The 288,358-nt window shown below is 38.9% G+C and overlaps 5 protein-coding genes and 1 long non-coding RNA gene across 11 annotated transcripts in view; 4 read left to right on the top strand and 2 right to left on the bottom strand.

Annotated features, from left to right (window-relative positions):
- LOC119255831 (nebulin-like) overlaps positions 1-42,052 on the top strand; it is a 123,111-nt gene extending 81,059 nt beyond the window's left edge. Inside the window, exons 11-44 of the mRNA XM_054699452.1 lie at positions 282-386; positions 532-636; positions 1,258-1,362; positions 2,368-2,472; positions 4,440-4,544; positions 6,284-6,388; positions 6,759-6,866; positions 9,678-9,782; positions 10,760-10,864; positions 11,304-11,408; positions 12,067-12,171; positions 12,260-12,370; positions 12,989-13,099; positions 13,326-13,427; positions 13,533-13,637; positions 14,397-14,507; positions 15,072-15,176; positions 15,719-15,823; positions 17,480-17,584; positions 18,879-18,989; positions 19,394-19,504; positions 20,200-20,313; positions 21,074-21,178; positions 24,681-24,785; positions 25,571-25,675; positions 26,312-26,404; positions 27,407-27,499; positions 29,894-29,986; positions 39,015-39,122; positions 39,228-39,411; positions 39,732-39,824; positions 40,554-40,706; positions 40,906-41,012; positions 41,707-42,052. Coding sequence (XP_054555427.1) covers positions 282-386; positions 532-636; positions 1,258-1,362; positions 2,368-2,472; positions 4,440-4,544; positions 6,284-6,388; positions 6,759-6,866; positions 9,678-9,782; positions 10,760-10,864; positions 11,304-11,408; positions 12,067-12,171; positions 12,260-12,370; positions 12,989-13,099; positions 13,326-13,427; positions 13,533-13,637; positions 14,397-14,507; positions 15,072-15,176; positions 15,719-15,823; positions 17,480-17,584; positions 18,879-18,989; positions 19,394-19,504; positions 20,200-20,313; positions 21,074-21,178; positions 24,681-24,785; positions 25,571-25,675; positions 26,312-26,404; positions 27,407-27,499; positions 29,894-29,986; positions 39,015-39,122; positions 39,228-39,411; positions 39,732-39,824; positions 40,554-40,706; positions 40,906-41,012; positions 41,707-41,880 — 3,762 coding nt within the window. The 3' untranslated portion in view covers positions 41,881-42,052. The remainder of the gene's footprint in view (positions 1-281; positions 387-531; positions 637-1,257; positions 1,363-2,367; positions 2,473-4,439; positions 4,545-6,283; positions 6,389-6,758; positions 6,867-9,677; positions 9,783-10,759; positions 10,865-11,303; positions 11,409-12,066; positions 12,172-12,259; positions 12,371-12,988; positions 13,100-13,325; positions 13,428-13,532; positions 13,638-14,396; positions 14,508-15,071; positions 15,177-15,718; positions 15,824-17,479; positions 17,585-18,878; positions 18,990-19,393; positions 19,505-20,199; positions 20,314-21,073; positions 21,179-24,680; positions 24,786-25,570; positions 25,676-26,311; positions 26,405-27,406; positions 27,500-29,893; positions 29,987-39,014; positions 39,123-39,227; positions 39,412-39,731; positions 39,825-40,553; positions 40,707-40,905; positions 41,013-41,706) is intronic.
- Positions 42,053-91,233: 49,181 nt separating this feature from the next.
- Positions 91,234-144,724, bottom strand: RIF1 (replication timing regulatory factor 1). Of its 4 annotated transcripts, none has more exons than XM_037523321.2 (36): positions 144,604-144,724; positions 144,104-144,217; positions 143,311-143,389; positions 141,839-141,935; positions 140,827-140,954; positions 140,639-140,733; positions 139,661-139,850; positions 138,017-138,109; positions 134,645-134,783; positions 131,195-131,346; positions 128,652-128,769; positions 127,893-128,066; positions 127,552-127,662; positions 126,210-126,272; positions 125,861-125,961; positions 125,261-125,347; positions 124,595-124,668; positions 124,213-124,393; positions 122,566-122,673; positions 122,050-122,199; positions 117,868-117,967; positions 113,165-113,429; positions 111,744-111,786; positions 110,967-111,169; positions 110,014-110,113; positions 108,884-109,006; positions 108,183-108,334; positions 107,428-107,508; positions 107,293-107,347; positions 103,707-106,955; positions 101,882-102,028; positions 101,487-101,564; positions 101,281-101,396; positions 100,562-100,715; positions 98,290-98,398; positions 91,234-97,835 (listed from the first exon to the last, which is right to left on the bottom strand). In XM_037523321.2, the coding sequence occupies exons 2-36, from the start codon at positions 144,205-144,207 to the stop codon at positions 97,621-97,623; spliced, it is 7,434 nt and encodes a 2,477-aa protein (XP_037379218.1). In that variant the 5' UTR covers positions 144,208-144,217; positions 144,604-144,724; the 3' UTR covers positions 91,234-97,620. The 4 variants fall into 4 exon arrangements, with proteins under 4 accessions (XP_037379218.1, XP_054555697.1, XP_037379220.1 ...); XM_054699722.1 differs by having other exon boundaries at positions 125,285-125,347; XM_037523323.2 differs by lacking the exon at positions 144,604-144,724 and adding an exon at positions 144,348-144,416.
- A 10,692-nt stretch (positions 144,725-155,416) lies between these two features.
- On the top strand, positions 155,417-163,474 carry LOC129146634 (uncharacterized). 2 transcript variants are annotated; one of them, XR_008553563.1, is made up of 3 exons: positions 155,417-155,479; positions 159,245-159,632; positions 163,369-163,474. It is a non-coding gene; the product is annotated as an uncharacterized LOC129146634 (long non-coding RNA). The 2 variants fall into 2 exon arrangements; XR_008553562.1 differs by having other exon boundaries at positions 155,417-155,483.
- On the bottom strand, positions 157,749-180,161 carry TNFAIP6 (TNF alpha induced protein 6). Its single transcript, XM_037523320.2, has 6 exons — positions 179,932-180,161; positions 173,927-174,064; positions 172,394-172,555; positions 167,750-167,978; positions 164,868-164,908; positions 157,749-160,672 (listed from the first exon to the last, which is right to left on the bottom strand). Exons 1-6 carry the CDS (start codon positions 180,023-180,025, stop codon positions 160,503-160,505), a joined length of 834 nt encoding a protein of 277 aa, XP_037379217.1. The 5' UTR covers positions 180,026-180,161; the 3' UTR covers positions 157,749-160,502.
- Positions 180,162-209,526: 29,365 nt separating this feature from the next.
- NMI (N-myc and STAT interactor) lies at positions 209,527-233,430 on the top strand. Of its 2 annotated transcripts, none has more exons than XM_054699721.1 (9): positions 209,527-209,575; positions 217,931-218,050; positions 218,967-219,050; positions 220,075-220,170; positions 222,961-223,123; positions 227,191-227,297; positions 227,385-227,571; positions 231,339-231,445; positions 232,151-233,430. In XM_054699721.1, the coding sequence occupies exons 3-9, from the start codon at positions 218,973-218,975 to the stop codon at positions 232,331-232,333; spliced, it is 921 nt and encodes a 306-aa protein (XP_054555696.1). In that variant the 5' UTR covers positions 209,527-209,575; positions 217,931-218,050; positions 218,967-218,972; the 3' UTR covers positions 232,334-233,430. The 2 variants fall into 2 exon arrangements, with proteins under 2 accessions (XP_054555696.1, XP_054555695.1); XM_054699720.1 differs by lacking the exon at positions 209,527-209,575 and adding an exon at positions 211,750-212,285.
- A 9,257-nt stretch (positions 233,431-242,687) lies between these two features.
- RBM43 (RNA binding motif protein 43) lies at positions 242,688-254,285 on the top strand. The gene is made up of 4 exons (XM_037523319.2): positions 242,688-243,107; positions 248,917-249,127; positions 250,689-250,777; positions 251,405-254,285. The coding sequence occupies exons 1-4, from the start codon at positions 243,105-243,107 to the stop codon at positions 252,164-252,166; spliced, it is 1,065 nt and encodes a 354-aa protein (XP_037379216.1). The 5' UTR covers positions 242,688-243,104; the 3' UTR covers positions 252,167-254,285.
- The last annotated feature ends 34,073 nt before the right edge of the window (positions 254,286-288,358 follow it).

The raw sequence follows: 288,358 nt of genomic DNA, 5'->3' as shown, positions 1-288,358 counted from the left end.
CCTTGCATTGCAATTATACATCTGTCACAAGCAATGAACCATTACATTATTATTATAAACTGCATTATAAACTGCATGCTTTATTCATATTTCATAGACTTTCTCTTAATGACCTTTCTCACTTCCAGGATGTGAAATAATCTTTTTAATTTCTTCTAAAGAGCCCTTAGACTAAAGAGATTAAAACCTAACACAGATAGCTCAAGAGAGTTCAAGCTTAAAAGAGTGCAGTTATTTAACTTGATAGTTTTTCATAATCCATGTGCTTTTTCTCCTTCTAGCTCCGCTACAAAGAAACATTCCAAAAAAACAAAGGGAAATACCACACCGTGAAGGATGCCTTGGACATTGTCTACCATCGTAAAGTCACAGACGACATCAGTAAAGTCAGTTCCTATATTTAGTGTTAGGCTTAATAACCCAACAGCATTTTTTTTAATGTTCCTTTCCTAAAATTCTCTGTAGACAAGTAGAGTTTTATGTATAAACTTCGGTGTGACTTTATAGCTGTCTTTGTGGTTTTAACTACAGGTCAAATACAAGGAGAACTACATGAGTCAGTTGGGAATCTGGAGGTCCATTCCTGATCGCCCAGAACATTTCCACCATCGGGCAGTTACTGATGCAGTCAGTGATGTGAGTCTTAAAATCTTTTTTACATATAAATTCATGTTTTCCTATGACTTCTGATATAAAATATGGCATAAAAACAAATTAAATACTTGGTTAGAGTTTAAATCTCGTGTATGGATGTTTAAATCATAAAACTCATTGTCAGATGAATGAACTTCAACTTGGAAAGAGAGAAAAATATTAAATTTATAAATCTAATGTTTTCTCTAGATGTGTGATATCATATTACAGTCTGGAAGTGATATACTCTATCTAGGTAATAACCTATTTTTGATTAGTTGGAAAGACTACTTCATGAAGCAAATAAGACATATAACAATGCTCATTTAGACAGAATTTTTTCTTTATATGAAAATCTTGTCACCAAACTTATGATCTATTCTCTAGAAAAGTATACCTGTTTAATTTGAATTGCTTTAATTAGTGTTGAAATGAAAATTTCTGTATACCATTCAATACACTAAAAAGTGAACAGAAATCAGTATTACTGGAAACTTCTCTTAAATAATTGCTGTAATACTTTATCATTCCATACACTTCATCTGTCAGTGCTTCTATTTGTTCTACTTGTATTAGTCCTAACCTACTGCTATTTGGAAATCTCTGATGATGTTCTAATCCCAGGTGAAATATAAAGAAGATCTGACCTGGCTTAAAGGCATTGGTTGCTATGCCTATGATACTCCTGACTTCACTCTGGCTGAAAAGAACAAGACTCTCTACAGCAAGGTATATCTACTCAAGGAAAATGGGTATATCCATTCAACATATTCCAGTGCCCACAGAGATACTCAGCATTGAAAAAGTAACCTTTCATATTTTCATCCATAACATTTCTTCTAGATCCTATAGAATACATTGTTCACTATCCTTAGGAATTTTTTGGTACTGACCTTATTGATTATAGTCAATTGTTTGAATTTGATGAAAAGTCATCTCAATGCAACTCCTCATGCCTCTTCTAGAGTTCCCTCCATATTAATATGCCTCTGGATGATTTATGCTATTAAGAGTTATATGGTAGCAATTACTAAGTGGGATTATTGTAATTGACAAATTCGGTGTGTGACATGAGGCAAATAACTTTTTTCTATTGGCCCCATTCTCCTACTTACAAAATAAAGAATTTGGATTAAGTTTTTTTAAGTTTAAATAGGCAGCAAATTTTCTAAAAAGTGTTAGATAGTAATTATTTTAGACTTCATAGGCCATATTCATTCTGTAACATATTCTTTATTTGTTGCAATCCCTTCAAGTTATTAAAAGAATACATTCTTAGTTCATGAGCCATTTAAAAACAGGTGATAAGCTAGGTTGATCATAGTTAGCCAACCACAGCTCTAAAATATTATTATTTAATAGATACTGAAAAACTACATTCAAGTTACTGGACCAAAATAGGCCTTCAAGACCACATGGCAATACCTTCAAGATAAAGTGATGGTTATTATAATATAAAGAAAGAAAGAAGAAATTAATTTGGATTTTTGCCCATTATATAAAATATATCTATAGATATCTATTCAATGAAATTACTTGCTAGTATATATTTTTGGGGTAGTTTGGGGTAGTTTTCAAGGGTCTACCCTTCATTGCCTTGGGAGACAAAGCAAGGACCCAGCACATACTTGTTAGCTGAATGAATGAATGATTGCAATTGTATGATAAGGTAAGTGACATGTCTTTTAAGATAATCACACCTGCTATCAAGTAACTATGTTCTATTCTCTCTAGTATAAATATAAAGAGGTATTTGAAAGGACGAAGTCAGATTTCAAGTACGTTGCTGATTGTCCAATCAATCAGCATTTCAAGTATGCAACTCAGTTGATGAATGAGGTATGTATGATTTGATCCAACTATCAATATATTCAGTTCTCTTTACACATCCATAGTTATCTGATTAAACCCCAGTGCATAAAATGATAAGAAAGACATTCTAAGTATTAATTCAAAGGAAAGATTTATGAAGACTTTAATAATATCACCACAGTGGATTTTACCAAAAACATGAATAAGAACAAGTAAAGGAACAGTTCAGAGTGGTGTGCAGCCCCATGGCCATCATTGTCTGTGCTTGCACTGGCTTTGGCCACACTGTCCTTTGGGTAATGAGAACCAGGAGGGAAAGGATTTTGTTGACTATCAACTGAACTCCCTTATACTTGATATTGTGTAGAGCTAGGAGACCAGAATTCAAGATTAATTTAGTATCCTCTAGTAAGGGCCAGAAATAGCAGTGATTGGAATAGTCTTCATTTAGGGGATAATTGTGATTCATGCATTCAAATTTGTTATAAATGTTACTCATATACTGGTGCAGAGAAGTATCCACTTGAACCTGAAATGTTTCTTTGTTTTCTGCCCAGTCTTTCCTGGAGCTGTCTTTGCAATGATTTAAGTTAAAATTGTCTTAAAATAACTGAAATAAGTAAGCTATGAATTTACTTACATTTAGATAATCTTATATTTAATTTCCTAACTTTGGATTTTATACAGATTAATATTAATTCAAAAACAATGTGAAAATGAGTAAAATATATCTAAAATTGAAGATTATTCAAAGATGTATTTTTTGACTTCACAAATAAGTTGTTGGTTCAAAATTTGATTTAGTTCATTTTCAGTAAACTTCCAGATTGGATGACTCCAAAAAGTTACTTTCAGTAGCTTCCTAGGAAGCTACTGATTATAATCAGTAGCTTTTTTATAATCAAATAAATTAACTAGCATTGGAAGACTAGTGGATCATGCTTTTTGATCTCACAGCCATAGAGAGTAAACCTGCAATTCATCTGTATCTTATTTACAATATAAGATGCCATAAAATCTAACCTTGCTAATGGACTCATGTGAAGATGGAAACAGGTATTCCAATTTTGGGGTCATACATAGATTTTTCCCAAGCCCCACTTTTCTCCAGGTGATCTTCATTGCTTGACTCTCTGCCTCCCTGTTTCTATTACCCTGGATGTTTTGGGAGTCCACTTCTAGAAATGACATATTTCTGTCTCTGGAGTATTTATTTTGGGACATTTCTGTCTAGCTTTGAAGTTGTGTTATTGCTATAATTTGATATGATGTTTGAGCAGAAAAAATACAGAGCTGATTATGAGCAGCGGAAAGATAAATACCAGCTGGTAGTCGATGAGCCTAGACATCTGCTGGCTAAGACGGCAGGCGACCAGATCAGCCAGGTACTATGCTGGGGCCGGCTGGATGACCCAGCAGGATGTGTTCCCATTTCTCCTGAGATGTCGTCACGTCTGCTGCAAGGATGTCATAGGTTCTGCCTATGATATTGGGATGTTCTGTTTCAAAGTATCTGTCTAGCCACCCAAAGAGCCCATGAGCTATTTGAGTGTGCCAGTTCATGCTCTGTGTCCTCACATGTGCTGTGGTGAAGACGAAAGGGAAAACACCCTTTTTCCTTTGGGAGGGCCTGTTTGTAAGCTGCAAATTAAGTTGCAGAAGCAAAAACAGAGAAGAATTTAATAGACAGAATGAAGGCAGATCCCTTACCATATTCCTCTACTGCTGGGATGTTTTCTTTTCTATAAGGCAATTCTGGTAGAAACATAAGTGAGTAACTATTCCCCATTCACAAGAACTTTGGTCTGACCCAGGTATTACAGCCATTCTATTTGGCATTATAACATATTTGGTGTCTTCATCTACTTGTATGTGTGGGGACATAAAGTGTGTGTGCCTACATCTCTTCACTCAGAGGTGATGAGGATATAGAGCCATGTTCTTTTCTGTCTTCATAAGTCTCTTTTGTGCTTCACTGCTCTTTGCATGGACAGAGAAAATATAAATCTAGTGCCAAGATGCTTCTGAAACAAGGATGTAATGAAATTCTGCGTCCAGATATGTTGACTGCCCTCTACAACACATACATGTGGAGCCAGGTAATGTCTGCTGTACTGTGAAGAAGAGGTTTAGAAGCCCTGGAAGCATTCACCTTTATGCTTCCTATGCTTTCCTTGATTTTCTCCCCCTGCCCCTGCCCATGCTGGTTTCACATGATAAAGTTGGATTCATTCCTTCTGAAAGAACTCTGGATGTGGCCAAGTGTCATGATACAGTTGCCATCATCTGTATGTCATCTGGTACCTTTGGAATGCCTAGTGAGATGGCCTGAGACTTTTTCAAAACATATATATTTTAATACCTGCTCCGAAGAAATAAATTCCTTAGATTTCATAGCAACTGAGGATATTAAGTAGATTCAACATTTAAAAGGTCATTTAATATTTAAATTTAGTATGTCCCAGTTCAGTGATTACTACAATTGTGCCATTTCAGAGAGAGTAGGATTACAGTGTAGCTTCTGAATATTGTACATATTCTTGGCCCTTCTTGAGTTCGATGCTAAATTTGCTAGCACATTGGTCCTTACATATACATTTGCCAACAAGGTTACTGACAACATTGTCTTCCTACAAGTCCAGCTGAAACACCCACTCCCACCTTTCCATCACATGCTGAAAGGTAAAGTGGAAGCAAGGAAAAACAGTAATAATTGCTAGATGCAATGTTAATAAAATGTCATTGGCCCCACAAAAATTTTTAAATCAATCTTTTATACTAGCAACTTGCTTTATCACCTAACTTTAACATTAAATCAACACGTGAAATGAGGGGGGATAAAGTTTCCCTATGAACATCCAGTTCATAGGGAACTGGAGAAAAGTTTGCCTGAACTTTTTTCTTTCCTTGATATGATCATCAAATACTATGCATGAAATTGTGCTTCTATCTGTAGCTGTACTGCTTGACATAGCTTTTGTGGATGAAAAAAATAATTACTTGGAAACTGCAAGAATGAGTGCATGTTTGAATGATAAAATGATTGTGTTTTTTAAATGATATTTTGTATCATTTAAATGATCATTATCACACTTAATTTTTATTTTATCTTTATTTCATCTTTGATATGAAAACATACCTTAAGAGAACATGTATATTAAATGTATCATATTCTGAATAAATCATTACTTGTCAGTGTTCATAGAAAAAGTGTCTGGGGGCCTCCCTGGTGGCACAGGCAGTTGAGTGCAGTGCTGTGAAGCTGTCTGTAGCCTCTGCAGTGCTGGTTCGATCCCCCCCAGCCAATGAGACACCCACATGGCGAGTAGAGCTCTCCTGTCTCTCCCGCTGCTCCTCTCAGCAGTGTATTTTGGTCGGTCTGCTTATTCTGTTCCCCACTCTGTCTCTGGTGAATCCTCTCACCCTCCTGCACATCTGGCTTGTACCCCAGTTCTTGTATAAATAAATAAATCTTTAAAAAGAAAAAGTGTCTGGAGCTGGTCCCAGCTAAGATTCATTCTATATGTGGCCTGAGCTTAGTCTGTTAACCTCTCTGGGCTTCATTTTCCATGAATACAAAATACACTGGAAAATATAACTTTAATCAGTATTATTTGCATCATCATCATTATTATTTTTGCTCACTCCATTACACTGTTGCTACCAAACAGCAATCCAGTGAGGATTAGAAGATAACAAACACACCATCCCCCACCTCTGTAGTTTATGTGATAATTCCACCGTTTGCTGTGGGACTATCACAAGAGGAAAATTAGATTCTTTAAAATCCTTTATTCTACTTCCTTGAATTAACTTGTTCTTCTCTCCCACAACTTAGATCAGGTACAGGAAAAAATATGAAAAAACAAAGGACAAATTTACCTCAGTTGTGGATACTCCAGAACACCTTCGTACTACAAAAGTCAACAAGCAAATCAGCGATGTAAGCATGACAAAGTCTGAATGGATTCTCAAACTTGGGGGGGCTTTATAAAAGTGGAGGGGGCAATTTAACTGTCACAATGTCTGAAAGACTCTACTGCCATTTAATGGGAAGGAGGCAGGAATATGAAAAGTCCTCCTATGCTCTGGACTCCTCTTTTACAATAAAGAATTGCCCCTACCAAATTGGCAAATGCAGTATTTGGGAGAAATTGGGCCTTAATGGGAAGCATCTAAGCACCTGCTGAGTTTGTGGCATTCTCTTTCTTTTCTATAGATTAAAAAAAAAACTCTGTATTTTAATTTTCACATTGTAAATTGTGCATTGTAACACACAGCATTGTCTCTTTCTGCTTTTTCATCTCCTTTAGATACTTTATAAATTGGAATACAACAAGGCCAAACCCAGAGGCTACACCACAATTCATGACACTCCCATGTTGTTGCATGTCCGCAAAGTCAAAGATGAAGTCAGTGATGTAAGTATGGAATGCCTTTGGTGCTCTTTCTTCTTGGCTTCTTTCTAATGCGATGGTACAAACCCTGGTCTAGTTATATATTCCTGTGTAACAACCACCCTAAAACTTAGTGGCATACAACATAATCATCTTTTTTTTCCTTGTTATTCTGTGAGTTGACTGAGCACAGCAAAATGGAATTTTTACTCCATGTGCTCTCAGTGGGCAGCCAAGACCCAGGTGGGCTGGGATGTTTAGGATGGCTCAGTCACATAGCTGGTGGCAGCTGTGGACTGGGAACTCTGCTATTATATAGACTGGATATCCCTATGTGGCCTTTCTGCATGGTTTGAATATCTTCTAATATAGAGGTTGGGTTCTCAGAGGCAAGAATAGAAGTTTCCAGAACAGTTAATGGCTTCGAGAACTGACAGTTATTTAGCCACATTCTATTGGGCACAGCACACACCCATATTCTAGAGATAAAGAGATCAAAGTCATATCTGAATGGACAGATAGCAAGGTCACATTGCAGAAAATCCTGTGGGTGGGAGATATTGTTGAGGCCGTTTTGAAAAATGTGCTATAAATGCTAGCAATACTCTATAAACTTTATCTTGACTAAGAGGAGCACGGTATATTCTAAATCTCAGAATTGGACAAGATACTGTAATCATGAATTTTCACATATATAGCTGGTTCTGTGATAGAAAACTATCATTTTAGGTTGGATAAACAGTTTCATATTTTAAAGAACTCCAAGACTACATGTACAACAGAAATAATAATAAAAATAACTATGAAATGACTCATCCCCACCCCAAAGACTTGCCTTATGGCCTGGAATTTTTTGCCTATGCTCAGAAACTCTTTGGTCAATGAACATATATATTTATACCGTTGACCCTGAGTTACCATGAAAAATGTGAAATATATTCAATGCTCTATGAAGGCAGAAATGTGTGAACCTTTGTTCATATTTTTCATGTTCAAATAAATTATGATTCTTGGGCCTCCCCTGGTGGCGCAGGTGGTTGAGCGCTACGCTGTAAAGCTATCTGCAGCCTCTGCAGCGCCGGTTCAATCCTGGCCCGCCAGCGAGGGTCCCACATGGCGCGGCAGACCTCTCCGTCATGCCCACTGCTCCTCTCAACAGTGTATTTCATCAGTCTGCCTGTTCTGTTCCCCACTCTGTCTCTGGTGAATCCTCTCATCCTTCCGCGCATCTGGCCTGTACCCCAGTTCTTGTATAAATAAATAAATAAATCTTTAAAAAAATAATAAAAAAATAAATTATGATTCTTCAAACATGAACATTCTATATTCATAGACATCTTCTATGGAGAGTCCTCATGTGGAGAAGCCTGTTTCTTCTCAGAGTAGGAAAAAAAAGAATTTTAGCATCTATTTTCCCAAATATTCTGATTGTACCAAAAAATATTGATGAAAATATTGATAAAAAATAAAGATTTCTAGACCTTTCCCCTGGAAATACTGATTTATTTGATCTATGGTGAAATAGGAAATTATGATTCTTATGACCAAGCAAATTTATCAATACTAGTATGGCTTCTTTAGAATAGTTTTACTTAGAACTTAACTACATTTGGGAAGCAAATATTGTTTGAAAATGAACAATAATGTAAAAAAAATTAATATATAAAAAATAAAATTTTAAAAATTATGTTAATATGTTACCTAAATTGAAATTATTAATAAAAACATAGGCTAACACAATCTTTTTATAATTAACAAAAAGAACTTAATCACATTAAAACCTAGCATCGTTCAATAATGATTAGCAAGAAGGCCCAAATGGGGGCCTGGAATTAAATGTAGCAAAAGTGGGTGAAACTAGAAATCTCAGGCGAGGATTGGGAAAGTACCTGTCAGTCTGCAGTGGCTGGGCCTTTCCTGTCCCTCCCACCTGCACCCAAACCACATGTACCCAAATTTGCTCGATGTAGCACTAGCCAGGATGACAGTGCTAATTGCGTGTATCCTTTTGTTCTTTCACCAAATAATTATGGGTTCTATGTGCCTGTCTCTAGGAATTAGATGATGAATGATACACAGTTGTTGCCCACTAAGAGTTCAGTTTAATTAAAGAATATATAGATATGCAAATAATTACAACATGACATGATAATAGCTAGAATAGTGAAGGCTTACAAGGAAGGCAAGACTAGTTCCATCTGGGTGAACTTGTGCAATTGGGGAATGTTTTCAAGATGTTCTGAACTCAGGATCTTCTGATTTGGGGAAGAGAAAACACACCTGGATAGCTTTCCAGCTGACCCTTTCAGCACAAGTTCAGGTGACATAAATGCTAGGGGACAGTAGTAAACCTGCTCAATGTAACCTGGGGGAGCTGGTTTTAAGATCTAAGAACAAAAAGTACATGGTTGCCTCCTTTCTCCACAACAGATCTATTCTGTCTTAAGAAGCAGTGTAGGGCCTCCCTGGTGGTGCAAGGGATTAAGATACAACCTTTGAAGCTCTCTGCAGCCACTGCAGCACAAGTTCGATCCCCAGACAGGGAGCTACCCACATGGCACAGCAGACGTCTCCTGACTCATTCATTGCTCCCCTCAGTAGTGTATTTCAGTAGATCTGCCTGTTCTGCTCCCCACCCTGTCTCTGGTGAATCCTCTCACCCCCCACACCTCTGGCCTGTACCCCAGTTCTTTTATGCATAAATAAATAAATCTTTAAAAAAAAAAGTAGTGTATACTATACTCATGGTTTTATTTTTTGTTTTGTTTTGTTTTTTAAAATGCATAGTAGGCAGCTGTAAAAAAAATAACCTTATCACTATGTTCCCTCACACAGCTGAAATACAAAGAGGTTTACCAAAGAAATAAGTCCAACTGCACCATTGAGGCAGATGCTGTTCATATCAAAGCAGCCAAAGATGCCTACAAAGTCAATACCAATGTAAGTGCTGGAAACTTTCCTAAGCCTAGTTGGGAATTTTTAAGCTTCTTTGGGTACAAGAATTCTTTTTTTTTTTTTTCATCTCTTCTGTTGAGGTTCTTCCCAGTGACACACAATCTAAGTTATACATACTTCTCGCCTCAGATTTAGCACACGGCAGCCAGTCCTCTAGCGCAGATGTACATCTAGTAAGTGCAGAGGACCTATGAGGCCAGATTTGAATCCTTAAGATCTAAGAACAAAAAGTACATGGTTGCCTCCTTTCTCCACAACAGATCTATTCTGTCTTAAGAAGCAGTGTAGGGCCTCCCTGGTGGTGCAAGGGATTAAGATACAACCTTTGAAGCTCTCTGCAGCCACTGCAGCACAAGTTCGATCCCCAGACAGGGAGCTACCCACATGGCACAGCAGACGTCTCCTGACTCATTCATTGCTCCCCTCAGTAGTGGGTTTGAATCCTGGGTTTGAATCCCATCTCCACCGTTACTAGCTCTTTCATGTTGGGCAAGTTATTTAACACTTCTGGGCAGTTCCTCTGCCTTCCATTCATGCAGTTGTTAGGAAGATTAGATAAGTTAATATTTATAAAGCACTTAAAAATACCTGGCACTGTATAAATATAAGTGTTTGATAATTTAAAAAAAACATAAATCTGAATTAAGCTAGAAATTAAAAGTACTTGCCTATGGAAATCCTTAAGCTATTAAATATACTGGCAGAGTTTGAAGAATCATTTCACCTCCAGTCTTTAGAAATTATGGTCCCTGTAATGAGACCAAAAGGTTCTACTAGATGCCCACTTGAGTGGCTGCCTAACTGCATACATTGTACAGAAATTTTAATTGGTGTTCTCTCTTGTGTAAGAAGCCATGATTTGTTGAATGTTAGCATGTATGAGGTGTTTCTCTGTGCCACATGTGTGGTTTTGAATTCAGTCTATTGAATGAAGTGTTTTATTTTCTTCTTATTAAAAACAGCTGGACTACAAGAAGCAGTATGAAGCCAACAAAGCCTACTGGAGGTGGATCCCTGACCGGCCAGACTTCATCCAGGCTGCCAAGTCATCCCTGCAGCAAAGCGATGTGAGATAGAAAAGGCAGATGGAACTGCTTGACATATCTGAGATAGGGAAAAATCAATAATTATGCATAATAATCATAGTCACAGATTTTAACCCTAGCTTATTTGAGATCCAAGAAGGATGGGAGGGTTGTGAGGAGCAGAGGGCCACCTGGTCACAGAACCTGGTCTCTGAGGGCTGGACCCAGGCAGACAATTCAGAATCGTGAGCTAGGCTGGGAGGAAGAGGGAATGAGCAGTCTGGGAAGATCTGGTCCTGGTTAGGGGTGTGCAATGGAGGAGCCCAACACACAGTGAGGGTCTGGAAAGCCCCTTCCCCCATTCTGGTGACAAGTCCTCTTAGCGCTGTAAGAGGAGGATTCCTTAGAAGCTTAGTCAAGGACTGACCTTCTCCAGGGCCTGTCTCCCTTTTCATCTTTTTCTGCCTTTATTCTGTTACAGTTTGAATATAAGCTGGACAGAGAGTTCCTCAAGGGTTGCAAGCTTTCTGTCACTGATGATAAAGATATGGTGCTGGCTCTGAGGAATTCCTTAATAGAAAGTGATGTAAGTATCCAGTCCCTTCCTCAAGGTCCAGCCTCACCCAGGGCCATCTTCTGCAGCACTGTCCCCAGGAACCACCAGGAATGGACAGACGGGGGCTGCTACAGTAGAGGCTTGGGGTGGGTCCTGGAATATGACCCTGTTCCCCAGTGAACCCCAGTGATATGGTAGTGCAGGGTGGCAGCATTAGGAAACTATTACATCCAGATGACCATTCATGATTTATTCTGCACCACAAGATAATTTTCGCAATAAGAATTAGGAAGTCCTGGCTGGATTCTACAAAGGAACTTCATTTTTTTACCAGATCATTTTCTTCCTATGCTTCAGTTTCTTCATCTATGAAGGAGGAATATTAATATCTCCTGGGGTTTGGGAGAGGCTGAAACAGCATAGTTGAAAGTGCTTTGAACCAAGGTATATGTACAAAAAGTCATTGTGAGATCCATTTTAACTGTTATTGAAGGAAGACTCAACCTACAAGAGATAAAATCCCTTTTGTATATTTTCCAAGATTTCCAACATCAAATATTTTATTGAGCTTCATATTCCTACTGTGTCAATGATGCTCATCTCCCAGCTCTGTCTGGTGACTTGGGACTTGATAAAAATATACAGGAGACAAAGAGGAACTAAAGAAATACTCTTCTCACCTCTGCAGTTGAAATACAAAGAGAAACATGTCAAGGAAAGAGGAACCTGTCATGCTGTGCCTGACACCCCTCAAATCCTTCTGGCAAAGACCGTCAGTAATATGGTGTCTGAGGTAACCCTCCAGCAACCCATATGCTCTGCTTACATCTTGGACTCATGTCCCAGGCAGACATGCTAACTCTAACTATGAATTCCCTCAGAACAAGTACAAGGACTATGTCAAGAAGCACTTGGCCCAGGGCTCATACACAACACTACCGGAGACCCGGGACACTGTTCATGTCAAGAAAGTGACCAAGAACGTCAGTGATGTGAGTGATCAGCCCCAGGACTCTAAGTGGCAGTAATGCCACTACCCTGTAAACTACCCTTTGACTTACAAATGCTTTCCTTTACCTTCTATATATATATGTGAATTTTGAACTCTTTTTTGAAAGAGACTCAATATTTATTGACTGCCCAATAGGACAACTATGGCAAGTGTGGGTCTTGCCCCTGACATGTTATGCAATTACTAACCTGGTGTTACTAAGGGGAGGAAGCATTGCTGATTGAGAGTGGCCAGCCCTGTCATTAAACTGCTAAACAATCTTAGAGAAGTAAAATTGCCTCTTTATACCTCAGGAATCTCTGCCCACTTTACTCCAGTCAATATTGCTTTAATAAAGATGCCTTTATATTTTACAAAACCTATATGGGTCCATAGGTTTGTAAAAGGTAGAAATGGTGAATGAAATAGTTTAATTTTCTCACAGTTGACTCTGCAAAAATTACCCTGTAGTTTCAGTGTTGGACAGAGAGCTTTGTCCCATGCAGATGTTAAAGTGGGCAGGTGTGGTTTTTATCAGAGCTCTTCTCATAAACCTTCAAGCAAAACAATTCTGCTCCCAACCTCCTCTGTTCACATAAACAATTCTGGCTTTGTTTAGACAAATTACAAAAAGAAGTTTGTCAAAGAGAAAGGGAAATCCAACTATTCCATCATGCTGGAACCCCCAGATGTGAAACATGCTATGGAAGTGGCCAAGAAGCAGAGCAATGTAAGTGCCCCCTCTGGATACTTTCACAAGCCCACCTGAGCCAGTGGAGTTTGTTAGGTTGGTTCCAGTGAATGGACCCCCTAATTTCTATATGTAGTAGTTTAAAAAGAAAATATGGTGATGGAACTGGTTTGGTTTTAATAAAATGATTCCTTGTACCTAATAAGGACTTTTGGAAAGATAGCATCTCTCTCAAGTAAGAACATTTTTTTTTCTCCAAATAAAGGTTGCTTATAAAAAAGACGCCAAAGAAAACCTGCATTACACCACAGTGGCCGATCGACCAGACATCAAGAAGGCCACGCAGGCGGCCAAACAGGCCAGCGAGGTGAGGCTGTTGTGAAAATATATCAGGTCCCAAGCGGTCACTGCCAACAAGTTATACAAATCACTACCTATACTGTATCATCCATTTTGCTTCTCTTTGATTCAGGTGGAGTACAGAGCTAAGCACCGCAAGGAAGGCAGCCATGGGCTAAGCATGCTTGGTCGCCCAGACATTGAAATGGCCAAGAAAGCAGCCAAGCTGAGCAGCCAGGTAATGCAGATGGAAAAGCAGCAACTCTCATGTAAAACTGCTTGCAGCAATAGTGACTCCCAAAATGAATATGCAACTTGGATAGCCCTGCAGAACTTTGAAAAGTTGTATCATGAAATTTGTGCTGAGAATCTTCTTTATTATTTCCCTCTAACATCTCTAGGCCTTTCTCATTCTCCACTTTTCCATTTATGGATATATGACTAAGTTTTGGGGTGTTTAATTATCTTCATGTGACAAAAACATCAACTTGTCAGGTCCTACTGAAACCTTTCCCCAGGCAGTAAGAATTACACCTCAAGGGACTGATTCACACTTGAGTCACCTGTGGGAACTTGCTAACATACAGGTGTCAAGATTCTAACTTCTAGAACCTAAGCAGATGCAGTCACCTTTATTATTTTATTCCAATGTTGACCACCTGACATAGGAACTAGGAGTGAGCAGATGTCCTCAGGCTCTGTGTGTGTGTATGTGTTTGTATGCATATAAAACTGATACATTTTGCATGATTATCTTTCATACCTCTGAGTAATATAAAAATAAGCAAGGCAAATACTGTCTCTTGACCTTATTTTTGATTGCCTGTTGTCTAAAAATAATTGTTAACGATGTTCCCCTTTACTCTTAAAAGTGTTTTAGTTTAGGTAATATATGATCAGTTCCTGTATATTCCTTTGCATTTTTATTTGCTCCATTCTTCAGTCCTCAAATTAGTGGATGTTCAGGAATAATTTGCATTTTTGCTCTTACTCTTAGGTTCAATACAGACAAAATTTCAACAAAGAGAAGGGCAAAACACCAAAGTACAATCCTAAAGACAGCCAGCTCTACAAAGTCATGCAAGATGCTAATAATCTTGCCAGCGAGGTACTTTTTTTGTAAACTGTGGTAAAATACATGGCATGAAATTTTCTGTTTTAATTGCTTTTATGTGTGGACTCAGTGGTATAAAATACGCTCACAATATTTTCCAACTATTATCATCATTTCTAAAATAATTCATCACTGTGAACAAAAACTCTAATTGTTGAGCAGTATTTATCCATTTCCCCTTGGTCTCAGTCCCTGGTAATCTCTAACTTACTTCTTATCTCTATGAATTTGCCTATTAGAGAATGCATGTAATTGGGATCATACAATATTTGTCCATTTTTGGCTTGTTTCACTTAGCATAATGTTTTCAAGGCTCATCCTTACAGCTTACATATGTTCTCATGACTGAGTTATATTTCATTGTATGTATATACCACATTTTGTTTTCATTCATCTGTTGAAGGACATGTGCGTTGTTTTCACTTTGTGGCTACCATAAATGAGATTTGGTTGTTCATCACAATCGCTAACATTTTTTTCAGGATGGACTATTTTACTATGGTTTCTGTTGGTCCTTTTTCTATTTCCATGATTTCTTTTTCCCCCCTTAACTTGTAGGTTAAATATAAGGCTGACCTGAAGAAACTTCACAAACCTGTGACTGATATGAAAGAATCTCTGATAATGAATCATGTCCTGAGTACAAGCCAACTTGCCAGTTCTGTAAGCTCAAAGCATTTGCTGCAGGCAACAGCTTGTTTCACCCAATAGCAGCTAACTTCCTTCTCTCTGAGCTTACATGCATCTCCTCCTCTGTCATTGAGACACTAGATTGGTCAGAAAGCTCATATCTCGTTTGAGTTCAATTTTTCCAACTTACAAAAGTAATTCAAGCAGTTCTCCATTGACTATAGCACCAATCAGAATATTAAAATGCTTCTATTTTTTAATATTTAAACTACCCCTCCCCCAATTAGCCAATCCTTTTTCTCCCTCTAACAACACAGAAGTGTTGTTTGAAATAGTTTCTTTCAATTTTAAGTTTTCACTTTTAATATCTATTTTGAATAGTCATATTAAGTGTCACATCCTGACAATGCAGAACTTGAATCCTCATCCTTTCAAACTTTTCCTACCCCTTATTTAATGTTTGCTAATTTTGCTTTTCCCTTGATAATGCTGCTGTGTAAATAGCTAGTCTACAGAGGATAAAGAAGCTGAGAAGCTTTTTCATCAACATGTGCTTTTTACCTCCTTCCCCTCAGTACCAGTATAAGAAGAACTATGAGAAGAGTAAAGGCCACTACCACACAATACCAGATAACCTGGAGCAGCTTCACCTGAAAGAGGCCACAGAAATACAGAGCTTAGTAAGTTCATAAAGACTGACATTTTTCCTCATGCACATTCTCCCACCAGATCAAAAACTTTAATAGTTTCAAACTATCCATGCTACCCAGAATAGTTAGGATTTTAGTAACCATTAGTTAAGAAAATGCCCACAGATAAAAAAGGTTTGAATTCAGTACCACTTGAAGCAAATTTTTTTTGTTATAAATCATAGCTGCATTGACATGTATTGGGTAAATAGTGCATGTATGTGCAATACGTGTTATCTGGGGGACTGAAAGCATACGGATTATGCTACAAGTGGGTCAAGTCCCTTATAATAAACCTGATGTGCCCCCCCATGAGTCTGTACCCAGGTTAGGAAACACAATGGATGATAGGAGCCTTAGGAAGATTTTAAGAAAGAAATAATATGATCAGATCACCTTTTAAGTAGTCTCTGGGTATTTAAGAAGTGGCAAAATTTAAAAAATAATTAAGATTCTTAGCAGAAAAACCCAAAGAAGGAGTTTGCTATTGTATGACTTCCTGTATCACAAATTCAGCATTATTTAGATTATCCATTGGGCATTAAACAAGAGAACTAGAGGCCTCCCTTGTGGTGCAAGGGGTTAAGACTAACCTATGAAGCTGTCCGCAGCCACTGCAGCATGAGTTCGATCCCCAGCCAAGGAGCTACCCACATGGCTCAGCAGACCTCTCCTGACTCGACTGCTGCTCCCCTCAGCAGTGTATTTAAGTTGATCTGCCTGTTTTATTCCCCACTCTGTCTCTGATGAATCCTCTGGCCTGTACCCCAGTTCTTGTATGCATAAATAAATAAATCTTACTAAAAAAAAAATATTTAAAAAAATAAACCAGAGAACTAAATTACTAGAATGTCTTCGTGTCATCTGCAAAGTGGCAGGTGCCCCGCAGGTTGTCTACTCTGAAGTCGTGTTACCAGCAAGACAGCTGTGACTGAGCATTGCCTTTAGATGCTGAGAGAACAAAGGCCTCTGCCTCTCTTTCAATTTCTCATCTATAAAATATGAATCCCTAACAATTCCCCCCAATACTACCACATGTTATTATCCTAACAGATTGTATTTATACAGTAGCCTTGGGAGGGAGCTTTTGAGAACATCAGGTTTGTTAGTTGGGCTATTAACAGGTAAACTCATTTTCATTCTATGCCAGTTTACGCTGACTGCATTAAATGTGTAACCAGTTATAACCCATATAGATTAATTGACTTAAACATGTGTAAAGACCCCTGGTCTCTTGTAACAGTTCTTATGAAAGAAAAACTGGAGGGGTTTTTTGTTGTTTTATTGGAAACATTGACTTATGGTCTGGTTAAAATATTCACATCTACACAAACAAATCTCAGTGTGGATGATTTTCCCCATGCATTTTTTGTACAGTATTTCTCTCAACTGATTCTATGCAGTGAACCTATTGTCTCTTTGAATTAAACACAAATCCTGACTCTGCATTATGGGCACTAATGGTGGTTTCCCCCTAGGCAACAGCAAAATGGTACTGGATCTGAAATACAACAGGGAACTATTTTGAGCGATAAAGAAATGTCACCTAAATGTACATAATGTATAGATTTAAATAATCTACCCTAAAATTATCTCTGCTACAAATTGAGCAAAGTTGCGATAACTAACAAGGCTTTTCATCATTAGGTGAAATACAAAGAAAAATATGAAAAGGAACGAGGAAAACCCATGTTGGATTTTGAAACTCCAACATACCTTACTGCCAAAGAGTCTCAGCAGATGCAAAGTGGGGTAAGTTCTGCAAAAACACACCACACAATAAACATACCATCAAACTAATGAAAACAAACACTGCCCCAAAACATAGCCATCCTTCTGTTATCCAAAAGTGATAGATAATGGTGGATTCTTTAACGTGTGTTGGTCAAAATTGTTTCTATCTCAGAAATCCTGTGGTTCAGTTACAAAAAAAAGTTCAAAATAGGATTTACCATATGTTTCATCTTGCTTATCAGTTTCATAGAATTACAGTATAGCAAACTGTTCCTAGCACAAATCAAATTGTATAGAAAAGTGTTTAAATTTTTCTTTGATGAATTAAAAGTTCCTTCCACAAAGATGCATCATTGGCATTGGATTCCTCTTCTCTTAATAGGAAGCTCCAAGCCAAACAAAGGAGATTAGTGATGAGAATACTTATCAAAATTCAAGATACCATGTTTCCTATTTTAGTCATGCAAGCAAAGACATCTAAAATATTTATTTATTTTAACCAATAGTGGAGAAAAAATAAAATCTTGTTTTGCATCTTAGGAATTGGGCACGAGGCATTTTGGATTCATTTTATTCCCTCTCTATGGGACATAGATATATGGCATTTAATTAAAGTAGCAGTTGCTGGTCTATAGAATCCCGAATAACTAAAAGTTTAAAATAATTGTAATTTGGGGGTAAATTTTTAATTAAATTCTATAAAATTAAAATTTGCATAAAGAGTTTTGACACCTATACTTTGCCTCCCTCTGAAATATTTACTTCAGTGATTGAGAGGAGGTAGGGCTTGTTGTGGCCCTTTCCCTTAGAAGTGTATAAATAGTTAGGATTTCTCTGTGCCTCACTGACTACTATTCAGTGATTAAACATAATAGTTCCTCATTATGGAAAAGGCCAAATTTGTATTTGGTGCCCTCAGGCTTACCCTAATTAGGTTGTTTCTTTCTCTTGAGTCACTTTTATTCCAGAGGTAGAATCTTTAATTGCCTTAAAACAAAAGCCATTTGGAGAGAGGACAATGGATTTACAGTTTTGGTGGCACATCGTTTCTCCTGCCTGCTCCAGTCACAATACAAGGCAGATGATTAGGGATCCATTAAAGTTTCTCAATCTCCAAGTTTCCTCTGGGCCATTTGCTCTAAACAAATTATTTCCAGAACAAACAGACAAGTTCAACTCTGTGACCATGAGGCAGAACTATGATCAAGTTGAAAAGTCATGCATAGAAAATATTGGGATTATTTTTCCCTAGTATTGAGAAATAAAGTATAATAAAGATTATTTTTTAACTTGTCTATTCTTCTTACATTAGAAAGAATATAGGAAAGACTATGAAGAGTCCATTAAAGGCAGAAACCTGACTGGTCTGGAGGTTACACCAGCTCTGCTGCATGTCAAATATGCAACCAAAATAGCCAGCGAGGTAATGCCCTCTTAATCTCTTCTTTCCCTCTTGATCCAAATAACTGCACTAAATGACTTTCACCAGTGTATTCCTCTGCCATTTTCATCACCACCTAACCTAAAGGGTTTCAGGTTGGGTTCCCATGTGTTTGTTACCACTACCTAATCTGTCACCCATGTTAATTCTTCTAATTTTTAAAATTGAATACCTAATAAAATGTGCTATCCTAGCATTCTATTAACTTCTGCTTTTTAATTTGATATTTAATATTAACTGATGAAACTCGTACCCTGCCCTTATTCATATTTTTATATACTAAGCTGTAAGTGTTTAAAATTAGAAGGATTTTATTTTTGCCTTTTCACTAAGATTACAATCCAGACTGTCTTGTCAGTACTGTTGTTTTTTATTTTGTGACATAGAAAGAGTACAGGAAAGATTTAGAGGAAAGCATCCGTGGGAAGGGTCTCACTGAAATGGAAGATACACCTGACATGTTAAGAGCAAAGAATGCCACTCAAATCCTCAATGAGGTAGGTCCATAGCTGACAGCATGCACTTAATTAACATGCACTTAACTAATCTTCACTTTTTGGGCCAAATTATACATACAGAAAACAATCAGAGAAGTGATAAAAAGATTTTTCTAAATCTAAATTCCATATCTAATAGTCCATGATTATTAACCATTAAATAAACTATATCTCAATTTCTGATGGGTTACTATTATAAAAAGTCTATATTTGTAATGCTAATCATGGTCTGTTATTTGTTTAATATTATTTGATTTAAACTAGATACTTTAAGTGTGTTCATTTAAATAAAAACGTGCACTGGAGAGGTGTGCACCTTTGTACAATCCTAGTTATATGCCAAATGTGATTTAAATTTTGCTTCTTTAATTTTCTAAGCAGAGAATGTTAAAAGGAAGTCTTGTGTTGATTCATGTTGATGTGAGTGGAATAATTTTCTAAAGTGGACTTCTACATTTATCACTCCATCCTTTGACATGGAATGATAAAGGTGGACACTAGCAAGGGAGGTGGCATGCTCTGTGGATTTATATTCACTCTCTACATTTCTTAGCTAATAATGGTAGTAAGGGAACTTTTTTGTCTTTATTAAATTTATTTATCAATTCATTGTTCGTTTTTGTACAGTATTTGATTTTTCTCCTCAGGTTATAGTCCCTGTAGAGGTAACTTTTTTTTTTTAATTGCTACTACAGAAAGAATATAAGAGAGATCTGGAGCTGGAAGTCAAAGGAAAAGGCCTGAATACCATGGCCAATGAAACTCCTGACTTTCTGAGGGCCAGGAATGCTACTGATATTGCCAGTCAGGTCAGTGTTACTATTCCCCATCAATCTTAAAAAAAAAAAAAAAGTAGTTGTGATTATAAGAGTACAATGTTGTCGTTCTACTGTTACTGGTTGGTCAATGACAGTCAAATTTATATAGTGGTATTCTTAAACAGCTACCTCATGGAATTCATTTCTATGAAAAGAACCCTTCACCAGGTCTGCTTCCATCTTTTTTCTGAGTCTAAAGGTACAGGAGCCATTCAGAGCAAAGGGAAGAAAGTTGGGAGACTCACTAGCTCCTTGGAGCTGGGGCAGACTCTGGCATCCTGGCGTTGTTTCAAGGTCAACACACTCACTTGGCACCAAGAATTCCTTGCTTAAACTATTGTGGGAGTTCTTTCTTTCCATCCTTTCAAGGCATAAGTTAGAAACACTTTTTAGATATCCTACATTGCTAAAGACTGATTGGTACTTTTGCTTACTTGTACTTCTGTCAGCTCTTATGTAAATAATTGATGACTTATTATCTGTCATCTCTCTCTGCTTTTCCCTTTCTACCCTTCTCCTCATCCCTATGACCAGCTAGATAGGAAGTTTTTCAGCATCTAGGACTCAGCCTTTCTTTCTGAATATTCTTCCTTAATGTAAAAACTATACGCACAATAAGAAAATAAATGCCTGATGCATGTGAAATGAATGAATTATTTCAGAAAAGGAATATTATTTACCTCTTAATCAAACCAAGCCAACAAATGTGACACTGTAAATATTCACCCAACAATTTGGCGTACTTTTGCAGATTAAGTACAAGCAATCAGCAGAACTGGAAAAAGCCAATTTCACTTCTGTGGTTGATACTCCGGAAATAATTCATGCTCAACAAGTCAAGAACCTTTCAAGCCAGGTGAGGACATTCATCAAAATATCTCTCACAGACCCCAATCATGAAGAACAAAAATCTTTCCATTAATATCTAAGGATATTCTTTCAAATCATAATTTTACCAATAAAAGAAAAGGGATTCATCTATGATGCAAGTTTGATTTCAGAGTTGAAATTTAATTCTGTATCAGAATTAAAATAGATTACAAGAGAGAATTTTAAGTGTCTGAAGAACTCTTACATGGTCCCACCCATAATTGATGAACCATTATTTTAACATGTAAAGTATTTTATGATGTGTGAAATTTGTGTACATTTGGACTCTGAAAGAAACAAAGCAGATAGCTCACGTTTAGATTATCCCTTTCTTTAACAAGATTGAGATTATCTAATGAACATGAACAACCATACAATCTAACCCTAATTCTTCCAGTGAGGGATAATGCTCCATCCCCTACAAACAGAAAAATGAAGTAGGATTTTCTTCATATATGAGGGTGTATCTTTATTTGGTTTTAATCTTCAATGATAACCAAGTAGTCTGCAATTTATTTGAGTAACCCCAAATTATAGAGTTTTGCTTGTCTTCCAATCAGTGAGCTCTAAAGCACTAGTTATCTGGTCTGGCTATGTTTTATAAACACCCTGTGTAGTGGCAGCACAGGGACAGAGCAGGTTTCTATGATCTGAGCAGACTGATAAAGGAGGAGTCCTGGAGCCCTTGGTGGGTTTCTCAGGTTTTTATTAAGCTTTTACGTGTAGTGCAGCAACCAGGTACAAGGCAGGCAGGGGTGCAGTGGGCCAGGAGGCCGTTAGGCCTCCAAGCCCCAGGCAAGTCTCCACTCTGGGCTTCTCTGGCTTCTTTTTCCCCTTCTCTCTCCTTCCTCTGCTTCTCTCCTGCTTCTGCTTTTCTTGGGGAATATCTCAATACTCCTCCCATAACCCACAGAAGTAAACAACACAACAATGTAACAACTGCAAGTGCCCCATCAGGCAGGGCAATCCTAATGGTGGGAGGGCAGAAAAGCCTGAAAACTATTTACCCTATACCCGGTAATGTAGATTTCCTGGTTACTCTCTGGAATTCTGAAGCTAGTAAGTCTTAGGTAAACTCTGGAAATTTGTTTGTTTTCAATCTTCCCAGATGATGTCTTAATGACCACTCATGTTGGGAGGATCATATATTTAAACCCTTTATTAACAACATATAATTTTATATTATAAAGTTAGACATGAAAATAGTTATACTAGATAGTGGTTTAATTAAGAAATAGAAATATTCAAATAGGATAAATGAATCTTTTATTTTGAGGGTAGGAAGTGGGGAAGAATTATATTACCAAAATCATATAGTCCCCCAAATACCATATTGTGTTCATTAGGATAGCCAGGAAAGACAATATTCTTTGGGTTGTGAGAGCCTCCCCAACCATATAATCTGTCTTTCAACATTGCTAATCTTTAAGGAAAATTTCAGAGTGCAGGCCTGTTCTGGAGATATTAAGTGCTTCCTCTGCTCTTGTTTTTTTCCCCTGCTAGCTCTTCAAGGCCTGAAAAATGTCCAGACAGCTTCCCAATTTATATCAGTACATCTTCACCTTTGAGTGATGCTTTTCACAAAACCACTTCTCTACTTTCAATGGGTAGTAGGTATTTTATAACTTCTTAATCTCATACTTACAGGTAAAGGCAAACAATGTAAACTGATCCACAAATTCAGCATAATCTACTAAATACTTAGTGCCAGGAGGACCGGGACTCTTTCTTCTTAGAATATCCCCGAGTTCCAAGTGCAAACTGATCACCTATCTTGATAATTAACTTGAGTTCTGCAAACCCATTAAGGTAGCTTTTGCTTAATCGCAAAATAATTAAAGGAAAAAGAAAAGGAGATTGGCCCTACCCTTTTTCCAGGAATTGTTTGTCTTATATTTGCATTACTAAGAAGAGTCATTCAGGTGACTTTCTTTTTGGCATTCAGCACTAGATAGATAAATAGATAGATAGATAGATAGATAGATAGATAGATAGATAGATAGATAGATAATTAGATAGATAGATTTAATTATATATAAATTTAATTAAGAGAACATTGGTTTATAATACTTTGAAATACAATACTTCTGAATATATGATTCAGAGATAATCATATATTATTACCCCACACCACACCACTCCATACCACACCCACTACCAAGGCACCCAGAATCCTCCACCATAGTTCAGTGACTTTCTCCTGAACAAAAACATTTGTTCCTAGTCAACTGCCCTTCCTTTTGGAAGTCATTGCTTTTATTTTTTTTAAGATTTATTTTATTTATGCATACAAGAGCTGAGGTGCAGTGGGTGAGAGGATTCACCAGAAACAGAGTGGGGAGAAGAACAGGAGGATTAACTGAAATACACTGCTGAGGGGAGCAGTGGGAGAGACAGGAGAGGTCTCCACCATGTGGTCAGGCCAACTACCTGGCCGAGGATCTAACTCCTCACGCTGCTGCTGATAGCTTGATAGTTCTGAGACTTAACCCCTTGTGCCACCAGGGAGGCCTCAAAAATCTTTGCTTTAACTGGCTTCTTATTAGATGTAAGAAAGCTAAACTGAAATTTCTAACTTGTTCAAGCTACTTCTCTGTTGTCTTTGAATTAAATGTCTCAACACTTATAAATGTAATTCATAAATAATGGTATTTATATAGGAACAGATAAGTAGAAAGAATAGTTCTAGCTCTACAAAAGTGACTAGTTTCTGCTCAGCCCTAGTCCTACACCCCCAAACTTCCCTAAATAAGGCTAGAGAGAAAAGTGAAAGGATTTGTGACAAGTGATTTAAAACAAACCAACAAACTCAGGCTCTCGGGCAGAGTAAGTGCTCTGCTGGAGAGATTTAGTTTAGTCGTGGGGACTGGTAGGGAAGGTGTCTGGGATAAGAGTAGCCCCTGTGGGCACACCTCTCTGGTGAAAGACTGGCTGAGGGTCCAGGATGGTTCAGTAAAGTCACCAGTGCCATAGTTCTGAATTCTGCAGAAGCTGCACTGTGTTCTTGAAGTGCCTCCTGAGCCTAACCACCTGCTCAGTCCTGTAGCCAGGAGTCCCCACCACCCCATCTCATCGCTCAACAAAAATGTACTTGTTACCAGCTGAGGCCAGCCTTCAGGAGGTCTTGTTAATGGCTCTTAACCCCCCTGCTTTTTTCCATCTACTTGTTGAATAGTCTAGCCTTTTATTTCACCACAGGCATCCCCATCTCCCTGCCAGGAACCATGCTGTTGGCTGTCACCTGCCTTATGGGACCAGCCAACCAACTTTGCCATGACAGTGGGTCCTACTAAATGTCCAGGCTCAGTTCTCCTGGAAAGAAAAAGGATGGCACTCAATGACAGTGAGGGGTCGGCTTTATAATTCCTTAACATTCTTAAAGTCAAGAAGATACAAAGGACTTTCTTGAGCCAATAGTGCTATTTTAGTCCTGTTGATTCATATACCTTTGTTGTTTACCATCCTTATATCTTGGAATCTATTCACAGAAAAAGTACAAGGAAGATGCGGAGAAGTCCATGTCATATTATGAGACAGTTTTGGATACTCCAGAAATGCAGAGAGTCCGGGAGAACCAGAAGAACTTCAGCCTTGTGAGTTTTTACTGAATCTAAGGCACAGCCAACCAGTAGTGGGATGAGGTGGGAAAATGGGGACACCTGGGGGTACATGCTTGAGTATCCCACCTGCAGTGGGGATATGGGCACTCCTCCAAAGCTCAAATATAAGCTCCATTCTTCTCTGGGCTTATCTCTTATTTCAACCCTATTCAGAGCATGAAAGATTTTTCTGTCACTTTGTTGGTGAATTTCTATTGAATATGATCTCTGACTATCTTCCATTAGTGGTAACATACAGCTTCTTCAAAATTAATCCTAGGGAAGAAATACATTTAAGAAACATTTAATATGGTATATTATAAGTTTTAGGATTTTTAGAAATTAGTTTATTTTCAAAATTCTTATTTGGTTATGAGGCCAAGACTATTGTGGCATAGACATTTTTTTTCAATATGGAATTTTAACTTCCATTACACAATATTGGCCAATTAAAAATATATAAAACAGGGGCCTCCCTGGTGGCACAAGAGGTTAAGACACAACCAGTGAAGCTCTCTGCAGCCACTGCAGCACGAGTTTGATCCCCAGCCAGAGAGCTACCCACATGGCGCAGCAGACCTCCTGAATCACCCGCTGCTCCCCTTAGCAGTGTATTTCAATCTGCCTGTTCTGTTCCCTCTCTGTCTCTGGTGGGTCCTCTCACCCCCCACATCTCTGGCCTGTACCCCAGCTCTTATATGCATAAATAAATAAATCTTAAAAATATATATATATAACAATGTTAAAATCTTAACAGGATGTTTACTCTTTATTCACAGCTCCAATATCAGTGTGATCTTAAAAACAGTAAAGGAAAAATTACAGTTGTCCAAGACACGCCAGAAATACTGCGTGTTAAAGAAAATCAAAAGAATTTCAGCTCGGTATATTTATTGTTTATATCCCACTTAACCCTGACCTAATCATTCTATTCTCCTCTTTAAAAATATGCTCGCCCTCACCTTGATTCAGATAATTAACATCTAGCCTCCCCAGTTAACATGAGTGATTATTTCTTAAAATTCTGCATACTTTGCTCTAAAATACCACCTTTTGAAATAACAACTTAAATCTGCTAACAAAGCAACTTTTCTTTCTTTTTATTTTTTTTTAAATCCCAGAGCTATAATATGTATTGTCTTGCTCCAAGAAGATGGATTTCTTTTTGACACTGTTATTTCTTTCATTATTGTTCCTCAAAGTAACTGACTGACTGCATTTCTTTAATGGATTTCTGGGTTTGATATGGAAAGGTTTTTTTAAATTAACATTTTCTGTATTTCTCACCCTCTATTAGTACAGTATGATAATCTTAAAAGAAAACTCCAGATCTGGACAATGATCCATGTTGCTTACTTAGTTTGAGTGGCTGATGCTGAGGATATCAGATACTCTTGACTTGCTTAAGAACATTCCCTAGTGTCTTCTATTTACACAGAGCCATGTTTCCTAGTCTTTTTCCAGGAATTGTTGAGTTTTCCTTTCTTCTGAGTAACACTGTTCTGATTCTGAATGTTCAGGTTTTATATAAAGAGGATGTCTCGCCAGGAACAGCACTTGGAAAGACACCAGAGATGATGAGAGTGAAGCAAACACAGGATCACATCAGCTCGGTAAATATTTTAGTGTTTTCTGCTTCCCCTTGACCATTTACTCTGAGGTCTGAACTGTATCTTAACTTGCTAAAACACCTGGCCCTGGTTAAGAGGATCTCAAAGTCCTAGGCCATACTGGGGCAGTTCTCATGAGGTGAGGTTACAGATGGAACCTGGAGAGGCATGTGTCTATGCAAAGAAGAGCTAGAGAATAAAGTGGTAAAAAAGAAAAACCAACAGATTTTATTCAGGACTTTTGCAATGTTGAGGAAAGGAAATTTTGGCATACAAATGAGCTCAATTCCCAATACAAAAAGGAGGAGAACTCATGGGTGGGTGAGAAGTGGGGGTGCAGACAGAGAGAAAGTCAGTGGATGGAAAAGTATTCAGAGCAAACCTCAGGAGCAAGGAGGGTTCTGACTAGAGACTGGCTGAGGTGATCAGACCCCACCTGGGGGTTGATGAAGGTGAGAAATTTGGTAAGCTCTCAAGAGTGATGAGATATCAAGGGTGAGGGACTCTGGCTAAACTGACTCAGCAGGATTTTTACTAAAGTTAGGCAATGCAAAGACATGGGAATCCATAATAAAGGCCTAGTTGGAAAGTAGATTCAGAGGAGCCTAACCAAAGATTGGTCAATGAGAGATTCTCTGACACTTGTAAGAAAATAGCTATGTTAGTGTCAAAGACTCCATCTTTCCGGTTGTATGTGAATACATCTGTCCAAGCTAATGGACTATGGGTGTCACAATTTTGGCAAACACAAGAAAGAGAAAGGGACATAGTCTAAGAATGAATTCCTGCCTTTACCCCACCCCAGACTGACAGGAGAAAGACCAAGTGTCCTTGTCCTTGACATTGTTCCTCTCATACCAAATATCAAATGAAGCCCCATTGACACTAAGTGTAAAGCCTGTGCTATTTAAGTTGCAAAAATTGCAGTAATACACACACACATACACTCATGGTGGGAAGAATAAGTATTAGCATACCTTTCATTTCCTAATTTTATATCTGCAGGTGAAGTATAAGGAAGCTATTGGACAAGGAACCCCAATCCCTGACCTGCCTGAAGTGAAACGTGTCAAGGAGACACAGAAGCACATCAGCTCGGTAGTGGCCCATATGTTCAGCATGTGTTTGTGCAACAACCCCCTCCCAATTGCTATGCCAACTCTATCTCACCCTTCCTTCCTCCTGCCAAGAGGTTCCATGACTTGGGGGTGGTGTGAATCCTCCTTTGGTCCTAAGAGAGGCACTAGGGTTGCATAAAATAGATAAGAAACTTCCTTCTTCACATAATCAAGGAGAGGTGGGACTTGGCTTCTTGCTTAGTCATCACACCTGCAGTTTCTCAAATAAAATGCGGCAACAGTTAGTAATAAGGTTTTGCAATGACCTATAGTTAGTTGACCAAAAGCATAAACATATAGACATATAAGTAATATAAAATGAATGTTTATATATACATAAGTATACACATATGCATGTGTCCATATTTTGGGCATTCTCCATTGTCCAGGAAGACACTAGGTGAACTTGGGAAGTTCTATGCAGTCTTCTCCCCTTCCTTTCAAGGTTTCTTGCCCTATATTCACTGTGCTCCCCTCATAAATGCAGAGTATAATTAAGGTTTAATATATCCTCCAAGGTAAATACCAGATTAAACACACATTTCTTCTGATCTTCTGCCTAGTTAGCCTTGCTCCCTGCAGTACACCTGTGCATGTATGTGTATGTGTGTGCGTGTGTGTGTACACACACACACACTTCCAACTATAAATAAAGCTTAAGTAATTTCTCACTACTAGCAAGAGACTATGTGAAGTTTAGGGAAGAGTTTATGACCAATGAAAGATGAAGACCTTGGTCTTAGAGATTCTCTTGGTAACTGTAAAACTGACAGACTCTAATAATTTCTATTAGAAAACACTTGATATTTATCTTACAAGTCATTTGTATTATTTAAATCTCTTTCCCTTCTCACTCCCTGCTTACTCTGACTTCCTTATGGAACAAACTTCATTTAGAGTTTTGTGTCCACTAATTCAGGAAAAGTGGTCCATACCTCATATGTTGCTTTTGATTGCAACTTCTTACATTTTTGTGTGATTTTGTTATGTTCTTCTACCCATGATTGTGCTGCCTTACTGGATTAAGAAACACAATTTTGTTCTAAGAAGGTAGATTTTAAAAGACTCCTGAAAGTTTCCTTACAAAACAAAGATATTAACAGGAGTCTGTCAGTGATTTTAGGAATTAATATGTGACACAAACCCCTGGGTACTTTGTACCTCCCACCCCCTGTTCTAGTACACAGTAGAATCCATCTGTTTAAAAAGAATTCCTGCATTTCCTTTGTGCTGAAAATTGTTGACATTAAGAGGAAAGGAGGAAGGGAAGGAAGCTAGAGATTTCAGAAATTCCTCACTTCATTAAGATGTCCTTTGATACTACCGCTAACAATAGGACTTCCCTAAACTCAAGAAAAGCAACAAAAAACACAAGATGTAGTTCACATTTCAGCAATCATCAGTTTGAGTGAAAGATACTCTTCCTGAAAAAATAAACCCTTTAAATCTACTCAGATTGAGGGTCCTCATGTTATAGAGCAGCCCCGATATAAAACCGGTTGCCTGGCTGTGGGTCCTCACCCACGTGCTTAAAAGGGATTTATTAATACTCCACTACAGGCACTCACAAAAGGTTAATAAAAGGTTTATTTACAAGGGAAAGGGAAATGAGGAAATGTACAATTCAGGGAGAAAATAGGGAAATAAAGTCTTTAATGCGTCCTACCTGATCCGCCGACCTGGAAACTCAAAGGCACTCTGAGAGCTGGCCAAGCGCTGAGAGCTGGCCGAGAGCCCCAAAGCCCACGTGTCTGGTTTCATACCAACCCTGGCTGCTTAACCCCACCCTCAGGTTCCAGCCACCTTCCCTTCTGTGGTGATGGGATTTGTCTTTCCCAATGTCCTGATGGCTTTGGTCTGGAGTGGGGTGGAGTCCACAAAGCCTGTATGGAATTAGCTTTAGGACATCCTTTTCCCCCTAACACTCACAGACTCAGGCCGGCTAGGAATTTTGGTTAGAAAATACAAAACAAAATCATTCTCAGAATAGACTGTTCATGTGATTAGAAATTTTTAAATCAAGCAACTTATTAAATATTAATCCAGGGAACTGTATTCAAGAAACTAATACCAGATATTATGAAATGGTTTAATTATTCTCATTGTTGAATTTATTACAACTATTTGATGCCTGTTAAGAATGTACTAAGTGTTGGCCATAGAAAATAATTTAGTAACCCGTTTTCAAGGTAGTAAATTACTACTTTTGAAAAGAAAACATAAATATTTGTCAAATTTCTTTTCCTTATTTCTTGAATGTTACATGTGAAAGCTAGATTATTTTTGAGTTCCTACCAAATAGCCCACAAGTAGTTGTAATCCATAGGATTGGTGGTCATTTTACCTTTTTGTATATTCTAATTATCTCCTACAGGTTATGTACAAAGAAAACTTGGGAACAGGCACCCCAACCCCTCTCACTCCAGAGATTGAACGAGTCAAACGCAATCAAGAGAACTTTAGCTCGGTATTTACAAATATATTAAATAAGAAACTATTTCTCATTTTAAAAATTACCAGAATAACCTATCATCCTCTTTTTTTTAACAGTAACATCTTTTTTTTTTTTTTTAAATAGAGGCATGTTTTATTTATTTATTTATTTGTTTGTTTGTTTTATTTATACATACACTGGGTACAGTCAGAAGCGCGGGAGGGTGAGAGAATTCACCAGAGCTAGAGCAGGGAGCAGAGCAGGCAGAAGGACCGAAGTACACTGCTGAGGGGAGCAGCGGGCGGCAGGAGAGGTCTGCGCGCCATGTGGGACCCTCCTCTGGTGGCCGGGGAGCAGCCGGGGATCGAACCGGCGCCGCAGAGGCCGCGAGCAGCTTCGCAACCCAGTGCTCAACCGCTGCGCCACCGGGGAGGCCCTTAACAGTAACATCTTAACAGTAGTGGTGTGTGTGTGTGTGTGTGTGTATATGTGTGTGTGGGCATGTGTGATATATGTGTATGCGTGCGTGTGTGTATGTGTATGTGTGTGTGTGTTATTACCTGACCCAAATGATCTGGATTTCTATAAAGTGACTCATTTTTCTCCGGGTATGTTAACATTTTTAGTAACTGACAAGTGTGACTACTTAGATCTGAAATACTGCAAATAGAATTAACACAAGATTTCTCATTAGTAGGTTCTCCTACCCTCTAACAATGTTTTCCATTGTACTCTTTCAGAGCCAGCATTGTAGAGTTCATTAAAATTGTGAAGTTAAAAAGTAAAAGCATCATCCTACTAAATGTTATTCTTCTAAAAACCTCCCTCCTTCCATACACCCCTGCCTCAGTTGTCTCCCTTCCTTAATCTTTGTACTTGTTTTGAATGTCTCTGGGAACTTTTTTGTATCTCACAGGTTTTGTACAAAGAAAATTTGGGGAAAGGAACCCCAACACCTATCACTCCAGAGATGGAGAGAGTCAAACGCAATCAAGAGAACGTTAGCTCGGTATTTCCTACGGGGCAAAAAATAAAATCCTTTAACTCTTTAAAATTAATTCTTTAAAATCCTTTAATTCTTATTTAAAATACTATATTTAACACATTATAAACATGATTTTTCCTTCCTGTAAAATTACTAAATACATATAATGAAATAATGATACCAAATATTACCTCATTGTTCACCCAAATCTAATTTAATATTTATTTTAGTTATGGTGTGAAATTTTAACTGTTTTTCCTTAAAACATAGCTATTGATCACTTTCCTTAAAAGCCTGTAATGCTCAGTGTTTCCCTTCTCCAATCCTTCTTTAATAACAATCAATTTTCTAATAGTGTGTCCAAGTCAACAGTTAAGTCTAACACCCCTTCAAAAACACAATGTTCATTTTACTTGTATTTTGTATGTCTCTGTTTGATATATTTTTTGTGTTTGTAGCTTTTCCTAAAAGAATGTGATTTTTTTAAGATATTTTCACTCAAGAGAAAACATAGCAATTCATAGTAACTCAGACTTATTTGGCTCAGTTCAGTTTACTTGCTCAGCTATTTTTTTGTATATGATGGAAGATGTACATGAACTTTTAAATATTTTCAAAATCATTGAAAGTTAATATTTATCTTGCTTTTTGATATTTATATTTCTTTTGTTCCCCCAGATCTTCTCTTCTCTCTCTCTCTCTCTCTCTCTCTCTCTCTCTCTCTCTCCCTTTCCCCTCTCTCCCCCCCACCCCCTTGATTTAGTGTTACCAAGAACTCCTTATGGGCATTAATTTCAATTAACTTGAGCACTATTTGACAAGGCCTGGTATACTCTGCTAGAAGGTCATTGTCAGTGACTCCTGCCTATAGCCAGGCAGCTGCGTACATAGCAATACCACTCAGAGACAGACTTCAGACTGGGTGCCAATAAATGCCCAGAGGTGGTCTATTTCTGGAAGTTACTTTAGCATATTTTATAGTATTATGAAAATAAACAGAAATACTGCTAGAGACAATTTTACAGGCAGGTTAAGTTTACCTAAAAGATGGGCCGAGGCTGATCTGCTTGTTGGTTTTGTGTGCACACAGATTTTGTACAAAGAGAACTTGAGCAAGGGGACTCCCCTGCCTGTCACTCCTGAGATGGAGCGAGTCAAACGCAATCAAGAAAATTTAAGCTCGGTATTTGGAAGAAAGTTCCTTTAATGCCATAATAATAATAATAATAATAATAATAATAATGTCTACAAAACAAAACTCACTATCAGTCCCTTGAAAATAATTTAACACGTTCTTTTTTAAATCTCATCAACTGAATACGTCTGTTTTCCAGACCCTTTACTTACCATTTTAATTCTAACATTTTATACTTTGTGTAATGGTCACTGGAAACTTTTTATTGGTTCTTTTCCTCCTCTTTTCACCTTTCTTGTAACTGCTGGGACTTTTAGAAATAATTGATATCCCCCCCCCAAAAAAAAATAAAAACCCCAAACACTGATGCTCTTATTTCCTTGAAACCCCTTTTGCTCACTGTTTCTGAATTAATATTGCAAGAAAAGATACTGAACTTGAATCCACAGGTAGAAATAGTGGCTCTTGCTTGGACACAGTGGTGATCTTAATATAGATCCTGTCTGAATAGACAGCAGCACAGAGAAAGAAAAGTGCTCAGTGGCAAGACCCAAAGCAGTCTTTTGACACTGTCCTGGGCAAGCCATTCTGTGAATAGAAATCCAGACCTTCTGATTTTTTTGTTAATATAAAAATTTGGATAATGAGTTTATATTTAATGTTATTTTCTTTTATTGACATTGTTGCTGAAAATCTCTATAATACTTAAATATTAAGTATTACTTAAATGCACTTAATATGAGACTTTCATATATAAAGATCTTAGATTCCCTTATGCCTGAGACAGAGAATCAAATGTCATAGGAAAATTGGGTTGGAGGGAAGTTTGATCCAAAATGCTTTCTGTCAGTTAAAATATTTTCTGAAAGTTTCATTCTTTCACATAGTTAGATCAGTAACTTTCTTTGGTCCCACTGTCATTTTGTTTTTTATATTTTGTTTTTAATTACTATTTACTAACAACCTTTCGGTTTTATTAAATCTTTAATGTAAATTATTATGTCTTTTGGAATGTTGTTTTCCCTGTGGATTTGTTGTTGTTATTATTATTCCTTCTTGTCCAAAGATTTTCAAAATTATTTGTTAATTCTTTTCCTATCTTAGAGTGTATTGTTTTTCATAGTTTTGGGGACTAATGATCTTAGCAGTCCTGGACAGTTTTCTAAGTACCCATTTGTGTTAATTTTCACTCAGTTTGCATTTAGGCAAATTGTCCAGGTGTGCATAGAGCCTTTAAGGTACTATGAGAAATAAGAAATGCTCTGGATTAAAACACTGGCTTTTAGCCTTGACCACTTTTACAACTTAAATTTACTGAGTAAATATCGATTTTGTTATGTTGCATGGGCTTGGCCCATATCTTATATCTCTTATTCTATAAAACAGATGTTAGGTGCAGGAGAAATAAATATTTTCCAATCTAATTCAAAAATAATATTTTCCTGTACATTATGCATTTTGGTTGTCTTATTAAATTATTTCTATTATTTCCCTTAATTCCTGAAACAGAAAACAAGCATGTAATGTATGGTTTAGGATACAAGTTGAATATCAGTTATATTGGTCATACAGTTACATTGTTCTCATACAGATCTGTGCTAGGAAAGACAGGCTGACTTGGTGAATGTGTCCGTCCTGTTCAATGTCTTTAGTCTCATCCTGGACTCTCTGACGGAGAGACAAAGGGCTGTTTTGACTGCTCTTGTTTTTTTCTGGATGCTCTCTCGTGTCATACAGGTGTTGTATAAAGAAAGCCTCGGGAAAGGGATCTCGATTCCCATCACTCCAGAGATGGAGAGAGTCAAACAGAATCAAGAAAACTTTAGTTCGGTATTGAAAAGAAAAAAAATCCCTTTACCTTTAAAATGTTTAAAAAAGATTAATGGCTCTCCTTTAAGATCTAATCAACTTATGTCAATAAAACTTTGACATGTCTTGTTTGCAACGTAATGCTGCCATTCCTATGAATCAGTTCCCCCATTTTAGTTAAACATTAATATAATAATTTAACTTAAAAAAAGTAGTCAGTCATATATTCCAGCTTTAAAATCCTAACCGTCTAGTGTCTAAACTCCTACATTCATCCTGCTTTGGCAAATCTGATCTGAACATAAAGCTTACAAAACTGTTCTGCAGCACTCACACTTTGCCTCATTTCCTAATCTAATCTTTTCTGTGGCCACTGGTATTTGTACAGGAATTTTGAGGTTTCTTTTTTTTAGTATTTTATCATTGCTGTCCATTTTCCTCAAAATTAACTTTTCCCAATAGGTTTGCCCAAACTAAAAATTATATACTACCTTTAAAATAGTTCTTTTGAAAGTCAATGAAAGAGTTGTATGTACATATATATATATATATATATATATATAATATATATATATCATATGTGCAATTTTCTAAAACCCAAACATCTCTTTGTGGATTATTAACATTTTCAAATCGAAAATAACTTCCTTGGGTCTCCCTCTGTCTCTTGCCCTTATTTCCCCCTTCTCATAACAAGCGGGGGGGCGAATTGTTCCCTTTCCTGGTGCTCTCCGTTGCTCAGCACTGCAGTTCAAACAACAAAAATAACAAAACTTTCCTTTCCTATCTCTTAGTTTCTGCTACTCCCTCCTGCATTCCTTGCTTTGAAGGATGTCAGGCTCACACAGGTTGGATCTAGACGCTTGTAGCATTTTCCTTCCTCTAACTCATTCTCTCCCTCTTTGCCCTATTCCCCAATGCACCACCAGAGGGAAGGTAGTTGATGGTTTTTTCTTCTGGATGCTTTCTTATCACACAGGTGCTATACAAAGAAAATCTGGGGACAGGAATTCCAGTTGCCATCACTCCTGAGATGCTGAGAGTCAAACACAATCAAGAAAACCTTAGCTCGGTATTTTGCAAAGAAAGGGAAAAGAAAATGCCACTTAACCTTATAATTAAATCAATACTTAGTGTTTATTCTTTTTTGAAAATCCACTTCCCTTCCTTTGCTTCTAATATGCCTCACTTACCAAAAGCACATACTTTCACATTTCTGTGACAGTACTATGGATTCTATTTTTATCTCAGTTAATTATGACTTTTGCACCATCTGGTTTAAAAACAAAGTTTTCTTTACATGCTTGTCCTTTAGTTTGCCTGGATAACAACAAAAAACGAGTTCTAACAATCCCAAATCCCAGTGTGATTGTTTAGGAGGCCCAGGGTTCCTAGAAATGAAAACAATCCCAAGGGGAACCTCCAGTCTTTCCCAGCAGCTGAGTCCCGGCTGCCCTAGGGCAGTCCCCCTGAGAGTGGCTGCCTTAAAGTAGCTTCTGGTGTCTTGTCAGCATGTAACTCTTGGCTCCTCGGACTACTGTGTCATTATTTCATAACAAGGAAGTTTAACTCACCGTTAAAAATCTCACAAATATTGAAATGTTGCTTACATGTGTTTTTCTGGGTGCTTTCTCACCATACAGGTATTATACAAAGAAAACATGGGCAAGGGAACTCCTTTACCTGTCACTCCAGAGATGGAGAGAGTCAAACACAATCAAGAAAATATTAGCTCGGTACTTTGGCAAGAAAACAAAAACTACTTCTTTAATGATTTAAAATAATACATATTAATCCTGTTTTCTAAAGACAGCTTAAGTTTTTGTGAATTTATCACATTTATCCTTCTTTCCCATAGGGCTACTCCTACCTTTAACTCCATAATAACAAGATCGCTTTAATCCGTAATTTAAAGTTCTAATAACAGGAAGCAAAGGATTTTCCAATAAAGCACTGGATGTTTTGCTCATCTCTCCCCAAACTTACTCCCTCTCTACTGCCCGCACTAGGTCTCTTTGTTTGGCACTCTCCTGAAACCCGGGGCTGGCATAGTTGGCGTAATGAAGCTCCTTCAGGCACATTGGAGTTGGGATTTTATTGTGTTTTTGCGCCTGTGGTTTCAGGTTCTAACTTACCGAGTCAGATTTGGACAAAGAGAACTTGGGAAAAATAACTCTGATCTGTTCTTTTGAGGATAATGACAAAATTTAGATCCAGTAGTGGTTTTGGTAAATGATTATCAATTTACTTGACAAAACATCACTCAAACTTTTTTCAATATTAGTTCTTTTTTGTTCTTTTGTCTTTATCATGGACTTAAGCTGCTGAGTTTGGAGATAGTTTCCCTAAAGACTATGATATATATAAATTCCCAGAGGTCTGGAGTTGGGGGAAGATGTGAGTTCACATAATGAGGAACTTTGGCAGTCCACTTATACACAGGCTGCAGGCATCTCTAATACTTGAGTACAAGAGGGCTTCTGAATGCTAGTGTGCCTCAGAGAAATTGCAGGGCTTATTAAGCCTTACAGGGTCCTAACCCCCATGTTTCATGCTGTAGGTCTGGTGTGGTGTCAAAAAGTGTACATTCAACCTTTTCTCAGGTGATGCCAACCATGCCATCTAATGATCCCACTTTAGAACTGCTGCTTAAACAGAATTCTTCCTCACAAAAGCAACTTCCCAAATGCCCCACATCCCCAAAAATGACACTGAGGGAAGACATCAAGATTCAGGATTTATTATGATGTGTTACAATATGTCCTGTGGGTTTATCATAAGATAGTAACATTGCTGAAAAGTATGATTTTGATAACCTACTGAAAAGTATGATTTTACTGAAAAGTATGATTTTGTTAATCTAAAGCAAGAGACAGAGCAGATGGTAACAGGGAAAATAAGATGAGAAATCTTTTCCTTATTTTACTGATGTGCCTCTGTGAGCTTAAGTGTTGCAGAGAGGTCCAGAACCCCTAGTATCTAGGGAACCACCTCAGCCTTATCGCTGTTATTCAAGCTCAGGCCCTGACTTTCTGTTTAGATGAGCAGGCACGGGCTTGAAATTCATAGACTAGTGGTAGAATGAACGTGGTCTGTCAGTCTTTAGGGGCAGTTTTGTTTTGCAGTCTGCAAAGATTTGGGGACAGGGCCCTACCCTGGAAATGTGTCCTTGCTGTAACTCCTTGCTGTAACGCCATTCAACTGTGCCCTTGCTGTCAACTCTATTCTCCTTTGGAAACATCTTTCTTCCTCTCTAACCTTACTGCTCAATTGGTTTGGCCTCCTGTGCCTCATAACAAATGATCTGTTTCATCTCAATCTTTTGGTAACTGCAGTTCTTCTTTTCTTTTTGAATTTTTGGATCCATGGGACTCATGTAGGTTTTGTACAAAGAAAATATGGGGAAGGCCACCCCAACCCCCACCACTCCAGAGATGCAGAGAGTCAAACGCAATCAAGAGAACATTAGCTCGGTATTGTCTTGAAAAACAGAAATGCTTTTAATTGTGCAAAGTAATCCCTGCAGTTTGTCTTGCTCCTAACTCTATCCCAGGCAAAACATAAACAAAATGCCAGATATCTGGAAACTCCTCTAAATGTCATACTGCACTCACCACTGCTTTTGTTTTTTAAGTTTTCTTCTTGAGAGCTAGTTTCACTAATAGTAATAGATTAAACCTAGAGCTTTCTCCCCCAAATTGCATTTATATTTAATAGCCTGAAATGCTGCCTCCTCATGACTTTCCGGTCCAACTTTGTATCTCACAGGTTTTATACAAAGAGAACCTGGGGAAAGCAACCCCCACACCCTTTACTCCTGAGATGGAACGAGTCAAACGCAATCAAGAAAACTTTAGCTCGGTATTTCAAACAGCGAAAAGAAATCACTAAACTTTTAACAAGCCTGGTCATCATGTTTAAGCCACTAATTTGCCTCACAGTTTCCCCCAAACTTATGTTTATCTTTTAAAATTCTTTGAAAAACCCACTTCAAAACAACGAACCAACCCCACAAGCTCAATTTACTTCTTTGTTCATCTTTTGCTTCATACAATAACATGTCCATGGCTGTCTCTCCTGAGGTGTTTCTTATAGTGTGTGATGCAATTGAGCCATAACACCAGCTAGATGATGGCTTTTCCGAACTGGGTTTCTGTTCTCTGATATCTGGATGCTTTCTTGGCTCCTCTAGGTGTTGTACAAAGAGAATATGCGAAAAGCAACTCCGACACCTATCACTCCAGAGATGGAGAGAGCTAAGCGCAACCAAGAAAACATTAGCTCGGTATTTTCTAGGATGAAAAAGAATAGTGCAACAACTTAGAAAATAACATTTTAACCTTATAAAAACGTGCCTTTCTCATTCGACTGAAATACACACTAAAAATGAAAACAAATGCAACATCTTGGAAAAATAACATTTTAACATCAAAAAAAAATGTGCACTTTTTATTCAACTGGAAATTTACACTAAAATTAACACCACTGTGTTTTTAAATTCCAAATGATCATACTAAGGCATAACATGTTAATGGCCAATGTTTTCCCCCCCTTTTACTTGACTCAGAGGTAGTCTTACATAACCAACTGTAACAAATTGACTTTCTAACCTCCTCAGTCTTCTGCTTTTCTTTATTTTAAGGTACTCTATAAAACAGGTAATATTCTGAAAGGGATACCTTCTTTGGCTTTGATATTTTGGGGTTTTCCTGTTTGAAGGATTTTAATTTCTGTATTAGAATGTTGCTCTATAAATCTAGACACCTAAGAAAATAACTTGTTTTAAAGGGTAGTTCTTTTGAATATCAGCATTTAGTGCCAAATACCATTGAATATCATGCCGTTGGTGCTACAATTCTTAGCAAATTCAGCAAACCATTTCCTCCCCTTTCCTTTCTCTGCTTCGAAAATGAAAATTACATTTTCAAAGTCCAAATAAATTTATTCTCTCCCGATAATTTCCCAGCCCGGCCTCATGCCAACCTGTTCCATTGTTAATCACGGGTCTTGCTGAGTTCTTTCAGTGAGCTTAAGTTTCCCTCACCAATTCCTTCATCTCCATCTAGTGACAAGGTTTGAGGCCTCAGAATAAGGATGGCATCATGACTCATTCATGGTCTTTCCTCCATCAGGTTCTTTACTCTGATAGCTTCCGGAAACAAATACAAGGCAAAGCTGCCTATGTCTTAGACACCCCAGAAATGAGACGAGTAAGGGAGACCCAGCGCAACATCTCCGCAGTAAGTCAGGAATGCTTTAGGATTGGTTAACCACCCAATGGGACATTTTAAAAAGGAAGTGATCACAGCATTATCTTTTCACAAAATCAATTCATGAAATTACAGGTTAAGTATCATGAAGACTTTGAGAAACATAAGGGTTGCTTCACACCAGTGGTGACGGACCCTATCACTGAACGAGTAAAGAAGAACACACAGGACTTCAGTGACATTAACTACCGAGGCATTCAGAGAAAAGTGGTAGAAATTGGACAAAAACGGAATGACCAGGATCAGGAGACTGTTACAGGTAATTGAGTCTGGAGGTAGGGAGAAGTCATCAAATTTAAGTTAAGGGGAATAGAAGAATTAAAAGTGACATTATCTATACCCTACACTGAGGCAAAGGATAAAGGACTTCAGTCTGTGTTTTCATTAAGCATAAAAGAAAAACCATATTCATAGTTTTCAAAGTTGATGCCTCTTCCACCTCTAAGGGGAAGGCATGGCTAGAACCTAAGCTGAATCAGTGTGACTCCATTCTCCTGTGGTTGTTTAAGTTCATGCTTTTATTTCCAAATTACTGGAAGAATCAAGAACATCTATTCTGATCCTTACTCTCACTTCCAGGTCTACGAGTCTGGCGTACTAATCCTGGCTCCGTTTTTGACTATGATCCGGCAGAAGACAACATTCAATCCCGAAGCTTACACAAGATTAATGGTATTTTATGCCCCAAAAGGCTTATGGCATAAATGTTACCATTGAATGGGCTGCAGTCAATGACTTTTAGGCTCTGAATTTCCATCCCTCCAAAAGGTTTTCAATTTTCTGAGTTGCCCATTCGTCATAAAAGCACCTTGTTGTCTAATGGACCAAACTCATTTTATAGACAAACTCAAGTTAAGGAAAGATTGTTTCACCAAACAGGCCACACACCTTCATGCCCTTCTATTCAACTAAAATGTAGACTATTTTGCAGACAGTGCTCAAAAGATTTATCCTGTAGTCTGCTTACATGAGAGGTTAGTAGATCACCTTTTAAACCCAACCACATGCAGTTTTAAAGGCCTATGTAGAAACACAAAGAAAGGGCATCTGAATGAATTTGGAAGTTAGGGACAACGTTCTGGAAAAGTTGGCGGTGAATATAATATCTATTCACTTTGGTGAGCCAGGAGAAGGGGCAGAGTGGAGGGGAGAAATGGTGCAGGACGGACTCTGGGGTTTGTGCTACTTAGCTGTTAGGTGTCTTTTGGTGATTTACTTAAGCCCTCATCTGGAAAATTAGAATGACAGCCACACATTATAAGAGTTTTGAGGGTTTAATCCAAGGAAATCTACCTAAAGCTACGCTTGGCAGTGAAATGACGGCCACTGAGGTCCAGCTACTCTTGGGCACCACCAGGACAGGTGCTTCATCTCCGCTCCCTCTGCATCTCCTCTCTGCAGTCCAAGCCCAGCGACGCAGCCGAGAGCAGTCGCGGTCCGCCAGCGCGTTGAGCATCAGTGGTGGTGAGGAGAAGTCTGAGCACTCCGACGCCGCCGACCTCCACCTCTCCACCTACAGCGAAGGAGGCGTCTTCTTCTCCGCTACCTCAGCAGGTACAGGTGGCGGGTGCGGGCTTGACCAGCCTGGGTCTGCTAACCAACTAATGGTTATGTTAAGAGATGCTTTGAATAAAATAAAAAAGAAATCTGGATTCTTTCTCCTTATGAGAAAGTACTGGATTTGTGGGCTAAATGTAGATTAAATGAGTCTAGCCACATTTTCTTTTTCTGAACCATTTGCCCCTCCTTTCAGCTTACAAACATGCAAAGACCACAGAGCTCCCACAGCAACGATCGTCTTCAGTTGCCACCCAACAGACGACAGTATCCTCTATCCCATCTCATCCTTCTACTGCTGGAGTGAGTAAATAGTGAAGAACTAACTCAAATAATTCTGATTTTTTGATATCGAAAATTATATATCAAAAATGATCATAAGTAGTCGGGTCTTTTTTTTTTCAACCAAGCCTTCTAGTTTATGTAATACTCATGTATTATGTAACATCTGTGTTAATAGTAATATCAGAATACCTTGATTACTAAACAATGACAGAGCATATTCAATTATTTAAAACAAGCAAAGCAAATGATCAGTTTGGGCATATTGATCCCTCCAGTTTATGGAATTTCTAATTTCTCCACATCTTCCCCGTGTTGATTATCATCACAGTGTGTGTGAAGTGGTATTTCATTGTGGTTTTGATTTGCATTTCCTCCATGAGTAATAATATTTAGCATATTTTCATGTGCATATGGGATTTGTATATATTTGAATAATTCAGATCTTTTATTATTTCCCTCCCATTTTTTTCAGTATTGAGTTGTAGGAATTCTTTATATATATTGGATAGCAATCTCCTATCAGAGATATAATTTGCAAATGTTTACTTATTTTGTGGGTTGCCTTTTTACTTTCTCACTGATGGTTTCAGATTGTCTTTGATGCAATTTAAAGTTTGTGGAGTAAGTCATGAGAGACCTTAAAATTATGTCTTTGGGTTAATTGCTGCAAATCTAATATATGTTTTTTCCTTTTATCTGTTCTCATGAAAAGAAAATCTTCCGTGCCATGTATGACTACATGGCTGCTGATGCAGATGAGGTGTCCTTCAGAGATGGAGATGCTATTGTCAATGTTCAAGCTATTGATGAAGGTTGGATGTATGGCACTGTACAGAGGACTGGCAGGACCGGCATGCTCCCAGCCAACTATGTTGAAGCTATTTAAGCGGTTCTAAGTATCATGCCTGTTTGTAGGGTCTATGACTCCTGCAGTATTTCAGTATAGACTCTTAACTATTACCCAATTCTCAAACTGCCTAGTGGTCTTTCTGCATCAATATGCTCATATTTATAACATTCTGTAATTTGTTTCTATCTGAATCCCAACAATTCTCCAGGAAAACGAATGTTAGTATTGCTATTCTACCCAATTATCGAGTTGGATTTACTTTCTCGTTATTTTCTGGACTTGCACATAAAACTTAGGAGACATTAAACCTATGAAAGTTCATTATTTTAAAATTGTCATTAACAACTTTTCCTTTGAGTTTTAAAATCAGTGAAATTTCTGAAGATTTTTACTGAGAATATTTCTTTATTGTGAAAATATTTAACATTAATTCTCACCTAAAACAAGGATTCTGAACATGTGAAACACATTAAAAGAGAAATAGCAAGGATACTTGTTCATGTTTTCCTTGCTTTCTAACTGCTGATGCTTTTATTTCTAATTCAGTTCTGAAGTTATAAAGCTGATAGTCAATATAAACTGGTGATGTTAGTAGGTAATAAAACTATAAATCTGCAACAAACACCACTGATGGAATGATCATTATTTATCAATAGTTTTAAGATCTACAAATAAAACAAATTTCAATAAATCCCTTACACTAGGCTTCAGGATGTGGCAAAGATGTTAAGAGGAGGTACAAGCCAAAAAAATATGAGGTGCAAGACAAAAAGGCTTAATGCTTAAGTTTACAGCATATTCTTCCCAAAAAAGCACAAGATCTGCCCATGTTCATGTAGAACTATAATAACACTGCTGTCCTCAAACTTCTTAGACATGTGTCTCTCTCTCTGCGAATTGCTATGGACAGAGCATGCACACTTGCAAATGTGCAGAGACCACACCTGCATGTTAGGTGCCATGCTAGATGCTGGGGTTCAAGTAATGAACAAGGCAATTGATGTTCTTATGACATTCACCATCCCAAGAAAAAGGCAGACTGTACCTAAGCATGGTTTTTAAACTTCCTATTCTTTCTGAGGCTACATGTTGGGCAAATCACTTTCTTTATGATGACATTAATGACAATGAATGCTTGGATTAAATAAGAAAAGCTAACACCTTTAACAAGATGTCTATGATATTGGAACTAAGGTTCTTCATTTGACCATTTTGTCTTCCTTTGTATCCATGGAGTCATCTGCATGCAGCTAGGGATGGGGAAGGAGAAAACAGAATGAGGTATGGAAGATTTTATTAGCATACTTCTCTTCTGTCCCCATTCAGGTGGCTAGAATTCCATTATGCACCCAACTGCAATGCAGACCAGTTAATGTAATCTCATTGTGCGATGCAAAGTGAAAATGTGGAGAAGATTTGGTGATTCTGCTACAGTTTTATTCCTTTATTCTTCTATTTTACCTCCTAAAATTCAGGGGTGTTTTAATTTTTTCATTTATTAGTACTGCTGAGCTAATGCTGGTTACTTTTGAGGGTCTAAAGTAGTTAAATATTTCTTACACATGATAACACTTTTTGTGTACTTGGTTCTAATGCAAAGTTTACATCAAAACCTTTTGAAAGTTAGAGTGAAATGTTGGCAAAGGTAAGGTAAAATAAGTACTCTCATTCCCGAGAAAATAAATTTGTACCGTCCTTCAGTACTTGATATAGTCATACTATTTTTGGCAAATTACCTGAGGAAATGCTTCGAAATACAGATAAAATCTTTATGTGTGAAAAGTTTCACCAGCACTTTCTCTATAGTAACAAATATTGGAAACAATCTAAATGAAAACCCCAGGGAATGATTAAATAAATTTCACCATATACATAAATGAGATGTAGCAATTAGAGAGTCAGATGGTGAATGAAGGGCAGAGGAACGACTGAAAGGTCCCAGGGAGACCGGAAGGGCCCCTAGAATCCAAGCACGGAGCAACAGCAGAGCGCGCTGCCTGTTGGTGACGGTGACGCTGGCACAGCGGGCAATGATAATGACCGTGGGGGGAGAGGTAAGAACCCTGGATGGCAGCAAAGCAGGCAGGAGGGCAAAGCCATCTCCCAGACTCTCAGGCTGAGCTGTTTCCACCCTGTACTGTCGGGGCACCTGCCGCCTGAAGGTGTAGCTCCTTACCCTGCAGGCAGATAGAGAAGATTTAAGAATGGACTCACGGACTTTGCATCTCCCCAGGGCTTTGCCTTCCTCCAGCATCAGCATGTGTTTAGGTTGAGACTAGGTGGAATGGATCCCTCCTCCACCCATTCTATTATTATCAGGGAGGAGGGGCTGGGTTTGTTGAGTCATCTGTGGTTACTGCTAAATGAGCAAGATTTCAAATCCGGGTAGACTCTTTCTGCCGTGTTAGTGGCTTCCTGGAATTTTCATTGACACTATTTTCGGAGAAGATGTGGGATATATGCCTCCGTTTGAGTTTGAGTTTAAAAACTGTCGGGCTGTAGCTGGCCTAGCGGGTGGGCGTGGCACCGAGAGCACTTTCAGGTGTGCCCCGCCCGCGCTCCCAAACCTGCCGGCGCACCTGCGCAGCCCCTCCGACTGCGCGTGCGTGCGTGCCGAACTGCCTCCTCTCTGGAGCCCGCTGGCTTCCCTGCAACTTGGAGTGGAGTTGGTGCCCTGGGGCAACCTGGTCTCTTCTAGACCCATCAAGAAGGCACCATCTGTATTTCGCCCTGGGGACCTCCTTGGACCACGGGAGGAGGTGAGCCAAAGGTGAGGGGAAGGTGAGAACATCTCCTTGTGGGTGGCTGACTGCGGAGGGGTGCAGTGGGAGGACCCAGAGCTGGAAAGGCCGACTGTGGAAAACGGGGGGGAGGGGAGTTGGGTTCATTATGGGCTTGAAGGAACTTGGGGGCCTGGATTTATTCCTGAGCATGACCCCTCCAAGTCCAGCCTCCATTTCCTGAAGAGTGCGTCCTGTGCTTTCTGCTCCTGCCCCCTGCCTGGTCAATTGATGGCACCTGGTGTGGGGTTTCTGGACTCTGTTCTGTTCCATTGATCTGTGTGTCGTTATTACAATGGGTTTATAATACAGTTTGAGAACCATACTCTACAATTTTCTGGAGCTGACATCCTCTCTTCCCTGGCCCCAGGTCTAGCAGGCAGGAGGGCAAAGCCATCTCCCAGACTCTCAGGCTGAACTGTTTCCACCCTGTACTGTCCGGGGCACCTGCCACCTGAAGATGTAGCCCATTACCCTGCAGGCAGATAGAGAAGATTTAAGGATGGGCTCTCGGCCTTTGCATCTCCCCAGGGCTTTGCCTTCCTCCAGCATCAGCATGTGTTTATGTTGGGACTGGGTGCAATGGAATCCCTCCTCCAGAATAATTGCATTCTTAACAGCAATGACTCACTCTTCCTATCCATAGAAACGAAATTCAAACTCTCATCTCTAGGAATAGTTCTCACAGAGTAAGATCTATCAGGCTGTTTCCTGGGTTCAAATCCTCTTTTAGTTATTTAATTAACCCTACTCGAGACTTGTGTCCAGTTACCAGTTTGAAGTCAAAGTCAGGGAAGAAGATGTCTCCAGCTTCACTCAAGAGTGTTTTTGTTCTTCCTGGTCCTTTGTGCCCCACACACATTTCAGGATGGTTAGTAGTTTCTGTGAAAAATGCCATCGGAATTTTGATCAGGATTGCACTGAATCTGTACTGCACAAAATGTCTTTCCATTTATGTGTTTTCAGTTTCTTTCAACAGTATTTTATTTTTCCCCATATTTTTGTTTTTTCAACAGTATTTTATAGTTTTTCATTGTGCAGTTTTTCTTCTCCATTAAATGTATTCCCAGTATTCTTTTAGATGCAATTGTACATGGAGCTGTTTTCCTAATGACTCTGATGGGTTATTATTAGGATATAGTCATGCAACTGAGTTTTGTGTATTAATTTTGTATTCTGTAACTTATTCATCTTTTCTAATTTTTTTCTTTATTGGTGGAGTGGTATGGTATTTGGAATTTAGAAATTCCTACTATTTCTACAACATCCTGGGTCATCTGCAACACCCAAAACATATACTCTCTACTAATAGAATCTCCTCCAAGGACACTTCACTCCAGGACATTGGATGAATTGGATCTGGTCAGGGCTTGCACTCCATACTGATTTTCAATTTCTGTTTTCTGAAGAGTCACTTGAAAAGTTACTTACTTTCCAGTTATCTCAAATGCACAAAAAACTTTAATAGCAGAACAAATTCTGTTTATTTCTATACAGAGATTCCCAGCATCATTGCTTTATTGCATATTGGACTTAACATGAAACATTCCATTGTGTATTTAACCAAAAAATTCCAGGGAGCCACCGCATAACCCCAAAGATTAAATCATAGTAGTTTCCATGATAAAGTCCAACCCATGGGCCATTTCAGCTTTCATCACCTGTCTCACCTGTGTGAAAATGTTCTATTTCATTCAGACCCATTTTGCTTTTCCCAGAAGTGTTCCTGAATCTTTCCTCCCTGTCACAGCCTTGGGGGATTTAAAGCACACAGCTGACTCCGGTCTGGGTTATCTTCTGTGTGTGGCCTCTTTCACTTCGGAGGTTTTCATGATTATGTGTTTGGTTTTTGCTGCCTGTATATTCCGTTTGCTTAAAGGTCAGCTTAAAAGTAGATGTGTTTCCTCACACTTGGAGCTAATTTCTTTAACTGGCTTTAAATCACGGGAAAAATGAAATTATGTTTTGATTTTTGATGCTGCATATAATACAACCATGAGAAAAACAGGCCAGTATTTCTGTTTTATTTCTTAATTTTATTTCCATATCTTTTCCACTGGCCTTATTGATATTGTACTAGAAAGACTCTCAAACCTCAGAGCTTGCACTTGAGGTTCTCTCTGCTTGAAATGCCTGTTCTCTCACTTACCAAAAAAAGAGTCCTAGGGCAAGTAAGGGTTAATTAGGCACCTCAGGGACAGTGCAGGCAGGGAATTTGGGGAAGTTAAAAAAGCTTCTGAGTGGGCCTCCAGTGGCTCAAGGGGTTAAGGTGCAACTGATGAAGCTAACCGCAGCCAGTGCAGCATGAGTTCCATCCCCTGCCGGGGAGCTACCCACATGGCGCAGCAGACCTCACCTGCCTTGCCCGCTGCTCCCCTCAGCAGTGTATTTCAGTCAGTCTGCCTGTTCTGCTCCCCGCTCTGTTTCTGGTGGATCCTCTCACCCCTCTGCACCTCTGGCCTGTACCCCAGTTTTTGTATGCATATTTAAGTAAATTTTTAAAAAAGACTTCTGAGATAAGGACAGAGAAACCCAGGAGGGCTAATGAGGGCAGTAAATTTTAAGACTAATAAGGAAAGTAAGTTTTAAAAGAACTTGGACAGGGGCAGTGAAAGAAAGACTAAGATAGGAGCTGTAAAGCTGAACACAGCTGCCCACGGAGTACAGCCACTGAGAGCCAATCACAAAGAGGATACCGATATTACAGAATAGGGAAAAAATGTTTATCTGCTAGCCACCGGCCCACTTTGTGACTTTTATCCCTCCTGGCATCACAGCCTTGGAGTCTTTGCTTTGGTTCTTTTTCCTCTAAATAAATTTTACTTTCTTGAACAAAGTTTGCTTCTCTCTACTAACTTATCTAAAAGGTCTGTGAATTCCTTCCTTATGGCTTTGTGGGACAAGAACCTGTGGTGGTTCAAGGGTTACCGGGATGAACAACAGCAGCAGCAGCAGCAGCCGTAATCACCGTTAACAGCACACACCGGCTTCATAGGCAGCAGCTCCCACCTTCCCAGGGCTTTCTGTCTCACATGCACCAGCCTCTGTAACCTTCACCTCTTTTCTAGCCTTTTCTTCATAACACCTTTTACTACCTGACACCACTCATCCCTATACTGCCCTGCTCTTTTTCTTCTCTTTTCTTTTCTTCTTTTTTCATTTTAAAAGGACAGGCTTATTAGGAAAAGGAGAAGCAAGGAGGGAGGCCTCTGCATGGACACAGGCGGGCTGAGAGCAGCTGCTGCTGCTTTGCCAAGGGAAAGGGTTATTGAAAAGAGACCCCTGCAGAGTCTCAGGCTGGCAGGAGAGCTGCCAACACCTGCCTGCATTCCTGGAGGGGGCGAGGGGGAGGCTGCTGCAGCTGCCCCTGGTCTGTGGGGTCCCATGAGTGATCTCGGGTGCTTTACACTGTTTCTCTGAGAGAGCCTTGGGATGCGGCCAGCACTGCGCTGAATCTGCAGGTGCTTTGGGGGTGGTCTGGTTTTGTGTATAGAAATGCAGCTGAATTTTGTGAATTGATTTTGTGCTCTGTAACTTTGCTGAATTCATCTTTTCTAACAACCTTTGGTGGAGTGATGTGGAAAATTGCAAGTAGAAAAATCCTGCTGTTTCGGCCACTTCCTGGGTCATCTGCAACACCTGGGACGTGGTAGCCACTAATAGAACTTTCCCACGGTGCCTCTTAACAGCATGTGACTCCTACAGGCATGCTTACCCCACAACATCACACAGTGTATAGTCAGGGCTTGGCCTGCATAATAAATTTTGTTGTCTTCTCTGTTGTTTTTGGAGTGGCATTTGAGAAGTAGTTGACTCTCCAGTCACTACAAATGTCCAGATAACTAGTAGCAGTGGAAATACTCAATATTTCTATATTCTTGTTTCCCAGCATCTGCGCTTTACCCCATGTGCCACTTGACTTGAAATAGTCCAGTAAGCCTTACCCAAAACAGACACTCTCCCGGGGAGCTCAGCATAACCCCAGTGAGGAAACCACCACAGTTTCTGTGTTATAATCAATCCACAGGCCCAGCTCAACTTTCACCACCTGCCCCACCTCTGCCAAAATGTCTTATTCCATTCTGATCTACTTCTCTCTCGAAACTTCCTGAGACAGTTCTTCATTTCACAACCTTGATGGAGTTTGTGTGCGCACATGCCTGCAATCTGGGTGGTCTTCTCTGCTTGACCTCTGTCGGGTAGGTTTTCGTGTTCACACCTTGTTTTGCCACCTCCAAAACCCATTTACCTGCATGGCTGCCAACAGTTTGTTTCTCAGTCTGAGAGCTGACTTTTTGGGTGGTATTAAACCAAGGGAAAAGTAAAATTATCCTTTTTATGGTGGGTTGTAATATAACCATGGCAAAAACAGGCCCCCGTTTCAACTTTTTTATTTTCCACTGGACCTATGGACAGTGCTAAAAATAAGGAACATTTTCAGTGGCAGGGCTTTTGCACTTGGGGTTCTCTGTACTTGAAGTACCCACTGTACCCGAAGTACCCACTGTACCCCTTCATTCAGGTCGTTGTCAAATAACTCCCTCCACAGAGACCCCACTAGATCACTGTCCAATAGCAGCTCTGTAACCTCAATCTATTTTCCACCTTCTCTTCATAATACCTGTTATACCTGACATTTTCTCCTTTGGCCCTTTGTCTCTCCCGCCCCTCTTACCCTCAGAAACCTCACTTTTTTCAGAGTCCTGTGGCTTTTACGGGTATCTTGCTTTGTTTTCTCACCTGCTGTGTGATCATCCAACATCTGTCCTCATCATTCTGACTTGCTTTACGATGAAGGTGTCCCTCACATCCCTTCCACTTTGTTGTCAGTGGTAATATTCTGTCCCCCCATGTGGAGGAGAGGCTTCCATTGTGCGCCAGACCACACGTTCCTGACCCCGTCCACTTGGGCACGCAGGCCGCTGCCTTTGTCTAGGTGTGATTTGGCTATAAATAGGAGGAGGAGGCGAGCCGGGAATCTTCACTCTGCTGACATCTTTCCAGACTCATTTCTCATGTTCACGCGTGTGGTAACATGTCAGCACTTCATTTATCTCCTTGATTGTGATAAAAGTTACATAACTTTTACCTCTACAACCTTTAGTTACGTGAACATTGTTGTACAGCTGTCCCTACCCCTGTCTCCAGAGCCTTTCATTTCCCCCCTGAAACTCCATCCCTCACCCCGTGGCAGCCACATCCCTTGTTCTGTTTCTGAATTTGACTGCGCTGGATAAGCACAGAAGGTGAATTTCTCTACACTTTTCCTTTTGTGTCTGGGTAATTTTTGCCATCAGATAATGATTCTAATGTTCCTACAAGTTGTGGCATGTACCAGGATTTCCTTCCTTGTCTAAGACTGAATATTACGCTCACATATGTATATAAAGGGGCTATTTTTGGTCCAGCCAGAAGACGTCATATTAAAGACAGCTAATAGTCTTCTGACTGGCACTCTGAAATGCAACCTGTCAACTTCTGAAGGATGGTTTCTTCTCTGTCCATTGTTGCAAGCGCATCTGCTGTTCTTGTGAGAGAAGCGGAAGCGGGAAAGGCCCATCGTGACCATCCCCGTGTCCATAGTGTGCACGTAATTTCCTTTCGCCCTGTGCGCTTCTTTCTTAAAACACCTAATCTGACACTACATTTTGCTTTCTTCCCTATTAATTCATCATCTGTGTTTTTTTAAAAGATTTATTTATGCATACAAGAACTGGGGTACAGGCCAGAGGTGTGTGGGGGGGGTGAGAGGATTCACCAGAGACAGAGTGGGGAGCAGAATAAGCAGACTGACTGAAACGCACTGCTGAGGGGAGCGGCGGGTGAGACAGGAGAGGTCTGCTGTGCCTGTGGGTAGCTCCCTGGCTGGGGATTGAACTTGTGCTGCAGTGGCTTCATAGGTTGTGTCTTAACTCCTTGTGCCACCAGGGAGGACCCATCTTCTGCATTTTAAACAATAATCTTTGCACAATGAGACTCCTGGGCTTCTTATGCTTGGCTGAAACCATCTTTGGAGTAATTCCCTCCTCAGACCACATTGATATAATGACATATTTTATTGGTCTCAGTGGCAGCACTGGAAGAAACCCAGGATATTTCTACAAATTGAATGAGAAATTAAGTTCTTGCAGGTGTAGCAATCCAATTATGTTAATAACTGCCAGGTATATTTTATTTTTTTTTTTATTTTTTTTTTTTTAATTTTCTAGAGGCATGTCTTATTTATTTATTTATTATTTGTTTGTTTGTTTGGTTTATACATGCACTGGGTACAGTCAGAAGCGCGGGAGGGTGAGAGAATTCACCAGAGCCAGAGCGGGGAGCAGAGCAGGCAGAAGGACCGAAGTACACTGCTAAGGGGAGCAGCGGGCAGCAGGAGAGGTCTGCGCGCCATGTGGGACCCTCCTCTGGTGGCCGGGGAGCAGCCGGGGATCGAACCGGTGCCGCAGCGGCTGCGGGCAGCCTCGCAACCCAGGGCTCAACCGCTGCGCCACCGGGGAGGCCCACCAGGTATATTTTAGCCTAAAATATGCACACCTATTTCAAGGAAGCAAAAGGTCATCTTTTTTTGAAAGCTTTCAAAATCTTTTTGCCATAAGGTAAGTAGATCAAGAACACTTATGAGTGTATTGCCCACTTTCAGCCATAGATAAGGGATAGTATTTTTCTGATCACATACCTAGACACTAGGATGGATAGATTTACCCTGTTAGTTGTCTCTAGTAAACACACTGGCTGTAAGAATTAGCTCCCATTCCTGGAGAGAGTATCCAGGATACTGGTTTTGTTCCTGACACCATCCAGTGTAGACAACTAGGTAACTGTGACCTTGGGAGGTTTGGGGGGGGGGGCCATGGTGGAGGAGATGGTGCTGTATCTGAGGCTGCTGCTATCCAGATCTCATCAGCGTGAGGAACCTTGTCAACTGTAAGGAAAGCTTTTTAAAAATGCGTTTTTATTTCAGAGGTTAACGTCCATGTTTTCTAAATCCCATTTGCTCTAAAAGTACTCCCTACGCTGTCATGTTTATGACCATGTTATGCTACAGCAGAGTTGTAGCGGAGTGGTTTCTAGGTTGATTACACTAAATATGCCCAGGCCAGACCCAGGGGTACCCTGGGGCCTCCAGACTTCTACTCCATAAAGGGGTCAGGCCATCTGCAAACACAAAGACAAAGCAGACTCTTGATGTAAAAGCACTTAAATAGAATTAGCGTGCCTTGAGAGAGAAGAGAAGAAAGGATAGCAGTTTAAAAAAAAAAAAAAACCATCCGAAGTTCCACATCTTTGGGTACGATGCTGCCTGACAGAGTTGGCTCAAAGCACTGCAGGGCCACTGAGGCCCGAAAATTTGCCAAAAGTCTAATGCCCCTTATGATGTGGAGCCACAGGAAGGGGTTGGAGAGAATGGGCCAGGCAAGTCTTGGATAAAGGTCAAAAAATCGATAATGCTATTGTCACCCTCGCTTCCTGCCTCTAGCCTCATGTGCCTTTTGAATGTCTCTGCGTGTCTCTCCTCCATATTCCTCCTCCGAGTCCCACAAGCGCGAGGTCAAGTCCCAAGCGGAGCAGCAAGCACACTCCTGTTCTGCAGGTGTCTCTCGCCATCACTCTTCTTCCCCTTCAGAACTTCTGCCGGGTAGTGCCACTCATCCTGCTTCTATTTTTCCCGACCTTCCTCCTTAACCTGTGTTGTTTCTAACCTCTCTGACGCTACAACTGTATCCACAGGCCAGATACAACCGGCTTGACGCCGCCTCACGGCGACGTACCAGCCCTCCTCGCGCCGAGGGACGTTCATGCTCAGTGCAGGTTGGTGATGAGGACATGGAGAGGATCCTGATGGCGACACTTTGAAGAGCTAAGGCCCCATCGATTGTTCTTTTAAATAATGGTCTCTTAGCCAATTTTCCCCAGTTACTATGTTTACCCCATTTTCTAAGTGATTTCCCAAACCCTGCACCAAATGATGGAATCTGTGTGACCTCCATTCTATGCTAAATTTATCATGTCTTTGTACAAAAAGGCTTGTTGGACCGGAATGGTTCATTTGCTTTCAAGCCACCAGCTTTCTTTGCTTATTGGAGAGCACTGGCCGGTCTGCTGTCTCTGCTTTTCCTTCATTCCCAGCCCCGACCCACAGCTCCCCAGGCACCGCCCCTCTCCATCCTTCCCTCCGCAGTCAGTCGTCATGTCTGCTTTCTATTGGTAAAATGTATTTTTTATTTTACTGGCTCCCATAATATTAGCTTTTTTAAAAGGTTTTATATTTATTTATTTATGCCTACAACAACTGAGGTATAGGCCAGCATTGTAGGGAGTGAGAGGAGTCACCAGAGACAGAGTGGGGAACAGAACAGGCAGATTGACCAAAGTACACTGCTGAGGGGAGCAGTGGGCGAGACAGGAGAGGTCTGCTGCGCCATGAGGGTAGCTCCCTGGCTGGGGATTGAATTCATGCTGTAGTGTTGATTGAACTGATACTTAACCCCTACACCACCAGGGAGGCCCCAAATTCCCATATTTTCAAATGAAAAGAAACTCTGCATAGCTCCAAAAATAGCCAGTGTCCTCAGTGATGAGGCTACTTCCCCTTCCTTGTCAGACAGGGCCACCTCCTGAGTCCACATGACAACATCGCACCTCCTCTCTGGGGTGCTTCTGCCCTTGATCCTCTCGTCCCAGTTGTGTCAACCACTTTGTTTCTGTCCTCCCTTGTCTTCATGTGAAAAGCAAAGTAGCTCCTTAGAATACCTTTTCCTTGTGTCCCAGAGCTGTCACTCTGTTCTCTGATTCCAGAATTCCTACATGGAATGTAAAATTCTCACCATAAATCAATGATCTTCATTTACTGATAGACTATCTGCTGGGTGGCCTGGTGTTGCTGTCTGCGAATCCCATGGGATGAGGTGAGTGCTCTGTAAGGGTGAGGGAGGGGAAATGTAGCTTTCAGTTTTCCCAGAATGCAAGATCATTATGGTCACTGCAGGATGGCCCAGGGTGACTTAGAAGACTCTGAAAAAGAGAAATTAGGATAGAGATGCTAGGTAGATTGCTAATGACTTACTATTTAAATGTAGTATGACAGATTACAGTAAGAGATTACAGGACATGGGGAGTATGTTCATCAGAAGTTGTATAGTACCGATGCCTTTTCATGCTTAGGTCTGGATTAAGATTCATTCATTTTTGCCAAAGATACCACAGGGGTCACTGTCCGTCTGTGTTTACCAGGCACCCCATATCCAATTTGTTCCATTACATTGATGTTAGCTCTATTCACTTGGCTCAGGATTCCCTGCCAATTTCCTCCATTTTCATGTTAATAATTTTCTACTTAACATTAACAAAGGTGATGGAGATATTTATATAAACCATCATGTTTAATCTGAAAAAAATTTTTAAGATTTTATTTATTTATGCATACAAGAACTGGTATCTAGGCCAGAGGTGCGGGGGGGGTGAGAGGATTCACCAGAAATAAAGTGGGGAGCAGAACAAGCGGATCTATTGAAATACACTGCTGAGGGGAGCATTGGGCGAGTCAGGAGAGGTCTGCTGCACCTTGTGGGTTAGCTCCCTGACCAGGGGTCAAACTCATGTTGCAGTGGCTAGTGGCAGCTCAATTAAGCTGAGACTTTAACCCCTGAGCCACCAGGGTGGCCCTAGAGTGAAATATTTTAAGCCAAAAGAAAAAAATCCCCTTTTCATAAAGGGGGTTTGAATGTTGTTGGCATTCTAATGGTTCCTTTAAATGCCTCTGCCTATTCCCAGAGGGATTTTTTCTTTTTTTCTTTTTTTCTTTTTCTCCCCCTATTTATTTGAATCTTAGCATGCATTTAAGTTATGGTGCTCCTGATCTGTATGGTTTTCAAGCTTGCCCAGAAATATGACCACTGTGGAACACCCACAAAAGTGTAAATGAGTGTTTTAATGACACAGTCTTTCCTGTGCCAGTCAGTCTCTGTGAATTGAACCAGGATGAGATGAAGATGAAGGCCTGTTGTTTGCCAGGACACTGGATTTATCCTGATGTGTGACAAGTTGATTTGGAACACAGGAATTTCATCTAATCTGTTCTCTCTTTTTTTTTTCCTTTTGTTATGGCAATTAACTAGTCACAGAAAGGATCTTTGGTTTTACAATTTTTCTTTTTTCTTTAAAAAAAAAAATGCCATGATTTCATTCATGTCTTGTTCTCCCCATGGGTATATACAACTTATAGAACTCTTGTGTTTGGAAAGCTGAGAGGAGCCCAGACCTTGAAGTCATATATTCTTTTCACAGTTTTTTGTTTGCTTGAACTAAAATTATTCAAAGCTGTAGATTAAAGAGCATAAATTTCTAAATGAATCAAAAGGCAAAATATGTATATTTGGATTTGATAACTAGCAGGTACAGGCTAGAAATTCAAATCCCCTCAGTAAAAAAAAAGATGTGACCTTGATATTAACACTCCAAATGCTGCAGCTCTGCCCACACCTGTTGAATGGAAGCCCATATTTTCACTCTTACATGTTTTTCTGTAATCACAGTGGAATTCTGCAAACATTAAAAAAAGCTTACCAGTTACTTTTCACCTGCCAAGGAGTAGGGAGGTCAAATAAGCAATGATTTTTTCATTAATTTCAGTTGACTGGTTCTGATAATAAAAGGGAGTTGGGTATATTATAGAAATTTTTAAAAGTAGTAAATACGAATAATAACAATGTTTTTTTTTTCCATCACAGATACTTTGATGAGTTAGCTTACTTACCAGTATGTTCCAAAATTTAAATTAGGAAATATTACAATTGTGTGTAAGGGCAGGTAGTATTACAAAATGAACCCATTAGCCAGTTCAAGAAATAGAAAATCACATCATAACATTCTTCTTTCTCCATAAGTAAGCACCAATATGCCTTTCATCAAAATTATTTACCTTGCTCTTCTTTAAATATATCACCTAAGTATGTATCACTAAATGTATAATTAAACCATGATTTTGATATTCTGATTTTTTTTAATTATTTTTTTTATAGAGGCATGTTTTATTTATTTATTTGTTTGTTTTTGTTTATGCATGCACTGGGTACAGTCAGAAGCGCGGGAGGGTGAGAGAACTCGCCAGAGCGGGGAGCAGAACAGGCAGAAGGACTGAAGCACACTGCTGAGGGGAGCAGCGGGCGGCAGGAGAGGTCTGCGCGCCATGCGGGACCCTCCTCCGGTGGCCGGGGAGCAGCCGGGAATCAAACCGGCGCCGCAGAGGCCGCGGGCAGCTTCACAACCCAGTGCTCAACCGCTGCGCCACCAGGGAGGCCCTTAATATTCTGATTTTTAAACCTTAAATCATACTAAGTTTGTTTTATATTGTGACTCTTTCACTCACCAATATTGTAGGCAAGATTAACCCACATTATTAATCCACAAGATGCATCCAATAATTCAAAATAATTATAGCCTAATTATTTTCACTGCTGTATAATCCAGCTGATGGAAAATAGTTTTTGCATTCTACATAGACATAAGGATTATAGAGAGTGTATTTCATTAATATTTTTCTTCTTTCATGTAAAAATACATATATAATAGGGCCTCCCCTGGTGGCAAAGGCGGTTGAGCGCCGCGCTGTGAAGCTGTCAGCAGCCTCTGCAGCGCCAGTTCAATCCCAGCCGGCCTGCGAGGGTCCCACATGGCATGGCAGACCTCTCCTGTCTCGCCTACTGCTCCCCTCAGCAGCGTCTTCGGTCCGTCTGCCTGTTCTGCTCCCTGCTCTGGTGAATCCTCTCACCATCCTGAGCATCTGGCCTGTACCCTGGTTCTTGTATAAATAAATAAATCTTTAAAATATATATATCTAAAATAAAATATATAAATCAAAATATATATATTTTTTTCTTCTTTGGTGGAGTTACATTATCCCTGGGATTGTATATTCTACCTTGTCATTTAACTCTGTAACATAATTATTTTCCACAACATCAAAAACCATTCAAAATTATTGTATCTAACTGCAGTACTGTATGCATATGCTGTAATTTATTTAACCATTCCGTGGGATTGTCATTTAGATTGTTCCCAAGCATATTTTACTATGAAGAAAGTGCCGGTGAACATTTTCAGACTTTTAACTGAATTTTATAGCACTTCCTTAGGTCATTTCCCAAAAATGACTGTTTCAATTTAAAATATTTTAAATTCAAGGTTCTCTGCAGAAGGGTGGTATGATTTTACTTTCACGGGAATGAGTACATATTTCATCACATCACTGCCAACATTTCATTCTATTTCCTTCAAGGCTCTTGGCACAAACGACTCTAGCCGACCGTCACCGCTGCCTGCCCACTGGGCCCCGCCCGGTCTCTTCCGCCACATCCCGCCCGTCACGGCCCGGCGCACGCGCAGTCACCGCCGCGCAGCCAGCGCAGCCTCGACCCTTTCATTTCTCCGCGCTTTTGTTGTTGCTCTTACTTGCCACCAGGTGGCGCGCGCTTACCTTTTCTGCACTTCGGCCATCAGGGCGCTGTCCTTTCCCCGAGGCCCTCAGTCACTCTGCGTTTCATTGACAAGCGACCCTGTCCTGCATTGTTCTGCACTTCGCGCCTTTTCCTCGCCCCCCCCCCCCGCCCCCGTCCCGTTCCGGCCTTACTCTGCGCTGTGTGCCCCCCTCCCGGCTTTACCCGCCCGTCAACAGTCATTCTGGGATGTGCCCAACAGTACCCCTGCAGGCCACGAGACACCACACTCACTAACTGCAGCTTTTCTTTTGCCCCAGGACCCGCTCCTTCCACAGGGATTAGACAGAGTGCCTGGTGACACCATAAGATGTCCAGGGCAAACTGAAATGGGTGTGCAAGGAGAGGCGCCAGGGGCAAAAAAGAACGACAGTAGTGAGTGAGAGCGCCCTCTTGTGGATCGGAGCGGTATCGTGGGAAAACCACGTTCAGAAAAACACATACCCGGAAGTGGGGGGAAGAGGAAGGAGAGGTTCCGGGGCCAAAGGAGAATGACCAAAACGGAGCGCGCCCTCTTGTGGATCGGGGTGGTATCGTGGGAAAATCACGTTTAGAAAAACACAATAACCCGAAAGTGGGGGAAGAGGAAGGAGAGGCTCCGTGGGCAAATGGAGAGCGAGAAAACTGGAGTGCGCCCTCTTGTGGATCGGGGTGGTATCGTGGGAAAATCACGTTCAGAAAAACACAATAACCCGGAAGTTGGGGGGAAAAGGAAGGAGAGGCTCCGTGGGCAAATGGAGAGCGACAAAACCGGAGCGCGCCTTCTTGTGGATCGGGGTGGTACTGTGGGAAAATCACATTCAGAAAAACACACTAACCCGGAAGTGGGGGAAGAGGAAGGAGAGGCTCCGTGGGCAAATGGAAAGCGACAAAACTGGAGCGCGCCCTCTTGTGGATCGGGGTGGTATCGTGGGAAAATCACGTTCAGAAAAACACAGTAACCCGGAAGTTGGGGGAAAAGGAAGGAGAGGTTCCGTGGGCAAATGGAGAGTGACAAAACCGGAGCGCGCCCTCTTGTGGATCGGGGAGGTATCGTGGGAAAATCACGTTCAAAAAAACACAGTAACCCGGAAGTTGGGGGAAAAGGAAGGAGAGGTTCCGTGGGCAAATGGAGAGTGACAAAACCGGAGCGCGCCCTCTTGTGGATCGGGGAGGTATCGTGGGAAAATCACGTTCAGAAAAACACACTAACCCGGAAGTGGGGGAAGAGGAAGGAGAGGCTCCGTGGGCAAATGGAGAGCGAGAAAACTGGAGTGCGCCCTCTTGTGGATCGGGGTGGTATCGTGGGAAAATCACGTTCAGAAAAACACAATAACCCGGAAGTTGGGGGGAAAAGGAAGGAGAGGCTCCGTGGGCAAATGGAGAGCGACAAAACCGGAGCGCGCCTTCTTGTGGATCGGGGTGGTACTGTGGGAAAATCACATTCAGAAAAACACACTAACCCGGAAGTGGGGGAAGAGGAAGGAGAGGCTCCGTGGGCAAATGGAAAGCGACAAAACTGGAGCGCGCCCTCTTGTGGATCGGGGTGGTATCGTGGGAAAATCACGTTCAGAAAAACACAGTAACCCGGAAGTTGGGGGAAAAGGAAGGAGAGGTTCCGTGGGCAAATGGAGAGTGACAAAACCGGAGCGCGCCCTCTTGTGGATCGGGGAGGTATCGTGGGAAAATCACGTTCAAAAAAACACAGTAACCCGGAAGTTGGGGGAAAAGGAAGGAGAGGTTCCGTGGGCAAATGGAGAGTGACAAAACCGGAGCGCGCCCTCTTGTGGATCGGGGAGGTATCGTGGGAAAATCACGTTCAGAAAAACACACTAACCCGGAAGTGGGGGAAGAGGAAGGAGAGGCTCCGTGGGCAAATGGAGAGCGACAAAACCGGAGCGCGCCCTCTTGTGGATCGGGGTGGTATCGTGGGAAAATCACGTTCAGATAAACACAACAACCCGGAAGTGGGGTTTGAGGAAGTAGAGGCTCCGTTGGCAAATGAAGACTAACTAAAACGGGGCGCGCCCTCTGTGGATTGGGGTGGTATTGTGGGACAATTTCGTTCCGAAAAACACATTAACCCGAAAGTGAGGGAGGAAGGAGTGGCTCCGTGGGTAAATGGAGAGCAACCAAAACGGATATCGCCTTCTTGTGGATCGGGGTGCTATCGTGGGAAAATTATCCGGGTGGGGGTCCGGGGGAATATATGACCTCGGAAGTGGGGCGAGGAAGGAGAGGCTCCGGGGGGCAAATGGAGGTCGAGAAAAACGGAGAGCAACTTCTTGTGGATGGGGTTGGTATCGTGGGATAATTCCTGCTGGGAAGAGCATGTGGGCACGTAAGTGGCGGGAGGATGGAGAGGCTCTGGTGGCAAAGGGAGGACCGTTGACGTGCATAGCGCTGTCCCGGTCTGGGGTGGTGACTTGCAAAGACCGGAATGATGGCTGATGTGCTTGGCAAAGGGCAGGAATGTGAGCACAGAATAAGGCCCTAAATGGGATGAGGGAGGTAAGGAAAGGGTTGCAGTGCAGAACAATGAAGGAGAGTTGCTTGTGAATAAAACAGTTATGATGGAGGCTGCCACAGGGAGTGCGTAGCAGCAACATAGCCAAAGCACTAGAGAACGAAAGGGCTGAGAATGGTCCTAGCCCAGTGTTGATTGGGATAGCCAGGCTGGGACTGAGTGCACTACCTGGTACCAAGGAGTACTGTGGCAAAAACAGAGTAAAATAACAGTCCCAAGACAGAAGGGAGAGGGGCAGGGCCAAGCAGAGATGGAAGGACAGATGGGGGGTGTTAGTGCCCCAATAACTAGATAGAATGAAATATTGGCAAGGATGAGATGAAATATGTGCTCATTCCTTCCTGGGAAAATATATTCATACTACCCTCCTGCAGACAACCTTGAATTTAAAGTATTTTTATTTTATTTTAAATGCAAAGTCATTCTATTTTTGGGAAATGAATGATCTAAGGAAATGTGTTTAAATACATAAAAATCTTTATGGGCAGAAATAGTCACCAGCATTTTCTTTGTAGTAAGAAATGATTGGAAACAATCTAAATGAAAACCCCAGGGAATGGTTAAATAAATTACAGCATATACATAAAGTGTAGCAATTGACAATCATTTTGAATGGTCTTTGATGATGTGGAAAATAATTGTTACAGTGTTAAATGACAAAGTAGAATAGACAATCCCAGGGAAAATGTAACTCTACCAAAGAAGGAAAGTATTAATGAAATATAATCTCTTTAATCCATATGTCTACGTAGAATGGAAAATTTATTTTGCATCAGATAGATTACACAACAGTACAAATAATTAGGCTCTAGATGCATCCAATAATGTGGACTAATGTTGCTTACATATTGTTGAAAGATTCAAAATACAAAATAAACTTAGTATAAATTTTAAAAATCAGAGAAAATTAAAATCAAAATTTAATTATACTTTAGTGATACACAAGTGATAACATTATAATGAAGGGCTAGGAAAATAATTTTGAATGTCATACTGGTCCTCAGTTGTGGAAGAGGAAGAAGATTATGGTCTAATGTGATTTTACCTTGTTTGACCTAATTAATGGGGGTAATTTTGTAGTTATCAAACTCTACATCTTTTCTATCTGCCTCATATACAAGTTTAATCATTTACAGTTTAAAATATTGAAAAGTACTTGGAAAAAAGCCACCTCATAAAACAATCATTCATTATATTATCACTGTACAAAATTTCTATCATATACACAACTTCTATTATCAGAAACAGACAACTGAAATTAAGAAGAAATCATTGCTGATATTACCTCCCTACTCCATGACAAGTGAAAAGTAACTGGTAAAATTTTTTTTAGAATGTCTTCAGAATTCCATTGAGATCATAGAAAAACATTTAAAGATGAAAACATGGACTTTTTGACAGTCAAGCTGATGTGGACAGAGCCACAGCATCTGGAGTGTTAATGGCAAGGTCACCTCATTTTCTTTTACTGAGGGGGGTTTAGGTTTCTAGCCTTAACCTGCTAGTTTTTAAATCCAAATAAACTTATTCTGCCTTTCTGGCTCACTTTCAAATTTACAAATTTATCCCCATTAAGCCACAGCTTTGTATAACTCGTTTAAAAAAACAAAAACAGGGCCTCCCTGGTGGTGCAGGGAGTTGAGCACTGCACTGTGAAGCTGTCCGCAGCCTCTGCAGCATGGGTTTGATCCCTACCGGCCCAGTGAGAATCCCACATTGCAAAGCAGACCTCTCCTTGTCTCTCCCACTGCTCCCCTCAGCAGTGTATTTCATCAGTCTGTCTGTTCTGTTCCCCACTCTGTCTCCAGTGAATCCTTTCACCCTCCCATGCATCCAGCCTGTACCCTGGTTTTTGCATAAAAATAAATCTCTTTTTAAAATTTAAAAAAATTAAAAAAAAAAACAGGGACCTCCCTGGTGGCACAGGGGTTATGTCTCAGCACTATGAAGTGATCCACTGCCACTGCAGCATGAGTTCAGCACCCAGCCAGGTTGGTGACCCACATGGCGCAGCAGAACTCTCCTGACTCACCCGCTGCTCCCCTCAGCAGTGTATTTCAGTCAATCTGCCTGTTCTGTTCCCTCACTTTGTCTCGGTGAATATTCTCACCCCCTTGCACCTCTGGCCTGTACTCCAGCTCTTGTATGCACAAATATTTTTTAGAATAAATAAAAAATCTTAAAAAAAATAACTTCAAAGCCTGGGTTTCTTTCAGCTTTCCAAATACAAGAGTTTTGTAAGTTGTATATGCCTATGAGAGGAATAAGGCAAAATTATGAATGGAGCTGTGACATTTCATAAAACAAAATTTTATATAACTGAAAGATCCTTCCAGTGAGTAATTACCTTTACAAAAAGAATTTAAAAATAGAATAGAATCAGATTCCTATGTTCCAAATCAACTTGTCACGCATCAATATAAATCCAGTGTCCTGGCAAACATGAGGTAAAAATGTGCTGCTGTCCACCCACAGGAGCCTCACCCTGCAACACTGTGCTCAGCACACCCCCAGGCCTGCTGGGAAGGTGGCCTGCTGCCCCCTGACTGAGGCCTCACACAGTCATCTGAGACCACCTGCATCTTCACCCCTGACCTCAACTCCCACCTTGGAGAGGTGTGACAACCCTCAGGGCCCTGACGTTTGAAGAGGCTGGTAGGGCTGCTCTAGCACTTTCCCCTCCTGGAGGTAGAGTTCAGCCAGGTCTCTGCTTCTACTCTGCATTTGTAAGGAAAGGAGAGAGGGGAGCTGACAGGCAAGAACCCAAAGACTATTGTCTTGGCCAAAAGCAAAGGGTTTTAGGGCCAGACAGGCCCAGGTGGGGGCATGGCTCTTCCCTCCAATTTGCGTGTCTCAGTTTCCTTGTCCTACCAGGGAAAGCACTCCCTCTGCCTTAGAGGTACATACCACAGATTCATTTGCCACTAACCTACCAAGTGCCCACTGTGTGCTAGATGCTGAGGAAACAAGCTGAATGACAGCTCAGAGAGCCCTAGGGGGGGCAGTCAGGGGCACAGGCAACTTCGGCAGAAGGCCCCAAGGACTGTGACAGGAAGCTGAAGGTGCCACAGTCTTCCCTGTAAGGGATACCTGATGCACACCCAGTGGTGGGTGAGGGGTGTCAGGCAGAGCTACATAGAAAAGAGCTCATCTAAGGACTTATCCTTGAAAGAAAAGAATCAGTCAATGAAGTGGGGGAGAGAAAAGAGTGAGCATGTAAACGAGGCTGGAGGCCTAGGAAAGCAAGGGGCAGACAGAAGAGTCTCAAACTTCATTTAGAGGCTTGGACTTTACCCTACAGATGTTGGGAACTTTAAAGGGCTCTAAGGCGTTAAATAGTGACCCTGCACAATATGTTTGCCTTTTGTAAGGGGCAGTGAGGCAAGACTGAGAGGCTGCAGACAGCCCTCGGGGAACATTCGGTTCTTTCCTTCTCTCTCTCCAGGTAGGCAAAGATAGAGCAGTATTCTGAAGACATAAATTCAACCCACCCAAACAGTAATAATGTGCTTTCCTGTTAGCAAAGTCACAAGTCTGGTTTCAGAAAGAACTGCCCCCGGGAGAGTGAATGAAAACCATCCTGCAGTTTCAACAGCGGGTGACCAACAGTCCAGGCTCCTGTATTTTGCTGACACATGTTGCGGGGGGCCTTGCTGGCCCAGCCAGATAAGACGCTGGCAAGCAGTTAAGAAAAGGGCCTCACACCGTGGGGCTGAAGATTCATCTATAACCTATAAATCTCCCTTTGTTTTTTGTTCTTGGTCATATAAGAAAAAACTTCTCAGAAAGTACACTGGGCAATAAATTATATGTATAGAATACTGTAAGTAAATGGCACAAAGAAATACCTGCTTAAAAATTAAACACTGTAGGGCCTCCCCTGGTGGCGCAGTGGTTGAGCGCTGGGCTGCAAGGCTGCCTGCAGCCTCTGCAGCGCCAGTTCGATCCCCAGCCACCGGCGAGGGTCCCATAAAAATAAATAAATAAATAAATAAACACTGTAAATTTGGCCTGCCTGACAATGGGAAAGAATTTGTTATACATGAACATGCCTGACAAGCAACCCAGGACAACAATTATAGTAAGTCCTTCTTTTGCTTATTTTAGAAGTTTCTTAGGAAAGTTTTTAAATGAAGCTAATAGTGTTAAAAAGTTTCTAGGTAGAAAACCCTGTTAGCTGATAACCAGAAAGCAGCTGGTCTCTGGCTGAAGGCCACGTGAATAAGAAGAATCTTTTGATGCTCAGGCTTTAGCTGATAGGAGTGTACCAATGGCTATCAACTGTCTCAGGTAATTGTCTAGCTGAAATAATGAATTCTAGTGTAAGGCTTAGTTTTTTATCTATTAACCTTGAAGGTTGCCTTCTTGCTGAGAGCCCATATAAATAAAGACTTGCTGAGACCCTGGGAGAGAGAGATACTAACACAAGACATTGTGTGTGTCTGATTCATTCCTCAATTGCGCCGATGCCATCCCATCCTTCAGGAACCCCTGACAGATTGCTGAGGCTGGTCTTCAGCAACACATGACCAGAGAGAAGGGGCCGTGAGATGGGATTATACGTTTATCGCTGCTTCAAGTTTTCCAGGTTCATGTTTTGAATTTCATTACTTAAGTCCTATATTTGATTAATTTATAAACCATACCAACACTCTACTGGAATTTAAAAGCCACTTAAGGGGCCTCCCTGGTGGCACAAGGGATTAAGTCTCAGCACCATGAGATGTGAAGCATCACCAGCCACTGCAGCATGAGTTTGATCCCCAGCCAGTATATCCACCTGTTCTGCTCCCCACTGTCTCTGGTGAATCCGCTCACCACCACCCCACCCCCCTGCCCACACACACACCCCTCTGGCCTGCACCCCAGCTCTTATATGCATAAATAAATATTTTTTTAAAAAGCCACTTAAGGGCCTCCCTGGTGGCGCAAGGGGTTAAGACACAGCCTATGAAGCTGTCCGCAGCCACTGCAGCATGAGTTCAATCCCCAACCAGGGAGCTAACCACATGGTGCAGCAGACCTCTCCTGACTCACCCACTGCTCCCCTCAGCAGTGTATTTCAGTCAGTCTGCCTGTTCTGTTCCCCACTCTGTCTCTGGTGAATCCTCTCACTCCCCACTCCTCTGACCTATACCCCAGTTCTTATATGCAAAAATAAATCTTTTTTAAAAACCACTTAAGTGCAACATGTTATCTGTTTGGTCACAATAAAGCAGTTTATGAAGAACAATCTACTTAAAGAACATCCCAAGCAAGGTGGAAGAACTTCCCAATATTATAACTTGTCATCTATTTTAGAATAAAAACCATTTATTACTGAAAGAGACTTCATATTCTGCAAACAGACCTACTGTGTTTTTTAGTAAAAATAACAAATAAATTTTTTTAAAGTTGTTTTATGAACGTTCCATAATTGGAAAAAGTAGCCTGTGCAGAAGGAATTCACTATATCTGTGCAATTTATTTCATTTCAATGTTGGGATAAAATATTTTGTTGCCAGATCAAAATGAGAAAACTCTACTTTCATAGGTCTGATGAATTGATAATTGATGGAGGATAAGAGTAGAAGATGTGGAGAGAAAGCATCACAAAACCAGAAAATGGCTCACACAAGGCCAAAAGCTGGAAGTGGGGAATAAGTGATAAACTAGTGATAGAAAAGCTCTGGAGCAGACTCGGGGAAAGAGACATGGAGACTGAGGACCAGTACAGAATTTCAGGTCCTTGATTTACCTAGTTAATCAAGTTAAAAAGAGTTAACAGGGACCTCCCCGGTGGCGCAGCGGTTGAGCGCTGGGTTGCAAGCTGCCCGCAGCCTCTGCAGCGCCGGTTCAATCCCTGGCTGCTCCCCGACCACCGGAGGAAGGTCCCACATGGCGCGCAGACCTCTCCTGCCGCCCGCTGCTCCCCTCAGCAGTGTGCTTCGGTCCTTCTGCCTGCTCTGCTCCCCGCTCTGGCTCTGGTGAATTCTCTCACCCTCCCGCGCTTCTGACTGTATCCAGTGCTTGTATAAATAAATAAATCTTAAAAAAAAAAAAAAAAGAGTTAACAATTCCACAAAGGAATGAGCCCCTCCCACAGAGAAGACTGTGTCTGTGCAGACTCTGCCCTGGCAAGGGGCAGCTCTCCAGCCTGCCTGAGACTCTGCAGGTGCTTCTCCTCACCACCTTCTCCCTTGGCAAAGCAGCCAAGGCAGCTCTTGTCCCAAGACTGTGCACCTGGGTCCATGCAGCCCTCTCTTTTAGGAAACTCGTTCCTTTAGGGGCAGCTCTTTCTGCACTTTGTGTCTATGTGAGTGTTTTTTTCTCTTTTTAGAATAAACCTGCCCTTTTGGATATAACTGAATGTCTCTGCCTCATGGGAAACTTACCTGGGAAACTCACCAGTGCTGCTGAAAGGGAAGCTCTGTGACACTTTTCCCAGAGTTAACCCAAGAACCCTGCTCTCTGAACCCAACACCTCTCCTAGCTGACATCAGTAATGACCCATATACAAGATTTTTAGCTGCAATCACAACATCGATTATGGTTTTTTGTTACTATGGTATGTGTGTGTTTTTCATTTATATGTCATAATAAAAGCTAACACATATGAAATCTCATTCACTGAGACTCTCGTTCAACCTGAGCTTCATCCACTCCAGCATCAGGGTTTCTATTAGCCTAAAATATAAAATGTGTCAGCGTATTGAATTTCATAAGCATTTTCATGCAAAAGGAGAAATGGTTCCCCTAAAGTATGTAAAGCTTTCTCTCTTAGGAAGAATGTCTTTTATAAAGATCTTAGCAGTTCTATAAGATTTCACTTTATCTCACAGCACCGTGCAAATCCAATCTACTGTGCTGATCTGAAATTCAAATATAGTAAATAAAAAAAAATATACCAATGACTTGACCATTAAGGGTTAAGATCGGGTGTTCCAAAACACAACCAACTCAGGAGCACAAAGCCAGGATCCAGCAAGTATCATAAATGATTAAAAGAATTTCAAGTGAATTTACTAACCATATTCAGAAGAGCAGACTTTGATTCTCTAATCAAACTGTAATAGTCTCCACCCAAAACCTGAAGAAGCACAAGTATCCTCTGGTTATATCCTGACGTGTCCCCACTATATCATCTTCCAGGTTTGAGCTGTATTCTGCAAAGGAATTATTTCTATCTTTTTTTATAGCTTCAACTAGAAAAAAAAATTCTTCCACATTAATCAAATGGGAAAGACACAAAGAAGTATTTGACCCACACAAATGTTCTCTACTCTCCCTCAGAGTGTCCTGAAGAATAGCGGCAAATGTAGGGCTCCCTGGTGGCACAAGGGGTTAAGTCTCAGCATTATGAAGGTATTGGCAGTCACTGCAGCACACCTTCAATCCAGGGAGCTACCCACATGGTGCAGCAGACCTCTCCTGACTCACCCGCTGCTCCCCTCAGCAGTGTATTTCACTCAGTCTGCCTGTTCTGTTCCCCACTCTGCCTCTGGTGAATTCTTTCACCCTCCCCCCACATCTGGCCTGTACTCTGGTTCTTGTAGCATAAATCTTAAAAAAAAAAAAAAAGAAAGAAAGAAAGAAAGAAAGAAAGAAAGAGCAGGGAACAGAACAGGCAGATGTACTGAAATACACTGCTGAGGGGAGCAGTAGGTGAGACAGGAGAGGTCTGCTGCACCATGGGGGTTGCTCCCTGGCCAGCTGGGGATAGAACTCATGCTACAGAGGCTACGGATAACTTCATAGTTCTGTGCTTAACCCCTTGGCCACCTGGGAGACCCAAACTGGCAGCAGTTCTGAAGGGAAAGAAGACTGACAGATTTGACACAGACTACTAGGCTATGACCCAGGAGAGAAACAGACCCTGGTAGGTTAGAACACAAGGCAAGAACCTAGCAACGAGTCCACTTGTCCTGTTTACGAAATCAGAGAAGCACTGTGCTCTTACCCATCCTTCAGACACCTGTCCTGAATGTGTAGAGCTTCATTGCCTTGATTGTCATGAATATTTTGTTGCTAAAACAGCCCTGTGAGCCTGCTTCTTGATAATATAAAAAGTGTGTGGGGAGCAGTAAGAGGGATGAGGCAGGTGAGGGGAAGTGTGGGTAAGGGTGGCAAGAAAGGAGGCTTTTGAGAGGCTACTTCCCTTCTCCATGCACGTGTGAAGCTGACAGAGCAGAGCAGGTGAGCCCCTAGAGGCTGCATTGTTGTGATCTTTCTCAGCATCAGAAACCTCTGGGAAATCCTTTGAAAATGGTCAACAATGCAGCTACACCCACAGGGGAAAGACATATGCCACCCTGATTCCATCAGAGCATTTGTAAAGTAGAGATCTGTGTTCACTTGGGCAGCACATATACTTAAATTGCAAAGTAGAGATCTTCACTGAAAAGAAGGGGAATAAAATATTAAAGACAGGAAAACATTATTGAAGAGTGGAGCTGTGTGAAGGAGACAAGTGGTAAGTTAGAGACATTTAAAAGACTGAGGAACCAGAACTTTCTGACAGTGAGAACCTGTCTGTGTAACATATTGGCCAAGTATAAGAGAAGACTGGGCACCTGGGCACTGAAAGCAGACCTGAGAACATGCCCCAGCAAAGCCCCGCAGGGAAGACTCTACTGGTTGCAGGGAAGGGAGGGGATGAGCCCTCACCTTTAGTGCGAGCCTCCCTCAACTTCTCCCAGGTCCCAGCTCTGGAGGTGAAGGCAGAGGACCCCGGAGATGCAAGAGCAGGTGCTCCTGAATTACCAGATCCGAAGAAACCAATGCTTGTGTCCATGACCTAGCCTAGGGTCATCTTCTCTGCTGCATTGACATCTAACTACAATTTAAAAGCAATCGCTCAATCTCCTAATATTATCTTGGTAGGAAGGAGAAGAAAGCACTTCTGTGAGTGTGACAGATCCTTAATCTTGCGCAGTCAATCAGAGTGGTTAAATCTCACATAACAGGTTAATATAACAGTTAGGTGGTCACATAACTGACCTCAGACAGTGATGCTTGATTCAGCTGAGCCACCAACTCCACCTGTTAGGGGAGGGACAATGTTCCCATTCCTGGTCCCCACTTAGTGAGGGGTGGGGCTGAGCTGCCAGGGGAAGCTCTGTAACACAAAGGGAGGGAGGGCTCGAGAAAGCCACTTGCAAAAGAGTGTGCTTGCTTCTTGGCTTTGGACTTGTACAGACTTGGGTACTTGGAGGAGAGATGTGGAAGACAGGCATGTAGAGACATTTGAAAGACATGAGCATGAGAGACAGGTAGGGAGGGTGACAAGGGCAGCCATTTTCTTGATTTGTCTTTGATTTTGCTTCTTTCATCCCACATTTGCCTGGCCCTTTCTCCATATAAAAAGGTGCATTAGACTTGTGGCAAATTTTTGGGCCTCAGTGGCCATGCCCTGCTTTGAGCCAACTCTGTTAGGCTGGACATTACCCAAAAGATGTGTAAATTTGTGCAGTTTTTTGAAAACTGCTATCCTTTCTTCTCTCTCAAGGCACACTAATTCTAGTAAGGTACTTTTGCCCAAGAGTCTGCTTTGTCTTTGTGTTTGCAGATGGCCTGACCCCTGTATGGAGTGGAAGTTTGGAGGCCCAGGGTGCCCTGGGTCTGCCCGAACATATCTAGTGTAATCAACTTAGAAACCACTCTGCTACAAAAGCTGTCAGACTATCATAAACATGACAGCGTAGGGAGTACTTCTTGAGCAAATGGGATTTAGAAATGAAAAACATGGACGTTAACCTCTGAAATAAAAATGCATTTTTAAAAAGCTTTCCTTACAGTTAACAAGGTTCCTCACTCTGCTGAGATCTGGATAGCAGCAGCCTCAGATACAGCACCATCTTCTCCACCACAGCCCCCAAGCCTCCCAAGGTCACAGTTACCTAGTTGTCTACACTGGATGGTGTAAGGAACAAAACCAGTGAGAGTCCAAAGATAAGAGTGCAGCTGTTCTTCCAGTGTATGACAATAGGGCCATGACGGCAGGGCCCTGGGGGAGACATTCTTAAAGAAGACAAGACAGGAAGTGGTGGGAGCAGATGGGCAGGAATGAAGTGTGAAGTGAGGGACTTTAAAGAAGGAGGGGCCGGGAATGACTAAGCTGCCCATGAAGTACCGAGGTGTGTACTAAACCTACCACTCAGACTCTTGGTGATGATCTTTGTGCACATCCTTCTAAGGCACTGCAAGGGCTCACTTAGGAGTCTTTGGGGCCTCCAAAGCAGCTAAGTATTTCTCCAGTACCCTTTCTTCAGAAGTAGAAGATAAAAGGTGTGGCCACCGCCCTAAGGGGCTCCCCGTCTGTGCTGGGGGGAGACTAAAGGAGGCAAGGACTCTGCTGGCCAAACACAGCAGGCCAAAAGGGGCAGGGAGAAGCTCCCCAAAGACACTAATCCCTGAACAGCCAAGCAGGCAAAAGGTACCACCCTTGACAGGTGCTCACTTACTCTTGGTTCACTGAGTTTAGTTCATTTTGATTTGTGATGATTACCTGGATACTCTCTCCAGGAATAGGAGCTAATTCTTACAGCCAGTGTGTTTACTAGAGACAACTATCCATCCTAGTGTCTAGGTATGTGATCCAGAAAAATACTATCCCTTATCTATGGCTGAAAGTGGGCATAAGTGTTCTTGATCTACTTACCTCATGGCAAAAAGATTTTGAAAGCTTTCAAAAAAAGATGGCCTTTTGCTTCCTTGAAATAGGTGTGCATATTTTAGCCTAAAATATACCTGGCAGTTATTAACATAATTGGATTGCTACACCTGCAAGCACTTAATTTCTCATTCAATTTGTAGAAATAGAGTTTCTGGGTTTCTTCCAGTGCTGCCACTGAGACCAATAAAATACATCATCATATCAATGTGGTCCAAGGAGGGATTACTCCAAAGACAGTTTCAGCCAAGAATAAGGAAGACAAAGGAGGAAATTCTGATACATTCTACAACTTGTAGAAACCTTAGAATCATTATGCTGGGGGTGATGATTACCCAGACACAAAGGGAAAAATGTAGAGAAATTCACCTTCTGTGCATATCCAGTGCAATCAAATTCAGAAACAGAACACGGGATGTGGCTGCCACAGGGTGAGAGATGGAGTTTCAGGGGGGAAATGAAAGGCTCTGGAGACAGGGGTAGGGACAGCTGTACAACAATGTTCACGTAACTAAAGGTTGTAGAGGTAAAAGTTATGTAACTTTTATCACAATCAAGGAGATAAATGAAGTGCTGACATGTTACCACACGCGTGAACATGAGAAATGAGTCTGGAAAGATGTCAGCAGAGTGAAGATTCCCGGCTCGCCTCCTCCTCCTATTTATAGCCAAATCACACCTAGACAAAGGCAGCGGCCTGCGTGCCCAAGTGGACGGGGTCAGGAACGTGTGGTCTGGCGCACAATGGAAGCCTCTCCTCCACATGGGGGGACAGAATATTACCATTGACAACAAAGCGGAACTTTGCTGCTTTTCCTTCGTCGTAAAGCAAGTCAGAATGATGAGGACAGATGTTGGATGATCACACAGCAGGTGAGAAAACAAAGCAAGATACTCGTAAGAGCCACAGGACTCTATGAAAAAAGTGAGGTTTCTGAGGGTAAGAGGGGCGGGAGAGACAAAGGGCCAAAGGAGAAAATGTCAGGTGTAACAGGTATTATGAAGAGAAGGTGGAAAACAGATTGAGGTTACAGAGCTGCTATTGGACAGTGATCTAGTGGGGTCTCTGTGGAGGGAGTTATTTGACAACGACCTGAATGAAGGGGTACAGTGGGTACTTCAAGTACAGAGAACCCCAAGTGCAAAAGCCCTGCCACTGAAAATGTTCCTTATTTTTAGCACTGTCCATAGGTCCAGTGGAAAAAAAAGAAATTAAAGCTGAAATGTGGGCCACTTTTTATGGTTATATTACAACCCACCATAAAAAGGATAATTTTACTTTTCCCTTGGTTTAATACCACCCAAAAAGTCAGCTCTCAGACTGAGAAACAAACTGTTGGCAGCCATGCAGGTAAATGGGTTTTGGAGGTGGCAAAACAAGGTGTGAACACGAAAACCTACCCGACAGAGGTCAAGCAGAAAAGACCACTCAGATTGCAGGCATGTGCGCACACAAACTCCATCAAGGTTGTGAAATGAAGAACTGTCTCAGGAAGTTTCGAGAGAGAAGTAGATGTTTTGGCGGAGGTGGGGCAGGTGGTGAAAGTTGAGATGGGCCTGTGGATTGATTATAACACAGAAACTGTGGTGGTTTCCTCACTGGGGTTATGCTGGGCTCCCCGGGAAAGTGTCTGTTTTGGGTAAGGCTTACTGGACTATTTCATGTAAGTGGCACATGGTTTAGGTAAAGCACAGATGCTGGGAAATAAGAATATAGAAATATTGAGTATTTCCACTGCTACTAGTTATCTGGACATTTGTAGTGAAGGGAGATTCAACTACTTCTCAAATGCCACCTGAAAAACAACAGAGAAGACAACAAAATTTATTACGCAGGCCAAGCCCTGACTATACACTGTGCAATGTTGTGGGGTAAGCGTGCCTGTAGGAGTCACATGCTGTTAAGAGGCACCGTGGGAAAGTTCTATTAGTGGCCACCAGGTTCCAGGTGTTGCAGATGACCCAGGAAGTGGCAGAAACAGCCAGGGTTTTTCTATTTGCAATTTTCCACATCACTCCACCAAAGGCTCTTAGATGAATTCAGTAAAGTTATAGAGCACAAAATCAATTACAAAATTCAGAGGCATTTCTATACCAAAACCATCCACCAGAAAGGGAAAATAAGAGAACAATCCGTTTATAATTGCATCAGAAAGACTACCTAAGAAAGAAATTTATCTATGGAGGTGAAACATCTGCAAAGTGTAAAACACTCTGAAAAGAACTAAAGACAACACAAGCAAATGGAAAGATATTCCTTACTCACAATTCTAAGAATGTTGTTAAACATCAGACCCCCTAAAGCACCTATTGATTCAGTGCAGTGTCGGCTACATCTCAAAGGCACATCTCAGAAACAGCAGAAACGCTGAGATAGGGCCTCCCTGGTGGCACAAGTTCGCAACCTATGAAGCTATCAGCAGTCTCTGCAGCACAAGTCGATCCCCAGCCAGGGAGCAACCCACATGGCACAGTCGATCTGCCTGTTCTGTTCCCCACTCTTTCTCTGGTGAATCCTCTCAGAGCCTCACCCTCCAACCCCCCGCCGCCACACCTCTGGCCTACACCCCAGTTCTTGCATGCATAAATAAATAAATGTTTAAAAAAGAAAGTTACAGTGCCACATAGGGATGAGTAGTGTCTGCTAGTAAAAGGTGTTATGAAGCATAGGATAGAAAAGTGCAAGATAACAGAGGGTGGTGCATGTTAGCTATAGAATGACCTGGGAAGGTCTCTTAGTCAGTACTCATTTGATAAGGAAGTGATGTTACGGAGCAGCCCTGATATAAAACGGGTTGGCTGGCTGTGGGTCCTCACCCGTGCGCTTAAAAGGGACTTATTAATACTCCACTACAGGCACACACAAAAGGTTAATAGAAGGTTTATTTACAAGGGAAAGGGAATTAAGGAAATGTACAACTCAGGGAGAAAATAGGGAAATAAAGTCTTTAATGCGTCCTACCCGATCCGTAGACCTGGAAACCCAAAGGCACTCTCAGAGCTGGCCAGACGCTGCGAGCTGGCCGAACGCTGCGAGCTGGCAGGGAGCCAAAATGGGGGGTCTTCTACAAAGCCCATGTGTCCGGTTTTACCAACCCTGGCTGCTTAACCCCACCCTCAGGTCCCAGCCACCTTCCCTTTGGTGGTGATGGGATTTGGAGTTCCCAGTGTCTTTGTCTTTGGCCTGGGGTGGGGGTGGAGTCCACAAAGCCTGTATGGAATTAGCTTTAGGACATCCTTTTCCCCTTAACAGTGAGAGAATAGGCATTTCAAACAGAGAGAATCTCAAGTGCAAAAGCTCTGAGGTTTGAGAGTCTTTCTAATACAATAAGGCCAGTAGAAAAATATGGAAATAAAATTAAGAAATAAAACATATACTGGCCTGTTTTTCTTATGGTTATAGTATATGCAACATCAAAAATCATAATTTCATTTTTCCCTTGTTTTAAAGCCACTGAAGATGACAGCTCCAAGTGTGAGGAAACACATCTACTTTTACGCTGACCTTCAAGCAAACAGAATATGGAGGTGGTAAAAAAACACATAATCATGAAAACCTCCAAAGTGAAAGAGGCCACACACAGATCACCCAGATAGGAGACAGCTGTTGCTATTTAAATCCATCAATGCTGTGAAAGGGAGGAAAAGATTCAGGAACACTTCCAGGGATTTAAAGTGGGTCTGAACAAAATAAAACATTTCCACACAGGTGGGACAGGTGATGAAAGTGAAATAACCTGTGGACTGGAATGTATCATGGAAACTATGATGATTTACTCATTGGGGGTTATGCGGTGGCTCCCTGGAATATTTTGATTTAATATACACAGTGGAACATGTGATGGAAACACAACGGAAGTTTTCATGTTAAGTCAAATATGCAATAAAGCTGGGATCCTTTTTATATACATAAACAGAATTTGTACTGCTCTTCAAGATTTCTATACATTTGAGGTACTTAGAAAGTAATGCCTTCATTGCCTTACAAATGCTTCTGCAGAAGAACAGAGAAGATACTGAAAACCATTATGAAGTACAAGCCCTGCCCAGATCCAATCCACCCAATGCCCTAAAGCTAAGTGTCCTCATAGGAGACTTGACCAGTAGACAGTATGTCTTGGGTGTTGCAGATGATCCTGGATGTTGTGGAAAGAGTAGGAATTTTTAAATTCCAAATTCTACACCACTCCACCAAAAAAAGAAATTTAAAAAGATACATTCAGTAAAGTTTGAGAACACAAAATCAATACACAAAACTCAGTTGTGTGTCTATCCCCTAATAATAACCCTATAAAGGGCCTCCCTAGTGGTGCAAGGGATAAAGTCTCAGCACTATGAAGCTATGCACAACCACTGAAGCATCAGTTCGATCCCTACCCCACCAGGGGGCTACCCACAAGGCACCGCTGTTCACCCACTGCTTCCCTCAGCAGTGTATTGCAGTAGATCTGCTTATTCTGCTCCCCACTCTGTCTCTGGTGAATCCTCTCACACCCCATACCTCTGACCTGCACCTCAGCTCTTTATGCATAAATAAATAAATCTTAAAAAAAAAAAAGCCACCAGAAAGTCATTAAGAAAATAGTTGCATGTATAATTGCATCAAAAAAACCCCACAAGATACTGGGAATACATTTAACCAAGAAGAAACAATGTAGAATGAGAAAGTATAAAATACTGTTAAATAAATAAGGGGGGAGAAAAAGAAAATATTGTTCAAAGAAATTGAAAACACAAATATTCTGTGCTCAAATTGGAATAATATTTTACTAAGTTTTATGCATATAAGAACTGGGGTGTAGGCCAGAGATGTGGGGGGTGGTGAGAGGATTCACCAGAGACAGAGTGGGAAGCAGAACAGGAGGATCTACTGAAATACACTGCTGAGGGGAGCAGCAGGCTAGACAGGAGAGGTCTGCTGTGCCATGTGGGTTAGCTCCCTGGTAGGGTATCCGGGATCTATTGAACTTATGCCACAGTGGCTGGTGACAGCTTAATATCACTGAGTCTTTAGCCCCTGCACCACCATGGAGGCCCCGGGAATAAATATTACTGAAAGGAGCAGACTTCCCAAAACAAAGTACAAATTCAATGCAATCCTGATCAAAATTCTGATGGCATTTTTCACAGCAACTACTATCCATCCTGAAATGTGTGTGGGGCACAAGGGACCTGGAAGAGCAAAAACACTGTTGAGAGTGAAGCTGGAGATATCTTGATCCCTGACTCCAAACCAGTAACTAGACAAAAATTCTCGAGTAAAAGTAGTTTATTAGATAACTAAAGGAGGATTTGAACCCAGGAAACAGCCTGATAGATCTTACTCTGTGAGAACTATTCCTAGAAATGAGAGCTTGAACTTCGTTTCTATGGATAGGAAGAGTGAGTCATTGCTGTTAAGAATGCAATTATTCTAGAGGAGGGATCCATTCCACCTAGTCTCAACCTAAACACATGCTGATGCTGGAGGAAGACAAAGCCGGTTTAATACCTTCCTTTCTAAAGAATGCCCTGGGGAGATGCAAAGGCTGAATACCCCTTGTTAAACCTTAAACTGCCTCCACGGTGAACAGTGGGAGGTGAAGAGACAGGCTTCCCTTCAGGGACAGGTGCCCTGACGGTAGGGTGGGGGTGGGGGGTGGGGGGTGGGGGGGGGGGGGCGGGGGGCGGGGGTGGGGAGAACTGCTCAGACCACAAGTCTAGGAGTTGCCTTTTCCTTCCAGCCAGTTAGCCCTGGGTGGATTTGAAGGGCATGTGAGCCCCAGAAAATATTTCAATATGTTCCCCAAACTCTATGATAAACCCACTATAGTAAAAACACACAGATCAAAGGAAGGGAACAGGACCCAAAAAACCCCACACCAAGTGCCATCAATTTAGCATCAAGGCGGCAGGACTAAAGAGCGCAGGAGGACGCCCTCTTCAGTTAATGGAGGCAGAACGCAGAGGGGGTCACGCTCAAGAATGAACCCAGACCCCCATGTTCTGAAACGTGAAGTTGTTGCAGACTGCAGCTTGCCCACAGTAACAGCCACGGCTGTCTCGAGCCGCCTGCGCAACCAAACAGTAAGGAAAGTCCCTGATGAGTTCAGGGTGGTGGGAAGCTTCCGTATACAGGTGTATCATGCTTCTGCATACAAATTGTTTTAAACCCTGCTTTTTTGAAGCTCCCTTTTGAGAACTATCTCACCAAGCCCGCTGGTGTGATAAATAAATCTCGCCCTCTCCACCTCTCTGAGTGGCGCCTGATTTCTCTGGAAAATTGCCCTAACAGTTCCTTCAGGCCCAGTAGTGAACCCAAAAAAGCCCCCCAGTTTCCGGCACGCAGCCCTTCCCGCTTGGGTCCTCCCACTGCACCCCCTCGCAGTCAGCCTCCCACAGGAAGATGTTCTCACCTTCCCCTCACCTTCGGCTCACCTCCACTCGCATCCCCCAGGAAGTCCCTGGATCAAACAGAAGGGTCTAGCTGAGACTGGATGCCCAGAGTCACCAGCTTCACTCGAAGTCCCGGGATGCGATGGCGGGAGAAGGCGGCAGGGCTGCGGGGGCAAGCGCGGTGAGAGGGGCAGGGCAGGTGAAGCCCACAAGAAGGTGCGCGGGGAGCCACACCTGAAAACCTTCACGGTGGCCACGCCCTGGTACCAGGCCCTCTTGCTACAGCGTGAGTCTGGAAATTCAAACTGAATTGGAGGCAAATATCTTCTCCAAAAATAGTGTCACGGAAAATTTCAGGAAGCCATTAAATGGCAAAAGACTTCTATTTCGATTTCAGAGCTTGCTCAGGATTATTTAGCTGTGGCCACAGATGACTACACGCCAGCCCCTCCCCTGATAACGATAGACTGGGCTTGCTGATTTCTCCTTCCTGTGCGCTTTGCCCGCCTCCACCACCAGCCCCGCCCCCCAACACACAGCACCCTCCCCCCTCTGCTTTTGCCACATTACCGGTATTCACCACCAGGCATCAGGCAAGCTTTTCCCTGCACTTTGCGTATCATGGCCCTTTCTGTGCCCCCTGAATTTTCATTCTTTAGTCCTTCATGCACCATTGTAGGGGTAATGGAGGTTATCAGGTTTTTCTGCCCTCCTGCCACTGGCATCTATGATCCACACCTGTGATCTTATAGGCGTGCCTGATGGCGTACGCGAGGAGGATGGTGTGGGCGTGCCTAGGCGGGCACACCTGAGCTGAGAGACTAAGCATATAGGTGTGGCAGAGGACCATGGGGCGGCGGAGGGCAGTAGAGAGCCGCAGACTGATCACGAGAGGAAAGAGCTCACAGAAATTCGCCGAGTAGGGGCCTAAGTTGCTTCTCTCTGCTGGCTTGTTACTCCCCAACTCGTGGAGATGATGCCAAGGGCTCCAAAGCTGCCTGAACCTACGATGAACTTACCCGGCCTGTAATTGTTACATTTCATTTTATGTATACACTGTAATTTAGTTAACCATTCCCCTGAGGTTTTAATTTAGATTGTTTCCAATTATTTGTTACTATAAAGAAAGTGCTCGTGTACATTTTTACACAGAAAGAATTTTATCTGTATTTGAAAGAATTTCCTTAGGTCATACCCCCAAGACAGAATGGCTATATCAAGCAGTATAAATATTCTAACTTCACAGTTCTCTACGGAAGGATAGCACAAGTTTATTCTTTTCTTAGGAATGAGGGTACATATTTCACCCCACCATTGCCAACATTTCGCTCTATCAAGGGTTTTGATGCAACCTGTGCACTATAACCAAGTACACAAAATGTTTTATTATTTATAAGAAATATTTAACTACTTTAGACCCTCAAAACTAAGCAGCATTAGTTCAGTAGTACTAATAAGTGAAAAAATTAAACACCTCTGAATTTTAGGATGTAAAATAGAAGAATAAAGGAATAAAACTAAAGTAGGATAACCAGATGTTCTCCAAACACATGTTCTCTTGGGATCACACAATGAGATTACATGAACTGGCCCACATTGCAACTGGGTGCATGATGAAATTCTAGCTACCTAAATAGAGAAGGAAGAGAAATATGCTAATAAAAGCTTCCCCACCTCATGCTGTTTTCTCCTTCCCCATCCTTTGGCTTTATGCAGATGACTCCATTGACACAGAAGACAAAATCACCACATGAGGAGCCTTACTTCCTAAATGATCACATGGATTGCCACCCAGGCAGAAAGACACTGAAATGAGAGAGGAATGGATTTTACAGGAGGAAGCATGAAATTCCAGATTTCATATGTTATAGCAGCTGGATTCATTTACTGCAAGCTTTATAAATAATTTCTTCGATATTTACTACATCCCAGACACTTTGTTAAATATCTTATCTTATTTCTTTTTTTTTTAAAGATTTATTTTATTTACACAAGAACTGGGGTACAGGCCAGATGTGCAGAAGGGTGAGAGGATTCACCAGAGACAGAGCAGGGAACAGAACAGGCAGACTGACCGAAATATACTGCTGAGCGGGCGAGACAGGAGACATCTGTTCGCCATGTGGGTTGCTCCGAAGCCAGCGGGGATTGAACCAGCACTGCAGAGGCTGCGGACAGCTTCATAGCGCTGTGCTCAACCACCTGCACCACCAGGGAGGCCCTTATCTTTACTTATTTCATCTGTATACCCATCCTATGCCATTCTTTTTTAAAAAAATAATTTATGTATGCATACAAGAGCTGGGGTGTGGCCAAAGGTGCAGGGGATGAGAAGATTTACCAGAGACAGAGAAGGGAGCAGAACAGGCGCACTGACTGAAATACATTGCTGAAGGGAGCAGCAGGTGAGACAGGAGAGGTCTGCTATTCCATGTGTGTTAGCTTCCTGGTTGGGGATCAAACTTATGCTTAAGTAGCTGCAGATTGCTTCATAGTGCTGATGCTTAAGCCCTTGCGCCACCAGGGAGGTCCCTCCTATGCCATTCTTTTTTTCATTTTAAGTTTTATTTATTTATGCATACAAGAACTGGGGTATGGGTCAGAGTTGTGAGGGGTGAGAGGATTCACCAGAGACAGAGTGGGGAACAGAACAGGCAAATTGACTGAAATACACTGCTGAGGGGAGGAGCAGGCAAGTCAGGAGAGGTCTGCTATGCCATGTGGGTAGCTCCCTGACTGGGGATCAAACTTGTGCTGAAGTGGCTGCCAATAGCTTCGTAGGTTGCATCTTAACCCCTTGTGCCACCAGGGAGGCCCAAAAATTTACTATTTTTTAAATTTTAAATATTTTATCTGTCTACAATATTTAAAGGATCATGGATTTTTTATCTCTCCAATAAACTACTATAGAAGAAGAGAACATAGTGAAAGATTTTCCAGAGGTTACACATTGCATTTTTTTTTTAAGATTTATTTATTTATGCATACAAGAACTGGAGTACAGGCCAGAGTTGTGGGGGTTGAGAGGATTCACCAGAGACAAAGTAGGGAACAGAACAGGAAGATCAACTGAAATACACTGCCGAGGGGAGCAGCGGGAGAGTCAGGAGAGGTCTGCTGCACCATGTGGGTTGCTCCCTGGCCGGGGATCAAACTTGTGCTGCAGTGGCTGCAGTGAGCTTCATAGGTTGCGTCTTAACCCCTTGCACCACCAGGGAGGCCCCATTTTTGGAGATTTTACTTTATTCCAGATACAGTGCTAGTTTCTAAGAATACTAGCTTGTTTAATACCTGGTCCTCATGGCTCAGAACTCATTGAACAAGACTATGCAGAAAGGCAGACAGGTGAAGGGTAGTCAAAACAAACCATCAAGCATGCACAGCATATAGGGGAGAAAATAAGGACCTCTCCCAGCACAAGGGTATCAGGGAAAGACTTTCTGAGGGAGACAGGGCTGTGGCCATCTTCAGAGTGGTGTAAGTCAGTGATGTAGAGGAAAGAGCTTGCCTTAACTGGGACAGTGAAGCCTCACAGCACAGCACAACACAGAGCAGACCAATGCCCCAGAGGGGCTGGGTTGACCTGAAACATTTCTGCCATGCTAGAACGCTTGAGATGTTCTCGATACATTGACCTGGTTGAGGCGGGGGTGCGGGGTGTGGTGGGAAGCAAAATACTGTTGCTTTGATTTCTGTTGGTGTTTTATTTTTACAGACTGGGTTATCATAGATGCAGCTGTCATTTATCCCACTTTGGAAGTGTTCAACCACTCATATTGTGCCTGTGGTGTTCTAGCAACCATCGACTTCCTCAAGAGATTTGGGTGGGTGGACAGTTTCCCAGAACCATGCCCATTATGAAACAAAGATTGCACTTAATTCTCTCAATAACTTAGGATTACAAGATGAGGCTTGATACACTTATTTTTCTTTCTTTTTTTTTAAAGATTTATTTATTTATTCATACAAGCACTGGGCACAGTCAGAAGCGCGAGAGGGCGAGAGAATTCACCAGAGCCAGAGCGGAGAGCAGAACAGGCAGACTGACAAAATACACTGCTGAGGGGAGCAGTGGGTGGCAGGAGAGGTCTGCGCGCCATGTGAGACCCTCGCCCTGCGGCGGGGGATCAAACCAGCGCTACAGAGGCTGCAGGCAGCCTTGCAACCCAGCGCTCAACCGCTGGGCCACCAGGGAGGCCCCTACACTCATTTTTCCTTTGCATCAAGGAGGCCATTCTCAAATTCCCCCACCTACCAGCCACTCGTCCAGCACTCCCACCACCCTACCTCAAGCCCCTCCCCAAAGGAGCAATAATACCATTTCAAATATACAGAACAATTTCAAGTGATGCCAAGTGTTCACATGCCCATTTTTCTCTTCCATTTCAGCCTCCCAAATAAGCCCATCAGGAGATCAGGGAGATTATCAGTGCCCTCATCTTCTAGAGGAGCTGCAGTGTTGGCTGGCCCAGTGTTGAGAGTGAGAGGAGACTGCAGCTCTTCAGACATCCTGTACAGCACAGAATCCGGGGGTTTTCCCTCTGCATGGGTATGTGCCCTAGTGGCAGAAGCCTGGGTGCCAACCTGCCTGGGTCCCTATTCTGCCACCACTCACTAGGTTTGAAGGAGAATCTTTCATACCTAGACAACAAATGTGCACTACTGAGATAAGAATTTTTTTTTCTTTTTTGAGGAGATTGAAAGAAAGAGAAGGGAGTAAAGATAAGGATTTTCTCACTGAGGTTTCTTCCCCAGCAGCTGCATGTCCAATTCCAGCTGGCAATTGGAAGCCAATTTAAGGGAGGCAGGGGAGACCTTCCCTTGAATTTCCCCGTAGCAGGATAGAGAATGCACAGGACCAAAGCTTGGGTTCATGTTCTAGCATGTCACACTTCCCAGAAGTTCTTGGAAAATCAGAGACTATCTGTCTCTGTGTCTCAACATGGGGAAGAAGGTCCTGGTACCACCCACTTACACCAGGGGCTTGTCGTAAGATTCCTCTGGGACACTGTGGAAAAGGTTTCCTCAGCTATGCAATACCACCCAAATTGAAGGGGACATGGCTGTTCAACATCAATAATGATGATAATGATGCTGTCATTTTCATCAACAGTCACACTTAGCCACCAGTCCTGGATTTGGAGCTCTGGAGCCTGGGAGACCACAGCCTGTCCTGGCCAACAGAATAGGCCCCTTCAGAACAGAGCTTTGTTGCCACCTTCTGGCTGTGGAAAGACACACTTTTCACTACACAAATGAGCGACAGACTTGACACTCCTGAAGTCTTGAATTAAGACATTCAGAGTCAGCGGCCTCCCTGGTGGTGCGGGGGTTAAAGACAGCACTATCAAGCTATCCCCAGCTCACTGCAGCAACCCACATGGCAATCCACATGGCACAGCAGACCTCTGCTGCCTCACCTGCTGCTCCCTCACAGTGTATTTCAGTAGATCCTCCTGTTCTGCTCCCCACCCTTTCTGGTGAATCCTCTCACCTGCCTCCCCCTTCCGCACCTCTGGCTTACACCCCAGTTCTTGTATGCATAAATTTTTTTTTAAAAAAAGACAATCAGAGTCAGAATGTTTGGGAAAGAGGCTTCACAACGCCAGAAACTGGAGGTGGAGGTAGAAATTATTAACATCATCATTAAACAAACTATCTAGAAAAGTAAAGTATCCCGAGGTACAGACCAAAGTTCAGACCAGAGGTGGGGATATGGAGATTGGGAGGCATTGTAAAAAAAAAAAAAAAAACCACTGGTCCTTTCAAATCTACCCATTCAGACTAAATACAGAGGGCCTCCCTGGTGGCACAAGGGGTTAAGACGCAGCCTATTAAGCTGTCTGCAGCCTCTGCAGCACGAGTGAGTTCAATCCCTGGCCAGCCAGGGAGCTACCCATATGGCACAGCAGACCTCTCCTGACTCACCCACTGCTCCCCTCAGCAGTGTATTTCACTCAGTCTGTCTGTTCTGTTTCCCACTCTGTCTCTGGTGAATCCTCTCACCCCCCACACCTCTGGCCTGTACCCCAGCTCTTGTATACATAAATAATAATAAAAACTAAATACAGAAAAAAATCTGTAGGCACCAACCCTAGAAAAAATTAATTTAACTCAGTTAGCAATCCCATAAAGAAAGAACTCCTCCCACAGAGAAGACTGTAACTGTGCAATCTCTTCCCTGGCAAGGGGCAGCTCTCCTACGCCACTGAGATTATGCAGGTCTTCTCATCACCTCCTTTTCCCTTGGCAAAGCAGCAAAGGCAACTCTTCTCCCATGACTGCCCACTTGGGACCATACAGACTTCTCTATTAACAAAACTGGTACTTTTGGGGGCAGCTCTTTCTGCCCATTTGAGTCAGTGCAAGCATCGTTTATTTCACTTGACTTTTTTGAAAATAAACCTGACCTTTTGGATATAACTAAACATCTCTGCCTGGTGGGGAAATGCACCAGGGGATACTCACCACATGCCGCTGAAAGGAGAGCTCTGATGGAACTTTTCTCATGCCCGCCCATAGGGTCACTATGTGGACAGACTGTATCATGGCTGTGAGCCCCCTGGCACATTCACCTATCTAGGAATGTCCTTGGCATTTCTCTTTCTTCCTTACTTATCCTCACTTAGCCTCACTTATTGTGAGAAAGACAGCGCTGTTAATATGAGAGTCTAAGATACAGGATCTGTCTCTCTTTTCAGTCACCCAACTTAAAACCCTCATTCTTCAACACTCCTGCAGAGTGTGGAACAAGACAGGATGAGGAAGAGACCATTGCTCAGAGGTGCTGCCTGGCAGCCAGAAGCTTCCTGTCCAGAAGGAGAGGTTTGGGTGGTGTCAGACAAAACACCTTGGCCCAAATCAGAACATGGCAGAGAACCAAACCTAGCTCGCCGCCATAACTTTCAGGAGTTGCTGCTTCTTTAGAGCCAGCTGACAACTCATCCAATCAGCATGGAATTGACTGAGGGCTCCCTGGGAGCTGTTCTGAGCACTGAAAACACAGTCAGGAAATAATTAACAAGCTGGAAGTGTATCTCTCACACACTCCAAATTTACCTCAAATGTCAACCACACCACTAGTACTTCCTGATTCTCACCTGCCTCACCTGCTATTTCCCACCCTCAGTGAATACATATTTGCTATCCAAGCCCTTGGATTACTGTAACCATTCATATCCAAGCTTTTTCTTTATCACAGAACTGCCAAGCCCAGCAAGATCTGGCAAACTCTTTATCATTAATCTCCTCCAGCATAAGCATGCCAACCCGAGAGGTTGCTCAAAAGAAGGAATGTTCACAACAGCATTTTTATGACAAAATAAATGCTACTAACCAAAAATGCTTACTAATAAAGGACTGCCTGAACAACTTGCATAATAAGTATAACAGAGCTAATGTTAATTGAGCTGACAATCGAGAACCTTATGTAATAACTAGAACAGAGCTGACATTAATTGAGCTACAATAGATTTCTACATGAGCACCATGAGTAATAACTACAACATAGCTGACAATAATTGAGATTACAGAGTTCTACATGAACATCATGTGCAATAACTAACAGATGACAATAATTGATTACAATACAGTTCTACATAAGAACCATCCGTAATAATTATAACAGAGATGATGATAATTGAGAGCATTTTGCTCTACATGAGCACAATGCATAATAACCATAACAGCTGATTCTCACCTGCCTCACCTGCTGTTTCCCACCCCTCAGTGAACACACACTTGCTATCCAAGCCCTTGGATTATTGTAACCATTCATATCCAAGGTTCAAAATTCAGTTATACATGAGCACAATGAAAAATAACTACAACAGAGCTCATGTTAATTGAAATTATTGGGTTCTACATGAGTACATGTGTAATAACTATAAGAGGTTATGCTGATTGAGCTCACGATTGAGTTTAACATGAACACCATGAGTAGTAACTAGGATAGTACTAACATAATTGAGATCATGGAGCTCTACATGACCAGAACTAACCTTAATTGTGCTACAATAGAGTTCTACATGAACACCTTGTGTAATAACTAGGAGAGAACTATCATTAAGGTACAATAGAGACCTATATGAACACTTTGTTTAATAACTCTAACAGGTGTCATTAATAAAGCTCACAACTGTGTTCAACATAAGTACCAAGAGTAATAACTACATGATGTAAGAAAATAAATATTTTAAAAAGAGCAATAACTATAAAAACTGACATTAATTGAGCTACAATAGAGTTCTCAAGAGCAACACGTAATAACTATACGAGTACTAAATATAAAACAGCTGAAGGTACTTGAGTTCAGAATTGAGTTTTATATAACCATAACAAAGCTGACCTTAATTGAGATCATTGAGTTCTGCATGAGCACCATGTGTAATAACTATAATAGAACTGACTGTAATTGAGCTTCAGTACAATTATATGTGAGCACTTTTTGTAATAATTATAACAGAGCTGACTGTACATGACTCAGAACAGAGTTCTACATGAGAATCAGAGTAATAACTATAACAGCACTAAAGTATTTGAGCTACAATAGAGTTCTACATGAGCACGATGAGTAAGAACTGTAACAGAGCTGAGCTAATTGAGATGAAATGCTGGGGCCTCCCTGGTGGCACAAGGGGTTGTGTCAGTACACTATGAAGCTATCCACAGCTACTGCAGCAAGAGTTCGATCCCCTGGCCAGGGAGGTGACCCACACGGTACAGCTGACCTCTCCTGTTTCACCCACCGCTCCCCTCAGCAGTGTATTTCAGTCAATATGCCTGTTCTGCTCCCCATTCTGTCTCTGGTGAATCCTCTCAACCCCTGCACCTCGGGCCTGTACCCCAGTTCTTGTATGCATAAGTAAATAAATCTTTAAAAACAAAAACAAAAAAAGGAATGTGTAACCTCTGGAAAATCTTTCACTATGTCCTCTTCTTCTATAGTAGCTTATTGGAAAGATAAAATCCATGATCCTTTAAATATTGTAGACAGATAAAATGTTTAAAATTTAAAAAACAGTAAATTTTTTGGGCCTCCCTGGTGGTACAAGGGGTTAAGATGCAACCTATGAAGCTAGCAGTAGCCACTGCAGCACAAGTTTGATCCCCAGTCAGGGAGCTACCCACATGGCATAGCAGATCTCTCCTTAATCGCCCGCTACTCCTCTCGGCAGTGTATTTCAGTCAATCTGCCTGTTCTGTTCCCCACTCTATCTCTGGTGAATCCTCTCACCCCCCACAACTCTGACCTGTACCCCAGTTCTTGTATGCATACATAAATAAATCTTTTTTAAAAATAGTGAATTTTGGGCCTCCCCGGTGGTGCAGTGGTTAAGCGCTGGGCTGCAAAGCTACCCGCAGCCTTTGCAGCGCCAGTTTGATCCCCGGCCGCCGGCAAGGGTCCCACATGGCATGCAGACTTCTCTTGCTGTGCCCGCTGCTCCCCTCAGTAGTGTACTTCGGTCCTTCTGCCTTTTCTGCTCCCTGCTCTGGCTCTGGTGAATTCTCTCACCCTCCCATGCTTGTATAAATAAATAAATCAATCTTTAAAAAAAAAGTAAATTTTTAAATCAGTTTAATCAAGTTATCATTTTAACACTTGCTTTATTTTAAATATTATTAACTATTTAAATATGTGAGCATGCCCCTCAGCGGTGTATTTCAGTCAGTCTGCCTGTTCTGTTCCCCACTCTCTCTCTGGTGAATCCTCTCACCCCCCCACACCTCTGGCCTGTACCCCAGTTCTTGTATGCATAAATAATCTTTTAAAAATAAATAAATAAATAATAAATATGTGAGCATGGTAACAAAAGTGAAGTAACAGCCAAATAGTTTTATCTTTGAAGGTAAATAAATGCATGATACTTGCCTTTAAAAAGTAAAATGAAAAAAAGATAAATTTATACTGTCTTTTTAATGAATAAAGCATATGATCCAGTTTAAGTTTCTGTGAATTGTTTTTTTTTTAAATCTCATTGAGAAAAAGAACAGGAATAAATATTGGAAAAATGAGAGCAATGAAACAATCTGAACACTAACTGGTATTAATGTGGTAGAAGTTGAGTAACAGAAGATGAGCATTTAGAACAGGATCTCCCAGGGCCAAACCATAATTTATTTATGTAAGAATTTAATAAGCAAAAGCAATGCATTATATATCATAAGGAAGGCATGGATTATTCATTGTGTAAGCTTAGTGCTTTTAGTTCAGAGCCTGCAGGGGGAAAAAAATGGATTTTTGCTCACATACCTTAATTTCTTCTGGGTAGATTTTTTTTTAACTTAATTACTTTACAAAGATACATTTTTAAAAATCCAGAAAAATGGGCCTCTCTGGTCGCTTAAAGGGTTGAGCACCGCACTATGAAGCAGTCCGCAGCCTTTGCTGCACGAGTTCGATCCCCAGCCAGCCAGGGAGCAACCTACATGGTGCAGCAGATCTCTCCTGACTCACCCGCTGTTCCCCTCAGCATTGTTCTTTGGTCAATCTGCCTGTTCTATTACCTACTCTGTCTCTGTGAATCCTTTCACCCCCCGCATCTCTGGTCTGTACCCCAGCTCTTGTATGCATAAATAAATCTTCCAAAAAAAAAAAAATAAGAGCAAAGTGCTCTAGCATATAAAAATCCAGAAAAAGTTAAAATACTGTCCAGCTTCCAAACCATTAAAAATAAATTAAGGCCTCCCTGATGGCACAGGGGTTAAGTCTCAACACTATCAAGCTATTACCAGCCACTGCAGCACAAGTTCAATTCCTGGCTAGGGAGTTAACCCAAATGGCACAGTAGACCTCTCCCGTCTCACCCACTGCTCACCTCAGCAGTATATTTCATTAGATCTACCTTTTCTGCTCCTCACTCTGGTGAATCCTCTTGAACCCTGCATCTCTGGCCTACACTCCATTTCTTGTATGCATAAATAAATAAAAATGAATATTTAAAAAAAAATAACATCTTCCTCCCACTGAGGGCTTGGAGCACATGGCAGCCAGAGACAACAGGCTGGGATCCAACTCAGCATGACAGCAGAAGACTCTCTTCAGATCCTCCGAGATGCACCCAAAGAAACAGCACAGTATCAGACAAGCAACAATTGAAAGAGCAGCAGCAGCAGGCCAACTACATGACAAATGGCATACATCCACACACTCAGCTCTAGGCCCTCACCTTCCCCTCTGGACTGTAACAGCAGCAAAGCTGGGAACAATTTGAGTCACGCTGCTACCTGCAAAGCTTCTCAGCTTTCCTCTTCCAAGGTCAGCTGCTGGAAGCCTTCCCAAGTCTTTTAGATGCCAGTGACAGAAATCTTCAACAGTCTGAGCCACTCCAAGTCCTCCAGAAGTCCACAACAGCAGTCTGGAAGATCAGTGTGGTGGGGCTGGAAAGGCTGACCCTAAAGGCTTTTACTATCCCTTATATTTCCTAACAGTGTGCTTAACAATTCTTCTTTACCCATGCGTATTCTCACCTATGCCCTCACTGCCCCCCTCCACTGGTACAGGGGGCACCTCCTGTAACAGCATTTGGCCCCAGCCTTGCCTTTTAGGCCCCAGTTACAATGCCACCTTTGATTTGAGTGGTACTGCATAGTTGTGGAAAACTTTTCCACAGTATTACAGAGCAATCTTTCAACAAGCCCGTGGTGTAAGTGAGGGGTGCCATAACTTTCAACCCCATGTTGAGGCTCAAAGACACATTCTCTGATTTGACATCACACTTTCTAGAAATTGTGATTTGCCAAGACAGGAATCCAAGCTTTCATCCTGCACACTCTACTCTATCCTGCTATAGGGGAGACAGGAAGGAAGGCCCCCCCTGCTTCCCTCTATTTTGCAAGAGAATTAGAATGGCCAGGTTACCCAACCCAAAAGGCTGGGCGCCTGAAATTGACTTCTAGCTGCCACCTGGAATTGGACATGCAGCTGTTGGGGAAGAAACCTCAGTGAGAAAATCTCATCTTTACTACCTTCTTTTTCTTCCAGTCTCCTCAGAAAAGAAAAAATAAATTTCTTGTTTTACTCTCATTAGTGCATACTTATGAAAGATTCTCATTCATCCATTCATCCCTTCTTTCAATAATTAGAGTTCTGATGTAGACTAAGACACTGTTATACACTATGACGGTGATAAGAATGTTTTCTTTTCTAATTTGGTAATCTGAAGACTCAGCACAGGGACTTGGGGGAACAGGCAAAGTAAGATACTTGAGGGTGACTTCTTCCTCAAGAGCTCCTAGTGAACTGGGGAGTGTTTGAGTAGGTGGAATTCAAATTTGCTTTTGCTGGGATACCAGGGAGTATGATATGGAATAGTTTTTCTATATTTTCTATCCCTGACGTCTCAAACCAGAACAAGCATTTAGACACAGCCAAAGCCCCAGACTGTCATTTAGATGCACACCTACATACACTATACCTTTAGCCTGAGGCCATGTTTTATCCCTACCTGTCATACAGGTCATCAACGTACAGCCTGTGGGCCAGGCTGTAGGGCAAGGACACTTTTTGCATATACTTAATTACTTCTCAAACCCTCCCCACCCCCTTCATGTACTTTATTCTAAGCCATTGCTATGTGAGGAAGCTGAGGCTTAAAAGTCAAGAGGCATCTTGCCCCAAGTCAAAGCTAGTTAAGTGGTGGCAGAATAGGGACCCAGGCAGGTTGGTGAACAGGCTTCTGCCACTAGGACACATACCCACGCAGAGGGAAAAACCCCGGATTCTGTGCTGTACAGGAAGGCTGAAGAGCTGCAGTCTCCTCTCACTCTCAACACTGGGCCAGCCAATGCCTGTCTGCAGCTCCTCTAGAAGATGAGGGCACTGATATCTCCCTGATCTCCTGATGGGCTTATTTGGGAGGCTGAAATGGAAGAGAAAAATGGGCATGTGAACACTTGGTATCACTCAAATTTGTTTTGTATATTTGAAATGGTATTATTGCTCCCTTGGGGAGAGGCATGAGTTGGGGTGGCCTGGGGTGCTAGACAAGCAGCTGGTAGATGGGAATTGGAGAATAGCCTCAGTTTCCTTGTCTATAAAATTGAGATTGAAAAGAACATTTTTACTGGATCCTTCTACCCAGACTGCAGTAATAGACATAGAAGATTCAGGGATCCAATGAATTAGGAGAATTTATTTTTCATAACATCTTCCCCCCCATTCTCATGGCAACCAGGTCAGGAGAGCCTCATTCTTCTATCTCCTATGGGAGGAAAAAAACCACCACCAACCGTACATAGGAAATGAATCAGAGTAAAGGCAAGGCAGAGCTTGAAGTGGAGCAGATGAAAAGGCTAAACTTCACAAAAATATTAAGGCATGGTATTCTCCTTGCCTATCATTTAAAAAAACCACCACCAGTTGAGCCCTGGAGATGTACCTGGATCAGGGGCTTCTTGGGGAGTGTCTTTCACAAGGATGGGCAAAGATACAAGGTCTCCCCTTTTGCCTCACTGTTCCTCACCATGGGGGTCTGGCTGGGGAAGTGGCATCCAAGTGTACCACCAGCATCAGGAAGAGGCACCAATATCACCCTTTGAGTCCTGCCTGGGTGCTCTAATGTCGTAAGTTATACCCCACACCAGAATTCAAACCATGTTCTTTAGATGACCAACATTCACAGTGCCACCTGATGCTACATTCTTGGGAAATAGGGTATGTGGTTTTTATGTCCCACCCTCATTGATATTTAAGTACTAACCCCCATACCTTACAAAGTGACCCTGTCAATAGGATTGTTACAGAAACCGTTGAGGTCTTTAAAAGTAGGCCCAACGCCAACAGAACTGGTATCCTAATAAAAAAGGAAAACTTGGACACACACACATGCAGAGACTTCCATATGAAGATGAAAGCAGAGAGCAGAGATTGGAGTGATACTTTTTTTTTTTTTTTTAAGATTTATTTATTTATTTATACAAGCACTGGGTACAGTCAGAAGCGCGGGAGGGTGAGAGAATTCACCAGAGCGAGTGGGGAGCAGAAAAGGCAGAAGGACTGAAGTACACTGCTGAGGGGAGCAGTGGGCACAACAGGAGAGGACTGCATGCCATGTGGGACCCTCCCCAGCAGCTGGGTATCAAACCAACCGGCACTGCAGATGCTGCTGGCAGCTTTGCAGCCCAGCGCTCAACCGCTGCGCCACCGGGGAGGCCCTGGAGTGATACTCTTGCAGGCCAGGAAAGCCAGCTTGCCAGGAAACCTCCAGAAGCTAATGAAGAGAAAACCTTATAGCGCATCAACCCTACCCAACACCTTATCTCAGATTTCTAGCCTCCAGAACTGAGACAGGATCTGTTGTTAAAGCTACTCAAATTTATGGTCATTGTGGCAGTCACAATAAAACCAATATATCATCCTTCAGTATCATGCTTGTATTATTTTTTCTTCTTTACATGTATGGAATTAAAAGAGTGGAATCCATAAAGGCAATGAATAAAACCAAACCCCTATGGTTAAAAGCAGACCACAAGAGGTTAAGAATATGAATGTTTCACGTGTTTGTGGAAGGCTACAATGTTCACCTTATTTTAGTATTTGGATTATGCTATTCTTATTCAGTTCAGGTTTCACTAAAAATCAAAATCAAACAAAAGTACCAGAATTGTTTTATACCTTTATTTCAGATTAAAGTGCATTTCTTGAAAAATGTTCAATATTCAACTTTAATTGGCAAGTGGTTAACAGTTCTTTCAATAGATCACAGAAAGTCTCACATATGGATCATATTCTCCTTCCCTCAACCCTGTCATAAAGAACCTGAAAATACACTTTTGGTATAGGTCTACTTGCTTCAAACATTGTAAAAGCATTACACAAATCCAACTGGCTACACCTTATTTTCCAATGACTGGTACAGTCAATTCAGGATGAAAAGATAATTCCATGAAACTTCAACTATGAAAACATTTGATTTGTTATAAACACTTCCTGAATTGTAGTACTAAATGCTTTATGAGTTCATTCAGTGATGGGAATAAAAATATAAGGCTAATAAAGCACCGATTTGCTTCGCTCAGTCTTTTTCTAAGTGCATATTAGTTAAGTCTATCCACAGGAGGTAGTGTCTCGACTGAAAGCAGTTGATTACTCACCAACACAGAAAGCACACTCCCCAATTTATTTTCTAAGTGTGATTTAACCAATTAGTGACAGATGCCTTCTCCTCACAGGGCAAGACCTTTAATATCCATGGCAAGCACATTAACAGTATTTGAGTCTTTAAGAAGAAAATATTTTATCTGAAACATATGCATACTTGAACAGTAGTAAGATATACCATCAGGGCAACGTGTATTATTAGGAAGATCTAGACAACAGTAAAAGAAACTAAGGAATTGAGAGCCTCATTCTACCAGTTAGAAGCAAGTAAGCCAAGTAAATATATGCCATATATGAACTGTTCTTTATAACAGGGATACACAACAAACTTTCTGTAAAAGATCAGATAGTAAATACAGTTGGTATCACAAGCCAGTCTGAAACTATCCAACTCTGCTGCTGTATCAAGAAAGCAAATACCTAAATACATATAACAATGTCCCAGTAAAACCTGGTTTATAGACACTGAGATTGTAATTTCATGTATTTTTGCATTACAAAATACCCTCTTCATTTTTTTCAACCTTGTAGAAAGTATATAAACCATTCTTAGCTCTGGGATATATAAAGAACAGGTGGCATGTTTTGGTGGCTTGTTTACCCTTGCTCTATATAAAACTTAGTGAGACTGTCACCCTTCAGTGTCTATATACAACTCATTCCATTTTTCTCTTAGAAAATCCCCATTCTATAAAAATAATTTAGACACCTTATTCAGTCAACTATTAACTACCAAAATAGCAGTTACACATTTGATTTTACATTAACACTATTGTGAAAGTATTTCTACTTAAAATAATTTTTTGTTATAAATTTCTTAATTTAGCACTTCTGGAGGAACAGCATTAAATATGCATTTTAAATAATTATTCTAGGTGTTTATGAACATCAATTGTGTTAGTTTTATATAGAAACCTCAAGAACCACTGTCAACTATCTTCAAAGTATATGACTGATACTAAATAGCCTCACTTATGAGCAAAACAATATTAGCATGTAAGCTTGCTGTCTAGTTTTATCCAGTCATATACTGGTACCCTGTGGCCTGTATACAGATGTTTCCTCTGCTACAGGTATACAACAAAATTTTATCTTCCATGTGATAATGAAAAACAATGCCTTCAATTTTATACTCTTGGAAAAAGGGAGAGTAACTATTATTCTAATGGCATTTTTGGGGGTAGTGTTGATAGCTTGGCCCTTCATGTTTGTTCTTCATTGTTCTTTGGTGAAAGGACTGGTATATAAAGGAAAAAATGGTTAAAATCACAATGTAGAATTTAACATTCTATTGCAAGAACTAAGTAAAATCTTGCAATTTTCTTAGGCTATTAAATAGCTATAAAATAGCTATGAACAGCTCTATTATAAGTAGCTATAAATCTGTAAATCTAATTATAACACCTTCTAAGGGCAATATACAAGGTCTCGCATAAAATAGATAAATCATGAATTAGGTCACAGGAAAAGACAAAGCCCAGATTTGTTGTACAGCTGATTCAATCAATACATTTTGATGTCAATTAGAACAAAACCAACTTCAGCTTATATTTTTCTTAAGTGCTTTGGATGAGGCCAATTCTTACCAAAAAAAGGAAAAAAAAAAATTGAGTAAGGGAAATTACATTCCAAAAGAATGCCAAAAAAACTCAATTGCAGAGAACTGTTATTCAACTGTCTTTCAAACTCCAACTGACAGTGAAATAGGGAATTTCAAGTCAAAGACATCTTCCATAAAATGACAAGGCATGGGTCAGGAAAGACTTAATGGCATTGCTGGCTTTACTGGTGAATTAATTTTATTAGGGGTAATTGGTTTTCAGTATTTATTAATACTGAAGTCCCATAACTTAAAACATCAGATTTAGACTTAATGTTTCTCCAGTGGGAAAAAATATAAAAAAAATAATCAGAGCATAAGCCATACTTAGAAGACTGTCTAATCTGCTTAATAATTACTTTAAATATTTTTTAAAAGATTTATTTATTTATTTATACAAGCACTGGGTACAGTCAGAAGCATGGGAGGGTGAGAGAATTCACCAGAGCCAGAGTGGGGAACAGAACAGGCAGACAGACGAAATACACTGCTGAGGGGAGCAACAGACGCAGCAGGAGAGGTCTGCGCGCTATGTGGGACCCTCGCCCGCTGCCTGGGATCGAACCGGTGCTGCAGAGGCTGTGGGCAGCTTCGTAGCCCAGCGCTCAAACCGCTGTGCCACCAGGGGAGGCCCAATAATTACTTTAACTATAAGATATATTTCTGCCTGTTTCCATACTTTTTAAAAAGCCTCTAAATGGCAATATTTTACCTTTAACAACTTCTTTCAAAAAATTAAACTAATTTGAAGTCTTCAAAATCAATGTGTACTCCCAATTCAATTTGAACTTACTAAAAAAACCAACAAAAGGGCCTCGGTGGTGGCGCAGGCAGTTGAGCACAGCACTGTGAAGCTGTCCGCAGCCTCTGCAGCGCTGGTTCGATCCCCGCAGGCCTCGGAGCAACCCACATGGCAAACTGACCTCTCCTGTCTTGCCCACTGCTCACCTCAGCAGTGTATTTCATCAGTCTGCCTGTTCTGTTCCCCACTGTCTTTGGTGAATCCTCTCACTCTCCCGCGCATCTGGCCTGTACCCCGGCTCTTGTATAAATGAAATAAATCTTAAAAAAAAAAACCCAAAAAAGTAGCTTCTGTCTTTTGTGGCAGTATAATATCAAAGGCTTAAATATTAAAACCTAATTCACAGCTTGTAGCCTCTTCAGTTGAGTCCAGAGACAGTATGTGCACAGATCATGTAGTTTTAAGAAATGAACTATCAGGCCCTGTATCACAGACCTACTGATTAGAATCTGCATTTTTACATGTACATGTTAGTTTGCAAGGCACTATCTTAAAAGTGAAAAGTTCATCCTGTTTGGATAGAAAACACAAAATAACTGTAGTGGATTAGACATAAACTAGATAGGGGTTGTGCCAAAGAGCAAACAGCTCCCTATCCCTACTAAATCTATTGCTATTTTATGATTTCCTAACTTAGCTGACAAGTTCTAGCTCAGGAAATCAACTCTGAACAATGTGAGATGGGCCTTTTTTAGTGAACTATAAAGTATTAGAAGAAATGGCATTAAGGAAAAATGTGTCTGTGTTTGACTATTTTCTATTAGATTTCAATTGAGTCAGCTTCTAAAATATCACTTACTTTCATTACTTTTATTTTTAAAAACCTGCTTGCATATTCTACATACCCTTCCCATTTTTTCCCTTGTTTCTTGCTGTCATTTTTAAAAGCTATGTTTGACATTTTTATGACTTTCAAATATATAACAGAGTACTTTTAAGCAACACAGAATAACAGAATTCATAAGTAATGCCAGGAGCTGCTATGCTTTTAATGTTGAAATTTAAATGTTTGACCATATTATCTGACAGCATTTGTATTTAATAATGCCTCATTCTAAACTACATGAAATTTCAGCCAAAGTGCCATGCCTTTTGATCCTGGCTTCCAAACTTGTTCAAAATAAGCACATTTTTAATAATGGGCTCACAGAAATACTGAAAATCTAAATTCATTATCAAACTCTTTTTGGAATGTGAACAATTACAGTATGCTTCTGCATGCAAGTAGTTTTATAAATGCATACATTAATCAATTTGTTGTGTTAACATTTGCCATTTGTTTTATTAGCCATTAGGAATTATATGAAAAAAACTGATTTCACTTTAATAGTGAAACAATACTGGTACTGATGATCAAGAAAATTAATGCTTTATGTTATTCAGCAATCATTCAGAAAACACTAGAAAATATTAAGGCAAGAATACTGACAGTAAGGTTAATAAACTTACAACTTTAGCAATTAAGATTGAGAAAACTGCTTTTCACCTCCATACATTTAAAATTACATCGTTGCTGAAAAACTATTTTTGAATGCCTGTGTTTATACCAAATTTAGTGATTCAAAACATGTAATCATTTGTCACATTTTCTGCTATACTGTTAATATTCCCCAGAACCTCCTTCCACTGGCAGATACATTTAGTTCACACAAACCTTTAAATATGTAGTCATGAAATGAACAAATTTTGACTCTTCTAAACACAAACACACTCCTTACACTAGTTCACTAAAAACTTTTGTCTCTTAACTGTCAAATATAATTTGGAAAACAGAAATCACAATTCTATTTTTAAAATTCCTTTTTTTTATCAGTTATTTAAGCTACAATCCTGGGTTCAGTCCCAATTTTTAAAACCATCCTCAGTATATGAATATCATACTTAGCACTCAAAAGTATTTGTAATAATGAAGGATTGTGATTAAGAAAAAGACACAAACTTTTATTGTGGATGGCTGGTGGTCCCGTGTAGCAGCTAAATTAACACAGGAATTAAAATTTCATGACTAGCAAAAGAATGTGTGCCTTGCCTTTTCAAGGGGTTAGTATGAATAAAGTGTGACTCTAAGAAGGTTCTTTAACTTACTCTCTTCAGAGAACAAATGGGAAATGTTCTCCGTTAAAAAAGAGGAAGTAAATATATAAAGTCAGGCATTAACACTAATTGGTAATAAGATTTATGAATGTTTTAATTACATACACCCTATTTTTTCAAATTAGGCAAAACACACATCAAAAGAACAGTTTCAGATTTCTTCCAAATTTGCTTTAGGTGTGGGTAAAAAAAAAGATCAGATAAACTCTAGATTTCTCATATTCCAACTTGTAGAGAAAATATTCAAACTAGCTCCCCATTAAAAGGAAAGGTGATGAGGCACACTTTATTGTGGCTGATGCCCTCTTCCAAACCAATAGGGGGTTGGGGGGAAGGTAACAAAGTTGTCATTTAACACTTTCTCATTCTCTATAATTTTACTCATTCTGGTTACTTCAGAAAATAAACTCATGTTTTAACTAAGATTATTAACTAAGTACAAAACTATTGTTTTATTTGTACATACAGAATCCTACAAACATCTGCAACAAGTCCACAAAGCACTTCTACCGTCCATACTGATTATCTCAGTACTCAATATATACAAAATATGTTTCTATTAGACAAAACAAAGGTATTCACAAGAAGCTGCAAAAATAATTCAATTAACAAAGGCTGAAATTTATAAATTAAAAATGTAAATCTATACACAATGTACAAATAGTGTGCATTTTAAAATGAATACTAAATCTCATACGAGTAAATTTTTACAAGCAAATGCTGCTGCACAGATATTTGCTAATGCAAATGAATGGAGTCTTAGTAAATTCAGCTTCAATATTTTAACCCCCCAAAGTTGAAACTATTAATATTTCTCCTTGAAAGACGGGCAAAGGTGATATTAGCAAAAAAAAAAAAAAAAAAAGTGCCAATTCTTTTGCATCTCATTTAAGGTGTTTCACAAAGAACAAATTTCTTAAACCTCAGGCACAACAAATATAATTAAAAAAAAAAAAAATTACAAAACCTTTAATCCCTTCAGGAAAAATTCAAAAAAACCCCTCAATTTTACTTAAAGATATTTTACGTAACATGTTTCATCATAAAATGCATGAGTTTTAACAGTGTGAATATTTATGCTTTTGTTTCTGTGTTTTTACTGTTACAATTCAGCGAAGCATTTAAATTTTTGGAAAACCCATGCATAGCAGTCAAGAAAGTATGTTATATGGGGGGAAAAAAAAGATCTTACATAATGAACTTACAAAACTGAACTTATAAAATGGTCAACTGCCCTACAGAGTTTGAAATGTTATCAACTTTGAAAACATTCAGTCCCTGAAATTGTGCTATATTTCAGAACTTATTATGAAATCAACAAATCCAGTGATGTTAAAAAATAAATAAATAAGACTTCAATTTTCTCTTAAAATACTAAATAGAATTTTCATGGGCTGTTGACCTCCAGCGTGACTGCAGATTTTTAATTATAGAGTTTGCCATGCTACCAAGTTTCTCATGCATTTCAAACAGCTGGCTTCCTGAGTAATTATGGAGATCTTCTGAATCCAGTTGAAGCGAAAGTGCACTAATTTGTGCCACAAGATTTTTAGATAATGGAGTTTCTAAAGCAACAGGATCAACTAAATCTAAAAGAGAAAAAAAGGCATAATTAAATTTATTCCAGATAAAATTTAAATTATATTTATCCCCTAAGTTAATGAAATGTTTAAATGCCTAGGTTTCAAGATTAAGAGTGCAGGCTGACATATCTTGCCTCAAGAGAACAAGGGAACAGGAAAAAAAAAAACAAAAACATTGTTTATTCTGTTCCATAAAGAAATAGCCATTGTACTTCATTTATATTAACAGACTAATGGGAACAATGTTTAGTTTATATTCTAGTTTGAAGCCGTCATAGAAGTTGACAATTAAAGAAAAACAACTAGAAAAGTTGTTTTTTCATGCACTTGGCACCAAATACACAAGAAACACTTGTTAAACTGACAGGGCATGGTCAAATTAAAAACAAAAGCATTGTAACAGTACTTCTTCAAGAAAATGAGCCATTTAAGCAAAATGAGTTATTCTGCTTAAATATACCTGAGGCAAGTCTTTCTTCTTCAGGAGAGAGAGATTTATTTTCTATTCCATTTACTGATTTTTCAGAAATATCAAAAACTGGAATCTCTTCAAGTCCACGAGACTTCATCTTTATTATACATTCAGGTCATTAAAAACAAAAATCAAAAAATTGAAAGTTGCTTTTTATAGTAATAACAGTATCAACACTGAAAATAATCTGACATTATACATATTCCACAGCCTATGACATGATTACTAACTTAGCTAATAATGCTTAACCACGAACAAATTTATGTTCTAAGAATACAAAAAATAGCATATTTTCCAAAAAAAAAATTTCAAGAAATACAGCCACAGTAGCTAAGAAAAATTACATTAATTTTTTCCAAGTTTAGGCACATGCGGAAAAAAAAAAGCTAAGGTAGAGATTTCCAAGTTTAATTAATATATGGGCTTCATCTTAAAAGATTAAAATTCTCATGAGCATCCCCAGGGCTTAATGATTGACTATATTAAAAACTTATGTGTATGCTTTGTGAGGGTGAATTTTATAGTATGTGAAAATATTTTTTTAAAAAGATTTATTTATGTATACAAGAACTGGGGTACAGGCCAGAGGTGTGGGGTAAGAGGATTCACCAGAGACAGAGTGGGGAACAGGACAGGCGGAATGACTGAAATACACTGCTGAGGCGAGTAATGCAGAGACAGGAGAGGTCTGCTTCACCATGTGGGTAGCTCCCTGGCCAGGGATTGAACTTGTGCTTCAGTGGCTGCAAATAGCAGTATAGTGCTGATATGTAAGCCCTTGCGCGACCAGGGAGGACCAGTGTGTGAAAATAGCTTAATAAAAGAAATATATAATTTTCACAGATAATCCCCAGGAGTGGGACCTCCTTGTGGTAAAAGGGCTGAAGTCTCAGAACTATGAAGCCATCAGCAGCCACTGCAGCACAAGTTTGATCCCCAGCCATGTTAGCTAACCCACCTGGCATAGCAGACCTCTCCTGTCTCTCCTGCTGCTCCCCTTAGCAGTGTATTTCAATAGATCTACTTGTTCTGCTCCCCATTCTTTCTCCGGTCAATCCTCTCATCCCCTCACCCCACACCTCTGGCCTATACCCCAGCTCTTACGTAAATGCATAAATACAATGAATCTTTTTAAAAAAGTAAATAAAAAACATAATCCCCAGGGTCAGTGAAAATATTTCAGATTCTAAACTCTTGATTTATGAGACTTAACATTACTAATTTAGTTTCTAAGTTGTTTTTAACTTGTTAAATGTTTTTAAAGATTACAACTTAGGCAATACTAAATCAAGGAATTTCAGGAATACCCAAGTTGTCAGTAATTATCAAACTCCAATCTCAGAAATTCTAATACAGAGCACTGACTTTCATCCTTTTTTTTTTTTTTTTTTTTCTAATAGAGGCATGTTTATTTGTTTGTTTGTTTTTTGTTTATACATGCACTGGGTACAGTCAGAAGCATGGGAGGGTGAGAGAATTCACCAGAGCCAGAGCGGGGAGCAGAGCAGGCAGAAGGACCGAAGTACACTGCTGAGAGGAGCAGCGGGCGGCAGGAGAGGTCTGCGCGCCATGTGGGACCCTCCTCCGATGGCCGGGGAGCAGCCGGGGATCGAACCAGCGCCGCAGAGGCCGCGGGCAGCTTTGCAACCCAGCGCTCAACCGCTGCACCACCGGGGAGGCCCGACTTTCATCCTTAATGTTGCCTATTTTATTTAAGCACAACTTCAATTTTTGTCGATGGATACGTAACAGGCCCATGAAGGGGTTTTAGGAGTCAGCAAATCTTTCTGAAATCATAACAAGTTTCCATTATTTTTCTGGTGAAAGAAAAGCTGCTACTGGGCTTTTATCAGTATCTTGAAAAATGTCCATGACCAAAAATGTTCACAGGTAAGAAAAATGAGTTATAAATATGTTGAATACTAAAGTAGTCTACAAATTTGCAAGACTTTTTATATATCTAAGTTTTAGGAATAGCAGACGAGGAACCATTCAACCCTTTGATGGAAATGATAGGGATAGAAGAACAGAATTCAAATAAAAAGGTATTACACAAACAGTACAAAAATTAATGAGCAAACTTTTCTGTGGAAGTTATAAAACCTTCTTGTAAGTTACTCTTGACGATAGGAGAAGGGAAGAAAAGGTACAATATATTTGAATTTTAAGCAAAGATAGATAGTTTAAATTTAAACTTCTGTAACTATATTGCTAGATTATTTATTTATACATGATTTGTAACTAACATCTAAGTCTTTACCTGCTGTTCATGATAAATTCTGAGAGCCTTTTTTACATTGGACACTTTCGGAGAACGGATAGGAAGAGTTTTTATTTCAGATGCAGTAAGAGTACTCAAATCACCAATTGTTTTTATATTCTTGGCTCTAATGAGTTGTCCCAGTCCTCTTGCCCTTAACAGACAATGAGAAAAGCAGAAAAATGTCAATATATAGTTACATATTCATTCCATTTGCAAGGGCCTAGACAGCTGAATTTCTTGATTTCAGCTCAATCATAATTTATATATACACCCATCTACCCTACTCTGAAGGCAGGCATATGTAGGTCTAAATAAAATCTGAATCTGGGGGAGCTTAAAAAATAAGCCTGATGAGTGTCCCATGGTTGACTTACATTATGACTTATTAGCTATGTGACTTTGGAGGGCTAATCTTTTTAAACGTCATCTCATAAAATGGAAATATTCATTTATATTCCTTATAGGGTTTCATTAAATAATATAATGTAGATAAAGAGTTCAGAGCAGTACTTGGCAAATATTAAGCATTTATCTTACAAATTATAATAAAAGCTCTTACTGTCCTGTTTGTCTCATCTTCCAATCTGAATTTTTATTTCTAAAATGTGAGAGAACATGTAGATCAATTCTAAATATTGAGAACTCTCATTTAAAAACATTTTTTAAAATTCTGTGGCATCATCAGGTCTAAGTCAGAAATCCAAGTAAGCACTTACCACATGTTTGATGTAATCTGAGGTAAAATGATGTCAACGGGTGCCACACAGTTCACTAAGGCTGGGTAAACACTTTCCGCTGGGCATGACATGGATTCTTTAGTCATTTCTGTAATCTTAGAATAAATTTTTAAAGTCATTAAATAGAGGGCCACCTGCCTGAACATGAAAATATAAAGTTACATGAAAACTAAAGCACTTCTTACTAAACACTTCTTTGAGCTCTTAAATTTAGGGCTACGTGATCCTGGGGACAGAAATCCTTTGGCTGAAGTGGTATTATGCTAGACAGAAGGAGAGAAAAAAAAAAAAACAAAAAACTCAGAACCCTAGATAACTGTAATTTTACAAGTTTATCTTCACAACTTAAACTGCAATGATTTCTAAAAATCTTCAGAAAATGTAAAATGTAATAATTACTAATAACTTGCTGAATCATCACTGCCTCTTACCACCTCTTTTCTTCCTGTCTGCTTACTAGCAGGCAAAGACTACATCCAATCCCAAGTTTTCTTTCCTAAACAGTTAATTTTGAGACAAATAATGCAATGCAATTTTGTGTGTGCACACATAAATGTGTATTTTCAAGCCTACAGCTTACCTTATATTGCGCGGTAGGTGAAGTTTTAATACTTCTTACTATGGGAGAATTATTTAAAGAACAGGATTTAACAAGAGGGCATCGCCTATCAATGTCATCTGCCAATCCAGCTTGGTATATTGGATCTGCGAAGGAGACACGGCGAACCTAAAAACATAGGTCATGTTTTTATTTAACAAAATGCAACTTTTTAAAAATAAACACCATAAGTTCTTATTATAAGGTTACCCAAATTAGAATGTGGGTTTGGAAGCTTTATTTATTTCACTAGAAGCCACGAGTGAATAGCCACTAGTAGAACCTTACATTCTTACTTTCACAGATACTACTCAATGCCAGAGGTCATTTTAATAATCTAAGTTCTAAACTGACTCTGCATAATATAGCACCAAAGAAAGTGAAGCAGAATACCAACAGAAACTTAATGAAATACCATGTGGCAGTTGTATACTCAAATTCTATTACCTTTTTGGGCTTACTACACTGACTGTAAAGAACAAGGTAAAGAGGTCATAATGGTGCTAACTGGCCTCTGGCAAATGTTACTGATCTTTGTTCTAAAGATGAGGGTACCACAATCACAGCCATTGGGAAGCAATTTTCATCTTTATAAGCCCCAGCTTTAAGTAATTTTGGCTTCTTCTGAACTTGTCTGTGTTACATTTGCTTGTTCAGCTATTTGATGTAAATATACAGCAAAGTATTTATACCACTAAATATGTATATAAATGTATTATGGTCTTGATCCCTGAGAGTGGGCAGACTCCACAAACCTGTTGCAGAAAACTATAGTATGTTGTTCTGGTGCCTAGTATTACATATGTACTACTATCTAATAAAAGCGGCTAATTAAGCTGTATTAACAATATAATATGTACATACTGAAGACACCAATCCTAATATATTATTAAACTTTTCAAAAAATCCTATGACCTATGAAATGTAAGATACTTTAAAAAATACTAAGCACCTCAGGAAAAAAAGCAAAGAAAACCAAAAAACACATGTGGTATTATTAAATTTTCCCAAGTACCAATCTCTGAATTCTCATTTTAAGATCTCTAGTATACCACAGGGGAAATCTTCATAATGTTTGCACTAAAGATAAAGTTAAGTATCTTACCTGTCTGTGTGTGAAATTTGTTCAATTTCAAAATAAAGGAACACCCACATCATACCTTTCTAGAATAGCTGCTTTGATACACAGAAGTCAAGTTGAGCTATATAAGCACATTTCCTTTTAAAAAATTTGGTTCAATAATTACAAAAGTTACAGGGTTAAGACTGAAAGCAGATACAAAGAAAATCCATGTTCACAAACTAAAGGAGCTACAGTTTAGTGAAGAAGAGTTCATATAATCAGTGTGGATGAAATTCAAACTCAGCACTTGATGAAGGCACAGCTTAAGGGTGTTTTTTTTTCCTTTTTTAATTAGACAAGATCTGAAAATAAGAATTCATATAAATGTGAAACTGACAGCATGTCATAGTACACAGTAAGAGTTACCTAAAGCAGCTTTCAGTTTGTAAATGTTTCCTTGTGTATTATGGTATAAGGACAGAACAAAAATTGTAAGATTTCTCACCAATTTTGCCAAAAGTGAACAATGTGCATGGTTGCACAGAGATTGTTAGTGTCCTGAAGAAATGTTTAAAGGGCTTCACTTTCCTTTTTTCAACACCATCCCTTTTTCCTAGCCACCACGGTAAATACTTAAGTGGTGATTTTTTTTCTAACATTCTGTCATTCACTAGTTATTACCACAGGGCCAAAATACTCCAATAAATAAGGAGACGCATTAATACTAAGCCTCAATTTCCCTACCTTGTTAACAGGTGATGAGATCTCATCTTCTTGGGATCTTTTTAGTCCTCTCTTTAAAATGCTGGTAGAAGGAGAAGCCAAAGGAGACCAGACACAGCGTGCCTCCATGCCACTAGGACTGTCACATGCTGACACAAGTAAAGGATCAAGTTCCCTTAATTTCTGAGGAGACGCACTATTGTCTTCTGTTATCAGTTCAGAGACAGCCATTTCAGATGTCAAAGACTGTGATATTTCTTCCACTTTCTCTGAAGCATGGTGAACTTCCTGTAAAATTTCATTATCACTTGCCACTACCACTTGATTGCCATCAAATTTTGTTTCTTCAGGTTGATTAAGTTCAGTGTTTGTTTCAGTTAAATTGGAGTCAATTTTTTCTTCTCTAGTACATATCTCAAGTGTTTCAGGAACAAAGATCTCAGTTCCCACATTCAATGTTTTTGTTTCAGCTTCTTCGGGCTTAGAGGCTTTAGTAGTCAAGTCCCCACTCTCTGTTTCACTGACATGGCCCATTTTAGCATTCTTCTCACCGATTACTATTTCTTTACTATTTTCCACTTCAACATTTATTTCTTTAGGTGAGCTGGGATCAGATTCATCACTTTTTCCATCTTGTCCCCCAGTTGCCATTTGTTCAGAAATTTCTATCTGAGTACTCATTTTTATAGGTGTATTATTTTGAGAATGACTTCTACTTGAATTAAATTTCTCAGCTGCTGCTTCTTCAGCATTCAGTTCTTTAACGACATCTGCTTTAGATTCACTGCTTATGTCACTATTTTCATTTATTGCCTCTTCAGTTAAATCAGTTTTGGCATTCCTTTGTTGAGAGAAATTAGGTTCAGAGTTATCATTTTCTATACCCAATTCCATGGCTTCTACTTCTTCTGGATTGACTCCAGTTTTAATTTCACATGTATCTGTTTCACCATTAATAGTCTCTGTGTTTATTTCTTTTTCCAAGATAGCTTCTGTCTTTTCTTCATTGGTCTCCAAAGCAGAACATCCTAGTGAAATATCTTTGGAATTATCTAAATATAAGCCAACAGTTTTACATATTTTATTGGATGGCTCTTGGATTTCAGAAGGTATCACTTCCTCAGATTTCTTATCAAAAGATTCTTCTTTACAATTTACTGAAGGAAGAGAGTCTTCAATAGTTCTTTCTTTCAACTCAGCTTCAGATAAAATTAACGAATCATTTATAGTATCATTCTCCTCCTTGAGGCCCAAATGAAAATTCACATTATGAGGCTCATCTGTAAGATTTACCTCAGAGTACAGATCAACTTTAAAAGTTTCTGATACAGTTACAGGTGTTTGCACATCTGTCTTTTTTGTTTCATTGCTTGTTACATCATAATTTTCAGTGTTCTTTAATCCAATGAATGACTTTTCCTGAGGTTGTGACTTTTCTCCACAGCAATCACAACCTTTGGATCTCCTCACCCTCTTACTTCTCTTGTGGTGGCACTCAAGTCCTTGGAGGGTTTTTTCAGAAAGTAAAGAAACGTCTGCTGATCCTATTTTGGAAGATTCTCCTATACTGTTACTTTCTACAGAATCTCGCTTATGTAACCTCTTATTGGCATTTCTAGTTCTTAGATTTGATTCAGATACAGTAGGATTTGAAGGAGAATTTTCTGTACATTTGTTAGGTTTATTTTTTCCCTCATGTGTATTTGATATATTATCAGAAACTTGCAATAAATCTGCAGGTACTGTTATATCATTAAGAGTTACAGTACTACTTTCTTTTTCTTCACAAACTGGAGAACTTATGTCTGTGTCTAATTCAGAATATGACTTATAATCATTTATCTGATTTTCCACTTTTACACATTCCTGTTTTACCATTTTCTCTTGATCTTCAATGTCAACACTGTCACTGCTTTTGTTTTTCCATTTTCCAGATCTCTTCTTTCTAGAACCTTCTTCTTTTGCCTCAGAACTATCAGATTCTGAGTTTTCAATGCTGGAAAGTAAGCCCTGGGAAGCTCTTCTTGTTTGATACCGTGTTCTTCCCCTTACTGGCTTCTCAGAGGATTTATCTGCAATGTCCTGGACACCATCTCCTTCAGATTTAATATTCTCATGGTCTGGATTTCTTCCATTTTCTTCAGTTTCAAAATTAGTGCTGGATTCCCCCAAAGTCTTCTCATGTAAATTATTTCCTTTCTCAATTAAATTTTCCTGTACCATTTGCTCAGAAACCAGTTTTTGTTTAGGTAACACATCATCTTTTATGTGCAATGGACTCTTCTGAATTGTCTTTTCATCTTCCTTACGTCTTTCCTTTTTTTGATGATTTTCTTTATCTTGACTATCAGTGGTAGGTTCTGCTATTTCTGAACGTCGCCTTAAAGATCGTCTAAGGGTTTTCTGATTTGGAGTTATTTGAATATGACTGTCCTCATTTACTATTTGATCTGCTGGTTGTATAGTCGGTGGTGTATTTTCTTTGGATTCCAAATTAATTCCTAAGCTTTTCTCTTCTACACTATTGTTCTGTAATAATACAGCACTTTCCATTGTTGGTTTAAGCATTGTATCATCATATTCCACTGTAGATTCAGAGAAATAAGCCTGATTATCTAACACACATTCTGCTTGATTAATTAAGTCAGGTGGGTTATTTTCTAAGGCCACCACACCATCAACAGATTCCTGAGTATTTTGCTCCTCATCAGATCTCATTAAGGACTTAGACCTTTTATTCCAGATTTGTTCAGTTTTACTTGCTCTCCTACCTGACCTCTTAATTCCATGCACTACTCTATCAGAATCAGATTTTGAAAGAGCCACTTCTCTTTTCTTGGCTTTTGGTGGAATATCTGATTTAGCTGTGACTTCCTGGTTATTTTTCACTGCAATAGCTGATGACATATTATTTAAGGGGGATGGACTAAAAGGTCTATTTTCTGAACCATCAAACTTCTCCAAAGTAATAAAGGTTTGCCTTCGACTTGTAGGCTGTGGGGGATGATTTCCCGAGATGGTGGCATTAGAAACTGAGCTACTGCTGACACAAGAAGTGTTTTCTGCACTAGATGTACATTCAGTTGATGCTTTCTTTGATGGAATTAAAGCTTTTTTTCTGGTATTATTATCGCTCGTGATTTCTGGATTGGTTTCCTCAATAGAACCATACTCATTATTTGAAAGGGAAGCCTTTTCAAGATGTTCATCCATACCGCAGTTTTCTGTGACATCTTGAGGAATGACATTGTCACTCTCCATTTGTTCATCCTGCACAGAAATGTACACATACATACAGATTAACCAGCAAATAAGTCTGACTTCCTAGGGAAATTTTAGTGAACGATTATAGATTTCAAAGCACAACCCACTAATTTCCAATATTTTATAAGCATTCCAAAGGCGGCGACAGATTATTTTTGTTCCTGATCGTAAATAGCCAGTAATGTCAAAAACATTTTAAACTTTCAAACACAGATACAATAATTCTACTAAAGCATTTTAGTGAGAGTGAAGAGATTATGCTATAAATCTCATAATTAATACAAGAGTTTCCATAGTAGAAGGGTAATCCAAAGAACCCCAAGATATAAAATACCAAATATACCTTAAAGATCATCTTGGAATCTTCCTTTGATTTTTCAGTTGAAGAAGGACTTTCCCTGAAATAATTACGTAAATTTTAATATTGCTTCTGGTTAAAAATTAAAAGGCCAGTTATTTCAACAGCTTCCATACTTACACTGACTCTTCCTGAGTATACTGAGAAAATAAAGTATCTTGAGAAACATCCAGATTATTATACATGGCAGGAATATCACACCTGAAAAAGATACGTAATTCTACATTTAGTTATGTATGTTTTAGGGCCTCCCCGGTGGCGCAGCGGTTGAGCGCTGGGTTGCGAAGCTGCCCGTGGCCTCTGCGGCGCCGGTTCGATCCCCGGCTGCTCCCCGGCCACCGGAGGAGGATCCCACATGGTGCGCAGACCTCTCCTGCCACCCGCTGCTCCCCTCAGCAGTGTACTTCAGCCCTTCTGCCTGCTCTGCTCCCCGCTCTGGCTCTGGTGAATTCTCTCACCCTCCCGCGCTTCTGACTGTACCCAGTGCATGTATAAACAAAACAAACAAATATAATAAATAAATAAATAAATAAAAACATGCCTCTATTTAAAAAAAAAAAAAAAAAAAAAACTAAACTAGTTATGTATGTTTTAGGAACATAATATAAAATCAACGTTTAGATGTCGATTTTCCATGAAACCATCTTCCCTAGTGTCTCCTGTATTATGGCTCAATAAAAGAATTCAGTTTAGGAACAGTTGTAACATTACTAGGTAGCCCTATATATTATGAACTGTAGTTAGGTTTGGCTTTTTTTGGGGCATTAAAATTCAGCACACACAATGTCTTAATTCTAAATACAAAGTTACAGTCTGTTGCATGAAAGCAAAGTGTGAATTCAGAATAGTCAACGCAAAATTAAAGGACTGCTGACCTTTTTGTCTTGAGTACTTCTTTCTGATGGTCAGTTAGTATTCTCTCCTTTGCATCTTTTTCTTCTGGTGGTATAAACACAAAGTCTGTAGACTTTTCTTCTTCCAGAGGCATTTCATTCTTTGTTATTGGAGATGCAGATTCCAGTTTCAACTGCAAATTAAAATGTACACTTTAGCTCCCAAATTCTTTTCTAATATTCTGATCAATCACTCTTCTAGCACTCTGATGTTTTGAATAATGACAGAAAGCTTTAAGTTCAATCCTTATGATACTCATTGATAAAAACAATTAGTACAACATCCACAACTTCTGTTCTGCCTCTGATACTCAGAAATAAAACTTACATTTCTTTAAAAAGGTGGCAAGTAAATGCTTACCACCAAAGCATAGGCAAGTATCTTTTTAAACTGACATAAAAATCAAGTAGTTTGGCATGGGGAGTAGCTCTCAAATGCAGCAAAATTAGTCAAAGTAAAAATTGCCAAAACAATATGCCTTGCATACCAATATATTAGCATTTGTAAGTTTTTTCTGTGATTTTCTTACTGACTTTGTCTAAGTTATTCTTTAAAAACATTATTCCTTCAGTTCATCAATGTTATGCTCTCAAGATCCTAAAATATTCTTTTTGTAGAATCACCCTAGACTAAAATCAGTGTTAAATGTTCTAGTAAATAAACTTGGAAAAAAAAAAAGTACCTTGGCTGATGATAGTTTCTTGCTTTCTTTTATATCCTTTGTTTGTGCCAAAAGAGACTCTCTTTTTCCACTTGATTTTCTTTCCATGCCACTTATCTTGATATTTAACTGTGAATTTTCTGTCTGTTGTATATAAAAATAAAACAAAATCAATAATTTTAATTGTTCTCCTATGTGCTCTTTTCACATTTTGTAAATTTCAGTGTAAAGTATACCCATTTCAAATTTGATTATTTAAACCTATTAAAATCATGTCAAGAAAAGAAAGCAATTGTCTTATAACAGATTAGTTTGTCCTCAATTTTACACAGTAGCTATTTGATTTTATAAATTCTGAAAATACTACAAAATGAATCAAATGACTAGATTCAAATAACTCTCTTCTATTTCTAAACAAATCAAAGCCAATAAACCTTAAATAAATGTGCATAATAGAAAATATCATCATGTCTCTTTCAACAGACTATATGGCTGTTTGGCTAAATGACATTCAACAAGTCTGAAAAAGCTAAGGTAATTATTTGATGTTTTTATTTTTGACAAAACACAACCTAAATAGAGGACATAGGTGGCTTTAAGTTTTCTTTTGGTCTTTTTGTAATACAAAACAAAAAATATGTATTAAAGATAAAAAGCCAGATGGACTCCAATTGTTTTTTAACAGAAAAAAGTTGTCTTTAGGATGTGCCAACACAGGTGTAGAGTGACCACATCTTTTACTCGGACTCCCATCTACAGAGTAATAATAAAGACTTATTAGCCAAAACAACTTATGTCCAAATAGGTGATGTGTTTTTTCTGAAAGAATGAGATTTGATGGAAAAAAAAAAAATACATAGACAGACACTTAACTATTATTACTAATTTATCTAAAGCAACACTTAGCCATATATTTTACTAATTATAACCTTTGTGAAACAACTGAGGTGTGATAGTTCAAAACAGATCACAAATGAACAGGAAAATCAGATATTTACATGAGAATCTGGTGAAATTTATCACCTTTAATGCTTCAGTATATTTTAGGCCAGACAACTTATTATATAGAAAAGTATTTGTACATTTTAAAATTACAGTGAAACATGGCAAAATACTCAAATATTATTGAAGAGTAAAAAAGCCAAGCTTACTGCATCTGAATAGGGTCCACTGGATTCTTCCATAATTTCAACATTTTCCAAACCAGGTAGCAAAAGGACAAATTTTTGTTTGACTTGTCTTAGTATTGGTCTTTAAAAAAAGTACAAATATATATACTTTGAGTCAAGTAACATTGGTGAGTACTGACGATCTGTTAGTAAGAATACTTTAACTGTAATTTTAAAGTGGCAAAATAGTGCAGCTTAAAGATGGCTTGTTAGTCTACATACAAAAAATTGAGATACAAGTAAGACTTGCAAATTTTTCTAAACTTATGCTTTCACATTTCCTTAAAAACTTCAAATTTTCCATATTTTTATCATGGGACATTTCAAACAAATGTAGACCATTTACAGTAAGTAGACCATTTACTGTAAATGGTCTACATATCCATCATATACATAAACAAATGTAGACCATTTACTGTAAATGGTCTACATATCCATCATCAAGATTTAAAATAACTTAATTTCCTGCCCTTTGTGATTCTTTTATTAAGGATAATTTTAAATTGCTCTTTGTTTCTAAAATCAGATTACTTTAAGGATAAAAGCAAAATGTCATATTATGGCTACTAATCACCATGTACTATAAATAGCATCTATTTTTTTATTTTTTTATTTTTAATTTTTGGTGTAGAACTGGTATATAGGTCAGAAGTATGGGGGGTAAGAGGATTCACCACAGAGTGGGGAGCAGAACTGACAGATCTGCTTAACTACACTGCTAAGGGGAGCAGCGGGTAGGACAGGAGAGGTCTGTTGTGCCATATGTGGGTTAGTTCCCTGCAGGGGGATTGAACTCAGGCCGTCACCAGAGAGGTCCCAAATAATATTTCAACTAAGGGAATCCTCTGCAACATAAATTTTATGTTAAAATCAAAATATCAATTAACATGATCATAACAGGATAGTTGCGTAAAATAGTTTTCTTGTTAGCATACTTTAACTCTTCAGGATAAATCAACATCGTCTCTTTAGCAAACGTGGCATTCCAGAATTGAGCACTTTGTTTTCGAATCTGCTTATTCTTGTGCAAAAATACTATGCATAATAATGGGGAGATATGTTCAAGAAGTTCACTGTCATAAGTTCCTGTATAGCTGAAGTGTAGACAAGCAATAATTTCTCCCAGTAGCTTTTCTAACTAGGAAAAAAAGAAAAGTTTGTTAGTCTAACATTTGCATATGTTAAGTTTTAAAATAGGAAAACATTAAAGCACAAACATACTAAATTATAGAATTTATAGACTATATTACTCTTGACTTCTAAAAATTCTATTTTTTAAAAGCTCCCAGCTGTCAACTAAATATATATCCTTTTTTTATAAGCTGACAAATTTACCAGGTGAATGTAGCTTGCTTACAGTTATTATAGCTTGATTACAAGCTTATTTTCCACTGTTTTTGTTTATAATTATAAAATGTTAAAAGTTCCCTGCTCACGTTTTAACTATAAAATGGAACCAATTACTTTTTATATAGGAAATAGAAATTGATGTGTCATATATGAATTTAAAGCCAAAATTATTAAACCCTTTAAAATAAACTATCTTTTGAATATGTCCTTGCCATGCTAATGAAAGTCCATTAAGAAGGAAGCACAACAGTTCTTTTAAAAATCAGTAGTTAGGTTTAAGGAAGACAACTATCAAAACTCCAAATTTTAAAATTAGACAACATTTTTCCCATCAAGTTTTATGGACAATTGTCTTGTTTTACCTTGTTGTTCATACAACTATACACTTTAGGAACTTCTTCAAGCCTAGGAAGAAAAACACATAGGGTGCCATTTATATTTTAGAAGGTTAACACTACAGTGTATCAAATTAATTTTAAGGCTACTGCAATGTAGTTAATACAAATGAGACATGTATGGCAATATAAAATTAGGTGCCTCAAGTCTTCATCAAAAATATGTCCAATTTCCAAACATTAAGCAAGAAATAAACCTTATAAAAATAAATCAGAGAAAAAAGCCATATGGAATAGACCTATAAGTATTAATAGCTGCTTTTTTCCTGTACATTTTTTAAAGCATGAACATTAAGAACTGGGGTATAGGCCAGAGGTGTGGGGGTTGAGAGGATTCACCAGAGACAGAGTGGGGAACAGAACAGGCAGACTAACTGAAATACACTGCTGAGGGGGCGCAGCGGAAGAGTCAGGAGAGGTCTGCTGTGCCATGTGGTAGGTTCCTGGCAGGGGATCGATCTCTTGCTGCAGTGACTGTGGATAGCTTCATAGGTTGCATCTTAACCCCTTGCACCACCAGGGAGGCCCAGCAAGAACATTATTTTTGACAAACTACACACCATGATTAATTTGCTAAGTTAATTGATTTGAGGGCCTATTTTGTATTTATAAAGTCTGTTCCTAAAACCTTTCCCTGTCAATTCAGTTGGCAAAACTTAGGTTATGTGAATAATCACAGAAGTTTGCTGTTAGGAACACTGAGGAATTTTTTAAAATGTTTGTTTGGGATTTTTCAGGTTTTGTAAAAGGCACCATTTGCTTCAATTCAAATGTAAAGGGTAACATAAATTAATACTTTTGGAGGTTAAGTTGGGAATTTAATTGTGTATTCTTTGAACCAACTATTTCATGTCAAGGACCTGTCCTGCAAAAACAGCGACAAATGTGCATAAAGATTTGTATGTAATTATATTCAACTATAATATTGTCTATTAAAAGGGACAACTCAAGTAAACTAACATACATCTACCAAGAGGAAAGTGGGTAAACATTCATGGAACCCTATGAAAACATTATAAATAGTAAGATTCTTAGATGTATGGTGTAAAGGATATATTAATGCTTAATTGCAAAGAGCATGTCAAACATGATTTCATGCACATCATACATTTAATGGGTATATCTGTAGAAACAAATCTGAAAAAATGCACTACATTGGAAAAAAAAGGGAGGTGGACTAGCAGCAAAATAAAAGGACTTCCAATTTCCACCTCTGTTAGCGTGTTATTTGAGCAATCTTTTAACAATAGCAAAATTTAACATATTACCCTCTCCAGCAAACTAAAAGATTACTATCCACCATGACAAAAATGATGGGAAAACAAGTTTGCCGTCTACATCTAAATTATAGACATTTAATTCAGAACTATTAAGCCCAAAATACTTACTTTAAGTTTTCATAAAATAATGCCAGAGGTCTTGTTAGAGTTGCAAATATCTTTCGGATCATAGAAGGCAAAGAAATACGTCCAAGTACAATGGAAAGAATGCTGGTGATCGATTGGCCAATAGTGACGAGAGTATCAGAATGTATTTCCTTCAGGCTCAGAGTGTGGAAAGAAGAGACCACTCTCACAATAAGTTTAAATAATGAAGTCAATTTCCCCAGGGGCTCCTTCTTCTTTTTGGACCAGTCTGAAGGTCTCTGAGGTGCTAAGATAAAATTGAATTTATTAAAAACTCATGTATTTTGAAGAGTGTCATTGTCCAGCTTACCATTTATATATCACATTAAATGTCAGATTTGTCTAGTACATGCTTCTAAAAAATAATATCCACAAATCTTAAAATAACATACCATTAATGGTTATATGTTTGTCATTAATGTCACTATAACAGTATCTTTAAAATGTAATCAAAGACACAGGGAAATCAAATGATTTAAGAAAAATTCCAGAAAAATGAAGTCCATTTTCTCTAAGGAATTATAAAAATGCATTTCAAATTTCTCATATTCAAAAATTTCAAAGTACTAAATCACATAATTAGATAAGTTCCAAAATTAAATTTTTTCTTTTTAAAAATTATTTTATTTTTTGCATAGAAGAACTGGGGAATAGACCAGAGGTGTGGGGGTGAGAGGATTCACCAGAGACAGAGTAGGGAGCAGAATGGGTGGATTTACTGAAAAAAAATTGCTACGGGGAGTAGTGGGCAAGATAGGAGAAGTCTGCTGTGCCATATGTGGGTTATGTCTCTGGCCAGAGATTGAACTCAGGTTGTGTATGTGGAGTGTTGAGACTTAACCCCTAAGGCACCAGAGAGGCCCTAAGTTTTATTTCTTTTTCCAAATTACATTTATAGAGATTAGTAATTTACATATTCGTACTTGTTCTGGGGGTTACAGGTTCAAACCTCTACAAATGTACTTTAATACCCTGCACACCATCAAGGCCCCAACAATCCTCCCCAGTGCACCATTTGGGCCTCCTCCCTCCTGTATTCTCAACGTACCACTCTGCCCTTTCCTTCTGTTTGCCTCAGTTTTGTAGTCAGATATTAACAGTTCATTATTAGTTTTGTTCTGACTGATCCTTTTGTTGTTTCTCTATATTCCATATAAGTGAGACTATTCTGTATCTTTCTCTTTCTGACTTATTTTGCTTAGCATTATCCTCTCCAGTTCCACCCATGTTGCAAATTAAAAAATAAAACTTTGTGTAAATTAAATTTTAAATGTCCATTTGTAAAGTAAGAAAAATTTCCTTCAGAAATTATTGCTTCCTGGTTCTTCTCTAATACAATGGAATCTACAAATAACAATGAACAAGTCAGAGATGCAAATCATCACAAAGAACACAAGAAAAAATATCCAGATTTAAAGATGTGACTTATAAGTACTGTATGATTTTCGTTTGTGCCCTTGACAATACCATTCCTCCAGATACCTACCTACAGAGATAACCCCACTTGTCAAGAGAATTGTGTCCATTCCAAAACTACCTTTATTCTCCCCAAAGAATTAATTCATTTAAGATATTCATATTTAAGAGAAAACTCTTATTCCATATTTGTTAACTAAAAATATGGTGAAATTAAAAGTTGCTAACTGCAAGAAATTCCAACTTCCTCTCTATAATCAGTTTTCCAGACATGAATATAGTCAATTGAAAATGCCACCAGGAAATTCTTGGCCATAATAGAGACAAGAAGACAGTCTGTGTTTTTAGATTATGGGTATGGCTGATTCTAGATTGGGGCAGGGCCAGTAGAAGATGAACCTGAGTATGCTGTGCTAAAGTTTCCCAAGAAAGCCAACACATGAAAAGGTCATAATGACATTTAGTGACATGAGTATTAAACATGAAATAGTAATGAACTGTAATCAACTGAAATACACAAATCTATATTGATAAGAATAAGACAAAGGAATAAGGGAGATTCCTTTATACATAAGGAGATTATATTAAGAAGTCACTTGCATGGAGAATTGACTGATGCCTTGTAGTGCTTAATAAATGACTAGAGAATGGGACTATCAAAAAATAGATACAAGCTAATGTAAGCAAGTGAATCAGTATGAATTATTGCTTTGCAGTATGTACTGTAGTGTCTGAGGCAAAAAGCAGTAACAGATGACAGATGAGTCAGTTTTCTATGAAAAGGTTATTTCCACAGTGTCAGAATATCTGCACAAAACATGAATTTATTTATTATAAGAACTTGCTAATTTACAGTGCAAAACTTAGTAGATACCATCTTAGTAACCAAGCAATGTTAGCATCATCAGTTATCAGATAAACTGATCTGTATGTTTGTTGGTATAGCACTGAAAAAGACACCACGGCTTTACAGCAGGTCCTCAAACAATATAAAATTCATTGTCATTTTGTTATATATAATGCTGATGGGGCGGGGATATCTATTACCAGTGTGGCTACTGTCTGTGTAGACTTTTTACTTTCTCCAGAAGTCTGCATGGGGCATCTTCAAGCATTAAGGTTTCCATTCAGATCTCAAAGATGTACATGTTAAGTGAATATGCTAGCATGTCTAAACTGTTCCAGTGTAAGTGAGCATATATGTTCCAGTGTAAGTGGGCATACATGTAGAAACTGTTCTAGTGTAAGTGGGCATACATGTTTGTGTGCCCAGCAATGGAAAAGCATTCTGTCCAGGGTTGGTTCCTGACTTGCATTCTTATGCATTCATTCCAAGATCCTGGAATGAAATTAGCAGGCTGGAAAATGGATGAATGAATACAAATTACTGTTTACTATTACAGGTGTCTGGAATCTTTGTTTAGAAATCTGGTGAAGCTTCTGTGGCCAGAAATACACAGTAGAAATTTTAACTTGTTCCTATCAATTAGCTTCTAGGAAAACTGATCTCATCACATGTGGTTCCATTACACATCTGTACGATAAAAAAAATGGATGAAACTTAAATCTAATCTTGAGGAAATATTAAAAAGCTCTCATTGAGAAACTCTTAAAATTAACTTTGTGCTGTTCATATGTCATAAAAGATAACACAGGAAATATTTTGGGTTAAAGACTTGTGGCATTTTACCATAAAATGACTAAAGGAAAAAAAATGGGGGAGGGGATAAAAATAATAAGGCAAATGAAAACAACTACTGACTGAGGAGTCTGAGTAAAAGATAAGGTATCCGTGTATAATTGTTATGTTTCTCTAAATCTAAAAATTACAAAATAATGTTATCAAAAAAAGTCCCAGAGATCCTGATGGAATCGAGATAAGTGATGAAAAATATGTAAGATATTTGTAATTATGGGTTTACAGATCATGGATAGATGGACACTGGTTCAATTTTTCAAACTAAGGAGTAAATGTCAACATGGAGTTCATCATCTTGAGCCTATCAAACTTTCTGTCTTACAAAGTAATTTCCGATATCCTTTGGTACATAATCATTTTAGGTTATGCTGAGGTCAACACAGAAGCTGAAATAAAAATTCAAGCACAGGGCCTCCCCTGGTGGCGCTGGGATGTGAAGCTGCCCACCGCCTCTGCAGCGCCAGTTTGATCCCCGGCTGCAGGGGAGGGAGGGCCCCACATGGCGCAACAGACCTTTCCTGCCGCGCCCACTGCTCCCCTCAACGGTGTATTTCGTCAGTCTGCCAGTTCTGTTCCCCGCTATGTCTCTAGTGAATTCTCTCACCCTCCTGCTCTTCTGACTGTACCCAGTGCTTGTATAAATAAATAAATAAATAAATAAATAAATAAATCTTTTAAAAAAAAAGTTCAAGCACATCTGTAAGCAATTTCTGTGGCAATGAAATTGGGATGTTCTGACCTTTTAATATACTTTAGGTACTTAACATGTTTCTGTATATTATTATTTAGTAAAAATGCAAACACAAAAAATTCTAGAAATATTTTACATTCTAGAAAGCTTTGCATTAATTCATTAACGACAGATCTTAGAAAAGGAAAACTGAGTATATTCCTAATCTTTAACAAGAAAAATAGCTTCAAATGTTAACATTTTCAGTAGGAGGTTATTTCCTATATATTATGAATATATGTAGATGAAAGTATATATGTAGATAAAAGTAGTTCGGCATTTATTACAATGTAAATTGGAATTAGTTAAGTTTGCAGTTTCAAAAATCAGAAAACCTGTTATGATTTTAATTGTCCAATTTTAAATAAATTGGTAAAACTGAGCCAAAATGTTTGGAATTTAAAATTTCCTGTAGTACTATATAAAACCATACTCAATTTACCATTCTATGATTTCTATTCAATTAAATGTCAACTTAATTTATTATTTCAAATCAATCACCACATAAAAACATTTTAACAAACTTCAAAATTTCTTGCCCAACTAATCCTTTGTACCAAGAGGATAGCGTAACATTTATCTTTGTGTATATAGAAAGGAATAAAATGATTACGTCTGTAGAGGGGAAAGGTGACTGTGTGGCCCAGGAGCAAGTGAGGGAGAAAGGGTACTTGGCATATGAGCTCTTAGCATAGTTAACGGATATGGTTGTACAAAATCACAGATAAAAAGAGATGGGAAAAGCAATTAGTATTAGTTCTTATCAGCCTTGACAATGGTTCAGAAAGTTATGTTTATACAACACTGAGTGAACAAATAAAGTTTCAAAAAAATACTTACATTTAACTTTGGGCTGATATTTAACATTATATGGGGAGAAGTCGATGCAATCAACCATTATAGTAATAATATGAATGATCCTCTCCAAGAACAACAAGTTCTAGAAAAAAAAATAGAAATTTTCTACTGGAGTAGTTTTCAAAAATAGCAAGCATCAACAAAAATACAAGATTTTACCTCACACATTAACACATACCACAGTTTATAACACATAAAGTACATCAAGTATATAGTTATATAAAAATAAACCCATATACTCATTAGGTCTTCTGGGAATTATCTTTTAAAGATAAGATGAGGGGGAGACGGAAAACAAAGGAAGTCCCATCACCAAGAGTCAAACAACACCTTATAAAACGAACTTTCCTAGCAGCAGTTCTCAGTAACAGAAGACACAATGAGGGTTCTCATAAAAAGATCTAGGAGATATTAAAAAAATCAAATAGCTAATTTAAGACTTCCAAAATTAGAGACTATAAAAACAGTTGCACACTCTCCATTTATTTTCCACGTCTTCTTCATTGGACTAATTAACCTATCTGTTCCCAAAGATAGCCTCCCACCAATGAGTGCGTTAAGGGTCACTTGGAGGAAGGAAGTGTGCCAGTTATTCAATGAAAACCAAACTGAAGATCAATCCAGAAAAACAATTTACTCAGACAAAAGATGTTAAAGTTTCAGGTACTTTCTTCTTGCCTACAATTTACAAGGCAAGGATGCCTATAACTACAATTTGCTATCAAAGTCAGAAAAACAGGGGTTCTCTTCTGGGTTAGGAAACATTCCAGCTAACAATATTGCTAAATAATCACCTTTATTAACAAATGCACATAATCATAAGGAAAACCAGTACCATGAATAAAGTGTACTAAATATCAGCTGAACCAATCCATGAGGAAAGAGCTAATGAGAAATGGAGCTAAGAGTAAATCATATTCACATATAACATTAAATGTAAAAACAAAACCATTTGTAAAAACAAAACACAAAGGAATGCACACAGAAATATCAGGTTCTCAGAAAGCAGTACCATAACCAAACACAAATACATACGAGATAAAGAAAAGTAAGGAACGTAAGACGATAAACCCAAAAGGCCTAAAAACCACCTGAAATGGCTCAGGAACACTGAGCATCTCTAAAACAAGGCAACTTTCCTTAGATGAAGGCAATAGGCCGTTAGAGTGAAATGATCTGTTAAGTACTTAAAAAATAACTTAAAAAGATCCTCCAGGATATACCTTGTGTCTAAATTCCAAAGGGAAAAATCCTAAAACTTTATAGAAAAAATTAATATAAAAAGGCTCATATCAAAACTACACATTTGTAAGAGCACAAGCTATTACAACAAATGAACAATCTGTACTTTAAAACCTTTTGATGCAAAAATCATAACCAATGAACTTATTACAAAAGTATCAGTTCTATATCAACACATGTAAGTTTGCTGGCAAAGAATACACTGAATCAAAACAAGATCAAAACAAGGAGAAAAAATAGATATAAGAAACAAATTTCAGCAACAACATATTATAAAAAAACCCTAAGTCCACAGACTGGAATAATATATCATGAAAGCAAATGAACTCAACAAAACATAAAATGGAAAATACTGACTACAAAAGACACACCATATAATTTTATTAATATAAAATTCAAAAAGAGGAAATGCTAAACAAATGCATATAGTGTATGTGTGTGGGGTAAAAAACATTTTAAAAAAAGTCCAACAACACAGAAATGATTATTGAACTAAGTCAGGATAGTAATTCACACTTTCTGGAGAGATTACTGGTGAGTCAAAATGCACAGGGTGACACTTCTGAGATGTTGTTGATGATGCTCTCGAAACTGACTTTGGTAAAGTTACATAAGTATTTCATCATAATGTGTTAACTACGTGAACTGCACTGTTATATACAATTTTTTATATTGTTCTGCATGCAAGTTGTTTCTTTTAAAAGACATTTTTTAAAAGGGTACAAATACTATGTTCAAGTTTGTAAAATTCAAGAAAAAGGCAATAAAAAGTAACATTTTATTGTGAACATGTAATCATGGCACTTTAGACACAGCACACAAATGTCAACATAGCATCAAAATAATGAATATTTAAATACATCAAATTCATAATCAGAGACACTATCTAATCTCACAGAAATGGGCAACAATTGTAATACCACCACAAAGAGCTGTAATGTAGAAGATTCCTAAATTAGAAGTTATATAAGACAATCCGCTCTGATTACAACCAAAAATTAATAGCAAAATAGCCACACACTTCTGTAAACTATTCTCTTAGGTGAAAAAGCATCATTTCAAATAACCCTATACTAAAGACATGAAAATTACTGTTTTATGATTATTGACAGCAGTTAATAGTATTGGACGTTACTGAAAAAGATGCAATCAAAAACATAGAACAAAAACTATCTTAAGTAATGGCATATAAAATTAAGAATTAAAAATTACCTTTTCCAGGATTTTAGTTTCCCTTTTATAAATATTGCTGTAATTCTGACTATTGTATTCTAACAAAATACCAATGTCAGAGGGCTTAATTTAGTGATTAATAAACTAAACATTGATTTTTTTTTAAGATTTAAAATAGGAAAATCTTTTATCATCAAGACCAACCAAAAAAATAAAAATAAGACTAAAGGGACAATGTAACTATGGCTACAGCAGTCTTCTTACACTGAAATTGGCGAACACAGTATAACTTTATAAATTATTCAAAACTTTACTTTCTTCATAGTAAGTTGGACAATGAAGAGCTTCAACCTAATCTCACAATAAAGATACTTCCAAAAATTATAAAACACTAACCTGCAATGTTTAAAAGAATTTCACTGTGACCAATACGGCTGTCTCAAAGACACATGACTGGGTAAATGTAAGGAAGTGCAGTTTAGCACCACTTTTTATGTAGACCACCATCTAAGAATGATTTGTGTGTGGGGATGAGTGATGGTGAAAGGAACCATTTAAAATAACTGAAAAATAGGTTTATAACTAACAAAAATTAAGCAAGTTAGTTTGGTTAAGTGACATTAGAGAGAGGAACTAAACAGACAACGCAAGTATTTCTGGATGGGAAGATTCATGAATTCATTAATTTATGAATTCAATATAATAAACCTATTGCAAGCAAAATCTCAACAGGGTATTTTATAAAACTTGACAAATTCTGAAATTTCTCTGAAAGAGAACAAATATGTATACCGAACCAAGACAATTTTAAGAGGTAATAAATGTAAGCAGGCTTTCTCCCCATTTGTTAAATAAATTCAGTGTCTAAGTGCTACATAAATGCCATGGTTATACATCAACAAGACAGAAAGTCCCAGGGAGTGAGTGTAAAGTAAAACAATCAAGTACACTGATGATTTTGAGCTAAGTGCCAAAAAAGGAAATAACAAAGTACTATGACTGAAATTAACAAGTCTACTTAAACAAGATTCCTGGCAGAAAGAAGGAATTGCAAGCAGTTCAGATTGTATTTCAAATGCAACCTAAAGTTACATAAAAGTGTTTTTAAAAAGTGACCAAATTTTTTAAAGACACTGACAAATCCTATCGCATCAAAATGCAATAATCAGAATTGTGCCAGTATTTTAAAATAAATATATGCCATAAAATGCATTAAAAACTTGAACTTAAAATTATAGCTTGTCATAGATTACTTTTTCTCTCCAGTTGTAATCACTATCAAGAGCTAAATAGCCATCTTCTCACATGAAAAACAAGAGTAATAAACATAGAATTCAATTGGTAAGAAAACCACATTTTTATACATAATGTATCAATATGTAAAGTATGCATAAACAAATACAAAGAAAGGTTTTTTTCCTAGAATGACATACACCAAGCTGTTAGTCTATTGAGAAAGGAGTAAAAAGGAACCTATGCTTTGAAGTCTACTAACTTTCCAAAGGACTCACTTTAAATCGAGAATGGCACAGGCACAAACAAGTATACAACAGAGTAGTAAGCGTGTATCATTGATGGTGGTCCCGGAAACATGGGCCTTAAAGTCCAGAGTCACAACTGTTTTAAAAAGCTATTTAATGTAATAACTATGTCACCTATAAATTAAAAGCATTAATAAATGACAGTTCACAATGTTACCTTCATTTACTTGAAAAGAACAAACATAAAGATCAGTATGGATAAACTCACTACAAGGTCTTCAGCTTCCAAACTGGACAATATCTTGGAAGAAAGCTCCTCACAACATAAATTCTCTTCTGCTGTTGCCACCAAAGCTGCACATCGGGCAAATGCTCTATACAATTCTGACCAACTTCTAAGTAATGTCTTCATGGTGGCCTAATAACAATAATAAAGAAACTTCTGAAATGTTTATCTACCTTATCAAACACCCAATAGTATATCTTTAACACTTTTGTTTAAGGTATCAAAGAAATGATGATGTAGGGTAGTAAGTTTGCAGTCCCTGTCTCTCATTAAAGTTCTAATTGAAGAATTTTAATAATGCTATGCTGCATTAATACACCAGCGATGATTAAAGGTCAAACTTCTCTTCCCTTAGACTACTCTGCTTTCCCCTAATCTAATAAAGTAAAAAATGTCTTATTTTAGAAAAAAATACTGTAGGAGTTTATTAGTAAAGGATAAAAATAACATATTCAGGAAAATGCAAATTCCTCAAGCAAAAACTTGATATTGTCTTACCACTGGAAATTTCTGTACTGAAAAAATATGATTTATTGGTAAAGTCAATGCACCGTAGATGGCACTAAAATTATGTTCTAAGGCATCACCTTGATTCACTTCATTGGTCTGAAACAAGAAAAATAACAAAGGTAAGCAAATTACCATCCAATTCCAGTTCTAATTAGTAATATCTTACTATGGGTAGAGTAGAATTGTGTCCCCTGATGTTGAGATGTCCAAGAGATGGTGAACTCCTAACTCCTGATAATGGTAAATGACAGTATTTGAAAACAGGGTCTTTTCAGATGTAATCAAATAATAACGAAGTTATAATGGATCAGGAAACTAACATCCTCATAAGAAAAGGGGAATTTGCATAGACAGAGACACAAGGATGAATACCATGTGAAGATGGAAGCTGAGATTGGAGTGATCCATCTACAAGCCAGGGAACACCAAAATAAATGACAGGTATGAAAGGTTCCCCCCCCCCCAAAAGAAACCAACCCTGACAACATACTGATTTTGGATTTCTGGCCTCAGAGTTATGAGGGAACTCCTGGTGCTTTAAGCCACCAGTTTGTGGTAATTTGTTACAATAAGTCTGGAAAACTAATGCAGTGTGTTTATATCTTAAAAAAATCGCAAAGGTCGGGCCTCCCTGGTGGCGCAGCGGTTGAGCGCTGGGTTGCGAAGCTGCCCGCAGCCTCCGCAGCACCAGTTCGATCCCTGGCTGCCGGGTGAGGGCCCTACATGGTGCGCAGACCTCTCCTGCCACCCGCTGCTGCCCTAAGCACTGTTCTTTGGTCCTTCTGCCTGTTCTGCTCCCTGCTCTGGCACTGGTGAATTCTCTCACCCTCCCGCACTTCTGACTGTACCCAGTGCTTGTATAATTAAATAAATAAAACAAACACACACACACACACACACACACACACACACACACACACATTACTGGCTTTGGGACTAGAATGTGGCTTTGGGGTAATCACAAACATGGTTTGACCATGAGAATCCTAGATTATATAGCCCAGTCAAGATGGCCATTACCATTTCCTTTTCACTGAAAAAAAAAAAAAAAAAAAAAACAAAACAAAAAAAAAACGGATATATAAATACGAGAATTTAGATGTGTCATGTGTTATAATCACTACTGCAGGAAATGGAATTAATTAGTTCCCAATACATCATGTATTCTTGAATGAGGTTGAAATGAAATGGAAAAACAATCAACTAACCTAATGAGTAGAAAATTACCCAAGCCACAAGAAAAAAACATCTAATCAATCTCCTGTTCAAGTGAAAACTTCTATTAATTTCTTGATTCTAAGCAAAAATAAAAAGGGAAAATATTCCATAAATTTTGGGAGGGCCTCCCTGGTGGCGCAAGGGGTTAAGACACAACCTATGAAGCTATCCACATCCACTGCAGCATGAGTTTGATCCCCAGCCAGGGAGTGACTCACGTGCTGCAGCAGGCCTCTCCTGTCTCACCCCCTGCTCCCCTCAGCAGTGCATTTCAGTAGATCGGCCTGTTCTGTTCTCCACTCTGTCTCTGGTGAATCCTCTCACTCCCTACACCCCAGGCTTGTACCCAGTTTTTGCATGCATAAATATTTAAAAAAAAAAAAGGGGGGGGAGAAATATGTACAATAAATGTCATACCTGATTAATTAATTCAGTTAATGGGGTGACTATAATACTCCACATTCTCCAGAGATGCTCCTTGTTTTCCAACTGTTTTGCATTTTGATTAATAACATTTAAAACAGAGTCACTGAAAGCTAGTGGTGAAGTTGGGCCAGAAAGAACACAGCCTACAAGTACTTCAAGATTGAAAAAAAATCTGAAAAAAAATTTTGAACCATGCTTTAAAATCTAAAGTTTTTGCCAAATTAAATAACATGTAACAAAATTCTAAACCTAGCTGCCAAGGAAATGATAAACTCCAGATCTCTAATTTCTTAAAAACTTTTATAATACATATTATTTAAAAGAATGTCATTCATAACTCTTTTCAAGATAAAAAGGCTTAAGTTTAAATTACCTTTGATCTTCTATACCACATTCCAAGAGATTATTGTTGAAAATTAATTGAATTAAGAACAATGCAGGAGTTCCCTAAAGAAAGATGGAAGACTGTAGTCAATCTTCTTGTTACAAAAAAAAAAAAAATCCTGTTACACTTGTTTTCTACATCAATTATGTGACATATGGTCCTTTATAAGTATCAGAAATTTAACTTTTGACTACTTAGATGATAAAAGTGATAGCAAATGCATTTCCATAAAGCATACAGAAATATCATTGGATGTTTCATCCACATGAGCAACTGGTAAAGGGTAAAAGATTGCAGATATGAAAAAAAAATTAACTTGAAACTTATATCGTAAGTTAAAAATTAAGTTAAACCATGTGTCTATATCCTAATTATTATATACATTTCACATAATTAAGCCAATGTATTAACTGTCCAAAATTTATTAACAGTATCCAGCAATATTATTGTGTATAAGCAAATCAAAAACCTTTCAGAATCCTGCTGAATACAGAAAGAATTCCATTAACCCATTACTCTTATCAGTGTCTTCCTTATCAGCATATCCAAATCCAACAGTCAAATTTTACAATCTTTTACTATTTTAAGAAAGTGAACTATCACGGATTTTTTAAAAATTATTTTTAATCAAATCACTACATTTAAGATACTTGCATTAAGAATATCCATATTAGCAACCTGATATGCTGGTGAACCTAAAACTTTCTCAGGAAGTCCTTTAATTGTAATTTCCATAAGAACCTAAAAAAGATAGAAGGTTTTACTGTATATTAACCATGAAACAGCAATCTACTTAGGACAAATCGAGTAATATGAACTGTTCTTTAATTTATAAATAAAATTCATTAATGTAAATACATTCTCAGTTAAAATCTCAAATATAGTAATATTTACATATTTGTGAATATATTTGCATTAGTCTAGAAAGTTAAAAGCAGAAAAACAATTAAAATGAACAAGTTGGGTCTCCCTGGTGGCACAAAGGGTTAAGACGCAACCTAGGAAGCTATCCAAGCCACTGCAGCACGAGTTCGATCCCTGGCCAGGGAGCTACCCACATGGCGCAGCAGACCTCTCCTGACTTGCCCCCTGCTCCCCTCAGCAGTATATGTCAGTCAATCTGCCTGTTCAGTTTCCCATTCTGTCTCTGGAGAATACTCTCACCCCCAGAACCTCTGGCCTGTACCAAAGCTCTTGTATACATAAACAAATATATCTTTTTAAAAAAGTCTAGTGTGTAGGTACAATACTTACCAGTGTTTTCAATAAAGGAAATACTTCTGATTTGACTATACTTTCCAAAGATTTTAATAATAGGGTCAAAACTTCAGATCCTGGTCTCTCTTTTTTGTTACCTACCGAAAAGTAAAAGAAGAGTGTATTTCTAAACATTTGTAGGGGTGAAAATACAGTATACTTTTAGAGGTAAAATACACTCCTTATCTATGAAATTAATTTTTATTAAATCAAAATAATTGGTTTGAGTAAATTAAAAATCTGAAAGCTCTAAAACTTCAAAGATGATTTTAAAATAATTTTCTATATAAGGGCCAAATAATTTACCCCATGCTATAATCATTTGATCATTGTTACAGTAACTTACCTGATTCAATAACTGACTTCACCAAGCTAATTAGCTTCTTCCAAATAGCACTGACAACTACATCTGTCAAACAATATAAAGCATATTTACTTTACAATAAAGTAGACTATAAAGGCTCCTCATTTTATCCTTAATCTAAAGAAATAAACTGAGCAATACTTAATAACTTAGAATATAATTCTCTCATACCACCCTGAATGCGCCCAATCTCATCTGGTCTCAGAATCTAAGCAGGATTGGGCCTGGTTAGTACAGGGCCTCCCTGGTGACACAAGGGGTTAAGATGCAACCTATAAAGATATCGCAGCATGAGTTCGATCCCTGGCTGGCCAGGGAGCAACCCACATGGCACAGCAGACCTTTCCTGACTCACCAGCTGCTCCCCTCAGCAATGTATTTTTGGTCAGTGTGCCTGTTCTATTCCTCACTCTGTCTCTCGTGAATCCTCTCACCCCCTCACACCTCTGGCCTGTACCCTGGTTCTTATATACATAAATAAATAAATCTTTAAACATAACATTCAAACTTGTAATTTGTTTACAAACACTATCACCATTTTTATTTAAAAACTAAATGTATTTTTTCAAAAGGACTATAACATAATACGACCAGGTCATGAAACTAAGGGCAATTTCCTTCCATCATCTATAAATTCTTTATTAAATACCTATCACTTCTGAGATGAAGAATTAGATTCGGAAGGATACCTGAAAACCACATGAAAAAAATTTCCTAGCAAATTAAAAAGCAAAGTAATTTTTAAAATTTCTTCTTACTTGATAGGTATAACACAGTATTTGGGTGGAGATGCTAGAGCCAACATAGACTGGGTTTAAATCACAGCCCCAACACCATGTAAATTTGCATGAGTTATTACTTTTTTACAACCCAACTTCCTCATCAGCAAAATTGAATAAAATGGTTACTGTGAAGATTAAATGATTTACAGTAGTCCCCTGCCATCCACAGGAGACACATTCCAAGACTCCCAGTAGTTGCCTGAGATTAATTAGTACTGAACCCTGTGCATACACTATGTTTTTTCTCTATATATATATATGTATATACCTAAGATAAAGCTAAAATGATAAAATTTGGCATAACAAAGGATTAACAACAATTACAATTATAATAATGGTCTCTCAAAATATTTTACTGAATGTAATCTATTTTGAACCACAGTGAACTGCAGAGAATTAAAACCAAGGAACAAGAAACTGGATAAGGGACACTATATATACAAAACGATTGTAGCATAATCTGACCAATAGGTGGCACTATGAAATATTTACTATTTTCTTGTTAAATGCAAAAAATAAACAACTTTCTCTTAAATATTTACCAGAAGCATCTTTTCCAACTGCAACAAAGCTATCGTGAACAGCAGAGATAAGTGTACTTGCATGTTTAGAAAAAAAAGATGAGCTGCTGATTAATGGATGTTCAAGTGGCTCTAAAAGAGGGAAAAAACACAATCATACAAAACATGTTTTATGACATAAATTTCTCAATACAAAATTGCAGGTAGTCTGACATGGGTTTGCTATTGAAAAGATTTACATTTATTGATACATAACCACAGGTTATTTTGTCGTGGGAAAATAATATCTTTTCTCACTCTAATGCAATATAGTCTGTCTGAACTATATTAATAACTGAAACAATTTAAAAACAAGTAAATACCTAAGCTCAGTACGAGTTTGTTTTGCTTAGCAAAGCTCAAGACTTCTGGACCCAATAAAAAATGAAGTAACATTTCAAGTCCCAAAAGTTGAATAGAGGGAATTGTGGCCATTCCACCAAAATTTGAACTCGGGTTCATCCGGGGAGTTCCTGGTGATCCATATGGGGAAGCACCTGAAAAACAAAATTATGGAAGTTTACACTATCAAAATGATCATATTTTACTTACTTTATTTCACTAAAATGTACCTCAGAAGTAAAAAGTTCTTCAAATCAAAGCTGAGTTTTTTTTAGAGCGCATCACAGTTCTTAAGTAATCTTACTAGATTAGCAACACAAAACATTTAATGAAGATAATTCTAAGGTGTTAATCAATACCTTGAAATATTACCATGCAGATATTTCTGAAACATAATTATATTTGACTCAAAATAGCTAACAATTTATAGCAAATAATCTTTTCTTTCAAATGTATTCATACTAAGTCACATTTCTTAAGATCTTTCTATTTGATAGATCTGAGTCTCAAAAAATTATTTGTAATAGACCTCACAAAATGAAGCTGAAAAAAAAACCAGTAATTTGCAATTACAATAATGCAATTACAATAGTAAACATTACCACATAAGGAAAACAAACAGGTATAATGGAGTTTATATTGAGAGAGCCCAAATTATGAAGTGTTGCATTGCAACCACCACTGAGCAAATCCTTCAGTCTTTTTTTTTTTAAAAAGAAAAAAGTATGTAAGCCTCTTACCTTTGTGTACAGGAGTAACAGGATTCAAACCTGGAGAAGTAGCTACACGAGGTGAAGTGCTCTGAAGTGAAGTATTAGAATCAATGCTTATTGTGCTCTGAATCAGAGGCACACAAACCTACAGAGGGGTAAAAACAAAAGGAAAACTGAAATCTGCATAACTCACATTTTTTTCACAAGTCTTACATAATACAGTTAAATTACTTTAAACAGTCTAAATTATTTTGATATGTTGAACTTTAATGACTGCTTTGATACACAGGCTAAAAACTCAAATTTGGAAAAGGAAAAATTTTTATTGCAACTGTTTGCCCTACGTGCATCTCATCTAAAAATTTTAGTTCTAAATTCCAGATGGAAAATTATACATAGTAACTTCTGCAAATAACTTCTAAGTTTTAAAATTATTAGTAGACATTCATTTTAAGCTTTGGAAAAAAATGCACTGTAAGAAACATGAGTACTTTCCCTGGTGGCCTAGGGGTTAAGTATCAGGGCTATTACTGTGAAGGTGTGAGTTTGATCAATGTGACTTTGTTCGGTCCCCAGGCCAGGGAGCTAACCCAACATGGCACAGCAGATCTCTCCTGTTTTACTGGCTGTTTTCCTTAGTGCATTTCTGTAAATCTGCCTGTTCTACTCCCTACTGTCTCTGGTGAATCCTCTTACCTCCCACACCTCTGGCTTACACCCCAGTCCTTCTATGCAAAAAGAAAAAAAAAAAGAAAACGTGAGCAAGATTCAAACCAAGCCTGGCAAAATTACAATACTGGTTAAATCTGGATGGTGAGGTATCAAGTTTATTGTATTTCCTGTATGTTAATAGAAGGATAAAACCTAAAAAAATACTATTACTATAATAAAAAGTAAAACACAAATTGGTATACACAATGAGTTCAATTACGTTTGTAAGGTAAATGAGAAACTACCTCAATATATGGAGTAGTATTTTTTTTTTCAAATTTTGTAATAAACCTATGTTTCTTTTGTGTGTGTGTGTGGGGGGAACTGTTATCTTAAGCATTAAAAAAAAAGACAACTTCAAGTTCATGTCTGAGATCATTCCATTACTTGTCAAATCTACTCAATTATGCCAATGATTGCATGAAACAACTAGATATTAGCATACTAGAACCCAATAATGGAACAATGATCCCAATTACTTATTGCTATCAACGCCCAAGAACAACCAGTTCATGTTCTCACAATTTTAAACATATCAATATACTAAACAATTAAGCTTATTAAAAATTCAAGCATACTTAAGTCCTCCTTTCTAAAAATATACTCACGGCTATTCTATTATAAAGCCTAGATGTCAAGGACTATGGAACCAAAATAAAATATAGTCCAACATCCAAAGTAAGAAATAAATGAAGGGGACGCCTTGGTGGCACAAGGGGTTAAGATGCAGCACCGTGAAGCTATCCGCAGCACGAGTTCGATCCCCGGCCAGGGAGGTGACCCACATGGCACAGCAGACCTCTCCTGACTTGCCCACTGCTCCCCTGAACAGTGTATTTCAGTCAATCTGCCTGTTCTGTTCCCCACTCTGTCTCTGGAGAATGCTCTCACCGCCCCCACCTCTGGCCTGTACCCCAGTTCTTGTATGCATAAATAAATAAATCCTAAAAAAAGAAAAAAAAAAAAAGATGAGATGAAATGATTACTGCTATTTAGCCTAGAAAAAGATAAACAAAAGAAAAAACAAACATAAAAACCCCACTGGAAGGACATCTGATTAAGGACAACTATAACCATAACTTACAGTGCTTTGATGAAACCTTAGATGAATGGCCTTCCGGCCAAGCATCTGATTTCAGGCAGTCAGAATATTCATTGTATCCCTGTGGGTTGAAGCTTTCTGTAAGTTTACTGTAGCTGAACCAAGAAAGATGACACATGTAGATTTCTACAGAAATGAGGATTCCATGAAAGATTTTAAAGAGGTGAAAAAAGACTGGTATCTTTCAGAGTGCAAACTAATTTGGTAAAGTACTTTTTGAATCGACTTTCATGAAAGTCTGCCAGTGATCTGTGTTTCCCAAACTATGAAACATGAATATCTGAGTCCAAGGAATAGATTCTTTTGATAAACTACTAAAATAATAACAACTGGTCCAATTTTCTATGTACCCACTATAATATCTGATTTTAATTTAAGCAATGGTACTTTTTTTTTTAAAGATTTATTTATTTATTTATACATAAGCAATGGTACTTTTACTCTCAATTTTATTCTTAACTGCATTAGAATCCTTTTGAAAAATCTCTCACATTGCTTCTAAAGTAAGAATAGATAACTACATGCTTACTGACTGAGAAGGTATTAGGAGGCTCCATTTTAGAAAAGTTAAGAGAAAAAAAAATTAGGAGGCTCCATATTAGAAATAAATTCCTTTGAAGAATTAAACTCAAGCTTTGTGTCAGATCATATATATTATGATCTTGCTTACACACAGCAAAAACTACAAAATTAAATTGGTAAGAATTTAAGAATACATTAATAAAATAAAAAGTATGACAGTCAACACTTATATTACCTGTTCAAAATTAGCAGGAAGGTGAGGTCCAAGTCTCATCAATAAATACCACCAGACTTCTAATTTTGTTAGTGCTAGAGCTTCTGTTCTCACATGAATGGAACTCAAAGGCTGCATTAACAACTTCAGTCTTTTTGCACTACACAGTATTTCTTAAATAAAATAAGCACAGGTAATGACATTTAAGAAGTAAACATTAGATTTTAAGAATGACTATGCAACACTTTATTTTTACCATAGCAAGACAGTAAGTTAAAATATTTAAAGCCAGGCCTCCTGGTGGCGCAAGGGGTCAAGAAGCAACCTATGAAGCTGTTCGCAGCCTCTGTTGCACGAGTTCGATCCCCAGCTGGCCAGGGAGCAACCCACATAGTGCAGCAGACCTCTCCTGACTTGCCCACTGCTCCCCTCAGCACTGTATTTCAATCTGCCTGTTCTGCTCCCACTCTGTCTCTGGTGAATCCTCACCTCCCCACACCTCTGGCCTGTACCCTAGCTCTTGTATTCATAAATAAATACATCTTTTAAAAAAAAATTAAAGCCACTAGGTATTCCTGTTTCAACTAAAATTTTCATTTTGATTGACTCTGATACAGCTAGACCACAACACTTAGAAGTCAACAACTTAAAAAAGGGGAGGGGGGAGTATTATTTATGGATACTGTGTGGCCAGGGACGACTTTCCCACCCAGAGACAATTGGAAATTTTAACTAATATCCTTGGTTATTACAACTGAGAGGCAACAGAGTATACTAATATTATCTAGCAGGTTGCAACTAGAGATGATGCTATAACTTCCCACAACACACAGGACAGTTCTCAACAAAATGACCAGTCTCATATGCCAAAGTGTTGAGAAATGCTAAGCTATTTTAGTTTATTATCCCCATTTTCTAGATTAAAAAAATCAAAGCATATTTTACAGTTATAAAAAGCTGTTAATAAATTTTTACCAGTAAGTTATTTTATAAAACGTTATTATACTGTTAGTGCCATTAAGTGGACTTCAGAAATTTAAATTGATTCATTTTAGTTCAGGTCTACTACCCATGAACAATAATCACTTTGTTAAAATTCAGCATAAAAATTAAATCCAATTGCTTAAACAAAATTTTTTTAAAAAGATTTATTTATTTATTTATACAACAACCGGGGTACAGGCCAGATGCATGGGAGGGTGAGAGGATTCAGCAGAGACGGAGCAGGGAACAGAACAGGCAAACGGATGAAATGCACTCCCTGAGGGGAGCAGCGGGCGCAACAGGAAGAGGTCTGCCGCGCCATTTGGGACCCTCACTGGCCAGCTGGGATGGAACCGGTGTTGCACAGGCCGCTGACAGCTTCACAACGCTGCGCTCAACCGCCTGCGCCACCAGGGGAGGCCCAACAAAATATTTATACCTAAGATGTGTACCATGTAGCATGACGAGATATATAAAATAAGAGGGCCTCCTTGGTGGCGCAAGGGGTTAAGTACCACATTATGAAGTAATTTTCAGCCTCTGCAACACAAGTTTGATCCCCATCTGGCCAGGGAGCAACCCATATGGCGCAGCAGACCTCTCCTGACTCGCCCGCTGATCCCCTCAGCAGTGTACTTCAGTCAATCTGCGTGTTCTGTTCCACTCTGTCTCTGGTGAATTCTCTCGCCCCCCACATCTCTGGCCTGTACTCCAGCTCGTGTAAGCAAAAATATAAAAAATAAACAAAATAAGACTGTTAAGAATTTTCAATTATTTTTCCATTCAGTTTTCAATGAACATTTCTTCAAGAAAATGAAGTCAGACTGTTGTAGGAAAAATTAATTTATTCTGAATTGCTACTTTATCTATAACGGAGATTGCCAATTTCATTCTCCTTCAGTTAAAAGTCCTGTTTTACATTTAGGATGGACCATGATAGATAGCCAATTTTTAACTTCTTTATCTAGTCTCCCATTGAGGCTCTCTGCCTAACGAGATTTAAGATAAAATATATGTGGAATTTCTAGAAGGCTCCTCAAAGATAACTGATTTAGCTGGGAAAATAGTTCCTATCTGCTCGTCTGGCTTCCTGCCTAGTCTCCAACTAAGTCATATTGAAGAAGACAACAGAAAGGCATCTGATTCCTTAATCACTTCTGAATTGATAATACCTATTTCAGGCTTATTTCAAATAAGATAGCATTTTACTTATCTTATTTAATCCCCTCCCATTTTATGCTTTAGCACCCAACCATATGGGATTTCATCATTTAGCCCCAAATATTATCTCAACCTACCAGTTCACAAACAATAAAAAGGTGATTTTTCCAATTAAAACTTGTGCTTTGCAGGCCTCGCTGGTGGAGCAGGGATTCAAGTCTCAGTGTTATCAAGCTATGGCTAACCAGCCACTGCGACATGAGTCCGAACCCCAGCTTCGCCTGCTGCTCTCCTCAGCAGTGTATTTCAGTAGATCCGCCTGTTTTGCTCTCCACTTTAGTCTCTGGTAAATCATCTCACCCCCCTCCACACCTCTGGTCTACACTTGATTCTTATATGCATGAATAAATAAAATCTTTAAAATAAATAATAAAAATAAAACTTGTGTTTTGCAATGTAGTTTTACCAACATTAATAAAAAAATTAATCATTTATAAAATACATTAAAAAGGGAAGAAAAGGGATTACTAATGGGAAAGATATACAATGAAATCAACACTAAAGCAGATCTTGTAAACACGCAGCATCAATTAAACTAAGATTAACTATTCAATAAAGTAAGTACTCATAATGACATTAAAAATTTTTTTTTTTTGGTGGGACCCTCGCCAGTGGCCGGGGCTTGAACCGGTGCTGCAGAGGCTGCGGGCAGCTTCACAACCCAGCGCTCAACAGCTGGGGCACCAGGGGAGGCCCACATAATGACTCATTTTTTTTGGCTAAATATTTTCTCCTATACACACACACATCAAACATCTCCATTAGACAACAGAAGGACATGGTCAAAATAAATTAAAGGGAATCATTTCTATATATTAATGTGAACCTACTATTAGGTTCTGTTTTAAAGATTCTGAAAGAAAAAAGGTCAGATACTTCATAGCAATCACAATTATCATTTATTAACTATGTGACCTCTGATAACTGACATCACCTCTCCATTAACAGCAGTAGTGCTTGACATCTGAGGTCTACTGTTGTGATTAACGACAGGTACATAAAGAGCGCAACAAAGTGCTCTAATATACTAAAAGAACAGCAAATGGTATTCGTTACTCTCTTTAGTTTTTGCAGTGGCTTAACAGAAATTGTATATCTGATTTTCAATAATGTCTACTTTCCCTCTGGATTCTGTTTTTAGCTAAAATTTATTCCCTTAACACAAAAAAACTGGACAATAGGTTAAGTTTCACAAATCCAGGAAAGCTGTTATTTTCATCTTAAGTAAAATCCACAGAAAATTAAAAATTGAAAATATTTATTTACCTGGATTTAATGCAAAATTATCTATCAAACTCTTCCAAGCAATAAAAGCGATTTTTTTGATCATGGGTGCTCCACTACGAAATCCCAGTTCTTCCAGCTGTAACAGAGAATTAATGAAACTCCCACTTCGATGCAAAGTCTGAAAAAGGAATAATCACTGTTATTTTCCTGTATGAAATAATACATAGACATTACCATCACTCATCTAATTCAGTGTTAATTATGTACAGTGTCAGAAGTTTAAGCTTTAGAAAGTATTTAATTTGGTTTGGACATTCACAAAGCATAAAGCTCGATGGAGCAGATAATACATAAACATAAACATTTCTAAAACACTAGAGAAAATTAGCAAGATAAACCTTAATTTTCACCAAAAATAACATCAGCATTAAAAAAAATGAACAGTTAAAGGCAAATTACTTTTTGAGAAGAGTTAACTTTGAGCATGGAAAAGAAATGTATGGCAATATCTGCTGTTAACACAAATGAGATAATCAGGAAAATAAATAACTTTGAAATTACTTTCAAATATTATAGATGATTCAAATGGGAAGGGCAAAAATGGATAAATGACAATAAATCCAAAGAAAAAATACTTAAAAAGACGTCAACACGTCTAAGAAGCTAAAACCAGATGTAATCTGAACACCACAAAAATAACTGGCTTTAAAAATCACAAAGAGGGGCCTCCCCGGTGGCGCAGCGGGTTGAGCAAAGCGCTGTGAAGCTGTCCTCGACCTCTGCAGCGCCAGTTAGATTCCCAGCCGGACAGGGAGATTCCCACATGGCGTGGCAGACCTCTCCTGACTCGCCCACTGCTTCCCTCTGCGATGCCTTCGGTCTGTCTGCCTGTTCTGCTCCCCACGGTCTCTGGTGAATCCTCTCACCCTCCTGAGCTTCTGGCCTACCCCAGCTATTGTATAAAAAATAAATCTAAAAAAAAAAAAAAAAAAAACCCACAAAGATTCCACAAGAAAGCTACTAGAGTAAATAAATTAATTCTACATTGTTGCAGACTATAAGATCATTATATGAAAAAATCATTTGTACACACCAGCAACCAATAATCTCAACCATTTACAACGCCACTAAAGGAATTAAATACTTAGGAATAAGGTAACCTACTGTTACTCATTAAGCCAAGGAAATAAAAGATTTATACATAAAAAACTACAAAACACTGCTGAAGGAAATTTTAAAAGACCTAAATAAATGGAAAACCAACTGTGTTCATGGACAGGATGAATTAATGCTAAACTGTCAATACTACGCAAAGCAATCTACAGATTCTATATAAAAATTCCAATAGGCTTTTTCACAGAAATACAACATCGGACCCCAATACTCATTATGGAATTGGAAGACCCAAGGTAACTGGAAAAACAATAAAGTTGGAAACTCACTTTTTGACTTCCAAATACAAGACCTCAGTAATAAAAAATGTATTTTAATAGCACAGGCAAACATATAGACCAACAGCATAACGCCCCAAAAATAAATTCCCATATATGGCCAACTGATTAACAGTATCAAGCCCAGTGAGTAAGAACAGTTTTAGTACAAAAGAACAAAGTTGGAATCTTGCCTTATACCGATAAAAAAAAAACTCAAAATGGTTAAATAACAAAACTATAAACTATACAACTCTTAAAAAAAACAGGAGTATGTATCAAATGATACTATCAAGAAAGTGGACAACCTACAGAATAGGAAAAAATTATTTGCAAATCTATTAATTGATAAGGGACTAATATCTAGAGTATTAAAAAAAAAAAAAAAACTCCTATAACTCAAAAACAAACCAAAAACCCAGTTCAAAAATGGGCTAAGGTTTTCCTATTGTGGTTTAGGTATCAGTCTGTGGGTCTCAAAGACCTCAAAATTTAGAGCTTCTTTGCACCCACGAGGTTGGGTGTTTGGCACCATGCAACAAGACAAATTCATAAAGCTACAGATATATCTTGGACAATCACAAGTTAAAGAAAGAAGTGAAGAGACTCATGAAACAGACAATTTTGGTCTGAAGGGTCAGCGCTACAACTCCATGTGAGACAATACAAATGAAAAAGAATACTATCAATATACATGAAGAGAGAAAACAAACAGAAGAATGGTGAGAGAAAGCAAACAGAAGAATGGTGAAATACTCCACAGGGAACAGTAGTTCTTGCCTATCTGCTGAAAAGAGGGATGGTCCCAAAATAAAGTACCTTCAAATACAAAGCAAAAGAAGAGGAAAAAAAAGGGATGATGCTCTGCTCAAGATTCATGCCCAGGGAGACACAGGTAATAACTAAAAGTCATTCAAATAGGACAAAGAAAAGAGATGACAGACTGAAGTCTGCTCTACTGAAAATGGTTTTACACAAAAACCTAAATACTGAAGATTCACTAGGCCAATGGACCTAAGTTTCAGGAAAGGCCACGTACTGCACCTTGAACTGAAAGTTAACTTTTAACTGTCAATACATGATATAATATTAATCCCTATGCCCACTATATACAACTTTGGTCATGACTACCAAAAGTATTATTACTAGGTTAATGTGAGCAAACTGAGCCTTTGATACAATAAGGCAAGATTATTTGAAGTAAGCCTAGATTAGCAACAATCCTGAAAATTAGATACATAAATGCAATCTTACTGGCTTGTCAGCAGTTGCATATAACTAACCCTTGTACTTATTACATTACACACCAATCGGGAAAATCACCAATATTACTGTGATGTTTCTGAATACTACCCAACATCCCTATGTATTTGCAAAAATCAAAGGAACTATTGTAAAAAAACATCAAGTTTTACATAAAAAATTACAGTATGATCCAGCAAGACAACTATCAACAAATGAGCTACATTTTCCACCAATCAAAACACAACCTTGTTTTACAAGTAAATAAACCTTTTTAATGACACCTTACTTAAATGTTTTGCTGACTCACTAATATTGAACTAATGGCCAACAGCACAACTCATGACAGAAAAAGCTTATCTAACACACCTATTTTCTCCCCCTACGAGACATCAGTCTTTCTTATCATATATGGTTCTTCACATATACTTGGGAATCATTTAAAACTAAAATCCAGGGCCTCCCTGGTGGTACAAGGATTAAAGTCTCAGTGCTATCAAGCTATCACCAGTTGACCCACAAGGCACAGCAGACCTCTTCGGTCTCAGCTGCTGTTCCTCTCAGTGGATCTGCCTGTTCTGCTCCCCACTCTCTCTGGTGACCCTTTCACCCCCTGAACTTCTGGCTTATACCCAGTTCTTGTATGCATAAATAAATAAATATTATTTTTTTTTAAAGTTAAGAAATGAAAGGGTCTACAGCAAATGAAAGCTGAAGAGTTTATTAATGGTGAACATACCTTCCCAAGAAGTTTGACAAATAAAGGCCATAGCTTCAACACGTAAGTCTCATTTTTACTCATAAATAGCTTTTGGAGTTCTGAAAGCAATTTCTGTAAGCAAAGCAAAAATATTTAACAATGACTCCTGGACAGGGAAAAAAATATGTTGTATCAAAGTGACTATCTCAGCCAAATAACTTCCCCTAATGTTCTATTAGGAAAACCTGTTTGCCTGTAGCAAAACTGAAAAAGTTTTACACAAATGCACAAATGTAAATACCACTAACAATTTACTAAGCTTATCTTATCACATATCTGGTTATTTTTTCTTTCAACTCAGCTTTTTTTCTACCAATATACTTTCCCTATAAACTTCAGCATGCATTATCATTGGAGTTCAAATATAATGTCTTAACCTACACTCTAATAACTTAAAAATACATTAATAACTTTATGGATAAGACATCTAAGAAAATTTTAGTAAGAATTTATGAACAACTTTATATATGCTCTTCAAAAATGAATTAACTCATTAAAATAAAAAAAACTTAAGAGATACTGGAGTTACATTATTAGATAGTAGTCCCGAACTTTTAAAATAAACAAATCCCCAGGTTTCAGAAACTGGGAAGACTTCTTCACTGCCTGGATTACTACAGTATCTCCTAATTAGTTTCCCTGCTCCTACTCTACTTATTCCCTTTTAGAGTCTGTCTTTGACATAGGCAGAGCAATTCCTTAAAACCTAAATGGGTACATCTATCACTCCTAGACCCAAAACCTTCAAATATGGTTCTCAATATAACCCATAGCGAAAGCCTAATCCTTACAATGACCACCAAGGTCCTATGTGATTTGGCCACTAAGTGTTCCTTTGACTATCTCCTACTCTTCTCACCCTCCTCCCCTCCCCTCCCCAGTCCCTCCCACTATCCTACTGCTCAGTGTTCACTGAACACAAACCAACTACACAACAGCTCTCATGATTCCTCCTGCCTGGACTGAGTTTCTTTCATATTATCCCAATAGTTAACTTCATTATCATCTTAAAATTTCTGTTCAGATACCCGAATCCTTTTTCTCCCCTGACCACCTCATTTTTCCTTTAATGGTATTCTGTTTAGTCCCTACTGTCCTCCACAACACTTTTCACTTAATACATTCTTTATACTTTATTATACCCTCACTAGAAAATACGCTCCACAGGTTCCTTTCGTTCACTGCTGTATTTACAGTGCCTGAAACAATGCTGAGCATATAACAGGTGCTCAAATATTTGCTACAATAAAGGCTGAAAATCCTAAAACACAGGGCAAGTAATAACTTTTAAGAAGCTATACAACTAGATACACTTAAATGTGGTAAATTGATACTTACTGGGTTTATGCAGTAACAACTAAAATTAGTGCTGAATCAGTCAATGTTTTTCAAGAACTGCAATTCCTTTCAATTTACCATTCACTGGGGACAGGCTAAAAGGTCTGAATCACAGCAACACCTGAATACACCCTCTTCCCTACTGAATGTAAAAGCAGTATGCCTACATTAAGTCAAGCAATTCTTTGTTTTAATTTCTCTTAGATTCCAGTACAATTATACCATTGTGGGCCCTCTAAGTTTGGCGCAGAACATTATGCACTATCCAAAAAATGTAAGACTCACAGTAGTCATAAGCTGCTCTGTGATAGATGCTACTTCTTGTTGTTTCTGAAGCAACAATGGCATTCCCATCTCCAGAGCAGTTGCTCCTCGCAAGTGTACCTTTTGGGCTGAATGAACCACTAAAGGTATGACCAGTTTTGCCCACCTAATGGCTTCTTCTCCCATTTGAACTGGGGCTTGTTCAATTAGCCTAAAATATAGAGATATCAATGAATAAATTCACTTGATGTCATTTTTAAGTCAAAACTACCAGGAAAATAAGCAGCACTCACAAATATGCCTATTGTGGTTTATCTGGTTTAACATACAGACATAAATGTTGAAACACAATATAAGATTAGCTTTTACTTGTTAACTTATAGATTTCTGAGTTTTATAAATTTTTTCAAAAACATGATTTTGTCTTGAAGACTGAGAATTATTTAATACTAATTATTTTTATCTTCATGTTCTTATGAGGACAAGGGAACATAGATAAAATGCAAACATCAACCAGGGCAGAACATTTAAATAGTTTAAGCAAATAGCTCAACAACTGAGGAAAACATTAGAATAACAAAAAATAGGTAAGACAAACCCTACCAAAAGAGTTTCTGATGTTAGTTAGCTTGTTAGTTAAGAAGCAGGGAAGGGTAGGGAGAAGATAGGAGATTTCCCTTTCTCTTATTTACTGCTAGGTACTTCCTAGGTACAGCCTGTAGCTCTCCTAGGAGTCTATTATTTCTTAAAATGTCTTGAAAAAGCTTTAACAAAGATAATTTTCATAAAGTCATTATTACATAGTAGCAACAGCATGACCAAGACTTTAAGGCTCCATCAGTAAAAATAAACAGACACCTAGTAACTTACGCACACCTACTTACTTCCTGTTATCTTTCTGATGTCTAACACTCGTTTCCAAAGTCCATTCCCAGAATGAAGTAAATTTTAAGTTTACTGAAAATATTCTTCCAATTTGCACAGCATTAAAACACATACCTTATGATGACATTCAATGCTTCATAATCAACAACAGCAGAATGCATTTCTCCTCTACTAAGTATTACTTCTAGTGAATCAATTATGCTAGAAACCTAAAAGACAGGGCCAAATAAATACAAATCAAACAAACCTGAAGTTTTTGGCTGGCATGTAGTTGAAAAGATATATAAAAAAACTGTACTCACTATTTTGCCAACTGCTTCAGTGGGAAATGTCTGCTTGGATATCACCCAAAGCGCCCTAGTACGTACATTTTTGTCAGAACTCTTAACAACATTGTTCAATTTTGAAAGCAGTTCTTCAATATTTGTCTCTGTAAAACAAATAGCTTTAGTTACATTAAAGAATTTTATATCCTTTAAAATATATAAACAGAAAATTAACACATTCTTCATTTATCAAAAATTTAAAGGCATATCCAGAGAGACTAATCAGAGAACCAATATGGCCATCAAACTTCTTCCCAAAACACAAAATTGAAGTTAGCTAGGAAGGTCTAATTCAGAGAAAAGAGGTCACAGACCCCCAAGTAAGATATTTTCATAGGTATCATTAGTAGGCTTATAGACAGTTTTTGCCAACATACTATGTAGCCTACACCTTTGCTCCAAAATGAACAACTTCCACTTTAGATTGCTAGGATTACTACATAAGAAAATGCAGATACTTCTGCCTCAGAAAGAGTAACAACTTCCGATATCCTTATTCCCTAGTCCTCATATACATCCTTTAAAGATCACTTCCTAGGTTTCTTTACAATTATAAGGCAACAATTAAGGGTATTTGAAAACATCAGGTCCTGTGCTTTCATTACACTTTAATTTAAATCATTCCGTTTTTATTATGTTAAAGAACCTTTCAGTTCAGCATTTTCCTCAGCGCATTGGCCTGTATAAATTAAATGACCATCTAAACAAATAACTTCCAAGGCAGATGTGTTTTATAAAGGCAAAGGTTGAGTTTTCACAACATTTTCAAACAGGCTTATTTTTCTTTAGCCAAACTTTATGCTATCTAATGTAGAATTACATCTTGGAAAAAAGAAATCTTCCAACAAAGATAATCTAAACTTTATTTCTTAAAAGCAAATCTTACAGTACAAGTTATGAAACTAAAGAGAACAATACTCTTAATGGTTTATACTTATAATTATTCATATAAACTTTACGGAACACCGTTATAATAAAATTTAACTACCTGATAATGCTGAGGTTATTTTGGGGTTATATAAGCAAAACCCCAAAGCCTGTAGAGCAGCACTACTGAGTTCTGAGTCTTGACTAGAAATGTGAGTCTAGAAAAACAAAAAACACATTACAAAAAAAATGTGATCATAAATCAATTTCAGAGAGCTAAAGCTGATTAAAAAGCTATTTTTTAATCCAGTCAATCAACAAAACTTTGAGAGTAGATAAAAAGGGAATACAGATTGGCAAATAAAGTTCAAGTAAATAAAAGAACATTTTTCTTAAAAGATCAAGAATATCTCCACACATCTTAAAGCAAAGAAACCCCAAACTGTCAAAGGCAATCTTGTTACATCCCCCAACCCTACATTTATTGTAACCACTTATCTTTCCTGATACCATTCCTATTTTCTAAGTGATTTATCGTTATTTTTTATACAAACTGTCTTTTTTAAAGATTTATTTATTTTACATACAAGATCTGGGGTGCAGGCCAGAGGTGTTTGTGTATGGGGGAGGGGGGGTTGAGAGTATTCACCAGACAGAGTGGAAAGCAGAACAGGTGGATTTACTGAAATACATGGCTAAAGGGAGCAGCAGGTGAGACAGGAGAGGTGTGCTGTAGCATATGTGGGTTAGTTTCCTGGCCAGAGATTGAACTCAGGCCAACTCAGGCCATAGGGGTGATAGCCCTGAGGCTAAACCCCTAGGCTACCAGGGAGGCTGGTGATTTAAATCCCTTTTCCCTTAGTTAAGTATCCAAGGATCTTTGGCAATCAGTTCAGACAATCACAAAGAGACAAAGTCTTAAACATTAAGACTTGTAGAGCTACTATTCAATATTCAGCTCCCGGTTAACAGCTGTTTAAAAGCACAAAAGATCATAAAAATAGAACTTAAAGGGACCTTGGAGATTTAATTCAGCCTCTTCATCTAAATACAGGAAAATTAAATTCGGTGTTAAAAAGACACAAATGCCTCTATGTACTCAAGTGAGGACAAAAACACAGGTTCTTAAAAACACAGGTTCTTAATAAAAGCTTTTTAACCAGGCAAGAGTGGGAAAAACTGAATGTAAGTCAAGATAATAGCTGGCACCTAGAGTGGACTAAAGACAAAATCATACAATCATTTACTTAGAAGCACAATCCAACAGAGAGAGAAAATATTAAAAAAAATCTCTGATGATTGTTTTCAAGATAAGAATTCAAGTGACCATTGGCACCTTTAGGCCAAGTTAAACCAAATTCATCCCCGAAGTGAGGATCAAAGAGTAATCTCACCAAGGCATGAAGCAGTGAGACAAAAGCATGGGAATATGTGATACAGTGTAAATACTCCATAACCCAAAAATAAAAAAACACATTATGATAATCCAGTTGCTATTACTGCTGTTGTATTATTTTAATCCAAAGTTTTTATCATTTAAATGATAATACTCCCCCCCCACACACAAAAATCCCTAATAAGCAATAGAGATACCGATATAACTTTGTAAAGTCGAGGAAGTTTTTTCTCAATTTCTGTAATAACTTCTTTTCCATCTTCTCCAGTCATACGACTTAAAAACAGAAAGAACACAAGTTATGCAAACAGCCAACACAAAAAAGAACTATAATCACTTCCTAAAAGAGTTGCATAATCTTCTTACAGTTTGTTACAACTCTGGCAAATGATTAAGATACTTAAGATATACAGTGTAGAATGCAATATACATCTGCTATAAAGACAAAACCCCTCAAAGTAACTTGCATCCACCATATACACATATCAGTTTCTATGTGAGAAAGTAACAGAGAACCCCATCCTTATTTACAAAATTACTAAGTCTTTATCTTTTTATACCAGTTGTTAACTCTTTCATAGCAATTTCCAAATACGAGATAACTCAGACAAATCGAAGTTGCAGGAGGAAAAAATGTGAAATATTTGCAATTAAAATAAATCCAGGATATTGCTCTTTAAAAACAATTGTGAGCTGCCACATTGTCCCAATACATGGGAGGCTTACATTGAAAACCACCCCTGCAGGATGTTCACTTCCACGTTTTTCAAAATCCTTGGCCTGTAAGACACACGTGCAGGCTTCCTCATTCTAAACACACCTAGCGTGCTGCAGTAGCAGCACCCCAGACGTCACTTACCACGAGTACCGCCCCCCCAAACCCCCGCAATTCGCCTGCGACCAAGGGCTTCACGGCTGCCAGACTTCTAGAATACACAACTATTCTCATCCCAAGACGCACCGGAACTCCGCACCCCTACTCGGCCTCACCTGGTTAAAGTCAGGTAAGCGTCGGTCTGCTCCCCGTGGGAAGCGGAAGGGTCTTCTAAAGTCTCCAACAACGGTGCGAGGGGGCTCTGACCCGGGGCCGTCATGTCGGCCACCCTGAGGCCGGAAAAGAAGAAAATCCAGTGACCGAAGGAAACAGCCCTGCGGCGGCCCAGCAGGAGTCTGGGCCCCAGACCCGCGCGCCCGCGCCAGCCCCCGTCTTCCCAGCTCCACAGCGGCCACACACCTGCCCGAGGCGCACAAACCCAAGATCTCGACCTCCTCGGGGGCCCTGCAACACGCCTCCGGGCCCACACCGCGCTCCAGCCCAGGCCCGCTCCCGCCACCACTTTCCCGGGCAGCTTTCAACAGGGGGAGGAGACCGGCGGGGGAGGGGGCGGGAGAAGCCCGGGGAGCCGGGCATCTCGCCGCGAGGGGGCGGAGGTTGCGCCAGACTCAGCGTTCCCCGCGACCTAGCCCTGTGACCCCGATAGTCACCCTACCTGCGAAGACCCCGACCGCGTCCTCTCCACCTCTGCCCCGCAACACCGTACACGGCCAGAAGCGACTTCCCGGATCCGGCTGTTTACTCACGCGCGCGGCCCGCGCCCTCCTGGACCAAGATGGCGGCGGGGGCGGGGCGCAGGAGCGCGCGGGAGAGGAGCAGGCCTGGCGGGAGAGGCTTGAGCCAATCCAACAGGCAGCGGCGCGCCGAAGTCATCGATCGCCACTCCAGTCCGCTGCCCCCGGGCCCCGCGGCCCCGCTCCGGTCACCTCGCTGGTGCGGGTGTTTTGGGCTCAATTAAACTCACCAGGGACTTGAAGTACAAAAGGGGAGTGAATCACCAAAGTTCACCAAGCTAAATTCAGACTCAGTTTCCAAACTCCAAGTCCTGTGCGTGATGAAGTATAAGCAGCAAATCATTTAGCACCAGGAGATAGCTAGCATAATACGGCTAAACCTAAGATCTACTGCAGCTAGATTGGTCTAGAGTTCAACTTCAGTTCTCTGTGGTCCTAGCTAATCAACCTTTCTACACCTCAGTTCCTCAGCTGTAAAATAGGCATAATAATGGTACCTAATTCGGGTGAAAGTGAAGTGAGAAAAGTTGAAGAGGCCAAAGGTTCTCAAGCTTTGGTTGTACATGACAATGGCCTGGGGATTTCATGATTAAACTGCAGATTTCTGGACCCCACCCTTAGACATTGTGATTCAGTAGATTTAGGATCTGCATTCTTCTATTAGCCTCCATGTAGGGAAGGGTGGGACCCTGCTAGAACTTCACACTTGAAGAAGCTACAGTAAAGCCTTAATGAAAATCAGTACTTACTATTAATAGGCTTCTCCCCTTTTCACAGGCATTTGAGCACTCTACAGCGCACACAGAATTTTATCAACTTTAAAATAGGCATCTAGGGACCCAGCAGCAACTGGTCCTTCCACTTTGGACTGGCACCCTTTTTCCATCTAGGCTTTCTCTTGAGCCTCTGCTTACCATATATGAGACAACTGTCAGCTTCAGAGCTCAGAGCGGCTTTTTGCTCTTTCCTGTGTCATCCGCACCTAGCTAAGTGTCCACCAAATGAAGCACTCAGTACATAACATGGTTCTTAAATGAAAAAAAAAAAAAAATGAATGGAGAGAGGAAAGGAGATATACAAGATTTTGTGTGCCAAACTACAGAAATTAAAGGATTTTAAAAAGTGTGAAGAGGGCCTCTCTGGTGGCTCAAAGGGTTAAGCACCGCACTATGAAGCTGTCCAGAGCCTCTGCAGCACTAGTTCAATCCCTGGCCCTCCAGGGAGCAACCCACATGGTGCAGACCTCTCCTGGCTTGCCCTCTGTTCCCCTCAGCAGTGTATTTCAGTCATTCCTCCTGTTCTGTTCCCCACTCTGTCTCTGGTGAATCCTCTCACCACCCCCCCACCCCGCACCTCTGGCCTGTACCCCAGTTCTTTTATGCATAGATAAATATTTTTTAAAAAAATGTGAAGAGTTGTAAATCTAGAGAAGCTGTAGAAGTATTGTTAGGGGGAAATGATGTCCTGAGATAATCCCATACAGGCTTTGTGGACCCCACCCCCACTCCAGACTAAAGCCATCAAGACTCTGGGAAAGACAAATCCCATCACCACCAAGGGAGGGTGGCTGGGACCTGAGGGTGGAGTTGGGCAGCCAGGTTGGATATAAAAAACCAAACATGTGGGCCTTGGGCTCTCTCTCTGGCTCTCAATCGCTCGCCTCCTGGCTTCACCGCTCCTGGCTGGCGGTGAACTCTGAGAGCGCCATTTTGGGATTCCTGATCGGCGGATTGGGTAGGACTCATTTAAAACTTTGTCTCCCACTTTTCTCCCAGAGCTGTACATTTCCTCATTTCCCCTTCCCTTGTAAATAAACCTTTTATTAACCTTTCACGTGTGCCTGCAGTAGAGCATTGATAAGTCCCTTTAAGCGCGCGGGTGAGGACCCACAGTCAGGCACCCCGTTTTGTATCGGGGTTGCTCTACAACAGTATTGGCAAGAGAACTGTTTTCAATGCAGCTTAATAACAAATTCTTTTAAGTTTCAAGGGAGAATTTGCTCCTCCTTTTCTGGGCTTTGACAAGATAACACAGATATTGGAGGAAGATAAAGAAGTTATTAGATAATGAGTGAAATACATGAACAAATTTGAAACATTTAGATTTCAGTATAGTGGAGCTGTTACACTGGAAAGTGAGAGAGGATCATGAAGCCCTATTATTTTTATGGTGTTTATGAGATTAGTGGAAAAGAACATTGAGTTTATCCTATTTGCTTCATCTATCATTCCTCGCTATCTCATATCACATATCTATATTTTCATTTTCTGCCTCTCCCTCTAGAATGTAAATTCCTTGAATATATGTAGTTTGTTTTGTTTATTTTTCCTAATTTCTCACTTATATAGAAGAGGTTGGGGTGGTCATGCTGATGGAGGAAAGGAGGTACAAGGTCAAGGACCTAACTCACACAAGGAGGTAGGGGTAGAGGAAACCTGCACTGGGCCATCCTGCCCCTACAATTGGCATAAGTTGGCAAGATGGATTCGAAGCAGATGAGTATGGAGCCCTCTGAAGACTACAGGAGGTGGACAAGGTCCAGAAGCTACAGGATGAGATCTCAAGTGGAGGAGGAGGAGATGGCCGGAGAGGACCAGCCCACATGACCCCTGAGGCAGCAGAATCATCAGGGAAGAAAGAACCACGATTTGGAGCTCAGCCAGTGCTAACACAAGGAACAAAGGATGGATTTAGACTGACAATCCCGCCAGAAGGCGGGGGAACTTTGGCAGGGTAATGTTATGTTTTGGGGCCCCTGAGGGAAGGATGGTATGGTTTGTACAGCCCAGGAGATGGGAATCTGGGGGTGGCTAGTGGGCCTCAGTGGCCAAAAGCAGCCTGTGTACTGCCCAGCAGCTAGTCAGAGGAAAAGCCAACTTAGAAAGGCAAAAGCTGGTGCTGAAATTGGGAAGCCCCAAGTGGCTGTTAAGCAGCCTAAGTATGCTAAGGAAGGCCAGTAAATCTCTTAAAATCACCTGTGGGTGATGCCCAGCTCACTGTTGAGTAAGGGTGAGGAGCTGAGGAACCGTCCTTGGGGGACAGGTGGGGAACGTAGCTTATAGTGAAGCCCACAACCAAAGAGGGGACCCAAGAGAGGCCGCATGTGGAGCTTGTATCCACGGATCACCGACCCATGTGCTTGTGCAATGGGTTGGCCTGAGTGCAGGGGTCTGCGTGTTGCATTGGTGGCTATGAAAGCTGAGTGTTGGAGTGACCCGGACAGAAACCCTGAGGACTGGGCGATTAACCCCAAAGTACAGAATCGTCAATCCAAGAGTGAATGCATCCTGGGGGTGGATGCTGTGTGAGGCTTGTAGCCAAGACCACAGCCAGAGAAGGCCAGGAAGCCTGACAGCTCCTGGTGTGTGATGGCGAATGCCTGAGTGGTTCCCCACCTCACATGAGCAGTGCCTTCGGCAGCAGAAGTGGTGGGTCATCTGTTGGTGCCAATAATTGTCTTTTGCCACTAGGTTGGTGCCCTGCCTGGACTTACTTGTGTTTTGTTGTATTATTCAGTTGTATTTTCTTTTGTGGGCCATGACTGCAGTGTTTGTTTGTTAAGGGAAAATGGTATATAAGGTATATGTGTAGACTGCATAGCAGAAAACCCTGAGGTGGTGGATTGTAGGGTAAATGATTTTCAGGCTTTTCTGCCCTCCTGCCATTAGGATTGCCCTGCATGATGAGGCACCTGCGTTCATTACATTGTTGTAAGTTATGCTGTTTACTTCTCTGGGCCATAGCTCAGTATTGAGATAGTCACCCAGAGAAGCAGAAGAGGCAGGAGAGAGAGAAAGGGAGAAAGAAGCCCAGAGTGAAGACTTGCCAGGGGCTTGGAGGCCTATCGGCATTCTGGCCCCCTGGCATCCCTGTCTGCTGTGTACCTGGTTGCTGCACTACATGTAAATGCTCAGTAAAAGCCTGAGAAAGCCTCTGAGAGCTCCAGGACTCTCCTTTACCTGGTCTGCATGAATCATAGAACCATCTCTCTGCCCTTCCTGACACTACATAGAGAAAGCCATTAACCCAGTTATAGAACCAAGACCTTTAGGCATCAATGCCCAGATGAGAGGCATACCACCCAAAAACTATCAGACTGCTATAGGGAGTGTCAGGAGCACAAACCATCCACCCACAAAGATGAGCCCCTCCCTGAGGATTATAAAAACTTAACTCTGCCCCCATGACGGGGCAGTCTTTCTGCCCACATGTGACCATGCAGGTGCTTCCTTTCACCCACTCTCTCCCTCCGCAGGGCAGCAGCCTCCTGCCTGCCCGTGACCTGTACCATGTTGGGACTTCTTTTCACTGACCTCCCTCAGCAGAAGCCGCTGTCCTCAAGGCCGCGTGCCTGCAACCATGCAGGCCTCTCTCAGCAAACCTGTCCCTTTTGGGGCAGCTCTTCCTGCCTGCTTGTATCTATGCAAGTGTGCTTTGCTTTTCTGCCCCTCTCCTGGTAAACATGCTCTTTAAATATAACTACCGTCTCTATCTCATGGAGAAACTCGCCTGGGAAACTCGCCACGTGTAGCCGAAACAGGCGCTCTGGTGACACCTTTCCCAGAGTGAACCCCAGGACCCCACAACCCATAAACTCCAAAAACGGCATCAGTGCTGCTTGTACATCTACTAAATACATTCTTATGATATTCCTAAAGTGTTATATAATTTTTTCGTTGTCACCCCCATGCCTGAAATGCTCAGTGTTTTCCATCAATCTCAGATGAATTTCAAAACATACAAGCCTATCATGATTAGTTTACTACTTACCCTTCATCTCCAGCGTTACTCCCATTTTATTCAGCTTTTGAACTGGATCTGTCAAATCCTAATTTTTCTATGATTTGAAGTCCTGTTGTTTTTTGTGTTTAGAAAATTAATTTCCTTGTCAAATATGATAAACTATTACGTTTATGATGGTTAGAGTCAACTAAACTTTTACCATATAAAATCTTTTCCTCGGGCCTCCCTGGTGGTGCAAGGGTTTAAGCATTGCACTACGAGAGCAATTCACAGCCTCTGCAGCATAAGTTTGATCCCCAGCTGGCCAGGGAGCAACCCAGATGGCGAGGCAGGCCTCTCCTGTCTCGCCTGCTGTCTAGCCCGCTGCTCCCCTCAGCAGTGTATTTCAGTCAGTCTGCCTGTTCTGTACCCCACTCTGTCTCTGGTAAATCCTCATACCCCCTGCATCTCTGGCCTGTACCCCAGTTCTTGTATGCATAAATAAATAAATCTTAAAAAAAATAAAATAAAATCTTTTCCTCATCTATTCTCCCACCTTGGAATTTAAATGCTGACATAACTCTTTGAACAGTGATAAAATGAGTATCTCATTAATTTATAATTGTTTGGTCTATATGTCTGCAGTGGCAGAATTAAGGGTTAGCCTGAGGAGAATAGCTCTAACCACAATCTCTGTCAGTGTCCTTCCTCATTCTTTGGTATTTTCTTAATCTTATCTAAAGTGTTAAGAGAATACAAAAGCAAACAAATCCCCTTCACACCCAGACTTCTCTCTATACACCCTTCCCACCAACTTGCTACCTAAAACTTACAAGCAATTCTGAAAGTACTCCCATGGATCTGCTGCCACTAGGTGATAAACTCATAGTACTTGGCACTAAAATACAAAACACATTTTGAATAATTTGCTCATATGTTAATTCATCCATCCTTTCACTGATTAACTCAACTAATTAATAATTTTGGCTTTTTTCCAAACTCTCTCTTTCTCTTCAGAACATCTCCTTCAGGATGAAAATCCTTGTACTCCTAGTCAAATGTTCCTTTCTAATTTCCCCATTCTTTTCTTTAACCACATATTACTCAGCAAATATCAAACCTATAATATAAATATGGACAATTCTCCTATTTGTGTCCAGTGGGTCTACTAATTCATCCTGCCTAATAATTCTTAGATCTCTCTACCTAATATGTACCTGGAACCTCAATTTATGGCCTAAACTTATCATTTCAGGATATTAACAGTCCTTTTTATGTTTTAACTACTTTTTATTTATAGATGCTTTACATTCATTATCTTATTTATTCCACACAATTATTCTAAAATGAAGAAGTACTTTCCCTGAATTTACATGTAAGCAATATGAAGCTTAATTATTAAAATAAAGAACTTTGATGTAGTCACATGTAACTCCAAACCTAATATATTTAAGCTACATTCATTCATCTACATTTGATGTTCATAAATGCACAGTGGTGCATAAAGCACTGGGGTGGTATGTTTTCCCTGGTAGATTTATTCTTGAACCTTGTAAGAAAAATTCAATATAAAGAGAATGAGGAAAGCTTACTATTTGAAGGACTCCTATAGTAATTCATTCAGTAAAATAAAGTGTCCATCTAGAATCCAAATTACTAGAGTTAATGCAATGAACCCAGCTGTGGAGTCAAACAGATGAGGATTCAAATACTCCTCCTGCATGTGCAACTAGAGATCTTTTAGAAAAATACTTACCTTCACCATGATTTCATCAATAAAATGAGGAGAAAAATATCAACATCAAAGTTTAGTAAATGACAATTTTATTTCCCAGTGCTAAGCACAAACTCTGGTAATTATAGATATTTAATGTGTTTGCTACATTAATAAATTATATAATTTTTTACTATTCACATGTTAGTACTAATATATGAATTAGTTCATTTTTGTCATTGAAAAAATTGTAGACTATTAAGTGTTTGGAGAGATATTTATTTTAAAGATTTATTTTTATTCATGCATACAAGAACTGGGGTGTAGGCCAGAGGTGCAGGGGGTGAGCAAATTCATCAGAGACAGAGTGGAAAGCAGAACAGGCAGATCTACTGAAATACATTGCTCGGGGGGGAGCAGAGGACTAGACAGGAGAGGTCTGCTGTGCCATGTGAGTTATCTCCCTGCCCGGGGATTGAACTCATGCCACAGTGGCTGGCGATAGTTTGATAGCACTGAGATTTTAACCCCTGCACCATCAGGAAGGCCCTGTCTGACTATTTCTGACGCTTTCCTATGGGTCCCCATCAGAAGGTGCTTTAGACTTGTGAGAGGCTTTGGGGCCTTGCTTTGGGCCAACCCTGTTAGGCTAGATTTTACCCACGAAGGGATGGATAACTTTGGTTGCTTGATTTGGAAACTATATTCTTTGTCTTTTCTGCATTACACTCTAATTGTATTAAAGTTCCTTTCCACTAAAGGTGTATATGTTTTGTCTTGATGCAGTGGATGGCAAAACCTATTTAGAGCAGTCAGGTTTGGAGGCTCTGGAGTGCCCCTCTCTCTGCCCTGTAACAACCATTCCCCTAATGATGACATTAAATCATGTATGCCTCTGAAATTCTGCCATTCTCCAAAATCTTGTTAAACAACAACAACAACAATAAAAAAACCTTTTTCTATAATAAAGTATTCATCATTACTTTTATGTCAGTATTGAGTGTTGGTCTTGTCATCACTTGACAAATATTACCCTGTTCTTAAAGGATACAATAAAATATTTAGAGTAAAACAAATTAGTTTTGCAATTGAACCTCAGATGGTTTAGAAATGATCACTTAGAGAGAGAGATAAAGCAAAGGTGGCAAAAGATATTAACAATATTTTACTGGTATCTCTAGGTGAAAGTTCACTATTATACTCCGTAACTTTTCTGTAGGTTTAAACTATTTTTGAAAGTTAAAACAATAAAACCAAGAGAAGTGCCTCTGCAAATTGGCAGAGTAGGAACATTCAGGCCTTTGTCCCCCCAGGAAGACAACAATATAGGTGTCAAATTGTTTTTGTGAGAAATCTAGGAACCAATTAAGAGGCACAGCACCAGAGGCAAATGCAAAGCCTAGAAAAGATGCTTGGAAGCAGGTAGGAAAAATCTTTGCATTTGCGGGTTCTACCCTCTCTTCCTCCCTAGCATAAACACGTGTTATCTAAAAAATAAAACAAAACAAAAACTATCAACTTTCCGTTCCTTCCTGGGGAACGGAAAGTTGACTGTGCATCCAATATTCTGACTCTCCTAGGAGGCCCAAGAGTCTGGTTTCTTTCTATTCTGCATGATTCAGAGTGTGCAGATGGGAACAGAGGTATACTTCGGGCGCTAGGTTGGGGAGACTGCAGCACCGCAGACAGACACTAGGGGGAAATGGAGATTATGTGCTCTTGAGAAGAAGCAGGGTGTCCTGGCAGTCTATAGCATAGGTGACTGGTTTTTCAAATGCCCAAATCTCAGTAAGTACAAGGCATAGGAAGGAAAAGACATAAAGAAACGGAAACTTGACCAAATACAAGGAACAAGAGCCACAAAATAAAAATGAGAGAATAGCCAAAACAATCTCAAAAATAGGCAGAGATTTGGAGGGATTTACAAGCTGATTTCAGAATTTATTATGTAGCCACAGCAATCAATATGATGTGATTATAGATATAGTTATAACTATGTACACACACAGAATAGAGTCTCGAAGTGGATTCACATGTGAATGGTCAGTGCACTGTCACAAAGATGCTTATGCAATCCATTTTAAAAAATAATGCTAGAAAAAAATAAAAATAATGCTAGAACTGTATGACCATATGTAAAAGAAAAAAAGTGAGAAAAAAACTTGACAATTATCTTATACTGTATACAAAATTAGTGTACATTATTTGACCTAAATGTCAAAATAAAACCTATGAAATTTCTGAAAGTATAGGAGTTACTTTGGAGTACACAAATATTTCTTATATAGAACTTAAAAATACAACTATAAAAAAGATTAATTAGACCATCAATATTTAAAACTTCTCTTCAAAAGACAGTTAAGACACGCCTTAGGCTGATAGAAATTTTTGCAAAACATTTATCTACCAAAGGATTTGTATCCAGAATAAAGAACTCTTACCACTCTTTATTAAAATATTAAAACTGAGAAGTTTATATCAACCTCAATTTCTTTTCTAAGTATGAAGCATTTAAAAGGCAAGATGTGGATATTCAAAAAGAAGCTAAGAAAGAAAATCTTACGTTACAGTGGAAACCTGTGTGCCTGAAGAGGAATGAAGGATACAAGAAGAAGCTCAGCAAAGCGACCAAATGAAGAAGCATGAAAGAGAACAAAGCTAACTGAATACCAAAGACAGCACAAGACAATGACAGAGGAAAAGTTTGAAAGAAGATGCCCATTCTTCCATTGCCCTTGAAAATGTCTCTGGTCAACCTGCTCCACTGGGAGTACACATTTTGTGTGCCTAGTACCATGAATTAAAACTGAGCACCAAAGACCACAAATGAGAAGTTTAAAGGAGAACCTACAAATAAGACATCTGAGTCAGAAGGACATTCCTGACACAGCAAAGGAGGCCAGAATCCTGAAGCAGTCACAGAGAAAAGCAATGATATACAAAGGGAAAATAGCTCTGGAAATTTCTGAGGGAGTGAATCCTCCTGCAGTGACTGCTTCTCCTGTGGAGAGAGCACCTGCACCTGTCCTTGAAGAGTCTACTGCTCTTGGAGGAATGAATACAGTGACTTTGACAACTTGTGTCCCATGCTGTGTTTGTCTCCTGAAACAGAATTGCAGCTGTGGAAAGTTGGAGGAAATAGGTGAACAGTTGCCAGAGGAGTTAAATGATATCAAGTAGTGTGTGGTTCATGGGAGAAGACTCCCTGCAGAGAGGGTTGGGTTGACTGCTGTTCGTGTGGGACAAGCCTCAGTACCTGAGAAACAAGGGCAAGTAGGTGCTCTCTTCATGCTCACTGCCTGCAGTTTTTCACCCCCATACCTGGAGGACATCATGCTGTGTTTCAAATGTGTGCAAAGAAATAAAATATTGAGGAATGAGATTACAACGCCAGGAAAAAGGTCCCAGCTATGATTAATTAATGATGAACAAAGGATGACAATCAACTCCACATTACCACTGATAGCTTAACATCCATGCATCCATTTATGCATACAAGAACTGGGGTATAGTCCAGAGGAGTAGGGGTGAGGAAGAGTGAGGGATTCACCAGAGACAGGGTGGGGAGCAGAACAGACAGAGCTACTGAAATACACTGGTGAGGGGAGCAGCAGGCGAGACAGGAGAGGTCTGATGTGCCATATGTGGATTAGCTCCTTGGCTGGGATCAACTCATGCCACAGTGGCTGGTAATAGCTTGATAGCGCTTAGACTTTAACTCCTGTGCCACCAGGGAGGCCCTGTACTTTATTTTAAAGAAAAGGCTAATACTAACTGGTTCTTTCATTTCATTGAGGACCTTCTATTGGCCAGTCTCTGTTGCAGGGCCTGTGGATATATTAGCAAAGAAAAAACAAATCACTGTGTTCTGTAAAAATAAAGTAGGAAAGGAGATATAAAATTTTGGGGAGGAGATAGTTGAAATAAAGAGCCCTGGAAGACTTTATTGAGACCACGACCTCTAAGTAAAGATCTGAAAGCAGTGAGAGAATGAGCAATTTGACCATCTGGTGAAGAGTATTCCAGGCAAAAGGAATTCCAGAAAGTATTCCAGATAAAAGCCCTAAGGCAGGAACGTGCTAATATGTCACAGTACAGCAAGGACACTAATGTGCCTGGTGTAGAGATAGCTGTGGTAGAGGTCATAATGTAACAGGTGGTCCCCAGGAAAGGGGGAGGTTCCAGATTCCCTGCCCCACCCAAATGGAGGGTGGAGCTGAGCAGGGAGAGAAGAAGCTGCAGAGGAGACTGAGGAAGGAAGCAGGATGGAACCAGAAGGAGATCTGGAGGAGGTGCATGGAGCCTAGAGATACATGAAGAAACTGCGCTTGTCTTTTGGTCGTGGACTGGGTGACACAGATGTGGGTGAGACCAGTGGGGAGGTGACAATGGCAGCTTTTATCTTGATTTTGATTTTGCTCTTTTCCTTCTGGGCTTGTCTGGTTGTTTCTGACCCTTTTCCTTGGGTCCCCACTGGAAGATGCTTTAGACTTGTGGCAGGCTTTGGGGCCTTGCTCCGGGCCAATCCCATTTGGATGGAGTTTTACCCACGAGGGGACGGGTAACATTGGGTGCTTGATTTAAAAACTATATTCTTTGCCTTTTCTGTATTGTTTCCTAATTGTATTGAAGTTCCTTCCCATTAAAGTCTCATATGCTTTGTGTTGATGCGGCAGATGGAAGAACCCATTTAGAATAGGCAGGTTTGCGGGGTTTGGGCTGCCCCTCTCCCTGCCCTGTAATAATAAGAAGCAAAATAAAAGATGAGATTGGAAGGTCGGGAGAAAGGTAGTAGTCAGATCAGGATGTGACTTTCAGGTGTGTCTCATAGGAATCACTTTGCCTTTTTTTCTGAGTGAGATTGGAGACTATTGCCATTGTCATCATCAACATACTGTTATTTTAAGTGTTGTTTATGCTTGAAAATATCAATTACTAAAATACAAGGAATTTTAAAATAAAAAAAGAACCCTTTTAAGATTGTTTTGAAAGTGATCCCCATTTATTGTAGCAAAATGAAAATTAGTATTTTTAAATACATTTAAAAATTTTTTAAAGATTTATTTATTTATGCATACAAGAGCTGGGGTGCAGACCAGAAGTGTTGGGGGTAAGAGGATTCACCAGAGACAGAGTGGGGAACAGAACAGGCAGATTGACTGAAATACACTGCTGAGGGGAGCAGTGGGCGAGTCAGGAGAGGTCTGCTGCGCCATGTGGGTTCCTGCCTGGCCAGGGATCAAACTCATGCTGCAGTGGCTGCGGATAACTTCATAGGTTGCATCTTAACCCTTTACACCACCAGGGAGGCCCAAAAATTAGTTTTTATACTGAGTTGTACATGTAATTTTATTTGAAGTGAATATCTTGATTCAATTAAATCTAGTTCCATGTAGCTTTTCCTTTGGCATCATGAGAATCACTGTGAGGTTATAATACTTAGGCAAGTAATTGTGCTGTTTGTAGTTGTTTCACAGTCAAATAAATGCTCATAAACTATTCTTTGTATGTTACAAGTATTTTTAAGGATGTGGCTCTTCCAGGGGATACCCAAGTGCCTGTGTTTTTAGAGAACTGACTTCTATAGATTTAGGTTTTGTGAAATGTAATTTCTTTTAGTGGTTTTCTTTGCTGTGAATTTATTCAAAAGGAAATATTACTGACTTATTTGCTTTCTCCAGAAAAAGTTATTTTAAAGCTAATTATGACCTGAAACTTTATGATAAGCTATATCTTTTTGTGAGCAGAACTGAAACGTTTGCTTTTCTCTCCTTGACACACTCAGAATATGAAAACTTTTAGTAAGTACTGTTTCTCATGGAAATGTGCTTGCATAAATCCAAGATTTTTTTTTCCTTCCCGAAACAGATGGTTGGAAACATGGTTGTATTACTGAAGTTTTAATTGAAATGTCATATTTGAGTGTAGACCACTTTCAGCATCCAGATTGATCTCACAAAGCTGACATGAGAAAGCAGTCTGATACCTTCCTTATATGGATCCAGGTCTGTCAGAAAGGATAAAGACAGCCACCTCTTGGCAAAACCCAGAAAGCCTAAGACATTTTGGGGACATTAAAGAGAAGAACTTACCCAAAGACATAGGTATCATAGGCCAAGTCTGATCATGAAATCTTACTTTGACATGACTCCCAACCCCTGAAAGAGTGGCTGCTATGAGCCAGTATTTTATTATTTTTAAAGATTTATTTATTTATGCATATAAGAGCTGGGGTACAGGCCATAGGTGTGGGAGGTGAGAGGATTCACCAGAGATAGAGTGGGGAACAGAACAGGCACATTGAAATATACACTGCTGAGGGGAGCAGAACACGAGTCAGGAGAGGTCTGCTATGCCATGTGGGCAGCTCCCTGATATGGGAACGAACCTGAACATGTGTTGCAGAGGCTGTGGACAGCTTCACAGTGCTGCATCTTCACCCCTGCACTACCAGGGAGGTCCTGAGCCAGTATTTTAATAAAGTCAAGGATGGCGTGCAAGGGTAAAAAGCAACCTAAAAATCCTGATCAAAAGTTCCGAGAAAGCACATCAAAATAATTAATAAACTTATTTTTGTTCTTACTGTGTTTATGCAAAAAACCAAACCAAACCAAACAAAAAACTGACCAAGTTTATTGGAACTAGACTTAAATTACAAATGAATTAATTTTACAAATTTTTTGGGTAGAACTGGGGTGAAGATGGAGAGAACAATATGTTTAGTAACATATTTTTATAGGCATCAGATTCTAGTCCATTTAATCATTTTTGAGATTTTTGCTTTCTGTGTATAAACTTGACTAAATCCTGAATTTTTCTAACATTTCCAAACTGAATTTTCCTAACTAACTTACCAAATTATCACTGCCAGTTTTTTTCTCCCAATCCTTTTGATTTCTATTGGTTAAAATCCTGACTTTTTCTGAAACCACAGAAGTTAGAAATGGAGAACATGGTATCAACTTTAGAAATATCACCACAATGGCTATGCATGGACAATCCTAAATAATACTGCTATTTTCCTAAATACCTAATAACATCATCTGCAAATGGAGAAGCCATCACCTGCCTTTATCCCATTTGAAGATGCCTCAAACCTCACATCTAGAAAGGTTCTCAACTGGCTTCTCTCAGGACTCACAACTGGACTTGTGGTTTGCTCTTATTTTTAACTTTTGTTTTTCTTTTATTTCCATAGAAATGCCTCTTATTGCTTGCACAATATAGGTTGAACTATTGTATTACCTCCAGAATTTGGTCACAACTATTTAATTGGATTAATCTTTTCCTAGAACTAAGAAGCTGGTTCTTTTCAATAATTGAAGAGCTCAAGGTAGGACAGTAGAAGAACCAATATCTGCCACCTCAAAATATGTGTATGGCGAAAGGTTGATTTAATGGCAGGAACTTTGAAATGTGGGTGAAGGCTACGTTAAAAAAAAGACATTTATATGTAATCTGCTTTCTGTAAGCGTTCTCCCTCATGGTACTGGAAAAACTTAGTCTTCTTTTAAAGGAAAAGGCAGAACTGTACCTTCCCTTATTCTCCCTTATCCCCCAAACTCCCTTGTCTTAATTAAGCTATTTAAGATGGAATCTGAAGTTATGAGGCAAGTTACTCAGTTTTGCTGGGTCTCTCCCATGTATAATGGAGGTATACATGCTATTATTAAATTTCTTTTTGACTTTTTCTCTTATCAATATGTCTGCTGCTTGTTTGACTATTTGCCAGTCCGGAAGAACTATGACTGGTATGAGATACTTTCCCTTGTGCCCCAACACCTGTAATGGGAATATTCATTCTAAATGTAGAGATAAGAGACTGCAGCAAAATCAGTAAGTCTGATAGCAAATAAGATTGAAACTTCAGAACATTAAAAAACATTATAAAAAGTTGAACTTCAAAATCAAATTGCAACAAATATGACAGACATGAAATTATATACGATGAATTCTTATAAATCAATAAAAGATCATTTAAGTAAAAAATTAACTGAAAATGGTGGAAAAATAATTCACAAAAGAAACAAAACTCACCAAAAATGCATGTAAGCCAATCACTGCAGATTCAAACTACAACATGTCATTTTTGCTGTGATCTAATAATTATGCTTCTACTGTTACAGATATACCTTTGTGAAAGGGGAAGGAGCAAAGAACAGGCTCTATTCCCCCCACTCTCACTTACTGAAGGCACCTTGGCTTAAAAGTCCCAGTATGCCATGAACCAGATTTCCTGAATGAGGACAGCTGGGAAGGAGTGAGGTGAATATATAGAGGCGGAACACACATGAGGAGACTCTTGGAGGAGACACATGGAGAAGAGACAGGTAGAGACACTTGGAAAAGAAATTTGGAAGACACATGTGGATGAGAAACATGTCGGAAGGCTGCTCCTGTTCTTTGACAGTGACAATGGCAGGCATTATCTTGACTTCATGTTGGATTATATAGTACATCTTGAATTTTGAGTCTCACCTTTTGTCCCAGCTCTCGGTGATCACTAACCAGAAGGTATCTTAGACTTGTGGCAAGCTTTCAGGTCTCAGTTTCCCCACTTCAGTCTGGGCATGTTTGGCTGGGCATTAGCCCACTAGGGAATGGGGAATTTTGGGGTTTTATTGGAAAACTATTATTTAAAATCTCTCTCTCTCTCTCTCTCTCTCTCTCTCTCTCTCTCTCTCTCCACACTAATTCTATTACAAATCTTTCACACTACCAGTCTGCTTCCTTTGCCTTTATGCAAAGTCTATGGATGGCAAAATTCACTTCTAGAGCATGTACCCTTTAACAGTTTGGGATCCCCTGGTATTCCTCATCATGCACTAACACTATGACCCTATTCCAAATAATCAGAAAGACAAACAAATAGATACGTTCAAGGATGAGCTCGGTAGCAATATTTATGAAAACAATCTAAAATACTCATAATAGAGATAGGCTTAAATAAAATATGGAACAATCATATCATGGAATATTTTACAGTTTTCCAAAAGCAAGTACTTGAATAATACTCAATATGGGAAAATGCTAAAATCATGAAGTTTAAAGTTAAAAAAATATATATAAAGCTGAACACAGATTAGGATTCCAAAAATTCCAATACAATTATTTTTAGAGACATATATGCATGTATCACAAATCAAAAACTGACTAAGAAAAATATGTTAACACTTGTTATTTTTATGTAATGGGATTATGAGAGATTTTATTTTCTCATTCAAAGTTTTCTATATTCTCCAATTTTCCCAACATTATCAGGTATTGCTTTCACATTTAGAAAAATAATAAATAAATGTTAATAAAAATATAAAAGATAAAAAGGTGTCCCAAAAGATACAAACATAAGCCCAGAACGTCCTGTTTTTTGTTTTTGTTTTTGTTTTATAAATGACTAAATCTTCCTGCTATGAAGTTTTTATTTCCAGTAGAAGTAGAATTTGTACTTTTTCCTTGACTGGATTTGCCAAGAGGATCCACTGCAACATATTTGATTAGGAAACCTCCTGCTGTCACTGAAGCATCGCTCAGAAACTTCAAGGTCATGACATTTCCTGGGGAGGGGAAGGGTGTAAAAGAACAAAGATGTTACTTTCCTTCAATTTGGCTGACAACTCAAAACCTCATCATCCTCATAGGAAAATATAAGATTTCAGTGAAAAAAATGCTCCCGAAATCCAGAACTGAATTCTCAAGCTGCATAGACTGTGGTTTCATTGCCAGTGGATCAGGGTGAGAGACTTAGATTTTTGACTCTGGCTCTCCAGTATGTCCTACAGGAAATTTTGTTCTGTTTCCATAGAACAATTTTGTTCTGTTTCTATTCTTTATATAGAAGGCACGGCCATAGAATTTCTGGAAAATGGCAGGCAGTTCAACTGAGTGAAGTATGGATGGGTAATTTATTAAATGATGGAAGTATATATATATATATATATATATATTATTATTATTTATTTATTTATTTTTTGGTGGGACCCTCGCTGGCGGCTGGGGAACGAACTGGCACTGCAGAGGCTGCCGCAGCCTCACAGCCCAGCGCTCAATCGCTGCGCCACCAGGGGAGGCCCTAAATGATGGAAGTATAACAAGTTTTGTATTTGTAAGAAACAAAGCCAACAACTAGATCCCCACTTTACACATTGTATCTAATTATATTTCATCTGCATTAAAGATGCTAAAAATAAAAAGGAAAAATGTTAATACATATAATAAAATATGAAGATATTTTATTCTTTTTCAGAAAGGGAAGACCTCAATGTAGATTCCAAGTCCAGAATTCATTTAAAAAAAAGCACCCATACATATTGAATGCCAATGTTTACCAAGCACATCTTTAAGTGCATTTCTTCTATTAACTCATTATTTCCTCACAGCAACACTATGAGATGGATACTATTAGAACATTCATTTTACAGATGAAACTGTGCCACAGAGAGCCAAATTAACTTGCTGAAGCCCACATTGCTAAAATGGCAGGTGAGGTTTGACCTGCACAATTTGACCCCAGAGTTCGTACTTTGACCCACTGTACTTTTCTCAGCACTGAAAGAGGTGCTGAAATTAAAAAAAAATTTTTTTTGCATGATAGGAGAAATCAAAGTTGAAGAGCAAGAGACAGACCAAAAGAAAAGAGTAATATCTCTAACATACAAAAAGCTGGTAGAAATAAAAAAGAAAGAGACAACAACTCTAAAGAAGAATGTGCAAGTGGGCCTCCCCGGTGGCGCAGCGGTTGAGCGCTGGGTTGCAAAGCTGCCCACAGCCTCTGCAGCACTGGTTCGATCCCCGGCTGCTCCCCGGCCACCGGAGGAGGGGCCCACATGGCGCACAGACCTCTCCTGCCGCCTGCTGCTCCCCTCAGCAGTGTACTTCGGTCCTTCTGCCTGCTCTGCTCCCCACTCTGGCTCTGGTGAATCCTCTCACCCTCCTGGGCTTCTGACTGTACCCAGTGCTTGTATAAATAAATAAATAAATAAATAAATCTTTAAAAAAAAAAGAAGAATGTGCAAGTAATAAAAATAGGTAATTCACAGGTAATTCACAATGAATGTATAGAATGCAAACTGGTGCTGGAAGACTAGCAGTAATTTGTCAGTATCTTCTGACATTTAAAATGCACCTCACCTATGACCCCAAAATTTCACTTTTAGGAATCAACTCTAATAAAGAAAAAATAGTTTTATTACATAAAGGTAGGTAGTTTAAAAATGTCTGATGAAACACTGCATAGCAAAAGAAAAAAATCAGCAACAACCATCTTCAGGATGTTAAATATTTGTTCATGACATTATGGTATGTCTATACAATCACCTACTAGGAAGTCATTAAAAAGAATTGAAATTATCCAAATACTCTGCCTTAGAAATATGGCCATGTATCCTTGTAATACATATAATGTTTGCATGCGATAGGAAAAGCGCCTGGAAGTAAGTTCACTACACAGTTGTCCAGTGCCTTTCTGGGTTGGTGGGGGGAGATGAGGAGAATGGGCATGTTCTTGCTTTTAATTTCATGAAAATGGAGAATTATAGGTAGTTTTAAATTTATTTGTTTTGTTCTTGCTTTTTAGTATAAATATCCTGGGGTGAGTAAGCACATATTTAAGAAAATGAGGTCAAAGTGTTAATAGTATCATGCCTGCTGTTAAGATTATGTACAAACAGTATTTTATATCTTCTTTTTCTATTCCTTTGTAGCAACTTCCTCTTCTTGCTGTTTTGCCAAATCATGGGTTGTTTTCTTTTTGTTGTTGTTGTTTAACTATGTTCTTTTCCTTTTTTTTTTTTAAGATTTATTTATGCATATAAGAATGGGTACAGGCCATGGGTGTGGGAGGTGAGAGGACTCAACAGAGACAGAGTGAGGAGCAGAACAGGCAGACTGACTTAAATGCACTGCTGAGGGGAGCAGCAGGTTGGGCAGGAGAGGTCTGCTGTACCATCTTGGTAGCTCCCTAGCCTGCTAGGGATCAAACTCATGCAACAGAGGCTGCGGCTAGCTTCAGAGTGCCGAGCTTAACTCCTTGTGCCACCAGGGAGGCTCTGTGTTCTTTTCCTATGTTTATTTATTTCTCTTTAAATAATAAACTGTGTGGTTTCTCTTAGTTTCTTGTAGTTGTAAGAAAAACATTGATTTGACTATGCTTGTGGTAAGTCTTGTCTGTTTTAGACAATAGAAGAAAAATACTAAGTTTCAGGCTACCTTTTTGACTTTTCCTCTGTTTTTTGTTTTTTTTTTTCCCTATCAGGTTCTCATCCCTCAACTGCAATCCTATAGCTCACAAAAGTTCTTTCATCTTTCTGACAACTTGAAATAAGTTTTCAAGAAAGGAATAAAAGATAAAATCTCTCTCTTCCTAGGAAGATTGCAACAGAGTAATGAGTTATTACATCTCAAGCATTAATCACTCAAGGATTGAACAAGAAGTCCCACCTATCTCTTGGAATTATGATGCATAAATGAAATGTGAGTGCACTACAAGGCTAGAGTGTAGGAGTAATCAGTTTAGGATTGCTTAGACATTGCAACTCATTGCCTTATTTTTAGTTGTAGAAGCATCTACAATTTTATGACTTGAAGGGAAAATAAAGCAAGTAAGAATGTCAAATATTAGTGTTGGTGTTGGAAATAAAAAGAAGAAATGATGACATCTAAGAAAGTGAAGGTTCTTAGCCAGAAAGTAGCAGTGGGGGCAATAACAGGGGTATTGCTTGTTAAGATAAATTTATGTTACTTATAAGGACATTTCTTGAGGCACTTCATGGAACAGTCACAAAAAAGTAATGTGTGTGTGTGTGAGAGATTTGGAAAAAGTTTCCTATTGTAGCTATTCTTTTGAGCTCTACTACGTATAATTAGCATACTAAAAGCTCTCTAATATCTTTCAATAAAGAAACCTATTTAACATCTTTAACCCAATTTTCCCAAATTTATTTGACCTTAAAGCCCTTTTTTCATCTAACACCTTTAAAAAACATCTCACAGAGCTAGGTTCTTCACATTTCTTTCTGGGGAGTGCTGCACTAAGATTAAAAATGCAATGAGGGGCCTCCCCGGTGGCGCAGCGGTAGAGCGCTGGGTTGCGAAGCTGCCCGCGGCCTCTGCAGCGCCGGTTCGATCCCCGGCTGCTCCCCGGCCACCAGAGGAGGGTCCCACATGGCGCGCAGACCTCTCCTGCTGCCCGCTGCTCCCCTCAGCAGTGTACTTCGGTCCCTCTGCCTGCTCTGCTCCCCGCTCTGGCTCTGGTGAATTCTCTCACCCTCCCGCACTTCTGACTGTACCCAGTGCATGTATAAACAAAACAAACAAACAAGCAAACAAACAAATAAAGAAAAAAACATGCCTCTATAAAAAAAAAAAATGCAATGAGTATGATGAAAACATTTTTTTCAGGGACAGCCTTATTTTTAACACTTTTATAATTTACTTCATTAACAACAAAATTCTGGCCTTTCAATACCACATGTTATGGAAGTCAGAGTTTACAGTAATATTCACGGATTTTCAGATTCAAGACAATTGCAGGCTTGATACCTGAATTAATGAGTCTCTGCGTATTTAGCACAAAGATTTGGAGCAAGTCTTAAGTATATATAAATACTACGTATTTTACCAGGTAACGAGCTACATCTGTCCTCATTTCTCTCCACTTTCAAGGAGTAAATAGTAATAACTGTTGGTCCTTCACTTTCACTGACACAATGAGAAAACAAATCATTATTTTGTTCCTTAATTTAGGGCCATTACCTGTACTAATGATGTCTTCTGGAAGTTCATCTCCACAGTACCTGAAAAACAGAATTTTTTTAAAATGAGAGGTCACATGAAAGAATATTATACACCCACTGCAAGTAGTTCTCATTGACAAGTAAGGAGCTTTGCTCCCCTAATGACTCATTTTTCTATTATTTTAAAACTTATTCTTTTTTAAAACTTGAGTTTGTAATGGAGAAGAAATGTTAAAACTAAGTTTGTCAATATATTAATGAGATTTTAGAGAAAGGATATGTGACTTACAAAATTTATTTTGGTCATAGGTACTTTGAAATTGGAAAATTAAAGATTTCTTTCTGAGAAACCTCATAAAATTTTCTTCACTGCTGAAGAATGAGTGTGTGGTTGGTATTAGTATTTTGAATTCTAGAGTAGAGTGATTTATTTTTTATTTTTTAAAGATTTATTTATTTATGCATACAAGAGCTGGGGTACAGGCCAGAGATGTAGGGGGTGAGAGGATCCACCAGAGACAGAGCTGGGAACAGAACAGGCAGACTGAACTGAAATACACTGCTGAGGGGAGCAGTGGGAGATACAGGAGAGGTCTGCCTCGCCATGTGGGTTTCTCCCTGGACCGTCAGGGATTGAACTCGTGCTGTAGAGGCTGTGGATTGCTTCATAGTGAGGTGCTTAACCCCTTGTGCCACCAGGGAGGCCCTAGAGTAGATTGATTTAGACATGAAAAAGCATGTTTGATTTTTATGTGAATTGTGACTTTTTGTCAGTTTTGGAAAATATGATTTATTCAAGAGGAGGGAAAGACTTTACAAAGTAAATCACTAAATATTTACCCAATAAATAGCAAACTAGCCTGTTGAAATAGTGTATGATTTTATATAGGGTTCTACTTGATTTCTAGAACTAGGCTTAGAATAAAAATGTCCATCACAAGTCTCAAAATAGGAGATTTATTTTTCAAAATATACTTTTTAAAAAAAATTTCAACCACATTTCATGTCATCCTCAAACTTTTTTTAAAAATATAATTATTTCTATAGCAGTAGGCTGTTAGGCAAAGTACACAACAAAAAAACATTTTCCCACCAAAATTTGTTTATTTTTATGAGAAGTGCCTTTGGTTTTCTTTGTGTTTGAATCATACATTTCAAAATCAACAAAAAGTTATTGAGTCTATAATTAATAATTTTCACCACCATTTTCTTTCATTAAAGTATTGTTATAGATAATAGAGAAATAACAACTGATAGTTCATTGATAATGGGTAGTCTAAAATATGCATTATTGGGCCTCCCTTGTGGCGTAAGGGGTTCACAGCACTATGAAGTAATCCACAGCCTCTGCAGCACAAGTTTGTTCCCCAGGGGGCTAGGGAGCTACCCACAAGGTGCAGCAGACCTCTCCTGTCTCGCCAAATGTTCCCCTCAGCAATGTATTTCAGTCAGTCTACCTGTTCTGTTCCCCACTTTGTCTCTGGTAAATCCTCTCACACACACACCCACCCCGCACCTCTGGCCTGTACCCCAGCTCTTGTATGCATAAATAGATAAATCTTTAAAAATATGCATTATTAAGTGGGGACTTGAATATATAAAATGCTTAATTTTTTTTTAAAGATTTATTTTTATACAAGAACAGGGTACAGGCCAGATGCGCGAGGGGGTGAGAGGATTTATGCACACAAGAACTGGGGTACAGGCCAGAGGTGTGGGGGAGTGAGAGGATTCACCAGAGACAGAGTGGAGAGCAGAACAGGCAGACTGACTGAGATACACTGCTGAGGGGAGCAGCGGGCAAGTCAGAAGAGTTCTGCTGTGCCATGTGGGTCTCCTCACTGGCTGGGGATCGAACTTGTGCAGCAGTGGCTGCGGATAGCTTTATAGGCTGCGTTTTAACCCCTCACTCTACCAGGGATGCTCTGACTTTTTAATTCTTTTAAGATTTATTTTTTATTTATACAATAGCTGGGGTACAGGCGAGAGGCGGGGAGGGTGAGAGGATTCACCAGAGACAGAGTGGGGAGCAGAACAGGTGACAGGAGAGGTCTGCAGCGCCAGGTGGGACCCGCGCAATGTGGGACCCTCACCGGCCGGCTGGGATTGAACCGACGCTGCAGAGGCTGCTGATAGCTTCACAGCGCTGTGCTCAACCCACTGTGCCACTGCAGAAGCCCTGACTTTTTAGTTCTTACAATAAAAAATAGCTGAAGGTGTTCAGATAGACCTCCTCAGGATGATCAGAAAAGCTTTTTTTTTTTCAATAAAAGTCACCTTCCCTGTGGAACTAAGGTCAACTGAAGTCCCACTGGCTTCAAGAGAAACTGTTATCATTATATAAACTACCTAAAAGAACTAAGCAGATTTAGGGTCATTGCCAGTATATAAATTTTCCAGAAAAACCTATCTTATGGCATGGCAAACTTGTAGAGCATCTGGTTTTGTCACATGAATCACCCTCTCCTTATCTAGTGAGACCCCTCCTCTCTCTCTTTGTCACCACAAGTCCCTTTCCCATTTATTAGCTTGAGAATAAAAGCCTTGGTTCATCCTGTTTACTCTAGAATTTACCTATTTTAATTCGTCATACATATGTAATTAAATTGTTCTTTTTTCTCCTGGTAACCTGATGTTAATATGTTTGCTTGACTACCCCAAGAAGAACCTAGAAGGGGAAATTAATGTTATTCCCCTTTATAACTATGACTATTTTAATGATAAGAACATGTGGCAATTGATTATGGCTTAGAATCCTAAGAAAAATCTTTGTTAAAAAAGGATGTGGTGTTGCAGAAGAGTAGAAATACCACAAAAACAATATTTTTGTTTGAGAAAAATTAAACATCAAACAAAATAATAGATGTTCATTTAACTCATTTATAAAGAAATGACACATACCTTCCCACAAAGCCATGGACGTCATCATAACTGTCATATATTTCAACATAGTCAGCCAAACAAGCTGGGTCATCTTCAAGATCAAAGTTCAGAAAACTCAGATGAATGCGCTGACCATACTTGAGTCTAATATGCCAGTAGCAGACTTGGTTATCATCATACTCCTTCGGAAAGCCTGGAGATTTAAACAATCGCTTTGGCTCAGTGAACACACCCCCACACTCCTTTGCTGAAATGGAAAACAAAAAAAGATAAGAAAACATTAGAAAAAAAATATTTGTGCCTTAAAATGATAGTCACTCCTTAGCGTCCATATATTTAATATTTTTAAAAATGAAATAGAGAAATGCCTTAATCTATGACATTCATAGTTTATTATGTATACTTGTAGCTAAAGAATAAATGTACTTTGTCATCAAAAGTTGCTAACTTCTCTAAAATGAACATAAATTATTTGGGATTTTTTTTTTTTTTAAAAAAGGAAAATAGCAAGAACAAATCACTATACCCCTGTTTCACATTTTTTGGCTTCTTTTAAAAATAGAATATACAAACTTTTATGGGTATATCAGTAAGTGTTTGACAAATACATATACTTATTTTATCAGCAGCTTAATCAGGAATTGAGTTAGAATTCTGTCCTGTGGTGTCATCACTATGTCTGCAGTGACTCAAACACTTACAATAATGAGTCCAATAAATTGCATTTGGAAAATATAGAATTTCAGGATTGTAAGGATCTTAAAGGTCACTCTAGTCCAGTTAAAAGGATAATTTATAGTCATTTTGCACTCCTTTTACTGGCTTTATTTTTATTTATTTATTTTTTTATGCATACAAGAGCTGGGGCAACAGGCCTAAGGTGTGGGGGGGTGAGAGGATTCACCGGAGACAGAAAGGAGAGCAGAACAGGCAAACTGACTGAAATACACTGCTGAGGGGAGCAGTGGGCGAGACAGGAGAGGTCTGCTGCACCATGTGGGTTGCTCGCTGGCCGCCAGGGATGGAGCTTGTGCTGCAGAGGCTGTGGATTGCTTCATAGCGCAGTGCTTAACCCCTTGTGCCACCAGGGAGGCCCCTTTTACAGGTTTTAAATTAACACCTTAATCTTAATATTATAGGATTTGGTGGAGATTTCATGCTTGTTTTTTTCAAATCATCTGTCACTTTACAGATTTTATATATAACCTGTTATAAGAATAAAAAAACACCCTCTGCTAGAAGCAGTGATGTTATAGTATGATCTAGAATGAAAGCTATGGAGAGACTCTAGTTAATTTTAATTCATTACCAAATAAATGTCTAGTGTCTTGGAAAAAGGGGCAACTTGGAAATTCATATGCAATCTGAATGATGGTAGTAATGATGAGTCTGAGTAGCATTCAAACATAGTTTTCATTATATCAATTAGAAGGTTTTACGAGAATATTCTCCTTTAAAATAACCATTTTTAAAAAATTATGTTAGAATCCTTAATGCCACAGCAATTAAGAAAGTTTTTCTCTCTGGTGTAGATCAGGAACTTAGGAAGGTTGGAAAGTAACAGAAGGTCAGGTATCTAGTCACAGCTTTATGATCACACTCTGTCTCAGATTTTTCATTGTTAAAATAAATATAATCATGCTTCGCTTACTATCTACTTCATGTGATTACTCTGAGGGATAAAATATAGAAGATAAGGGTGTTAAAAAAATGGAAACTGCTCCTCTACAATTAAATATTATCTAACAGACAATTTATATATGTACATAAGCAGTACAGTGTTTATGTAGAAAGTTATACAATGCCTTTTAAAAAAATATTTATTTATGCATACAAGAGCTGGGGTGCAGGCCAGAGATGAGGGGTTGAGAGGATTCATTAGAGACAGAGTGGGGGGCAGAACAGGCAAATGTACTGAAATATACTGCTGAGGGGAGCAACGGGTGAAACAGGAGAGGTATGTTGCGCCATGTGGGTAAGCTCCCTGGCGGGGAATTGAACTCGTGCTGCAGTGGGTACAGATAGCTTCACAGTGCTGCATCATAACCCCTTGTGCCGCCAGGGAGGTCCCTACAGTGCCATTTTTTGAAGTGACTTGCTATGTCCCATAAAGCCTATCTTTGTTGTATATATCATCAGATTAGAGAAAAAAATTTAAATATTAATTTAGTTATATATTTAGCTATATCTATTCAGCTATTTTATATTATATATAGCTATCAACTCATCTCTTTCTTATTTAGGAAATGACAGATTCAGAGTTGATTGAGTCCTTGAAGACTGTTACTTAGTTAAAAAGTTATTAATATAAAATCAGTTAACATCATGTCATCCACTCAGAGCTTGAATCAGCAAGTTTTCTTTAAACACTTCTTTTTTTTTTTTTTGAAAGATTTATTTATTTATTTATTTATGCATACAAGAGCTGGGGTGTAAGCCAAAGATGCAGAGAGGTGAGAGGATTCACCAGAGACAGAGTGGGGAGCAGAACAGGCAGAAAGACTGAAATATACTGCTGAGGAGAGCAGGGAGTAAGACAGGAGAGGTCTGCTGTGCCATGTGGGTTAGCTACCTGGGTGGGAATTGAACTCCCGCTGCAGTGGCTGCAGATAGCTTCATGGTGCTGAGACTGAACCTCTTGGGCCACCAGGGAGACCCTAAACACTTTTTATGACCCTATTCTTTACTTCAATCAGACCTAACTTGTGATATTGCTTAATTAATAGTGATTGCTCTATTTTCTAATGCTGTTAAGATTTTTTCATTCCAATTGCTTTCAATGAACTTACCTTAATGCTAGTTTAGACCCCTTCACGTTAACTACATTCTAAATAATCAGCATATCACTAAATCTGAAAGAAAGCTAAATATACTGAGAAATGAGCAAAAGCAAGTCTAGGATTCTGTACACATATACCCAGAGTTAAAATTTCAGCCTCTATGAGAGACAAAACAGCTTATAATTATGAATAAGTTAAAGCAGAATTTGTATAAAAGGACAATGAAATACTGTTAGAACCTTTCCATTAGCACTTCATCTTCCCTAGACTTTGACCTATGAAAATGATCAAATAGGAGCTCAGATATCCTAAAGTTTAGTGAGCAAAAGAAGAATCAGAGGATAGGATAATCTTTAATCCCTGGTGGCACAGGGGTGGAAGACTCAGTGCTATCAAACTATTGCCGCCACTGCAACATGAGTTCTATCTCCGCCAGGGAAATAACACACATGGCACAGCAGACCTCTCCTGTCTTGCCCTCTGCTTGCCTCAGCAGTGTACTTCAGTAGATCTGCTTGTTCTGCTCCCCACTCTGTCTCTGGTGAATCCTCTCACCCCTCACACCTCTAGCCTGCACTGCAGCTCTTGTATGCATAAATAAATAAATAAATAAATCTTTTTTTAAAAAAAAAGAATCATAGGATATACTTGGAGATAAAAAATTACTTTTGAGAGTAAGAAAATCTGTCTGTATAATGAAGAAAAAGGAAGAGAGGATGAGAGGGAAAGAGGAAAAGAAGATATGTGAATTATTAACAATGACTGTAGTATAGGCTAAATAAGCTTAAAGTACATCAAAGTGATCTGAAAGTTAGGATCTCATATAAGTGCACTGTAAATATTTATTTCTATTTTGCCTTAAGTAGGACCAGCTGAGAGCTTTAGGCAAAATTCTTTTCTACTTGGAATACACGTTATTTTGAAATATAGGTAGTTACAAATATGAAAAATTTCTCCAATGATTAATGCATTGAATAATAAATAAATAAATAAAATGCTAAAACTTCACTCTAATCTACTGTATTATAGGCTTTCTTACAAGCTATATCCAAATGAACCACCACTTCAGGATGTTTATAATTATAAACGTGGGGGGGGTAAAATTTGGTAACACATTGTAACACTTCAGGACATTGGCCTGGGGTGGTGGTGGTGAGTCTATTTTTTCTCTAAGAATATGAACAAAGAATAACTTTATATTAATTACAATGAGTTAATTTTAATTTTTCTCTTTAAGTGTTTTTCTTGCAGTAGTCAACCATGGAAAAAGAATAGGAATAAAAATATACTCTATAATAATAACAACTGGTATATCTGGTATATAATTGTTAAAATAAACCATAGCATGAGTGTTGCTTAGTTTGGAAGTTTAACAATTTATGAACAAAAATAAATTATAGAAAGAGTTATTTAATTTTGCCTCATTTTCCCCCATTCTTTTGAAGGGGGTAATAGTTAACATTTGGTGGTATCTTTTTATTGTTTTAACTAATTAGCTGTGCCAAGTTTATAACCTCATTGTTTCCCTTTGTGGACAAGAAGTTATTTGGCACACTAAAATTGAGGATTATTTGAGAACTTGTGATGTCATCTGCCTACTATTTATTGACCGTCCGATCTTGGGTGAGTTACTTAAGCTCTTAAAGTTTCAGTTTCCTGATTTGTAAAATGGGTATAATAATACCCATTTGTAGAGCTGTGAATATTGACAGTTTAGATGATTATAACTCAGTGTTTGGCACAGCACAATTACTCTATGAACAGATTTATTGTTAATTATCATTATAAACTTGTCTTATCTCTAGAAGAAGCCATTTCTTTTTAACAACCTCTTAGTAACATGCAACTGTTTTTACAAAGCATAAAATTATTTCTAACAAACCATGTGGGTTGTAGCAATAGGCATCCCATCTTTCACTCCTATTGAGACGGACTCCATAATCAATAACACCAGTTTTTCCATATCCACAGTTGGGCCCTGGCTTTACAATGGGGTATCCAACTCTGCCCTTGGCCATCCACCCAGCAGCACAGACATGAAATCCTGAAAGAGAATGAAAGGGTTATAGGCTTGTGTGGTCATCTCCCTCATGTGGCAAAGGTCATCTTAACAAAAATGGCCCCTTCCAAACTGAGCAAATGCAGTTCACGTAAAAGGGGAAATAAGTTTTCTTAAAAAATAGATAAAATTTGAACACATATAAAATATGATGTCCTACTTGAAGAAAAAAAATGCAGATGAGCTAGAAATCAAACTGCTATGGATATGCAAGCACTCCCAGTTTAATGCTCACTTCTTTTCCCAAAATGGCCTATCTGGTGCCACGGTTTGATTTCTGAAATTGCCATCAATACTGAAAAAAGTTCTTCATATGACAGTTTAGCTAATTTCTATGTTAGAATCATTTAAAACATTGCTAATATTTTAAAAGATTTGAATAAGGCAAAAAGTACTTATAAATTTCAAATAGTTTCAACACTGTTTTCCTTGCTTGACTTCAGAGACTGATGTATTTGTGAATGTCAACGCCTTACAGATGGTTTTACTATAGCTAGAAAAGGCTCTGACTTATGTCTCCATCATTCCATCTACTGTGTCACACACAGTCCTACGGGTGTAAACTGAGCTGTCATCTGGGGAGACCTTGGAGCATTATAGAGAACACTGTTATTTTTGTCTTGGGTATTGTATTATAATAGTGTAAACTTTGCCAAGCATATTTCTATCAGCAAAGAGATTTCCTCAATAAAGAAGAGAATTCTAAATGGGAGTGGCTTTTCGGATTGTTCTGAAAGTCCAAGAGAGTTGATAGCACCCTACTTAGAAAAAGCAAATAGCACTAGTCAATTACTGTTTTTTTTCACCAGGTCTCCTGACATCATCTTCCCAATTATTTTTCTCCTGCTATCTTGCAAAAGGCATATCCTTCTATCTTCACAGTTTTTGATACTGAGATATAAATACATTATCTGACTTAATTCAAAAATAGGAAAAAATGGAAAAAAATGCCACTAAATGCATTATTTCCTTTACCAAGTAAATTTCCTTTTTTAAGACTCAATATAGTAACTTCAGGAAATTCATTCTCAGATGTCAACAAGAGATGTTATTAAAATTTAATAATAATAGTAAATTTAATACTAAAAAGGAATAGTAATGACGTTAAGATTAATGAGGAATTTAAATGATGTTGAGATAATGATGTGTTCAATTTCTTTTGCCTTTCGTCTTGTTAGTAATAGGAACTTACTTCCATTAGCGCTGAGGAGAGAACACTGGAGAAGTCCATGGGAGATGTTATGGGATGCTATGTATTAAACTACTAGAGAGAAAAGTCTTATGAAAAGGTTACAGGAAAGGCTGAATTTTTCTCCCAGGGTGAAAAAGAGAAAAAGTCATTGTCACATCAGTTACCTATTTTTCTGGCTGCCTCTAGCTGCTTATAGGTGGCGAGCCGACCTCCTTCATATTGACACACCGCCTTTGCTTCTGCGTAGGTGAGTTTGTATTTGCCAGACCGTGCTTCTCTGTGGTAAACGCCCGCTGCTTGTTCTGTGAATTAACAAATTATGGTAAATGCATTATTATCTAGTGTTGTGGAACAAGGGAAATTTTATGGCCTCAACTGGAAAATTACATCAACCGTTGTTCCTGCCAGAGGGTTTCCTGGATCTGCTTCCGTGGGTGGCTAAGTTTTCATTGTTAGAAAGCTTTTGAAAAAAAAAATATGAGGGGAATTTTAGGGGAAGTTGGGAACATAGTCTGAAAGGAGGCTAAAGTAGGTTTCTGAACTGACAACCTGAAAGAAAGTTTTAATAAAACATTGCATTTCTGTATTACCACAAGGTGACTTTTTTTTTTTTATACAGCAGCTCTCAAACTTCCCTTTTCAATGGACTACCAAAATAAGTTTTTTAAGGAGGCTTGTTTTAAGTCATAAAAAAGCTTGAAAAGATAAGCAGTAGGATAAAAAAAGGAAACGAAGTAAAAAAACAAACAAGCAAACAAAATTGACTGTTACCTAGGCTCAAAGTAATGGAGGAAAATAAACTAAAATATCCATTTGAAGGGAATGACTAATGTAATACAGTTGAGGACTTAGTAAACAAAGCAAAAACTGAAGGGAAGTTTGAAGGACTCCAAAGCAAAAAAATGCTATATCAAGAAAAAGAAAAATAAATTCAAACATAACCAAGAAAAAACTGGGCAAAACTACTAGTCCCAATATTCTTAATCTGATCTGTCTTTTTGATTTTACTGGTTGGCCCAACATATTTTAGGTAGTATGAAATCATATATGAGTTGTTTTCTGGTAGATAATTGTTTAAATTGGTTGCTTTGAGTTGGGTGTACATTTTGCTGTAGAAACAATGAGAAAAGATTGCCAGGACAATAATTATAGTGTTACTTCAACAGCTCAATGTAGACTATTAGATTAAGTCTTTGTACCCTGACCTATGCAACCAGTCACCATTAAGAGCTTTTCCAATGAGAACACTTAATTCCTTGCAGCAAGCAAAGTATAAATCCAGCAGCATTAGAAATCCATTCCTTGCTCTCCAAACCAAGCTGAAATTAACATTGCCACAATTTAATAAGAGATGCTGAGCCTCCCTGGTGGCTCAAGAGGTTAAGTGTCAGCACTATAAAGCTATCCCCAGCTACTGAGCATGACTTCGATCCCCGGCCAGGGAGCTGACCCACATGGTGCAGCAGACCATGCTGTCTTGCCTGCTGCTCCCCTCAGCAATGTATTTCAGTAGATCTGCCTGTTCTGTTCTCCACTTTGTCTCTGGTGAATGCTCTCACGCCCACACCTCTGGCCTACACCCCAGCTCTTGTATGCAAAAATAATTAAAATAAAACTTTTTTTTAAAAAAGAGATAGGCCTCCCCTGGTGGCGCAGGCAGTTAAGTGCCACACTGTGAAGCTGTCCGCAGCCTCTGTAGCGCTGGTTCGATCCCGGACGGCCGGCGAGGATCCCTCATGGTGCAGCAGACCTCTCCTGTCTCGCCCGCTGCTCCACTCAGCAGTGTATTTCATCAGTCTGCCTGTTCTGTTCCCCACTCTCTCTCTGGTGACTCCTCCCACCCTCCTGCACATCTGGCCTGTACCCCTGTTCTTGTATAAATAAATAAATCCTTAAAAAAATAAAAAATAAAAAAAGAGATGCTGCTTGGCACTTTTTCCTGTTTTTCTGGATTCTGAGAAATCCTGCTTTTATATATCTTATAGTTTAAGGTCACAAAGGACCCTGACCATGCTGATATTAATATCAGAAAACACAAGACCCATCAAAGTTATTTCCCCCTTTGAAAGTCACCTATCAGCCAAGTGTTCTTCATATGGTAAAGCCTCATAAACTAAGCTTTCACTAGTTTCCAATTTGGTTATTTTGAGACTATATAATGAGGTACTTTGTTAGGTGCTGTGGATCAGGTTCTGTTCTCAAGTTTAGACACAGGTGTGCAATAGAAATATCTTTATGTTAAAGTCCACGAGTACCAAGGTTTTTAGTAGAGAAGGAGACATGTTTAACATACTTCTATACTGTAATAGAGATTGTTAATTATTAAAAATGTTAAAATTATGTAGACTAAGATCTTTTAAAAAAGATTTATTTATTTATGCATACAAGAGCTGGGGTGCAGCCCAGAGGTGCAGGGGTGTGAGAGGATTCACTGGAGACAGAGTGGGGAACAGAACAGGCAGATCTGAAGTACACTGCTGAAGGGAGCAGGGGGCGAGACTAGGGAGGTCTGCTTGGCCATGTGGGTCACCTCCCTGGCCAGTGATCAAATCTGCTGCAGTGGCCAGAGATAGCTTCATAGTGTTGTGACTTTAACCCCTTGTGCCACCAGGGAGGCCCACCCTAAGAGATCTTTATTTGAAAAAGATTTTGTAGGAATAGTTTTCTTCCCAAGATTTCTCAAACTAAGATTTCTTTAGTATTTTACTCCAAAAATCAAAATATGGTGTTTGCAGGAAAAAAAATTAACAAAAAGACTAAAAACTAATTTTAAGTTTTCTTTTCAATAATTTTTCTTAAACTTATTGTACCTGTCAAACTTGTCTAGTAATAAAGTAACTTACATAGCAAAACTATATATGCATAAATTTTGACTTATTCAGTAAGGGTTATATTCCACATTGTTCTTGAAAGAGCACCAAATTTTTTAATATCTTGCCTTATGAATGAGTTGAGACTTTGGTATTTGACAAATTTTGATAGTCATTTATTTTAAATTATTCCCCAATTCAGAACTTGAAATTACTAAAATAGCCCTTTGTATTTTGAATCTAATTTTAAAAGTTTTATCTTTCAGATAAAATATAATTTGTTAATTTTTCTAGTCAATATTCATTTATTAAAACTGAGTACTTTTCATAGAAGGAAATATAGGCGAAACACTACGGGATTTGCACATCAAAGACATCTTTACAGACACATCACCCAAAGCAGTGATAGTGAAGACAAAGATAAACAGCTGGGACTACATCAAATTAAAGAGCTTCTGCACAGCAAAAGAGACAATAATAAAAACAAAGAGAAACCCCACCAACTGGGAGAACATTTTTGCACCCAACACTAATGATAAAGGACTGATCACAAAAATCTGCAAAGAGCTGATGAGACTCAGCAACAACAAAGAAAATAATCCAGTCAAAAAATGGGCAGAAGAGCTAAAAAGAAACTTCTCTGAAGAGGAAATGCAAATGGCCAACAGACATATGAAAAAATGTTCAACATCACTTGTCATCAGGGAAATGCAAATCAAAACTACCATGAAATACCATCTCACACCAGTGAGAATGGCACATATTAAAAAAACTAGCAACAACAAATGTTGGCGAGGGTGTGGAGAAAAAGGAACTCTTCTGCACTGTTGGTGGGAGTGCAAACTGGTCCAACCACTATGGAGAGCTGTGTGGAGATTTCTGGACCTACTAAACATAGAGCTTCCATATGATCCAGCAATTCCACTCCTAGGTATTTACCCAAAGGACACAGAAACATCAATTCCAAAGAGCACCTGCACCCCTATGTTTATAGCAGCACTGTTTACAATAGCTAAGCTTTGGAAACAACCCAAATGCCCAAAAATAGATGACTGGATCAAGAAGATGTGGTACATATATACCATGGAATATTACTCAGCATTCAAAAAAGATAAACACATGCAATTTGCAGCAACATGGATGGCACTGGAAGGGATCATGCTCAGCGAAATAAGCCAAAAAGAAAAAGAAAAATACCGGATGGTCTCACTCATAGCAGGAATCTAGAAAACTTAAATAAGGGACGAGGAAAATGAAAATAAGAAAGTGAAAATCAAAATCAACAAAAAAACTATGAACCAGAGACACTTTTTGGGGGTGGGGGGTGGGAGGGGAAGGATTGGGGTCAGAATGGGGCGTTTGCAATTGTATGGGGGAATATAAAAATAAAATTTAATATTAAAAAAAAATAAAATAAAATGCCATCATCAAAAAAAAAAACCTGAGTACTTTTTAAACCAAGAACTCTTTTTCTTTTAGCAAGTAGTAACTGTTGCTTTTGTCATAGACAAGTTGTAGATCTTGTATAAATCACTCCCTAAACCTCTGTTTACACATCTGTTAAGTGGGAATGATGATATTTATTTTTAGGAATAAATCATTAAATCCATAATCATAGCTTTCACATCCTAGCAGGAGCTCTTGATAAGATTCTCTTTCTCCCTTTTTTGGCTCCAATAATGTTTGAAAAGAATTTTTTATGAATTTTTTATTTTCATAATCCATATAAACTATAAATAGTTGAAGCCTCTTTTCCTTAACTGTCTTTGGTTAAAAAAAAAATTACTACTTAAGGAATTAGAGAATATCAGAGTTAAAAATAGACTTTAGGGGTCACCCATTTCAACTGTCTCATTTTACCAGAATGAAATAAGACCAAGAGTTTAAAGTACTTTGTTCTTGATACTTGCTGGAAGATTCCTGCCTTCTAAATCAACTCTCTCCTCCCTAGTTTCTAATACTATATTGACTGAACAAATTGTGAACAATTTTGCTAGGCTGACTGTTCAACAATTTGTCCCAGATTGAAGCAATTTGCATTAATCTCAAGCCTAAGATTTGCAGCATACTATTAACAAACATTTGGATTTGCTCCTACCTCGAGGACAGAACTTCTATTGTCCAGGTTTATGTTTCTGTGATATATAACTTCATTTAAAAAACAACTCTAACCATTAGAGGGTTTGGCGGCAATTCAAAGTTTATCCATATGGGTTTAATTCTTTTTTCATTTTTGACAAATATCTGTATATTTCCTAAATTCGATGGTGTGCAATAAAAATAAACAAAGAGACATTTTCATTCCTCTGGTGAATCCCAGAACCCATCTTGTGTTCACTAGCTCAAGAAAAAAAAAAAAAAACAGTAAGGCTGTGCATTGCAAGTTGAGGTTTTAATGAAATCCGCATGGCTGCAGTTATTACCAGAGAGAAACTCACTGAAAGGGGAAATATTCTGCAATTGTACGCTGCTTAGGAAGCATAAAACCAAGATCTATGTTAAATTTTGCTTTCTCTTTATTTTATACAAGAATCCAACAGTTTTTTTTCTTGAGCAATTACAATTTATTTCCACTATCAAATATGATAATGAACATAAAACAATAATAATTTATTATATATCATGAGAATTAAAGCATTGTTTAGAGAGCTATGCAGGGTGTTTGGCTTTTCTGTATTTGCCCTTTCTTGGCCTATTGTTTATATTCACAGTTAGCCTGCCTTACAATTAACAAAACAAAACAAGCAAAGAAACTTTCCTTGTCAAACAAAAAGGTTAGAAAATGACTTATATAGGACATCACAAACAAAGAAGTCAAAATGGTAAGAATGCATTCAGAAATACAACTCTTTTTCATTTTTCTCCTGTATTGCAAGCTGGTTTTGTCAAAACAGTTAACAAATGTTTCAGAAAGCAAGATTTACAGTACAGGTCAGGATACATAGAGCAATGATTATAAAAATATTGTATACTCTAATTTTACTTCTCAGAATTCTGAAATCTTATTGCAAATGCATTGAAATAAAAATAAAATAATATACTGTTGTTTTTATTTTATTAAAGAAATAGTCCTCACAACACCACAGGTATGCTTTGAAAATTTTTTAAAGTATAAATTGATATTGAATATAAGTATTAATTTCTATTTTCTACTAAACAGCTCACTTTATCAAAAGCTATTTTTAAGTTTTAGAAGGCACACTTTTGAAAAATAGTTGCAAGCATTCCAATGCCTATCTATCCTAAGCATTTTTCTTGGAAAACATCAACCTTGAACAGAACAAAAAAACTGATTCACTTCTCCATGAATGCAAAGAAGTGAAATTTTCAACATGAAATTCATGAGAGAAGTTTCTTACCAAGCCATATGGAGTTATGAAAAATTCCATCCTTGATTCCCCATCCGTGAGCCTCTTTCCACAGCAAGACAAATAAGGAAATTAAGATGATCATTTCTCAATTGTAAAGGAGTACCAGGCTGTTAGAAGCTGCTCAGTATAAATTCTCAGAGCAGAGCCGAAATGTGACTGAAACATCTGGTTTTCACATCTTTTAAATGGTTTTTTCAACTATGAGGTCAGCAAGTACTCTCCAATGGCATTCTCTGCTGTAGAGTTACACAATTAACTCAGTGTCTGAGAAAATCCTCTGACTCATTTGCATTGGCAACCAAAATTAAGGATATAGATGATCTACATTTTAAAAATTACTTGAAAAGGATTTCATTTGTTCTGTCAGTCACAGCCAACTTTCTATTAAGAAGTTTCTCTAACTTGGTAGATTCAGCAGTGTTTAAAAAAAAAAACTTTCAGTAGAATTTTAAGAAAAACCTTGAATGACTTATTTACAGTAAGTTAATTGTGAAGTATGGGGTTTGGGATTAAGTGGTAATCTTGAGCATGGCTTTGTTAATGTTACATTTATTTTCCTGAAACATGGCTAAGCTCACAGAGAAAATTTAAAACAAAAAATGTGCATAGTTTGGTAAATGTTAAGCCTTTTCCAGTGATTGTAGGGCTGCTTTACACTCTCACTGGATATGTCTTAGAATAGGGTTCTAAGAGTTCTTGGTTTGTTGCAGTCAGCAGGTAAATACCTCAGTTTCTACAAGAGTAGCTTAGTTACAGAGTCTTTGGAGTAGATTGCAGTAGCCTGGAGTATCTTATCACACAAATTTCTTTAGGTCACATATTCTTGAAGTTTTGGGAGAAATGTGGGTGAGTAGACAGTCGTAAAGTTAATAGAATGTGGCTTAAGCTTTCCCAAACCATCCTAACTTTGAAAAAGATGACCAAAATAGGTAAGAATTACCATAGTAAAGTCTCCATGCCTTAGATATCCCAAATCTTCATCTCCTTTTGCATAGGGTTATTGGGTAACATGCCTAGTAATATTCTCGCCAATGCAAGTGGCATTTCCTGTTGGCTCACAGCCATATGGGGACAGCTTTTGCTTCTCTTTTATAACTGGCTATTAATTGCTACTTAGCAACTCTTCTCTTGCTGCCAAATGGCTTCCCATTTGCTACCATTACATTCATTGCTTTCATCCTTTCTAGTTTCTCCAGTGATATTGGAATTGGAATCCTTTGAAAAAGTTAACTTTCTGGACATGTTCAAGTCATCCTTGAATCCCATGGGCATCTTTATATTTAACTTTGCCAGTTTGCCCTGGTCTCTCTTAAGAAAATAGTTTGTTGAACTATTCTTAGAGAATGTAGGTTGTAGGTACAGAATTTATTGGATACTCACTGATGTATGCAGAGGGTTCAGATCTCTATTTTGAACCCACAGCAAATGAAAAATGAGGAAATTGTATCCCTGCTCACCAATAGGGCTAGAGTTTAAGTTTTGTGCAAAAGAGGATATAGTTTAGATCAACTAGGTGTGACTATGGAGAAGGCAGGCATAGTCAGTGAGAACAGGATGAAGAATAAATAGTTGAGGGGAGCAAATCATATTGTTCTGGAGAATGAAATTATGTGAGTATTTTAAGTTTGTGGCTTAGGAAGTAAATATAACCTTATTTGCTTAAGGCTACAGCAAAACCAACACAGCCTTCCTGGTTCTTTTCTTGCTCACATTCTCTGGCCATGCCCTTTCTGCATGACTCTAAACTACCAAATTTCCCTGCAGTTCTCAGTTATAAAATATTACATTAAAAATTTACTCTCAAGAAAGAATTGGAAATTAATCTTTACTTAGGTCAAATACTTAACAACAGACACTCTTCTGTATTAATTTGCATTATTATGAAGCTCCAAGTACAGGAGGGTGTGAATGTTCAACTTGTTTGAAAATGAAAATTTAATGTGTTGTTTTGATGGATTAGCCCTACTTAGGGTAGAGGATTTTGTGTCACCCCCCACCCCTGCAAACTGCATTCAGAGTTCAAATATTTTTCCTCAACTTTGACAATGTTTGGAAACCCTATTCTCCCCACCATCAAGGAAACATAAAACAGTGCCAAAGGATGTGGGATCTGGTTTTGAGGGGGCGTTCAATTCTTGTGGAAGAAAAGAGAATTGAGGTTCTCATATGAAAAAGATGCAGTGGGCGTGGGTGGGAATCCAGGGGAAGACAAGAGGAAGAAGAGAGGGGAAAAAGGGAGGGCTGCCTATAAGCTCACCTTGAAAGTGGCTTAAGAGAAGTAGGTAGGGGGCTTCCCTGGTGGTGCAGGGGTTAAAGACAGCGCAGTCGAGCTATCACCAGTCACTGCAGCATGAGTTCAATCACCAGCCGGCCACAACCCACATGGCACAGGGAGCAACCCACATGGCACAGCAGGCCTCTCCTGCCTTGCCCGCTGCTCCCCTCAGCAGTGTATTTCAGTAGATCTGCCTGTTCTGCTCCCACTCTCTCTGGTGAATCCTCTCACCCCTCTTACCTCTGGCTTACACCCCAGTTCTTATATGCATAAATAAATCTTAAAAAAAAAGAGAGAGAGAGAAGCAGGCAGCCCCTGTCCAGCCCACAGTACATACTGCCCAGGATGTGTCTCTGAGGAGCTGAGAGAAGATACACTGAACAAAGCTCCTTTCAAGGTTTGCAGACTTCACCAGTCAAATGCCCTGCCTTCATGCATAAATAACCCCCCCTCTTTCCCTCAATCTCTTGATCTTTGGGTAAAGATGTACAGTGGTTCTGTTATAGGACAGGGAGAGGGGCAGCCCAAACCCCGCAAACCTGCCTATTCTAAATGGGTTCTGCCATCCGCCGCATCAACACAAAACATATGACACTTTAATGGGAAGGATCTTTAATAAAAACTAGGAAACAATACAGGTGAGGCAGAGTCTAGTTTCTAGATGAAGCACCCAAAGTTACCCATCCCCTCGTGGGTAAAACTCCATCCATATGGGGTCGGCCCAGAGCAAGGCCCCAAAGCCTGCCACAAGTCTAAAGCATCTTCCAGTGGGGACCCACAGAAAAGGGTCACAAACAACCGGACAAGCCCGGAAGGAAAAGAGCAAAATCAACATCCAGATAAAAGCTGCCATTGTCACCTCCCCACGGGTCTCACCCACATCTGTGTCACCCAGTCCACGACCAAAAGACAAGCGCAGTTTCTTCACGTGTCTCTAGGCTCCATGTGCCTCCTCCAGGTCTCCTTCTGGCTCCATCCTGCTTCCTTCCTTCCCCAGTCTCTTCTGCCGCTTCTCCTCTTCCTGCTCAGCTCCACCCTCCCTTTGGTGGGGCAGGGAACCTCCCCCTTTCCTGGGGACCACCCTGTTGCAGTTCCTTTTCAGTCGTTGACTGAACACCCAGCAAGTCTGTTTTTTTGTGAAGGCAGCTCCCTTTTAATTTTGCTTCCATGTGTCCAAAGGAGATACAGTGCAGCATCTTTTTTGAGGACTTGTGAGAACCATAGGAGTTGTTGACAATAAAAGCCCTTAGCATCATGTCTGGCTTTTGGTAGTCGTCAATATATATAGTTCTGGTTGCATTTAAAGTCAGTTCACCAGTCCTCCTTGGACTGTTTGATGATATCATTGGACTGGTCTTATCTTCATTTTGCTATTTTGTTTTGTCATGTTGCACTCCAGTGATCCAGAAGTTAAACTATCTTGCCTTAGCAAGGTAATAGCAGAATGTAGACTAAGAACTAATTCTGTTAATTCCTGTTCACACATCATTAATAAAGCCAAAGTGCTATCTCCCAAAAAGGGGAAGACGGGTGATTCCTGAAAGCCTTATTCCTGCTTAATACATTGCAGTAGCACAACCAAGCCTCAGAGAGATTGATGGCCTGTGGATCAAGAGGAAAGCAGCACATAAAATGAAGCCACAGCATCCTTGAAAAGGAAGATATTATAGCATGGTACAAAGCATGGCAGCTAATTTTGATAAACTCACTACCAGTTGAATTCTTTAAACAGAGAATTATCTTTGAACAACATTGGTATTTGGATGAGATAATCTTGCCAAGGCCAAAATGTTCCAAGCACAGGGGAAATATACATATGGCGCTTTAGAAACCAAACAGCCGAGTCCTTTGGAAAACCTTAAGTTCTTCAGTGTAGCTGGGGGTAAGGGACAGTGTAGGAGATAGGGAAGTGGTGGCAGATGAGCCAGAGGGAGGCCAAGGCTTCTTGCATAACTGAGGAATTTGAATTTTATCCTTGAAGCTGGAGTACATTGTAGAGACATTGCCTACTATGAATTGGCCCCCTCTAACCATTCCTCCCAGCCTTCCTCTCAGGTAATCATCATTTTATTCCTCCTCCTTCCTCTCAGGTAACCATCATTTTATTTACAGAGTTTTAGAGTATAGTTTTATTGTTAGTGTTTTGTGAACTTTTGTTCATTCATTTGCTTTTTTCTTTATATTCCACACACGAGTGAAGCCATTCTGTACTTGTCTTTCTTTTCCTGACTTACTTTGCTTAGCATAATCACCTCAAGTTGCATACCTGTTGTTGCAAAAGGCAAGATTTCATCTTTCCAGATAACTCAGTAGTATTCCACTGAGTATATACCACATCTTTATCTAGTCATCCGTTGATGGGCATTTAGGTTGTTTCTGTTTCCTGGTTATTGTGAATAATGTTGCAATGAGCATGGGATGCATATGTCTCCTGCAATTAGTGTTTTCATATTCCTCAGATAAATACCTGGAGGTGGAGTTGCTGGATCATATGGCAGTTATATATATATATATATATTTTTAATAGAGGCATGTTTTTATTTATTTGTTTGTTTGTTTGTTTGTTTGTTTCATTTATACATGCACTGGGTACAGTCAGAAGCGTGGTTGGGTGAGAGGATTCACCAGAGCCAGAGCGGGGAGCAGAGCAGGCAGAAGGACCGAAGTACACTGCTGAGGGGAGCAGCAGGTGGCAGGAGAGGTCTGCGTGCCATGTGGGACCCTCCTCCAGAGGCCAGGGAGCAGCCGGGGATCGAACTGGTGCCGCAGAGGCCACAGGCAGCTTCGCAACCCAGCGCTCAACCGCTGCGCCACCGGGGAGGCCCGGCAGTTATATTTTTAATTTTTTTGAAGTATCTCCATACTTTTTCCATAGAGGCCTCACCAATTTATATTCCTATTTACAGTGTACAAGAGTTCCTTTTTCTTTACACCTCTCCCAACATTTGTTGTTTCTACTCTTTTTAATATAGGCCATTCTCACTGGTGTGAGGTCATACCTCATTGTGATTTTGATTTGCATTTCCCTAATAATGAGTGATGTTGAGCATGTTTTCATGCTCACATGCTGGCCATCTGTATGTCTTCTTTGAAGAAGTGTCTATTCAAATCTCCTGCCCATTTTTTGGATGGGGTTATTTGTTTTTTGTTGTTGAATTGTATGAGTTCTTTATAAATTTGGATATTAGCCCTTTGTCTGACATATGATATGCAAATATGGTCTCCTATTTACTAACTTCCTTTTTCTTTTCTTTTTTTTAAGATTTATTATTTTATGCATACAAGAATTGGGGTACAGGCCGGAGATGCAGGGGGTGAGAGGACACACTAGAGACAGAGTGGGGAGCAGAACAGGCAGATTGACTGAAATACACTGCTGAGGGGAGCAGTGGGCAATACACTGCTGCACCATGTGCGTAACTCCCTGGCCGGGGATCAAACTCATGCTGCAAAGGCTGTGGATTGCTTCATATTGTGGTGCTTAACCCCTTGCGCCACCAGGGAGGCCCAGCGTTTTCATTTTTGTGGTTGTTTCTTTTGCTGTACGGCAGTTCCCCTTCTGCTTTTGTTTCCTTTGCTATTAGAGTGGAGTCTCCAAAGCATGCTTCCTATGTTTCTGCTTTGTATTTTATGGCTTCAGGTCTTACTTGCAAGTCTTTGATCTGTTTAAAATTATTTTTTATGTATGGTGTTAGATAGTGATCTAGTTTCATTATTTTGACTGAACAGTTTTCCCACCACCATTTATTGAAGATACTTGCCTTTATTCATCATATGCCCTTGGATCCTTTACAATGTAATAACTTTCCATATATGCGTGGTTTTTTTTTCAGGAATCTCAAATCTACTTGTCTGTTTTTTTCCAATCTGTTTGTCTGTTTTTATTCCAATTCCATACTATTTTGATAACTACCCCTTTGTAGTACAGTTTGAAATTGGAAGGTACGATGCTTCCATTGTCTTCTTTTCTTTCTCAGGATTGTTTTGGCTATTTAAGGTCATTTGTAGTACCAAAAAATTAGGTATTATTTGTTCTATTTTGTGGAAGAGATATTCTTTTTTTTTAAAAGATTTATTTTATTTATGCATACAAGAACTGGGGTGAAGGTCAGAGGTTTTAGGGGTGAGAGAATTCACCAGAGACAGAGTTGGGAGCAGAACAGGCAGGTTGACTGAAATACACTGCTGACGGGAGCAGTAGGCAAGACAGGAGAGGTCTGCTGCGCCAGGTGGGTTAGCTCCCTGGCTGGGGATAGAACTCGTGTTGCAGTGGCTGTAGATAGCTTCATAGTACTGAGACTCAACCCCTTGCACCAACAGGGAGGGCTACAAGATGTATTTTTAATCCAGTTGCAAAATATGTGTTACAATGATTTGTTGTGCCTTGCCTTGAGAAAATAAATAAATAACAAGTATATACAAAAATGTTATACATATTTAAAAACTATTTATTTATGATTTAATAGCATCCTATTAATAGTCTACTCTTAGATCTTAAAGTCTCTCCTTTGAAACAGATCCTTAGATTTCTATATATGGTCTATATAAAAATTCCATTCCTGCCACAAAATAATAATTCAAAAAGAATATATTCATAGAAGGATAAAATAATCAGGAAAAATGTCATCATCAAACAGAAATGTTGAAATGTTAAAAAATTCTAAAGAGAAATAGGTGTGGCTAGTTAAGTAGAAGGAAAGCAGCAAAGTATTTCCACTAAAAGTAGGATTATTGCTCTGATTATATAGCATGGTATTAGGAATTGAGAGGACCCTTTCAGCAATAGTCTAATTGAGTATGTATCCAGATTGGTTAACAGGAAAAGCCTGTCTTAGCAAGAAGAAGAGAATAGAACTCTCAGAACTGAAGCAGTGAGGCTTGGCACACTATCCAGAGGCAGGGCAGTATCCTGGGTGGCTTTTTATCCTTGGAAGGGAAGGGGAACTGGCATTTCCAGAAGACAAGCCTACTGTAGCATCCTGGTAAGGATCCGATTCTATCTTTCTCAACAATAATTAGTGCAGGCTCTGTTGAAAAGAAGCAAGATTCTCTAATCTGGCAAACAGGGGATCTCAAGGACAGAGATGAACTAAAAGACAAACATTACCAGCCATTAATGGAAAAATTACAACCATGAAAGAGATGCAACAAACCTTAATATCTACCATTTGTGAAAACCGAATTTATAGAACAAAAGATAGGAATGGACTGTAATCATGAAACAAAAATAGAATAACATGAAAGAAACCTAATGAGTGATTATGACAGTGAAAAATATAATCACTGTATATAAAAATTCATTAGGTGAACTAAATTGCAGAACGCACACAACAAAAGACTGAATAACAATCTAGGGGAGGAGAGTCTGAAAAGGGGAATTTTCCTAGTGCCAAATATAAAAAGAAATCTAAAAAGTATGCAAAATGTTAGAAATGATTTATATTCCCATATTTCTCACATGCATTTATATGTCCTAAAACCATGAGGATGAACATATTCTCAGATGTTTATTGGTCATTTGTATTTCTAACTCTGGACCTTCATTTTTAAGCTAGGTTGAATCACTAAAACTGGCCCAGTTTTGGGCCTCCCTGGTGGCGCAGTGGTTGAGTGCTGGGTTGCAACGCTGCCCACAGCCTCTGCAGAGCCGGTTCAATCCCCGGCCTCCCGGCAAGAGTCCCACATGGTATGCAGACCTCTCCTGCCGTCCGCTGCTCCCCTCAGCAGTGTACTTCGTCATTCTGCCCTCTCTACTCCTTGCTCTGGCTCTGGTGAATTCTCTCACCCTCCCGCGCTTCTGACTGTACCCAGTGCTTGTATAAATCAATCAATCAATCAATCAATCAATCAATCAATCTTAAAAAAAAACCCAAAAACCAAAAAACAAAATAGCTCCATTTAAAAAAAAAAAAAACAAACAAAAACTCGCCCAGTTTTAAGGATTGATAAGAATGACAACTCAGACTTTACCGAAGTTTCTTTACAAAAGGTCTTGGACACAATATTGTGGACACAATGCCCTTTCTTTTCCTACACAAGCATGTGATGTGTTTTCTGGTGCACTTCATAGTTGTGGAAACAGGTCTAAGGTTTGATAATCTCTCCTTCCTCTAAGAATGTGGATTCCCGCAGGTCTGGAGATGACAGAACTGCAGGTCTTTTACTCCATTTTGGCTTGGATAGAAGGAAATGAAAGTCACTCATAAATCTACCTTATGATCGTGAAAGGGATTTCAAGTATCACAAGGACATATCTCCTTGTTTCATTTTTTGCTGTGCCATTGGATCCATCCAGTTTCAGTGCTGCAGGCCTGTACACTGCTTTTCACAAAACCTCTGTCATTTTTCATTGGGTGTTACTATTTGCTATTTCTAAACATACCACTTAATCTTTGTTTTCTCTCCCTCCATGAGAAAGAAAAATGTTATTCAAAATTTGGCTCCCTTCTCCTCATGAAACCTTCCTTTATCTTCCCCAGGTGGAATGAATTTTTTTCAAACTTTCTTAAGGGAAAGTATTTCTTAAGAAGTATTCATTCTTACAGCAATATTTTCTGAATCAAAAATGAATTCAGAACGTAACATGGACACATAGTAAGGTTTTTTGAGTGAATGAACAAACATACTCTATGAAAACAACCTTGTTTTGGCAAAAACCCAGCCACCAGCACAGCAATTACTCCATTGAATTCATGGGTGTGGCTTGAAAAAGAGCACCTCCAGTTTGAGAGGCATACTCATCACTAAAACAATAATTTCTAAGAGAGAGAAAGTGTGGTACTGGGAAGAAAACAAAGGTTGATCCAATTCTATTTTATTGTGATGTGCTCCACCCACCCCAATCTCTTGCCCCATCCTATTTATCACCCCTGGGGATTATGATATTTATTTTGCAAAACACAGCACTATAGTAATCTGATTAAATTATTTCATGGCAAGATACTATTAAGGCTGTAACATTTTCCTGGAAAATGGTGGAGTTGAATCAGCTTTTCATAGTTATCTCGCCCAGTCTCACTACTTCTGAATTACACATCACTACCAGTAAGTCCAATAAAAATTTATTCCAAATGACGTGTCACTAATAAATCTGGAGAGAATTTGAAAAGTCCCTGAGAGTCAGTGGAAAATTGCTCTCTGCACTCATAAAATCTTACAATACATTATGTGTGTGTGTGTGTGTGTGTGTGTGTGTGTGTGTGTGTGTGTGTGAAAGAATCTTAACAGGGAAGTGGATTGGGTTTTATAAAATAATTTTAAAGTTTGTCAAGTTTGATTTCATGTGAATGTTAGTTGTTCCCCATTAATCACAATAATAATGTTGAATCTAACATCAACCAAACTGATAGCTATGATATATCAAGGGTTTAAAAGATGAGGGAATTACTTTAAAGGTTTTACACATTTTAACAAATTTAGTCTATACGACTTACTCTATCCTCTCCACCCTACTCAATCCCCCAGGATGATGAGGTTCATAGACAGTATTTTGGGGATCAATTGCCATCTGACCTTTAGGAGTATTGGGCCTATGGAGCTTGGAAAGGAAACTGGAGAGAGGCATGAGGGTGAGTTTGGGGAATATATTTCTTGTTCTCATTCCTGCAAGATTGAGTTGTTGTCCCCTGTATTAAAGGATGTGGCCCTTGTCTGTGTCTCTCTGTGTGCAACCAACTGCTGTGTGTTCCTCACTAGCTCCTCCCTTCCTGCCTAGGTTGGTGATGGTGGTGTGCCCAAACCTTCATAGCCAGCCTCTCTTAAACTTTCTCCATTTCCCTCCCAGAGTGCACCATTTCTTTCCTGCCAAGATCCTGGCTGATATACTCTATTGATAATTTTATAGACTTCTCACTTAGACACACTCTTCCTCATAATTCTAGTGACTTTGCTTCTTTTGCTACATTATAACTTCTAGTGCTGTTGTTGAGAAATCTGATGATATTTTGATTCTGGAGTTTCCCTCTCCAACTCCAGAATTTTGTTCAATTTACAGAATTTTGTTTAAGTTACTCGTTGTTCTTGATGTTCTGAAATCTCACAGCATTGTTTCTTTTTGGAGACTTCCCATCTTTGGTTTGGAGAGCATGTTCTTTAGAATCTGGACATCTATGCCCTTGAGGATCGATAATTTCTCTTGATTGCTTTGCTGCTGATTTCTTCCTCTTTGTTTCCCAAATGCTCTCTTGCATTCACATTACTGTTTATTAGATGTTGGAACTTTTTGTCTTACTCTCTGTTCTCCAGGCTTTTACAATTCTTTATCTTTTTTTAGTTTGCTTTCTGAGAGTTTTTTTTTTTTTTTTAAAGATTTATTTATTTATTTATTTATACAAGCACTGGGTATAGTCAGAAGCGCGGGAGGGTGAGAGAATTCACCAGAGCCAGAGGGGGGAGCAGAGCAGGCAGAAGGACCGAAGTACACCTGCTGAGGGGAGCAGTGGGCGGCAGGAGAGGTCTGCATGCCATGTGGGACCCTCCTCTTGTGGCCGGGGAGCAGCCGGGGATCGAACCGGCGCTGCAGAGGCTGCGGGCAGCTTCTCAACCCAGTGCTCAACTGCTGCACCACCAGGGAGGCCCTATAATTAGCTTTAAGTAGATTTAGATAGTGTATTGAAAAATGTATTAACGTTCTTTCCCTCCTGAAATCCTGCTAAAAAGATACTAATTAGATAAATTTGTAAAGATCTTTAATATGAAAATTTCAGAAACTAAGAAGCAAGTGTGAGGGTGGCAATATTAGCAGAACAAGAAAGCTAAATCTTATCCGTGTATTAAGGAAATCTGAGAAATAAGCATTACATGATAAAGAAAAAAGACAAGGATCTCAGGAATGAACAGCGCCATATACTTGCAGAAAAGGTCAAAATATGAATATCGGTTGAAAGTGTCTTGAGTAGGGCCTCCCTGGTAGTGCAGGGATTAAAGACAGCCCCATCAACCTATCACCAGCCACTGCAACACAAGTTGCACCCCAGGTCAGGGAGCTAACCCACATATAGCACAGTAGACCTCTCCTTTCTTGCCCTCTGCTCCCCTCAGCAGTGTATTTCAGTAGATCCACCTGTTCTGCTCCCCGCTCTGTCCCTGGTGAATCCTCTCACCCCCCCCCCACCCCCGCACCTCTGGCTCAAACCCCAGTTCTTGTATGCATAAATAAATAAATCTTTTTTAAAAAAAGAAAATGTCTTGAGGAATTACCACAACTCCCAGTCCATGCTGCAACTTTGGTCAGCTTGATTACTGCTCTTCTCCCTTCCCTATGGAAGGGTCTAGGATTTTTTTTTTTCCTTGAAGGGCACATAATAGAGGATATCTGGACAGGTCAATAAGTTACAATAGAGAGTGAGGTTGCTGTACTGAAAAGAGGTGATTAAGTGGATATTTGCATAATCAGTGATGAGGTACTTACCTTTCCCCACACAATTTCCAGAATCTGGCAGCCAGGCTTCCAAGCAAATTGTTACAAGATTCTTATAGGAGAATAAGACCAATTTAAGAGTTTAGACCTAAAGACATTGATATTAAGGGTTTCCCAATGACATGGCCCAGCCAGATCACCCTAGAATGAAGATCATGGTTAACAAAACTCACCCTATACACATGAACATACACAATGCTGTAAAATAATGTTACCTCAATAAAAAGGAAAAATTTCAAAATGATTTACTCATGGTAAAGAAAAGTGATGTTGGAAATTTTTCATAATAATGGCAGAAATGAAAAACTCACTAGAAGCATTAGAAAGTAAAGTTAAGTAAATCTCTCAGAAAGGGCCTCCCCGGTGGTGCAGCGGTTGAGCCTGGATTGCGAAGCTGCCCACAGCCTCTGTAGCGCCGGTTCGATCCCCGGCTGCTCCCCGGCCACCAGAGGAGCGTCCCGCATGGCGCGCAGACCTCTCCTGCCGCCCACTGCTCCCCTCAGCAGTGTACTTCGCTCTGCTCCCCGCTCTGGCTCTGGTGAATTCTCTCACCCTCCCGCGCTTCTGACTGTACCCAGTGCATGTATAAACAAACAAACAAATAAATAAATAAAACATGCCTCTATAAAAAAAAAATAAATAAAGCTAATTATAACTTCCTATGTCTGCTAAAAAAGAGATCTATGATAGCTTGTTCCTTATATTCGATATACAATCAAGTACTCTTTTCAACATCTGGCTATTTATTGATTGCTAATGAAACAAAATCACTTAATTTTTTTAGTCTGGTGAGATTTATTAATTCTTATATGGAAATGAGTGGTCTTGTGAAAAAGCAAGGGTAACTCAAGAATTGTGCTCTGATGTCAGTGTTAGAATATAGCTAGAGCATAGCTTAACAAATTAGTAGTAAGTCCATAATATGGCCAGATAATTTTGCCCTTGGCCATGGCCACCATGTACACTGGGGCATTTTGTTTGAGTACTCTCATCTAACTTTTGAGATGCCTCCCAAATATATGTATTTTTACTGGGAGATGGTAGCTACCTTGGTGTTGGCAGATTCCAAGGAAATTTAACTAGGATCCTCCTATAGGACACTCTGTCCTGACTTTGTCATCCAAAGTTGTGGGAACAATGGGAGGCCAGACTTATCACTGAGGCGGAGGCCTTGTTCTCTTGTTGGGTGACTCTTGCTGGGGGTTTCTGTTGCTCAACCTGACCAGACAGTCCCTCCCTGAGTTTACTCCCTTTTCTTAAGCCTGACCATCTGGCTTCTGATCAATTTCATCAGCCCTAATGATCACTGTGGCTTGGGATAGCCAGTGATGTTTCAGTTACTAGCAAACAAAAGAGAGTCCTGACTGGTAAAAATAGCAACCATAGGAAGGCAATTTGCAAGGACCACAGGAGACTGGGAGGATGGACAGATAGACACAAATTAACAAAAATTAACAAATGTTTGCGAAAGAAATTTAAAGTGCTACCCTGTTAGGAATGGATTGTTTTATACTGTACCTGTGAACACTATGGTGAACTTTTTATAATTTCTCCTGCTTGTAGTCTTAGAGTAGGTCAGTGTTCATTTCTGTACATCTGAAATCCATTTTTTTTTAAAAATCTGAGCCAAAGGGAATGACTCAATAATGAGCACCAGATTTGCTTTTGCCTCAAGTGCCAAGGGAGTTGTTCAGTAATATTTGGGAGCAACCCCTGGAAAACAGTACAGATCTAAGAATGCAATAAATTAGTTGGGAAATTAAAGTGATTTGGGGACTGCCAATATTTTATCACTTCTATACAGTCAGTTAATTCAAATGGGTTAGACTTGACTAACAGGAAGAGTTATTTGGTGTTGGCAGCAATCTGATCCAACACACCACATAGACACACACACACACACACACACACACACACACACACACACACACACACCCACACCAGATCTTAAAATAGTATAAATGCTAAAGACTCTTTAGGAGGCAACATATTGTAAAAATAATTCCAAACAACACAGAAATAGATAAAACAAAACCTGAGAGGCCTCTCTTCTAGTTCCCCCACCCTGTACAATCCACCCAAAATTCCATTCATCCACCATACATAACTTTTGTTAACAGATATATGTATTTTTCTAGACCCATAGTGACTTTTTCTTGTTACATAGCTATTTGTCTACATTTTTGCATATGTATAAACTTAATTATACATGTTATTCTCTGACATATTTTTCTCATTTATCCAATATATCTTAGAGGTTCTTTCATGTTAATACTATTGCTCTCCTTCATCTTTTTTTAAGACTACATAGTATTATATAATATTAAAAAAATATAGTTAAACTGGTGAGTCCCATATGTATGAATATAGGTTGTTTGAGTTAGTACATCAGGCTAACTCAGAGATCCTGTGTTTTATATTCCTAAGTGCACTTAAGTATTTCTCTATGGTAAATTATTTCCCAAAATAGCATTGTTGGTTAAGGCCATACATGTTTAATATTTGGAAAGATTCTGTACCCTGTCCCAAATGGTCATACATGACTTTACATCTGCATTTCTGTGTCTATGCAAGCATTTGAACATCACTTTCCATGTCTTTGTTGTAGAAGTGCTTGTTTGTACTATTTGTCCACTTTTCTATTCGTGCGGTTATCTCTCTCTTACTCATTTGATTGAGTGACATATTCACCTTTATGCTATGCAGTAGAAGTATATAAATAAATAGCAATTTCACCTCTTTACTCCCATTTGCCTTAAAGAAATATGAAAGCCTAATGACTTAATCAGTTTTTAAAAATTGCAATGTTGGGGAGTCTATAATGCCAGCCAAATGTATTAATCTAACTTGTACTATTTATCTCAAAATCATTTAAAAAGACAATTTACTGACATAGTCTCTAGACTGCTCTTTTAAATTAGATGTGTTTAATTAATTTAAGACTGGGTATTTTATGGAACTAAACAAGTTTATTTTAAAATATATATAGAGGGCCTCCCTGGTGGTGCAGGGGTTAAGACGCTACCTATGAAGCAATCTGCAGCCACTGCAGCATGAGTTTGATTCCTGGCCCGCCAGGGAGAAACACACATGGTGGGATAGAATTCTCCTCTCTCGCCCGCTGCTCCCCTCAGCAGTGTACTTTGGTCCATCTGCCTGTTCTGTTCCCTGATCTGTCTCTGGTGAATCCTCTCACCCCCCCGCACCTCTGGCTTGTACCCCAATTCTTGTATAAAAATAAATAAATCTTAAAAAAAAATAAAATATATATAGAGAAAGGCATAGATCTTAGAATAGCTAAAATGGCTTTGAGAAAGATGGCTAAAGTGGGAGAAATCACTCTACCTGATTGATAGTAAGGCCTGCTATGTAGTCCTGATGATCGAGACAATGTGGTACTGGCAAAAAGACAGACACATAGGCTAATACAAGTGATAATGAAGCAAGAAATAGACCCACACAAATTGATCCAACTGTTTTTGACAAATGTGAAACAGTAATTCAATTGAAGAAGAGTAAGTGTAGACTTTCACCAAATAGTGCTAGAATAACTGGACATCCATAGACTTTAAAGAAAGAATAAACCATGATTTAAACCTTACATCTTATTCAAAAATTAACTCAATATGGACCATGAACTCAAAGATAAAATGCAAAACTAAAAATTTTAGAAAAAAGAATATCTTGGGCCTCCCCGGTGGCGCAGCGGTTGAGCACTGGGTTGCGAAGCTGCCCGCGGCCACTGCGGTGCCGGTTCGATCCCCGGCTGCTCCCCGGCCACCAGAGGAGGGTCCCACATGGCGCGCAGACCTCTCCTGCCGCCCGCTGCTCCCCTCAGCAGTGTACTTCGGTCCTTCTGCCTGCTCTGCTCCCCGCTCTGGCTCTGGTGAATTCTCTCACCCTCCCGCGCTTCTGACTGTACCCAGTGCATGTATAAACCAAACAAACAAACAAACAAATAAATAAATAAATAAGACATGCCTCTAGAAAATTTAAAAAAAAAAAAAAAGAAAGAAAAAAGAATATCTTCAGGACATAGGACTAGGCAAACATCTGAATCAAAGGTCTATTTCTGGTCTTGTACAAAGCCCCAAAACACTGTAACACAAAAGGGGAAATGAATAAATCGGACCTCATCAAAAAAAATGAAAACATCTGTTCTGTGAAAGACTGCGCTAATAGGGTGAAAAGACAAATTATAAAATGAGAGAATACTTTGAAATTCACTTATCTGACAAAAGATAAATAAATTTGATCTTTATTCATGATCATAGTATCTCTAGCTTCCCAAGAGCAAATAGTCTAGATATGTGTCACATATCTTATTTGTTCCATATGTAGACACAGTATGGTGTCCAGCTGGATGTAAGGTACCATGTAATATCTTCTGCACTCATAGATTGGAAAATATAGTTCTAAATGAGATTGGCAGCTGGGTTCCCTCTTTTCTCAAAGTGTTTCTTCTGTATTTTAATGCAAAACCTGAGCCAACAAAGCTAGCAGGAAGTGCAAAGAAAGAAATGCCGAGTTGCACAAAGCCTGCAGAAAGCAATTTTCCCACTCAAGTTAGAGGAGTATTGTCTCCAGGGCCAGTCATTGCCAATGTAATTAGATTATTGGTTTATTATAAAAAGATGTGGCCTTCTATAACAGCCAGATTAAGAGATGTATTGGACAAAGTATGTGAGAAGGGACACAGAGCTTCCATGCCCTCTCCAAGCTTGTTACTTTCGTTGCATCAACATGTGTTCACCAATCTGGAAGTTCTTAGAAAATTCTGAACTGCAATCTCTTCACATACTTACTTTGCTTCATTCTTTCTCTTTCCTTATGGGGATCCAACTGATCCAATTCCATATGTTAGAACTTTTGTTACTGCCAACAGCTCTTGGAAACACCATTCCATTTCCTCCCCACTCTTTACTTTTTGTGTTTCCATCTGTTCTTCCTCAAGTTGATCCTTCCTCTGCTATGTCCAGTCAGTTATTGAACTTATCCATTTGATACTTCATATTTATATTGCAAGCATTTCTTTTTCCTTTTTTTATAGTTTCCATCTCTGAAGAGATTCTCCATTTGTTCATGTATATTGTCCAATTAACCACTAAATCATTGAATGTAATTAACATAGTTACATTAAATTCCCTTTCTTGGGTCTATAATTTCATCTTTAAACTTGTTCTCTTAACTGTATCATCTCTTGATCTTGGGTCATATATTTTTCTTTTTAATGTGTCTCGTAATTTTTAATGGTATGCCAAACATTTTGTGCAAAAAATATTAGAGACAGAAGTAGACAATATTGCTTTTGTCAGACTATTTTTTTTAAAGATTTATTTATTTTTATATAAGAGTTGAGGTACAGACCAGAGGCACAGGAGGGTGAGAGGATTCACCAGAGACAGAGTGGGGAGCAGAACAGGCAGACGACCAAAATACACTGCTGAGGGGAGCAGCGGGTGCAACAGGATTCAATCTGCACTGCAGAGGCTGCAGACAACTTCTTAGCGCTGAGCTCAACCCGCTGAGCCACCGGGGAGGCCCTTTGTCGGATTATTAATCCAGTCAGCTGAGCCAGTCTAATCTGTGGATTTCTCCTCCTCCCTCTGCTCTGCCAGTAATCAAAATAGTTGTGTGTCTCATCTCTTTTTTAGTATGGACTTAACACTTTCTGGAATTTAGTTAAATAGGGTTTTTCTTTTTTTGAGGGGGTGTTCTTATTTCTCTGATATGCTTTTTAAACTATGGTTTTGTGTGTGATAGCGCTTCTCTTCACCAGTAGAGTAGGAGAGAGTGTCTCTTAAGACTTTCTAAATTTAAAAAAAAAAAAAGACTTTCTAAATTTTAATTTGAAATGGAATTGTTTTTCCTTAATATATTTAATTGTGCAAATGACAGGTGAATGTGGACTTAGGTAACTCAAAAGTCAGTTTTTCTTTCCCTTTAAAAGGTCAGAAGAGGTATGAAAGATTTTGAAGAGGGCAAAAGTTTATGGGTGGCATTTTCAGGGGAATATCAGGTATTGTCCAGTATACCTGCTATATCTGATTTTATAGCTATCTTTGTCTTTTATTGTCTTTGAGCTATTTCACAACATTGTAAATTAAATAAAACCGGCGGTAATGCAAATTCTTCTTCTTCATAGAAGTGCAAATTAAATTTGTCCAATGGGGTTGCAATTGATTATAGTCCTGTGGGTATTAGTCAGTTTTGTGTGTGTTAGTTCATTTCAGCATTCCTGATCACATCTTCTCTTTAGCCAACTATATCCTTTATAAAAATTATTTTTTTTTTACCATGGGTCACTTTCTCTAGTATGTTGTTCATGTAGAATCTTGCATCCCTTCTGCGGTTGCAAGTTGTGTGTGTACTACAACTCATTATGCTGCTAATTTCTGTTTCTTGGGTATATACCCTCAAGAGTATATTATTTCCTCTACTTGAGCATCTGGAAAGTGTACAATAAGTCCCATTTCCACTTATTGGTGGTTTTATATTTATTTTTTTAAGTTTCTCTCTCTCTTTTTTTTTTTTTGGTGGGACCCTCTCCCACAGCAGGAGAATGAACCGGTGCTGCAGAGGCTGCGGGCAGCCTCGCAGTCCAGCGCTCAACCGCTGCACCACCAGGGGAGGCCCTGGTGGTTTTTTTTTTTTTGAGGGGGGGTGTGAGAACACCTAAGGCTGGGGATTCAGAGGAACCAACAGAGGATTAGAACTTCAACAGAGGATTAGAACTTTCAGTCCCACCCTCTCTCCTCTCAGGGATGGGAAGAGGAGCTTCCAAAGGGAATGAATTCATCAGTCATGCCTATGTAATGCCTCAGAGGAGGGGCCTTCAAGTGCTTCTGAGTTGGTGGTTCCATGGAAGTCCAGGGAGAATGGCATAGCTGGAAACTTCATAGAAGTCTTGTGTCTTTTACCCATATCTTGCTTCATACACTTCTACTCTCAGGTTGTTTCTGAGTAATATTCTTTGCAAAACATTGTTGATTTAGTGAGTAAAGTGATCCTGAACTCTTCAAGTTGTTCTAGCGAATTATTCAAACCTGAGGAGGATGTTTGGAAACCTCTGACTGATAGCTGGTTCATCAGAAGCATGAGTACCTGCCTGAGCTTGTGACTGGCACCTAAAGTAGAGGGCAGTTGTGGCAACTTAACCCTTTCCCTTTGGAATCTGAGGCTATCTCCAGGTAGAAAGTGTCAGAATTAAATTGAATTGAATTGATTTCTTGGACATACTGCTGATTACTAAGAATTCCTTGTTGGTGTAGGGAGGCCTTTGCATACTCATTGGATATTGGTTTGGAAACAACAGCAACAGGAGTCCATTCAAAATAACTTGTGTTGGGTTAATAGGTGGAATGGGGAGACAGGGAATGGAGCTACTGCAGTTGCTCAGGAAGACAAATATAAGGTGGCAGAGATAGTGGTAGTGGCAATGGAGAAGGGGGAAAAAGTACTGATTTGGGAATATTTTGGAAGTTTGCTCTTGAATATGATGAGCAGAATTAGGAAATCAATTTTAATAATAACTTGCAGAGTCCAAGTTCTTTATTCACTTTTGTTACCTGGAATTTTGTGTTAAATATTCATCAAGAGAAAAAGGCTATAGAAGGAGGTGCAAAGAACTTGTTTACAGCTTTGAATAAAATGTAAAAGTGGAGGAGAGCTTGCCCTTGATTGGAAACTGTCCGTAGAAATATTGAGTGCTTCCATGAGTAAGGGAATGTCCTGGCTACCAATACTTAATACATTCAGGGCAAAGATACTCCAACAGACTAGCAGGAGGTACGCAGGCTCTGTCTATGCCAGCAATATCAGAAGTTGAAAATTAAAACACAAAAAGAACTCCTGTGTCTTCCTTTTAGATATATCAATGACTGAGATGTGGCCAAACTATGGAACATGGATAACTAAGGTCTTTTTGAAAATGCCTTCTATGTGAAGCTGTTGCAAAATGCATCTCAGTGAAAGGGGGAGAAGAATTTCTGCAAATGGTCACCATTTTCTCCATGCCCACTAACATAATTGTCAGTTTCAGCATGCCTTGAACTGGACTTCCTGAATGGGGGTTATGGGGGGGGGCAATTGAAAAGGAACAAGGTGGATATATGAATATATAAGTAGAGGTGGAATAAAGAAGGAGAGACACTTGGAAAAGGAGACATGTCGAGAGTTACTTAGAGGACAGACATGCTGGTGAGAGATTCTTGGGGAGAAACTCTTGCAGGAAAGAGGTAGATGAGAAACACATGGTAAGACTGCTCCTGGGACTTTATAGAGTTTTGGCAGGGATAATAGAAGCTGCTTTCTTAGCCTTGTGGTGGATTTTGAATTTCAGGTCTCTCCTTCTGTCCCAGCTCTCTGGGGCCTCCCTAACCTTTTCTTGTGGTCCACCACTTAGAGATGCCTTGGTGTTTGCATCTCAGCCATGCTCTCCCGCCTTGGGCTGGGTCAGTTTGACTGGGCATTTTCCCACAAGGGGATGGGTAATTTTGGGGGCTTGCTATTAAGAGTCTCCTCTCCCCTCCCCTCCCTTCCCCTCCCCTCCCCCTCCCTTCTTTTCTCCTCTTCTCCCCTCCCCTCCCCTCCTTTCTCCTCTCCTCTCTTCCTTTCCTCTCCTCTTTTTCTCTCTCCCCTCCCCAATTCTAGCCAGTTAAAGATCTTTCATGCTAAAGCTATGCTTTCTTTGCTTTGTGTATGTGGATGGCCAAGCCCTTAGAATGTGCACGCTTTCATTTTTTTGGGGTCCCTTAGTGCCCCTCGGTTGTGAATTTATAAAGTGTCAGGTTGCTAACTGGAGCATTTTTGTGTTAAATATGAAAAGTATGAGTGCTTTGAGGGCAAAGATAGTCTTAGTTATCTTTAAATTTCTACCCAAGGATTGATTAATACCGTGCTTGATGTACGATAAACCTAAGTTAAACAGGCCTTGAATGAATAAGAGCTGGGTGGAGTCTCAAAGAGAAAAATGACAGTTGCTGGGATATTATCCCCACCCTTTGTATCTTCAACACCAAATTTATATATTACAGCTTTGGCTCTGACTACTTTAGGATTAACAGCTCTTTCTTTGAAAACCTGAAGTCATCATCAATTCCATTATTCCATTTGTTTGATTAAACCCAGCTTTTGCAATTACATTTCAAAGTAACTCAAGTTTTTGTTGTTACAAATTTTACATTATTTGAGAACTACCTTATTACTATTTACATATGTGAATAAACATACTTAAAAATTGTCTCATTACTTCTGAAGAAGTAATGAAATTATTATTTCTTTAACTGAATGAAAAGTAGGAAGTACAAATAAGCAAGGTTAGAAAATAAAGACCATCCATGGCTTTACTTTAAAGACACTGTATATATTTACGTGGGGGCTTTTTCTCCTATATACACACACACTGGGGAGGAGATAAAAAATGAAATCATTCTAGACATTGCTTGCAATTGGATTTAAATGTTGTTTTAAGATACAATATTTTTTAAAAGCTGCTTAAAAATTTTTAATTTTTTTATGCATACAAGAACTGGGGTGTAGGTCAGAGGTGCAGGGTGATGACAGGATTCACCAGAGATAGTGTGGGGAGCAGAATAGGTGGATCTACTGAAATACACTGCTGAGGGAAGCAGCAGGCGAGACAGGAGAGGTCTGCTGTGCCAGGTGGGTCAGCTCCCTGGCGGGGAATGGAACTCAAGCCGTGGTGGCTGGTGATAGTTTGATAGCACTGAGACTTTAACCCCTGTGCCACCAGGGAGACTCTGAAGATATAATTTTTATGTAAGGAGAACTTTTTTTTTTAAAGATTTATTTTTATTTATTTATACAAGCACTGGGTACAGTCAGAAGCGCGGGAGAGTGAGAGAATTCACCAGAGCCAGAGGGGGGGAGCAGAGCAGGCAGAATGACCAAAGTACACTGCTGAGGGGAGCAGCGGGCGGCAGGAGAGGTCTGCACGCCATGTGGGACCCTCCTCCGGTGGCCGGGGAGCAGCCGGGATCGAACCGGCACTGCAGAGGCTGCGGGCAGCTTCGCAACCCAGCGCTCAACCGCTGCGCCACCTGGGAGGCCCTGTAAGGAGAACTTTTAGATTAGCATGTGCTCATTTCTTTTCTCTTTTCCCTGACAGTAGTATTTTGTAAAATTATTCTTATGGGCTCAAGTGGAAAAAATAAGTGAAAGTTCAACTACATACGGTGTCAGACCAACTTAAGGAACATCTAGTAGAGAAGATTTGAGTAACCGGCCAACTGATGGACTACATGATCTGGGAATTCTATTCTGAGATTCTGATGACGGCAGGAAATTAGAATGTGTAAGGCTAATTGGACTGAAATCACTAAGGTAATTAATGTAAAGTTTTGGGAAATTGGGTTCAAAAGTCAGATTTATTTTACTCTGGTTGGATTTTTATCTTAAATCCAAAGTTGGGTTTATAAGGTTTATAAGTGTGTGTTGGAGGAAAATTGTGGATATGAATTTGTAAAAACATTGCCAAACTCAGGAATGTTTTTCTTCCTCTTTCATGTTCTTCTCTGTTTTTCTTTTTCAGTTACTTTTACATGGAATAATCAAGTTCTCACTAAAACATTTTGACTGATACTCCTGTAATCCACAGTTATGTTAAAGTCTTATCCTTTCTGGACCTGGAAAAATTGCCGCTGTTCTACTTAGTAGTTTTTCAAATATTTCCAGATTTCATGTCATAGCCTATAATTCTTTAAGTTTTTTTTTTTTTTTTTAATTTTCAGACATAGTTGCTATTCTTCCAGGGAGGAGGACATCTTAGGGCCAGGACTGTGTATAAATAGGAAAAGAGTGAGGTCAAGGGCATAAATTATTTCATGCTACCTTATTCAACAAATAGTCACAGTTACTCTGTGTAAGATGCACCACCTGAGTAACTGTGGTAGCCACTCTTCCCACAATGACCACAAGTCTGGTGGAGAGAGTGGACATAAGTGCTAAAACAGTGGGCTTGACTCTACATAGACTCGGTGCCCAATAACCAAGAAGATTGTTGGAGAAAAGTTGTGTTTTTCATTCAAACACAAAGGATTGCCACATGTCAAGAGATAGCAAAAGATGGCCAATCATTTATCCCCTCATGCCTTCCTCTTCCTCCTCTTCTTAACTTGCTGCTTTTGGTAGTTTGGTCCTGAAAGCATGTTGTACATTATCTGCAGAAGAGGACCAGGGAAATTGGTTCTTCTAACACCCTTTCCCTGCATCCCTTAATTTCACACTGCCTTCATGGTGTTTTTGGTATAGACCTATTCACATGTTGGGCAGGGCACTGCATTACATTGAATGACATATGGAGAATTAATTTTCAGACACTTTTTTATACCATCACATTTATCAAAGTAGATGAAAAATAGGGCTGTTGTTGTGTTGCAGCCTCCTCAACTACAGCCCCTTTCTTCTACATTTGTTCAGAGAAGTGATGCAATTTCTTCAAAAATTTCTTGGAAAACAGTAACTTTTTTATTTCTCCCAGGGATATTACTTTGGTTTATAGCCAGAAAAACATAGATTGGCTCTTGTTTTAATTAGCATTTATTGAACAATTTTTTCCATATTATTTTCTTCTGGGGTTCTTTTCACCATACATGTCTAATATCTAATGTTTTTGTAGTAGTAGCATGCTGCAAGAAGGTTCAGACAAGTGGCAACCCAGAGATTAATAAAAGGTAAAAGATTTTCTACTTTTTTCCAAGAAATTTTTATGAAATTTGAGAAAGTGTGATTTTTCCATAATTTCTTATCTGTACCATAGCAGGAATTTCCCTTGTGAATAAGATCTCTTCTTTCTTCCAGAAAATAAGTTTGTTGCAAGGAGGCTATTTAACTACGTCAGGGAGCTGACGGAACTCCCATTTCTTTGAGTCATGTCGCGTAACTCAGTGGGAGTCAATTCCACAGAATTTTAGTGACAATGATCTCACTATTTTATGCTTCATGTCTACATTTTGATTTATGTACCAAGGTTGCTTTCCCTGATGAACAAAGTTGTCTAAGAAACATGTTCTTGCATTCTGCAATGTCCCTTTTTCTTGTCACTTAGACATGAATCATACTTTTCATACTTGGCATGTGGTACTTACTAATTAGTTCAACCAGTCAAAGAAGGTCCTACTCCATATTTTTACTGGCACTTATTTGACATCTGTCTGCAGCTATTAACTGGTAATGTGTGCACTTTAACTGAAACCCTCAGTCAATAGCAATACAACATTCCTGGAGGAGACTGGACCATCACAGCAAGCATGAGGGTCCTGCCGCTCTTCTGTTTCTCAGTTAGAGACAAGGAGATAGGCACTTAGATAATATTGTCCCAAGAATGAAAAAAATGAAAGTTCTCCTAAAGTATTTACCTCATTGGATGACCAAGGAAGGATCAAATTTGTGTCTTTAGTAATTGACTGTGGGGCTTTGGTGTGGTCTAAGCCATTTGTCTTGTGCCAAGATAACTCAAAGCCTTATTTAAAATGTTTGGACCACCGGGCCTCCCGTGGTGGCAAAGGTGGTTGAGCACAGCGCTGTGAAGCTATCTGCAGCCTCTGCAGCGTGGGTTCAATCCTGGCCGGTCGGCAAGAATCCCACATGGCATGGCAGACCACTCCTGCCTCGCCCACTGTTCCCCTCAGCAGTGTTTTTCAGTCAGTCTGCCTGTTCTGTTCTCTGCTCTGTCTCTGGTGAATTCTTCACCCTCCTGCGTGTCTGACCTGTAGCCCGGTTCTTGTATGTATGAATAAATAAATCTTTAAAAATAAATGTTTGGATCACCTATAAAGCCCTTCCATACTTAAGTTTACCAGGACATTTGGGTAGGAATGGAGTTGATGGACTCTATTGTTTATAAAATCAAGAGTACTGATAAAAGAAATGAAGTTTTAAAAGCTTCTTCTTCTATTTTGGTGCTGAATTTCATGTGTGTGTGTGTGTGTGTATATATATATATATATAGATATATATATATATAGTTGATTTATAGTAAGACACACCTGAAACCTGTATAATGTTACACTACACTATTACTTCAACAAAAAATTTTAAGAGAGAGATTCTAGTCCTGACATGGCTCACGGTGATCATAAACCAAATTCACTCGAGTGTACATCGGATGGAATGTCAATCTGGCTATTAGTTTATGCAGACCATGTTAGATGGGGGACATTGCCGTACACTTGTTTACTTCATGGCATGAAAAAATTATACCTCTAACATGCAAAACAAACAAATAGAGGCTCATTATTTAGCTTGATTTTTTAACTTCATAAAGTTCCATTTAAGTTATCCTTAACCCAGGATCCATGAATTCTCAGGAATCTATAGATGACTTAGAAGATAAGTGAGATCCTTGATATCTTATACCTAATTTTCTGATGTTATCAATATTTCTGGGATGAGGGCCCTTAGTTCTTATCAGTCTCAAAAATATCTGTCACTCTCTCAGTCTCTAAGTGATTTGAAATGACAATATTATGATATATGAAGTTCCCAATTATTCAATCAACTAACTTTCATTAATACATATAGGATAATTGCCTACATATGACAATATATTTGACACTTAGGGAGAGACAAAATGCAATACAACTCTTGTTTCAGAAAAGATTATCATCTTCTGTGACAAATTGCACAATAGTTCCCCAAAAGAAAATTAACATTGCAAAGTTGGAAATGTGGCTAGTAAGTGATACGGGTAAAACATGCTAAGCTAATTTAGTGGGTGGTATCGCTGCCCTTGGGGGTTGTTGACAAGGAGTTTAAGTTGAGCCTGGAGATACATCAGCAAAGCCTGAGATTAAAATTTTGTCATATGCTCAATTTAGTCCATATCAGACATATGTTAATTATTGAAACTGTTTTTGTGCCAATTGATTAGTTTTCGGTAATCAGTTACAAAGCAGTGCTTCTATGGCTTTGGCTGTATCTGTCACTCTAACAGGAATACCCAGCCTTTCCCTCTAACTTTCTAGGATCCAGCAACTGAAGGATTAATAGCTGACCCCAAAAGAATTTGGTAGGGCATCACTCCAGCACTCTCCTTGGGCACTCTGGTGGTTATCAGTGTTCATGCTGATTAGTTTTTAGTCTTGTGAATATTACCACTGCATTTAAAGTGTGATATGTGTTTGTTGAAAATTCACTTGTACAATTGTGTGACTGAAATAATATTAAGGAGAGGGGGAATACATCAAGAGAAGGAGATGGTGAAAAAGAGGAGGAGCACTTTATTGATAAGACTATTCTGGAGTTGGGCAGTTCCCGTTACATACAGAGAAGGGATGTAATGGATGATAAAGCTAAAAGGCAAGCTGTACCTAGCCTGTTGTGGAAACAGCTGGTGTTGGAAATTGTTGGAAATACAGGAAGAAAGGTATGTCTTATACTCTGGAGTTTGGACTGTATGCATTAGATGCCGTCTACAAGACTTGTTCTTACTTGTCTTGTCCAATTCCAGACAAACAACAAAACAAGTTTGGCAGCCCAGAATACATAATGTGCATAGTTCCAAGGAATAGCAGGAGGTGTTATACAGTGCATGTTCACTATATGCAATTGCCTTGTCCCCATGGATACTAAATTTTATTTATTTATTTTAAAAGGTTATTTATTTATTTATTTATTTATTTATGTGTAGAAGAACTGGGGTGTAGGCGAGAAGTACAGAGTTAGAGATTCACCAGAGACAGAGTGGGGAGCAGAACAGGCAGATCTACTGAAATACACTGCTGACGGGGGTAGCAGGTGAGACAGGAAAGGTCTGCTCTGCCATGTGAGTTAGCTCCCTGGCTAGGGGTGGAACTCAAGCCATTGTGGTGGTAGTCCTCATGAGGACTTAAGCCCTAGGCCACCAGGGAAGCCCACCTAAATTTTATTTAAATAATTTTAAAATTTCAAATCATCTAGTTAATTTTTCCTATTCTACCATCACCTCTGAAAATCAACTCTTAATATTTGAAGCTTAAAACCAGATGACAATGTTAATATTAGGAGTATTACTTTATTTTTATTTACTCTTTATAAATCATTTTTATGTTTGTTAGTTCATTTAATCCTCATGAAATACCCTATTTTTGTAGCAAACATTATTATCTTTATTTTACATTTGAGGAACCTGGAAACTGAGCATCAGAAAGTTTAAGGGAAATAATATGAGAACTCACATTTTTGAGCACTGAGTATGTGCTAGACAAATTCCACATGCCCAAGTTCACAGAGCTAGTAAGGGTCAGAGCAGAGATTCAGTCAGGTTCTCCTGGCAATTTTAAAGTGGTTCAATTTCCATGACAAGTCAACCAACCAGCTGTTTTCATACGTGAGAGAACTTCACTTTGGAGTGTTGACATCAAAATTAGACTTTTTCCTCAAAGTGTTGAAAAACAGTTGAGGTCAACCTCCCAAAAGGCAATAATATTTCCACTCCAATTCATAAAGTTACCAAGCAATAAGATCTGAAGGACATTTTTTTTTGTTTTATTTTTCTTGGGGGATGAAGCTTGTTTTTATTTATAATTTTTCTGGAGGAGTTTAAGTCCTTAGAGGGATGTCTCTGGCTCTATTAATCCAACATAATCAAACTACCCCATGCAGATATTATGCTATTAAAATGAGAGTTGCATGTGAGATCATTCTATCTTGTTATATTATGCACTAGGACAAACCATTTAGAATAAATTGAATAATTAATGAAAGAGAAAAGAATATTCCTTTCAAGGTTTCCAGATACACTAATCTTATTCTTTTACTCTGGCTTTTCCTTACTTCCTTCCCACTTTTTTAGGGGGCATCATTTTGACCTGTTTCACCCTAATGGTTTATTCCTTCCTTTCCATTTCAGAAGAGTGGTAATGGCAGCTTAGCTGAAGACAAAGATCTATTGCTCTCTGAAGGAGGTGGCATGGAAGACAGGAACAGCTGTTCTTTCTACCAAGGGCACCTAGAAATGTCTTGCCTTCCATCTGTGTACCACTAATCAGAATGGCAAATAGGAAGAGGGGTTTGTGTTCCCTGACTGAGCCAGAATGGGGACCACAGACCACTAGAAGACTGTTTCTGCTCACTCTTTGATCTTTATGTGAACTGGTTAATATAATAACTTGCTACTCAAAAAGTAATCCAAGAATTAGCACTATTGGGCCTCCCCTGGTGGCGCAGGTGTTTGACCACAGTGCTGTGAAGCTGTCTGCAGCCTCTATAGTGTGGATTTGATCCTGGCTGGACAGCGAGAAACCCACATAGCATGGCAGACCTCTCCTGTCTTGCCTGCTGCTCCCTTCAGCAGTGTATTTCAGTCAGTCTGCCTGTTCTGTTCCCCACTCTGTCTCTGGTGACGCCTCTCACCCTCCTGTGCATCTGGCCTGTACCCTCGTTCTTGTATGTGTGAATAAGTAAATCTTAAAAAAAAAAAAAAAGAATTAGCACTATTAGCATCATCTAGCAATGCTGGGAATGCAGATGCTCCATCTCAATCCTATGTGATCAGGTTCTGCATTTTAAGGAAATAGCCAGCTGATTTGGACGGGCATTACAGTCTGAGAAGCACTGGTCTACAGGAGATCCTTTTGCTCAATTTTTCTTTCTTGTAACTGTGAGACACATTTCAAAGGCAATCACTCATAGGCATATACTATACTGAGATAACTTAGCAGAAATTGTGTCCCTCCAAACAACAAGGTTCACTTAGACAAACCAGAAAACAAATTTAACTTAGGAGTAATTGAGTTTTTTTGCCTGGTATGTTTTTAATACCTTGAATAGATTAGTGAACTTCCTTGTTGCAATGACTTGATCTCTCTTGCAGAATACCATTCAAACCAGGGAAATAATCAGAAACAATTTACTCAAGCACCAACCCAAATCTTGTTTCTTGGTATTTCTGAATTACTTATACAGCCCCTGAGACAAAAACAAACCACAATTTTCCAATTCAAAAAATGAAATTGTCAAACAAAATAAATTTCTTCTGTTTTGTTAGCTGTTTCACTATGTCAGTGTATGTTCTTTTAAAAGCTGAAATCCTTGAATAGTCACATTAATTTATCTGGATGTTTTGCTCTACACTTCCACTGGGGTATTTGTTATAACGTAATCAGAGTTTAATATTTCAATGTTTCCAACATTCCAAGGCCACGTTCTGTTTAAAGTGTCTCTGAGAATCTTAAGATTCTTTGAAATGTTTCTCCCCTGTGATTTTATGTTCAAGTCAAATGATTGGGTTTACCATACCATCAGTTCATCCTGAGAGAATTCTATCAGAAGCAGTATTCAGTTTGCAATTAAACAAGTAAAACCAAAAAAGCAATATTCTTATTTATCCTTAAAATAGTTTTCTTACTGTAATATTGAGGTTTACTGCTTAATATCTTACAGACTTGGATATTCAATATAAATGCTTATTTTTAAGCCTCTATTTTATGAGAAAAACACTTAATTGTTCCCCTTTCTAGCACTGTTAAAGACAGTAGTTTCATTCTGTAAATACTTTAACAAAACAAAAAAATTTCAGACAGATTATGTTTATATGATAAATCAGTGGCACAGGCAAGATTTAAGAAAATAATATTCTTCATTCTCTAATTCTATTATTTTTATTTTACTTGAATTTTAATTTCTAAAACTTTGATCTGTCTCTAATATTTTATCTATACAGACATAGTCACACACATTGATATGAAAGCCTAGTCAGAGAGATGATAACACTGGGTCCTACTCTTGGGTTTAGGCACTAGTTAGAAATAAGTATGTAGTAGCACTTGGTGTAGTCACTATGTGATAACTGTAAGTGACACAAAGAGATTTTTTTTAAAAATGGTTAATCTTGAAAGTATTTACCTAGGTAGGAAGATAAAGGAGAAGAAATGTTCAAGAAAAAAATTAAAAAAAATTTCACCAATGGATAAAGTGGTAATGGCTGCTATTTATCATAGGTAAGACACTGTTCTTAGTCTTTGACATGAAACAATATCTCATTCACAATAACTCCATTTCACAGATGAGAAAACTAGACTGAGAAACTTCAGTAACTTGAAATTGCTATTCAAACCAACATTTGATATCAAAAAACATGCTCTTGAATATTTAATATTGGGGTCTTTATTTTAAGGGATGGGGTCTTTATTTTCCTTTACTTTAAAAAAAATCCGTTCTCTGTCCCCCCCAACACACACACTTATTGACATATAATTAACACAACATTGTATGAGTTTAAGGAGTACAGCATGATATAATACACTTACATATTGCAAAATGTGTTTGTGTGTTTGAATCTATAATTTACAGGGTAGTTTAGGAATTCATTGCCATCTGGTGGGGGAGATAAATGTGTGACACAATATACATGTCATAACAGTGTGGTGTAGACTTACATGAGATACCCAGGGTATCTAATGTGGGACATAATATTGATTATGTGAGAGACAGTCAAGTAAATAATAACTTTTATATTAGCAGATAGCATAATTTAGTGTAGGAGAGGAAACAATTTCCCTTGACCCTCAACTGACTCTGACTGAGTCTGAAAATTAAATGGACAAATCAGTTTAATAGCAAAAAGTTTTCAAACTTATTTTATGTTTTATATAACAAAGGAGACTTACTAACAGAATAAAGATGTAAAGAAATAATTAGATCTGAGTATTTTTGTGCTGGGTTTGATCAAGAGTGGGCAGTTGTAGAGGAAAATGATAGGTGAAGGAGTACAAGGTAAGTGTAATAAATGTGTGTGGGGGGTTGAATTTTAGCAACTCATGTTATGGTTATTGTTGGTGTTGCTCTGGTCCTTTATTTTCTGAGATTAGAATACTCCTTTCCTCTAGGTGTAGGGAGGGCACCTCTCACAGAAGTGCTTTATGACCTGTTCCAGAGGAAGGAATGGAAATAGGGACAGGGCTACCTTCCTGCTACTTCTGTTTTCTCAGTCAACTTCTCAATCAACTGCTTAAAATAAACAATATGCCAAGGTGCCATATATTAGGATATTGTGTCCTGAACCACATCTTTAGTCAAGCATTACAAATTGGCCCATTGGAAATGTCAAGATTTTAATAGCTGCTCCATGAAGAAAAAAAAAGGGACTTAATGATTAAATTAGTTTGATAAATTCAAGATTATACAAACTTTTAAATGGGTGCTTAAACTTCCCCCTGCAATACTTCTTAAACCTCATAATGTGCTGATGTGCACTGTGAGTCTCCAAAGGTAAATTCATGTAGAGCATTTGCTAATCACTTGTGGCCATGGATTCCTTCACTGCGCACAACAGAACAGTGTGAAGACATGGATTTCACAGTCAAGAGTTGAGTACGGCCTCAGCGTCATCACACAGGAGCTGCTTGATTTGGGCTCACCTTTTTAAGTTTTAAATTCCTTATCTGCAAAGCAAGCATAATACCTTATTTGGCAAAATAAACAGGTTTATAAAGTGCCCAGGAATTCTCACAAGATGTTATCAATTACAGTTATTAATAAGAATATGTTCAGGAGTGGAATTCATCTTTAGAACCCCTGCACTTTGTAGAGTATAGGAGCTGAAGCTGAGTTGAATCCAGACTTTTACATATGGCTCAACTTTAGCATGTGGGTAGCTAGAAAGGCTTCTCTACTACATTCTTTGCCGTTTCACAGTAGCTGAATCAAGATGAGGTCAGTCCTGTTCTGGGAATGACCCTGTTGCTTAGTGTCTTCTTATAAAAAACAAAAATGAAGCAAAAGAAAAAATGAAGTTAAACTAAATGACATGTAGAGTTCATGCTCTCTAAAGTTCTAAGATTAAACAGAAGTAATTCTTAAGTCACAGCAGATGAAAATTTGTGCCAACTGAAAAGATGAAGCACAAGGAAGTCCTTATTATACACTCTTTAATTCAGGAAGGCCAATTTAAACTGATTCCCATGAATGTTCTTCATAGAACGAATGTGACCTCTGTTAATCTGTTGTTTTTAAATACTGTATCAGTTGTTATGAATAACTGCTTAGCTCTCTAAGCTAGAATTTATGACTGGAAATCATTTTTATACATCCCTGCCTTGACCCCTAGAGAAGACCAGGTTTGTGTAGGCTTAAGAAACACACAATTCTTTAAATAAGTCAGGTGCTTTTATTTTCAAAGGAAAAGATCACAATAAGTGAATTTATTTGCATGTTTCACAGCAAAATAAAAGATTACAAGAAAACTTTTCGAGAGCCATGGGCAACAGAAACCAATTGAATACCACAGTTTTCCCAACTTCATGACTCAGATGACATTGCAAAAGACACAAAGAAAAGTTGATCTTGTGCTGGTTGTAAAAATTTATAGATTACGGTTATAAAGACCAATAAATTCCAATGAGAGTTACAATTTGGAAGACAGTCTACTTTGATTTTATTTGATTTTAATCCACTTTTCAACAATAGGTCTAGTTATGCACACAAAGAGGGTGGTTTATAGAGTAGGTACTAAAAAATTAGTGTTTATGGAAACGTCAGGCATATTTTTGGCATAGATAACCTTTAAACCAAAAACAAAACAATCACTTTATAAAAATCGAAAGTGAAAATAGTCAGGCTAGTGCAGCTCCCAGCCCCGGCGCAGCAGCACGACGTTTCCGGGCAAGGTGGGCGCCCTGGGCCCTGGAACCCCGCGCTCGCAGGGCTAAGGTAAGTGAGTGGGGCTCTCAGTTCGCCAGGTGCCATCCCTGCTCCTCGTAGTCCCGGGCTAGAGCGGCCCGGCTGGGGAGGGAGGCTGGTTCCGCGGGGCCGGGACCGCGCGGTGTCAGCGCCAAGGGGGCAGCGGTTCTGAGCCCCACACCTGTCCTGCAGCTGGGTAGTGACAGCGGCATCGCTGGGGGCGGGGGGGGGGCGGGGGGGGCGCGCCTGTCTCCCTGCCCGCGATCCCTTTTTTGTGCTGTCCAGGCCTCTGACCCTTTTCTTCTAAGTTTTCTTCTTTAGGGAAATTGAAACTAAAATTGGTTTGTGCTTCCCTACGGTTCTTGTAGCGTGTCTGGAGATAGTTGTAAGGAAAACGGATTCCTTAAGGAGCCTTACGCTGCTTGGCAGGCTCAGAGTTTGTTCTTGGCAGAGGTGCAGTTTGGCTGTAGAGCCTCATTTTTCAGAAAATGTAGGGAAACTAGGAGGTTTCCCAGTCAGTGTAACATGCTTACGTTCATAAAACAAAAACAAAACAACAAAATACCACCAATCCAATCCTAACTGTGTTTCACCATCTTTCTAATCACCTCCTCCTTACCCTCATTTACTTTCTTTTAGCTGCCAGGCATGCATATTGGAAGATTTTACTCAATTGGGCATCACAGTGATATAAGAATATTAGGAAAGTAAGTGGTAGATAAGAGATTTTTTCATAAACTGCCATAACAAATTACGAAGTGGATTTAAAAAACCCCACAAATTTATTATTTTAAATATATCTTAAAAGTCTGACCCACTAGACTAAAATCAAGGTGTCTACAGGGTTAACTTCTTTTCTAGAAGATATTGGGATGAATCTGCTTTCTTGCCTTTTCCAGATTCTTCAGGCTGCTGACCTTCCTTGGCTCAGTGGTGCCATTGTAGGTCTTGAAACCCAGTAACTGCACGTTTCTGACCAATCTTCTGGGATCACATCTTATTTTGACTACTCTTCTGCCTTCCTCTTTCCCTTTAAAGAGCCCTGATGATTACATTGGGTCCCAGGGATAATCCAGAATGAACTCCTTATTTTAAAATCATCTGATTAGCAACCTTAATTCAATCCACAAAATTAATTCTCCTTTGCAGTGTAATCTAACATTCACAGATTGAGGGGATAGGACATGGGGATCATTCAGGGGGTTATTACTCTGCCTACTACCTGTTTCTATTTTTTTTCCTTTTTTTTTTAACTTATTTGTTTTTCTGTTTGCATTTATATCCCATGTGAAGACACAAGTATCTGGATATCAAAGAAATTCTGTAGTAAACCATTTACATGAGTTAAATGTAATGAGAGCTTTTATTTTAAGCTCTAAAGAATATTGACTTTAAAAAAGCAATTCAATGAGAGCTTCCCTGGTGTTGCAAGGGGTTAAGCACTGCACTATGAAGCAATCCACAGCCTTTGCAGCACAGTTCTATCCCCGGCCAGGGAGAAACCCACATGGCAAGGCAGACCACTCCTGTCTCGCCCACTGCTCCCCTCAGCAGTGTATTTCAGTCAGTGTGCCTATTCTGTTCCCCACTCTGTCTCTGGTGAATCCTCTCACCCCCTGCATCTCTGGCCTGTACCCCAGTTCTTATATGCATAAATAAATAAATCTTTAAAAAAAAAAAGCAATTCAGTGACATGGGAATTCCTAATTTTATGGAAACATAGTAAGAGAGCTTCATATACATGGAAGTCCTGAGCAGAACAAATACCTGGGTCAAGACACCCCATGATCCTATACACATTGAATGTTTTCAGTGTGTAAGCTGGCATTGTGCTCTGAACAGATGAAAGAAGTGTATGTGTCCTTGGCCTCAAGATCATGACCACCTAATCATGGAAAATTGCATAGATACACAAATAGTTAAAACTCCTCACAAGAGAAAGAATTGATGTCCTTTGGAGGAAACAGAATAGGCATTAGAAATTTGGGGAGGAATTTGAAGAAGAATAGAATTTCATTTGGTGGAGACTAAGGTTGGGAGGGGAGTAAGGAGAGAGACCCTTTGAGTGTCCAGTGTAGTTGGGGGACTTAGTCCAGTAGTTGTCTAAGTAAGGCCAGAAAGTAAGTCGGAGTTAGCATTGTATAAGCCTTGGATGAATGTTGAATACCATTTAAGAATTCTGTTGTTGGTGCAGTAGGGAGCTACTTATATTATGAAACTTTATTTTTTTATTCTGAAACCAAGTAGAATTAAACTTTTCTTTTTCCCAAATTATTTAAGAATAAGCTTCCAACTTCATGACATTACCTTGAAATTCTTTAGGAAATATATGCAAAAGGTGTTTTTAAAAGATGTTCTCAACATAACCAAAGTAGAATAATCAGGATATAATATTGCCAGCTGATTCTTGGATCTAATTTAAATTTTGCCAATTGTCCTCATAATATCCTGTGTAAGAATCATGTTCAGAATCATGAATTGCATTTAGTTTTGATATCTCTTTGGTTTCCTTCTGTCTGGAATAATCTCTTAGTTTTTCCTTAACTTTTATGAACTTGATATTTTGAAGAGAATTGGCCAGCTTGTCTAACGTTTCCTCATGCTTGGATTCAGATTATGCATCTTTGGCAGGAACATCACAGAAGTCTTGCTGTGTTAGTGCACCTTCTCAAATGGCAGATGATTTTGAGTTATCTCATTATTTACTTTGATTATTTCATCATGGTGGCATCTGTCTGACTTTTTCACTGTCGAGTGACTCTTTTTCCCTTTAGAAATAAATGAGTGTTCTGTGGGGAAAGTATTTTGAAACTAACTAAATGGTCCTTTCCACATAACAATTTTAATTTATTTATGCCAGTTTGGACTCATAGTTTTTATTTTACTCAGTGCATTTAACCATACTGTCATTATTTTTATACTTAACTTATTCACAGATTTGGCCAGTGAGAACCTCTTTCACTTGAAGTCTGTTGTCCTTTTTACTTGTCCTCACCATTCTTTGACCACTTCCTTGCTTTCTGGCATGATAAGTCACAGTATTTCTATAGTTTTCCTATCCTGGAATCAGCCATATCTCATAAAAAACCTTGATTTCATGTAGTAGAAAATGGTAATAGAAACCAAATTCTTGATGCTAGGTGTGCACTGCTATTGTTTTTATTTTCAGATTGGCTCATCATACAAGCTAGGGAGTAGATACATAGATAGAGGCTATATATGTGCACATGCATGAATACACATATTATATCTATATACCTCTTTATCTTTCTAATACTCTATCTTTTGGAAATCATGAGGATTAAACCGATATCTCCTGTTTCAGTTCACAATATTCATTCTAGTTTTCTGCCTAGAGTTTTGGTTCAAGATGAAGGTCTAGGATGAACCTAAATTCACCTCCTTCCACAGACCCAACAAGCATGCAGCTATATATGGGATAATTTACTCCATATTTGGATTTCAAAGCCCAAATCAAATAGAATAAAGCAAATAATTAAAACAACAAAAGATAAAAGGACAGCACACAGAAAGGTAGGCCAAATTGAGATAGATTTTCACCAAGGGAGAAACTCCCCACTCCCAGGCAGTGGGAATCTGGGTTGGGAAGAATCTTGAAGGTACAAAACTTATCCCTGGTGAGTGAGGGGTGGCAGGTAGGCTCTGCCCTGGGTACCCTAACCCTTTGATTCTGCACAGTGAAGACAAGACCTAGTGTTAAGGATTAGTAGAAAAGCCAAAGAACTATATGTAGGAAATAGAGAACCTGCCCTTCAAGGACCCACATAGAGACTCACTTGCCCTGGGACTCAATACAACAGGCCTCTCTTATTTTGCCCACTGCTCTCCTCAGCAGTGTGTTTCAGTACATCTGCCTGTTCTGCTCCCCACTCTGTCTTATGTGAATCCTCTCACTCCCCCGCACATCTCTGGCCTGGACCCCAGCTCTTGTATGCATAAATAAATCAACAAATCTTTAAAAAATAGAGACACTTCTTGAGAGCCTAGCTCAGGTGACCAAGGGATTTTGCTGCCAGAATGCATGGGATATCACCTGCACAAGGCCAATCCCTCCAGACTAAGAGAGATAGTAGAGCTGCCTAATACATAACACCAACACTGAGAATCAGGCAAAATGAGGAAACATAAGAACATGTCCCAAATGAAAGAGTAAGAATAAAATTCTAGAAAAAGACCTTAAAGAAATGAAAATAACTGAGGGAGAGTTCAAAATAACAGTTATAAATATACTCACTGAAATCAGGAGAAAAAAATGATTGGACTAGAAAATTTAAGAAAAATCCTAACAGAACTTACAGAACTGAGAAATACAAGGATAGAATTGAAAAATACAGTAGACATGCCCAACAGCAGACAAAAGGAAATAGGAGCTGATAAAGAGGTGCAAGACAGAGCAATAAAATTCACCCAGAGTAACTAAATGAAAAAAGTGAAGATACCTTAAGGAACTTCTGGGACAACTTCATAGGGAATAGTATACATAGAGGATTTCCAGAAGAAGAGAGAGAAAGGGCCAGAAAAATTATTTGAAAAAATGATGATTGAATGCTTTGCTAATCAGGGGAAAAAAAGGGACAGGTACCAGAAGCCCAGAGAATTCCAAATGAGAGGAACCCCTAAAGAATAGTTTATTCCCTGCCCTTATTAATAATTACCCCCTCTTGGAGTAAAAAACCTGGCTTCTATTATCCTTCACATATTTACCAAGGAACCCTGATTCATTTTGTTAGCTTGTGACCAAGGGGTTCCCTGGAGCTCCCAAACTTGCACACTATATAAGGATACTGCCATCCATGCTACAAAGGCAAAGCAGACTCTTAGTGTGAAAGATCTTTAAGAGAATTAGTGGATTAGAGGATTTCCTGATAAAATATTCCCATAAAACACCCCCAATTATCCATCCCTTTGTGGGCAAATACCCAGCCAAATAGTGTTGGCTTGAAGTGGGGCTGCTGATGCTTGAAAGCATGCTACCATCTATGGCATTTTCTGGAGGAGAAACACAAAAAATTGGTGAAAGGGGCCAGGCAAGTGCTCAAAATGAACAAAATAGAAGAACAAATTAAAATAACAGCTGCCATTGTCTCTGCCAAGGACAACCTTCTGTGTGTCTCTCACCCACGTGTTTCTTGTGAATCCTCTGCCTCCCTTCCCCCTGCCCCATCTCTGGTCTGGACCCCAGCTCAGAGAATTCCAAATGAGAGGAACCCATGTATCTATAAGTATCTCCTCCAGGAATCTCCTTCCATATCTCTTGATTCCCTAGGTACAAGTCAAAACCAGAGAAGCCAGAGCACTTTTTACATGCCTACCTCCCTGTGTTATATGCCTTACCTGGCCCCTCAACTCTGCCCCCTAGTTCCCAGTAGCTAGTCCCAGGTGGCTACATGTAAGCAGTGGTGGGGAAAATGGTAGCTCCCTAACAGTTGTATTGCTTGATTTGAAATAAATTAGAAATAAATAAATAAATTAGAAATAAATTGATTAGAAATAAACAATTGTATTGATTAGATTAGAAATAAAGATCTGGGTGCTATTTGATCCCCTCTTTTTTTGTCACTGCTTGTGTTCACAGTGGGTAAAATTAAGATGTGACTTTTAGCTAGTTTTCTATTTTTTAAAAAAAAACTAAATCTTTCCTATTTCTCTTACAGGAATAGACAGCTGGAATTTAGAAGATTACATTATAGACAGGTTATTAGAATACTTTTGAGAACATAAAAACTGTGGTCATATTCCTTGCTTCATTTTTGATCTGGCACTTCTTCCTCTCAGTAAGTTCATATGCAGGCAAGCATTCTTAATTTTTTTTGTGTCTTGGATTCCTCACCAATCTGATAAAAATCTATAGCCTTTTCTGAAAGGAAAATAAGCTTTTGAAAAGTATAAGACAAAATACATAGAATTACAATGGATACGTATTATTTTCAAATATCAGTAAAAACAAATATTTGAATAGTAATGTATATTAATATCCTACAACATATCACAAGACCTAGTCGTGAGCTTATAACTACCATAATTTTGAAGCAAGGTTAAACATCAACAATACTTCAAGATATATGCAACGGTTATAATATTTATGAAGATATCTGTGTTATCTTAGTGGTTTTGTCACAGATGCTGCAAATCCTATGTGACTTGTTGTCTATTTTCATACTTGAAGAGATTGCTACGTTTCAGTTAGAGGTTATTAGAAATAAAGATGTAATTTTTGTTTCCTATCCATGGGCTTGGACTCCAGAGGAGCGTGAAATGCCAGAGATCTCCTACAACTGTGGAAGAAGCATGTTTTGGAGTCTTTTTTACTTGTATTCACATTCTGAGAGTACAGTAGTGAGAACTAAATTAAATGAAAACCTTTGAAAAAGACTAGAAACCAAAACAGTAATCCTTTAAAATGTAGCATCATATTATGATTGAGGTGTGAACTACAAAAGAATGTTAATGCCCACTATTTTCTATTGTGCTATAAAAAGCAAAAGATTTTTAGAACCATTTTATATATGTATAGGTGTAAAAGTTATTTGAAATATAGAATTCCTTTGGATATTAGCTACATGATAGCAAAGACTTCGATGATAGGACAGAGATATAGCAAAGAAAACATGTTTCTTTTGTAAAAGAGTAAAAGTTGTTACTTCTTGAATTTGTGTGTATGTACTATTTTTTAAATATTTATTTTTATAGCAACTGATGGCAGTTGGGTATAACACACACTTTCTTAACATGAATTGCCTAGAAGATGGATTAATGGAAGATGAAGAAAAACAGGTAAAAAGGAAAATTACTGGGAATTATTATAATTAACTTATATCTATTAATTTTATAATGAAGCACGTTTTATTTGTCTTTTTCCACCATTACCTTGAATTGGGAGTATATTAGGGTTTTCAAACTTTATTACTTCCATTATTCAAACCTTAAAAGAGATATCTTTCTACTTTTTCTTTCACAAGACTTTGAATATTAACTGCTTTTTTCACTCCTTTGATTTGCAGCTGGAAGTTAAGAGCTCAAACCCTGGAGAGAAGGGAGGCTCAGGTAGTTAATTCACTTATCCACAGCCATATGCCTTTCTTGACAAGGCAGCTATGCTGTGGGAATCAGAAATTTTGTTTTATTGCCCTAGAGTAACATGTCCACAATTACAGTGCAATTAAAAGTCATATTTTTGTCACAAAAAGGAAAAGAGTTGGTAGAGCACTGAATTAAAATTGAGAAGATCTAGGTCTCAATCCTGTTGTACTGTAAAAATTTCTATGACTTTGGTCTCATGTAAAAGATGAGACCTTGTTGGTGTTGGCTGTGGTTGGAAAATAGAAAAGTGATGATGTAAAGCATTCAACAAATGTATTATTTATGTGATCACATTTTATTCTTATACTGTCTAATGCCTTTCTTTGCCTTGCTCAGGATGAGGGAGATTTTGTTTTATTCATTCATTTGAAAAAATGAATTCAGCGTCTCCCTAGTGGCCCAGGGGTTAAGTCTCAACACTATCATGCTGTCACCACTGTGGCATGAGTTTAATCCACAGCCAGAGAGCTAACCCACATATGGTGCAGCAGACCTCTCCTATCTTGCCTGATGCTCCCCTTAGCAGTGTATTTCAGTACCTCCACCTGTTCTGCTCCTCACTCTGTTCTGGTGAATCCTCTTACCCTCTGCACCTCTAGTCTACACTCCAGTTCTTTTATGCATAAATAAATCTTTGAAAAAAACCTAAAATTTCTTAATTAAAAAAACAAGTTCAGAGGCTGTTTAATTTTTTACTACTCATTGATTTTTCTTTTAGATGTTAATTGATGAAATTGCAAAAGAAAATATTCAGCTAAGGGAGGCGATCCAAAAACTTGAAGCTGAGTTACAGGATACCACCAGAAACTCCCAGGTAAATCCTTTATTTTATGTATCATATTTTTGATGGATACCCATTTTTTAGGAAAAGCAATTTAATTATAAAACTTCATTTTTAGGGCCTCTGTAGTGATGCAGGGGTTAAAGTCTCAGCTCTATCAAGCTATGGCTGTCTCACTCACTGCTCTCCTCAGCAGTGTATTTCAGTAAATCCACCTGTTCTGCTCCCTACTCTTCTCTGATGAACCCTCTCAACCCCTACCCCTCTGGCCTACACCCCACTTCTTGTATGCATAAATAAATTTTTAAAAATTCCTTAAAAAATTCACTTTTAAAACATTATTGTCATATGTAACACCAAACTGAACACAACCCAAATGTTCCTCCCTAGTAAGATAGATTAATAAACTGGGGTGCATTCCCACAGTGGAATACTGCACTGCAATGTGAATGAATGAGCATAACTATATGCAGCAAATTGGATCAATTTCATAACTGTAAACTTGGACCAAAAAAGACAAGATAGGACATACTATATGCTACCTTTTTAACAAAGGACAAAACCAGAATGTTAGAAGTTAACATACTAGTTAACTGCCTTTGGGGTAGGTAAGAACTGGAAGGGAACCCCACAAAGGTCTCTATGATGTTGGTCATTTTTTTCTTTTTATTGAGCTGAGTGCTGGTCACCTGTGTGTGAAACGCTTTGCAGAATTTCATTTTGCTGTACACTTAGGATAATGTGCTTTAAAATATTTATGTAGGGCCTCCCTGGTGGCGCAGCGGTTGAGCGCTGGGTTGCGAAGCTGCCCGCGGCCTCTGCGACGCCGGTTCGATCCCCAGCTGCTCCCCGGCCACTGGAGGAGGGTCCCACATGGCGCGCAGACCTCTCCTGCTGCCCGCTGCTTCCCTCAGCAGTGTGCTTCGGTCCTTCTGCCTGCTCTGCTCCCCGCTCTGGCTCTGGTGAATTCTCTCACCCTCCCGTGCTTCTGACTGTACCCAGTGCATGTATAAACAAAAACAAACAAATAAATAAATAAATAAAAACATGCCTCTATTAAAAAAAAAAAAAGAGAGACCAACAAATAAAATATTTATGTATATGTTAATAAGTAACAAAAAGCAGTCATTTTCAACCATTTTGGGATCAAATTCTTGTTCTCTTTTTGAAGTTCTTTTCTTGTTATCCTCATTAATGATGAAATAGTAATTTAATTGAATTTCACAGTTTAAAAAAATTGGATGTGGGACATCCCTAGTGGCACAAGGGTTTGAGCACAGCACTATGAACCACATGGTGTAGCAGACCTCTCCTGCCTTGCCCGCTGCTCCCCTCAGCAGTGTATTTCAGTAGATCTGCCTGTTCTGCTCCCCACTCTGTCTCTGGTGAATCCTTTCATCCCCCTCACCTCTGGTCTGTATCCCAGTTCTTATATACATAATAAATCTAAAAAAAAATTTAAAAAATTGGATGTGTATCTTCCCCTTTTTAATGCTTTCCTAAATTTCCTTATATTTGAATTTGGCACAACTTTCACTCCTTTTTTCATCATAACAAATCATGTTAAAAAAATACTTTCCTTGGATTATTTAAAGGTTAAAATGTGGTTCACTTTTTTTTTCTTTCTGTTAAGGGGGATAGGATATTGAATATCAGGAAGTGAAATTTCCTGTGTTTATAAGACCTAGCCTGTGATGAATCTGGTTACTTCTTAGACAGGAACAAGAATCATTTAATCTCAGAACTCAAAGCCTTTGACAAACCATCCAGCTTAGTTGACCTACTTTAGCGAGGACTGAAATTCTGGTTCAGAAAGTGTAAGTGAACTGCTCTCTGACATAGAGTGCTCAGGACTAGAATCAGATACTCTCACATCCACTCCATAAAGCTCTTGATTTCTCAATATTTACTAGATACTTTCACATTATTGGCAAACACTGCCTTTCCTCAGACATTGCAGATTGTTCTGAAATTGGATTTATGATAGTCAGAAATTCTACTGAAGTTACATGTAAAAATAGAAAATAAATATAAAATTAGAATCAAATGATTCATTGAATATTTCAAATTCCTTTGCCATGGGGTTTTATTTTATTTTTACTTTATTGCAGCATGTAAAATAACCACGAAAACTTTAGAAATGCAAATACCCAGTTTGTTTATTTGTGTGCAGATATGCATGATTTTAAGCAGCTAGGTATAACCACTGAACTTTTATCTTCCAGATTAAAAATCATGTCAATAGTGTCCCTTCAATTTTTTTATAACCCTTAGTTGTGGTCATGGCTAAAAAGTTCTTGGGCAGGTGCTTGGCTGGGAAGGGAAAATTTCTAATTAATAAATTTTAAATTATATAATGTGAAATCTTTCTTTTTGTATGAAATTATCTGGGTCTACTATCAAATAATCATTGTATATATCCAATTCTATTTCATGCCTCTTTGTAGTGACAGTATATTGTTTAATGACTCCCACGTGAGATAGACTATTACTGGCATAGTTATTTAAAAGGTGCTTACTTACAGGAATGATGTAAGCTTTAGAATCAAACATCATACAATATTCACTAATTAAAACATTGATTAGACAAAGTGAGAGATTATATGCTTATGATTTTGTCTGTGAAATAATATTAAGGGATCAACATTTGATTATATTGCTGAGTACTTACCAGGGAAGAGGCAATGCTAAAAATATTAAATAAGACCAGATTCAGTTCTAAAATCAGTGGAGAATGAATTATTGAATGATGAAATCATATTATCATTGGGTGACCAGTTATTTCTTGTCTTGATAATAATCAAACAATTCTGTTTGAATTAGATTAAAGAGGATATTCCTGAAATGAATTTGAAATTCACAACTACAGAGTATCCTGAGAATGATGGCCAGTTTTTCAATGTCTCCTGCTCTTTTCAAGTGAGCTCGAAAGTTCCTTATGAGCTACAACAAGGACAAGCTCTTGTCACCTTTGAAAAAGAGGAAGGTATGACTGACTTTTAGAAATTTAACTGTGTTACTTTTGGAAAGTACTTGGGTTTTCAAAAACCTTTCATAGATATTTGGCTCTTTATGTTTTCTATATGTATCATTTCATCTCATCTTTTTACTAACAACCTGAGGTGGGTATGATTAGTCCCATTTTACAGATAAGGAAAGTGACTCTGAAATGTTAAGCAACTTGAATACGATTACTTATTCTGAAAGTACTAACTCTAAGACTCAAGCCAACTGTTGTGATGTCCAGTACCACCATCTTTGTTCTCCATGTGCTCCCTCCAAATGATGGCACTGATAATCATGTTTGAAGGTTGTAGAGCTACGCACAATTCTCAGAGACTTCTTGGCTCTCCCTGGTGCCACAGGGGGTTAAGTCTCAGCACTATGAACCTATCAGCAGCCACTGCAGCATGAGTTCAATCCCCAGCTAGGGAGCTACCCACCTGGTGCAGCAGACCTTTCCTGTCTCGCCCGCTGTTCCCTTCAACAGTGTATTTTAGCCAGTCTGCCTGTTCTGTTTCCCCACTCTGATTCTGGTGAATCCTCTCACCTCCCCACACCTCTGGCCCACACCCCAGCTCTTGTATGCATAAATAAATAAATCTTAAAAAAAAAACAATTCTCAGAGAGTGCTCCTGGGCATTTCTTCATTTTATACTCATAGAACTATATGAAAGGAACAGGATAAGACAGTTGCTGTTTATTTTGTATAACCAAGAAAAGGGATTTCTAGGTGTTTAACTGATTTGTCTAAGGCCACACAATCTGTAAATGGACATAGACTAGAAGTCAGAGATTTGGAATAGGGTCTGATGTTTGCTAAATCTGCTATGGTATGGTATCCTCTTCAGAGCTGGGGGTGCCTTACTGAGAAGGGGCTTTTCTCTTTCCTAGAAATGTGACTTGGGTTGGTTGGGTTCTTGAAACATCTCAGATTTTTATGATAGGCTTTGTGGTAGTACCTGCCTCAGGAAGATGCTATGAAGTTTTAAAGGAAAAATGTTAATAAAATAGTTAACACAGGGGGCCTCCCTGGTGGCGCAGCGGTTGAGCACTGGGCTGTGAGGCTGCCGGCAGCCTCTGCAGTGCCAGTTCGATCCCTGGCCGCTGGTGAGGGTCCCACATGGTGCGCAGACCTCTCCTGACTCGCCCGCTGCTTCCCTCAGCAGTGTATTTCCTCAGTCAGCCTGTTCTTTTCCCTGCTCTGACTCTGGTGAATTCTGTTACCCTCCCGCGCTTCTGACGGGGTGATGTCCAGTACCAGTGCTTGTATAAATAAATAAATAAATCTTTAAAAGAAAAATAGTTAACACAGTGCCTAATACATAATAAACACTTAATAAATATTAGCTGTTGTTATTGCTACACATTAGAAATCTTCCAGATAAAGAAACAGAAGCTTAAAGAAGATAAGGAACTTGCCCAGGGTTTGTGTAGTTAATAAATTGCTTTGTTGAGAGCCAAATCCTGGGTATTCATGTACTTTTTTTTAAGCCAACGTTCTTCCAAGCAGGCCACCCTTGAGTCTTCATTCTTGTTTTTGTCTTTTTATGGGGTGAGACCAGATGGGCTTCACCTTCCAGTGATCTGAGAATCTGTGATTATGACTCATGTCTCCTGACACGCAGCCATTCACTATACACTGAAAATCGACATTAAAAGAAAGGCTTTCTAGTAGGTCATTGTATGTATAAACTTCATTCACCCCTGGTCCACCCCTGCAGCTGAGGTTGGAGGAGGAGACCAAGAGCCACATTGGCAGTTGACAGTGGCAACTGGAATATAGCTGAGAGCAGGAGTACATGGTAGGGTTTCTGTATAGAAATTACCTGGGAACTTTGAATAGGATTCTCTTAAGAAATATCTGTGTCACTGCTTCACCCATTCGCTAGCTCTGAGGTCCAGTTCTCTTAGGACAACTCTGGATTTATTATTTTTTTTAAATTAATTTATTTATTTATACAAGCACTGGGTACAGTCAGAAGCGTGGGAGGGTGAGAGAATTCACCAGAGCCAGAATGGGGAGCAGAACAGGCAGACTGACGAAGAAGTACACTGCTGAGGGGAGCAGCGGGCGGCAGGAGAGGTCTGCGCACCATGTGGGACCCTCCTCTGGTGGCCGGGGAGCAGTTGGGGATCGAACCGACACTGCAGAGGCTGCAGGCAGCTTCGCAGCCCAGCGCTCAACTGCTGCGCCACCAAGGGAGACCCGACAACTCTGGATTTAAACACAACTAAATAGGAGTGGGCTTTGGATGACCAGAGTTAGGAAAGATGAAACATACTTGGTCCCTCTCTGCTGTGTCAGATCACCAGATGTTGGATATCCAGTCCATCACTATAAACTGAAAATCAACACTAAAAGAAAGGCTTTTAATGTTGAAAGGCTTGGGGGGAGAGAGAGGGAAGGAGCAACAGCTGACTATTACTTCATTGATGATTTCTGTTGTTGTTGTCTGTTGTCATAAACAACAAAAAAGTCATAAGGCAAGTTTTCCAGTCATAATGTTGTACAATGAGTCTGAATTCCCACATGACAACGCCCTGCCTTCTCGTCCTCTTTCTCTCTTCCTCCAGCTGTGAAGTGCTATCAGATAGTCATAAACACGTGTGAGGTTTATAAAGCCAGAAGTGAGCATCGCTTAGCTTCATAACAAAGTAGAGTAAGCCACTCTTAATGTTAACAATTTAAGTATTATAAACTCTAATGTCACACAATTAAAAGTAAAAACACACTCACATGTGTTTTATTTATTTATTTATTTATTTTTCCAAAGATTTATATATTTATGTATACAAGAACAGGGGTAAAAAAAAAAAAAAAAAGAACAGGGGTACAGGCCAGAGGTGTGGAGGGTGAGAGGATTCACCAGAGTCAGAGTGGGGAACAGAATAGGCTGAAATACACTGCTGAGAGGGAGTAGCAGGCGGGCAACTCAGGAGAGGTCTGCTGCGCCATATGGGTATTTCCCTGGCTGGGGATCGAACTTGTGCTGCAGTGGCTGCGGATAGCTTCATAGGTTGAATCTTAACCCTTGCGCCACCAGGGAGGCCCTCACATGTGTTTTAAACTGACATACAGTTGATGTTTGAGGTTCTAATAATTTTTGGTATAGTTATATCCTTGCTCTCCCATTTGCATGAATAAATTAGACTTGCTAGCTTTGTCACTGGATAATGAGACTATTTACTTTTTAATTAATGATTAATTAATTAATTAATGAACATTTTAGCCCAAGTAGGATTTCTTGTTAAATATGGCCAGGGAAAAAATAGCAGGCTCATTTTTTATATTCAAGCTTCTGTGGTACTTAATATGTAATCCTTGGGAAAAACAGAAAAATGTGGTGCTTGTAACATACTGAGGAGCGGTGACAAACGATAAATAAGATTGTCAGAATGACACTGACCTAAAGATGCTTTCCCAGCTTACTCAACATAGAAGGAATTTCTGGCTGTGCATTAAGCTACTAGGGGAATTCTCTGCTAATTCAACAATGAAAAAGAAAGGTGTGTACTAAAATATTATACAGGCACCTCCCTGGTGGCCTAGGGGTTAAGTCTCAGCACTATCACCACTAAGGTCTGGGTTCGATCCCAGCCAAGGAGCTAACCCACATATGGCACAGCTGACCTCTCCTGTCTTGCCCACTGCTCCCCTCAGCAGTGTATTTTAGTAGGTCTGCCTGTTCTGATCCCCACTCTCTCTCTCTTGAATCCTCTCATGCCCCCTCACCTCTGGGCTACATACCAGTTCTTCTACACATAAATAAATAAATCTTTAAAAATAATAAAATAAAATATTTTACAACTTCAGGTTTTATAAACTTGAAACATCAGATTTGTCTAAAAAGTTGAGTATAGAGTTTGTTGAGAATTTCTTCATTGTAATTTTTGCTGATAAGTTTTGATATTATTATATCTTACTATGGTGGCAAGGCCATTATCACTTAGGAATCCCAAAAAATTAAAAAAATTGATCCTTTCTAATTAAAGAAATTAGAAATATAGAAGATAATTTGTTCTTAAAAGTGTAAAAATTTTATTTTTCAGTTGCCCAAAACGTGATCAGGCAGGGGGAACATCACATACTGGTAGAAGATGTGGATGTGAAAGTGATGGCCAGTCCGGTTCCCTTAAACTCAGGAGTCAGATTTCAGGTACCATGGTGATGAAAGCTTTTTAGAATTCAGCTAAACATAGACACTTTTCTCATTCATATTTTTGAAAATTGCACAATTTTACAGGTTAATGTGGAAGTTTCTAAAATGAAGATCATTGTTACTGAAATTCCAGATGACTTGCCTGAAAATCAGATGAGAGACAAGCTAGAACTGAGCTTTTATAAGTCCCAGAATGGAGGTGGAGAGGTGGCATGTGTGGAGTATGATAGGCAGTCTCGGCGTGCTGTCATCACATTTGTGGAAATTGGAGGTATTCCCACACTTAGAAAATTAAAAAATAGTCTACTATTAAATTATATTCTTCCATTTCTGTCAAAAAAATTCCTTTTCTACATCGTTTATTTGGGAATGTATTAGCATATTAATTGGGGAGATTTTTAAAAATCTTATAAAGTGACAGAGTCCTGAAAAAGATTTCTGTGAATGATACTGAAAATGAGACTATTAAGAGCAACAGGTACATAAATCTTAATATATTCTCACCACCTGCCAGAATGGAGGTGTACATGTATCTCCTGTAGATATATATCCTGTACATGTATCTCCTCTGATCACAGCACAACTTTTGAGGTAGATGTTATATTCATTTTATTGATGAGAAAACTGAGCCCTGGGGAAACTTACCCAAGCTCACACAGTGGGTACATATCTGTTATATATTATATATATATAACACATATATATGTGTATGTGTATATATATAACATATATGTATGTGTGTGTGTATCTGTTACATATAATTTTCTCTTCCATCTCACCTATTTCACTTGAAAAATTTCTCTTAGGAAGAGGAATTGATTCCAGGGAACACAATTGGGATGACTAGAAAGAATTTCTAGATGTCTGATTTTTTTAGTTATTTCTGTTGGACTTTTATCAAATCATTTTATGGAGTTTTACATTCTTATGATTAAAAAACAGAAGATTCAACAGCTATTTTTGTTTATATATTCCATGGGTTCTCAATGTAAAGTCTCTTGCTCTAGTTAATTCTCTTGGGCTTGTAGAAATAATAGAAATTTAACCACAATGTTCAATTAAAAAACATTGACAGCTTTCTTCATGAAACAGTAATATTAATATTTGCTTTTAAAAGAATTTGTTGGAATTGAAAAACATATATTTAGTAAAAGGTGAAACATTTCCTTAAATTTCCCTTTTTCCTATTATATGTAGTTTGTTGAATCTCTTTCCAGATCTTTCTCTGGGCACACACAAACACACCAATATGCTTTTTTTTTTTTTTTTTAAAGGCATGTTTATTTATTTATTTATTTGCTTGTTTGTTTTGTTTATACAAGCACTGGGTACATTCAGAAGCGCGGGAGGGTGAGAGAATTCACCAGAGCCAGAGCAGGGAGCAGAGCAGGCAGAAGGACCGAAGTACACTGCTGAGGGGAGCAGCGGGCGGCAGGAGAGGTCTGCGCGCCATGTGGGACCCTCCTCCAGTGGCCAGGGAGCAGCCGGGGATCGAACCGGCGCCGCGGAGGCTGCGGGCAGCTTCGCAACCCAGTGCTCAACCGCTGCGCCGCCTGGGAAGCCCACACCAATATGCTTTTTTGACTTGGGCTGTTGGATAATGTTTAGGGCATCCTGGCAGTGTGGGTTATTGCCTTGCACAGTACAGCCGAGGAAGTTCTCTGCCATTAACGAAGATTTAGAGCCTAACTGAATTTGCAGTGGGGGGATGCCGGGGAGAGCCATCGAGAGCAGCTCTGCCTTTCACTCTTCCAATACAAGCTTTTATTACAGATATGAACAAAGGAACAAGTAAATAGTTGGCAATTGTGTTCTTGCTTATACGGATTAATAAGTTACTGCTGGAAACAGGTTTTCCTGGTTAGTAGGGAACTTGCGCACAAGCCAGTATCTCCTCAAAGAACAGGAGTCAATTTTGGGAAGTTCTGCTTGCAGAACTTCTAACGAAGTCCTGGAACTCCATATGCAAAGTAAACAGGTGTTCTCCCAAAACTCCAGCTCCCTTTAGGGCAGCAGGCTCCCAACAGATTATAGTTAGAGACCCAAAGGGAACAGATTTTTGAGGCTGCCTTATATATTGTTTCAGAACTGTACAGCAATTTGCTGGAAATTTCCATAGTCAAAGATTTTAATTTCTAATTTCATATATTCTATTTTTTGACATTATTTGGTCCAGCTCTTGTACTTAAAAAGCCATGGGAGACTTATTTTATAAACCAGAATGCAAGTTAATACTCTATAGTGAGAGATAACACTGGCTTATATGCAGCAAGAAGGAAAAATAGTTCTGAAACTTACAATAGTTAACATCTGAAATATATGAAAGTATCTGAAGGTAAGATAGATATGCCAGAAACACGCCTTGCAAGCTGTGTTTTACTGACCTTTCACAACAACATCTGAGGTAAGTACTGTGATTCTGTATATTTTTCAGGAAAGGAAACTGAGGCCTCAGTTAAACAACATAGCTAAGGTCAGGTAGCTAATGAGCAGCTGGACAGGGGCAGAGCCATTTGACTCACCCTACACTTCCCTTTTTTCAAACTTTCCTTTTTATTGTGGTAAAATATAGATAACACAAAATTTATAATTTTAACCACTTTTTAAATGTGTACAATTCAGTGGCATGAAGTGTATTTATAGTTTGGTGCAGGGCCTCCATAATGGCACAAGGGGTTAAATCTCAGCACAACGAACTATCCACAGCCTATGCAGCACGAGTTTGATTCCCGGCCAGGGAGCTGACCCATATGGCGCAGCAGACCTCTTCTGCATCGCCTGCTGCTCCCCTCAGCAGTGTATTTCAGTACAACTGACTGTTCTGCTCCTCAGTCTGTCTCTGGTGAATTCTCTTACCACACTCCCCTGCACTTCTGGCCTACACCCCAGCTCTTGTGTACATAAATAAAAAAAAATACAATTTTGTGGAACTATCACCACTATATATTTCCAGAATTTTTTCATCATCCCAAAGTGAAACTGCATACCCACTGAACAATAATTCCCCATTCTTCTTCCTCCCAATCCTTGGTAACCACTATTCTATATTCTCCCTATATGGATTTGCCTATTCAATTTTTTTAAGGATTTATTTATTTATGCATACAAGAACTGGGGTATAAGCCAGAGGTGGGGGAGGTGAGAGGATTCATCAGAGAGAGTGGGGAGCAGAACAGGTAGATTGACTGAAATACACAGCTGTGGAGAGCAGCAAGCAAGACAGGAGAGGTCTGCTACACCATATGGGTCACCTCCCTGGCTGGCCAGGCACTGAACTCCTGCTGCAGTGGCTATGGCTGCCAGTAGCAGGGAGGTCCCAATTTGCCTATTTTAGATAGCTTACATAATCGGAATTACAGAATATTTGTCCTTTTTATGTCTGCCTTATTTCACATATCATAGTACTTCCAAGATTCATCCATGTTGTAGTCTGTTTGAGAATGTCATTCTTTGTTAAGGCTGAATAATATTCCATTGTATGTATAGACCACATTCTGTTCATTCATTTGTTGATGGGCATTGGGTGGCTTCCATTATTTGGCTATTGTGTTTGAGTGTCTCTTTGAGCCCCTACTTTAATTCTTTTGGGTATATATCTAGGGGTAGGATTGCTAGGTCATATGGTAGTTCTATGTTCATTGCTTTGAGGAACTGCCATATTGTTTTCCATAGTCATGCACCACTTTTTATTCATACCAGCAATGCACCAGCGTTCCAAAGTCTCCATACCTTCAGGAGCAAGGGCCTGCACTCTTAACCACTGTATTGTATTACCAATTCAAGGTGGACTGATAAGAGGAGAAAAACAGGTTATTGGTTATTATTAAAAACTCTTTCTGTTAAACTTTATACAATCTTGACATTACTTTTCTCCTCTTAAAAAAAAAAAATGCTGCTAAAAATAAAGTGGACCATAGAAATTCTTTTAAAAAGTAATCACTCAATTCACTGTTTATCGTGATTTTATTCTGTATGAAAGACATTTTAACTTTAGTTAAAAATGTTTATGATATTAAAAAGCAAAAAATTTATTTCTAGTGGCTGACAAGATTTTGGAAAAGAAAGACTATCCTCTTTATATAAATCAAAACTGCCACAGAGTTACAGTTTCGCCATACGTAGAAACACACGTGAAAAAGTTTCAGGTAAAGTTACCTCTTTTCTCCCATTTTGGGAACTTACTGCTTACTCCTGCCTCACAAAATGTAAAGTTGGGACTCTGTTATTGTTTGAATCTTACAGTGAGGGATATCAAAATTGTTGTTCATATCTGCTTGGTAGAGAATGAGTTTATCTTTTTAAAGGTGACTTTAATGCAAAACTGTCTTATTTAACTTACTGCATAATTTTTAAAATTGAAATTTCTTAGGTAATGGCACAGAGATATAGCTATATTTCTCTCATGTGTCTAAAATCATTAAATATTAAAAATGATTCATCCTCCTCATTTTCTCTGAACCCATTATTTTTACTCCAGATTTGCTCCTTTTTCTTTTCCTTCTCAGGTATTACATGGCTCTACCTAGTCTACCATCCTGAAATGAGAACTCTTCATTTTGTTTCACCCTCAACATTCATCTAGCCACTAAATCCTGTCAGTTTCAACTCTGACTACCTCTTCAACTGATCTTTCTGTCCCTCGAGTTGCCCACTTTTTCTCTATTCACTATATAATATAGCCACCAGAATTATTCTTCTATAACTCAGACCTGATTCTGATCTTCCCTTGCTTGAAAAATCTTCGAGTTTCCTTACCTCATCTAAGAGAAAGTTCAAAATATTAAGCATAAATTAAAAATATGTTTACAGTTTAAATCTCTTGAAAACAGTCTTTTTGTTTTCCTCATTAGGTGTTTTCAGGAATATCTAAGCGAACGGTGCTTCTGACCGGAATGGAAAACCTTCAAAAGATGGATGAAGAACTTGTGGAGGATTTAGTCAACATTCATTTTCAAAGGGAAAAGAATGGAGGGGGAGAAGTAGATGTTGTCAAGTGTTCTCTAGGTCAACCTTGCATAGCATACTTTGAATAATAACCTCATGGAATTACATGAAAATTAGAGCTTTAGAGCCCAAATCACTGCCAGTATTGGACAAAATTATCATCCTTTTCCTTAAAAATGAAAACTTTAATTCTTTAACATTCATTTATTCTTGGATAAAAAATGTGTTTCTGTGTTTTTTAATTCTTCTTTGTTTCAAACTGTACTGCATGTTTACAGATGCAATAAGTGTTTGTGCCATGTATGTTGAAATCAATCTTAAGTGATCCAATCACCCTACTGTTGAATAGGCACATTCTGTCATGGGCATATGGGCTAACTCAAATTTGGCCCCAGACCTACCAGCATGCAGACCTGATTCAACATTTTCCAAAAGAAGTGTTAAATTCAGCAGTTCCTGATTACTGTAAATTTTTCTGCATTTTCAAGGATCATTTTCCGGTATTTCTTAGAGCTGACTGTGGTCTTTTTCTTGAACTTTTTTTTCACTTGTAAAGAAAGAATTTTCTTTCTTTTTTTTCACTCTTCATTTAAAGAATTATTTTAAGGAATTAAAAGTCTTGTAATAGAGAACTAGTGATAGAATAAATACAAAGCTAGTAGCTCATCACTTACCATGCTGGCTGCTGGGAATGCCAGAAGATTAAATACATGTTCCTATCCTTAGGGACTTAACATTTAGTTAGAGCAAGACCCCATTATATTGGCATTTCCACCATCTTTTTAATGTGCACAAATTTTAAATGAAAAAATTCAAGGTTCCTATTCAGAGAGGGTAAATTTTGCTTTGGTAAAGATCATTTGGACAGCTTTTATCTTAATATGGTATGTTTCATGAAGAGCCAATAGCAGGTTTAAATTCATATTAGAATACTGATAGACATGATATGCTTTCAGTAAAAGTTCTAAATTTAAACCTATCCAACGATTTAAGTCTACTAAAACACAAAGAGAAAAGCTAAAAAGAAAAGAAAAGCTTGGCTTTTTGTTTCTGATATTTTATTTTTAGATTTTAAAATAGTTATGCTGTCATCAGAAATACTCATTCTTACACTTGTCTTTGGAATGAGAGAGAGCATTAAAACTGGAAAGTTTATAATAAATCTTCATATTCACCATTTTGGAAAAAAATCTCTCCTGGTTCAGTTTTTCTTTTGAAATAATAGGCAATTTTACCTCCCCAAAATAATAAGAAAATTTTAAAGAACTTTATTTTAATTGTAATTTTTTAAAAAGATTTATTTATTTTTATACAAGAATTGGGGTACAGGCCAGAGATGCGGGAGGTGAGAGGATTCACCCGAGACAGAGCAAGTAACAGAACAGGCAGACGGACTGAAGTACACTCCTGAGGGGAGCAGTGGGCGAGACAGGAGAGGTCTGGGTCTGTCCCACCATGTGGGTTTCTCCCTGGCCGTCCGGGAATCGAACTTGTGATGCAGTGGCTGCAGATTGCTTCATAGGTTGTGTCTTAATCCCTGCGCCACTGGGAAGGCCCCCCCTTTTTTTTTTAAATTGCTATAACATTGGTTTACATCACTGTATTTGACTTAGGGGATAGGTTCACAGCTCTCTTCAACAGTATGTTACCACACCATACCCAGTGTCAAAGCATCCATAATCCTCCATCACAGGCCATAGGACCCCTCTCCCCCTTTTACCCCCTCTCTCCACCTCCACCCTCTGCCTCTGGTAGCCTCGATTCTACAGTTAGTTTTGTTACAGGGCAGGGAGAGGGGCAGCCCAGACCCTGCAAACCTGCCTAATCTAAATGGGTTCTGCCACCCGCCACATCAATACAAAACATATGCGACTTTAATGGGAAGGAACTTTACTACAATTAGGAAACAATACAAGAAAGCAAAGAATATAGTTTCTAAATCAAGTACCCAAAGTTACCTGTCCCCTTGTGGGCAAAAGTCCACTCAGACAGGACTGGCCCAGAACAAAAGCCTGCCACAAGTCTAAAGCATCTTCCAGTGGGGACCCACAGAAAAGGATCAGTAACAACCAGACAAGTCTGGAAGGAAAAGAGCAAATCAAAATCACGACAAAAACCGCCATTGTCACCTCCCCACGGGTCTCTCACCCACATCTGTGTCACCCAGTCCACGACCAAAAGGCAAGCGCAGTTTCTTCACGTGTCTCTCAGGTCCATGTGCCTCCTCCAGGTCTCCTTCTGGCTCCATCCTGCTTCCTTCCTTCCTCAGTCTCCTCTGCAGCTTCTTCTTTCCCTGCTCGGCTCCACCCTCTATTCGGGTGGGGCAGGGAACCTGGAACCTCCCCCTTTCCTGGGGACCACCCTGTTACAGTGTCAGGACTTATTCTGGTTTAGTTTTGTCTGTTCCTTTCTTTTGTTTCTTTATATTTCCTCTGTGAGTGACATCAAAAGAAACTTAATTTCTACTGGTGCAGTCTTACCAGCACAGAAGTTATCATGAGTAGGCTGTGGCAGACTGCCAGTAAATTTTTTTTTCTGATATTTAGGACAAAATTTGAAAAGTCATTATTTGTTTCTTTTGGGATACTTCTTTAGGTAATAATATAGATAATTTCATTCAGTTCTAAATTTTCACAATGGTTTTTGATAACTATTTGTGATCTAAGAAAATTGTACTTTTTGATTCTTTTTACCATTCCACCCTTGTGTGAAAAATCTTGGTCTCTCGTTCATTTCTCGAATTTTAGAAATATTATAGGAGTGTTGTCTTAGAAAATTTACCAAGGCATAATATACTATTAACATATTGAATATTAATTGAGGAGGTTAGTGTGTGTCTTGGATGGAATAGCTACATTAATTAAGTGTTCAAAGACATTGTCTATATGATGAATAAGGAAAGATAAGTATGTGAAATTACAAGTTCCCCTTGCTGTTTGTAAAGATTTTTTCAGTTAAGACAAAATAAGTAATGCTATAGTGACAAACAAACTCCTAAATCTAAAGCTCTAATGAAATGAAAGTTTAGTTTTCATTCATGCTGAATGTTCAACCCAGGTTTGTAGGACTCTGTCCTAATCACTTAGTCCCCATGGAGAGAGGCTTCCAATTTATGGAGGTGAGGATAGTGAAATCTGCGGTGTCTTGCACTAGCAATTAAACACCATGACTCTTGCCATTTCTTCTCACATCTCATTAGCCAGAAATAGTCACCTGGCCTCAGTGAAACATAAGAGGACTAGAACATTTTTTCTTGTAAAAATGAGCAGAACCAGATAAAGTTAAACCAGAATGATAATAATAGTCCATCCTGTCCTACTACTAATCAAAATTTGGATCATTCTTCTTTACACATGAAATACATTCACACCTGTCCCCAAAGGTGAAAAGCAAAAGATTCCCTCCAACCACAGCATCAAACTCAAAGTAAATGAACTCTAGGTAATTGTTGAAAGTGTGCTACCCTAAAGGGAGCTGGAGTTCTCTGAGAGTATCTGTTTACTTTGCATATGGAGTTCCAGGAGGTTAGAATTTCTGCAAACAACTTCTTCCCAGAATTGACTCCTGTTCTCTGAGGATATACTGCCTTGTTCTCTACTAACTAGAAAAACTTGTTCCAGCAGTAACTTATTCATTTGTATAAGCATAAACACAATTCCGTGCTATTTTCATGTTCCTTTGTTCATATCTTTAGTAGAAGCTTGGGCTGGAGAGTGAAAGGCAGAGCTGCACTCCATGGCACTCTCCCACCCTCCCTCTGCTGCAAATTCATTTAGACTCTGAGTCTTATTTAATAGCTGAGAACTTCATCTGCTGTCTGGCACATAATACTGTCAGAAGAATGAACTCTGAACCAGTAAATAAACTGAAGGAACAGGACCCCACCCTATGCCACCAACATCTCAGATTTTTGGGAATAGAACTCCCAGTGTGCGTGAACTGGACTTCCTAAACCATGTGGCTGGAAAGGAGAAAGGAGAAAGTAAATATATTGAGGTGAGCCAGGGAGGAGAGGAGTCATGTGGAGAGGCTGCTCCTGGTGTCCTTTCCCCCTAACACTTTGGCATGCAGTCTCTTCAAGGATGATGGCAGCTGCTATTTTGACCTGGAGTAGATTTTCTAGTTGGATAATGCATGGGGAATTTCAGATCTCTTCACCTCTCTGAGCCCACCAGGATCTGCCCAAATCATACCTCTTTTGTCTTTGTCAAGATGTGCCCTGGACAAAGATCTTTGAGCACACTAAAAGTCTGCTTCTTTGCCTTTTTTTTAAAAAAAGATGTATTTATTTATGCATACAAGAACTGGGGTACAGACCAGAGGTGTGGGGGGAAAGAGGATTCATCAGAGACAGAGTGGGGAACAGAACAGGCAGATTGACTGAAATGCACTGCTGAGGGGAGCAGCAGGTGAGACAGGAGAGGTCTGCTGCACCATATGGGTCAGTTCCCTGGCGGGGGATCAAACTTGTGCTACAGTGGCTGCCAATAACTTCATAGTGCTGAGACTTAACCCCTTGTGCCACCATGGAGTCTCACTAATTTTTACTTTTTTTTAAGATTTATTTATGCGTACAAGAACTGGGGCACAGGCCAGAGGTGGGGGTGGGGGATGAGAGGATTCACCAGAGACAGAGTGGGGAACAGAAAGGTGGAATGACCGTAATACACTGCTGAGGGGAGCAGCGGGTGAGTCAGGAGAGGTCTGCTGCGCTATGTGAGTAGCTCCCTGGCAGGGGATCGAACTCGTGCTGCAGTGGCTACAGACAGCCTCATAGGTTGTGTCTTAACCCCTTGAGCCACCAGGGAGGCCCTAATTTTGACATTTTTTTTTTTTTAAAGATTTTTTTTTTTTTTATAGAGGCATGTTATTTATTTATTTATTTATTTGTTTGTTTGTTTTTTTGTTTATACATGCACTGGGTACAGTCAGAAGCGCGGGAGGGTGAGAGAATTCACCAGAGCCAGAGCGGGGAGCAGAGCAGGCGGAAGAACCGATGTACACTGCTGAGGGGAGCAGTGGGCGGCAGGAGAGGTCTGCGCGCCATGTGGGACCCTCACCCGGTGGCCGGGGAGCAGCCGGGGATCGAACCGGCCCCGCAGAGGCTGCGGGCAGCTTCGCAACCCAGCGCTCAACCGCTGCGCCACCGGGGAGGCCCCTAATTTTGACATTTTTTAAAATCACTTACCTCATCTCTTTTCTTCCACTACCCCCCTTGTCTTTTGCCCCTCCTTGGAGCATGTTATAGATTTCTACTTGAATCTATGTAGCCTGAATTATAATTCTTTGATCCCAAATAAATATACTTTACCTTTTTAATGGTCTCCTGAATTTTTAGGTTAAAAGCATATACAAGTTCAATGGTCACTCTAGGTCAGATTCGGGTTTGGTGACACATCTGTGTAGGCCACATTCCTGACTCTCATCCTAGATTGTTTTAGAGAAGATCTCAATTTGGATTAGGTGATAATGTGCATACAGTTAATCTCTGATCTTCCGCCAGCTTCAGGGACTACTTCTAGTTCCTCTTTTTATGTTTTTGTCTCTTCTGGTCAAATGGAATCATGCAATATGTGCCTTTTGTGTTTAGTTTCTTTTAGCATGATATTTTTGAGCCTAATTCTTAATTATGTATTGGTATTTCACTCCTTTTCATTGCTGAGTAGTATTATATTGTATAGGCATACATATAATACATGATATTATATTGTATATAATACATATTGTATATGATGAAGTGTGTGTGTACAATATAATAAACACACTACATTTTTTTTTATCTTTTATGCAGCTGATAACCAATTCACTCATGTGAATTGGCTATATGTAAAATGTTGTTATGAACATTTGCATTAAGTCTTTGTTTTCATTTCTCTTGGGTAGTGTGAAACCAAGCTTAGGAGAGGTTTCACCATTTTGTATATCCTCCACCTTGATATGTTAGTCCTTGTACAGCCGCATTCCGGAGATAGTTTCAACAGTCACAACCCTCACTCTACTTGGTGATGAAAAAGCAGACCACCCCAGCTGCCAATGAGGGCAGTATTATCCATAAATGGGACAGCATCTCTAACTGTTCAATCAGTTTGAAACTGTAACCGAGAGCACCAAAATGCCTTTGTAGTAGCCAATGAGTAATTGCCAGCTTGTTTCAAAATTCGCGCCTGCTTGTGACCCTATTTAAGACCCCTGCTTCCTCTGTTCCGGGCTCTTGATATCTGCCACTGCGCTGGTAGGTGCCATAAGCCCGGACTTGAGTCTGTAATAAACTCCCTTTTGTGTTTGCATTGGCTATCTTTGGATTCTTGGAGGCTATACTCGCCGAGTCTGCTGATCTTGGGCACAACAGGTAGAAGAGAAATTTCTTGCCATATGGTAAATTTGTATTTAATTTTTTCAGAAACTTCTAAACTGCTTTAAAGGGTAACTATAATATTTTTATATCCCCACCAGAAACATATGCCTATTCCTATTTTGCCACATTCTTGACATTTGCTATTATTTGTCTTTTGGATTATTGCCATTTTAGTGAATGTGGAGTGGAATTGTTATAGGACAGGGAGAGGGTCAGCCCAAACCCCACAAACCTGCCTATTCTACATGGGTTCTGCCATCCGCCGCATCAACACAAAACATATGACACTTTAATGGGAAGGATCTTTAATAAAAACTAGGAAACAATACAGGTAAGGCAAAGAGTCTAGTTTCTAAATGAAGCACCCAAAGTTACCCATCCCCTCGTGGGTAAAACTCCATCCATATGGGGTCGGCCCAGAGCAAGGCCCCAAAGCCTGCCACAAGTCTAAAACATCTTCCAGTGGGGACCCACAGAAAAGGGTCACAAACAACCAGACAAGCCCGGAAGGAAAAGAGCAAAATCAACATCAAGATAAAAGCTGCCATGGTCACCTCCCCACGGGTCTCACCCACATCTGTGTCACCCAGTCCACGACCAAAAGACAAGCGCAGTTTCTTCACATGTCTCTAGGCTCCATGCGCCTCTTCCAGGTCTCCTGGCTCCATCCTGCTTCCTTCCTCAGTCTCTTCTGCAGCTTCTCTTCTTCCTGCTCAGCTCCACCCTTCCTTGGGTGGGGCAGGGAACCTGGAACCTCCCCCTTTCCTGGGGACCACCCTGTTACAGAATCTCGTTGTGATTTTTAACTTGCATCACTTTAATAACTAATGATGTTGAATATATTTTCACGTGCATATTATCCATTGGTAAAGAGTGTACTCACATTTTTGTCCATTTTAACCTTTTTTTTTAAATTTTGAGTTGTAGTTGTGTGTTCTGGACACAAATCCTTTATTAGACAGGGGATTTACAAATATTTTCATAGTTTTCCTTTATTCTACTGGGACATAGTAGTCAAGGCATATTGGGTGATGTTAGTAAAAATTCTGTTAGTGGGCAGAATGAAGGGCAACCCAGGTCCCCCAAACTTTGCATGCTCTGAATAGGTTCTACCATCTGCCACATAAAGACAAAGTGTACTCTTAGTGAGACCTTCAATAGAAAAGAACATTAATAGAATCAGTGTGCAATAAAGAGAGGGAAGAGAAAAAGGAGAGCAGTTTCCCAATGTAACACCCAGTATTACCCATCCCCTTGTGAGTAAATGCCCAGCCAATCAGGGTTAGCCCAAAGTGGGGCCACAGAGGCTGGAAAGCTGGCCTGAGGCACAAGTCTAAAGTACTTTCTGGCTGTGAGTCATAAGAAGGCACAGAAGGGGCCAGGTAAGTCTGCAATGAAAGGAACAAATTAAAATACAAGTCAAGAAAAAGACTGCCATTGTCAGGTTCCCCAAGAGTCCCTCACCCACAACTCTTCTAGTGTCTCCTGAAAGCCCAAGGCTAGAAGTAAGCATGGCTTCTTCTTTGCTCCACAGGCCTCCCTCCAAGTTTTCTTTCCAAGTCCTCTCCCAAGTCCTCCTTAGCTTCCCCTTGCTGCACAGCTCCACCCTTTATTAGGTGGAACAGGAGCATGGAAGCTCTTTAAATTATTGTTACAGATTCAGTTACTTAAGACATCAGTTTTGTCACAACATAGATTTTGTTATATCCTTAGCAACTTCCTAGTGCAACTGTCTTCTATATGGTAGGTCAGTGCTGCACTTTCCTTCAATACGTGTTTTCATGAGCAAAGAAGAAAGAGTCGAAGACCAGTGCTGGCAATGAAATGTTTCCACTCAAATATGAAACATCAGTTTTCTCACATCTCATTGTGCCTAACAGCAGGGGGTGAGGAAGGGCTATCCATGTGCCTGTATGGAGAAGAACAAGGACTATTGCTGAAAACTGTCAATGTCGATCATAAGGGGGAAGACAACAAGGTGTTTTCAGAAAGGGGTGAGGACTCTGAAGATGGAATAATAGGGTGATGCAATAGTAATTAACAGGGTGAAGGGAGAGACAAATTTAGATGGAGTGATCAGAAACAGACTCTAAGGAGGGGTCATTTGGGCAAACCAGTTAAGTGAAGATCAGGGAGGAAACCTCCAGAAGGAAAAGCTGTTAAAAAGCTCCAGGCTAGATAGCTTGTTGATGGTCTAAACAGAGGGAGTGAGGACAATGCTGGGAGATGTGGCTTGAGAGCAGATTAAGGCTGTTTTGTTCTCCCCATAAGGAATGCAATTTTATTTAAAGTATAACAATGGAGTGTTTAAATAGGCATCAAACTTGATTTATATTTAAAATTTAAAGTGTAACAATGGAGTGTTTCAATAGGCATCAAACTTGATTTATATTTAAAATTATTATCCTGGGCGTGGTATTTGGAATAGGTTGAAGGGGAAATTGAGGGAGTGAGCATGTGATCTGGGTGGTAGAGGTGAAGGTGGAAGGGAGATGAAGGAAAGACTGATACTGGATTGGTGGTTAGTGGGATGGGCTAACAGAAATTAAGATGAGCAATTATTCTTGAATTTGAACTCTTAGGTGGCTGGTGCTACTGTTTACTGAAGGGGAGGAAGGGAGGAAATAGAGTTCTGCTTGGTCTTTTTAAATCTCATGTGTGCTTATTACACACCCATGCAAGCATTTTGTGAAAGGGTATCTGAAAAAGAAAATTAATTAGATGTCCAGGTGGAGAAGATCAGGGTGAGGCTGGAGGAGGGGGGTGTGTAGGAGTGAAAGAATTCAGCAGAGACAGAGTGGAGATCAGAACAGGTGGATTTATTGAAATACAGTGCTAAGAGAAGCAGCGGGTGAGATGGGAGAAATCTGCCCAGGAAGGAAGATTTGAGGCTCTCTTGTTTTCGTGGGCTTTCTGATTTGGGGTGCCAGTTTGCACCAGTTATCTGCTGGGATGTGTGGTCTCTGGTACAGGCCTTTGATTCAGAAACACTCTGGCCTCTGCTTCTGCATTCCTACAATTGGGCTGGTTTTTCTGGTCATGGTGGTCAGGTTTTATGGCCTTGTCCCCAAGGCAGCTTTATCTATTTCCTTATCTATTCCAGCCTCCCAAACTTGCCTGCTGGGTCAGGAGTGGGGACCTAGTTTTTAACCTTCTTCAATTGTACCTACACATTAGGGAATTACATATAGATTGTTAGAAGATAAATGTGGGCATATTAAACATTTTAAGAGGTTATTTGAATAAAAACTATGCAATAGGGCAACATCATACAGGAAATGGTTAAGATCATCCCTCTGACTAGAGTCAGGCCAAGATTGATACATGGAAATGGGGAAGCAAGAAAGGCAGTTTTTGGATTGCCTCATCACTTAAAGCCCAGCTGGCTGGCTGACTGATCATCCTAACCTCGAGACATTTATAGGTTTAGATTTTGATTTTTCTCTGTAGGATACCCTGGCTTTGGAGCCACATTAATCTAACAGCATCCTTCTTTAACAGGAGCTGCCTCATTCTGTTTTAAAATCATGTGGCCTGGGGCCTTGTAGATGCACCAACAGCTATATAATAAAGAACACTATTCATGGATAAACTGAGTGGCTCCCAGTTCAAAAAACATGTGCATTACAAACAGTGCACAACTGGATTACTGTATCTTAATTTCACTTGTGCACTAAAACTTAAGTTCTGAAAGTGAGATCCCTAAGTCTAAGGATACACACAGTTTTACATTTTTTTATACTTTATATTTTAAAAGGGACCAAACTCCTTACAAATGTTTGCACCTGTCTACCACTGCAGCAACATTGATGCTTCCTCACAATATGACTTTTTATTTTTGTGACTCTAATCATGAATAAAAGGGAACTATTTATGACTTCTGTTTTATTTCTTTATTTAGGAGTGTATTGAGTTTCTTCATATTTGCGTAAACTTTACCCTTTTTCATGCTCTTTTTGGCTCTGGCTTTGAAGCTGTATATGTGGATTCCCTACGACTGGGGTACCCCTAGACTCGAGGGTCGGAGAGGGGGCCAGGCAAGGATAAGACAGCAGTGCAATCTCTCTGTTAACAGAATCCGTGCGTTTTTCATTCCTATCCGATACTGGCCTTGGGCTGCGGAAGTGACAGAGAGGAGGCAAGATGGTTGGGGAGAGAATGAGGTGTTAGGAAAGACATCCAGAGTCCACAGAGCACCAGGACAGACGCGGCTGCCAGGGAATCCCCAACTTTCTGCTCGGGAATCCTCCAGGCCTTCCTCCAGAAGTGGTTTCAAAAGTTGTGAAATTACAGCGGGCGCCTGGCCGGCAGCAGCCTTCCCAGGCCCAAGTCCCCAGCCTGAAGTTGCAGAACAGAGGGGCGGGGAGAAGCGGTCCTGGTATTGTCTCCAAAGTAGCAGAAACAGAAAAAACGAAACCAAAAGCTGCCGGTCGGCTCCCGCTCGCCCTGAGTGCGCGGCTAGAATTTGGCCCCTCTAGCAGCCGAGGGCACCTCTTTCCTCCGCCATGGCAAGTTGCTTTTGATTTGGGTTTTACAGGGCAGGGTCGCCCCCCTACCGTGGCCAAGATCCCTATTAGGATGAGGAGCCCGGGGTGGGTGGGGGGCGTGGGCGGGCGAGGGTGCGGGCCTGGCCTCTGGGCGCGCGGAGGAACCCCGAGCCGCGCAGAGGTCCCTGTCGCCGCGGCCAAGCCGCCGGCAACATCGCCCTGCTGTCTGCGCCTTCCCCCGACTATTGTGTCGCATCTGAAATTCACTGCAGGCGCCTCGGGGGGCTCCGCGCCTGGAGCACTGAGCGCGCGCGGCCGTGCGCATCCACGCGCATCCAGTGCCCTGTGACCGGGGACACGGGGGTTTCGTTCCGGGGTCACTTCGCAGGCTGTGTGAGGTCTCCACTGTGGGCCTCCCACAACTTGGGGGACAAGAGCCGAGAGAATTACCCAGAAATGGAGGCTGTAATTTTCCTTTGAAAAGGTCTAGTAAGGGCTCGAGTTAGGAAGGCATCCGGTGTCCTCTAGCTGCCTTAGTGGGAATGCGTCTTGCTGTGACCTCCGTTCTTTCTCCAGACACAAAGGGCTCTGTGTTTTCACCATCTGTGCCGGCTGCTAACAACAGTTAGCAATTTCAGGATTTAGTCTTTCCTTTCGTGTTCTCTCCATCGTGCTCTTAAAAGGAGTGGCAAGAACTTTAATTTCTGGTCTGAAATGCTAGGGTCCCGGGAATGCAAAAGCGTTTACCGGGTGCCAGTAAAGGCAACGTCAACAAAATTAACTGATTTTTCAGAAAAGAAATAGAAATGAAAGCATTGAATACATTTCAAATATTTCTCACGAGTGTCTTGCAAAAAAAATAACCGTTTTTTGTTCTATCTTTTCGCCTTCTCTAGAGTGATCAGAAGCGTTTCATAAAATATATCACTGTTATTAGGAAAATGCCATCATCACCTTACTACATTGGCTAAAATGTTGCCCCTGTTTCAAAATTCTGTATCTCTATGTGGTAATTCTTTTTTTTTTTTTTTTTTTTTTTTTTTTTAAATATTAAATTTTATTTTTATATTCCCCCATACAATTGCAAACGCCCCATTCTGACCCCAATCCTTCCCCTAACGCCCCCCACCCCCCAAAAAGTGTCTCTGGTTCATAGTTTTTTGTTGATTTTGATTTTCACTTTCTTATATTCATTTTCCTGGTCCCTTATTTAAGTTTTCTAGATTCCTGCTATGAGTGAGACCATCCCGTATTTTTCTTTTTCTTTTTGGCTTATTTCGCTGAGCATGATCCCTTCCAGTGCCATCCATGTTGCTGCAAATTGCATGTGTTTATCTTTTTTGAATGCTGAGTAATATTCCATGGTATATATGTACCACATCTTCTTGATCCAGTCATCTATTTTTGGGCATTTGGGTTGTTTCCAAACCACTATGGAGAGCTGTGTGGAGATTTCTGGACCTACTAAACATAGAGCTTCCATATGATCCAGCAATTCCACTCCTAGGTATTTATCCAAAGGACACAGAAACATCAATTCCAAAGAGCACCTGCACTCCTATGTTTATAGCAGCACTGTTTACAATATCTATGTGGTAATTCTTAAAAGGACTGTTTCCAAAAAATCTTTTTCATCTTAATTGTGGATAGCCATCATTATTCATAATTGACCTCAATAAAATTATGAGTGTTTGCCATACTGTCTCAAATTTATGAAAGAAAGTTAAGGAGGAAAATAATGGCAGGTTATTGAAATACTTTTTTAGATTCATAAAAATCAGTGAGTTCTTACAAGACCATGCCTTGAATGCTATCTCCTCATACTCTGTGGAAATAATGACACAAGAAGTTTCTTTGACTTCAACGATAAATTACATATATTGAATTAAGAAATATGACATTAGTATTGTTAAGGGCAGAGATGGAATAATTTAAATTGAATATTTTTCTTTGACATTGATCAAGAGCAAACAGGAAACTAATTCACTAGCCATTTATCCATTAAGGTTGGTGTGGACTGTTAAAGCCTGATATATAGTAATTGAGACAAATCTATTAATTAAAATTTCCTGGAAACCTGAAAAATCTGTTTTGTCATCTTCTCTGGTAGAAAGAACTAGTTTGGGATAATCACATTGTGCTACTTGGGGCTAGGATGGAGAAACTTTTTATATTTACTCTTTGTGCAATCTATTTGTCTGTGAATGTTATGGAAATTCTCCATTAAATGTAGCTTTCCTACCACACAGCCAATAGATTAGTATGAGTTTCATTTTAATGAGATACTCCTTTTGTTTTGTATGTCCCAAGATGAGCCCTTGTCATCCCTCATCCTCTGTCTTTTTGCTTTTGCCGTGAACTTTTATTTTGCATTTTTAATTTAATTTTACCATTAATTAAAATTCGTTCTTAGTTTTTATGTCCTCTTTTTCATGAAGTCTTCTTTGACTGCTTTAGCCATGATTAATCTTGTCCTCATCTTGCATGGCACTTATTTTGTATTTTAGCATTTTATTGTGAATGTCTTTGTATCTTTCTCAAATTGTTGGGTGGTGTTCTGTTTCCTGCTGTGAAGAAATAGCTTTCCCTCATTCTGTCCCTACTAAGCTCTGTTGAAATAGTTAATTTATGTGTCTGCTACCCTTTCAGAGGCCCCCTTCCTTTTGTCTTTATGTTGATTATCCTAAAGCCTATCCAAGACCCCACACATAAGTACTCAGTAGTAGTGGAACTGAATTTCAGTCAAGGTGTGTGCTTTATGTCTTTGCATGTGTTGTCTATGGTGCACAGCATAATGCCCGGCAGAGAACGCATGTTTACTTAATTCTGTATTTGTTAGTTGATTAACTAATTGACAAGATACAAGATACTGTATTACACTCTGTGAACTGAAATATGCTGTTGCATCAATTATATTTTTCCACATTATTTTTATAGCTATCAAAGAGATGCTGAGCAAATGCATATTCTGGAGTGTAGTCATCATTCATTTTCTATTGAATTCCTACTATAAAGTGAGGGCTTTAAATTTTATGGATTATTTTTGTAGCTTTCCTAACAAAATTTTGATAGTATTTCTGATTCTCTGTAAGAGATTATTTTACCTTTCCCCCCAACTTCTGTTAGTTTTTTCTTTGTTCTTATTTTGACAGTGTTGAATGTTTCCATTTTATTCTGTAATCATATTTATATCTTTGGTATTTTGCAGGCTCAGTAGAAGTAGTCTAAAAGTTGAGAGTTTACTCTTTTTTTTTTTTAAAGATTTATTTGTTTATACAAGAACTGGGGTACAGGCCAGATATGAGGGAGGGTGAGAGGATTCACCAGAGACAGAGCAGGGAACAGAACAGGCAGACTGACAAAATACACTGCTGAGGGGAGCAGCGGGAGAGACAGGAGAGGTCTGCTGTGCCATGTGGGTTTCTCCCTGGCCAGCTGGGATCAAACCCAGGCTGCAGAGACTGGGGACAGCTTCATAGTGCAGTGCTCAAGCGCCTGTGCCACCAGGGAGGCCAGAGAGTTTACATTATTATGCCAATAGTAAATACTGTTATAGCAGGGCCTTAACCAGGGTGCTGTGGTTGTTTTTTCTCATTTTGGTGCAATGTCATGTTTTTTTCCCATCTTCTACTTATAGGAAAATGTTTTTAATAGCCGGGTCAAATGAATTATCTTTTATTCCAAATTGTGTTACACATTAGTTTGCTTATGGTTATTGCAATAAAAGTCTTAATGAGAGGCAAAGAATTTATTACATAATCAAAGTGAGGGTTCCAACCCAGGAAATAGTTACACTAATTTACTTTGTAAGAACTGCTCCTACAAGCACAAATTTGAGTTCAGTTTAGATACCACAGAATAGCATACTTGTGGAAGAAAAAAAGGAAAGGTGAGTCATTGATATTGATGCAAAAAATGTAATTTTTTTGGCAGGGTGCCCTTGTTTTCTTAACAACACAGATCGCTTGACTTCTAAGTTATCTTCTAGAAAGAAATATTAATGATATTTATGTACAGAGGAGGGCAAATACTCCAGTTTAATTATTTTCTTGACTTCTGAAGAATGCATTGTGGAGCTGCAAAGGCTGGGTCTCCATTTTTAAAATCTTTAGTTGGTTTCTTGGGGTTTTGTGGAGGTTGGAAGTTTGTTTTATTAGCAAGTGTCACATTCTTGTGTGGCTGCTTCACAGAATAGAGCCTGCTCTGATTTTAAATCTGCCAGATGTCTTTGCTCTCTTATTTGCTAGGAGATTCCCAGATCATTCATAATATGTTCACACTTAAGATCTTTAGACATGGGACCTTTTAAAGGCTCTAAAGGGAGGGGAACTTGCTGTGGTGTGCCAGCAACCACACTAGTAAGTCATATTCTCCCCAGAGTGTTCATTCAGACTTCTTTTAAAAAGTAAAATGTTTTTTCCCCAGAGTTTGTCATCTAGCTGCATTCATGTATGTGCGTGCTGAAGCATGGGCGTGCACTCATGGAGGGCGGGTAGGGGATATGGGACAACTGGCACAATTGCTTTACTACTAGCCTTTCAGTTTTTGGTCAATTTTTTGTTTCTGAGGTTCTAGCATTAAGGTTGTTACATTTCCACTGCAACTCTTTTTTTTCATTCTAGTTCGTTCCTTCCCTCTGTCTTATTCTTGTACATACTTTGTATATTTTCAGTCTTCCAGAAATTTGTTGAAACATTTCCCATGTTGATTTCTCCCTTTTACTGGGTTTATTCTCTTTTTTATTCCTTTGTTTTTATTTTGAGACATTCTTGGGATGGACAGGACATTGCATTCATAGATTGTCTTCCCAGTCTGGAAAGTTTGAAGTAGTTTGTCTGTCACCAGTGGAGTCCTGCTTAAGGTACAGATTCTGTTACAGGGCTACCCCAATGTGAAATGGGTTGGCCTGACTATGGGTCCTCACCCGCATGCTCTTCAAGCCAGCAATTCCTCTGAACTGAGAGCTTCAAACATCTTTGTAATTCATTGACCATTACCAAGCCCATGAGAGAGTCTGGGGGTGATCCTCCCCAATCCTCCTTGGGGGTGATTTAGGATAAATTATGTGTGTGCTCTGGCATAATCAGGCTGTGCTAATTATATAAGCATGCGGAGCCATTTATAGGTGCATTTTCCTACATGGGACCAGTGAACAAATTAAAACACTTAAACAGAAACCCCTTCACTGAATAACCCAAGTTCAAAGAGAGAATCTAGGGAAGGATCTGCTTGCCTTTGCTTCTGTGTGCCCAGCATGGTGGCAGGGCCTGCAATAGCATATACTCTCTGTGGTTGAACTTCTTCTCAGATATGTGCAGGAAAGCAGGCTTTACTCCATTGCAGTCCTGTTACTGCCAGGGTTTTATTTTTTATTTTTTTAAATGTGACTTGTTCCTGATCATGACCCAAAGAAGTAGATATGTTTCTTATTTGGCTTATGTACTTTTGTTTCAGGGATTTAGAAATCATACAGATATCTCTGGATGATTGGCTTGACCTTTTGATTATAATTAAAATATTTTATCTCCTGATCTTTTTCTTTATGACTTTCATTATTTTTAGGCCTAAAATCAGACACTCAATAACTGGTGTTCTTCTCATGATTAAAAAAAGGTTTCACTTTTTACATTTAACTCTCAAGTTCATGTAGTTTATGTTGGCATGTGGTGTGATTTAAGGATCTTTCTTTAATATATTTTTTCAAGTATCTAATCAGCTGCACTAATATCTGTATTGAAAAAAGTCACCTCTCACACTGATATATGATGTTGCCTTTATTAATTCCAATTGTATATATTTAATATTTAAAGAGTATCTTACTCTCTTCTAGGCATCCACTTTGAATGTCAAGGAATCCAAATCTTCTGAGAGAACAATTGTAGTTGCTGGTCTTCCTGTTGGTCTATTTAATAACCACTTACTGACTACTTTAGTAAAGAGTCACTTCCAAGACATTAAGAATGAGGGTGGAGTAGTAGAAGATGTAATATATCCAACAAGAACCAAGGGAGTTGCATATGTGACATTCAGAGAAAAAAAAGGTATTTCCAAATCATGTTTGTATCCTTGGAAACATTTCTAAAATGAAATTAAAAATTAAATTTCATTAAAATGATTCATAGGATTGATAAAGTTTAAAGTAACTTTAAAAATATTCTAAGTATAAAATGACATCATATTAGCAAGAATATATGTGAAAAATGATTTATGATAATGTTGTTGGGGGTTGCAAATTCTTTTTTTTTAAGGTTTTATTTATTTATTTTTGCATTGAAGAACTGGAGTGTAGACCAGAGGTGCAAGGGGGCATGGTGAGAGGATTCACCAGAGACAGTGAGGAGCAGAACAGGCAGATCTACTGAAATACACTGCTGAGGGGAGCAGTGGGCAAGATAGGATAGGTTGGCTGTGCCATATGTGAGTTAACCTAGGAGGTGTTTAGATGGGTAGTTGGGAGCCAGTTCGTTTAAGTAGCTTATTGGTCAAGGCACAGTGTCTGGATTTTTATTCTGGGTGAGTTAGGAAACCACTGGAGGGTTTTTTTTTTTTTTTTTTTTTTTTTTTTAATTTTAAAAGGAAGGTTTATTAGGAAAAGGAGAAAGAAAAAAAGAAAGACACCTGCATAGACACAGGTGGGCAGTCTTGAGAATACTGGAGGTTTTTGAACTGAAAAAATGTGACCATTTTATGCAGATGCTCAGTTAGGCAGCTGTGTGGAGAATAGGAGCTACTATTCATCACCAGTCTTGCTTAGGGTGGTAGCAGGACAGGTGACTGAGAAATGCTTGGTATTGCTGATGATTGAATAGGATGCATCCTTTTTTTTTTTTTTTTTTGTGGGACCCTCACCGGCAGCCGGGGATCGAACCGGCGCTACAGAGGCTGCAGGCAGCCTCGCAGCCCAGCACTCAACCGCTGCGCCACCAGGGGAGGCCCAGGATGCATCCTTTCTTGAGCTGGGCAACACTATACTTTTGGGAGAGTTATAGTTATCAAGAATTGAATTTTGGGCACTGAGACACATACTTGCATAGTGAATTAGAGATTTTCACAGCAGAGGGAGAAAGGAGGTCCTGGCTGAAAATAGAATTTTGGAAGTGACACATATATAGATGATACATAAAGCTTGGAAACTGTTGAGCTCACCTGGGTGCTGGTTGTAGGTTAGCAAAGAGATTAGAGGCTTGAGACCAGTGGTGTGAAATACCTTGGGAATGGAAAGAGAAGGAGAATTAGCAATGGAGCCTGAAAACTTCAACTGGTGAATCAAAGGAAAGCAAGACGGGTGGTAGCTTGGCTTCAAGAAGGTCAAGTCTCCTCATGGCTTTAATTAACAGAGTAGGGAATTTACTTCTAGGTTTTTGTTTGATATAGAGATGCTTTTTTTTTTTAAAGTTTGATTAAGGTCACATTTACAAGTAAAATGAAATTTAATGTGTTAACTAAAAGGGAAAGCTATTTCCCTTAGAGAAAATCTTACTGTGAATTTACAGAAAAATCTTATGCTTTTTAAATAATAGAGGTGAAACAACCTTATCGGTATTGACGTGATTATTAATGTATCATGCCACCAGCACTTCTGATGGCAGTGTTTCTACTTAGTTGCAGAGAATATTATTAGAAAAAAGAAACACCATCTAGCAAAGAAAATTGGATCTGCTCAACTCACAATCTCTCATTTTGGTGAAAAGGTAAGGTGTGAATCAGTTAGTTTTTGCCTGCTCTGATTTTTGTTTCTATATGTGTTACTTAATGCTTTTAAAGTGACAGTGAACTTTTGCACTGTCATGGATGATGTTGGGTATCTACCTCAGGACTTATTTTGGGGGGAGATTAAAATGAACATCAAAAGTAGGACATTCCTGGAGAGTAAGAAAAGGTGAAAATAAGAGCAAAAAGTTACAGTTTAATACATCAGTTTAAAACTTTATTCTGTAAGAAAGCCAGAGTTCTAAACAGCCATCTGATGAACTTTGGGCTTAGAGAGCACTTTAGGGGGTTCCATCCACATAGCAGAGCCCGAATAGTTTATGTCTATAGGTTCTGCTTAAAATTTGCTTCAGAAAAGCATTCTGTATCTAAAAAGTACTCTAATTTGGAGTATGTGATGAGGGACTGTGTATACCCACTGGTAGATTATGATCTTAATGGAATTGTGGATCCCTTTGGTGGACTGCTGTGGCACAAGAAGTCAGTCTGGGTTAAGTTTCGGGCCTGGTTTAAGGCAACTGCTGTGGAGACTGAGAAAGTGGCAGAAAAAGAATGGGCTTATCTACTCTCTCCTCGGCTGTTTTAATTTCTCTCTCTTTGAATTATAGGTTTTTAGCTCTGTAAATGCGACCCTTGATCTTTCTGTTTTTCGAAGTCAAGTCAGCCTAATAAGCCTGGTAATGGACTTGAAAATGGAAATTCCACATTTATACTTCGGTCCTTTAAGATCCAGTGGAAGAATCTCCATTCAAGGATCATTTCTGGATTTCAAAAGACTCAAAGAATCTTTGCTACTAAAAGCAAGTTCTCTTTTAGAAGAAAACAGGAATTTTATCAGTGAGGGGGAAAAGTGGCATAGAGAGAGTCCCAGAAGGAGTCTACAGAGAAGTAGTAAATCTCTGGAGTCACCTAGACCATCACTACCTGAAAGTACTAGACATGGAGAAATGCTTGTCCTTGACACAGATGTTTTCCTTTACATGAAAAATAAGCACAGATTTTATGAAAGCACATTAAAAAAATTTCATATGCTATGTAAGGAGAGAATCGATGGTGAAATTACCACAATTTGTATAAAAAGTACACAAGATGATTCTGAATCAAACAATGAAAAACAGGTGAAAAAGCTCATTGAGAAGTTTTCACATGATCTTCATTTTAAGCTTAGAAAAGAGACATTTATTTTGGAAGGAAAGGAAGAAAGAGAGAAAAGAACTATCAAGTCAGCTTGTGAACAACTAGGTTTAAGGTACTTTCAGGTCTTGACTAATTTTTATAAGACACATATTGACATTATAGGATCTTCTTCTGACATTTACTTGTTTACAAAAGAGGTCATGAAATTAATAGGGCAAAAGGTTAAGTTATAAAATCTCAGTGATAGCAGTGATTATGGCTGCTGCTTTCCCCTTATTGCTTCATAAGTGATGGCAGGAATTATGATATTAGGTTTGTTCACATGATCTCATTTAATCCTTACCACCATCCTTCATCATCGGCATTGTTATTGTCATGTTATAGAAGAAGAAAGTAGATACCTGATATAGTAAAACACTTGTTTGAAGTTATCCAGCCAGAAAACGATGGGCTGTGTTTAAACCTAGTTGATTTGAATACAAAGATGATATATAAGGTATGAAAACTTGAAAGCATCTCACTAAACTGTAAAGAAATCTCACTTTCTCTACAGCTCTGAATTCTTAGAAACAAAAACCAGCCAATTATAGATATCTGGGCACTGCAGGGACCCTCCATTGCTAACAAAATACAAACATCTTTTTTATCTCAAAGTAGACAAGATTATGATAATGAAACTTTAATCAGTAGAAAGGTATAGCAAAATCTCTGTATATGTTTTCATTTTTCTCAGTCATCTAAATTCCAAATATGCAAGCAATTTCCATTTCTTTAAATACAACTATTTAATTTCTGTAAAAGTGAACACTTTTTGTAATGTACTGGAAACTGCTGTTTTTATCAAGTGCCTGAAAAAGTTTCTTTTATTTAAAAAGATGTTTCATTTTTACATTGTTTCTAGTTTTGTATTAGTGTGGGTCTATTCAGGAAATAGATACCACACAGTAAATGAAAAAAGAATTGTGAACTATAACAGGGGTTGGAATATAAGGAGGAATTGGTTAATAAGTGAAAACTGCATAAGGAAACCTTTACTAAAATTGGAGTTGGGAAGACCTGTAGAGGGAGCAGTTACACATTATCACTCACCATTATTTCATGGGTTTATCTATTTAATGTGTATCCCAATATTAGGCTATCCTTACGTTTCCTAATAATGACATTACCAGCTGCTCAAGGAAGATTTATCCTTTCCCACAACAGCTCTGCTACTGAGAAGTACTGCTGCTCAGCCAAAAAGACGCTGTCACCACCCCGGGCATGCACTTTCATCCTATGAACTCTTGTTCAGAACAGTCCCTCCTGCTGCCCCCTTTTTTCTATATAAACAGGCTCCCTGACTTTTTTTTTTTTTCAATTATGGTCTGCCTTAGCGTGCGTGTCATGAATTGACATTCTTTTGGCTATTCCTGAATAGATTAACTGACTTTTTGTTTAAGTTGATTTAAGATATAAAGAGGACCCTAAAAATATAAGAATGACAGATATAAGGTACAGTTTAGCTAGAACACCCAAGGAATGCCTGTGCCCCTCCCCCATCTCCCATCATTGTTTCCTGACCTTGCTGGAGTATTTGTGCCAGAGGATCTTGCTAGAAATCTGTCTAGAGTTCATGAGGAACCTGTTAGCAGGAGAGGTCTCAACAAGGACACTTCATTACAAAATACCTGAAGGGGTGAATGGGGAGCTACTGGTGTTTGGGTTCTGCACAATGCCCTACAGGCACTGAGCGCTGGGGCGTCCTTGTGTCCTGGAGGCTGGACAGTGGAGAAGCTGTCCATATTGCAGAAATTAGTTACCGAGGGATACCTCCTTTCGTGCTTGAGGTACTGGATTACAAAGAGCCTGTCAACTGGCTGGAAGCTGGAACAGGACTCCTTTCCTCATGTGATGTCTGTCCAGCGCCCTCTACTGAGAAACCTTAATCCTGTCAGCTACAAAGGAAAAAAAAAAAAGGAAAAAATATTTAAAGGACCCAGACCCATTTTTAAAGGTTTGGGATAGGTTGACTTTGAAGCCAAGTCAGTAAATTGCTAGGTGGCAGAAATATTTGATACTTACCAAGGCTTTCGCTATTAGCTCAAATTTAATACCAGTTCTTTCGGAAGAAAAAACTGGATCAGAATATTGAGGCATATTCTATGATCTGATGGACAATAAATCTAAATTGATTTACAAGTATGGGTATAGCAACTTCTGCTTGACATAATTAGGTATTCAAGCATTTTTATGTACTGCTGTCTATTTTAGAGTTTGTTTATTATATTTGTAATATGCTATTTCTGTAATCAATTTCATTCTTAATAAAAACTGACATTTTTTTAAAAAGAGGTGGTGATTTTATTAATATCCATTTTTAAGTGTTACTGATTCCCAGCCAGGTGATATGAATTCCACCCTATTTTATTTTATTTTTTTAAAAGATTTTTATTTATTTATGCATACAAGAGCTGGGGCACAGGCCAGAGATGGGGGGCGGGGGAGAAGGGTGAGAGGATTCACCAGAAACATAGTGGGGACAGAACAGGCAGACTGACCAAAATACACTGCTGAGGGGAGCAGCAGGGGAGACAGGAGAGGTCTGCTGCACCATGTGCGTTTCTCCCTGGCCTGCTTGGGATTGAATTCGTGCTGCAGAGGCTGTGGATTGCTTCATAGTGCTATGCTTAACCCCTTGCGCCACCAGGGAGGCCCGTCACCCTATTTTAAAGCCTAAAACCTGCTGTATGCATGCCATTGTGAGAAAACCTATCATTTAATTAGAATAAATTGTTGTTCTTCAAAGAGGCTGCACATAATAGAACTGTTACAAAGTTAAAAAAGAAGATGTAGGAGTTTCAGATTGTGCTGGACAAAGGAAAAGAGCATGTGGAAAGGACTTGGAGGCATCTGGGTAAGAAACTCATTCAGGAATTTTGAGTGAGCTCATCTGCGTATGTAATCATTTTGCTGGATTTAAGAATCAACAGTGGACATAAGACTGAAATGTCCACTGTGAACAGTGGCTCCTTAGAAGTCACTGCCCAGTCTGGCAGGCAGGCAAATAAGCTATTACAGTAGTGCAAGCTGTGGAAGTACTTGAGAGCTCAATTCTTACCTAGATATGTGAGCCATATCCAAATTATTAGCATAATCTCATGAAAGAAGATAGTGACTGTGTGTCAAAGTTTTGTTTATCTTATTTTTGAGAAGTAAACTAGCAGAATAATAAAACTGGTTCAAAGAGAATAGAAAAAAGTGGAATAAAATTGTCAGTTGGGAAAAGCAGGTGAATAAAGATTGTTGAATTAAAAACAAAACTAATAAGTATCCTATATTTCTATGAGACTGATTTGGGGGATTATTTTCTCTGCTAGACAGAAAAGAAAATAATCATACCTTATCAGTTTTTTTTAAGTCAAACTTCCAACTTTACATAGTTGTAAAATGTCATTGTATTAATTATGATATTATGTGAAACCTAACCCACAAATGGGCTTACTGGAACATGTCTAGCATGGCAATAAAAGACCACATAATTATTTTTTGCCTTATTTCTGTGTTTTGAGTAATTTTCATTAACAAGAGTCAGAAGAAGATTTCTAGAGGCTGGGAGCTGATTCATGGGTATTAGCTCAATGACAGGATAAGAAGGGAGGTCAAGATAGCACTTGGTTTGGTAGATGACTTTCCAGATGGCTGGATTTTAACAACGTAGTGTTTATAACTTTCATTTGATGAACAATATTCCTCAATAGGAGACTAACACATATAAAAATATAGAAGAGAGTAATGTCTAATTTGCTTTGTGGAATTCTTCCTGTAAACTGTTAGTGGCAAAGTATGGAGTCCAAAAGAGGAATTTAGCTATCCTGCCAGGAGTATAACATGCTAAGATCATTTCCTGCTATAAAAACTGATCTAGGAGAATAGAAAGGCTTTCACCTCAGTGGGTTGTCCCCCTTGTTCTCCATTGACCCTCCCTCATCTTCTACCTCTTTCAGACTGAGTGATTCTGGGAAAGATTCTGTTCTCACTTTTCTCAACTGTTACAGAAGTTATAATACTCTTCAGGGTTAGTGTGAGTTATAGAAATTGCATTCAGTCAATAATATTAAATAATAGTGGCTACTAGTCTAAGGACTTGGTAATACCAACATCCCAAGAAAGGCTCCTGCTGCTTGGATTGCCTTATATCAGAGATGAGCTGTATGTTATTCAAGCTAGAAAATGAGGATGTTCTGGACTCCTTCCTCTTCTTCCTGTTTGTGTTGGTCACTGCTTAGATCAGGCCTGTGTTATTTTTTTTGTCTGGCTTAGTGGTTTGAATAGCATTGCCCCCAAATTCTTATCCTCCTGGAATCTCAGAATGTGACTTTATTTGGAAGTTGGTGTTTGCAGATTTGTTTAGTTAAAGATGAGGTAACACTGAGGAATGAGGCCTACACCTAATGACTGGTCCTTTTGTAAGAAAAGGAGAGGACACAGAGAGACTCGGAGAAGACAGTGAAGAAGGCCATGTGACAACAGGGGCAGAGAGTGGAACAAAGCAGCTACAAGTGTAGGGTAAAGAAAATGTCAGGCTTTTCTGCCCTCCCACCATCAGGACAGATGATGGATCCTTGCAGTCCTGAATGCATGCCTGATGACGGCCACCTGGAATAGGGTGTGGGCATAGGTAGATGGAATTCACCTGGGCTAAGACTGCGCTTTTAAGGTTGGTGTCACGGGGACACCAGCAGAAGCCAAGAAGCAGAGAAAGCAGAAGCAGAAAAAGCCAAAAGAGAAGCCAAGAACGAACGGAAGCCGAAAGGAGAAGAGAAGCAGAGAGAACACCAGAGAGCCCAGAGAGAGTGGAGATTTGCTGGGCCTGCCAGCCCCCCAGCACCCCTGCCTGCTGTGCACCGGGTAAATCCCAATAAAAGACCTGCAAAAACCACTGAGGACTCTGACTCCTCCTTTACCTGGTCTGCATGGGATCAGAAAACCTGCACCGTGTCCATTCCTGCCCCTACAATAAGCAATGCCAAGGATGGCTGAGTCACCAGAAACTGGAAGAGGCAAGGAAGAATCCCTAGCATCTTCAGATGGTGCATGACTCTGCCAGTACTTTTGTTTTGGACTTATAGCCTCCAGAACTGTGAGAGAATAAATTTCCATGTTTGTCATTGTTTGTTATGGAAGTCCTAGGCAATCAATACACATGGTTTTCATTTAAAAAAATTCCTGGGAGCCTCTGGTCCTTGCAGTTGTTTTGTGTGTATGCCTCTGCTGTATAGAGGTAACCCCTGTTTTTCTAAGATCTTTTTCTAACAGCTTTGATTTTACAAAGGCTCATCATTAGTATGTTTTTGCTTACTGAAAGAAATCCAGAGATGTTCGGTTTTACGACAAAAGTCGAAAAGCAAAACCAGCGTTAAGCGTGTATTTTACGGCAGCCGCGAGGCAACCTGCACTCAGAGAAGTGAGAGTGGCCCCGCCAAGCACCTTCCTGGAACTACTTTACATTACAGTGTGCGTATGTATCATCACTCCTTTTACTATGCGTTATTGTTAGCTTAGCTTTTATGCAGTACTGATTAATGTTAATTGTTTCTTTGTGCATCGCCATTTTGGCTTAGGATGGTTTCATAGGAAGGCTCTGTACTTTCGGATAGAACGGAAAACCTGTACTCCTAGACGCCCCTTCTCCTGTGACAGCATTTCATGATACTCTTTGTTCATTGGTTTCTTTTTTTTTTTTTTTAAGGATTTATTTATTTGTGCATATAAGAACTGGGGTAGAGGCCAGAGGTGTGGGGGTGGGGTGGGTGAGAGGATTCTCCAGAATGTGGAGCAGAACAGGTGAATTAATTGCAAGGAACAGCGGTCGAGACAGGAGAGGTCTGCTGTGCCCTGTGTGTTAGCTTCCTGGCCCGGGATCTAACTTGTGCTGCAATGGCTTGCGATAGCTTGATAGTGCTGACCCTTAACCCCTTGTGCCACCAGGGAGGCCCCTGTTCACCGGTTTCTTATCTTCCTTCCTGCTACATGTGGTCTCCATGGGGGCAGGAACTTTGTCTTTTTCACTTTATTTTCCCCTCCCCCCATATAACAAAGTCCTGAGTACTTAGTAGACATGCCACAAAGGCTTATGAAATAGATGGACAATTTTTGTGCTCCCCATGGAATTTAGTGCAGATTTTGTACTTATTAAGTCTCTAATAAATATGTATTCATCGGTGCAGGAATTTTCTGGTTTGTGTGTGTGCGTGTGTGTGTGTGTTTGTGTGTGTGTACTATTTCCCGCTTGCCAATATCATGATACTGGTATTAATCTCTCATCTACTTTTTGGTATGTGTCCTTATTCCCTTCATATTATTTCCTCCAAAGTGGAAATAATTCTGTCAAGACAAACTCAAGTACCAAGGTATCCCTCTTTTATTTTTTAAAAAATATTTATGCATATAAGAACTGGGGTGCAGGCCAGAGGTGCGGAGGGTGAGAGAATTCACCAGAGACAGAGCTGGGAAGAGGACAGGCAGATTGACTGAAAAATGGTGCTGAGGGGAACAGTGGGCGAGTCAGGGGAGGTCTGCTGCACCATGTGGGTTAACTCCCTGGCTAGGGATCAAACTCGTGCTGCAGTGGCTGCGGATAGCTTCATAGGTTTCGTCTTAACCCCTTGTGCCACCAGGGAGGCCCCCATGGTATCCCTCTTTTATATTCTTGCCAAGCAGTTTGGCTAATAATTGCTCCTGGCAGAAAGGGACTAGGCATGTTTCCTGAAGTGTCTGGGATGTTTCTCCACCTGCCTTGCTCCTGATTAGGTCTCACTAGTAAGCAAAATCCCCTTGTGTTTTAATTGCATAGCTATGGAGATTTGCTGGGTCTGTCTACTCAGGTATTTGGATATTGTCAGCTATAGGAGGTCACTGGGGAATTCTCAATGGCTATAAGCATCTCTCCAATGATGCTTGAGTTAATAAAAACATTTGATCAGTAGAAAACACTGTATTGCATGTGTAAATGCATTCAGACTGTCCTGCAGTTAACATGTGTCCAGCAATGCTGAGAAAAGCAATAGGGATAGGTAGACTATACCTGCTTTTGATTTCCTATGAAATTTAATATAGGAGGAAATTAGTTGTAACAATTATTTTATAGATTCAGATATTAAAAGAGCATTGACTGAAAAAATAGGGACTTTTAGGGGTGGGTGGGAAGAGAGCTATTGGATGCAGTTATGCCTGGCTTCATGATAAGGATATGTTCTGAGAAATTCATTGTTAGGTGGTTTTGTCACTGTGTGTTCATCATATGGTGCACTTACGTGCACATAGATGGTAGAGTCTACTACATAACAGGCTATCTCTAAAGGCCTCTATCATTATGTATTGCTTGACTGTGTTATAGGATGTTTTTCCCAACCTTTGTTGTTGGAGATACCTGTTTAAAATAAATAAGTGATTTCATAAGAGGAATAAAAAGATAAAACGTAAAAAGAGTAGCATTTTCGATGATGAGTCTGAAGGTTGGGAGGAACAACTAGTTCCTGCTGAAGGTAAATGTTTATGTCTTAAAGTTCACTGAATATGTCATACTAAGGAGACAGCTTACCCCCTTCTTTTTCCTTGACAAAGTGCCTCCTGGAGTGAAAATCCTACAGTTTTCTTCTTTATTTTATAAATTGCCAACATATTGACTTCTTTCTCTACACCATCCCTTGCATTTGTTTTTTCTTTTCCAGTCCCTGAGTTATTGAAGTTTTCTCCAAACTGACCTCTTTGGTTGGACTCTACCTTCCCCCATGACCTCAATTTACCCTAGAAACCACAATTAGATTAATGTGTCTGAAATGATTAGTGGTATTTGGAAGCTTAAACTGGCAGGTTGGTATTAATTGTCCTACCCTCATATTTCATGGCAGTATGTGTGTATGTACATGTGTATATATTTTTACATTTTAAAAGGTTTTATTTTTAGGAAAAGAAGAAAGGAAAATAGGCACTGGCATAGTTACAGGTGGGAAAAAAGTTGCTCATGGCAGCGTGTAATCTTATGTTCTCGTTCATATCTGTTTATAGCATGTTTTCTGAAAGGTTCAGTCCTGTCATGCTCATAAAGATTCAGTATTTCCTCATCCATTAACTAATAGTTTCTGTTTTTTTAATGGTTAATTTTCAGATGTGATTTAAGTGTTTTCCCCCACAGAAGCTAGAAAATCTTATCATCCCAGCACACTGCAGAGACAAAGTTTAGGGATTTTGTAGTCGGATACATCTTGAGTTGAACTTTAGCTACATTACTCACTGACTTGTGACTTTTGAATTTGATTCTCACATGTACAAAATGGGAATAATAACTATGATCTCATAAGATTTTGTGATAATAAGATGAAATCTTCAATCCGGAGTTGTTGTTCTTATCATTCCTATATCATAGGACAAAGTTGCCCTATGACAGAGCAGATGTATTAAGATTTGAAAGGAATTTCTTACATTTATTTTTGCTTCAGAGCTTTATCTTAATAAGAGAAACATGTTAAGAGAGGAAATACTTGCTGTTATAACATACTTCTTTTAAAGAGAATGGTCTCTAAAGGGTATCCCCATGTGAACAGAGGCAATTTATTGTTTCACAGTGTAATTTTGACAGGGAATGTCAGATTTATGTCTTGATGTTTTGTGTACTTGGGAGAAAATGGAGTTGTTTCTGTTCTGGTTGAAGACAGTAGATGACTCCACCTTTTGAGCTGATAAGAGGGTTAAACTCTGCCTTTATATTATAGATATATTAAGGGATACTTGATTCAATAAAACTTTCTGCTTCTAGGACACTTGCAGTTTTCAATGCCCCTCCTTTTTTTGTGGGGTCAGGCTGTCCATTGCAACGGTGGGCCATTCTTCTGTCATAAACCATGTACAGTCATACTTTAAACCCTTTAAACCAATCTATTCTGTTTTATCATATTTGAAACAATTTTTAAATCAAATATTTAAATATTAAGTTTTTATTATTAAAAATAAAACAAATATTAAATGTTTAATGTTTAATTTAATTAAATATTTAAGTCAGTGATTACAATACTTTTTTCTTTTTCCATTGTCATCAAGGGTACCAAACCCTATGACCATCACTGGTTGAGTATTTCTGCAGGTGACGAAAGATGACTGCCTGGTGTTCTACTCAGCAGAATTTAGTACCTGCCAAGGTAGCCAGCACCTAGTGAAATACATCTTTAGCGACAGAGATCTCTCCCCTTACATTTAGAGTCTGTTGTCATTATTTGTGGATTCTATTTGTGACTTCACTCACTTGATGAAAGTTATTTGTAACCCTAATCCCCAGAATTCACAAAAGGTAAAAAAATTTGTCACCTGACAAACATGTTCTCAGCTCACAGTGAACAAGTATCATTTCCATTGTATTTAGCACCATGTATTTTTTTTCTTTTTTTTTTTTAATAGAGGCATGTTTTATTTATTTATTTATTTGTTTTGTTTTATACATGCACTGGGTACAGTCAGAAGCGTGGGAGGGTGAGAGAATTCACCAGAGCCAGAGCGGGGAGCAGAGCAGGCAGAAGGACAGAAGTACACTGCTGAGGGGAGCAGCGGGCGGCAGGAGAGGTCTGCGCGCCATGTGGGACCCTCCTCCGGTGGCCGGGGAGCAGCCGGGGATCGAACCGGCGCCGCAGAGGCCGCGGGCAGCTTCGCAACCCAGCGCTCAACCGCTGCGCCACCGGGGAGGCCCTAGCACCATGTTTTTCTAATTTATTTACTTTTTTTGGTGGGGAGGGTGATTTTGCTGTTTAAAGTGGTGTGCAAATGTAGCACTGAAGTGCTGTCTAGTGTTCCCAAGTGGAAATGGCTGTGATGTGTTTGATTATGAAAAAACACGTGAGTATAAACCTTATTTAGCTATAAGTTACATTACTATTGGGTGTGAGTTAGGTTTAAAAATTAATAAAAAATAGATATTAACTGAAACATATTTAAGGAGGAATACGTGCTAACTGGAAATACAGTTTTAATGATAGAAAAGGTTAATTGGATAATCAAAGTGAGCATTTGAACTCAGGAAGCAGTCAGACAGATTTTTAGTCTGTGAAAGCTGTTCCAATAAACTCATGTTTGAATTTAGTTTGTATAGGTAAGCACAGGAGTCATCAACATTAAGAATATAATTATTCTTTTTTTGACTGATAAGTTTATGACTATTTTTTTAAACATTTTTTTAATTTTTTACATCATTGTTGATTTTTAAACAATATTTGCTTCCCCCTACCCCATCAGGTGTAGTCCCCATAGAGTTTCCTTTACCAATGCACCCATTCACCATCACCACGGCCCCCTGTGCTCCTCCCTCCCTCCGATCCTTCTCCCTCCTCCTCCCCTGCAGTATGTCTGTGATTTATAATTATGTTTTTGCTTTGTTGTGTTTTGTATTATTTTTTTTTTACACTAATGTCTTATTTGGCTCCCATGTATTCCTGCTATAAGTGAAACCATCCGATATTTTTCTTTTTCCTTCTGACTTATTTCACTGAGCATAATTCCTTCTAGCTCCATCCACATTGTTGCGAATGGCATACGTTTATCTTTTTTGATTGCTGAATGATAAGAATATAATTATTCTTTTTTTTTTTTTTTACAGATTTATTTATTTATGCATACAAGAGCTGGGGTACAGGCCAGAGATGCGGGAGGTGAGAGGAGTCACCAGAGACAGTGGGGAACAGAACAGGCACATTGACTGAAATACACTGGTGAGGGGAGCAGCAGACGAGACAGGAGAGGTCTGTTGTGCCATGTGGATTGCTCCCTGGCCAGCTGAGGATCGAACTTGTGCTGCAGAGGCTGCAGATTGCTTCATAGTGCAGTGCTTAACCCGTTGTGCCACCAGGGAGGCCCAGAACATAATTATTCTTGATGCGAGGTGTTCCTAGTTGTAAATTATCTAAAGATATGCTGATGCTAGAGATAGGCAATGTAAATAATTCTTTCTAAAGAATGCCCTGCAGAGGTGCAAAATTTGGGTACTCATTATTAGATTTTCTTCATCTAACTCCTTGGTCAATAGTGGGTCTGGGGCCTCCCCTGGTGGAGCAGCGCTGCGCTGTGAAGCTGTCCACAGCCTCTGCAGCGCTGGTTCGATCCTGGCCAGCCGGCAAGGGTCCCACATGGCACGGCAGACCTCTCCTGTCGCGCCCACTGCTCCCCTCAGCAGTGTGTTTCATCGGTCTACCTGTTCTGTTTCCTGCTCTGTCTCTGGTGAATCCTCTCATCCTCCCACGCATTGGCCTGTACCCCGGTTCTTGTATAAATAAATAAATCAATATTAAAAAACAAAAGAGTAATACTGTTTAAATAAAAAAAAATAGTGGGTCTGTAGAGACTGACTGTACCTTCAGGAAGCAGAATTCCTGCATAGGCTCTGAAGTGGAGTCTGTTCATACTTTAAATCTATGAAGATGGCTTTGCTCTGTTGCCTGCTAGACCAGCAGTGGGAGTGGGATTCTCCAGAAAATTTTATAATATGTTCACACATAAGTAAGGTGAACATTGATGGGGTTGATTAAAATGTTGTACCTAATGGGAACCTAGCCTTGTATCTTTCCTAAGAGCAAGGGCTCAGTATTAGCTAATGCAACATTCATGGCAACTTTATAGGACATAACTACTGTGAATAATGGGAATTGACCATATTCACAATCATGGTGCCAGGAGTCAGAAGTCTACCTTCTGTAAGACCTTGTGGAAGGAACAGATTCTCCTGGTTTCCAAAGTGTCAACCCTGTCTCTCTTGTGTTCTCTGGTGAGCTGGACCAAGAAGGGGGCTGCCTTCCTTGTTACTGCTGTTGTCTAGGGTGGGGTGGTGGGAGGGTTGGTGACATAGGTTGGAGAGTAATGCAGACATGTGATGGTGCAACTCATGCTCACCTCTCCCAGGCAGCCTGCCACCAGCCTGACTCCTGTGGTCTTCTTTAGATTCAGATATGGAGAAAATTCTTTATTCTGGCCTCACAATGATTTGTAGCGGGGCTATGTACTGCTGCTAGCTTTCATACCCTTAACGTATAATTGCAAAAATAAAACAATCTGACACTGATACATTTCCCAAGATCTCGGCTGTCCAGTTGTAGCCAAGGTCACCCTGATAGAGAGTGATGAAAACAACTAAAAATAGTTTTCTCTTTTGATTATTCCTAGATAGGTTCTGTTTATATCATTCCTAGAATGAAAACTGCAGCTTCATTGGAGAATGAAGAGTAAATCAACACTGCCCACGGTCAGGTCAGGTTTGAGTTAGATTGGAGATTGAATTCATGTTTAATCAAAACTGTGTTGGATTTGTTGTTGAACCTTAGCTTGTAGTGAAGAATTCAGAAGTGGCAATGTGAATTCAGAAGTGGTTCCAGAATTTGGCATTCTATTGACACAGTTGTAAGAGATCAGTTTTGAATAACTTACTGCTACTGTGATAATTTTTTTTTTAAGAACTCTGGCAGTGTTTACCCAGTATTCAAGAGATATGTACAATTTACATCCTTACACCTCTTTGACTTTAGTTCATCTTTACTTTATTCAAGAAAGCATTAAAAAATGACTTGTGGCATAGCAGTGATAATTTTTAAACATAAATAAGCAAATAAGCATGCATAATCATTTACTCATAGATGTGAAATTTATTCAAGGCAAACAAGTCTTGCTTGATTAAGTGCATTTTTTCTTGTTCTTCCTTTCTTTTTATATCAATTATTATTTTAAAATATATTAATTTAGTATATGATGATTATATACAATAGTATCTGTATCTTTATCTTCTTAACCATGTGGTGCTATATCCCAGTCTTAAGGCTTGTTATTATCTGCGTGTATATTTTCACTTCATTTTCTCTCTCTTTTCTGCTATCCTTCATCATCCTATGCAATGACAAAAGCAATGATAAGACATTAAATTGTTTTTGGAGAAGCACCTGCCTACTCCCCAAATACCGTAATGAATTAAATGAAGCAACAGCAGTTTGAAAATAGAGAAGCCACTAAAACAATAAGAATAGCTTGGAAACTGCAGCAAGACATTCTGGTGTAAATGATGGTAATGTTACTTTGAATGATGGACTGTGGTATCTTCTGTGTTAGAAAATATAAGAGGAATTGATTCTGCACTTGGCATTTGATACCTGTCTGCTGTCTTTCCTTATTAAAAGTCTTGCCTTACTAAAAGAGAATAATTTCCTATTCATCCCTAGGATGATGTAAGAAATATGCAGCTACAAGGTCATGCAGCATGAAACTATTTACATCAAGCTATTTTTTGTTTCCTAATTGGTTTGAGAACCAGAGACAGTTAACAACTTGAAAGGGCACCAGAGGGAGCCAGACTCCTTTCTGATGAATTCTTCTTTGTCCTGGCGCAGGAGCCCAGCTCCAAACACATTAATGTCAGCTCGTAAGCTTGTGAATTTTGTGATCATCTCAGTTCATTGATGTGGTTATTACATGTGTATTTGAAAACTTAAAATCACAGATTTTGATTTTAGAGAGTAAACTGTTAGGTATTTTTTTTTCTTTCTTTTTTCTTTTTTCAGTATATGTGGAAGCTGTTTAAACTGATACATACTAAAAGGAACTGAAGGGAACTGATATCTATGGACCTTGGTTATATCCTGATTCAAATGAACCAGATGTAAAAAGATGTTTGTGGGACAACTAGGAAAATTTGAACAGGAACTAGTATATTAGGGAAGCATTGTTAATTTTATTAGGTGTGACAATGGCATCTTGGCAGGTTGAAAAAATTCCTTTTAAACCCTATTATGGACACATGGTATAATTTTTACATGAAATTATATGATGCCTACATTCATTATAAAATATTCCACAATAAAGAAAGCGTGTGTGCCTGTATGTGTGTATTCTTGTGTGTGTGTGAATAGATGAAACAAGATCAACAACATCCTGATAATTGTTGGAACTGAGGCTATTTATATTATGTGCTCTACTTTTGTGAATATTTGAAAATGTCCACTAAAAGTAAAAATAAAAAAGCACAGACATTAATACCACTCCAAATGCAACTGTAGGAGTTTAGAATATTCTATGTCCAATACACTGCTTTGCTATATTGATTATGTTGAATTATAGGTGCTTGAAAATTAGAAAACATGGGGACAGACTTTCATTGAACTTCCCTCTGTGCCTAAAACATATCCTCCAAACAAACTCAATTGTGATAAAACTCCTTGCCTGGGGTTTCAACAGTCAGGGAACATGGACTCTTGTTACAGGAGAGGATACTAGAAAGCATACTATGCCCATATAAACTTTGCCACAAACTATCATATCTCCCACCTATTCTTCTCCCGCCCCTTCATCCTTTCTAAAAATAATTTACTCTCTCCAAAGAAGCTTCCCCTTTCCTTATTAAATAGCATTTAATCCTGAATTCCAAGTCACCTTGAGGAATAACTCATTTTCCCCTGGATATCTCCTGTATGTACATAACGTATATAGACTGATAAACTTCTGTTTGTTTTTCCCTTGTCAATCTGTATTTTTTTTTTTTATAGAGGCATGTTTATTTCTTTATTTATTTGTTTTTGTTTGTTTGTTCTGTTTACACATGCACTGGGTACAGTCAGAAGCGCGGGAGGGTGAGAGAATTCACCAGAGCCAGAGCGGGGAGCAGAGCAGGCAGAAGGACCAAAGTACACTGCTGAGGGGAGCAGCGGGCGGCAGGAGAGGTCTGCGCGCCATGTGGGACCCTCCTCCGGTGGCCGGGGAGCAGCCGGGGATCGAACCAGCGCCGCAGAGGCCGCGGGCAGCTTCGTAACCCAGCTCTCAACCGCTGCGCCACCGGGGAGGCCCGTCAATCTGTATTTTATTATGGGGTCTCAGCTAAGAACTCAGAGTATAGAGGGAAAATAATTTTTCCTCCCTTCCCACCCTGTTAATTTAATTTATATTTTAAGTTTCTATTAGACTAGATATCAGAAACTAAATATCATTTGATTCTGAATAATCTCACAGTGCATTGAGTCAAAACCTTTATTCAAGAGAATCTTAGTCAATCCCTGGTTTTCCCACCTCCATCTGCACAGTGGTGTGTAACCCTGTAGAACTGCTGAGTGAAAGCAGTGAGAGGGAGGTGATGGTGGTGAGCTGGGGGCTGGTCCTTGGTTGTCACTAGTGTAGGCAGTCCTACAGAAAGATAGCTTTGATCGCTCCTGTCAGTTTTTTCTTGCAGATGACAGCCACATTGCTTTATTCCTCTTTCTAGTATTGTCAACTCTCTCTTGTAATGAGGGAAACAGTGAGAGATTTTCCTAGGACACTCTTTCTCAGCCCTGCCTTCTTGGCCACTTTTGCTCTACTTCTCCAACATCACATGTATCCCGGAAGGCTCTGGAGGAATTCTCTAGGACACTTGCCGTTTCCCCAGGCACTTTTTGGGGACAAAGACACAGATACTTTCTTCTTTTAATATGCTTTACAGGGGCTTCCCTTGTGGAGCAGGGGTGAAAGACAGTGCTATCAAGCTATAGCCAGGCACTGCAGCACGAGTTCGATTCCCTGGCCAGCCAGGGAGGTGACCCACATGGCACAGCAGACCTCTCTTGTCTCACCGCTGCTCCCTTCAGCAGTTTATTTCAGTGGATCTGCCTGTTCTGCTACCCACTCTGTCTCTGGTGAATCCTCTTACCCCCCATGCTGCTGGCCTACACCCCAGCTCTTGTATGTGTAAATAAATAAAGCTTTAAAAATGCTTTATAAATCTGGGGGTTTTAGAACATACACAAAAGAGAGAAACATAAATAGGTCACCTCCTTAAGGAAATATCAAATATTAATATCTCTTGTGAACCCTGTGGTGTCTGTCTGGTGGGTAGATCTAGCACATGATCTCTGGTAACAGTTGCATGTGGAATAAACATGACATCAGATCTTTGGATGCAGAGAAGGGTTAAGGATTAATAGAAATTATGAAGAAACATTTTCATAAATTAATATTATAATGTGTTATACCATTGAATAATTTTATTTTATTTTTTTAAAGATTTATTTATTATGCATATAAGAACTGGGGTGCAGGACAGAGGTACAGGGGGTAAGAGGAATCACCAAAGACAGAGTGGGCAGCAGAACAGTTGCATCTACTGAAATACACTGCTAATGAGAACAGGGGTGAGACAGGAGAGGTCTGCCAAGCCATGTTGTTTAGCTCCCTGGCAGGGAATCACACCTATGCTTCAGTGGCTGGCAATAGCTTGATAGTGCTGAGACTTTAACCCCTGAGCCACCAGGGAGGCCTCATTGAATAATTGTAATTCTAAGTTACCACTTGCTTCTCATACAAAAACAAGCTAAGGAAGCAATAGGTAAATAATGGTTAGGAATGTGAGTTCTGGGCTTTGGCCAGTGTTCTAATCCTGTCTCTGTGTCTTTTTAGTATGGATCAGGTACACATTTGTTAAAGTTTTTATATTTTAATTTTCTTATATATAAAATAGGGGTAGTAATAGCTGTATGATTTGGGAAGGGTTAAGCAAGAATATGTGGAGAGGGTGCACGAAGAAATTTGACCCTTTGTATAAAATCAATAAAACCAATCATTTTTATTAAGAATAACCAATGTAGAAAAAATATGCAATTTTTGCATTTGGTTATTGGATGTTTTTCCTAGTATTTCCCAAGTTATTAGATCAGGAACACAAGAAAGTTTGGGTGCAGCTCTAGGAAACTAATGCAATGTAGAAAAAATTCTCTTTCTGGTATCCACCCCTAGGTATATAGCATCTAAATTCTCTTGGTATTTTAAAAATAACCGCTTAGCTTTTATTTCTAGTGTGACCCATCCTTTATGAACTGTCAGTGGAAAGGAAGCAGATGAAAGGAGAAATTCCAAGAGTGTAATATCACCATGGCCTCATAAAACAGGGGAAAGAAACCAAACAATTTTGGTGGACAGGCTTCCAGATGTTTATTGCCAGGGCCTTCTGCTAGAATGAAAAGGAAATCCAAACAAATGCCATGTCCTTGTTCTGTACTATGAAAAAAGAAAAAACAACAAAGACACTGTACTCAGGTCTTTCACTTTCTTCAGCTGCCTTCCCTCCTCCCCTGCTCCCTCGCCCTCCCTCCCCATTTGATGACTTTGATATTTTGGATTGGGGAAGAAAATAAATTGCTGCTCTATTTTCCTGGGAGAATTTGTCAGTGATTCCATGTTGAATTGATTTCTAGTTCTTCTTTGCTCCTGGACATTAAATTCCAACCTCCTTTATAGAGATGTTCAACTTTTTAATTTGTCTCCTACTAGATGAGGTGAGGTACCAAGAATCAGCTTGCAGAGAGAAGCTGCACTATCAGATATATACTAGCTCTCTCCAGGTATACTCAATTAATCTTATGTGCCCAGAGCATTACTTTAAATTTTAATGCTTTACTGTTTAAAGTCAGTTCTGTGAAAAAATGTGATACACATTCAGAATTCAATTGATGTTGCACTACTATTAGACATAAAGCATTCAGATCTGGGATGTTTTGAAGTATGTACTTGGTGGTACCTTTTTTAGTTTCTTTTGTTGCTGTAACCCCCATAATGGGTTCATTCAGATAATCCAGTTAATCACTTCATCTCAGAATCCGTAACATAGTTATATCTGAAAGTTTGCTTTTGCCATACAAGATAACATCTTCATAAGTTTGAGGGCTTAGGATGGACATCTTTGGAGGCCATTGTTCTACCTAGCTCAGTATACCTTCTATAGCCCCCAAATATTTACTTCTGTCCTATAAAATAAATACCTTCACCTTCATCCCAAAATCTCTGAGTTTCAACCCAGAGTCCAATAATCTTGCCTAAATCTCATCAGCTCAAAAGTCCCAAATTTCGGCAGGGATGGGTGCTTTATTGTTCTCAAAAATCTTGTGGATTTCCTGTGTATGTCCTGAGGATTTACTCCATTAGAAAAGAAGCTCCTCTGTAGATATTTCCTGGATAATCCTATTCTGTTGAGAGTAGAGAAGTTACATGTGTAATCTCTTCAAAGAACCCTCTGTGTGACGAATGCCCTGATGTTTGATTCTTCTGAAACACTAACTAAAGGCATTCCTGACAGGGAATTGCCTGATTTTAGCATGCTTTGAAATAGGGATAGGTTATAGGTTTTCCAAACCATCAAGTCCTAATTTCTCTTTGGGTTAACACTTCTTCCTTTAATTTGTCTTTTCTTCTAGCATTTTATTATAAGCAACAGGAAAAAAAAACCAGGCCACACCTTTGACAGTTTTCTTGGAAATCTCATCTTGAGATTCAAGTTTATAACTGATTAGTTTGCTTTTTTACATAACTACAGGATACAATTAACCTAAACTTTTTGGTAATATGGAGCAAGAATCCTTTCTCCTCTCATCTCAATAACGTGTTCCTTATTTTCATCTGAGCTTTTACCAGCAGTACTGTCAATATTTCAATATTTGTCTTCATGACAAGTTAGGTATTCTGTGAGACTATGTATGTCTTTTCTATCATGCTCCCCAATTTCCTTCTGAGTCCTCACTAGCAGAATCATTAGCATCCATATTTCTACACAGTGTGTAGGTAATCGAGACTTTTTCAGTCATATTTCTCAAAATTCTTCCAGCCTCTGTCCATGGCATAATTCCACAGCCACTTTTACATTTTTAGGAATTTTATACAAAAGCATCTCACCTCCAGGTATCAACATTTGTGTTCTTTTTCTATTCTAATAAAATTTAGTGATAAAAACAGCACAAATTTATTATCTTATTGTTCTGTAGGTGAGAAGTATGAAATATATCTTATGGGATAAAAAAATCAAGGTATTGGCAGGGTTGCATTTCTTCTGGGCTCTAGGGTAGAATTTATTCCATAACTTTCTCAGTGTCTAGAGGCTGCCCATATTTGGCTTGTGGCTTTTCCAGCTATCATATCACTCTAAGCGCTGGTCTGCCACAGCTCCCCAGACTCTGATGTTCCTCTTGCCCCTTCACTTATCAGACTCTTTATGATTACATTGACCCCTATATAATACAGGATAATTGCTCCATTTCAAAACCATCAATTTAATTATGTATGAAAAACCCCTTTTGCCAGGCAAAGTTCTGAGGACGAGAATGTGGACATGTCTGGGGAGCTATAATTCTGCCTATCACAGTATCCTTTCTCGAGTTGGATTCTCTGGAATGAGACAAATCCAGTTCGAACTGCAAAAATATATTAGGGATTAACACGAGAATGGAAACAAGAATGGACAGAGGAAAAAGTTGGACTCTGATTCAGCCTTAATAAAACCTTGGTCAACTCAGGGATAATTGCTCTGAGTCATCCTGTGGTTGAGCTAAAACTGTCAAACTTTTTTTTTTTAGAGGCATGTATTTTCATTTATTTATTTATTTGTTTGTTTGTACATGCACTGGGTACAGTCAGAAGCGCGGGAGGGTGAGAGAATTCACCAGAGCCAGAGCGGGGAGCAGAGCAGGCAGAAGGACCGAAGTACACTGCTGAGGGGAGCAGCGGGCGGCAGGAGAGGTCTGCGCGCCATGTGGGACCCTCCTCCGGTGGCCGGGGAGCAGCCGGGGATCGAACCAGCGCCGCAGAGGCCGCGGGCAGCTTCGCAACCCAGCGCTCAACCGCTGCGCCACCGGGGAGGCCCTAAAACTGTCAAATTTTTATGCCTCCTTCCATCCCCTCTTTTGCTCAGTCATTGAACAGACAATACTTACAATGCCTCTGCAACTGAGGCAAATTTTGAAGGCTGTCTGCTGATCACAGGTCAAGAGGAAGTTCTTTCCTGAATGGTGATCTGGATCATGCATCTTTGTTTTTAATACAGGCATTGGCTCATGGTGAATGTGAAAGGGACTAGAAGTTAGAGCTACAGTTTCTGTAAACTTTGAGTATTGATTTGAAAGCTTCTTCTAGATAAGGTCTCCAAGTTCTGGGGTAGTAGTGGTAGAAATTTAGGGTAATTAGCTTAGGAAAAAGCTCATTTGGGTTCTGGCCATTATGGAACTTTCCCTCTAGACTTAGACATTCCTTTTGGAGGTGGGTTGTTGGGGGAAAGTCTAGTTTATTCAGGCTTATTCACAGCCTTCTATCTCCATACCAGTAAGGATCATTGGTATTATCAAAATCCACTTTACTATGATTTATTGGACTTTTACTGTGTTCTAAAAACTGTGATAACTATTGAACATATAATATTTCATTTAAGCATTTTAATATACTTGGGAACAGTTGAGGGAGTAGGTGTGGGTTAAGTAAAGTTCAGCAAAAGAGGAATAACATTTTCAATGCTATTCATGCCCAATGATCCTTCTTGAAATAGCATATGAGCAACAATAGACATACTTCTTTTTTTAAAAAAAGATTTATTTATTTATGCATACAAGAACTGGGGTATAGACCAGAGGTGCAGGGGGACAGAGGATTCACCAGAGACAGAGTGAGGAATAGAACAGGCAGACTGAACTGAAATACACTGCTGAGGGGAGCAGCAGGTGAGACAGGAGAGGTCTGCTGCGCCATGTGGATAGCTCCCTGGCTGGCAGAGGATCGAATTCGTGCTGCAGAGGCTGCGGATAGCTTCATAGTACTGTGCTTAATCCCTTGTACCACCAGGGAGGCCCAATAGACATATTTCTGGTCAGCATTTATGATTGCCCAGGTCCTGACAAATTACTACAACATGTTGCATCTTGACATGGTGTGTGTGTGGAAGGTGCCAGTGAGATCAATTGTTTGAATTCTAGAATATTTAGCTACATTGACATTCAAACAACTGACTCCATTCTGGTAAGTTCCAGTGTTCTTTGGAAGGTGGTGAGTGGTACATTCTTTTTTATTTTATTATTATTATTTTTTTAAGGATTTCTTTTATTTATTTATACAAGCACTGGGTACAGTCAGAAGCGCGGGAGGGTCAGAGAATTCACCAGAGCCAGAGGAGGGAACAGAACAGGCAGACTAAGGAAATACACTGCTGAGGGGAGCAGCGGACGCGGCAGGAGAGGTCTGTCGCACCATGTGGGACCCTCTCTGGAGGCAGGGGATTGAACCAGCGCTGCAGAGGCTGCGGGCAGCTCTACAGCCCAGCGCTCAACCGCTGTGCCACCAGGGGAGGCCTGGTACATTCCTTTTTAATTTATACTTGAGCTTCATTCTTGTTAGGGTTGCAACAAGTGACAAGAGAGATTTGTTATGCTATTTGTACAATTAAGATTTGATTACACACTTTATATAATAGTTAAGGATACAAGTTCAGAAGCTATAACCAAAAGCAATCTTCCCAAATTTTGCTGATGCTGTGAACATTTTGTGTGTGTGTATTTTTTCCTATGCTCAGTATTTATGGTGATGAGAAAAACAAGTCATATTATATGACACATAAAAAGATATTTGCAAACATGCTTACATTTTTTTGGTATGATACGGTATCCTTTTGAAATTCTGGGCTCAGTTATGAAAACCTGTTCCATTCTTGTCATTTTGTGTAACTAAATTTTTTTTTTAAGATTAATTTATTCATGCATACAAGAACCAGGGTACAGGCCAGATGCGCGGGAGGGTGAGAGGATTCACCAGAGACAGACCGGGGAAGAGAACAGGCAGACTGACTGAAATACACTGCTGAGGGGAGCAGCCGGCAGGACAGGAGAGGTCTGCTGTGCCATGTGGGATTCTTGCCAGCTGGCCAGGATCGAACCCGTGCTGCAGAGGCTGTGGACGGCTTCGCAGTGCTGTGCTCAACTGCCTGTGCCACCAGGGCAGGCCCATGTAACTAAATTTTTGACTCTTTTTAGACTATGGCTAAGTATCTGTGAAAGATAAATTCGGTCCTGTCATTTTGTAATTTTGGATTAAAATTTTCAGGTCACATGTTTGAAGTCTTTTGCGTGATTACTGACTGTGTGCATAATTTCTTTTCTGTGCTAGACTGTTTTGAATTCAGTCTATAACTTCCAAAGCATGTTCATGTAAGCAAGATTTTGAATTTCTGTTGTACATGGGCTTTTTAGTTGGTTCTTACCAGGATTCTGAGTTCTCTGGCAACAAATAAACTTGAGATAGCAGCTTTCCTGCAGATATAGATGTAGATATAAAATGTAGATATATGGTTGATGAGAGAAGACCCTACAGATTTCTGGTTAGTAGAGTTCCTCTCTCTGTTACATAGAAAAAAATATCAGACCTTTCTGAGTTCAAGCTTTTACCATATCTCCCTGTATTAGTTTCTTACTGCTGATATAACAAATTATCATCAACTTAGTGGCTCAAAAAGATGCAGATATAGGGCCTCCCAGGTGGTGTAGGGGTTAAGTCTCAGTGCTATCATGCTATCACCCATGCTGTGACCTAGGTTTGATCCTGGCGAGGGAGCTAACCCACATGGCACGTCAGACCTCTCTTGTCTCTCCCACTGCTCCCCTTAGCAGTGTATTTCAGTAGATCTGCCTGTTCTGTTCCCCACTCTGTCTCTGGTGAATCCTTTCACCCCTTTCTCTCTGGTCTGCACCCCAGTTCTTGTATGCATAAATAAATAAAAAACAACAACAATTCAGATGTGCTATAGTTCTGGAGGTGAGAAGCCAAAGTGAGTCTTGTGAAGCTAAAAATCAAGGCCTTCACAGAATGGTTCCTTTTGGAGATTCTAGGGCAGAATCCACCCTTTGCCATTTCCAGTTTCTAGAGAGTACCTGCATTCCTTGGTCCATTGCACCACAATTCTCAGACTACTGCTTCCTTTGTTATTTCTGTTTCTCTCTCACTAAACTTTATCTTCCCTCTTATAAAGACTACATTTGGACCCATCTAGATAATCCAGATAATCTGCTCAAGTTCTTTAACAAAATTGCATATTCAAAGTCTTTTTTTTCAGTGTATGGTAATATATTCACAGGTTCCAGGGATTAGAGGTGAACTTCCTTGCTGGGCCTCCAGTTTACAACCTAGGCATCCATATTGAGCCTACCAACTAAAATGACTCCAGCTAGACATTTTCAAATTTTCCTACTTTTTTTAAAAAAAGATTTATTTAATTATGCATACAAGAACTGGGGTACATGCCAGCGGTGTAGGGGGTGATTCATTAGAAACAGAGTGGGGAACAGGACAGGTGGGCTGATTGAAATACACTGCTGAGGGGAGCAGTGGGAGAGACAAGATAGGTCTGCTGCGCCATGTGGGTTGCTCCCTGGCCAGCTGGGGATAGAACTCGTGCTGCAGTAGCTGGCAGCAGCTTGACAGCGCTGTCTTTACCCTCTACACCACCAGGGAGGCCCGATTTATAATCTTTATAGCCAAACTTTTCCAGCACAGTGATAAGCTCTAACTTGCACCCAGGACATTTCCTATCCTGGGTGACTTCTCTTTGTGGTTTGCTGCACTGTGTGGTCCTTCTGCTTTATGGAGGACTCTGTTACTTCTCCTGAGCAGGTGGTTACCACCTTGCCTTCCGAAAGTGTCGCATTATCCTTTGATCGAGACTTTCATGTTAGGTGATTTTTAGAGAGCTTGTTTGAACACAGAGAGTGCACGTTTTTCAAACTTAAAAGATTATAGATTATAATGGTTTTTGTGTGATTGCTTGCTAGTAATTGTTGGTGCATTTGGAAGAATTTTGCCTAAAACTTGTTTTCATTATAATACTCCACCAAGTAGGAAACTGTGGAGAAGGGGAAAATGCTCACTTTTACTTCTGATTATAAAGTCTATCAAGAATGTCTTTGTTATATACCAGGAGAAACTGACAATTATTGAAGGCCAATTTCACTTATATCAGTTTGCTAATATAGGGAGAAAGATATTATTGCCTTCATTTTATAGATGATTATTCTAAGGCATATGAAATGAAAGGATTGGATAGTGATTGAGTTAGGATTTAAATCTAGGCTTTCTGACTTGAAGGTATTTGCACTTTACTTTTATGCTTAACAATTGGGATTTTATTATGTTCACACTGGCCAATTAGCAAAAACCTGATATATAAAGAATATATCATATAAAGTAGGGCAAGAATATATTTAAAGACATAAAAGTGCAGAAATAAGAATGGCCTTTCTTCTGGACTAGTAGCATTTAGAAGCAAGGCACAGCTTTTGCACATTAAGTAGGCCTATTGTGTTTCTTGTTTCTGTTGCTCTGGAAGAGAAGGTGAGTAGGAAAGAATTTATTGATTTCCTTCAAAACAAACTTACTGGAGGCATCTTGCCTACAAGGAATTTATTGCCTGGAAATCCCAAGGTGGTGTAAAGAAAGGTCTGTTGACCTGTGTATACAGTATAGTTATTTACATAGTAATTGATTCTTGAATATAGAAGCCAAATGTATATGATATATATGGAATGTGTGTACATGGAATACATGTATATGTCATATATATTTGTTAAGTATAAATATAAATATGTATATTTATGGAATATAAAATGAATTGGTTGTAATGAATAGCATCCGTTTTATATTTATGTTCCATAAAACTGTTGTTATTCATTCCAGCTAACTCATATTTCTCTATCTTAAAGTCTTAAATTAATGGAATGGTTTCACATATTTTCTTAGCCAGAAACACCTAAGCCTTTGAAGAAACTATAATGAAATGCCAGCATGTTGCTTCTACATTTGTATTAATTATGACAGATATTAAATTATAATTAATTTTAACTAAAGCCATTTCCATCAGGGTATCATTTTCAGTAAAGTTTATTAAACACTTAACATAGCAAAATAAAGAATTTGGCTCTAGGGAATAACTACTGATGTCTGATTCATGCATTTGAGCACAATTGATACAACCAAATACAGCCTATAGATTATACAAGATTAGAATAACAAAATCTACATTTTAGAAAAAGTGCATATTACAAAATGTCTGTCTTGATTTTTTCTTTCTAGCTGATAAATTCAACCAGGGAAAATCTTTAATCATTATTGAAGAAATAAATCCCTGTTGTTACTCATCTTGGAGCACAATGCAGATTTTCCCTACATGACAAGCAGTTCTACCACAAACCAAGGTTTATATTTGTTATACCATTTGTTTTTATCACTTTAAACTGTTCTTGTGTGAAAGTGCCATCTTGATTAATCATTTGTTTATTTGTTTTTATGGCAGCAGTACTAATTTTCTAACATCTCAGTCAGATGTCTTAGTATCATCTTTAACCCTTATTCATCAAAACATCCATCTCTGAGCTAGTACCAATGCCTGTGGATTTTGTCCTTTATTTTATTGACTCACCATGATTTACAAAACTATATAAATATTGGGGGTTCTTCACTTCTGTGGGTGTAGAAGCTTAATCTTACCCACCACCAAAATTCTAGTTGCCTTCCCACTGTCAGGTGGATACCCTCTACCCTCTCCTCTCACCCTTCTTCCACTATTCCTTTGGTAAGCTCTATATTTTTCACAGTCTAATAGTTGTTTTTGTTAGTTTGTTTGCTTTGGTAATTTATATTCCACATATGAGAGACATCCAATAATTATTGTCTTTCACTTTCTGACTTATGTCACTTGGCATGATCACCTCAAGTTCCAGCCATGTTGATGGAAAAGGCAAGATTTCATCATTTTTAATAGCTGAATAGTTGTCCATTGAGTATATAGACCACACCTTTATATTCATTCTTTGATGGGTATTTAAGTTGTTTCTATGTCTTAGCTATTGTAAATAATGCTGTTATGAACATGAAGTTGCATAAATCTTCTCAAAGCATTATTTTCATATTGTTTGTATGAATACCTAAGGGTGGTATTGCTTTGTCATGTGGTATTTCCATTTTCATATTTTTAAGGACTTCCATAACTTTTTCCATAGAGGCTGTATCAATTTACATTCCCATAAAGAGTGAATGAGAGTTCCTTTTTTTGCCACACCTTTATCAACATCTACTGTATCCAATCTTTTTGATATAGTTCATTCTCATAGGTGTGAATTAATATCTCATTGTGGTTTGAATTTGTATTTCTCTAATAATAAGTGAAGTAGAGAATTTTTTCATGTTCTTGTTATTTGTCTGTATATCTTCTTTGGAGAAGTGCATTCAAATCCTCTGCCCATTTTTTTAATTGAGTTGTTTGTTTAATTGTTGTTGAGTTGCATGAAATTATTTATTTATTTTGAATATTAAGCCCTTGTCAGATGTATGATGAATAATTATCTACTCCCAGGCAGTAGTTTTTCTTTTCATTTTTGTGATGGTTGATTTTGCTGTACAAAAGCTTTTTAGTTGACGTAGTTCCATTTATTTACTTTTTTTAATATATATTTTTTAAAGATTTATTTTATTTATACAAGGACTGGGGTACATACCAGAGGTGCAGGAGGGTGAGAGCATTCACCAGAGACAGAGTGTGAAGCAGAACAGGCAGATGGAGTGAAAACACTGCTGAGGGGAACAGTGGGCAAGACAGGAGAGGTCTGCTGTGCCATGTGGGTATCTCCTGGCTGGCCAGGAATTGAGCCCGCGCTGCAGAGGCTGCAGACAACTTCACAGCACTATGCTAACAGCACTGCTCTCAACCCGCTGCACCACTGGGAAGGCTCTCCATTTATTTACTTTTGCTTTTGTTTTCTTTGTCATTGTAGTTGAGTATCCAAAGAAATCTTTGCAATTGATGTCTAGGAGTGTATTACCCATATTTTCCTGTATGTGTTTTATGATGTTAGTATTTATATACAAGTCTTCAATCCAACTTGAGTTAATTTTTGTATATGGTGCTAATAGTGATCTATTGGATTGTCAGACAACCCAATGGTTTCTTTCTCTCCCCACCGCCCTTTTCTTTTTTTTTTTGGCATGTGACCAGCCAGATTTCTCAACAGCATTTGTTAAAGAGGCTTTCCTTTCTCTATTGGAATGTCTTGGATCCTTTGTTGAAAATTAACTGTTCATATGTATAGTGGTTTATTTCTGGATTCCCACTTCTATTCCATTGCTCTCTGTGATTTTGTTCCAAAACCATATTGTTTTGATTATTATCACTTCATTATACAATTTGAAGCATGACTTTTAATTTATGGTTCATGCTTGAAACGATAGTTTTTTCTTTTCAAAGAATTCTAATATATATGAGATGGTTCTTAAAGTTATTGCTCATATAGAAATAAAATTGTTTTTAAAATATTGCCCTTGTATCTGGTAATCTTGCTGTGTTCTTTTGTAATTTCTGTTGACCTTTAGAGATGAATTTTTGTATATTTGATGCAGTAGAGTTATTTTTAATTATTCTGTTTGTGACATTGTTATATTTCTTCAATCTAAGGAAACACAGCTTCTGTCAGTTCTGAAAAATTTCTGCCTTTGTTGTCATTGAATATAGGTTCTCTTTTACCCTGTTTAAAATATTTTTTTTCATTTAGATATGCCATTGAAAAATTGCATGTCACCAAATACAAAAAGAAAAATATGCAAAGCAACCTGAAAGAAAGATTACTTACAAAGGAGCAATAGACTGGTGACAGACTTTATATTTAAAGAAACAAAAGCCAAAAGATAGTGAAACAATATATTTAAAATGCTAAGGGAAACTATCAATCTAGAATTCAAATCAAATGAAACGTTTATGTGAGAGAGGGGGTGGAAAGAGACATTTTCAGAGAAGGACTCAGATAATTTTATTATCGCCTGACTTTACTAAGAATTACTAAATAATATACAGAAGAGAAAATCCAGAATAAAACAATTTTGGGAGAAAAGGAGAGTTATTATTACAGATTCTTGAGAGATTTAAACAAATATAAGGGATTATCATGAACAATTTTCTACCAATGCATTTGAAACTTACAGTAAAGGAGTAATTTTCTAAAAAAGTTTTTGGAATTGTATTAAGGAAGAAATAGAACAAACAAAAAACAAACAAACAAAATAAATAAATAAAATAAAAAATAAAACATGCCTCTATAAAAAAAAAGAATATTAGAACAGACTAATATTCATTACATCACTGAGTAAAATTAAATTACCCTATATAAAATTAAAAAGTACAAAATTCAAGGTAACAAAGTTAAGGGTGAATTCTAAATATCCTCAGGAAACAAGATGACCTCTATACAAATTATGGAAATGAATAAAAGCACTTTCTACTCTCAAATTCATTTTAAAATACTTGTATAATTTTTCTAAAAATTAAAAAATACATGGACAACATAAGAAAAGAAAATTAGGAGCATAGATGTAAAAATAATAAATAAAATTTGCAAGTGCTTATTATGATCAAATGTATCATAAGTTGATTTTACTTCAGGAATAAAAGACATTAACGTTAGATAAAATGTAATTGTGAACCAGGACTCTTCCTGTTCTGTCAAACTCACAGCAAGCATCCATCATGCTTAATGGTGACATATTTGAAAAGAAAACAGACTGTACTCTGCTCATTAGATATATTTATTTGGAGTTTATATAGGGTGATTGGGGAATGAATGTTCTATTTTGTATCTGAAAGAACTATATATTTAAAAACTTTTATATTAAGTGATAGATTGCAGTTCATGTCAGAAAAGCTGAGATCTACAAACAGCTTATTCTTAGGTGTCAAACAGTTCATTCAAGCACTTCCATGTATCAGTGCTAGATACTTGGTTTTGACATTTCCACAAAGACAGAGTGGTTATATTTTAGAGCATTTCAACTTAAACTCTTCCTCAAATCTGATTTTTTATACATTTCATACAAGATCTTATCCATATGTAAATAAAATACAAAGGTATTTCCAAAAATCCATGACAGAGGTTTTGCCATTAACAAGTAATTAGATAACAATGACTGTTCTGTAAACATTGTGCTGAGACTCCTGCTGTTGCATAGTGTCAGAAAGAACTGTATACTGTCAGAAAGCCAATGACATTTTATTCAAAGGTTAAAAAGCAATTAGAAAAGAGATGCTATAAAATTGATAAGGAATCTAGGACTAAATTTAACAAATAATATGCAAGATCTTTTCAAAAATGGTCAGCCTTTATTGAGAAATATGGAAGAAAATCTAAATAAATGAGAGGTACTCTCTATTCATGGATGAGATTACCCAATACCATATGACAACTGTACATGAATTATTTTATAGGCAATGGAAATCAAATGAAAATATAGTTTTTTTCATGAAACTTGGATTACTAAGCCAAGAAAAGTTTGAAGAATAGGATGGCAGTCTTGCTACTATATTTCAAGAGTTAGTTACTTTAAATGTCTTATTAAGTATAGTAATTAAAAGAAAGTACTGTTGTTACAGGGAGGGATTGACCTTTGGAGCAAAATTAAAAGCCTGGAAATACATTCATATAAATATGGAAACTGGTGTATTTATTCGTTCAGTACTTATTTAGCATTTCCCTTTTTGCTATTGGGGCCTTCAAATGGTTTTCCAGGTTCTTTTGACGTGATCTTAGTAGTCATCAATAGTTTCCTGACTATTTGTGTGACAAAATTTTTCACTCAGTTTGTTTTCTGCCCCTATTCTGGAATCAGCTGTTTTGCCAAATAGCCTTGATTTCTCCTATGGGAAACAGAATATCAAGACTGTACCTATGTGTTAGTGGTGCTCATTGATACCAGGTTGGTCAGTGTTTCTAGGTTGTTTCTGCTAACAGCTGAAAAATTAAATGTAGATTTCATATGTTTATATATGCATACATGTATATTATAGCACACATATATATGTTAATGTATGCATATTACATATTGAATGTATATTATATATTAATATAGTTAAGTGTATTATATTTAAAGATATAAACCTTATGAGTTTGTACTGATACTTCAATAAAACTCAGGAAGAAAAGATTTTTACTTATGTTCTCATACATTAAATCTGTATCTCCTTTGACACTGGGATTCAAAGTTTGTGAGGATGTGAGGGAAGAAAAATTGTAATTTCATATCATTACTAGTTTGCTTTGTCCTCTGTTACACACAGGATCATATCAGCATACTAATACTAGTACAACCATTTTCAGTATATCACTAACTATATAACATTTTCAGTATATCACTAATACTAGTGCAACCATTTTCAGTATATTACTAACAATATTTAGTTTTGTTATAAATATTATATGTGGCTTTTTGTTTTGTTAAGTGGTTGTCTGTTCTCATGTTGGGACTTGGGGGATTGAAATCTGTGCTGCTGTTTCCATGGTAGCATATGCTAGTTCAGAATACTCTTCTGGAAAGTTCTGAGACTCTCTTTGTTGAATAATTAAAAATATATGAGGGAAGAGTAACCCAAATGACTAATGATTATTTAGCTCAATATAGGTTGTATTTTGTGGTTTATTTCTAAAAGGATTATAGTGTCATGAACTTATATGGTGGTCTTTCTAGGCTAATCCTTCTGGTGATTCCAGGATAAGGTCAAACTACAATAACAATCAGGAGTATGTTTGGAGTTATGGTCAGTAGAGAAGGCAAAGTGTGAATTGAAGAGGTTTAATCTAGTCAGTGATCTCCAGAATTACTCTTTGACACAACTCTAATAAATATATAGAGTTGAGTCAAAGCAATAAGATGATTATCAAAGTGCAACATTGAACAAAATACCCTCTCGCCTCCTTTCAACATGATTACTACTTCTATGTAATAATTCTGGAGCTGGCACCTGTGGGAATGGATATTTATTGTATCTTTTTATCCTTTACCCACATTCCCTACTTTGGCATAGACACACTAATTTCTTTCTTTTTTTAATAAGAGACTATTTTATGGAGCAATTTTAAGTTCAAAGCAGAACTGAGGGAAAAGTACACAAATTTTCCAGTATGTCTCCTGCTCCTACGTGCTTAACCTCTTTCATTATCAACATTCCCCACCAGGGAGGTACTTTCACTACAATCAATTTATATTAGCATATCATATTACCCATCCCATTATCACATAAAATCCATAGTTTACATTATGGTTCACTCTTCATGTTGTATTCTATGTGTTTGAACAAATGTATAATGACAAGCATCCATCAATACACATACAGAAAAGTTTCACTGTCCTAAATTTTCTTTGTGCTTCACCTATTCATCCCTCTCTCCTTTCAACTTACCAACCCCTGGGAGCCACTAATCTTCTTACTGTCTCCATAGTTTCCTTTTTCCAGATTGTTGTATAGTTGGAACCATAGGGTATGTAAATAATTTTCTTTTGAAAAATTATCTCTTCCTCTAGATTTTTATTTTTAGGGAATTATCTATCCCCTGGAAGGAGGCAGGTGACATCAGCTAGATATTAATCAGATTCTTGTGGCCCTTTCAATATTGATTGGAGTCATGCAGAAAGGTTACAAGATGGTAGGTGATCATTCATTTCAGTGATGGTATTGTGATGAAGATATTGATTAATTCCATCAGCTTGGAGCTGCCCTGATTCTGGATCTTTTTCTATCTTGTTTCTCTTTTTTATTGTCAATTTTGTGTTTTCTGATATTTACCTAATACATTTATCTTCTATTTAGAAGATAAGTTATAACCAAACAACTATAACTTATTCAGCTGCTATCTCTAGTGACCCCTAGAGTACATTAGAAATGTCCAATCTATTTAAATTGTTACCTTGCTCTCACGTTATCCTGATTCTTCTTTCTCTGCTCTATTGACATAGAGACAGTATTTACTTATAATGTTTACTGTCTATCTCCCCCATTGGAATATAAGCTCTCTGAGGGCAACAACACTTTATTCATATCAGTGATAGGTTTCTAAGTACTTTCATGTAACAATTACTCAAGAAATATTTGGAATTTAGTTAATAGAGTTTTTTTTTTTTTTTTTTTTTTTTATAGAGGCATGTTTTTATTTATTTATTTATTATATTTGTTTGTTTGTTTTGTTTATACATGCACTGGGTACAGTCAGAAGCGCGGGAGGGTGAGAGAATTCACCAGAGCCAGAGCGGGGAGCAGAACAGGCAGAAGGACCGAAGCACACTGCTGAGGGGAGCAGCGGGTGGCAGGAGAGGTCTGCGCACCATGTGGGATCCTCCTCCGGGGCCGGGGAGCAGCCGGGGATCGAACCGGCGCCACGGAGGCTGTGGGCAGCTTCGCAACCCAGCGCTCAACCGCTGCGCCACCGGGGAGGCCCAAGTTAATAGAGTTTTGAAGCAGTTTATGAAAATATCTTGATTGTCCATATGAATAAGACTTAGTCTTAGTTTATTATAAATTCTTAGTGTGATTTTTCTGCACATGGTTTTGGCATATTATCACAGTGTGCACTGGGGAAAAATGTAATTACACAGACAATAACCAGCTGCTCTCTACCTCTAAGGAAATGAGCAAATCTTTGGACTCAAGATGGTTTAAGTTATACATGGTCTAAAATACATAGAAGGAAATATAGGTGAAACACTACATGATATGCACATCAAAGACATCTTTACAGACACATCACCCAAAGCAGTGATAGTGAAGGCAAAGATAAACAGCTGGGACTACATCAAACTAAAGAGCTTCTGCACAGCAAAAGAGACAATAACAGAAACAAAGAGAAACCCCACCAACTGGGAGAACATTTTTGCACACAACACTAATGATAAAGGACTGATGACAAAAATCTACAAAGAGCTGATGAGACTCAACAAAAACAAAGAAAATAATCCAGTCAAAAAATGGGCAGAAGAACTAAAAAGAAACTTCTCTGAAGAGGAAATGCAAATGGCCAACAGGCATATGAAAAAATGTTCAACATCACTTGTAATCAGGGAAATGCAAATCAAAACTACAACGAGATACCATCTCACACCAGTGAGAATGGCACATATTAAAAAAAACTAGCAACAACAAATGTTGGCGGGGATGTGGAGAAAAAGGAACTCTCCTGCACTGTTGGTGGGAGTGCAAACTGGTCCAACCACTATGGAGAGCTGTGTGGAGATTTCTGGACCTACTAAACATAGAGCTTCCATATGATCCAGCAATTCCACTCCTAGGTATTTAACCAAAGGACACAGAAACATCAATTCCAAAGAGCACCTGCACTCCTATGTTTATAGCAGCACTATTTACAATAGCTAAGCTTTGGAAACAACCCAAATGCCCAAAAATAGATGACTGGATCAAGAAGATGTGGTACATATACACCATGGAATATTACTCAGCATTCAAAAAAGATAAACACATGCAATTTGCAGCAACATGGATGGCGCTGGAAGGGATCATGCTCAGCGAAATAAGCCAGAAAGAAAAAGAAAAATACCGGATGGTCTTACTCATAGCAGGAATCTAGAAAACTTAAATAAGGGACCAGGAAAAAGAATAACTATAAGAAAGAAAATATCAAAATCAAAATCAATTACGAACCAGAGACACTCTTTGGAGGGTGGGGGTCAGGGAAAGGAGGGATTGAGGTCAAAATAAGGGGGTTGTAATTGTATGGGAAATATAAAAATAAAATTTAAAAAATTATACATGGCCATTGAGAACTTGATATTTGACCAACACCTCTTTTATTTTTTAAGGTAAATTTTGAAAATATCAATGTGATGATGAGGTAAAAGTCGATTTGATAAAAAGATAAAAAATAATGCATTTATTTTTATAAAAAATTAAAATTTGCACTTATTCCCACTAAATGACATAATACCCCACTGAGTACAGAGAACGGCAGTGACAGCAGGGAGAATGAGTTAAAATTTAGAAATTAGAAAATCAATATTGTAACAATAATTCTGGGAGCTAGAAGACAATGGATAAATATCTTCAAAACTCTGAGGGAAAATGATCTCCAATGTAAAATTATATGTTTAACCAATTTATTAATCATGGTACTAAATCTGGGCCTCCCCAGTGGCGCAGTGGTTGAGTGCTGGGTTGCCAAGCTGCCCGCAGCCTCTGCAGCACCGGTTCTATCCCCGGCTGCTTCCTGGAGGAGGGTCCTACATGGTGTGCAGACCTCTCCTGCCCCCCGCTGCTCCCCTCAGCAGTGTACTTTGGTCCTTCTGCCTGCTCTGCTCCCCGCTCTGGCTCTGGTGAATTTTCTCACCCTCCCCTGCTTTTGACTGTACCCAGTGCTTGTATAAATAAATAAATAAATATTTAAAAAAAAATCATGGTACTAAATCTAATGAATATTAAAATTAAAATTAAATTTGTGAGTACCAGGACTCTACTTTATCATTTCATTTCCTGGTTGCTGATAGAGAAATAAAAAAATGAAGATAGATTATTTCTCTATATTTTTGCTGTTTTAAAATAAACATTTTTTTTAAAATTTATTTATATATTTATATAAGCACTGTAGTCAGAAGCACAGGAGGGCGAGAGAATTCACCAGAGCCAGAGAGGGGAACAGAACAGGCAGACCATCGAAATACACTGCTGAGGGGCGCAGCAGGCGTGGCAGGAGAGGTTTTCACGCCATGTGGGATCCTTTCAGGTGGCTGGGGATTGAACCATCACTGCAGAGGCTGCGGGCAGCTTTGCAGCCCAGCGCTCAACTGTTCAACTGCTGTACCACCGGGGATGCCCAAGCAGGTATTGTTGTTATGTCTATTTTTCAGGTGAAGAAATTGATGGTGATTATTCCAAGGTCACAGTTAGAAGCAGTGCACTTGGCTTGACTACAGAATCTGCTATACCAACACCACCATTACACCACCTACTGAGGAGGATAAAAAATATATATATAGCTATAGATAAATTAAATTCACAGTTGGGGGAACTCCTGGTGGTGCAAAGGGTTAAGTCTTAGCACTACGAGTTTGATCCCTGGTCAGGGAGCCAGTGCACACATGGCCGCTGTTCCCCTCAGCAGTTATTTCAATCTGCCTTTTCTTTTTTTTCTTTTTAGATAATAAATTTTATTGTTATATTCCCCATACAATTGCAGCGCCCCCATTCTGACCCCAATCCCTCCCCTCCCGCCCCTGCCCCCCTAAAAGTGTCTCTGGTTCATAGTTTTTTGTTGATTTTGATTTTCACTTTCTTATAGTTATTCATTTTCCTGGTGCCTTATTTAAGTTTTCTAGATTCCTGCTATGAGTGAGACCATCCGGTATTTTTCTTTTTCTTTTTGGCTTATTTCGCTGAGCATGATCCCTTCCAGCGCCATCCATGTTGCTGCAAATTGCATGTGTTTATCTTTTTTGAATGCTGAGTAATATTCCATGGTATATATGTACCACATCTTCTTGATCCAGTCATCTATTTTTGGGCATTTGGGTTGTTTCCAAAGCTTAGCTATTGTAAACAGTGCTGCTATAAACATAGGGGTGCAGGTGTTCTTTGGAATTGATGTTTCTGTGTCCTTTGGGTAAATACCTAGGAGTGGAATTGCTGGATCATATGGAAGCTCTATGTTTAGTAGGTCCAGAAATCTCCACACAGCTTTCCACAGTGGTTGGACCAGTTTGCACTCCCACCAACAGTGCAGAAGAGTTCCTTTTTCTCCACACCCTCGCCAACATTTGTTGTTGCTAGTTTTTTTAATATGTGCCATTCTCACTGGTGTAAGATGGTATCTCATGGTAGTTTTGATTTGCATTTCCCTGATTACAAGTGATGTTGAACATTTTTTCATATGTCTGTTGGCCATTTGCATTTCCTCTTCAGAGAAGTTTCTTTTTAGCTCTTCTGCCCATTTTTTGACTGGATTATTTTCTTTGTTGTTGAGTCTCATCAGCTCTTTGCAGATTTTTGTGATCAGTCCTTTATCATTAGTGTTGGGTGCAAAAATGTTCTCCCAGTTGGTGGGGTTTCTCTTTGTTTTTGTTATTGTCTCTTTTGCTGTGCAGAAGCTCTTTAATTTGATGTAGTCCCAGCTGTTTATCTTTCTCTTCACTATCACTGCTTTGGGTGATGTGTCTGTAAAGATGTCTTTGACGTGCAAATCCCGTAGTGTTTCGCCTATATTTCCTTCTATGTATTTTATGGTTTCAGGTCTTATGTCTAGTTCTTTAATCCATTTTGAGTTGATTTTTGTGTATGGTGTGAGGTAGTGGTCAAGCTTCATTCTTTTGCATGTAGCGACCCAGTTTTCCCAGCACCATTTATTGAACAAACTTTCTTTGCTCCAATGCATAGTCTTTGCTCCTTTGTCAAAGATTAGTTGACCATAAATCTGTGGGTTTATTTCTGGATTTTCTATTCGATTCCATTGGTCTGTGTGTCTGTTCTTGTTCCAATACCATGCAGTTTTGATGATTATGGCTTTGTAGTATAGTTTGAAGTCTGGGAGTGTGATGCCTCCATTTCCTTCTTTTTTTTTCAGTAGAGCTTTGGCTATTCGGGGTTTTTGGTGATTCCATATGAATTTCATCAATAATTGTTCTATTTCTTTGAAGAATGCCATTGAGATTTTGATTGGAATAGCATTGAATCTGTATATTGCTTTTGGTAGGATGGCCATTTTAATAATGTTTATTCTTCCAATCCATGAGCAGGGGATGTCTTTCCATTTCTTTGTGTCTTCTTCTATTTTCTTTTAACAGTGTTTTATAGTTTTCTTTGTATA

Source organism: Talpa occidentalis, unplaced genomic scaffold, assembly GCF_014898055.3.
Source record: "Talpa occidentalis isolate TD23 unplaced genomic scaffold, MPIMG_talOcc4v2.1 talOcc4.3, whole genome shotgun sequence".
Taxonomy (NCBI): Eukaryota; Metazoa; Chordata; class Mammalia; order Eulipotyphla; family Talpidae; genus Talpa; species Talpa occidentalis.
The sequence above is the reverse complement of the archived record's forward strand: the minus strand, read 5'-3'. Positions and strand labels throughout refer to the sequence as shown.

Bases quoted from the DNA above. Each gene is read 5' to 3' on its own strand.
- RIF1 (XM_037523321.2), bottom strand. From the start codon at position 144,207: ATGACGGCCCCGGGTCAGAGCCCCCTCGCACCGTTGTTGGAGACTTTA. The intron at 125,348-125,860 runs GTAAGTATTGTA...TATCTTTTTTAG, and splicing joins TTCCTTTATTGAAAACACTG to GTTCTTATGGAAATTACAAT. The intron at 110,114-110,966 runs GTATGCTAACAA...CTTTTTTTAAAG, and splicing joins ATTTATCCTGAAGAGTTAAA to ACCAATACTAAGACAAGTCA.
- TNFAIP6 (XM_037523320.2), bottom strand. From the start codon at position 180,025: ATGATCATCTTAATTTCCTTATTTGTCTTGCTGTGGAAAGAGGCTCAC. The intron at 174,065-179,931 runs GTAAGAAACTTC...GTTAATTCACAG, and splicing joins TCATAACTCCATATGGCTTG to AACAAGCAGCGGGCGTTTAC. The intron at 167,979-172,393 runs GTTTGTTAGAAA...TTTCCATTTCAG, and splicing joins CTATTGCTACAACCCACATG to CAAAGGAGTGTGGGGGTGTG.
- NMI (XM_054699721.1), top strand. From the start codon at position 218,973: ATGGCAGTTGGGTATAACACACACTTTCTTAACATGAATTGCCTAGAA. The intron at 220,171-222,960 runs GTAAATCCTTTA...TGTTTGAATTAG, and splicing joins ATACCACCAGAAACTCCCAG to ATTAAAGAGGATATTCCTGA. The intron at 227,298-227,384 runs GTACCATGGTGA...ACAATTTTACAG, and splicing joins ACTCAGGAGTCAGATTTCAG to GTTAATGTGGAAGTTTCTAA.
- RBM43 (XM_037523319.2), top strand. The intron at 249,128-250,688 runs GTATTTCCAAAT...GTTTCTACTTAG, and splicing joins GACATTCAGAGAAAAAAAAG to TTGCAGAGAATATTATTAGA. The intron at 250,778-251,404 runs GTAAGGTGTGAA...TTTGAATTATAG, and splicing joins TCTCTCATTTTGGTGAAAAG to GTTTTTAGCTCTGTAAATGC.